The sequence below is a fragment of the Onychomys torridus genome, chromosome 3 (genome assembly GCF_903995425.1).
Source record: "Onychomys torridus chromosome 3, mOncTor1.1, whole genome shotgun sequence".
NCBI classification, from domain to species: domain Eukaryota; kingdom Metazoa; phylum Chordata; class Mammalia; order Rodentia; family Cricetidae; genus Onychomys; species Onychomys torridus.
In genome coordinates, this window is record NC_050445.1 from 15,006,498 (window position 1) to 15,241,341 (window position 234,844).

General features: G+C 40.7%; 2 protein-coding genes across 9 annotated transcripts; both read left to right on the forward strand.

Annotated features, from left to right (window-relative positions):
- Positions 1-41,197: 41,197 nt before the first annotated feature.
- On the forward strand, positions 41,198-62,299 carry Ppm1k (protein phosphatase, Mg2+/Mn2+ dependent 1K). Of its 4 annotated transcripts, none has more exons than XM_036182624.1 (8): positions 41,198-41,478; positions 45,630-45,768; positions 48,588-49,105; positions 50,925-51,025; positions 58,025-58,190; positions 58,696-58,840; positions 59,912-60,046; positions 61,356-62,299. In XM_036182624.1, the coding sequence occupies exons 3-8, from the start codon at positions 48,666-48,668 to the stop codon at positions 61,485-61,487; spliced, it is 1,119 nt and encodes a 372-aa protein (XP_036038517.1). In that variant the 5' UTR covers positions 41,198-41,478; positions 45,630-45,768; positions 48,588-48,665; the 3' UTR covers positions 61,488-62,299. The 4 variants fall into 4 exon arrangements, with proteins under 4 accessions (XP_036038517.1, XP_036038516.1, XP_036038518.1 ...); XM_036182625.1 differs by lacking the exon at positions 41,198-41,478 and adding an exon at positions 41,528-41,750; XM_036182623.1 differs by lacking the exon at positions 45,630-45,768.
- Positions 62,300-88,429: 26,130 nt separating this feature from the next.
- LOC118580615 (broad substrate specificity ATP-binding cassette transporter ABCG2) lies at positions 88,430-190,189 on the forward strand. 5 transcript variants are annotated; one of them, XM_036182461.1, is made up of 18 exons: positions 88,430-88,583; positions 88,907-88,963; positions 99,268-99,349; positions 151,547-151,762; positions 160,024-160,083; positions 160,868-160,982; positions 161,520-161,672; positions 164,300-164,457; positions 167,436-167,587; positions 169,292-169,396; positions 171,905-172,155; positions 174,663-174,745; positions 178,771-178,860; positions 181,338-181,462; positions 182,556-182,710; positions 186,090-186,179; positions 186,989-187,077; positions 188,954-190,189. In XM_036182461.1, the coding sequence occupies exons 4-18, from the start codon at positions 151,566-151,568 to the stop codon at positions 189,099-189,101; spliced, it is 1,971 nt and encodes a 656-aa protein (XP_036038354.1). In that variant the 5' UTR covers positions 88,430-88,583; positions 88,907-88,963; positions 99,268-99,349; positions 151,547-151,565; the 3' UTR covers positions 189,102-190,189. The 5 variants fall into 5 exon arrangements, with proteins under 5 accessions (XP_036038354.1, XP_036038351.1, XP_036038352.1 ...); XM_036182458.1 differs by having other exon boundaries at positions 88,430-88,963; XM_036182459.1 differs by lacking the exon at positions 99,268-99,349 and having other exon boundaries at positions 88,430-88,963.
- Positions 190,190-234,844: the final 44,655 nt, after the last annotated feature.

The window sequence follows — 234,844 nt, forward strand, 5'->3', positions numbered from 1 at the left end:
GGGTTGGGGAGTGGGGTCGCTCAGAGTTCAGCCATCCGGCTGGACTACACATAGATTGGGGAGTGAGGGTCGCTTGGAGTTCAGCCATCCGGCTGGACTACACATGGATTGGGGAGTGAGGGTCGCTTGGAGTTCAGCCACAAGCAGCTTGTTTTTCCAAGAGCTGCGAGCTAGCTTTACAACGTGGAAGCCTTCTGTACGAGCTAAGCAGGAATATTTTCCACTAAGCAGAAATACATTTCTCTACTGGGATAGAGCCTAAAATGGAGCCTTTACATTCCTAGTGCTGGGATTAAAGGTGTGTGCCACCACAGCCTGACTCTGTTTCTCCTTTAGACTAGATTAATCTCATGTAACCCAGTGTGGCCTTGAACTCACAGAAATCCAGACTGATCTCTGCCTCTGCCTCCTGAGTGTTAGGACTGAAGGTGTGTACCACCACTGCCTGACCTCTGTGGCTGGCTCTGTCCTCTGATCTTTAGGCAAGCTTTATTTCTTCGGTTACAAATATATCACCACAACTGTTGTCTTAGGAAGTGATTCAAAGTATGTAAAAATGATACAATAATGTTGACTTCAAAGTTCAAGGTATAACCTTAGTAAATTGAGTTCTGATACATTATTAGAAAAGGCTAGTTATAATAAGCACTGGCTACTAACCTCTTTTTTTTTAACTTATAGTCACCACTCAAATTTTAAATTTCCTTAGGACATGACAAAAATGGCTAGTTTTTAAATTGACAAAAGCTTACTTTAAATCTTCCAAAGGAAACTCCATTTGGGATAGCTGTATTTTAAATTCAAATTCTTACAGCTAAAGAAAATTAATTTGTGTCTATTTAAAAGGTGTGTGTGTGTGTGTGTGTGTACTGGGCCAGACCAACTTTTGTCACTATGAATATACAACAACTTAAACATCATAAAAGTCTCTATAATATGCTCAGATGTTTCACAAACTTTAATTCTGTTTACTGTAGCTGGAGATATTCAAAGATTTGCATTAACTCTTCTCCTCAAATTATATAAAAGACATCAATCTCTAATAAGAACATTCATGATGTTTCATACCATAAATATTGATGTTTCTTGATTAAATTAGTGTCTAAGGTGTCTGTAGTATAATGAGCCAGGATTTTAAAGAATAGATCAAATAGCACTTGTATTTTGCTAATAAAAAGGAAATGAACAATACTGCAATGAATCCTTCTAGAGTCTTATTGCATTGTTAACCATTTAAAAAAAGATAATGTTCGGTTATGCCTATGAGGACTATAAAATTCTGATTCCTAGCATGTCTGACTTCTTGTTTCTATTAATATTTGGCATATAAAAAGACAATCTTGTCTTAAAAGAAAGTATAAAAAAGACAGTATATTGTTATCTAACATTTTCTGTAACATAGCTTTCCATATATTTTTGCAAACTAAATAATATCAATAAAATACATCCGATCAAGTTAGTATTCACATAGAAGAGCTATGATAATTTAAATATTGAAAATAAGTCTTTGGTAGAGTTACCTCTAACCACATGAAGTTAAACTACAGGTTCAAATGAGACAAAAATCCTGAGAGATAGATAGATAGATAGATAGATAGATAGAAGAGAATTTCTTTAAATGCCCCAAATGTAAGTAAGGTAATCCATAGAATAAACATAACAGTAAATACAGGTAGAAACAAATTTAACTTTAACATTTTAATTTTAAGTATAATAATCTTATATATCACATGCAAATGCTGTAACAGATTTGGAGGACAAAAGGAGTCTGTCTGATCCAGATCATGATGGCTAATAATTTGATTTGATCCAGGTGTTTCTTTCTTAATGGTTTTACCAGCTGTTCCTCTCTGCTGAAGGTTCTGTCCTGCTCTCTACTAATCTACATCAGACCTAGGAATTAGAATCCTAGCTGCGTGGGAATAAACAGGCTTCCTGTGTGTATAAAGTGTGATGCTTGGTCAGCAGGGGGAGCTGTGAATAAGAATTCCTAGAAAGAAGCTGTCTGTGAAGGCTTACTAACTGAATAGAACATCAGTGATGTGGAGAGCTTAGAATGTTGCTTTTCCAGAACCTACTAACAATTTATGTAGGGCTGCCTATAGCCCATAAATAACCATTGTTTTTACACTTTTGTGTTAAACCTAACATCCTGTGACTAACAGATGCAAACCTGTAATGTATTAATTTGACAAAATCCAGTTTCTCAACCCATCAAAGGACTAAGAACCTTTTCAGCATCTGAGGCCTGTAGCTGAAATTTCTTTGTTGGGCTATAATCCTTGATGTTCCCACCAATGTGTTTGAAAAGTACCCTGATTTATGAGTTTTCTTTGTTCTGCAAAATTATAAAAACTTCTTGAAACTGCTTCTGTGTTGGAACACGGCATTTGGGGTAACCTAGATGTTTACTGTGTTCCTGGGCCATGGTCATTCATATTTGACTTTAGAATAAACTAGCTTTCAGCCCATGGGAGGTGAGAGCTGTGCTTTTGTGCTGACAGTAGCTACTTCTTCCCAAATGAACACTCTCTTCTGGAATTCTGGAAGCAGAGGGAGACTACTTGATCATGGTGGATGATCTTTTTGATGTGTTCTTGGATTTAGTTTGAGAGTACATTTTTTTTTGAAGATTTATGTATTATGTACATAGTGTTCTGACTGCATGTATGCCTGCCGCCAGCAGAGGGCATCAGATCTCATTATAGATGTGGTTGCTGGGAATTGAATTGAACTGATCAGGACCTCTGGAAGAGCAGCCAGTGCTCTTAACCTCTGAGCCATCTCTTCAGCCCCAAGTATTTTATTGAGTATTTTTGCATCAATGTTCATGAGAGATATTGGTCTGTAATTTTCTTTCTTTGTTGAATCTTTGTTTGGTTTGGGTATCAGAATGCTTGTGGCCTCATAAAATGAAATTGGCAATGTTCTTTCTGTTTCTATTTTGTGGAATAATTAGAGGAGTATTGACATTAGCTATTCTTAGAAACTCTGGCAGAATTCTGTGCTAAAATCGGCTGGCCCTGGGCTTCTTTTTTTGAGAGATTTTAGTGATAGTGTTTATTTTCTGGGGGTGGGTTATAGGTCTATTTAAATAATTTATCTGGTCTTGATATAACTTTGGTAAGTGGTATCTATCAAGAAATTTGTCCATTTCCTTTAGATTTCCAATTTTGTGGAGTACAGGTTTTTGAAGTATGACCTGACGATTCTCTGGATTTCCTTGGATCTGTTGTTATGCCCCCCCCACACACACACTTTGTTTCTGATTTGTTAATTTGGATATTCTCTTCCTGCCTTTTAGTTAGTTTGGATAAGGATTTGTCTATCTTGATGATTTTCTCAAAGAACCAACTCTTTGTTTCATTGATTCTTTGTATTATTCTCTTTGTTTCCATTTTATTGATTTCACCTCCGAGTTTGATTATTTCCTGCCATCTATTGCTCTTGGGTGTGTTTACTTTCTAGAGTTTTCAGATGTGCTGTTAAGTTGCTAGTATGAGATCTCTCTAATTTCTTTTTGAAGGCACTAATTCAATTTAAAAAAATGAGGTACAAATCTAAATAGGGAATTTTTAACAGAAAAATCTCAAATGGCCAAAGAAGCACTTTAAAAAATGCTCAACATCCTTAGCCATCAGGGAAATGCAAGTCGAAGCTACTTTGAGATTTTGTCTTACACAGAATAGCTAAGATTAAAAACACAAGTAACAGTTAATTCTGTCAAGCATTTGGAGCAAGGGGAACAATCTTCCACTGCTGGTGGGAGTGCAAACTTGTATAGCCACTTTGGAAAATAATATGGCAGTTTCTCAGAAAACTTGGAATCAATCTATCTCAAGACCCAGCTATATCACTCTTACGCATATACTCAAGGGATGCTCCATCCTGCCACAAGGACACTTACTCAGTCATGTTCATTTCAGCTTTATTCATAATAGCCATAAACTTGAAACAACCTTGATGTCTCTCAACAGAAGAAGGGATAAAGAAATTGTGGTGCATTTACACAATGGAGTATTACTCAGCTATTAAAAACAATGACATCATGAAATATTCAGGCAAATGTATGGAACTAGAAAAAAGTCATCCTTAGTGAGGTATAACCCTGGCCCAGAAAAGACAGACATGGTAGGTACTCACTTATAAGTTGATATTAGCTGTAAAGTAAAGGATAACCAGGCTACAATCCACAGTTCCAGAGAAACTATGTAACAAGGAGAGCTCAAGGGGGGATGTATGAATCTCCTTGGGAAGGAAAAATAGAATAGACATCTTGAGTGAAGGAAGGGGTGGGAGGATGGGAACAGGAGAGATTAGGTGGGGGGAGAATGGAGAGAAGTAATAGAAGAGACAACTGGAATTGGAGGAGCATCTCAGGGATGAGCTAGAAATCTAGAGCAGTGGAAATTCCCAGGAATTTACAAAGATCACCCTAACTAAGACTCCTAGAAATGAGGGGTACAGCGCCTAAACTGGCCATCTCTTTTAGCCAGGCAAGACTTCTAGCGGAGGGATTGGGACACCAACCCAGCCACATAACCTTCAACCCACAATTTGTCCTGCCTACAAAATGTGCTGGGATATAGGTGGTGCAGAAATTGTGGAAGTGTCACACCAATGACTGGTCCAGCTTGAGACCTACAAGAGGGAGCCTACCCCTGGTACTGCCTGGAGGATCAGAACCCAGATGCTGGATAGCCCAGAGGCCAGGATAGAATCAAACACAACCGTTAAAAAAAATAAAATCAATGAAATGATTCCTAATGCTATTCTGCTATACTCATAGATTGGTGCCTAGCCCAATTGTCATCAGAAAGACTTCATCCAGCAACTGATGGAAACAGATGCAGAGACCCACAGCCAAACATTAGGTGAAACTCAGAGAATCCTGCAGAAGAAGGGGAGAAAGGATTGTAGGAGCCAGAAGGGTCAAAGAGGTTATAAGAAAACCCACAAAATCAACTAACTTGGGCTCAAAGGGGCTTACAGAGACTAAACTGAAAACCAGGGAGTCTGCATGGAACTGGGACTGACCTAGGCTTTATGAATGAATATGTGTTACAGTTGTGTAGCTTGGTCTTCTGTGAGACTCCGCACAGTAGGAGCAGGGGATGTCTCTGACTCTTTTGTTGCTTCTGGGACTCTTTTCCTCATACTGCATTGCCTTGTCTAGCCTTCAATTTGATATGCCATGTTTGGTTGACAGCTGTGGAAAGCCTGCCTTCATCTAAATAGAAATAGAGGAGGAATGGGTAGAGCGGGTCCGAGGGGAGATGGGGGAGAGAGACTGGGAGGATGGGAAGGAGGGGAAACAGCAGTTGGGTTATAAATAACTAAATAAATAAAAGATCACGAAGCGAGTGAAATATATTAAGATCTCAGAAAGTCACAAAGTTCACAAGGTCATATAAGCAATGAGAAGTTGCTATGGAGATGAGACATTCTGGCAGAGCTGCCTGCAAGGTGTTTAGGGGGTTCCAATGGTGCAGCTTTTGTGAGTATTGCTCAAGGTGCTTTTTCTTCCTTTGTGTTACTCATATTCCTATCAATTAGCCTCAAGGCCATGCTTCTGTAAGTAATACTGATGAATTCATAAAGCTAAACTTAGGCGGAAGTTCTGTTTTGACCTGCCATCAGTGCTTTATCTATGATGAATAGACATTTGGTCATGCCCCCCATCCCAGGAAAAGTCACACAACAGAAGGGAGAGAGACATTAAAAGGAAACCCAATATTCAAAGGAAATCTAAATAAGCCTTATAGTTTCACTTCCTGTTGGTTGACCTTAAAAATCACTGATTTAAGGGCTGGAGAGATGGCTCAGCAGTGAAGAACAGTTGCTGTTCTTGCAGAAGATCTAAGTTCAGGTCCCAACACCCATGTCGAATGGCTCACAATCACTTTTCTCCTACCTATGGTGGGACACCTTGCACAGACTTGAGGCAGGGGGAGGGGCTTGGATTTGCCTCTACTGGATGTGCCTCCCCATGGGAGGCCTTGCCTTCTTGTGAAGGGGAGTGAGGGTGGGTTGGGAGGGGGAGGTTGGGAGAAGGGGGCAGGAGTAGGGAAGAAGGGGATCTTTGATTGGTGTGTAAAATGAATGAAAAAATTTTCTTAGTGAAAAAAATAAAGTCTAAGCTATCCTTAAGAATTTAAATTCTCTTAACTATGGGCTCCTGTAAAATCAAAAGCAACTTTTACACTTTATTATTTCAAACGAGAAAAGCCAGGACATGGTTATAATCAGATCAAAACAGAACTAAGATTCAATAGTGTAAATACCTCGGTGTCCTCAGGACTCCAAGGGGCTTGAGTAGCCCTACTTCTGTAGCTTACCTATCTGAAATACACATAGGTGGTCTAACAGCTCAGGCCAATCCCAACACACTCCTGTGACTGTTCTTGGTGAACAACGCACAGTCCTGGAATCCCCAAGATGCTGGGTCTCCATGGAAACTGAGGCTGTGCTGTCCCTATGACCTCTCCTGGCATTTTCCAGGGCTCTGACTCTACCACACGGTGCCAGGCCTCAGCTTCTCTCTATAACCCCTATAATCCTGCAGCTTCCATGCTACCCAAACCACTACCATGCTGGGGTTCTCTACATTACTAAGGTCAGCTGCCAACTTGAGATGCAGCTGTGGCCCCCTCTGGACCACAGCTTCTGTGTGCTGACCCTGAGGAAAAACTTACCCGGAACATTCGCCTTGATTGTGTTGGCCTCCTATTGGATCATATCTGATTTTCATCCCCTGCTGACCAGTAATGCTTATCCCAATAGAGCAAAGATTTCACATCATTTGGTGCTGAGGTCTTGTTAATCACAGATGACTCTTCAGCACCAGCTGACCAGAAACCAACTGCTCTTATTTTAAATACATCATACAAATGGCCTTAATGGCGTTTTGCTTCCCTCTGAAACTTCACAAGCCAGGCCTCCACCAATGCATTTCTCTCAGTATTCTTACCTCCCATGATCCCACAATAGTTCATTAAGCTCTGAGGCCTCAATGTCTTTTCCACCACAAAATTCTAATATCTTCTGTAACTCTTCTTCAAAATAGTATGGTATGAGCTGTCACAGAAATACCCCATGATCCTGGTACCAATTTCTGTCCTAGTTTGCTTTCTGCTGTGGTGATGAGGCAACTTGGGGAAGGAAAGGGCTCATTTTGCTTTCACCTCCAGATCAGAGTGCATGGTGGAGAGAAGTCAGGGAAGGAGCTCAAGGCAGAAACGCAGAGGCAGGGAGGAATGCTGCTTGCTGACTTGCTCTCTCTCCAATAGCTGTCTCTGCTTGACTTTCTACACAACCTTGGATTGATCGCCTTTCCAGGGTTTGCACCACCCACGGTGCACTGAGCTCTCCTCCATCAACAATCAATCAAGAAAATGCCTCCATGGGTACAGTCTGACAGAGGAATTTTCTCAGTTGAAAATTCTCTTTTCCCAGAGGTCCCTAGCTTTTGTCAAGGTGACAGAAGACTAAGCAGCAGAAAGGACTCCTTGTCAAGTTGATACCCAAACACTTCACTGTTACATCATAACCTTTCCTTTCTTGTCCCCCCCCCAAAAAAAACCTCATATTAATATGACAGTGAAAAGCACATTATTAACTTTTAAATTCCACAGACAAAAAATTGAAAACTTTAAAAGTTCAGCCTCTTTAAAATATCTGATCTCTTTAGAAGTCCAAAGTCTCTCAGCTATAAAATAAAAATTAAGAATACTTCTCATTCCAAGAGGGAAGAATCAGGGTACAATGTCAGTACTATCAAAGCAAAACTAAACTCCAGCAGTATAAATAATTCAGTGTCTATAATTTAGGATTCACATCTTTTGGGTTCCAATGGGCTTAAGCAATTCCCCTGCTCCAGTTCTGGCATCCACAGCACACACCTGCTGCTATCCTTGGTGGTCATCTCATGGTACTGGTGTCTCCAATATGCTGTATACATTACAACTGAACCTGCCACCACACTAAGAGAGCCTTCTGGCCTTTCTTCAGTACTCTGACCTTGCCACATGGTGCGAAGCCTCACCATCTTATTATGACCTCTTCAAGTCTGTAACTTTTATGTGGGAAACCAGTAACATGTGGGAGACCCTTACGTATTACTAAGTTCTGCTTCCAGCTTGAGATGCAAGCCTCTTTGGACCACAGTTTCTGTGTGCTTACTCAGAGGAAGGTTTTTTGCTCCTCAGAGATGACAAGATGCCACTGGGATTGTCATGAGAAGTGGTGTACAATCTTATGAGATCTTAACCTCTCTGATCTCACACTACCTATAGGTATATTGTATCAGCATTAAATTAAATTATAGGATACTCTATAGGTGTCCTGTGAAGAAGTGCTTACTGTGTAGGGTAATACTTTCACATATTTGGTAATAATTCAGTTCTGTGTCAATACTTTAAATATAGAGAAAAATGTTTTTTTAACCTTCATACAATGTGGATAGGGATGGAAAAATTAGAAACTTCATGCATTGCTTCTAAGAATGCATTTAGAATGATACAACTACAACAGAAACCAGTATCAGTATAGCAATTGTATAACTTAGTGCCCTATCATCCAGCAATCTTAACTATGTATCCAAGAAACTAAAACACATCCATAAAAACATGCATATAAATCCTCAATCATCAAAAAGTAATCAGGCAGGATTGGACCGATGACTCAGTGGTTGAGAACAGTTGTTCTTGCAGAGGACCCAGGTTCAGTTCCCAGCACCCACATGGTGGCTCACAGCAATCTGTAGTTCTAGTTGCATGGGATCCAGTTACCTCTTTTGGCCTCTGTAGGTCTAGCATACACACAATTCATAAATACACATGCAGTCAAAACATTCATACATATAAAAAGAAAAATAAATATTTTTTAAACAAGTAGCTAGCTAGACATGGTGACACATGTCTATGATCCCAGCACTTGGAAGGTAGAGGTAGAAAGATAAGGAATTCAAAGACAGCCTATGCTAAGTATTAAATTTGATGCCAATCTAGGCTATGTGAGATTCTGTGTCATAAATAAATACATAAATACATACATACATACATACATACATACAGAAAGAAAGAAAGAAAGAAGGAAGGAAGGAAGGAAAGAAAGAAAGAAAGAAAGAAAGAAAGAAAGAAAGAAAGAAAGAAAGCTGTGGTAACACATACCCATATCCTAGCAGGCATTTAATAAGCAGAAGCAGAAAAATCCCATGAGTTCAAGGCTGTGTGGTCTACCTAGTGAGTTCCAGGCCAGCTAGGGTTACATACTGAGACTGTGGCTCAAAAATAAACCAAAACCAAAGCCAAAACAAAACAGAAATGTGATCAAATTTGATGAATGAAAAAAGTAAAGGTGATATAGTCATACAATGAAATATTCTTGAACAATGAGGAAAAATAAAATTCTGATATATGACTTGACACTGTAAACCTTGAAACGTAAAATTCAGGAAGCCAGTCTCATAGTAGCCCATTCACATGGAATTTTCATATTATACTACAACTTGTAAACATATATCTTTTAAAAGAACATTTTAAATAATGGATCTTGATCATATACACTACCACTTCTCCACTCCAACTCCCCCAAGACTAATAAGCATATCCCATCCACCTTCATGTCCTCTTCTTCATTTACTTTTTATAACAAACTGAGTTTAATTAATGAAACCACTATCCACATGGGTGTGGGGCAATCCACCCCAGTATGAGGCACCCGGCAGTGGACATACCCCAGAAAGGTGACAAGTCTGCCATCATTCTGATGACATGTCCCTATATGTGACTTGGTGTTTCTCCTTTGCCAATTTCAACATATTTTCTTTGCTCTGTGTATTGAGTGTTTTAATTATAGTATGATGTTAGGAGGTTCTTTCCTGGCCTTGCCTGCTTGGTGTCTTAATGCTTCCTGTATCTGGACCTGTTTCTGTTTCTGTAACTCTGGGGAATTTTTTGTTGTGGTTCTTTTGAAAATGGTTTCTATGATTGTAGAGCAAGATTACTCTCCTTCTGTGAGTACTTTCTGTACCTTTGCTGTTTCCAGAGTGCTGTGTAAATTTTGGAATTCCCCCAGTACCTTCTTAGCATTTTACCTTGGTTCTTGTTTGATAGTTCCGGCTCCTCTACTTTATCTTCAGATTATTTGGTACTTTCCTTGACCCACTCTGCTGGAGAGACTTTCCATGGAGCTTCTTTATTTGACTCACTATTGTTTTTACTTCCAACCGTTACGATTGGTTTTTCTTCAGATTTCTGTGTTTACTGATTTTCTCTTTCTTTTTTTTTTAATTATATTTTTGTTTTAATTTTACACATCAGCCATGGGTGCCCCTGTCCTCCCCTCTCCCGCCCCTGCCCCTACCTTCCAGCCAGCCCGCTCCCCTCCATTCCCATCTCCTCCAGGGCCAAGACTCTCCTGGGGATTCATTTAAACCTGGTGGATTCAGTACAGGCAGGTCCAATCCCCTCCTTCCAGGCTGAGCAAAGTGTCTCTGTGTAAGCCCCAGGTTCCAAACAGCCAGCTCATGCACTAAGGACAGGTCTGGGTCCCACTGCCTGGGTGCCTCCCAAACAGTTCAAGCTATTCAATTGTCTCACTTATCCAGAAGGCCTGATCCAGTTGGAGGCTCCACAGCTTTTGGTTCATAATTCATGTGTTTCCATTAGTTTCGCTATTTGTCCCTGTGCTTTTCCAATCTTGGTCTCAACAATTCACGCTCTTACAGTCCCTCCTCTTTCTTGACAATTGGACTCCTGGATCTCCACCTGGGGCCTGGCTGAGGATCTCTGCATCCACTTGCATCAGTTATTGGATGAGATTCCAGCATGACCATTAGGGTGTTTGGCCATCTGTTCACCACACTAGGTCAGATCAGGCTTTCTCTCGACCATTGCCGGTAGTCTACAGTGGATGTATCATTGTGGATTTCTGGGGACCTCTCTATCACTTTGCTTCTTCCTGTTCTCATGTGGTCTTCATTTATCATGGTCTGTTATTCCTTGTTCTCCCTTTCTGTTCTTGATCCAGCTGGGATCTCCTGCTCCCCTAAGCTTTCTTTCCTTAGAGCCTTGCCTTTCACTACTCCCACTGTCGTCCAGGTTGTTCATGTAGATCTCATCCATTTCTCTGTCATTGGGCGATCCCTGTGTCTTTCCTAGGGTCCCATTTTCTAGGTAGCCTCCCTGGAGTTGTGTAGCAGTCTAGTCATCTTTGTTTTACATCTAGTATCCTTCTATGAGTGAGTACATACCATGTTTGTCCTTCTGAGTCTGGGTTACCTCACTCAGGATGACTTTTTTCTAGATCCTTCCATTTGCCTGCAAACCTCATGATGTCATTGTTTTTCTCTGCTGAGTAGTACTCCATTGTGTATGTGTACCATTATTGGTGAAATTATTAAGGCCACTCCACGCAGTTAAAAGGGAGGTTTATTTTGTGGGGTAACTTACAAGTGAAGGGGTAGGTTGCAGGGTCTGGAAAAGGTATAGCACAGTCTGGCGGTGTTCTCTGGAGAACTCTGCTCGGTCTACCTCCAGCATCCAGTGTCCCAGAACCAAGAGAGAGACCTCCTCTTGATCCTCGGTCTTCTGCTCCCTCCTTTGCCCCGCCTTGTGGGCGTGATCATTACCTAAGCCTCAATGGGGGTTGGAACTTCCAGGCCAATGCTGGGATGGCTATCCACTACATACCATATTTTTTTTATCCATTCTTCAGTTGAAGGGCATCTAGGTTGTTTCCAGGTTCTGGCTATTACAAACAATGCTGATATGAACATAGCTGAGCAAATGCCCTTGTGGTAGGATTGAGCATTCCTTGGGTATATGCCCAAGAGTGGTATAGCTGGGTCTTGGGGGAGATGGATTCCCAATTTTCTAAGGAAGCGCCATATTGATTTCCAAAGTGGCTGTACAAGCTTGCATTCCCACCAGCAGTGGAGGAGAGTTCCCCTTGCTCCACATCCTCTCCAGCATAGGCTGTCTTCTGTGTTTTTGATCTTAGCCATTCTGACAGGTGTAAGGTGGTATCTCAGAGTTGTTTTGATTTGCATTTCCCGGATAATTAGGGATGTTGAGCAATTCCTTAAATGTCTTTCAGCCATTTGAGCTTCCTCTGTTGAGAATTCTCTGTTTAGTTCTATAGCCCATTTCTTAATTGGACTGTTGGGCATTTTGATGTCTAATTTCTTGAGTTCTTTATATATTCTTGATATCAGCCCTCTGTCAGATGTGGGGTTGGTGAAGACCTTTTCCCATTCTGTAGGCTGTCACTTTGTCTTGTTGATCGTGTCCTTTGCTCTACAAAAGCTTCTCAGTTTCAACAGGTCCCATTGATTGATTGTTTCTCTCAGTGTCTGTGCTACTGGTGTTATATTTAGAAAGTGAGAGAAAGTAGGAAGTAGTCTTGAACACATTGGCACCAGAGATCACTTTCTGCTAGTTTTAAAAGGGACAAATAGCTAACTTAGTGCAAGCCTGTGGCCTTCAGAACACTTTGTGAAGAAGCAAAATGGAAATGCAGAGATAACAGTTTCATTTTAATTTCATAACTTTGCTGGCCAGTGGACCAAGCAAAGGATATGCTTGCCAAGCAGCAACCATATCCTTATTTGCAGTTTATTAGAGAAAGTTTCAAAGTAGATGTAGGATGGAGAGGAGCGCCTCAGATTTTCATGGAAGAATGCTCAAAATTGTATCTCCTCAGCCCAGAGTTAAACCAAAGTAAAATGTCAAGGGAGGCAGGGTTTCAATGAAATGTTTGCAAAAATGCTTTGGCTCCTGAGCCAAAGAAATTAAGCCCAAATTCTGTGGTACCATTAGCTATATCACATGCATGTTTTAAGTGAGTGCAGGCCACTCGCTGGGGTGTGAGAAGTGAGCCTGTAGTCAAATAGCTAGGCAGTGTGGGGATCCTGTTTGTATTAATATGTAGCTGTCTCTTTAAAAATCTGTGCATGTGTGTGCTTTTACAGCTATATCTGTTATGCTAACATACATGGCCTCCCTCAAGGGTTATGGTTAGTTTGGCTAGTGAATGGTTAGTTTGAATGAACAAAAATTCACCAGAATTCCTTTCTCAGCTCTTCTTTTCCATCTTTCCTATGAGGGACACAGATCACTGTGGCTTATAAAAAGAAATACATTCATGTTAGCTTATTAAAACAAAATTGTCTAAGTATTGACCGTCAGCATGATAAATCAATTTCACGGTTTCCTTCAGAAATCCAGTCTTGCAGTCTCATGAGGATGATGTGCATAGAACCCCCCCACCATCCCAACATTGGTGGGTTGTCCCTGGTTTCACTGATGAAGTCTCTGTTTTTCTCTGCCCTGTCCCATCCTCAAACCTGACTTTTACAGACTCTGTATCCTGAGATCCTTGCTTTTTTGAGCACAAGGGAGGAATATATGTGTGTGTGTAGGTCTGGTTTATTTCCTTCATCCTTAGGCTCCATCCTTTCACATTCTGAATGCAAAATACAAGCTGGCCACAATAGCTGGGGGGATTTCCTTTTCTGTAGTTGCACTGGGTTCCCACCATGCTCTCCCCTCTCCTGGTCCTCAAGCTCTGGAGGTAGTAACTCCTCCAAGTGACTACCCTACATGGTTCTTCAGCCTTCCACATCCATACAAGCAGTTTTTTTCATTTAGTTTGCTTTTGGCTCATTATCTCTTTCCTACCAGAAGGCCAATGGCCTATCAGCATTGGCCTACTTGCCAACCAATACTATGTGGATCCCTCTAACCCAAAGTTTCCTCCCGCTTTGAAAACTCACTGGTAATACTAAATGCAGTAGGAATGAGAATTAATTTAAAGAGCAGGTCTCACTGCTGGTCATGCTCCTCACTACCTCTGTGACCTAGGTGGGTTGCTTCAACTTCGTTTACTCTTCTGTAAAATAGGATAATTAGCTAGACAGTTAAGAAATGTCCACTCAGGGCTGGAGAGACAGCATAGCAGTTAAGAGTACATACCACTGTTGTAGAGGACCTGGGTCCAGTTCCCAGCATCCACATGGTGGCTCACAGCCATCCTTAACTCTATCTAGTTCCAGGGGATCCAACTCCTCTTCTGACCTCTACAGGCACGATGTGCACGTGGTGTACATACACACACTCAGTCACACATACATACGTTTAAAACAAAATGAATATTTAAGAATGTCTACCAGGGATGCTTCTTCCTCCCTGACTGCCTTGCTAGCACAGATCTGTGACATGCCACACTTGCTACAATTAGTTGATTAGAAGCTTTACAGAGAATGAGTATGTTTTATGTTACTCTTTTTTTTTCTGCAGAATTGGGACCAGAACCAGGACTTCACACCTTGAACATTCTAGACAAGTGTTCCATGGTGAGCTACACTCTAGCTTACATTTCTTTTGAACATAGTTCAGTGAGTCTAGCAAGTGATTAATGTTTGCCTGTTTCTATCACAGCCTCAACTGTCATAAAATATTTATTAAACCTATATTACCTTACTTGGGAAGTAAGTACTATTTTTCAAGGCAGTCCCTTATATAGCCTTCTTTGCCTTTCAACATCATAGAAGATAAATTTAAGGATGTTAAAGGAAAGAAGCAAATGGGAGTTTATTTGAAGCAGTTAATTAGGCAGCACATACACTTAGTACACACAGCTTGGGTAACGTATCAAGAGGGGTATCATGACTTCTACTCATCTATCGTCCTGTCACTCATAGTAAGTTATGTTCCCAGCTTCATGATTGCCAGCTGCTGCCTTCCACTTGCCATTATGGACTCTAAACCTCTGAAAACATAAGCCCAAATATACTCTTTCTTTTGCTTAGTTGATTCAGTAATCCATGTTATTCTGGTGTGCTCTATCACCTCTGACTCCTACAGTCTTTCCTCTCCCTCTTCTGTGGGGTTCCCCTAGCTCTGAGGGGAGGGACTTGATGGAGACCTCCAATTTAGACTCTCCCTCTGAGTTTAATGTCTGGCTCTGGGTCTCTGTATCCTCTTCTATCTGCTGCTGGAGGAAGCCACTCTGATGAAAGCTGAACAAGGCACTGACCTTTGAGAATAACATTATTACCATTTCATTGATTTTTCTTACCCCCACGCCCAACCCTGCTAGTTGTGTTTGGCTCTACCCTGGGTTTCTGGACTATACAATTTCCAGTTGGCTATACTCTGGCTATCCAGGTAGTGTGAAGCACGGGCTCCCTCCCAAGCTAAACTAAACATTGGTTGGCCACTCCTACAAGTTCTGCATCACCACTGCCCCAGCACATCTTGCAGGCCAGGCAGTTGTAGGTCATGGGTTTTGTGGCTGGGTTGGTGTCCAGCTTTTCCTTTCGGTAGCCAGCAGAATATGTTCTTGTACCAAAGAGAATAGTGCATAGGGGTGAAGGCTCCCTGCAGGCACCCAGTCAACCTCTCTATATTCAATGAGTTGTATGGAAGGTGTCCTTGGCAGTGCCCCCCCCATCAGTTTTCAGAGCATCATCTTCCGTCCTAGCATTAGGCTAGGTTGTTTAAGGATCTCCACTGGACTGGTTGACCACTCAACCAAACACAACCAGTACTACCACTGGAAGTCTTACTTGGCTACAAGAGATGACCAGTTCATACTCTGTATCCTCCGTTACTAGGAGTCCAAACTAGAGCCACCATCATAGATTATAGCAGAGTTTCTACTGCAGGAGGTTTCTACATCATCCCTCTAATCCCGCCCCCCCAATTCTAGCCATCGCTCTCAATGTTTTCTCCCTCTGTCCCTCCCCTCTTATCCTTCCTGTTCCCATCCCCACCCACCCTCAGTCCACTCACAAAATCTATTCTATTTCCCCTTCCCAGGGAGATCCATGCATTCCCCCTATAGCTCTCCTCTTTACCTAACCCCACTTAAGTCTGTAGATTATAGCTTATCATTTACCTAACAGCTAGAATCCACTTTGCCATATTTGTCTCTCTGGGTCTAGGTTACCTCACTCAGGATGATTTTTTTCTAGTTCCATCCATTTGCCTCCAAATTTTATGATGTCATTTTTTTGTTGTTTGTTTGTTTATAAGGGCAAAATATAGAACTTTATTTGTTCCCCTAGATCTATGCCACAGAGTTAAGGGGCCACTTTCTTACCCTTCCAGAAGTCCACTTACACATAGTGTCACTTAAAACATTTCACAATGCTGTTCTATATCTGACACACACTAAGATACATTCAATCTGCCAGGGCTGGCAGCATAGCTCTGTAACTCCAGTATAATACCCTAAATTAACCTGTAAACCCCACCTGCCCAAGGTCCAGGTAACTTCCTGGGATGCTGGGAGTTGTAGTTCTTAGAAAATAACAATGAAATCACATGGTAAAGTAGGTGACCATATAGGTTTTCCTTAAATAGCTCTGTAACACTTGTCTTGGGGCCATTGTGGTACTGACTAAAGTCCATCTTGGTCAGTATTTTACATTTAAATAGATTGCTTCAAATTTGGCTTAGAATGGTGGAGTTGGTTTTTCTTTGATGACTCTCAGGATTAACCCCAGCATTTGGAAGCAGGAAAATGGAAGATAAGGAGTTCAAGGCCAACCTGTGCTACATGAGACCTTGAGCCAAAGAACAAACAAAAAGGATATATTAAAAATTTGGAAAAGGAAGCTGGAGAGATGACTCAGTGGTTAAGAGCACTAACTGCTCTCTCAGAGGACCTAGGTTCAATTCCCAGCACCCACATGGCAACTCACAACTGTCTGTAACTCCAGTTCCAGAGGACCTGACACCCTCATGCAGACATGCATGCAGACAAAATCCCAATGCACAAAATTCTTCAAAAAATAAATCTGGAAAACAGCAGGATGGTGATGGCAGCATGTAAAACGTCAGCACTTTGGGGGCAGAGGCAGGTGGATTTCTAATTGCGAGGCCATCCTGGTCTACAGAGAAAGTTCCAGGACATCCGGGGCTACACAGAGAAACATTGTCTTGAAAAATAAGCAATTAGGAAAATAATTTTTATTGGAGAACAAAAGAATCACAAAAGACATCTCCATAGGATAGCTTTGAACTTAGGCAATTCTCCAGCCTACCTCTTGGGTACAAAATTTTAAAAAGTATACCACATCTGACTGCTAAAATGCATTTGGAAAAAAAAAAATCAAAGATGTGGGCTGAAGTATAGTTTAGGGGTAGACACCTTATGAAGTCCCTGGGTTCAATCCTTAGCATTCTTGCCACCCCCGCAAAAGTTAAAAGGATAAGGATTTTTTTACTGATATTATCACATTGGAATTCTCCCAGTCACCCCCCAGGGTGACAGGGTTTCATTCTGGAGCCTTGCCTGGCCTGGAACTGTCTATGTAGATCAGTCTGGCTTTGAACTCAAAGAGATTCTCTTACCCATGCCTCCGTGCCCAGCTACACTGGGATTTTAATAAAGAACATGAAACAGATATAAGCACTCCATATAAAATACAAGTTGATAGAACATCATTCATGTTGTAATTGAAAGCAGAAAGCTTTTGGAGTTGACTGATAAAATCACATTTTTCCTGGCAGTTCAGCTTCCTTATTTAGAGTAGGAATGCTGGGAAAGGCAGTCCCATGCACCCCTAGCAATAGTCCCCGGGCTTGCAACACTTTATTGAAGGATAAAGAGCAGGCAGTGCAGGCGCCTAGCTTATGATCTGGGCTTGGAAGACCTTTCCTTGTGGCGAGTTCAGTGCCAGCTCCTTTTGCCCTGAGTAGGTGTGAGTCACGTTGGCACCTGGTCTTGAACCTTCCATTGTGACTCCAGGGAGGAGTACACATAGTTGATTGCCCTGGGCTGCCTGCTGCAGGGCAAACCACCTCTGCCTACGTAACTCCATTTAGGGGCTTGGTTGTATTTCGGTTTGAGACTCCAGTAGTAAGGTACAGGAGTGGAAGTGGTGACAGGCACAGTGAAGATCTCTGCTGTCCTCCCTGTCGTGAGAATCCCTCTGGCTGGGAAGTAGTGCTCGGTATCTGCTTCTCTAGATTGGTAACTGGAGCATAGTGATTGCTTAATCTTCACCACACGAGGCTGGGGGGTCAAATTCTCTCAAACCGCATGTCAGAGGCAGTGTTTCTTAGCTAAATTTTAATTTTGTAACTTAATGTCTTCTAAGTAAGTTTACTGGTCTTTATCACATCAAACATGAATCCATTACTTCCGTGTCCTCTTTCATCACGGATTAGCACTGCGGGTCTTCATCACCTGGGTCCTGTTTCTTTTGCTGGGCTGCAGGTTCAGTTTTCCTTCCTGGTATTTCTTCCTCTTTTCCCCAAACCATTGGAAGATCTGCTTCTCTGTCAAGCTGAATGGGAATGACAGCAAGTGACAGTCTTTTGCTGTGGGGAGTATTCTTGGTTTAAACCTCGCCCACAGAGTGTCTGTGAGGGGTTCGCTGACTGACTTCTTGGGCCTTGGCACCTCCTTTTTCTGCTTTACACGTTTCTTCAGTTCCGCTTCTGGTTTCTTTCTCTCCTCTCTCTTCCTCTGCCGTCCTCCCTTTGCGCTGCTGCAGCTGGAGTGTTCTGGGTCTTGTCACCCGTGGTGTGTAATTAGGGTTTTTTGTTTGTTTGCTTGTTTTTGTTTTTAAAGAGGTTCCTTTCAGATTTTGTGACATTCTCGATGTCCAGGCTTTGGTTCATGATGTGAGTATACTTTCAGATCCAACTTAGAGGTGCTGGTTGGTTCTGGATGTCAAAGGTCAGAGGGCCCTCAACGGATGGTGGTCTTGTCTCTGGAGAATCCTGAAGCTGTGTATGACTGTCCCATGTCATTGTTTTTAATAGCTGAGTAATACTCCATTGTGTAAATGTACCACATTTTCCTTATCTATTCTTTTGAGGGACATCTAGGTTGTTTCCAGTTTATGGCTATTATGAATGTAGCTGCAATGAACATGATTGAGCAAGTGTCCTTGTGATAAGATGGAGTGTCCTTTGGGTTCTAAGAGTGCTATAGCAGGGTCTTAAGGTAGTTTGATTCCCAGTTTTCTGAGGAACCACCATATTTATTTCTATAGTGACTGTACAAGTTTTCACTCCCATCAGGAGTGGATGAGTGTTCCCCTTGCTCCACATCCTTGTCAGCATGAGCTGGCGTTTGTCTTATTGATCTTAGTCTTTCTGATGGGTGTAAGATGGAATCTCAAAGAAGTTTTGCTTTGCATTTCTCTAATAACTAAAGATGTTGAACATTTCTTTAAGTGTTTCTCAGCAATTTGATGTTCCTCTACTGAAAAATTCTGTTTAGATCTGTACCCCACTTGTAATTGAATTGTTTGGTTGTTTTGTTTTTTTTTTATATTTGATTTCTTGAGTTCTTTATATATTTTGGATATTAGCTTTCTGATGGATGTAGAGTTGGTGAAAATGTTTTCCTATTCCATAGGTCACCTCTTTGTCAGATTGACAGTGTCCTTTGCCTTACAGGAGCTTTTCAGTTCCATGAGGTCCCATTAATTGTTTTTCTTAGTTCCTGTGCTGTTGGTGTTTTATTCAGAAAGTTATCTCCTATGCCAATGCGTTCAAGGATGTTCTCCACTTTCTCTCCTACCAAATTCAATGTGTCTGGTTTTATGTTGAGGTCTTTGATCCATTTGGATTTGTGTTTTGTGCAGTGTGATAGGTAGGGATCTATTTGCTTTCTTCTACATGCAGTCATCCTGTTTGACCAGCACCATTTGTTGAAGATGCTGTCTTTTTTCCAGTGTGTATTTCTGGCTGCTTTTTCAAAAATCACATGTCTATAGATGTGTGAACTTATTTCTTCAATTTGATTCCATTAATCAATGTGTCTGTTTTTATGACAATACCATGCTGTTTTTATTACTATGGCTTTGTAGTATAACATGAGACCTCCACCATTTCTTTTATTGTTCAGGATTGTTTTAGCTATCCAAGGTTTTTTGTTTGTCCATATGAAGTTTAAAATTGTCCTTTCAAGGTCTGTAAAAAAATGTGTTGGAATTTTGATGATGATTGTGTTGGATCTTAGACTGCTTTTGGTAAGATAGCCATTTTTATTGTTAATCTTACTAATCCATGAGCATGGAAGATCTTTCCACCTTCTGATAACTTCTTCAAGATAAAAAGAAGAGGATATAGGGATGAGAGAAAGATGAAAGACATAAGAAAAAGAGGGAAATATGGAATATGGGTAGAAAGTCTAGTAAAAAATACCTTTGAGGACTAGAGAGATAGCTCAGCAATTTAGAGCACTTTCTTTTCCTGCAGGGAACTGGAGTTCAGTTCCCAGCTCCCGCATCAATCACTCATAACCACCTGTAAGTCCAGCACCAGGGGATCTGGTGTTCTCTTCTGGTCTCATTTGGTATCTGTACACACACACACACACACACACACACACACACACACACACATACACACAAATAAAATAACTTTTTAAAAGGAATTTTTATAGTAGATTAGATGTAGAAACATACACAGCAATCCTAAAGTCTGGCTAAGTAATACACAAACATAAGCAAAACCATTGTGAGACAGACATATGAATGGGAATTAAATAACAAAAAATTAGATATAAAAGGAATATATATGGGGCGATTTATTGCCACAGCTGTGCTGAGTTGAAACTGGAAGTTCTAAGACTCCTCTGGCTCCAGCAGGCCTCCTTACTTATTTCTAAATTGGATTACTTGGAGTTTAATTGTTGAGTTGGAAAAGTTTTTTTTTATACATATTACAAACATAAGTCCATTATCAGAGATATGATTTACAAAGACAATATTCCACCAGAGATACCTAAATCTAGGAATGTTCAAGTCCCTTATATAAAATAGCACCTCAATTATTTATAACATCAAATATCATATAAATGCTATGAAAGTTGATGTTAGCACTGTGTTAATTTGGCAATAATGATAAAAAACAAACACCTTTACACCTTCAGTACAGATCATTTTTCTGAATTTTTTTTAGTCACAGATGGAGAACAGAGAATATAGAAAGCCAATTCTATTTTGCTGAGCAAACTCTATCTTAACCTAACTTTGTTTTTATGCCATTGTTTGTGGTCTAATAGTCTAAAAGTTAAAATGGAGTCACCTAGGCTATTGGAACACACCACCAAGTTTATATTAACTTGTTATCAGAACCAAGAGAGAAGTGGCTATTTTCTGGAGAGAATCAGCTTTAGCCGGCATGATAATGAAGTTCTGTCTGACTTAATCCTTACAAGGCAACCTGAAGTAACCTCAGTTATTTGTCTATTGTTCTGTCCCTTTTTCTGCCTCCACATTGTACAAGGAAAGTAACTTTCATCAATTATCTCTTTGTTCTTTGTTTCTGGGTTTTTTTCCAGCCCTTATCTGTCTATAAAACAACCTCTTCTGTTTGGTTCACTGAACATTTACTCTGTTTTATGAAGTGAAGCTTTACCTGTTTATAAAAATTGAAGTTCACAGCAATTAAGATATTTCTAATTATAATTTTGTCCTTGAAGAGATTAATGTCAAAATGGAACATGTGTAACCACAGCTTAGGAAGTAGACAAGGGCAGAAAAGACAACAAAGGTCTCAGATGAATTTTCAAGTCAGTTTAATTCTCATATAATGAACAATGTGCAAACTGTTTCAGCCCACAGGGAAGCTTTAGGAAGTTTGCAGTCAAGGACAAAACAACAGCCTACAAAATGGGAAAAGATCTTCATCAACCCCATATCTGACAGAGGGTTGATCTCCAAAATATATAAAGAATTAAAAAAGCTAGACATCAAAATACTGAACAATCCACTTAAAAAATGGGCTACAGAGTTTAACAGAGAATTCTCAACAGAAGACTCTTAAATGGCTGAAAGACATCTAAGGAATTGCTCAACATCCTTAGTCATCAGGGAAATGTAAATCAAAATGACTCTGAGATACCATCTTCACCTGTCAGAATGGTTATGATCAAAAACACTGAAGACAGCTTATGTTGGAGAGGATGTGGAGCAAGGGGAACACTCCTACACTGTTGGTGGGAATGCAAACTTGTACAGTCACTCTGGAAATCAGAATGCTGGTTTCTCAGAAAATTGGGAATCAGTCTACCTTAGGACCCCAATATACCACTTTTGGGCATATACCCAAAGAATTTTCAATATTACCACAAGGACACATGCTCAACTATGTTCATAGCAGCATTTTTCATAATAGCCAGAACCTGGAAACAACCTAGATATCCCTCAACCAAAGAATGGATGAAGAAAATATGGCACATATACACAATGGAGTACTACTCAGCAGTAAAAAACAAACAACAACAACAACAACAACAACAACAAAAAAAAAATGACAGCATGAAATTTGCAGGCAAATGATAGAACTAGAAAATATCATCCTGAGTGAGGTAACTCAGACTCAGAAATATGAACATGGTATGTACCCACTCATACATGGATACTAGATGTAAGGCAAAAGATAACCAGATGACAATCCACAGCTCCAGAGAAGCTAGATAGCAAGGAGGACCCTAAGAGGGACACATATAAAGCTCAGCAAAGGGGAAATAGAGGAGATCTACATAAGCAAACTGGGAGGGGGGGTAATGGAGGGCAAAGAATGGGGTATGAGAACATAAGGAAATGGGAGATTTGAGCTGGAACAGGGACAGAGTGGGAGAGCAAGGAAAGAGATACCATGATAAATGAAAACATCATGGGAATAGGAAGAGGCAGGGTGCTGGGGAAGTTCCCAGGAATCCACAAGGATGACCCCACCTTGGACTACTGACAATGGATGAAAGGGTGCCTGGACTGGTCTACTCTGGTGACCCGATTAGTGAATACCCTAACTGTCATCATAGAGCCTTACTGATGGAAGTGGATACAGAGATCCACAGCTGGGCACCAGGCTGAGCTCCGGAAATCCAATTGATGAGAGAGAGAGGAGGGTAGGGGACATCCCTGGTGCATGGGCAGGCTAGGGTGTGACACCTTGGACAGCCTTGGTGCAGGGGGAGGGGCTTGAACCTGCCTCAGCTGAGTGTGCCAGGCTCTGCTGACTCCCCATGGGAGACCTTAACTTGGGAAATGTGGGGATGGGGGATGGTTTGGGGGGAAGGCTGGGGGATGAGAAGAGGGAAGAGGAGGGGATCTGTGGTTGGTATATAAAGTGAATAGAAAATTTCTTAATAAGGAAAAGAAAAGTTTGCAGTCATAGATTTGCAGTGTGGATAGAGACTGCTGACATGGTGAAATAGCAGAAGCAGAAATTGTTCCCAAAGCTTCAGTGTTTCCAAGGCCTTGTAAATGTCTAGCACAATAGCAAATCTATTAATATTTACTAACAGTAACTCAATGAGGAAATTAGCCATGTGAAAGAAAATCAGAAATAACACAGAAGTACGTTTCCTGATAATGCCATTCAAAATCAGCTTTTATGTTTAAATAGGAACAGAAGAACAAGGGGGCAAATGAGAAAAAAAAAAAACAGAGAAATTAAGATTTAAAAAACAAATCAAGAAGAGCAGTGTTGAAATGAAGAAATTGTGAATGCCTGAGGGAAATTAGGGTTTGTGTGAGGGCAGACATGTATACAAGTAGTGTGTGTGTGTGTGTGTGTGTGTGTGTGTGTGTGTGGTGTGACATGTAAGTGTATGTGTCCAGGAGGTGTTTGTATGTGATATATGTATGTATGTGTGTGTGCATTGGGGTATATGCGTGTGATATATGCATGTGTGAGCAAATGTGAGTTTATCAGATGAAGATATCAGGTGAACTGCTACACCAGTCTCTGACCCTGTTCTTTTGAGAACGTTCTGCCTTGTTCTCAATGAATCTGGAGCTAGATTGGTTAACTAACAAGCCCCAATCATCTTCCTGTCTCTGTCCTCCATAGTGCTGGAGTTACAGGTGTGTGGCCACACTCATCTTTTTTACAGGGATGCTTGGAATTTTAACTCAAGTCCTCATGCTTACACAAGTGCCTTTGCCCACAGACCCACAGGGATTCAGTTTTTAAAACACTCCTGCATAAATGATCAGGTGTTTACCTACACTGCCAAGAAGTTTGCTGTGAGAGTGTGTCTCCTAGCAATGACAGGGAAGTGACACCCATGACACCTCTTGTTTAGGCAGCGTAAACAAGATAACATCAATAGACATGCTAGCAAGGGAAGGGAAACGTTATGGAGTCCCACCCCTAGACAAAGAACTATAGGTGACTAATGACTACTGGGAGAGGGAGATTAGCCTTGCCCATGGATGATTCCTCCAATTGATTATGCAAGGTGGTCGTCCCTGAAATTATATACATATAAGCTACACTAAATAAACCTAGCAGGCTATATTTATATATTTATGTGTAGTCAGATTTTCTTTAGACTGGCAGCTCCCAAATAATGACATGGAGACTTCTTATTAAATATGGAACCTTGGCCTTTGTCTAGGCTTGTTCCCAACTAGCTCTTATAACTTAAATTAACCTATTTATATTAATCTATGTTCTGCCATGGCTCATTACCTGTCCTCCATACTGTATGTCCGACTTACTCCATGTCTCCCTGGTGGATCCTGCACCTCAGATTCTTCCCAGAGTTCCTATCTTTCTCCAGAATTCCCACCTATCCTCTCCTGCCTGGCTGTTCGCTATTTAGTTCTTTATTAAACCAATCAGAAGGTTCCTTAGCAGAGACACATCTTCATAGTGTATATAAAAAAATTATCTCACAACATTTCGCCCTCTTTGTCTAAATCAAAAGGAAACATTTTAATGCTAACACAGTGAAACTATATACAATAAGCACAATTATCAAGTAAGATTACATTCAAAATGTCTAGTCCATTAGTATTTGGCAAATTCAGAGAAAGCACTCTATATTCTATCCTATTTTAATGAGTCCAAAGTTTTATACCTAAACTACTTTCTATCATAACAGGTATTACCATCCTAGAAGTATCTTTTTAGACCTTAAAACATTTATTTAGACAAACAACTTAAGCTTTTATGTCTCTCATAACTTAACTCCCTAGTCTTCAACCCTCATTAGAGATCTGAGGATAAAACATTACCTGAGTAAGCAAGAAGCACAGAGCAAACAACTTCTAAAACTATAGAAATGACAGATCCAGCTAGCTACCTGGACAGTCACCAAAGTTTCCTTTGTAATACTGGGGCATCCATCTTTGGCCTACAGGCCTAAAACATCTGGCAGGCTTTTCTGGGAAGCAGGAATTTTGAAGGACTGGCCTACCTTGTCTTGGCAAAGTTTGGCAGTCACTTTCTTTGTGTCCTGCTTATCCAATTAGGACAGCATACTGTCAGCAGTCAAGGCAAGGGCAGTTTCTTGTCCAGTAGCTAAGTTTGCCACAATGAAAGCAAACTCTATATGGAAGTTATTTGATGCCGACCTTCTCTGAAGTAGATTGGTGCTGCCAGGAGCAAATGTATCTCATGAAAAGCCCTATGTTATTAAAACATCTTAAATGCCATATTTAGATCTCTGTAGTATTTGAAGACCACCTGTCTAAAATATAGATATATTTTTTGACCTGAAAGCATACCTAACATGACTACAAGTTTGATTGTTATTGAAGACTAACTACTGTCCTGCATTTCTTTTTTAAAATAATTTATTTAAATTTAGTTTATGTGCATGGGTGTGAAGGTGTCAGATCCCCTGGAATTGGAGTTACAGGTAGTTGTGAGCTGCCATGTGGGGTGTTGGGAATTGAACCCAGGTCCTCTGAAAGAATAGCCAGTACTCTTAACCACTGAGCCATCTCTCCGACCCCTAACCTGCATTTCTTAATCTTCCTAAATAGTTTCAAGGACTAGAGTATTATATCACATTTTAAAATGAGCTACAGAGGTACAATACCTTAAATAAGAGTAGAAACATATATACAGTATTTTCTAATAAAAATAACCTTAAATTTATATCAATGTATAAAAATCCATACCAATGCAAAATATTTGAGACTTTTTAGTCTAAAAGGTGATTCAGTGATTATAAGAGTAAGAGCTAGACAATGGTAGGCCTGAGCTAATGGCCAAGCAGTTTAAATAATATAAGTGTCTGTATGATTATTTTATATGTGGGTTGTGGGACCGCGGGGGCTTGGTGGAACCTGGAGAGAAGCTCTCCAACTACAAATGGCACCCAAGGTGTTTGCAAGAGTTTCCACCTAAAACCTGAGAAAAAAGATTCTAAAACAGAGCTAAAAACAGCTTCCTAACTGTCTCTCTCAAGTTAGCGGCAGCCTGCCGGTTTGAGCTACTATGGCTGGCATGTGCGTCTGGCCTTCAGTGTGGCGGGAATGAGGAGTCTACAAGTGGCACTTTACTCTGCTGCATGGTGGATTTAGCCTTTGCTAGTTTAAAAAAAAAAAAAAAGGTTTCTGGGCTATGCACTACTTTGATAGAACTGCTTCTGATAGTTGATGGTACACATGGCTCCAGACCCAGAGCTGGCAGTAAACTATACCACCTCCATGTTGGGAAGCTGAGGTGGGTGGAGCCAGCAGCCACAGCAGCGTTTTAATCTTACAAAGATGGATATTACACAGAGAATCTGGTTTGTCTTGTCTTTGGGATTTTTTACTACAGAAAAAGATTTGAGCGTAAAAGCTGTTGAGTTAAACAAATATGTAAATTTTAAAGGTACTTTGACTTCAAAAATTGGATATAAGGATATGTTGCTTTGGAAAAGAGTCTCTACTTTTGTTTCTACAGAAAGCCAGAGGCTATGAATTTGATCCAGATTAAGATACATCAGGTTTGATCAGCCAAGACCACCTGAAAGGTCTCCGATGACACAATGGCCCAGATAATCCGAAATCCAGAATGGTTTCAAGGCAACTGGCTCAGAGGTTTACCCTCATGGACTACTCCATAATCTTAAAATTTTCTTTATGTCCCCATAAGATACAGCGCTCCCCTCCAGCAAGAAGTAGTAAGAAAATCTACGCCCAAATTCCCAGCTGGCTTTGGAGATGGAATTGGCTCACTCCTTCTCTAAACCCAGGCATATTGTTAAAAGAAAAGGTTAAGAGATTCTTGTGTCCCAAATCAGAAGAGCCCTCTGGTGTGGGACAGAGAAAAACCAATATTTTATTTAAAACAGGTTGAGTATCAATGCAATCTCTTTCTAAAGATAAAAAGGGGATATGATATAGATATGATAGGATAAAAGGGTAGATTAATGAACTTACTTCTAAAGAGCAACAAGTCATTTAAAATGTTTTACATTGGTATAGATTTTAGTCTATTGATACAAACTTAAAGTTAATTTTGTTATACTGTGTGTATATTTCTACTCATGTTTAAGGTATTATGTTTGAATAGCTCATTTAAAATTTGAATGGATAATTAAAAATAGATTAATAATTAATCATCTATGATAATCATACTCATAGCCATGTTAGTTAAGTCTTCTAGGTATACACAGAGATATTTCAGATAGACAGGTAATCTTCAAATACTTCAAAGACCTTCAGAATATGGCATTTAAAATATTTTTAAAATTTAGACTTTCTGGACAGTGATATATGTCTGCTCCTGGCAACACCGATTTACTGCAGAGGGGAGGATGGGCATTGAAGATACTTCATATTGAGTTTATCTTCACCTTGGCAAAAATAGCCATTAGGGCAAGAAACTGTTCTTGCTTGGACTGCTTGATCGACTGGACATGCACAACCCATAGAAAGGTGACCACTAAACTTTGCTTGACAAAATGGTCCTTCAGGTTCCTGCTTCGCAGAGGAAACTGCCAGACATTCTACAGGACACTGAAAGAAGTGACCTAGAGACTCTAGCCCTGTGGGCTGAAGACAAATGCCCTAATTTTACAAAAGAACATTAGGTGACTGTCCAGGCTGCCAGCTGTCTCTGTCTACCCTGCAAGACTCCCAAAAGTTGCTTGCATCCTTCTCCCAGTTCTCAGGTAATATTATATCCTTCTGAGGTCTTTGGTGTGGTTGAAGACTAGATAGTTATAATTTCCTCAGTTATGATACAAGATAAGTTAGATATAAAACTTTAGACTCACAAATATAAGATAGATAGGATAGCTTCTTTAATATTGTAACTATAATTCTTGCTTGATAATTGTTTTGTTATCTGTAATTTTACTATGTAAAAGTTAACCCTCCTTTTTTAACAAAAAAAAAAAAGGAAGTGCTGTGGATATCACTCTGTATAAATAAAGTGCTGATTGGCTAGTAGCCAGGCAGGAAGGATAGGGTACGCAGGACAAGGAAGAGGAAAAGGCTGGAAACAGGAAGGCTGAGAGGGGACACTGCCAGCCACTGCCATGAGAAGCAACATGTAAAGATACTGGTAAGCCACAAGCCATGTGGCAAAGTATAGACTAACAGAAATGGGCTAAATATAAGAGTAAGAGCTAGACAATGGTAGGCCTGAGCTAATGGCCAAGCAGTTTAAATAATCTAAGTGTCTGTATGATTATGTTATACGTGGGTTGTGGGACCGCGGGGGCTTGGTGGAACCTGGAGAGAAGCTCTCCAACTACAAGTGATCTAACTTTTTATCCTATCATTCCTATATTCCCCCTTTTTTCTTTTCAGAAAGAGACCCCTGAATCAAATCACTTTTGTTTACTTTCCTCCCTGACCATAACCAATAACAACTTGCAGTTACCCTCTCCACTAACATTACATGCCATCCTTTTATATAGCATGGATGGAGATTTATATTACAGTTTGGTCATTTGTGTCACTTTAATCATTAATTTAAACATTCTATTTTCATTTCCAATTTCTGTATACATGTATACTGTTTCAAAAGTTTAGTGTGTACACTTTTGTACTTTATGTGTTCAACTATTATGTTGTTACTTATATCTCAAGAGTAAGGCTTTTATGCAGCAGTCCTCAACCTTGGGTTGTGCCCACTGGAAAACACGTAGGAAACCCAACTATAAATTTATTTTTGTTGTAACAACTGTAATTTGCTCTTGAGAAATGTCTCAGTTCCTAAGGCCATTGGTAATATGTATTTCTTGATGGTCATGACCCACAGGTTGAGAAGCACTATTTTTGTGTCTTCCTTCTTCTCTAAACCTGATTTTTAATATTTTATCTCTTTTTATACATCCAAAACATTAGTTTCCTTTTTAGTCTTACTTTTACTCACTCTTGTCTTCTTCTCCATTCCCTCTTTCTTCACCACCTAAATACTGATACTCACAAAACAAAACAACTATGAACAGTGCCACTCAACCCCATCAGTATCCTAGCACTATCTCCAAACATCATAGGGGACACAGTCGAAATGCTCAAGTATCTTCTGTGGCTGCCAACACTGGGACTGCTTGTTATGTAGCAGTGTCCTCCAAGATTAAAACTTTCCATCTTGTAAGGAAACTTAAGACAGGGTGTGTACAGGCAGGAAAAACAACAGAATGTTCTAAGGGAAGGGGAAATACTACAGGGAAGCTTGGTAAGATAGGAAGTAAATAACAGAGCAGCATCAGGAAGCCCCTGAAACTACCCAGGTTCACTAGACCACTCTTCCCCTTCTATATACACAGTAGAGACTGCCAAAAGAAGACTCCCAGGCCAGGCCAATGCCTGGAAGAAGCAGAGACCAGCAGAGCTGCCTCAAGAGATTTGGACCAACTGAGCCATCTGGAAAGGACACTTTCTGACATGTCAAGCTGCCTGCAGACTGTGCAGTGTGCTTCAGGTTCCCAGATTTTGTGAGCTGTCCCCCAATCAGGGGTGGGTTTTGTTAGTGCCACTGTCTTTGAGTCATTTTTGCTCCAATAAGTAACCCATCACCCCTATTTCTGTAAACAACTGAAATAAAATTCATTGTCTCACTGACCTGGACTTTGGTTTGATATCTGTACTTTGTATCTGTATCTGTACTTTGGTATGGTATGGGCTCCGTGTGTGTGTGTGTGTGTGTGTGTGTGTGTGTGTGTGTGTGTGTGTGTGTGTTTGTGTGTGTGTTGCATCTTCCTAGGTAAAGTCAGTCACATAGCACTGCTGTCTGATCATAGTTCTCATTGCAGTTAACATTTCTCTGAACTTAAACATAAGTGAAGGTGACCTACCAGAAGAATGCAGGCAAAAGAAACTAAACAAAAGCAGTGAAAAAGAAGAAAAAAAAAAAAAAAGAGGGAAGACACATACATTCCAACACATACATTACAACAGAGGAACACCTATCAACATATCAAAAGGACACAACTCTGCTCTGATACCCACACAGGGCCATGACTTCTGAACGCTGGAAAACAAAAATATTAAGAGCATTAAAGTGCCAAAAAAAGATTTCAAAGTCCTGCTTTTAAGAATGATTAACAACCAAATGGTGCACTCAAAGTTATGAAGTTAATCATGACTTAGAGAAGACAATAACCAAAGTAGGTGAGCGAATTAGTAACTCAGAAGAATTAAAAAAAACAAAAAAAAAAAAGAAATCAGTGGAACCACTGATATTTAGAGTTATCGAAAGCTGTGTGCTGCTTCCTGGCATTTTGTCAATGTTGCAGTGCTCAGGACTTTCTTAGTCATCTTTAATCAGTGTCAGCATCTTTTTTTTCCTCCTGTAGAATGCTAAGTGTGTTTATCTTCCTCTTTAGAATGAAGTTTTCCTCCCAGTATTCTTTTTAGGGATAGTTTGGTGGTCATTAATTCCCTTAGTCTACTTTTATAGTGAAAAATGTTTCTTTCACCATCAATTTTGACAGACAGTTTTTCTGAGTGTATTAGACTGGGTTAGCAGTTCTTTCAGAGTTTCAAAGATATCAGTCCAAATCCTTCTTGCCTTCAAGGTTTGCATTGAAAAGCCAACAGTTTTTCTGATAGGTCTACCTTTGCGTGTTACTAGGCACTTCATAATGATTGGTGTGGCTACATTTGCTGTGGGTGTAAAAGTGGCACAAATGTTATAGGAGTAAACAACTACTTTCTGCTTGGACTTAAGGGACACTGCTTAGAAAGAAATGTATGACCATTACTATAAACCTGGCCGAAGCCCATGATTGGAGATCTCCCAAGCACCCAGGCATGAAAGCTATTGCTATTATTTTGCTAAAATAAAATAGTATCAAACTTGTAGTTGTTTGTTTGTTTTTTACTCTTTTGGCTCTTTACTCTTTTGGGAGGCCCACTACCCAGCTTCCAGATAAATACATGGAGGGGATGCTTATTGATACTTATAAATACTTGGCCTTAGCTTGGCATGTTTCTAGCCAGCTTTCCTTAACTTAAATTATCCCATCTACTTTTTGCCTCTGGGCCTTTTCCTCTTCTTACTTCTGTGTGTCTTACTTTCACTCTTACTCCGTGGTTGGCTGTGTGGCTGTGTGGCTGTGTGGCTGGGTGGCTGGGTGGCTGTGTAGCTGGGTCGCTGTGTGGCTGTGTAGCTGGCCCCCTTTTTTCTCACTCCTTCTTCTCTTGCTCCTTAATCCTGTCTTCCCAAATTTCTCCTTCTATTTATTCTCTCTGCCTGCCAGCCCTGCTCATCCTCTCTCCTGACTCACTATTGGCTGTTCAGCTCTTTATTAGGCCAATCAGGTGTTTTAGACAGGCACAGTAACGGAGTGTCACAGAGTGTCACAGAGTTAAACAAATGCAACATAAAAGAATGCAACATATCTTTGCATCATTAAAACAAATGTTCCACAGTATAACCAAATGTAACACATCTTAAAATAATATTCTGCAACAAAACTGCTTTCTAAACTCTTATTTTGATACTTCATAGATCAGTACAGCTCTCTGATATCATTGGAGAAGCTTCTTGTGCAGGAGATAGGGGTTACTGCAGAAACTCAACTTGATCAGTGTGCAGAGAATAAGTGTCTGCTGAATGCTCAGCCCCAATATATACATATATATAACACCTATATATAACCTACCACCCAAGGCTCAAGCACTATCTCAACAGTAAGGGTGTAGTTATTATAAGGTCCAGGGAGGACTGGAGGGAAACTGTGTCTTCTGGCCACAACAGCACCACCACACACATGAACTCACAGCAGCTGTGGCTACCTGTGCACACAAGATCAAGCCAGTCACCCCTCCAGAATGGAGGGGGAGAAGTTTATGAGTCCTCACTCCTTACTGAGGAGCCATGAACAGTTGAGCATCTGGAAGAGGGAAGTCAGGATTTTTTTTAATGGTGTAATCCCTAGTTGGTTGATCACGCTCAAGTGGATACTAACTTTCCCCATAGGGTTTGTAATACCTAACCCAGTTAATCATTAATCCCCCTCCCATTTTTGATAAGGTCTTGCTATGTAGTCAAGGCTGGCCTGGAATTTGAGATTTTTTTTAATTCAGCCTCCCAGGTGCTGAGTTTATAGATCTATCTCCCATTAATCTTCAATCTCTTTTCATTTCTTCTCTGAGACCTTCAACTAAGACAGTTAGCAATTGTTATTTCTGTTTGCAGCATACAACAGTCCTCTTTATCCTGGTTCTTTGCTAAAAGCACACGCAATCAGGAACCCTAAGACAAACCTTCATCTTAATCTTCTTAACTCCGATGATAGAAACAAAAACAAACCTAAGAAGAAAATAAAGATTGTTTCCTGGAAAATTCACAAGGAGGCATGAATGCTCCTGGTAGGTTTGGGGATGAAGAGCTTAAGTAGAGAAAGGATCCATTAAGAGAAAGAGTGAGAGATTGTTGAGGGCCGGGATCTGCCCATGGGAAAGTTTGAAAAAAATGGCATAGGCATTTCAAAAATGCCTGACTTTCCTCAGGACAGGAACTGAATAAAAACCTGCTTCTCCAGCTAGTACAGGTGTACATGACTCAGTGGACATACCTTGCATGCACAAGGCCCCAGGTTTGATCCCTGGCAGCACACACAAAAGCCCTATTTCATCTGTCGATTTTTGTCTTCTTGTTTCAGGGGAAGTGGTTAGTGGAGTCTATGAGTTCTGGCAGCAGTACTAACCTTAGGAGTTGAGAATTATTTTTTTCCCCTTTGGAAATGGAGTTAGTGAAGTTTTGTAAGGCAATGCTGTGAGATGAAAAAAGTATCATAGGGCCCAGGATTAATTATAAGTAGAAGAGGGAGAGACCATGGAAGGAGATGACAGAGAAAGAGGAATTATGTAGCTCATAACTAGAAAAGGAATACATTCCTTTGCTACTTACACTGGTCACATCTCAGGTCACACAGAAGTCCCCAATGGTGGCATGGTGATGGCCATTTGGTGCCCTTCCCTCTAACTCTCATTAGCACTCTGCCTTCCTCCCAGGTTGCAGCTTCCAGCCTCTTCTTATATTGCCTATTTGGAGGTAGGTTGGGGTAGGGAGCAACTGCGCTGTTGTCCTGTGGATTTAGCTAAGTGTTTTCTAGTTTCACTATAGAAGTATACCTGGGGATTCTACTTTCTTTTACGTTAAAGCATCTTCAGCAACAGAAAGGTGGCATCTTGCCACCTTTGTAGCACACACCTGCAATTCAAGAAGGTGAATGGAAAGAGGGGCTAACAGCAATAAGATCTGATTTTTCCAACAGACTGGGCTACAGAAGGAATTTGGCTCCAAACACAGAGGGAGGGAGAGAGGAAGAGAGAAATTCCATACTTCTTATAACAGAATATAACTACTATTTGGAGCCATTCATTTATTTAAATTTTTTAAATGTTGTCTTTTCTGGAGTCCTTTTGAACCCAGTCCTTAAAGCCCTTGGTTTTTATATCTATATTTGACACTAGCAGAGAATGAAACCTAGTTGGTTTTTTTTTCCCCAGAGTATGCTAATTAGCTGGAAAAATAACAGGTTCTATTTTGCTATTGGAAGAGAATGTAACCAATAGAAACCCAGCTCAGCACCTACACCCACTCTATGCACAAAATAAAGGAGTGCATGCCAGGAACTTCGGTCTTTGGTTGCTTGACAACCAGCCACAAACATGCCTTTCATCATCTCTTACAAAGTTACCTTCAGATTCCAAAGGGTAATTTGCACGAGACCCAGAATAGAATATGAGTTTAGAAAACTAGGTGTCATTTCCAGTCAGTTATAAACACATGGGCTTCTAACACTGCAGATTTCAAAACGATGGTGATTTTCTTAATATGTGTACTTTTCTATTGTTATGTGTTTACATAAAACTAATTATACATTCATTAACTTCATTTCATTGACAGAAAGCATTTTTGGAATACTGTTCATGAGGATTACAGGGGAGGGAACTTGGTTCTATTTCAGATATATCCTAACAGCTTCAGCAATTATCACTTGCTGACAGATGCTGTGACCCACCTTGATCATGAGTACTCACTGCCACTCACCATGGATTTACAAAATATAAAGACAATAAAATGAATCAAGTCTTGTTTCCCAAGCATGAACCAATAGATAGGATTAATCTGGGCAAATCGATATGGTTGTAAGGAGGATAGATGTTTTGGGTCTAGCCTGTTGTCAATGAACTCAATGGTGAGTCTCCTGTTCAGTGTAAACTACTATATTCAGATTCATGTTATAGCTTAACAGTATGTTTACAGGTAATATTAATTTATTATGTATGCAGTTTAGATTCAATTTTCTTTTATTAAGATAGTGTTAATGTTATTATGTTTCATAAGATGGTTGGATGTTTTTCCAAAATGAACAAAAAAGCTGTCAAGCTTAAGCAAGTTATACAGGTCTGAGAAAGTTATATAAGGTATGTAAAAGGTCAAAGTTCAATACAATGATCTGAAACCTCTGCTTGACTCAGCTTAGTTATTGGTCTGCTCTCCATGGTAACTGTAAGGCCTGGATTAAAGAACGAAAATGTTTGTCTGACAAATGCTTAAGTGTTTTGTTTTTGCCCAAGTTTTATCTAAATATTACACTGTGGTTAAATAAAAGTCTCAGACTAGTGTAACTGACATTTTGGGTATTCAAAACCCATACTTGGAGGCTTGCTAATGTAGTCAGAAGGATCAAAGCAGGGAATACCCCCTCACTATGCAAGATCAAGTGGGTCCCAGGAGACTGTGGGGCATCTCTCTAATGTTGTTACCATAGGGAATCATCCATGCTCTTGTTCGGGGTGGCCATGGAGACACCTGGTGAGCTCTAGTCAGTATTCAGTTTACAAAGAGGAAGGTCAATACAGAGGAAAATTTCCTTGTTTCCAAGTGAAGCCATGGTCAAGCAAGGCCTTTGAATTACCCTCACATAGATGAAACAATTGATAAAAGGAAGGCCAGAGAGCCCAAGTTTCCTCTCAAGCCCTCGTGACCCTTGAGACAAGATCTTCAAATGACCACAGCAGGAAAAAAAAAACAAAACAACAACAACAACAACAACAACAACAAAAAACATTAATTTTGGCCACTAGCATAGTCTTAAACACCCAACAGGAAAGGATAGCCAAAGAATAAAATGACTGTTGTTTTTCTTTAATGGTTTAAGGGATCACACTCCCTGGACATTAGGCTTAAAACCACATGAGATCTTGCTTAGACAACCATTTCTCGTTAATGATTTTTTTCTTCATAAGAAAAGTGCTGGCCAGATAATAGGACATCACGACCTTGGCTCAATTTAACATTTCAGAGTCTTACTGCCACCAATGGCCTGCTATTGTTTTGACCTAAAAACAAAATGGTGGTTAAAGTTCTTCTTTCTCCGAGTCCATCCACTCCAAAAGCAATGAATGTGCTTGAGAGTGGACCATGGGCCCATTGCTTTCCAGGCCTACCTCGACAGGACTGCTCCTATGTGGGACTTTCCTGGGAACATCAGTATCCTCTAGGATATAATAGGGTGCCCTCTAGCATGCTTCTCTCCATTCCTTCAGTCTGTTTGTACAAATGGTCCTGAAGATGGAGCTCCAGACACACTGGTCTGCCAGAATTCTACCACAGCCCTCTGGACTGGCCCCAGGAGCCTGCCTTATAAAAGTCTCTTCTCTCATGGACCAGCTCCTCCCCGCCAACTATTCCCTAGGACTAAATGAAACTGCTAGAGTGTTCATTGCCCCTTCCATGGCAGAAGTTGGTCAATCTCTGGGGATGGGGGCATGAGTGACATTGGTAGATAAGTAATGAAGGCAGGCTTCCTGATATAGGTGTTTCTTAGTCTCTGTAAACATCACAAGGTGAAACAATGGAAAGGTATGGGGGCACACCTAAACTAGCTATCTAAACTGGACAGGGGAGGACCCAGGGGCCCTATGAAGTTCCCAAGGCAGCACCAGTTACTGGACTCCCAGCATTAGGCTTCTCACATCCTGGATATATGAAGTTGTTACTTTTCTCTGAGGCTTGGTCTTCTGACTTTCCCAGTCTTTGTGCCAGGGAATGCACTGGCAATCTCCTAGACAACTGCCATCACCCCTGTTTACAACTGAATTTTCAGGTCCACAAAGGGGTAACTTAAATGCAGATTCCATCTTAAAACTTGACATCTAGATGCATGTTTGTTTCCTTGTTCTATAGTATTTAAATTGACTTGACTGTTCTGGTATTGGGAAATACTTCATTACATAAAACAGATTAGGTTATCTCTAGATGATGTCTTACAAAATATCTAGGCACTCCAGCCTAGCAAAATTGACATAAAATTAACTGCAGTGCTAACCTTTGCAAGTGCTACTCTCTGTCTCTGTGCACTGATGCAAGGGTTCCTGTGGAAATTTAGCAGGACCACTGTATGGTGTAGATACTAGAATGAACAGCTGTCTTTTAGAAGTACCTTGACCTTGAGAAATCCTTATGGAAAACAGTGATTGTTTTGCTGAAAGGGCTTTACAGCCAACCCATGACTTTGGTCACAAGATGCCTCAGGCACACCTAGGGCTCTTGTATTATTGTGTATTGCACACTATGCATAATAAAGGACTAGAGTCATGTGATGCTCTCCTTCAATAAGACATGTAAATTAAGATTAGGGACCTTGGTATGAGAAAATACATTGTGTAGCAATCAATAAATATGTCATTGTATGGCTGTTGGTGGAGGTGGGGGTTGGCGTGAGGGGTTGTTCAGTCCATCAGAAGAGGCTGGACCTTCTTGCTGCCACATAGGCCTTAAAATTTTATCTTGGGAGTGCCTTCTTTCTTCAACCGACCCATGTTACACAGTGCACCCTGACAGGTTCAAACTTATTTAATATTTACCTTACAGTCCTATAAGGCAGTCTCATTACTGTCAAAGGTAGTAGTACTTATTCCTCAGGACTGCTAGCCATAAATAACAACATGGAGACTTATTCTTAATTATGAAAGCTCGGCTTTAGCTTAGGCTTGTCTCACTAGCTCTTGTAACTTAAATTAACCTATTTATATTAATCTACATTCTGCCACGTGGCGTTACCTCATCTTTGCACTACTCATCCTGCTTTCTCCTCCACCTTTCTTCTTCCCAGAGTTCTCTCTACCTAGAAGTCCCACCTATACCTCCTGCCTAGCTATTGGCTGTTCAGCTTTTTATAATCCTAATCACAGCAATACATCTTCACACAGTGTACAAATATCCCACAACAGTCAAACTCATTTTACTAGACAAAGCACAGAAAGGTTAAGCAACTTGCCTGAGGTCAGAGTGCTTATAGCTAGTTCATACTCGAACTTTCAGACTGACTTTTAAATATTGTACTACTCCCTTCTCAAAAGGATGAAAACTGAACTCATTAGCTCTTTGTATTCTTCTAGCTATCTTTGTAAACATCCTTGCCCTACCAGTAACATGTGTATCACATGACAACTTTTACACTTTACACAATGGCCATTGATACAGTCAGCCTTATCCTGCTTTTCCAGCTGAGGATATTTTGATACGCTAAGAAGGAAGTATTTGCTGCAGGCCTTAGTGTGGAACAGAGAGGATTTGAATCCTGGTTCAGTCTCTGAAGTTCATTTCTTCTGCCTCTCTGTGCATGGTTATTGATGCCAGATATTGTAAACACATTCCTGCTAACGTTTTGTTTTATAGATCTTGAATTAGTTTAGCCAAATTCGCTTTCTGTTATATTGTATCCCTCCCATAAAGCAGACCATACAATGAGCATAGATTTCAGGCCGCTTTATGCCTCCAGAAATGACACAGAATGCAAAGAATGGAGGGGAGGAGTACGGAGGGGGGGAAGACGGGGAGAGGAAGAGAGGGAGAAAGAGAACTTTGGGGGTCTAATGACCTTTCACAGGGATCACCTAAGACCCTCAGAAAACACAGATATTTACACTATGGTTCAGTAGCAAAACTAAAATTATAGAAGCAATGAAAATATTTTTATGGCTGGAGGTCCCCACAACATGAGGAAGTGTAATAAAGGCTCACAGCATTAGGAAGGTGGAGAACCACTGAGGTATGGAGAACAGCTGTCTTCAGTGACAGAAAGGTGATAAAGGCTTACTCTTACATAAGCACTCAAAGAGGAGAAATAAGCAACTGGGCTCAGTTAGGGCAGACTATAAACCATGCCTAGGAGGTGAATTTGACCAGATTTGCCTTCTGGCCAACTTCTTCCTTAGAAAAGGAGATACAAACCATAAATGGGTGGCTTTGCAATTGGCTTGTTACACTGGAGTTAGGTAAGGTTACCTTTAGCCTGTTTTGAAGTGACTGATGTTAAAAAAAGGTTTATGCCAGGAGGCTGTTTCCCAATGGAGCTGGAGCTGACTGTAGATAAGGGTCATAGAGACCTAAGGCTTGCCTCCTCCTCCGCAACTCTCTGCTAAGGTTCTTATGTTAGGAAAGGTAAAGTCTCTGTCCAGAAGTTACAATGATGACTGAAGAATCAGAGCCTGGGTGTGCATTTGCCCACAGAAATTCTCTCCCTCCCCTTTTCATTCTGACAAGTACCAAAAACAGTCCCCAGAGAAAAGGGTCTGCTGAAACCACAGATTGATATTGGCCACATTTATACCTGTTCACACAGCACACAGTCATCAAGCTTAAAAACAGAACAAGCGACAACTCTCACCAGAGAATCCATGTTGTGTAAAGGCTTCAGAATGAGATGGTGTTGCTTCTGCAGTACTGTAGGCAAGACATCAAGGATGCTCTAGAGAGAACAGCACAGGGTAGCCCTGCACACTGAATATGAGTTCAGGGTCCTCACACCTACCTCTTATAAGAAAGTCTATAACATGGCAGTTGAGAGCATGGCTATGAAGAAACCTTGCCTGTTTAAGAGCAAATTTGATTACTACAAACTGAGTGTCGCCGGGCAAATCCCAGCACTTGGGAGGCGGAGCCAGGTGGATCTTTGTGAGTTTGAGGCCAACCTGGTCTACAGAGTGAGATCCAGGAAAGGTGCAAAGCTACACAGAGAAACCCTGTCTTGAAAAAACAAAACAAAGAAACAAACAAATAAAAAAACAAAACAAAACAAAAAAACCCCTGAGTGTCTCAGGTCACTTTCTGTAGTCACAAATACAAATGATAGTAATTATTTTCCTTTCTGTTTTAAAAAAAGATTTATTTTATTATTTTTAATTACATCTATGAGTGTGGTCTGTGTGAAGGTATGTGACACATGAGCTGCTGTCCTTGGAGGTCATAAGCTGCCCTACATGGGAACCAAACCAGGGTATTCTGGAAGAGTAGTATGTGCTCTTAAGTACTGAACCATCTCCAGTCCTCTTTCTGGTACTAGAGACTGTAATCAAGGAATTGGGCATGGTAGGCACTAACTAGAATAGCTCCGAACTGGAAACTATTTCAACATATATCATAAAAAACAAATGCATAAATTATGATAAAACTGCAAAAATATGAAGACCTGAAACTATACAGCAATACGGAAGAATCTTACAAACACATTGTTGAACCAGAGAAGACAAACAAAAAGATAATATATAGGTAATGGCTTAATACTACATGGCAAGTGTAGAAACAAAATTAATCTACTGTGTTAAAAATTAACATATAAAAGTCAGCATAGAGGCCGCCCCCGGAAAGAAGCAGTAACTGCATGGCAGAATGGGGGTTCCTAGGTGTTCATAACATTATTTCTTGATCTGGTGCTACCTACAAAGATAAGCTGAATGTTGTGAGGATTGCTTGAGCCACATCCAATATGCACACATTTTCTGTATGAATGCTAGATCCAGGAACAATTTCAAGAGCTTTATGAAAATTGACTCTCTACCCAACATAATCCTCAAGTCGTCATAAGAGTTGGTGAGTCATCAGCATGAACATCACTGTCTAAACAGATCAATATAAAATGCACCGGATCTCCAGATGCTCTTGGACCTAGTCGACACAACCTAATCATTAATTTTAAGAATATTTTTTGTCGGGTGGTGGTGGTGCATGCCTTTAATCCCAGCACTCCGGAGGCAGAGGCAGGCGGATCTCTGTGAGTTCCAGGCTAGCCTGGGCTACAGAGTGAGTTCCAGGGCAGGCTCTAAAGCTACACAGAGAAACCCTGTCTCGAAACCCCCCCCCCAAAAAAAAGTTTTAATAATTTTTTTTCATACAATGTATTTTGAGCATATTCTTTCTCCTCCTACAATTCCTCTCAGCTCCTCCCCACTTCCAACTTCATCTCTCCTTCCCAAACAAAAAATCAAAACAAAAAGAACCCAATTAAGGCTAAAAAATATCAAAACAAAATGTGCACACACACACAAAAATGAAGTCTGTTTTGTGTTGGCCAATACTCCTGTGCATGGGACCTGCCCTGGAGTGTGGTGATACAGCCCAACAAGTAGCTGCTACTGCCTTCTTATTAGAAGCACGAATACTCGTTCCAGCTGGACTCAGCAACCAGTGTTCTCGATCCACACCTTATCTGTTCCCTCTCTTGGAGTGATTTATTTTTTACTCGTTTGTTTATTTGTAAGCTTGTTTCCACTTCTTCCTTACTAAGTCGAAGATTCTAAGGACAGTTGTCTGACTACCTGAGTCAGTTTAGATCTCCTGATGCCAGGCAATGCTTCCCTCACAAAGATGGACATCCTTTTGGCATGCAGGACCATTGCAAACCATCCCAAGATGCCTGTTAGTGCAGCCCGAAGAACACAGCTCTGTGATTTGTCAAAGAGCGAGCAAGAAAAATGGAAGACGTACAAGGGCGTGGCTGTCCTGTTCTGGATTTTCTTGGGTCATAGCCAAGATACCTCTGGCCGAAGCAACACTCCTTCCTCCCCTGGCTGGCAAAGAGCAAGATCCCTGGCACTTCTGATCCCAGGCCACCTCGGGAGGGCGGGGCGCCATGTCTAGCAGCTACTGGCTCAATCTACAGTCGCTCTGCTACGCTCAGTTGGCAGTCTGGGAGGTCAAATTGCCCGTGCAGGAGGCTCGTTCCCATCTAGATCTATGATTGGCTGAGACTGAGGGCAGGCAGAGAGCCTTGCAGAGCACCAACTGGTCGGAGTTGCCATCAATCATCAGGAACAAACTCCTCCGGGTCTCCATTTGGCCAGCAGCGGAAAAAAATTTTTCGAGCATTTCCAGAGAGGAGATTGTGGCTTCCCTAATTGCTTGCTCTGGAGATCGGAATCAACAAGAGAAGTCAGTCTTATATATCATCCAAGAAATCCTTCCCTTTCCTCCCATTAGCCAAGTAAGAAATTTACAGACACATAGCCATCACGAGGTAAGAGCCTGAAGAGTTAAATTCGCTCATTCCCTAGGTTGTTGACGAGAATCTATTGGCGGTCCTCGGAATGGAGCGTTAAAGGAGGACCAGGAAGGCGGAGAAATATGGGATGGGTTCCCGCAGCTTCCACCGTCTGAGGCCGAGCCCCACGCGCATTTCCCCGGGCTCTGTGTGCGAGGTGGAGAGCAGCTATTCCCGCCGAGGCCCACCGCCGCTGCGCCCGGGCGGATGCTACCACGGTCGGCCTTGAACTTGACCTCAGGCTGGAAGTGAGCGGCGCCGGAGCGGGGCTAGTAGGATAGGCAGGGTCGGTGGGAAGGACAGAGAAAGTGGGGGAAACAGAAGCGGCCCTGGATTCCTCGCAGCGAGGCCCCCCAGGTGCGGGCCAGCGGGAGGAGAGCAGGCATGGCCACTGTGGGACCTGTTCCCCGGCCTGAAGACCCGGGGGGTGCCCCGAGATCTGCTGGGCGGCTCTAGCCGGAGGATGTTGTCCTGCAGCAGTTCTGCAGCGGTCCGGCTTCGGTCAAGGCCAGCAAACTAGCTCAGGACCGTGTCCAGCGGGCCTTGTAAGGAGATGGGTGTAGAGAAGGATCGCGAAGCCCCAGTAGTTTGGATCTGTGGGCTTGTGTTGCGCTTTGCTAGGAGAGCTCTGTGTCTTAAAGCTATGTTTGCTCGGGGTGCCTGTTTCCGCAGCCGCTTTCTGTAGATGAGCTAATTCACCCGGAGGAGACAAAGATAAGGCTCTGGGTAGAAACAGCTAGGACATTTGGAGTCTCAGCAGCTCTGCCGGTGTTTTCGTTGTAGGAGTCGGAGGAATAGTAACAGCGAAGCCCTCCACCCCCAGCCCAGGTGCCCCAGATGGGGAGAGCAAAGGTGGCCTCTAAAGGACCTGTACCCAGGAAGAAAACAGTTGGGCCGCCTGAGTCTGCTGGGCTGCGCGGGAGGGAGGGTGTTGCCCTGCCAGTGTGTGTTGTAGCTTGTAGAAATTGGAAACCAGAGCACCACTCACTGTATGACAAACGTCATTGGATACGGAAGCTTTGGATAATGAGTTCTTGTTAATAACTGTTTTTCTTGCAACCCGAGTCTCTTTTTCCTTGACAACATCAGAACCCCTTTCACAAAACTGAGTAATAAGTACTTTTCATTACTAATCTCAGTTCACATGTCTAAACCGAGGCTCACATACACCCGAAGCTCACTGACGGTAATGATACATTGCCTTTAAGTCACGGAGTGCAGATTTGCTAAAATACATTTCAGAGGTTTTCAGATGATTTTAGTTGTTTACCGGGGTGTAGTGGGTTTTCGTTAGTGACGATGATAAAGAAATTTGGAGTTTAAGAATATTAAAAATCGGGCTGGTGATGTCGCTTGGCCTTGACCGGTAAAGTTGCCTGCTGCCATGCTTGCCGCTGGAGTTCTAGCACCAGAGAAGGCGCACCACCTACAAGGTGTCCTCCGACCTGTGCCGGCTGGCACTGGCTGCACCCCTTTACACACAAGTAAATAAATAAAATGAAAAAACAGTAAAAAGCTACCTTGTGTTTCCATTATGGGAAGATACCAAAGTGCCACTTTAGTTAGTTACTTCACGGTTCCTGGAGAGAGGAAAATCTAAGCCTTATCAGTACTGCTGATTGCCAGAACGCCCAATTCTGCCAGATGCTTGCTCCAAGTGGTAGAAGTGAATTTCCCCTTTGAACTGTTTTTGACATTCCGCAGCAGTTGAACTCAATTCCCAGTGCCAAAACCCGCTATAGAGATAGTGCCTCCTTTTTCCAAAAATAAAATGGAACAGCTCTGGGCGTTAAACTGCTGGGTGAGAATAAAGTCGGAGAACTTTGAATGCCGCTGTCTTGCAGCTGTGTCTACGGGTCCTTGGGCTTTACAATCAAAGGGTGGTTACAAAAGTTTACAAGGCAGGTGTATTTTTCAATCCTGATGTTTTTGTTGTTGGGACAGGGTCTCACATAATCTCAGACTGGCGTTTGTTTAACTCCTGGTTGCTCCTGTCTCCACCCCCTAAGTGTTGAGATTCTGGGGGTGGACCACCCCGCAAAGCTCCTGTCTTGCCGTGATTGCTGCTTTGTGGAAGCGAGTTTCACCAGTGCCTTCTGGAAGAGACTCTGTGCCTATGACATCTCACAGCTTCGTTAACCCCTTTGGCTGAGATTCCTGCCAGACTGAATTCCTCACTGGGGATAACTTTGTTCTAGCATCGCAGTGTTACCTCTTCCCTCCTTTCTTTCCTGTCCGTGTTAAGTGTCAGGTTGAAGAGGAAGGTAGGGAGAAAGGCTTAGTCACACAAATCATTGTGGAAATAGTGAAAAGGCCTATTTTCAGATGTTTATTTATAATAGCCAGAATAGTAAGGTGTTTTTAATTTTGTGCATGCACACATATAGTTTTAAAGACTGAAGCTATTAAGTTGTGATACATACATTTTTGTTTCGATTGGGAAATAAAGAATTTGAAATACTAAGTTCAGGCAAGAGTCCCCCCACCCCTCTTATGTACAATTACCAATACATTTTAGATTGTTATTTCATATATCTAGGATTCCAAGCAAATTGTTTATTTTTATTTTCTTCCTTACCATAGTTTAAAGTTTCTTTATTGTTAGTAGAATATGTCTTATGCATTTGTGATATGCTTTGTATTCCTTTGACTTTTCTGGGACATTTTTGTGTAGTGAAAGCAATAAAGGGAAATAATCTTTCACTTTGAAAGATTACATATAGTTGTTTAAATGGTTAACTAGCATTTGTTAGCTTAGGTTTCTAATCTGCAGATTTATGTATTTCTCCCTGATTAGTAACAACGTGCTAAGTAACTGCTTCTTAGTGGACAAACTGATAAGCTTATCCCAGCTCACGGTTCCTTGCTGGTCTGAGAAACTGAGAGAAAGCTTAGGTGTTTGTCAGGTTGTTCTCCGTCTGTTTAAAGGAACCATTTTTTGTTGTTGTTGCTGTTGTGTTTGTTTGTTTAGTTTTGTTGTTGTTTTGTGTTGTTTGTAATTTGCTGTTGTTTTACGTGTTTACGTCTTTCACACTTCCCTTTCTCTCCCCTCATCTGCTCTTCAGTTCATGGTCATTTCTGCAGGCATTCCAAGATCTCTGCGGCTGATGATGGTTTTTTCCAAACTGGAAGCAGGGGATGTCTTTCTGGATGTACAGAGCTCTGTTTGGTTTGGGATGAGGATGTTTGTTTTTCTCTAGACGTTTTTTGTCTTCGTTTGGGGGCTGGTTAGATTTTGAATTGAGGGTCTTATGCATGCTAAGAACTGGGCTGCACCATTAAGCTACACCTCTGGGTTGTGTGCAGGTTTAACTCAGAGTTGTCATGTAGCTTGGGAGCACACGTTGCCTTTGAATACTTTTCTTGAGGCTCTAAAAGGGATCTCTGTGGTTTAGTGTTGGTGTGGCTGGCAAAGGAGGTGGAACCACTTAAGTCTGTTTGCCTAGGTGGTGCTGACCTAGTTCTGTATCTGCTCACTCTGATTCTTGGCCAGCAAAATGCTCTCCAGCAGGTTTTTCTCTGTATCTGCTCTGCTGATTTTCTGAAGTGTTGATAATAGGCTGGAAGGTCGAAATTGATGATAAATATTAGATTATATAGGCTCAAAGGAACTGTCCACTTTTGTTATTCAGTAATATATCTTGTGACTATTTGTTCTTTAATGAGAATGTAGCTGTGTTTATCGTTTTATTTATTTTGAGAGTTAGAGAGAAGCATAAGAGGGGGAGTGGGTAAGAGAATCCTAGAAGAGCTGTTTGAAACCTTGAGTCATTTGTCTGCTGTCCTGTAACTTTACAGTGGGTGCGTACCTGCTAAGTACGTGCGCAGGAACTAAAGTCACCTCAGCAAACTCTTTTGAGTCTTTTGCCCTCCCTTTGCTGACCGACCACTAACTCGTATCTCATGGTCTCTGAAAACATCCTCACAGAGACACTCAAGCATATGTACTACCAGTTCTCTGTGTATCTCAAAATTTGGTCAAAATATTTTCATTTCTTTTTTTTTTTTTTTAAGAATTTCAGACAGTGTATTTTGATTACACCCCACACACACTCTTCTCCTAACTCCTCTAAAACCTACTCCACAATCCCCACTTTCACATTTTTGTCTTTTCCCCCCTTGACCAGTGTTTCCAACTTATATCACCCGTCTATTCATGGATGTGTGGCCTTCCTGAACATAGACAACCAACCAGTTTCTACACCTCTAAAGACAAACTGGCTCTCCCTCTCCAAGCACCCATCAGCTGTCCATAGCACCTCAGGGGTGAGTTGCGGGAGTACCTGTAAACCCTTTCATCCCAGAATGTTGACTGGTTTGGTCTTGTGCAGGCCCCCACAGCTGTTGTGAGTTCCAGAGTGCAGTAGTGTTGTCAAGCTGAGAAGACAGTTTCCTGCCACTCTTCCCTGCTGGGGCCTCCTATATCTTTCTGCTCCATCTTCTTAGATGGCCCCTGAGCCTTCAGGGAAGAGGTGTAAGCATTTTCGTCCGAGTACTCTCCAAACACCTATTCTCCTCATTTGGGTCAGTTTTGAGTTTCTGCATTAATCACAGTCCACACACAAAGAACCATCGATGAGGTCTGAAAGCTGCACTGTGGGTATAGAGATAGGAATTTACACGGCAGTCTCTGCGGACAAAGTGTGTGGTGAGTGGATTCAGAAATGGGGTCTTACCATATAGTTCTAGTGCACAAGCAAGAGCGATCACAGTAGCCTGTGCTGTTTATAGAGCTTCTGGTACACCCCTTACTGACAGCTGGGGAAAGGTATTCTACACCTGGCAGTGGACTTTTTTTTTGGCTCACTTATGGCTTCCAGAAGGAGCATCATCTCCTGTGTATGGTCTTTTTCTCCTTCTCTCCCTGACCCTCAGAGGATATTATATGTATACGTATTAGGCAACTTATATGGCTTTTTCAAACATCCTTAGTGTTAATTATATCCCTCTCCCTACCCCTAGCTCCCATCCTCATCATGATTTCTAAAGGAGTTTGTTCGTATTGCTTTCTCTCTTTGACTGTTTTACCTGCTGAACAGGATAATAGCCCTCCCCACCCTTAGCTAAACTGACTTCCCAAAAATTCTTCTGAAAGTTATTGTTTAAAATTTGTAAGGCATTCCTGTGTATATGGACTCCAACTGGCTTTTTTTTTTTTTTTTTTTTTTTTTTTTTTGTGAATGCTGATGCATTCAGTCATATCCACAGGGCCTGAAGTGAGAGATTTTTTTTTAAATTCATTTTTAATTGTGAAATAATTTTGATTGTTTATTTGAAACAGTGTTCCACTGTGTTTCCTAGACTAATCTGAACTGGATGAAAATGATCCTTCTTACTCAGTAAGCTAGGACTACAGACACAAGCCGCTACAGACAGTTGAGAATAATGTAATACCTTCTTCCAGCATTGTCAAATCTTAGCATCATGAACTAGTTAGTTTTTCATTTGTAAAATAACAGAGCGAAGTGCTGTGCAGCTGAGTCTCTGCTTAGAACTTGGTATGTATGGTAAACTGTTGGAAACACAACCCCACCCACAGGGCTATGAGAACGCCCTGATAATTCCTCTTGATGCCAAGAAAGGTTTTAGGATTGGGTTTAAGTAGGAATGCAGAATAATGGTTTTCAAGAAATGCAGACTTTGCCTAAGTGTGGTAGCATACACCTTTAATCACTTCGTCAGGAGGCAGAGGAAGGTGAACCCTGTAAGTTCAAGGCCATCCTGGTATACATAGTGAATTCCAGGCCAGCTAGGGCTGCATAGTGAGTCCCTGTTTAGAAGAAAAAGAGGCAGAGTCTTCTTGTCTTGGGTATTGATGAGCTGTTGGCAGTGGAGGAAAGGAGAGCTACATTGTTAATGTAAATGTATGGAACACATGCCCAATTCCTCATTCATCCTCTTCATGAGCATCTACCACAGAAACACCATTGGAACTGGCCTGTTTTGCTGGAGGGTGTTTACATGAACCAATTTACATTAACCATTCTAATGTAAAAAGCAAAGTTAAGTAGTTAATAGATTGTGAGACTCAGATTTGACTTCCATATCACACCCCTTCTCCAAGGCTCATGTCAGAAGAGGAAGTGGGAAGATCATAAGAGCAAGGTGCCACTGTTGGGGACAAGGGACGAGAGTGGAGTAGTGTTGTCTGTATATGACAGGTCTGCTGAACCCAGGAACTCAGAACAGCTGCAGTCGCCTGCGTAAGAGCCAGTCGGCATTCTAGTATGGAGTGGGAAGGGGTGCTTGAGTCCCCAGCTGAGGACCTATGGACAATAGATGGTTTCTGGGAAAGGGGGAGTCAGGTGAAGAGTGTGGCTCCTGGTAGGTCAACTGTGCACCAGCCAATGGTCCCACACCCAGAAGTACTTAGGCAGCTCAATTTGGAGTTGATGGGTTATTTTTTAAACAGGACATGAAGAGTGGAGGTAGGAAGTAGGGTGGACCTTGGAGGCATTCATCGGTAGGAAGAGTTGGGGGTGACTATGACAAAAATACACTATGAAATTCTTAAAGAATGAATAGAAATATTAAGTAAAAAGGAAACTCTGATCCAAAATTGTGTCTTTGTTAAAGCTTGGCTACTCTTTGAGTACAAAATTATTGTAAATATTGTAGTAACCCACTATTTTTTTCTATTTATTTCCTAAGGAGAGGTTGTTGTTACTGTTGACATTTACATTATCTTGTCTTCAGAACAACTGAGTTTGTGAAGAAAGGATATTTACTTACAAAGTGTGACCTGATGACCAGCATATGTGTAACCACAGCTGAGTAGAAGTGTACAGTGTGGCCTTACTTCATACCAGCTGAATCAAAATGTTAATTTTAACAAGATCCCTAAGTGATGGCAGGTTAAATCGGAGATACGTGTGTTGTTTGTATGTACATATTGTCAAATGTTTATAGAATTCAAACACCATGAAGGTGGTAGGTAAATTTTAATCCAGCATTCTCAAGAATAGGATGTAGGGTTCCTAACACACACACACACACACAATGTCATACCCTTCATGGCTTTTGTTTCTGATGATGTATTAGCAGTGTTTTGAATTACTAACTGTGACTTTTTGCTCCCACCCCAGGCACATCAATTTTCTTCAAGAAATTTGGCTGTTGCCCTATTTGTCTTTCCCTGTGACTGAGGCCTTTGGCATTGCATTATGTTATCAGCGGCCTTAGTTACCTTGGTGAGAAGTGGAGGGAGCCAGGTGAAGAAGAGAGTGCTGCTAAGCTCTGTTCTCCTGCAGGACAACAGGCAGGTGACTCCTGCCTGCTACAGCTCCACTTCGGAACCCAGGTGTTCTCGGTTTGACCCAGACGGCAGTGGGCAGCCAGCCACTTGGGACAATTTTGGGATCTGGGACAACCGCATTGACGAGCCAATTTTGCTGCCGCCTAGCATCAAGTATGGCAAGCCAATTCCCAAAATTAGCCTGGAGAATGTGGGCTGTGCCTCCCTCATTGGCAAACGGAAAGAAAATGAAGATCGATTTGGGTTCGCACAGCTGACTGAAGAGGTGCTGTACTTTGCAGTGTATGATGGGCACGGGGGACCTGCAGCTGCTGACTTCTGTCACACGCACATGGAAAAATGTGTAATGTATGTATCATCACCTTGGTTTTGTGGTTCCCCTAGGCATTCTCTTGAAATATTCTCCCTTTGGCTGTGGACCAGTGTAGACCCAAATTACTGGAGTGGTTACATGCCGCTCCATCAGTGAGCATGTCAATGTGACATTTATAGTTGGAGATTATCTCCATTTCAGAGATGTGTTTCAGAATCTACCTCCATAGATTACCATTTCAAGTAAATTAAAAAGTACAAAGATAACTTGTAAGAAATTTTACTCGTGTGTGTGTGTGTGTGTGTGTGTGTGTGTGTGTGTGTGTATTGTGTGCATGCATATGTGTATGTACTCATCTGCGTGTGGAGGCCAGAGGTCAACATTAGTGTCTTTCTATATCATTCTCCATCTTACATTTTGAGATAGGGTCTCTTACTGAACCTGGAGTTCACACAGTTTTGGCTAGATTAGTTGGCCCATGAGCCCCTCATGGGGTTCAGTGTAAAGTCATATGTTGTCTTTACATGGAACCTAGGGATTTGAACACAGGTCTTCATGTTTGTACAATAAACACTTTGCCCTTGGAGCTATACCTCTGTGGTCCTGAGGAAGTATTTACTCTTGTCAGCACAGGAAGGTTGACTTACTGCCTTAGTTACTTTTCTGTGAAGACACATAGTGACCAAGGCAACTTATAAAAGAAAGTTTACTGGGGGCTTGTTTACAGTTTCAAAAAGTTGGAGTCCATGACCATCATGGTGAGGAGCATGGCAACAGGCAGACAGGCATGGTGCTGGAGCAGTAGCTGAGAGATTATATCCTTATCCATAGACAGGAGCAGAGAAGGAGAGAGGGAGAGAGGGAGAGAGAGAGAGCAAGCCAGTTGGCTAAATGGAAATGGTGTGTGTTTTTGAAACCTCAAAGCCCACTCCAGTGACATACCACCTCCAGCTAGGCCACACCTCCTAATCCTTCCCAAACAGTTCCACGAGCTGGGGACCAGGCATTCAGACACATGAGCCTGTGGGAGCTGGTCTCATTCAAACCACCACATTTACTATGTTTTTGAGAATCACAGTTTCTAGAATTAAAGAAAGGAGACAGTGTGGCATTTATGACCATGGGCTATTGTTTTACCTTCCGGTGTATAGTTAAAGGTAGTTGTGAGTTTGTCAGTTGATTTTTGCATGATTTACTTCATGCTACAAACGCAGTGATTTAAGTGGATATGAAGGACCTTGTAACCAATCAGCATTGCACTATTGAGAATTCTTTAAGAACAGGACTTGGGGATTGTGAGATGGCTCAAAGGATAAGGTGCTGAAGCTTTCTGCCTCTCTGTTTCTCTGTCTCTGTCTCTCTCTTTTCCATGTGAGGCAAAGGCCCAGCCACTTAACTATATCTTCAGACAGCCTTGTTTGTTTTTCTTAGATAGACTGACATATCCTAGACTGGTCCAGAACCAACTATAAAAAACAAGGGTGACCTTGAACTCCTGGTCCTCCTACCCTCACCTTTTAAGTCTTAGCCTTGCAGGAAGACCACCAGCACCACTTCCTCAGACTTATATCTTCATGCCTTTCAAAAGCCACAGGTTTGATGTAGCTCAGTTAGTCCTAGCTTGCAGGAAGCCCCGAGTTACATCTCCAGCACCGCATACCCAGGGCATGATGGCATGATCCTCAGCCCAAGAATGTCACACTTCATGATCCTTCAGGGGTCAATAACCCTTGGATCTTCAGCAAAGGTGTCTGAGAGGAGAGCCATGAGGTCTGTTGTGCAGAGTGACTGCTGGAGGACTGTGAGAACAGAAAACTATTGCTGAATGATCACAGCTTTCTTTCCTCCACAAAGGGATTTGCTTCCTCGGGAGAAAGACTTGGAAACTGTACTGACCTTGGCCTTTCTAGAAATAGATAAAGCCTTTTCAAGTTATGCCCACCTGTCTGCTGATGGTAAGTGAGCCATGGCATGCCTCAGAGCCTCCAGGATGGGTGGGGAAAGAGTAACAGTGAAGGCCTTTGGTGGTGGGCGTCTTATTGCATATTTACTTGTGGGGAGTTATTATAGAAATAACTTTATACAAAGAATCATTTTCAATGCTGTTTAGAATCTGCACTGATGTCAGTGTCCCACTGTTATGTTTGATAATGACCTTTCAGAAGGGGAAGCTCCAAAATGGTTCAGTTACTAAATTTCCATTTTACAAAGATTATTTAAAGTGTTTCAATCTATTTGATTTATATTTTTATGGACAAGATGTCCATACTAAGTGGATCTCATGCCCCTGTCACACCACTAGTGTAAACACTACAGGATAATTACATCTGCAAGGTTGATAATTGTACAGCATTTACTGTGGGGGATCAAAGAGATGGTTCAGTGGGTAAAGGCACCTGCCACCAAGCTTCACCACCTGAGCTCTAGCCCCAAGACCCACATGGAGAAAAGAGAGCAGTGATTCCATATGTTAAACTTCTGGCCTTCACACATATGCTCTAGCATGTCTGCATACACTTAAAAACAAATGCATGCACATACAAAATAAATGGATATGTATTTTTGTTGTTGTTGTTTTGTTTTTTTGTTTTTTGAGACAAGGTTTCTCTGTAGCTTTGGAGCCTGTCCTGGACTAGCTCTGTAGATCACGCTGGTCTCGAACTCACAGAGATCCGCCTGCCTCTGCCTCCAGAGTGCTGGGATTACAGGCGTGCGCCACAACTGCCCGGCTTGAATATGTGTTTTTTAAAAAGAAGAATGTTAGCAATAGGTCTTAAGTATGATAGAAAATGGCTAATTGGCATCCATTAGTACAGTCGGGAGGGAGGTAGTGGTCTTCTCTTTCTCAATCTTGCAGATTTCCTAAGGCAACTAGTGATGTTTGTTTCTGTCAAGTGTAAGGAAGGGCATGGCAAGTGAATTAAAAAAAAAAAAAAACTTGTGGACTAGGTATAAGTTTTAAAAGTAAATGTTTCTGTTTTGACTAAGTTTATGAAAATAATTTCAGAAAATATGTCCAATATTTCCTACTTCGCTCACCAAAAATGTATTTCTAATCGAGTCAGCGTTGATAACTTCTGCAGTAGCCATGTGAAGTCTGCCTCCCAACTGACTGGGAGCAGGATGTTGCTCTTAGTTCCGTCTTTTCCTTTAATAAGAAAGTGCACCACACCACAGGGATGCCATTTTCAGGGGGATGGAAATTCTCTCCATTTCACACAGGAGGAGCTGCAACTCCAGGGGAAGACATGGTTAGTTGAGATCAGGGCCGTCTTCGTGTGTGTATTTAATAAGAAGAGAGGGGGAAGGGGACCCCCGGATAGCTGAGTGTTCCACTTCAGTATCCACCTCCCCACCCGCATCCCTGGCGAACCCAAGGCTTTGGAAAATGCTAGGCCAGCAAGCTCTGTATCACTGAGCTACTTCTCCAGCACCTTCCTGCTCATCATGAGAACTGTAGTGTCACCCATTCTGTCTTCTTTCTTTGACACCACTCCCTCCAAGGTTCCACTCCCTTCTTTAAGTGAGGAGTTGACCGAGGGTGAAGTTTCTGCTTAAGATTTAGCTTTTGTTCTCTTAAAGCCTAGAGCACACGAAGAGGAAGTGAAACACTTTCTGGTGGTTTCAGTTTTGGGGGGTAGGGACAGAGTCTCATTAGGCAACCCGGACTGGCTTGGCACTGACTATGTAGATCACACTCATACTCAGAAAGGCATGCCCCACTACGCCCAGCATTTTTATAATAGTTGATTTGGTGCGTTTTTAGCCTTTACTAGGTTGGCTGTGAATCTGGCTGCATCATCACCCAATGTTTATGGGATGGAGTATCAGGATTATGCCCCAGCTGTTCTACAAACAGCTGCATTTACTACTGCCCATGGTTTGTAGAACACAATGTTCAAGAACATTGGCACATGGCCAACATTAAAATTCATTGACCCTTCATGAGTGCAATCAAGCTTTTTTAAAATGATATAATCAATGCTGGTGATTAAAACCATCAATATTAGACTTGGTGTTGAATTTAAAAACATTCATTTTTAATAACTATAATTCAGGAGGCTTCGGATTTATAACATTTTACTTAGATGTCTTAAAGAGAGAGCCTTTCAATGACTCATACAATCCAATTGTTAAATAAATAAAATACCATTTATTTCTAATAACCAAATTAAGATATATTGCTTAATTTAGTTGCTCTATCATCCTGTGGGATAATCTCAGAACTTCATAAAAATTCTTAAAATGTATTCTTGTTAATGAAGAACTGCTGGAAAGTATAAGGAGACAAAGTAGGGTTTAAAAAGTGTTAGAACGGTGTTTCTGTGTACTGGTGTGAATACTGTATGCTTCTTACAAGCCAGAGTTTGGGGACTATTTCAAAGATGTGATTGTAAATATCTTTCAGATGGCAAATTAAAGTTACTGAAGACAGAATACTGTGTGCTAGCCTTTCAGGACTGGATTAAAGGAAAATTAGACCTATCTCACTTAAGGTTTCAAAGTTATCCAAACTTAAATTTTTAATTGAAATATTGAATTGAAATAATATTTTTGCATTTTTAAAAAAGTAGATAGTACTGTTTTTGGTGTGTGTGTATGAGTGTGTGTGTGTGTGTGTGTGTGTGTGTGTATGAGTGTGTGTGTGTGTGTGTGTGTGTGTGTGTGTGTGTGTAGAGCCAGGGCTAGCCAGCAACATCCTATAGGACCACGGTCGCCCTCTCTACCTGCTGTCGCTTCTCATCTCTTAGCTTCTGCCCTTCTTTCACTTCTCTTGAGCCCTTCCTGTGAGATCTGGGGTGGGGGGGGGGGGGGGGGTGGGGGGGGTGGCGATTACTTTTTTAAAGGACCTCATACATTCTAGACAAGTGCTCTTCTACCACTGAACTAGATCTCCAACCCTTTGAAACCACCCTCTGAATTTTAAATTCAATTTATAGCAGCCGGTGAGTTCAAATACCCCACCCTTTTATTTTTTCCACACAGCCACTTAAAACAAACAGGTGGTAGAAAACACAGATGATGAGGCCGTCTATCCCGTGACTGCTGCAACTGTAGAGTGATTATGCTTTGAAAGCAGCCACGCTCCTGAGGGACAAGAGATCAGAACGAGGAATTGCTTCAGCTCGGTGGCAGGTACTGATGGGCACCACTTCGAGCTTTAGATTCTGTGCTCGTCACATGTGGCTCTCCCTAGAGAACTGAACTCTCAGACAGTGTGAGCTGTAAAGGCAAATTTGCCTTCTGTGCTGGGATTATTCAGGGCTGTGGGTGTGCTAGGCAAGGAGTCTACCAGTGAGCCACACCTCCAGCCCTGTGCTGTAGTTTTGAAGACCCCTCTTAGGCCGGAGGCCACCAAATAGAAAATAAATAAGAACAGCATTGAAGGGCTGGGAATTTAGCTCAGTGGTAGAGTGCTTGCCTGGCAAGCACAAGGCCCTGGGTTCGGTCCTCAGCTCAGAAAAACAAAACAAAACAAAAAAAAAACCAAAAAACAAAAAACAAAACAAAAAAAAAAAATAGCATTGAAGAGTTGTTCTTATGTTACTGCTTCAGGTAGTTAATTTGACTTTGGTGTTCACAAGTCATACTTGTCAAGAGCACCCATTTTTAATAAATTTTGCAACAATGTTGAATTATATGGATTATTATTTACACAACTTAATAATCACTGGGAATGGTGTCAGACTTTACTCTTTCTGTTGCTGTTCAAATTGTGATTATTTTTCTTCTGTTCTATCAGCCCGCAGTACTGGGGAAAGAGAAGAGCAGCAGAAACACCCTTTTATGATTACATGAAGTTATAAACACAGTATCATTCAGGAGCCACACTGGCCTTCACATAAACAGTCAATTTAAGCCATCCACCTGAAAACGGTTCTTCCCTGTACTAAATTCCTGCATTGTTGCTATGAACAAATGTCTTGTGTGCTGTTTCTGGCGTAGGAGGTGCTTTGACTGCTCCTCCATGTATATTAAAACCCCAGTTAGCTAGTAAACTAGCTAGTAAACTATAGTTCACATACATCCTCTATGTACTGCTTATCAAATACAAATTATTTGGTTTAGGGGACAGTTCTAATACTGCTATGAATCACATTTACAGTGCATTTTTTTCTGACTCAATAAAAATATTGATTTTGCTGTGTTCAAGATTAAGTGTATGTGTGTGTGTGTGTGTGTGTGTGTGTGTGTGTGTGCACATGCATGCATATGCAGATACATGTCTGTGTTACCATTGGTGTATTTTGGTACAAATGCATATGCATATAAGCTTTTTCTATCTTGGAGTTACAATACTATGAGAAATGTTAGTCTAATGGAAAAAACAGATCAACAAAAAGATACTATTAACTTGAAGCTACTGAGTTTTGAAATCATTGATTTGGCATCTCCTGGAATATTATGTGATTTGCGAGTGAAATTTTCACCAATAGAAGCCCTTCCCCTTGTTTTGCAGCTCTTTCTCTGCTGTCCTTTGTGTTGCAGGTTTGTTATGTTTGTGCGTAATTTCTGGGTGAGATTCCCATTTGCCTCTGTGTGTGTTGTTTGTGGCAGAGAACTGTGCCCGCTCGGCAGCTCTAGACCTGGAGCCTGTGGACGCTGTGGGCTGGGCTTCAGTGGAAAGAGAGATGCTTAATTTTGTCTCAGCTGAAAGTCTAGTAGTTCTAGTCTAAACTCCTGGGGCGTTCCCACTTCCTCCGTGGCCCGTTAGTTGAGAAAACTTGCAGTAGAAAGTATCCAGTGAGTGTTCAGACTTACTGAAAATTGTCTTAGTTTTCTAGTTTTGTTGTTAGGGCAGACAGTGGGACTTTTTGACCTCTGTGTTAACTGTTGAATGGAAATAAGTGCTGATTCACTATTTATGTTCTTAGATGCATAAGGAAGCCAAAGTCCACGAGTTAGTTTTGAAACTTTCCCCATATGTCCAGAGATTTTGAAACTGGGAAGGTGAGTTGAAAAACGCCCATGCTCTTTTAAATTCGGAGATGAGAGGAGAGCTGGGACCTACAACCCAAACTGACATTGCATTTCTACAATGTTAATTCTTTTGTCATCTTCAGTTAAAGATCGCTTTCTAAAAAGCTGTTGCTGACAGCTGATGGGAAGAGTTCAGAATCCCCTGGACTGGTAGCATCTAAGGAATGCCTGTCTTCTCTTTCCTGCCTTTTAAAATCATTTGAGAGTAATATAGTTGATTGAACTGTGTTGTATAGTCTTGACTAAATCAAGTTGAAAGTTATGACATGTAAGATAATATCACTAGTCTTGGTGTTAAAACCTGTATGCCATGCACTGACATACATCTTAACATCTAAATCAAGTCGAAAGTTATAAGACATGTAAGATAAGCATCACTAGTCTTGGTGCTAAAACCTGTATGCCATGCTCTGACATACATCTTAACATTGCTGTGGCATGACAGCATTGCTTTGACAAAATGGTTCCAAAATCAAGAGATAAATGGAAAGAGAGTGCCACTGTAGATGCTGTTTCTCAACAGAGTAAACTGAGCATGACTACAACAGATTGAGTAGACTGTAGCCATGCTTTCCCATCTTACTTTTCTGATTAAAGCAGGCATTTTAATATAATGACTGGAAAATGTATGTACTCATCTCTCTCTAAAATACATTATTTGGTGAAGTTTTAAAAGTCGTCTTTAAACAAAATCTTGTAAAAACTTGACTGTCAATTAAATCAATTACAGTTTTCTAAATCAACTTATAGAGTGTAAGTCACCTTTGGATGGTCAGGAGGCTTTCTACATATATTACAGAGAGCAACAGTCAAGTGATTGGATATGGAACTCTCATTACCAGATCAAAAAAAACAATCCAACTAAAACTGTGATAATGCTTTAAAGAGTTAACAATGTTACTAGAGGTAATCCCTGCTTTCAGTAAGTTACTTCTCAGCCTCTTCCACCTTGCTGTAGTGTTCTTTGGTTCACAGTTCCACAAGGCTCAGTGCACCTTCAACATTTTTAGTAAGTGTTAAACAACACAGAACAGATAATGTTGGAGTAAATCAAAGGAAGATACACAAACATGGTTGGCTTGGGTAGAAAAGCAGTGGTAGCCTGAAGCCTGGTAACACTGGCCTTTCCTTGATGGCAGAGAAGATGCATATTGCTGACGTATTCTGGCCCAGGGAAGGCTGCAGGGGTGCAGCTGGCTATGCTGGTCTGCTTTGGGCTGCAGACTCTGTGATCTGATGCTGTTAAGTATGCTAATAGTGTTAAGTATGCCGTGTTGATGAGGAACTGGAATGAATTTCATTCTTTACTTCTCGGATCTATAATCTAAGTGGAGGAGGGCTATAGCGTGTGTGTGTGTGTGTGTGTGTGTGTGTGTGTGTGTGTGTGTGTGTGTGTACGTTCATAAATTGACATGGTTCTAGAAGGTAAGAATGTACACTATAGTGCTTGAAGAGCAAATGGTCTGTGCTTGGCATTTCTCTCCTCATCTATTAACTAGTACTACTTTGACTGGACAGGAGTGAGGAATAGAAGAGAATAATCCAAATCTCATGATTTTAGAAAGGCAGCTCACCTAATGGGCCCAGTAGATCTGCCATCCTATCATAGCAGCCAGATTAGTGACATGGTCGTGTTTTGTCTTGACATGCCTGCTGTGCACACGAAGGCATCCTCATTGTGAGTTTAAGTCAGCCCTGCTTTTTACATATAGACTGTTTGGAGACACCGATGCTTTGCACACCGCGTTAGTTTACTGACTTCTCTGTTTGCATGAGCCTTGTTACTAAATTATATAATAATTTCTCTGCATGGTCTTACGTAGTTTGTTGACATTTTCATTTGCATACTTCTTATTAAATTAAAATGGTTCATGCCAGACTTAAACTATCATGCTACTGTTTTATTTTTAGTAAAAATTCCATACCCAAACACTTCTATCGCTAACTGATACTGTATTTTCTAATATTTGCAGCAAGCCTCCTGACCTCTGGGACTACTGCAACAGTCGCCTTGTTGAGAGATGGTATTGAACTGGTTGTAGCCAGTGTTGGAGACAGCCGGGCTCTTTTGTGTAGAAAAGGAAAACCCATGAAGCTGACCACTGACCATACCCCAGAAAGAAAGGATGAGAAAGAAAGGTACTGCCCCCATGATCAGCCATCTTATGGGGTGACAGCTGTAGTTGCCATAGAAACGGAATGTGGCCTTTCCCTCCCTGTGCTGGTGTAAAACACCAGGGCCTCTTTGCCAGCACTGCTGTGCATAGCCACTACCTTGGCCCAGATTTTCTTGTTTTGGTTGGTTTGGGTTTGTTGAGACTGGATCTCGCTGAGCAGCCCAGTCTGGTGTTGCATCTGTATTCTCCTTTCTGGGCCTGGCAAGTGCTGGGGTTATCAGGGTGTGTACACCAGTGTGGCCTAAGTCTGTCATTTTTATCTTATTTATTTATGGACTTAAAAGTTTTGGCATTTACCATAGGCTTTCCTTAAACTCGAAATTTAAGTTCCTGGGGAATAGATGGGTGCTGACATCCTAGGCTCCGAATTTCAATGAGTAAAACTGATATTTAAACCAGAGCTTTAATGTCCTATATCATTGTCATCATCATCATCATTATTATCAATTTTACTTTTTCTTAACCAGGATCAAGAAATGTGGTGGGTTTGTATCTTGGAATAGTTTGGGACAGCCCCATGTAAATGGCAGACTTGCAATGACAAGGAGTATTGGAGATTTGGATCTTAAAGCCAGTGGTGTAATAGCAGAACCCGAGACAACAAGGATTAAGGTAAGAAGGGGTCAGAAACACTGACTCATACACAGAGAATGACTCGTGACTCACCTCAGGCCGCTGGCTGTCCTGGAAGATTTACCTGAAGGAAATACGTTTTTAAAGGGGGACTAATTTATTTATGAAGAATAAACTTATAAGCAAGATGCTAGTTTCTGGCCTGAGGAGGGTGGAGTCTTGTGGCTTTTGTTTTCCCCTGGTAGAGGGGCTCTGTGGCCCATCCTTTCCCAATGCTTGTCATTCAGAGGCGTTCTCTCAGCTTGGGAGTTAATCTTGACTTACCTTTGCCGCTCAGCTCTTCAGTCAGCCATTTCTTTGTGTTTGGAAACCATGGTGCCTCTTTTACTCTGAACCGACCCCAACATGATACATGCCCTGCTGCTTGCTTCTCTGGAGCTGAGTCAGCACAGTATAATGTGGGCTTTCACAAATGGTAGGGCATGAAGGTTCAGAATTCAAGGAAGGATTTCTGGCCTTAAAAGGATACCTCACTCCAGGTGATGGTAGTGGTGGCAGCGGTGCATGCCTTTAATCCCTAGACTCAGGGAGGCAGAGGCAGACAGATCTTTGTGAGTTTGAAGTCAGCCTGGTCTACTGAGCTAGTTCCAGGACAGCCAGTGTTACACAGAGAAACCCTGTCTCAAAAAGAAAAAAAAAAAGATAACTCACTTATATTCATTTTATGAAACAAATACTTATATAGGATTTGCTTTGTGGCAGCCTCTGTTCAAAAGAAACACAACCATCTTCACTTTAAAAGGAAATCGAAATAATGATACAAGCTAACGCATACAAAGGCTCACACTATCAAGTGTACTCACCCAGCCAAATAATAGAAATAGCATTTAAGTCCAGACTCTCAACATTGGACTGTCTGACCTCTTTCTCAGTATTTCTGGTCAAAGTTTGGTTTATCCTGGGTGGTATTGATTCCCAGCTACATTTTCTGTTTGCCCGTGAACTCTGGCACGGATGACCACTCTGCAAAACAGATGCAGTTTCTAAGTGATTGAGTCATTGGAAGGCACAGGCTCGTTTGTAATCACAGTTGTTGGCTTCTGGTTGCAGCTCTACCATGGGGATGACAGTTTCCTGGTCCTCACCACAGATGGGATTAACTTCATGGTGAATAGTCAGGAGATCTGTGACTTTGTCAACCAGTGCCACGACCCGAATGAAGCAGCCCATGCTGTGACTGAGCAGGTGACTCGGCAGGGCTTCTGGTGGGAAATTCCCAGAGAGAAGAGGATGAAGGATAGCGGAGGCGTATAGTGTTTTAGCTTGAGGGTTACAGTGAATTTGAACACAGGGTCTTGAATACTGAGTGAGCACTCTACTACTGAGCAAGGCACAAAGCCTTGAGAAAAACAGAGCTTCTACTGTTTAGTTTGCATCTTTTTGTTAGTGGAATTAACTTCTAGAATGGGACTTTAATAATTCATATTTTGGGGCTGGAGAGATGGCCCAGAGGTTAAGAGCACTGGCTGCTCTTCCAGAGGTCCTGAGTTCAATTCCCAGCAAGCATATGGTGGCTCACAACCATCTGTAATGAGATCAGGTGCCCTCTTCTGGCCTGCAGGCAGACATGGGGACAGAACACTGTATACATAATAAATAAATAAATCTTTTAAAACTCATATTTCATGTTTGTTTTTCCTCTTTGCCTATTATTTTATCACCATTTTAATGGTTAACAACTAAATAGTAAGTATAATGGTACATTTGGTACATACTTAATATACTTTAAACAAGTTTTTCTCTTATGATTTGTTTGTAAACCTTTTACATTCCTTGAAGCTATTTATTCCAGATATTGTTTAGCCTCAGGCTGTGAGATCTTTTGATCTGTTTGATGCTAATTATAACCCCAAGCAATTCTGAACAGTACTGACTCTAGCCCTCAGCCATTTGAACTGGTCCCTAGAAGTGATTTACACTCCTGCTGCAGGCAATTTAGTTTATGCCCACTTAACCATTGTAGAAGGAATACTATAAACAGTTTTGTCATAACTTTGTACATACCTGTTTCTGAGATTTTAAATTTAAAGTTAGTATACGAAGGGGTATGTTTTTAGCAGTGTTTTCAAACAAACCTTTTTTTTTTTTTTTATTCCTCTCCAAAGCTCTTTAATTTCTTGGGCTAAATTCCTACCAGCAATTTTGTTGGTAAGCATTAGCATTTATTAAGGCCTTACCATGATTGGCACCATGCTAAGGGTTTCAGGTGTACCCTCTTTGGGAGCCGCTAAGCAGTGTGTCTCAGTTCACTGGTGTTTCCATTGCCAAGATTGCTACAGTGGAGGACAGGAAATAGTTGGATCAACTGTTATGCATGTGCAGATAATAACCATATGGAACATGGATACAGGGTTGAAACAAACCTTGTTAGATGATTGCATTTGTTCACTGTGTAGAACCAGTTAGCTTTTGAGAGACAGAGTACTTACTCTCTGTGTGCACAGAAGTCCAGTGACTCCAGCTCTTTGCTCTCCTCTTCTTCCGGCACCTGCAGGCAATACAGTATGGTACCGAAGACAACAGTACTGCAGTGGTGGTGCCCTTTGGTGCCTGGGGAAAGTACAAGAACTCGGAAATAAACTTCTCATTCAGCAGAAGCTTTGCCTCCAGCGGACGATGGGCCTGATTGCCAGCCTGGACTCAGTGTTCCTATGCAGCCATGTGTCAGTGGGCATATCAAGAAACTGGTAATACCCACAAGGACGCCTGTTCTGGTATGTCCTTGTGACCTGATAGATCCCAATACAGTGTAAGCTTACCAGCCATGTACAGGGTAGTATTTTCATAAATCCGCATCATCATTATGTTCAACTGTACATGCTCTGTGTAAGCATCATGACAAAGCTGTGAAGAATTTGTGAGACTCGGAGCTGAGAGGAAGAGGAAGTGGTTTTGGTATACTTGATGAATGATAAATCTGTGCATTTTGTTTTGTGATGCTAGAGATTGGATCTGGGGCTTTCTAATTCTTACGATTACCAGGCAGATCTAGTTTCTGTTTAATGATTTTTGTTCTTAATTCAGTTAGACAGGCTTTTCTGAATGTTGATAGCTAGTCAATGTGCTGTTTGCAACTGTTTCTTTTTTTCTTTCTTTGTTTAAAACAGTTCTCACTGGCTGGCCTTGAACTCCTGGGTTCAAACAGTCCCCCTACTTCTGTTCCCTGGGTACCTGGGACTGCAGGATGCTCCAACTGACAAATGTTTTTGTTTTCATTTTTAATTTTTTAGAGCTGAACAAGCATAGATTTATTAAAGAAAAGTTGTCCCAGGAGATGCAGGAATTCCAAGGGAGGAATACCCACAGTGTTAATTTTTAATAAATGCACCAAGGAGTGAAAATGAAAATTAGTAACCGGAACCTTCCCTGTTGCTGTATCCTATACTCCGGACCACTTAGTAAATTTAACTCTGCAAAAAACAAAACAAAACAAAAAAAGAGGCCAGCCCGGTCTCCAAAGCAAGTTCCAGGAAATGCACAAAGCTACACAGAAACCCTGTCTCAGAAACAAACAAACAAACAAACAAACAAACAAAAACAAAAAACCACAAAACAAAACTGTATTGGGGCTGGAGAGATGTATCAGAGGTTAAGAGCACTGACTGCTCTTCCAGAGGTCCTGAGTTCAATTCCCAGCAACTACATGGCGGCTCACAACCATCTGTAATGAGATATGATACCCTCTTCTGGCCTGCAGTCATACATGCTGTATACATAATAAATAAATAAATTAATAAAAACAAACAAACAAACAAATTTCTTCAGACAAAAGATATGGCTAAAGTGTATACATATTTGTAAACAGCTCTCTGGTGTATTTCAACAATTTGTAGCCCCTTCCCCATCCATTCCTATTTTTCTGTAGTTCAGTATGCTATAGAGCTTCAAAAGTTCCTTAATCTCCCTAAGGACAGTGTATAGATTCTTGGATCAAAACATATACAGTGAAATACTGACAGTGTTTGTGTTTGTTGATGAGATATGTAAGTTTGTTGTTGTGTGTTGTGTATAATATGTTTATATCACTTTTTGTGCACCTAGTAAGAAGGTTGGGTCATTTGTTAGTAAAGATAATAGTACAATGACTGATTCTGCTATAGACACAGCTTGAGGTCTATGTCTCCATTTTCCTCATTGCTGAGATTTATGAGGAAGAATAAATCTTTTAAACAGGATATTCAAACACGTCAGCTTGCTGTATAAATTAGGAATGTAAAATTATACTCATTTTGACCTGCATATAAATTTGCTGTTAAACTGTGAACCCTTAAATGTGTGTGTTTGGAATTAATCTAAAGTTTATTTTCACAAACTGTATACATTTGGTGTATGTGTGATGAGTGTATAAATATTTTGAAATAATATAAAATTAAAGGGAACAGTCTTGTGAGCCTTTATCAGTTAGCTTTATATTACTGATGTATTTATCCTGAAGGACACTCAATAGACTGAGTGGTTTTATGTAGTAAAGAATCAGTGGTTGTTAGTAGATCAATCACTGTGGATTAAAAATATATATGGGGGCCATATGTGGTGGCCTATACCTATAATCTCAGGACTTGGGAGGAGGAGGTAAGAGACCCAGGATGGTGACTTTGAGATCAGCCTGTGCTATAACAACTTTGGGGGGAAGCCTCAGTACCAGCTTGTCTCCCCAAACCAAATATCAACCACAAATGGCTATAAGAGATGTTATATTATGTGTAATTTATGTGGATAACCAAAGAACAGAAGTAGCCACATTGTGTGATAATTTGAATATAAAATTATGAGATATGAAGAGATTAGGGAATGTTAAGAATGACATGGAATTTTGAGGCAGAAACAAGAAAGAAATAATGAAACATACATGCTTTCAGGTCTGATGTGTTTTCTTCCTTTAACTTTTGTTTTCAATATGTAGTAGAAAGAAGATGTGCCAAAATAAATTTTCTCATCTTCTTGTTGGGGAATGAAAGAAAATACATTTTGACTTTACCTGCCTATGCTAGTTAGAACAGGCTCAATAAACAATTTAAGGCCTTTTCATGGACATTAGTTGAAAGGAGGAAAACATTTGCCAGGCGTGTTAGCTTGTGTGTGCAGTTCCAACATGTAGGAGGCTGTGGCAGAGGAATCCTGAATTCGCTATGAGCTACAAAGCAAGACCCCAAACTCAGGAGACAACCAAAATCCACAGGAAAGAGTCCAGTCTGTGTTCACTGTCTGAAATGGAGAAGTACAGGAAGATTAGTGGAGCTGAGACGCTTTCTTGTTGAATTAGGTGTGGGGACAGAATTATAAAAATAACTTTTAACAAGAGCATGGAGAACTTGTAGACCACGTGCACAGCAAAATTTTCAAGCACAAAAATGACATTCTGGTATGTAGGCTCCATTTCTGACCTGAATTCTGTACATTACTGGCCCTTCCCCCATGCCTTTTTTTTTCAACTTTGAAAACAGGGTTGAGAGTGTACTCATGGAGTTCAAAGGCTTGAGGGTCATTGATAGATTGAGGTGAATTCCGGACTTGACAAGGAGGAATCTGTAGATGATCATGACCTTGCGTTCACTTAGTCCTGTTTCGTCTGGAAAAGATTTTTGGTGTTGGTGGTGAGGTTTGGTGTGTGTGTGTGTGTGTGTGTGTGTGTGTGTGTGTGTGTGTGTGTGTGTTTGGACAGACTCCTCTCAACCTCCTGAGTGCTGAGATTATAGGCATGTGTTTCCATGCCTAGCTTTACCTGGAAGAAATTTAAAATCCACTCATCCTTGATGAAGCATAGAAAGTACTGCTGGTCTGCGTAGGGGCTGGGCTGCATCCTTTCCTGCAGACTTGCTTAACACACATTTGTTAAGATCAAATCTGAATAAAACTACAAGTCAATATGAAAAAAAAAATACATGTGTCTATATTTTCTAATTCTCAGTATTAAAATATAATTTAAAGACTATATTATTATAATCCTAAGTGATAAGTATACATGCATGCCTCTGTTGTTGAAAATGGTATGACAGTGGAAAGAAAGGGACTGTCCTCACATACTTTGTAGCATGAATTTTGCTGGGAGTTTTGCCATGTGGGTATGAGTTTGGCAAAGTGTGTAAAGAATCTTTTTGTGCTGCCACCAGTTATTTGATGAAATGTTCTTTAAAATATTATGATGCTTTCCAATTATAAATTCATAAGTATTTCATCAGTTCAGAAGTAAATGTAGCCTTGCCTGCTGTCTGTCAGCAGTTCATTTGTTAGAATTCTTTGTGTCTCTTGACTGCTTCAAATCCAAGCTTGCTTTTTTCTTTTTGGTTTTTCAAGACAGGGTTTCTCTGTGTAGCTTGGAGCCTGTCCTGGAACTCACTTTGTAGACCAGGCTGGCCTCAAACTCACAGAGATCCACCTGCCTCTGCCTCCCAAGTGCTGGGATTAAAGGCGTGTGCTACCACCACATGGCCAAAGCATTTTATTTTCCCCTAGGGTTGAAAGATCAATTTTGCTTTTTTGTACTACATGATATGAATGTTCTCATCTTATAACATTTAAAAATTTTTACTTTGAAGAGGTAGTAGCATATAATCTAAAGTACAGAAATTATTTGAAGTTTGAAATTATTTAAAATTTGATTATTAGTTAATTTTTTAAGAATGGATATGGAATTAATCTCATGGTAACAAAAGAGTAAGAAAATACTTCCAGGTGGGACCTGGGGAGTTCAAGTTTAGAATTACCAACTACAGCCAAGTGCTTGTGTTTTCCTTTACTGTCAGGGTCCCACATGCCTGTGTCTATAAAACACAAGGCCTTGAGATTTGGGTTGTTACATTATATTGAATTTCGTAGGTTTCATTCTGAGAATGACTTAAGTAGGAATAACAAGTTGTGTTTTACAAGATAAATAAATCAAAATGGTGACATGTCCACTGCTGGAATAAGACCAGTTGGTTCTGTGGCAGCTCCCATTGGTTGTTTGATGGTTGGAATGGTCTACTGTGTCACAGAATTGTGGGCTGTGAGAACTTACATGTGTCCCACCACCAAGAATGACTGATCTGACATTGGATTCTAGTGCAGAAGGTAGCACAGTAGTGTGACCTGAATTATTGAATTTCTACTGAAGTTCTCTTGTGGATATTTGTTTTGTAATTTCCACTGTCCCTCTGTAGTGAATCTGACTGTTGTTTTAATTGTATATGCTAGAGTAACTATGAATAACTAAAGTCGCTGGTCTCAATGGTGAAACCGTCCTAATAAAATGCACATATTAAACTCCTCCCAAACTCCAGTTCTGTGTATTTGGCATCCATATTGTTCAGTGTTTATTTTGTCTGTGATCTGAATGATATCAAGGAGTTAGGGTCAATAAAGACTTGGGAATTTCCTTAGTAGCTTTCTTAGTTTGGGTTTTCCTTGCTGTGAAGAGACACCATGACCATGGCAACTCATATAAATAAAACCATTTATTTGGGGCTGGCTTATAGTTTCAGAGGTTCAGTCCATTATCATGACAGGAAGAGTGGCGGTGTGCAGGTAGGCTTGATGCTGGAGCTGAGACATTTTGCTGGCAATAGGAAGTCAACTGACTGTCACACTGAGGAAGCTTGAGCAAAAGAGACCTCGAAGCCCACCCTCACAGTGACACACTTCTTCCAACAAGGCCACACCTCCTAATAATGCCACTCCTTTTGGGGGCCATTTTCTTTCAAATGACCACAGTAGCCAATTTTTAGCTATTTGCTAATTAATGTCAAGAAGATGTAGAAAAAAATAGTTTTCTTTTAATTTTTGTACCAGGGACTGAAGCTAGGGCTTCACAAAGTCTAGGCAAGCACCCTGCCCCTGAGGCAGATCTCCAGGCTGTTTCTCACTGCTTTTTATTTTGAAGCACAGTTTCATGAAGTTGCCAACACAGCCTTAAATAAGTGACTTTCCTGCTGCTTGGGCCTCCTGAGTGCAGGGATTTGGGTTTCTGCCACCAGACTCACCAAGATGTACTCTTACCCTGTCCTGCCATTTCTTTTATTTCCTTATCTCTTTTGTTTCCTTCTTCCAGAATATTTTGTGGTAACTCAGAGAAGAGGCCGTGATGGTTCCCATAGTAGTTTGCTTGTAGCTTAAAAACTGTATGATAGATCTCATGGTAAGCATTTTTTATAATATAGAAATTGGAAACAGATGTTTTTCTGTTACACTGAGTTCAGCATTCTGTATTTATCACAGAAGTTTTAAAATTTCCTGTTTGAGTAAGATGTAGGCGTTCCACAGACACAGGAACCTCTCTAGGCTGTGTTCCTTGGAGGTAATGTGGGGAGCTTATGGTGAGTATTTCATATATGGTCAGCGTCATTGTAATTGATATTTGTCAGAGAGCAATTCTTCTTTCCTTTGTTTCCTTTTTGTTTGGAGTCAGGGACTCATAGTCCAAGCCTTGAACTTAGGATGTAGCTGAGAATGACTTTTTCATTTCTGATCTTTCTGCCTCCACTTGCCCAGTGCTGAGATTGTAGACGTGGAGTCACCACACCCAGTTTTTACATTGACTTGGGGTAGAACCCAGGGCTTCATATATACTATATCCAAATATATGTATACAAATCTTTGAAACACTAGGAATAATCAAATAATGCATTAAAATACTCCTACACAACAAAATGAGCAAATGTTCAAAGCTAGAGAGATGGCTCAGTGCTTAAGAACTCTAGCTGCTCTTGAGTTCCCAGCACCCACATCACAGTTTCCTAAAACTCCAGTTCCAGCTGATCTGATGCTCTCTTCTGGCCTCCGTGAGTAAGTACATGCATGTGGTACACATAAGCTCATGCAGACACATGGACATACAAAACTAAATCCTTTAAAAATTATAATGTAGAATTATATATTGCTAAGGATCTAGACCAATGATAGAATGCTTACTCAGAATGTTCAAGGCCCTGGGTCTGATTCTCACTGGGGGAAAATTGACCTTTGTACTTTTTTCTTTTTAAAGTAAATGTACAAAAAAATCTAAAAGAGTGTTAAAATAAAAATATTAGTTATCTCTGGGCATTGAAAAAAAAGTAGAGAGCAGTTCATTTAGCAAAATGTAAGTCACTCCTGGGCCCATGAGCTCTACAGCTGTGGGTTCTTGGTCAGATTTACAGTAACAAGCATTCATTTTCTTCTAGAGAGAGTATAGAAAGGTAACAGTGACCACCTGGATTGCTGAAGCAAAAATTACCTAACCAGTAGTCACTAATGTTTTGGTCACACATCAAGTGTAGGACTCTTTCATGGACCAGGATACCATGGCACATCGTAAGAGGCTGATAGACAGAGACAAGACTGACTACATAATGTTATTGTTGCTCTTACAGCTTAAGGAATACAGTCCACATTGCCTTGAAGGCAGGATGCAAAGGCAGGTGGTCACATCACATCTACCATTGGAAGACACATGCCGCTTTGCCCATTTTCCTCCTTTTTGTTCAGTCGGGAGCCCCAGGTCCGGGAGCTGCCCACATTCCAGGCTAGTCTTCCCTCTTATTTAACCTGTCCAGACAAATCTAGACATACCCAGAGCTGTGCTCCCATGGTGATTCTAAAGCCAATCAGGTTGACAATGAAGATTAACCATGGCAAAAGTAGTGTGTGCCAATTGACGAGGTCTAGCTGGAGTGTAGGCAGCCCTGGACAGATGGTCCAGACTGAACAAGAAGGACAAAGTGGGCAGAGCAGCAGCATTCATCTCCTGTCAGAATGTAATGTGACTGCCCACCTCTCCGCCCTGCCTTCGCTATAGTGATTGACAGTATTCCTTAAGCTGTGAGAACAACAGTAACAGTACAATCCGTGAGAGTCATCTTTTCTCTTTAGGTTGCTTATCAGGTCTTTGGTCAGAGAAATAAGAAAAGTAACTAATACAATATAGATGATCAAAATTATTTTAAACAAAGGAAACTACATTCCCCTTTGTTGGGAAACATTGGTTGTTTCTCAATTTTTTGTTTCTTTGTTCGTTAGGGGTAGAACTCAGCATCCATGCATGTTAGACAAGCGTTCCAGCACTGAGCCACACCCCTCATCTTTACTATTTTTAAATCTCCCCTTTCTTTGTACCACTTTCTCTGCCCTAAGGGGCATACACAAACATTTGAATGGATTAAGTAAATATACAAAATGTAGATATATTAGTCATTAGATCTTCAGCCCCGTGAAACAGCAAGCAAACTAAACAAGGCACTAAGTGGAGCTGCCCCTCTTTCTCCAGCATGCTCTTCCAGACATGAATCAGAACCTTAATTGTGAGCTTGATGTATCAAACTCCAAACACTTGTAGTAGCTACACTCTTTCTACCCTTGAGCTGCTTGTCTACCAGCTCAAACATAATTAGCCTAAGTGTTAACAAGGAAAACATGCCAGTGCCTCCTGTTCTGTTCTGATGTTTGGCTTTAAAAACTTCAAAGAGAACCCAGTGTGGTGGTACATGCCTGTAAAGCTAGTCCGTACTCAGGAGGCTGAAGCAGAAAGCCACTGAATTTGAAGCCATCCTGGAACATATACTGAGACACTGTCTCCAAAATTAAAGCAAAAACAGAATAATAATCAATTTTAAAATTTTGTATTTAAATATTTTGAAGACACCGTGTACTTCAGAAACAGGGCCCAGAGGCCCCTCTGCTGGAACTGATCTGAAAGTCTCCTCCCTCCCTGAGGATTAGCTTTCATGGTATCAGAAGGCACCATGCAAGCTTCCAAAGGAGGGAGGCAACCAATAGTCTTACCCTGCTGTGACACCTATGAACCCCATCAACAACTATATATAAGTATAGATATACAAGTATAGCAGGATAACCATAAGGGTGAAGTAGAGGCATGCATACTGTGGTGGTAACCAACAGCTCTCTAATTTGACTTAAGACTTTCTCAACAAGAGGGAGACGATGCTTGTTGCTGGAAACCTAACCAACAACTCAGTGCTTGTGACATCATTGTTACTGGAGGAGACTCTAAAACCACTGCTTTACTAAACCAGCGTAATATTTAACAAGTCATCTCTACCCCTCATCAAAGAAATTTCTTTTTGCAACAAATGGACACCACTACTGAAAACCACAACTGACCAAAATGCAGAGTTGTGGAGCCAAGACTCAATGGTTACACCTATAAAACGCTCCTGCTCTGAGGCCTAGGGAACATTACTGAAGAGAGGACAGATTGTAAAATCTAGACTATCAGAGGGTTTGTTATGAGACTGTGTCTCCTAGCAACATCAGAAGCTACTCCCATAATCTCATCAACATGATTGTCCAAATATGAAGCAAACCAGGATGGCACCAATGAACATGCCGAACAAAATAGAGAGATGGGGGGAAAAGCCTGTGAGGTAAGGCCTCAACCCTTCATAAAGAACTACAGGCAACTGAGTAAACCTGGGAGTGGGAGAGGTGGTCTTTTCCAGGGAAGAGTGCAGCTATTGGTTGTTCCGTTCCACATTGAAAACACACATACAGGTAGCATGATATGGACCAAACAGGTTATACTTACAAATATAGATAGATAGATAGATAGATAGATAGATAGATAGATAGATAGATACATACATACATACATACATACATACATACATACATACATACACTTATATGCCTGCCATAACAATTGGAAAATAAAGAGGCTATGAACTTAAGGGAGAACAGAGAGTGGTATTATGGGAGGGTTTGGAGGGAGAAAGGGCAATGGAGAAATATTGTAATCAAATTATAACTTAAAAAAAAAAAACAACACTTCAAAGAAAGCCCATTGTGGTGGTACATACCTGTAAAACCAATGCTTAGGAGGCTGAAGAAGGAAGGTACTGAGTTTGAAGCAAACCTGGACCACATAACAATAACAAAACAAAAATATAATAAAGCAATAAATTTAAATATTTAACAATTTTAAATTAATAATAAATGTCTCAAGAAGTGATTGAAGCAGACAGAGTTTCAGCATTTTGCCACAGTGTGTTTTAAAATTTATAGGTCTGTTTAATGTTTATAGATCTGGTTACACTATCATTTAGTTTATAAGACTGATTACAAAGGCCGGATCCAATAATTACCGTGAGAATAGCACCCTATAAAAACACAAGCTTTGGCCCTTAGTACCGAGATGTTTCTAATATAGTAGGTAGAACTGAAAAGGCCAAATTTAAGTGCTACAAGTTGCAACTAGTAATTTCAATTCCTTTACTCTTGGTGAATAATTGCCAAGCATCAGAGTTTATTCTAAGATGCCTGTTCTGTGAAAGGAATTGTTCTCGTCCCCTGGTTTTATGTGATAAGATTATCTTAAGTTTACATGGTGTTATTTTTCTTAAACAAGCTTCAATATCAATTTCCACTCACATTTTTAGATGGTGGAAATTTCCACATACATTTTCTTTTAGAAAAAAAATAAAGGAAACCTGCAATGTGATAAACATAATTTTTGCTCTGACTTTTGATCTTTGTCACATGGGAAATATGCTGGCTCTTGTCTTCCCATTGCTCCCAACAAGAACTAGCTGGTGATTTCACACAAGTTCTCATAAATATCTGATTTACTTCTAGTTGTTTGAAAAATGGATGTCCCGGGTTAATTGAATGTGTAGTTAGGTTATGTGAAAGTTATCTGATTCAGCATTTAGCCAGGAGTCTGCAAACTGTGTTCTGTAGAGTCTGCAAGCTCCTCATACATTTTGTTCTAATATTTCATTTGTGTAATTGGCAGCTATATTTGAAATACAGTCTTGATTTTTTAAATTTGTGAATCCAATGTTATGAAGATTTATGAATTTACAAGCACATTTTTCTTCAACAACAACTAGCATGCTAAATACAATTCAAGGAACTAAGGATACCTTGATGAGCACAGCAAGTACAAGCCTACGCCCATGAAAAAGAACCCACTCATGTGGCAAAAGAAAGAGAAACTTAATAATGAGTAATATAATCACAATAAAATATGAGGAAGATCATGAATGCTGACTAAGAGAACTTCAGGTTCCAATTTGTATGTCAGTAGGCCTCACCAAAATGTTACCATTTGAAGAAAGTCCTAAGGGAAGTCAAGGAATGAATGCAAGAAACAGATTGATAGAAAACATTCCAGTGAAAAGGAATAGCCAGTGAAAAGTTTTGAGGGGATGCATGCATGCACATTTGAGGAACTGCAAGGAGATAAGACTAAGTTACACCAGTGAGGGTAAAAGAGATCAGAAAAATGAGGGTGGAGAATACACTGTTCTGTGAAAGTCCTTAGAGAACTATATGAACATGTTGAACAATACAGGGATATATTGACCTTCCAATGAGATTTTCCCAGAAATTGTTGCCATTTCATAGGTTGTCTAGTTTTGAGGGTGGGGTCTTTTGAGGCAAGTATGAGACATACATCTCACTATGTAGCCCTGGTTGTCCTGGAATTCACTATGTAGACTAGGCTGGCCTTGAACTCATAGAGATCCACCTGCCTCTGCTTCTCCAGTGCACACCACCTCTCCTAGCTCAAAGGCTGTTTTTATGCAAAGAAAATGTGATTATGTAAATAATTGGGTGCATATAAAAATAATAGTTGTGTTCTATGATGGTATGTATTATGTGGTGACTTATACTTACTTCAGCATAAATGAAGTTGTATGTGATGTATTAGTTATCAACTTGTTATTTCCTATTAATATATCTTAGAGGCCCTTCACTGTCAATACTATATATGATTTGTGCTTTGCCTTCATTTTTTTTAGCAGTAGAGGGGCCTTGTCCATCATAGGCAAGTGCTTCAGTTCTGGGCTATACTACACCCAATGCATACAGTGTTTGCTGTATTTGGTTTCGATGGTTCCAAAATCAGAATACGATGTGGTTTTGCTGTTCATCTTCAATGTATAGGGTAAGAATATAGGGTTTTGTTTTTGTGTTTCTTGACTGAGTCAGCATGAAGCTGTATATTAGAATAAACCACAAATCTCACTTTTTTTTTGCATACTTAAAAAAATTTGACACTGCTAGAATTCATAGCTCACAGTCCTCCTGCTTCAGATTCCCAAGTAGCTTATACCACCACACCTGGTTTCATTGGGGAAATTTTCTTTTAATATTGAATTTTTTTACCTTCCTATCCTGTGATATTTTTCCCCTTTTGTGCAGAGTCCAAGATCTCTAGCAATGAAGCATTGTGAAATTCACTAACCCTGAACTATGTTTACAGACTTGAATGCCCCATGGTGCCACTCTTCCTAATGTCACCAGAGTTTTTGGGGCACAAATATGGACCTAAAAAGCTATGTTTGGTTACCAATCCTCAGTTTATCAATTATAGAGCCATACACTAGTGAAAATCTGAGAAAGGAGATTTATTCAATGTGGCACATTTGGAAAAGGGAACAAATTCAGAAGTGTACACACACACACACACACACACACACACACACACACACACCAACAACCAGTGTGTCTTTTATATCTATGCAGTTCTGGTCAAGGTGTGATCCCACCCATCATTGTCCCAGCTCCAGTCTCTCCTGCAAAGCCATCTAACAAGTTATTAGAACTATATGCATTATGTGAAATCTCTTTCTGACTGGCATTATTAGGTAGCTTTGGTGAGGATTAGTAGCCGTAGAGGTCATTGAAGATCAACACCTCCTCATGATAGACCTTGCACCCCTCTTCCTATATCTCTGGTAAACTAGAGTGGGAAACATCACTACCATACCTGCTTTGGCATTCTCATCAAAAGTGTGGAAAAAGAGCCATCTCGGCTCTGGATGGAGACATGGCATTCTGAACAGCTCCAAGATTAAAACATTACATACTATTGTTTCCTCCTTTAACAGTTAATCTGCTGACAATCATCTGGTCTGGAGTCCACTCCACAGGAATCTAGTTCATCTGAAGATATGCTATGGAGTGGGTAGGAATAATTATCCCTTAATAAAATAAGTACTTATCTTTCCCAGAAGCCCCTCCCTCTCCACTGTACACCCTCCCTCTGGACAACACTGTTAAGTCTGTCTTGTTTTCTGGGTCAACTTTCCCTATTTTCTGAGTAACTTTTCCTATTGATTTCATCCTTTTCTTTCAGATACTATCCAAAAGCTTAAGTATGCGATTCTAGACATTCTGAGCTTGCTCATGCTCCCCCCCCCTTGGCATCCCCCTTATTAAAAATAGATCTTTTTTCTCATATAACGTATCCTGATTACAGTTTCCCCTCACTATACTCTTCCCAGTTCCTCCCACCTCCCCTCCCATCTGGATCCACTCCCTTTCTGTCCCTCATTAGAAAAGAACAGACTTCTAAGAGATAACAACAAAACATGACAAAATAAAATGTAATAAGATAGAGCAAAAATAATCCCATTGAATTTGTACAGGACAAACCAACAGAAGGAAAAGAGCCCAAGAGAAGACACAAGAATCAGACACCCACTCTTTCACACACTCAGGAGTCCCATAAAACTACTAAATTGAAAGCTATAATATACACAAAGGGAACCTGGTGCATATCCATGCAGACCCTGTACATGCTGCTTCAGTTTCTGTGAGTTCATATGAATTTTGCTCAGTTGACTTGTAGGACCTTGTTCTCCTGCTGTCCTCCATCCCCTTTGGCTCTTACACTGTTTCTGCCTCCTCTTCCACTAGGTTCCCTAAGCTCTAAGGGGAGATCTTTGATAGTGACATTCCATTTAGAGCTGTGTGTTCCATCTCTCTCTCTCTCTCTCTCTCTCTCTCTCTCTCTCTCTCTCTCTCTCTCTCTCTGCATAATGTCTGGCTGTGGGTCTCCATATTTGTTCCCATCTGCTGTGAGAGGAAGATTCTTTGATGATGACTCAGGAAGACACTGGTCTATGAGCACAGCAGAATATCATTAGGAGTCATTTTATTGTTAGTTTTTGTGTTTTTTTAGACCAGTAGAATTTGGTTTAACCCTAGGTCTCTGAGATATCTAGTCTCTGGTTCTTGGTCACCAAAGCAGTGTCAGGTATGGGTTCCATCTTAAGTCAAATCACACATTGGTTACTTCCACAAACTTTGCCACCATTGCCCTAGCATATTTTACAGGCAGGAAAGATTATAGAACAAAGGTTTTGTGGCTGGGTTGGTGTTTATATTTTTCTTTTTGTAGCCTGCAAAGTATGTACTGCACCAAAGACACTAGAAAGTAGGGATGAAGGCTGGCTATATGTAGGCACCTGCTCACCCTCTCCAAGTTCAACGAGTTGTATGTGTGTGTGTTGTCTTCAGCAATGGGGCCCACTGTCAATTTGTGGAGAACAACCTGTTAACTTGTAAACAGCCTAGGTTTGTAGCTGGAGTTTTCTCTAGTCCTGCCCAACTCCACAGACCCCACAACCACTTATAAAATAATCACTCAGAAGCTCATATTAATTAGACTGCTTGGCCATTAGCTCAGGCCTACCATTGTTTAGCTCTTACCCTTAAACTTAGCCTATTTCTGTTAATCTATATGTTGCCACGTGTTCTGTGGCTTTACCTGCTGCCTTTACATGTTGCTCTCTGGATGGCAGGCTGGCATCTCCTGACTCAGCCTTCTACTTCCCTGAATTCTCTTCTCTGTTTGTCCCATCTATCCTATATTTCATGCCTAGCTACTGGCCAATCAGCATTTTATTCATCAATCAATCAGAGCAACACATTCAACATGAAGAGTGATATCCACAGCATGGGTTGTCTGGGGATTTCCATGGGACCTCTTTGCCAACAACTCAATTGAATGTGACCCAATCTTAGTACTGGAAGCTTCCTTTGGTGTCAATAGATGGCCATTTGGGACTCTGTCTCCCTCATTATTTGGAAACTTTATTAGGTTTGCCTTCAAATATTTTAGGAAGTTTCCAGGCTGTCCCACAAAGGCCCCTCAATTACCACTATCTCTCAACTCATTCCCTTCCTCAACCTTATCGCCTCTCCCTACTTGATCCTCTCATTCTTATCCCTGCTCCAATCTACTCATAAAATATATGTTATTTCCCTATCCTAGGGAGATCATTGTGACCCCCAATACCCACCACCTATACCTAACCTCTCTGGATCTATGGCTATCATTTATTGACGGCTAATGTCCATTTATAAGTGAATGCATACCATATTTATCTTTCTGGATCTGTGTTACCTTAATCAGGATGATTTTTTTTCTAGTTACATCCATTTGCCTGAAATTTTTGTGATGTCATTTTTTAAATAGCTGAGTAACACTCTATTGTGTAAATGTGCCACATTTCGTTATCCTTTCTCTGTTGAGGAACATCTAGGTTATTTCCAGTTTCTGGCTATTATGAACACAGCAGCAATGAAAATAGTTGAGCAAGTGTCCATGTGGTAGGATGAAGCATCCTTTGGGTATATGCAAGAGTGATATAACTAGGTCTTGAGGTAGATCAACTCCCATTTTCCCAAGGAACTGCCATATTGATTTTCATAGTGGTTGTACAAATTTGCACTCCCATAAGCAATGGGGAAGTGTTCCCCTTGTTCCACATCCTTGCTAGCATGAGCTGACTCTTGTGTTGTTGATCTTAGGCCTTCTGACATGTGTAAGATAGAATCTCAAAGTATTTTTGATTTGCATTTTTCTAATGGGTAAGGATGTTGAACAAACATTTCTTTAAGTGTTTCTCAGCCATTTGAGATTCATCTACTGAGAATTATAATTAGAGCTATTCCCCATTTTTTAGTTGGATTACTTGGCTTTTTGATATCTAGTCTCTTGAGTTCTTTATGTATTTTATATATTTCATGAGATCCCATTTGTTGATTATTGATCTTAGTGCCAGTGCTAAATTTGTAGGTGGATTTTTCTGTCCCACCAGCCAGCTCCCAAATAGCCACATGGACACTTCTTATTAATTATGAAAGCTTGGCTGATAGCTTAGGCTTGTTTTTAGCTAGGTCTTATAACTTCAGTTAACCCATTTCTATTAATCTATGTGCTCCCCTGAGGCTTATTTACCTCATCTGTATACTTCCCATCCTGCTTGCTATGCATCTCATGGCACCTCCTCAGGACTCTCTGCCCTTCTTCTATCCAGCATTTTCTCTGTACAGAAAATCCTGCCTAGCTATTGGCCATTTATTTTTTTTATTAAACCATTCTGAGTGACACATATTCACAGTGTACAAAAAGATTATACCATAATATAAAATAACTGCTAATGACATTCTGCCTTACTCATATGCTGCATATACTCATAGATCAATGCCTTGCTCAGTCATCATCAGAGAAGCTTCCTCCTGCAGAAGATGGGAACAAATATAGAGACCCACAGCCAGACATTATGCAAACACTGAGAGACCTTGGAACACTCAACCCTAAATAAAATGTCTCCATCAAATTCCTCTCCACGGGACTCAGGGAACCCCATGGAAGAGGTAGCAGAAAGAGTTTAAGAGATAGAGGTGATGGAGGACACCAAGAAAACAATGGCCTCTAAATCAATAGGATCAGGTGCACATATGAACTCACAGAGACTGAAGCAGTATGCATGGGGCATGCAGGCATCAGCACCAGATGAGGTCCTGGGGCTGAAGGGAAAAGTGGACACATGCCCCCATCCCTAACCCAGAAGCAATCTCCAATTTGTAACCACTTGCAAATGAAAATTTAGTTTTCTCCAAGGGAGTCTCACTGAGGAAACACACTTAAGAGTAGGTCTCATACCCAGCAGTGATGGCCAACTGAAAATGAGCCCAGCCGCATCTTTGGAGGGTCCTTGTCTTATAATGTATTGGGAATTTTCCTTTTTTAAAATTTTATATCACACACACACACACACACACACACACAGAGAGAGAGAGAGAGAGAGAGAGAGAGAGAGAGAGAGAGAGGGAGAGAGAGAGTGAGTTGGATGTTTTCCTGTGTTCTGCCTGGTCTGCAGCTGCTCAGTCCCAAATAAACACACAGGCTTATATTAATTATAACTACTTGGCCATTACTGACTAGCTTATTACTCAGGCTTATTACTGACTAGCTCTTACACTTAAATTAGCCCACAATTCTTATTTATGTTTAGCCATGTGGCTTGGTACCTTTTCTCAGTTCTGCCTTGTCGTCTTGCTTCCTCTGTGTCTGGTGGGCAACTTCTGACTCTGCCCTTCTTCTTCCCAGAATTCTCCTCATTTGCTTACCCTGACTATACTTCCTGTCTGGCTATTGGCCAATCAGCATTTTTATTTATCAACCAATCAGAGCAACATATAAAGATGTGTGTGCTTCCCAGTACTGGGATTAAAGGTGTGTACCTCCACTTACAGGCCCTGTTTTCATTCCCAGACTGAGTCAATCTCATGTAGTCCAAGGTGGCTTTGAACTCAGAGATCCAGACAGATCTCTACCTCCCAAGTGCTAGTATTAAAGGTGTGTGCCACCACTGCCTGGCCTCTATGTTTAATCTAATGGCTTGTTCTGTCCTCTGATCTTTGAGTAAATTTTATTAGGGTACACAATATATCACCACATTCCCCTTTTTTTGTCTAAAATAATAAAAGAAGGTTATAACTAATATAAGAAAAACTATATACAAGTACAATAACTATATACAATATATACAGTCAAGAATTTCATTAACAATGTCTAGTCCATAAGCATTTGACAAATTCAGAGAAAATACTCCATTATTTATCCTATTTTGGTGAGTTCAAAGTGTTGTACCTAATTCACTTTCTATCCTTACTTGTATTACTAACACAAAACTATCTTTTGATGTCTTTCAGTCTTATACACTTTATACCTCTTTAGTGAGTTTCTTTTCTGAATTTGTTAACAGGGAAAACTCTATAACTATCCAGTCTTCAACTCCCTCAGAGACCCAAGAAGGAAATAATGTTACCTAAGTAAGCAGGAAGTAGAAACACATGACTTACAAAAAAGAAATGACAGAAACAGTTGACTGCCTGGACAGTCACCGGAGGTTCCTCTGCAATGTTGGGGTATCAATCTTCAGCCTACAGGCTTAGCATATCTGAAAGATTTATTTTGTGTGTGTAGAGCAGGGTTTTCTGAAGAGCCTTCCTTTCTTGTCTTGGCAAGGTTTGGCAGTCCTTTTTTGGTGTCCTATTTGTCCATTTGGACAGCATACTATCAGCAGTCAAGGCAAGGGCATTGTCTTGCCCAGTGGCTAACTTGCTACAAAGAAAGTAAACTCCATATGAGGTTTCTTCAATGCCCATCATCTTCTCTAAAGTAGATTGGTGCTGCCAGGAGCAGACATGTCTCATTGTCATAAAAACAAAACAACACAAAACTATGTTCTTAAAACATCTTAAATGCCATATTCTGTAGATTAGTGTCATGTTTGAAGATGATCTGTTTATCTAAAATATATCTCTGTTTGACTTTCAAAACATACCTAACCTGACAAGTTTGATTGTAATGGTGACTAACTACTAACTTGAACTTTTTTTTTTTTTGAGCTGAGGATCGAAACTTGCATTTCTTTATAGTCTAATTAGTTGATAATAACTTTCAAGGACTAGAAGATTGCATTACATTGTTAAGTGGGTTGTATAGGTATAATACCTTAAACAAGATTAGAAACATATACACAGTATGTTCTAACAAAAATAATCTCAAATTTGTCATACAAAATTTGTATAGAATATACAAAAAATCTAGTCCAATATAAAGTATTTAAAACTAATAGTTGCTTTTTAAAAGTAGGTTCAATAATCTACCTTTTTATCTTATCATATCCATATTCTCCCCTTGTTTTTTTAGAGTAGATTCAATAATCTACTCTTTTATCCTATCATTTCTATATAATACATTTCTATATCATATTTCTTCTTTTAGAGACTGACAATGACCAATAACAATTTTTAACCAACTGCTAAACAAAGACAAACACCCGTAATTCCTTTTTTGGGAATGTGGATTTAGTTTTTTAGGCTATTTCCTGTTGATTGGGGGGTTCTGGTAGTCTTATGGGAACACAAAGAAAATTTAGGATTATGGTCAAGTCCTGATTGGAGTAGTCTGTGAGGCTGCATCATCTCAGTTAGCCATCTCAATATTGTCCTGAACAGTTTGTAGTTCAAAGTCAATCTTTGCTTGGTGTTTGTCAGGTTGGTGGCATTATCATAGTCCTGATAGAATTGTCATTGTAGGGTCCCATCATCTTTTTGGAGACTTCAAAGTCGCTGTTAGATGTGGTCATGGTTTACTGCAGAAAATCTTTTTTGTGGGACATGTTTTCTGGATGATTTGTCATTTTTCTTCATATGTTTCATTTGTCCAGTGTTCTTCAGATTCCTTAGCCTTTATTCTCCTGAAAGAAAAAAACAAAACCCCTCTCCAACCCTAACTTTGAGGAAGTTCCCATTTGGCAAGTTGTATCTAATCAAATGAAAAGCTTTTGTTTGTCATATAAGTTAATTTAAATTGAATGGTCATGCTGGTTGATGAACTATCACCTCTTCTAATTAAAAGGTCTCTTGTTCAAACTGAACCTTTATTAATTGTCATGGTGTCCATAGCTTTTTTCCTCCTGTGGAAACAAAAGCAAAATCTCATACCCAAGGTAACATATATCCTGGTTTCCATTCTGAGGTCAGCACATCTTTAAAGTATTTACGCTGATTTAATTCTGTAGTTTTTCCTATTATCCAATGTTTCTCCGCAGCTGTTATTCCTTTCTTATTAGCACTGAGAAAATTCAAAGTTAATAAAGCATTATGTAATCTATTTCTGGGTTTTTTTTTTTTGTTACCTCTTTCTGTTTATTTAGCATATCTTTCTATGACTGCTTGGCCTGTAGGATTGTGTGGTATACCTGTAATGATATTGTTCAAATCTTAGATGGTCTTTTAATTAAAAAAAAAAAAAAAACAAACAAAAAACCTCAGAGCCAGATATCAGGGTAAAAGCTGAAAGATCAGAGAAGCAGAGCAGCCAGCCACTAGTTCTTACCTCTATGAAATCCTCAGCCTTAAGAGAGTGAGTTCCTGTTTCCTCACACCTTACATAACTTTCTCTGCCCTGCCATATAACTTCCTGGGATTAAAGGCATATGTGCTTCCCAAGCAAAAGTATGAGATCTCAAATGCTGGGATTAAAGGTGTGTGCCACCACACCTGGCTCTGTTTCTCTCCTAGACTGGATCAATCTCATGTAGACCAGAGTGGCTCCCAAGTGATAGGATTAAAGGTGTGTGCCACCACTGCCTGACCTCTATGTCTAATCTAGTAGCTGGTTCTGTCCTCTGATCCTCAGGCAAGTTTATTAGAGTACACAATATATCATTACAATTGCCTTTCTCAACTTTTACCCCAAGACCATCTTTTTCACATTGGTACACATATAAGGGTGCTCAAGAAACTGTGTGACCAGTTCCTCATATGTGTCTTCCCTGGTGAGCCAATAAACTTCCTTCTGTGAATGCTAACTCCTATAAAGAAGCTGTGTCTGCAGAGACTGACTAGAATGTTAGAACCTTGGAGAGACTGGAATGTTGCAGGTCCAGAGGCTAATTATATAATCTTGAGCTAGTTCTAGTCACCCAAAACAACCATCCCTTGCCCGCCTCAGTGTCAGAATTAATATCCTATGACTAATAGCTAAGATTTGGAACTTTAACTTAGCAGACCACTAGCTTCTACCAACCCCAAAGCTAAGAATGTTACCAGATAGCATCTCAGGCTTATAGAAAAGTTTCTTCTGTTTTCCTTGTGCCTGTGTCTCTGGTGTACTCACCAATGTATTTTAAACTTGTCTTGACTTATGACTGTCTTTGTTCTGTAAAAATGTAAAACTTCATGAAACTGCTGCCATGTTGGGACATGGAATGTTGGGTAACATAAATCTGTGTTCCTGAGCTATGATCACTCATAACAGCTCTAGAATAAACTATCTCTTATTCTCTTTAAGATTAAAGCATGTTTTTTGCACTGACAATTAGAGAGCACAGTTTGGAGCTCTATGATCCATTTTCCACTGGAGAAATCACCTGAACAGAAACCAGGTATATGCTCATGGAGTCCAGACTGTCTGGTGTTACTTTCTCAGTGGGATTATTGGTGAGTCCTTCCAGGGGCTCCAGCCTCCCCTGGTTTGGTTGACTGTCTATTTTGATTTTTCAGAGCTGGTTAGTTTAGCAAGGACCTCATTTTGACAGACACTTTTAGTCTGCTTTCAAAGTATTTGGTTTAACGTATCCAGTTTGTTTGCTTTGATAGCATTTTCGTATAAACATTCGGTTTGGTTTGTTGGCTTGCTTGCTTTTGGATCTCTAAAGACGTTTTAGATTCTGGCTATTTACTTCAGTTTCAGATTTTGTTTGCTTTTGGAACTTTGAAGCATTTTGGTTTCTGTTTTGTTCGTCCTGGTTTTCCTTGTCTTTGAAATGCGTTGGCCATTTGGCCTTTGTCTCCTGACATTTCTCCTCAAACGCACAGGGACATGCTTGGAGATAAAACAGCCGCCTGGTTCTCTAGTGACATGTGCAGTAATTACTAATTTGCAAGTATTTGGGGAAATAGAGGGATCTATAGACAATGGAAACATTTGCTACCTCCAAACTGGCATATCTTGTGTGTTTCATAAAGTCTTAGGGAAAAAAGTTTTTAAAAAATCAAGTAGGCAATGTCCTTTACTTAAAATGTAAAATGATCTATTAAAAATACTAATAAAATTGGTAATTCATAATAATAAAAACTCTTTAAGACTACATGTGAATTAAGTTATATGGTAAAATAAAAATTTAATTAGAAAATGTCCAGTTTATACCAAAACTAAACACAAATTCTACAGTACCCCCTCTGCTCTTTCTCTGCACTTGCTTCTTTATTTCTTACAAATCTTACAGTTTTCCTTGAGCAGGGTTTTGTCCTTTTAACTCCTGTGTTTACTTACATTAAAATGCCTTTATTATACAAACTCATCCTAAAATTTGTTTTAGCCTTAAAGCTAAAAATCTCAGTCTGGCCTGAGTCAAGGTCTCTACAGCTTAGAGGAACTTCTTAGTTGTTGAGATAACCAAGTGTTGCTATATGTGTGTCCCCTCTCCAACATTTCTGGGGATGTGTACTAAGACCTATCTTCCAGCATCTTGGTGAATTTGATTGATGGTTCCCATTCAACATGGGTTCTGTGTTCCTCTGTTTCTGTTTTTCTAACCAGAAACCCACTGCATGTTAGAGAATTTTTGACGCCAAAAACGGACATTCCCCCCCCCCCAAGACCTATCCATATCTACTCCTGGGTCACATGAAATAATAATCCATGGCTTTTCTGGGGAAAATGTTTGTCAACCTGATCCCTCCAGGTAACTGGTGTGGCAGATAGAAGGACATTCTAAAGAGACGCTTGTATCTGTCAATCTGAAATCTGACTGGTGAAAGACTAGAAACTCCCTAAGCATGTGGGAGTTTCCCAGGACTCTCATGCTAGGGGAGGAAAAAGCACCAGCCAGAGAGGGAGCTGTCTCACAGAAAGATAATTCACATGTTTCTGACATCTTGTCAGATCACCTTACAGGATAAGACTAAAACCCAGATAAGGATGAGTCAATGGTGGCCCTGACCACTCCTTAACTAGGAATGCTTAGCTGTAGAAATCCTTGGCACTCTGTTTAAACTGTATTCTCACTTCAAGGACCCTAAAAATGGACTGGAGAGGTCTGTTGGATCTCTTTGTCCCTCTTCCCATTGTGGCCATATTGAATAAGCCCCCTGTTTTTTGCTTCCCATTTTTATTTAGCTCTTTTAATTGGCTTATTGAGGAAGAGTGGCTGGGGACACAGGTTGTGACCTCCAAGTGTTATGGCGAGTTCACCAGAGATGACCATTCAGTGTATAGTCAATTGGAAGTCTATTCTAGCTGTCTGGGACCACACTCAAGCGTTCCACGGATCTAGGTGTGGTCCCAAGTGCGCAGAACCCAGGTTTTGTTTGTTTGTTGTTTGTTTTTTCGTTGGAGGGGGGTTCAAGACAAGATTTTTCTGTGTAACCCTGGCTGTCCTGCAACTCACTCTGTAGACCAGCCTGCCCTCAAACTCATAGAGATCCACCTGCCTCTGCCTCTCGAGTGCTGGGATTAAAGATGTGCGCCACCACCGCCTGGCTTAGAACCCAGGTTTTTAAAGGCAGAGACCTCTCTTGCTTCTCTTCTTCTTGTTTGTCTGTGTCCCTAAAGTTGCCACTCTTGACATGGCCTTCTGCTCTTGCCCTCTCTGCCTCCCCCAAAAACCTCTTGTAGCGACTTTGTTGCATGCGGTGTGTTTGCTTAGCAGCCTACCCAGGAAAGTCCCGCCAGAAGGTATCACATCGCCCTTCTTTTTATTTATCCTTTCATTGGTGCCTCAAAAGGCTCACCTGGTGTTTGGTCTAGCTACACTGGGCCCCTACCCACCTGCTCCACCTGCAACAGATCTACTGCATCAGATCTGCTTTCTTGTTCACCGATGTCTTTGCCTTCCATCTATACCATCAATTGGGTCTCTGGCGGGGCTACCCACCTCTGACGATTCCCCTGGATGTGAGGCCTGGTTTCTAGAGCACAGTCCTCTCCTTGCCCTCTGGCTTTGCTCGAAATCCTGGTGCCAAGTGGCTGTATCTCTCTCAGGCTCAGAGCCCTCGGTCCCTGTTCTTGCTTGACCACATACTGAACAGCTTGTGCCTGCTCAATTTGATCCTCCTTTGATTCCTGGGATGCTGGGACATTCAGGCTTTGGATCTTCTTCCTCTGCCTCCTCCTTGGAAACTGTGTCTTCAATCCCATTGGGATATCTTTTGGAGACCCTCTGACCATTCCTTTCAGATGAAATCTGGCTTCAGTATACTTTGGACCAGGCAGTTGGGGAACTGAGAAAGAATTCTCCATTTTTCTTTGCTCCAAGACCTTCTTGTTCCTGTCTGCTCTTCCTCACTAAACTTCCTAAATGTCCCATCTATGTTTGCTGCAAACATGGACTTTGAAAACACTTATTGATGCTCATCTGAGCCTCTGAGTAACTAAATATTTCTCTTGCTTTTTATTTAAATATTTTAATTAGATTAAAATTTTCTAAGTGATAAAATAGTATTAATCTTAGTTTTATAATACATTTACAAGTGAAGATACTATGTCCTTTCATTTGATCCTGTGTTTTCACTATGATCAGTTGCCTACCCTAAACCCCTACCTTAAATCCCTTCAAAACCAGTATTTAGAAGAATTACATGTGTAATACAAATTGCTAAATGGTCTTATTAATAGAAAACCTAGAGCCAGATATTAGGGTGAAAGCTGGAAGATCAGAGAAGCAGAGCAAGCCAGACACAAGTTCTTACCTCTATGAGATCTTCAGCATAATGAGAGAGCGAGAGTTCCTTTTCCTCACGTCTTCTATACCCCTCTGTGTCCTGCCACATGACTTCCTGGGATTAAAGGCATGTGTCACCACTGCCTGGTTCCGGTTCTCTCATGTAGCCCAATGTGGTCTTGAATTCATAGAGATCCAGACAGACCTCTGACTCCCGAGTGATAGGATTAAAGGTGTGTGCCACCACTACCTGACCTCTATGTCTAAATTAGTGGCTGGCTCTGTCCTCTGATCCTCAGGCAATCTTTATTGGGGTACATAATATATCACCACATGAGTGTTTTCAGTGTGTGTGTGTGTGTGTGTGTGTGTGTGTGTGTGTGTATAATTCAGTATAATTTGGAAAAAAAAACTCAGTTTTTAAATTAAACCTTAATCCATTCATTTCAGCTAGAAATAATCAAAGTTTCAGGTTAATTCTTCTTATCCAAATCAGACAGAAGACATCAGTCTAATAATCTAATAACAACAACATTTATTATGTTTTGTACCCTAGGTACTGATATTTCTTGATTTAATTAGTATCTAAAATGTCCTGTATTACAATTAGCCAGGTTAAATAAATTAAACAATTTGTATCTTACTAGTAAGAAAGGGAGGATAATACTACAGTGAGTGCTCCCAAAGTCCCATTTCTAACCACGTAAATATAAGTTACTTCATAGACTACAAATAACTATAACAGAGGGGAAATAGAAAGTCAACCTAGTTATAAAAGCATGGAGATTTTGGTTTTAGATACATGTTGTCCTTATTGTTACCTTCACTCCATAGGCTAAACAGTGTCCTTGATTACTCAATTTTAAGTATAGTCATGCTAGTTCACATGTAAATGTATGTCCCATGCAGAGAGTATAAACAAATCAGATCCAGATCACCAGCTGGTTATTTTGATGTGATCCAGGACTTTGTGTCTTAATGGCATTTCCCATCTATTCCTCTCTCCTGAGGACTGCTGTCCTGGCCTCCTCAGCCTCATACATCAGATCCTAGGAAGGAGCTTCCTAGTTGTGAGAGAAATTATGATATTAATAAATAATGTGATGTCCACCATGACCAAAATGTAATGCTTTGCAGACAAGGGGAACTGCGGACGGGAACTCCTGAAAGGAAGATGTGTGTGTCTGAGGAGACAATGGGTTAGAACTGCAATGCCTTGGAGAGATCTGAATGTTGCAGGTGGAGGGGCTAATTCCCTTGTCTTGGGCTAGTTTTAGGGCACCCCCACCCCAACAGTCATCCCTTAACCCACCTCTGTGTCTGAACTAACATTCTAACATTCTATGACTAATAGATAAAAATCTTTTGAAATTTATTAACTTAGCCGATTCCTAGCATTTCCATCAACCCAAAAGCTAAGAATGTCATCAGATAGCATCTTAGGCTTGTAGAAACGCTTCCTCTGCTTTGGCTTGAAGAAACGCTTCCTCGACTTTGCTGTAACCACCTTTCTAAACTCGCTTTGCTTTGTGACTTTCTTTGTTCTGTAAAACTAAGAAACTGTTTCCATGTTGAGACATAGAATCTGGGGCAACTGTGTCCTGGGTCATGGTCACTAGAAATGGCTCCAGAATAAACTCTCTCTTATTTACTTTAAGATAAGAGCTGTGGTTTTCTGCATTACCATTCCCATTATCTGTGAATTTCATTGTTTGGATTGGAGAGATAAGAACCTAGGGGCCACTGACTCACTGGAAGGTTTGTGTGAATCTGGGTGTCTAGCACCTTAATTCCCAAATTAAAGCCCATCTGAGGAGAGATAATGACTCTATCAAACTCAAAGACTGCCCACTTTTTCTGTATCAGCACCAGGCTTCAGCCTTTTCCTAGTCCCGAATGTTATGTTAGAACCCCCACTTCTCAGGCCTCCTCCCACAGATAATGATAGTCACCCTACTGGTACTTTGTGACTTCTTTGCTCAGAGACTCACCTGGGAAGTGCATCCACATCAAAGAGGTGCCACATTTTGTCCCCCATGCTCTGCCTCTTGCCTGGAAACCAGAGAGGGCTCTTCCTAAAAACTTAGGAGGGGAAGCTCCTTCTTCCACCCATAGGCTCTGATTCTCTTTAGAAACTCCAGTGAGGTCTCTGGAGCTGGGACCCAAACTCTTCTGAGAACACCTGCCACGCTGCTGCTCCTATCATTAATATCTCTCACAACACACTTGCCAGTTATCTGTCTCAGTGTCCCCCTGGAATCACCAGCCCCAAATCCCAAACCTAACAGTGTAGATTTGGAGGTAGAGGGGTAGGGGATGGTGGGTTGGTTGATTATAAAAAAGCCACAGCATTGAAGCTGACCACAGAGAATTGATAAGGGCTTATTAACTGTATTGAACATTTTTTCCTTTGCTTTGGACTATAAATAGTTTTGATGCTAAAACCAGGAATGCAGGGAAGGAATGAGGCATTCTGAAGATACTGGCGCCCTTTCTTTTGGCTGGCAGACTATTGAAATGATGGACCCTAAAAATTTATCCAAGAATCTCACGCTGGGAGAAAGCAAAGACTGAGGCCCAGCCAGGGAAGGAACCTGAGCCTGACAAGGAACTGTCCCCAGAGACAGATGACCTTGTAGCAAAGTCTGGCCCACAGGAAAGCTTGGAGCTGAGACAGTGGTGATTGGCCAGACCCTTTGGACCCCTGAAGCTGGACCAGGGGGTGGTCCCTGGGTCTCTTGGCCCTTCTTTCCAGAATATGAATCCCCTTTGCTTTTTACATTAGGTCTCTTTTAATTGACTGACCCAGATTGGGTGGCCAACCCTGGCCTGTTAAGGCGGCCAGAGCATGGCTCTGGCTCTAACTCTGGTCGTAATGCTAGGTTAGATTAAGCGGGTTCACGCTGTATTACATTATCTTTCGCTTTCTGTACCACTGCTATAAAACAGTCTGCTTATTCTCTGAAAATAAAATAGAAATGGTTATCTCTTTCCTCCTTCCATTGCCGGAAGTACGGAACGGAACTGCAGACGTTTCAGAACTCTGTCACCGCCCCTGACCATCCTTTGGTAGGTTTTGTTTAGGAAAGGACTGCATCACGTGCTCCAAGTACAGCTTGCCTTTCCTCTTTAAATCTCTGGTGGGCCCTGCCGTGAAACCTAACTCTGGTTTGCTTTGGTTTCGTTAGCTTCCTTTTCAACTGTATCATCTTCCTGCTTGCACTTTTTTTCCCCCTAAAAAGGCAGAGTTTGTGAAAGCGAACCCCCTATCCTTGGAGCTAAAAGACAGGAAGTTTGCTTGCGCGCGGAGGGGAGGGGGGGGGGCATTGCCAGAATAGGTTTTTACTCTTTGGTTCTAAAGTACAGCTGCTCTTAGGGCTGGAGATGCTGCTGCCCAGAGAACGAGATATAAAAAGATCTCTCTGGCTGGATTTCCTCCTTTGCCAGGCTTGCCGACAACCCCAGGGGAAGCGTCTAAGGTGATTACAGAGGTTAGAGAAGTCTTCAGTTTGAATACACATTTCTTTCTTGATTCAGGATGACCAGCTAACAGAGATTCATTATTTTCGTCCTGAAATTAATTGAGGAAATTTACTAATTTCCTTGAAACTAGATCTTTGGAAAGTCTTGATTTTGCCTGTCGCTTGGGATAAAACTTATCAGCGTTGGAGATTGATAAGTTTTCTCCCAAACTTTTCCTCAACTCCCCTGCAAGCAAGAGCAGGCTCTACTCTTGGGGTGCCTTTCGTCTGTGTGGTAGGCTCTGAGCTCAGGTCTTTCTCCGGTGTGCAAAATTACCATCTCCAACTTCCAGCTCTGTACTGAGGTCCGGGCTACTTGCCCTTAACATCGCTCATCCTGTGTGACTGAGGTAAGTAGTCATTTTTGTTTTCTGCTGTCACAGGTCAAACTTAGGGCCTTGTGCATGCCATGCAAATGATCTACCACTGAGCTATACTCTCAGACTCGTTTTGTTTTTTATATCTTTCCACTAAGTAGAAACTATTATTATTTTTTTACTTATGCATTGGCAAATGCATGATTAAATCTGTACTTTTTACACTTTACTCTGTGTATGAATCACTTGAGGATCTTATTAAAAATAGGATAAAGGTGACTTAAGAGTCATCAGAATGAGTAGCACATGCGTATGTAACCAGCAAAGAGTAAATATAACTAATTAAGGAAATAAAAACAGGAACTTGAGATGTAGCCCAGTAGTTGAGCACTTGCCTAGAATGTTTAAAGCACTGGGTTCATTTTCAGTGTCACTTGGGGGTCGGAAATTAAAAATAGTCATGCTGTGAGTCTGAGATTCTGTTTGTTTGGTTGGTTTTAAAGTCATGGTCTCTCTATGTAGCCCTGGCTAGCCTATAGTATATAGAGCAGGCTGGGCTCCAACTCACAGAGATCTGGCTGCCCCCACCTCCCGAGTGCTAAGATTAAAGGTGTACACCACTGCATCTTGTTTTAGAATTAAAAAAAATTTTTTTTCTAAAATAAAAAATATTTTATTTTATTTTAGAATTTGTTTCTTTTACTTTACCTAGGATTGAACTCAAGGATTCATATGTGACAGTGTCCTACTCTGAGCTCTATCCCCAGCCCCTAGATTCTGCATTTTATAAACCTCAAGTTTGTAAACCTCAAGGATTCCAGCCTTGAGGAAACAAGGACTTAGCTTTAGAGATTTTGCTTTATAAGAAGGGGTTGGAAGGTACAGACAGGATGACAGGATGACAGGATTTGGCTGAGATCAAGATTAATATAGAGCACTGAAGAAAAAAAAAAATCAGGGGGTTGAGGATTTAGCTCAGTGGTAGAGCACTTGCCTAGCAAGCACAAGGCCAGTGCAAGGCCCTGAGTTTGGTCCTCAGCTCCAGAAAAAGAGAAAAAAAGAAAAAAGAAAAAAAATCAGACACTATCCCTGCTCTTGTTCCTGCTGTGAGGGGTTGTCTTTAAATTTCGAAATTTCTGTTAAAGAGTTCCTAGTAGTTAGCCAGGTTAGTCATATGAGAAGAGGTTGGGGATCTCCTCTGACTATATGTTCATCTTTGAGCAAAGCCCTTTCTTTCCTCTCCACACATGTCACATTTATTTACCTGTCTATGACTGCTTTTGTGCTACAATACCAGAAAGGAGTGGTTAAACACAATTTCCTGCTCATAAGTCTCTACTGTCTTATCTTTTATAGAAGAAGTTTGTCAAACATTCCCATGTCAGCAGAGGCACTTTCTGCTCTTTGGGTCAGAGACTATGACTCTGTCTTTGGCACTGAGAGAGAAGATTGAGACAGAAATCCCTGCTTGTTTGAAGCTTACCTTATAGATAATAAGCAAGCAGAAAAGAAATATATGATGCAGTGTAAAAAGGATATTCAGGAAGGCAAAAGGAGGTTTAACAACAAAAGGTTAAGGACAAATATTTGAAAGAAGTCTGAGAGAAAGGCAGAAGGAGTGGAGGAAGGCATGGGCACAACCTGCTAGGGAAGCAGTCAGGAGACCAGTGTGGAAGGAATAACTACCTTATGGTTCCCACATCCATACATTTGGTTATATGCAGTAGTTATTGATGGCTCAAGGCAACATTCCACACTGCACTTTAATTCCACAGGCCCACTCACTGTTCTATGAAGCCAGCTCTTTTGTCATGATAGGGGTATATAATAAATGATGTGAACCAACAGGTGTGTGTTTCCAAACATCTTTTACCACATACATATGCTTGTGATGAGAAGCAATATTATGTCAAATTCAGGGCGATACCCTTGCTCTTAGATACACAGCCAAGAAGTAATGTGAACTGTGACAATAGATAAGATATTCAACTTCATGAAAATAATGCAGGCAGATGTTCTGCAGGCAGGACATGTGAATTTCTACCCATAGTATGTGATTGTGCTCGGGAGAATTAAGAGCCGTTTCCTTGGATTGGGAGAGTGCATAGATTTCCAGAAACTAGGTGGCTACCTGGTCATCCTGGGTAGTTGTATCACACTGATGGCTTAGTATTGGCTTTGGCTGTTGGTAGAGTGTGGGCCCTGCAAGAATGATAGGCAGAGCACCCTGAGAAGTGAAAACCATGTGATAAGCTCAAATATTATCCTTGTAAGCTGCCACAGCCCATCTGTGACATGGAACCATTGAGCGAGTTTGGGGATGCCTAGGGAGCGAGTATTATGGGCATTCACGGAGAGGATTATCTTGGCAGTCTGACTTTTTTTCAAACCGCTAACATTATAGTATACTACAGTGGACATACAGCTATCTTTATATCTGTGTCTCCCCAAGTCCCACCCTTCTTCACACTGTTGTCAGATTGTCAATTAGGAAACATTTGCTAGGTTAATAACTGCATACGAGGTATTAGATGCTGTGTTGTCTATATTAAAACTCTCAGTCTTGTGCTGCCTTGGAGATTGACATGTCAATCTGATTGAGGTTATAAATAATCTAGTAATCTCTCTGGTTTTTGTTCATGCTGAGTAGGTGAGTTAAATAGGAATTAGGGGGAGGTTGTTCGTTACTTCATCTATTTTTGGTTATTGTACTTTTCTTTAGGAACACAGTATTGGCTCAGTATCCTTTGTCCAAAATTCTTGGGGCCATACGTGTTTCAGGCTTGGGAATACATGCATGTATTCCTTAAATTCTGAGGATCAGACCCACATCTAAGTGCAGAATTTATTCACATTTGATTATTCACATATACTTTGTAATAAAGCCTGAAGCTGAGTGCACCTACATCTTTATTGTGACCTAAAGCTTCAGACTCTGGAGTACTTCAGTTTCCGGACTTTTGAATTTGGGGTTTATGCTGATACTGTTTTTTAATTTAATTTAATTTAATTTTTTTGCTGATACTATTTTTGTGTTCTTGGCTGATAGGAGTGGAAGGGCAGGTCCAGGGGAGCCATTACTGTTTGCTGTGTCACAGCTGCCGCTCTGCAGGGGTGCCACTATGTGCTCATCTGCAGAGTTCACTCTTGGAATATTTTCTGTTCCTCCACAGGTAGACAAGGTCAAGTGGGCGATTTTAGAGGACATATCTAATATCCTCCAGAAGTGTTGACTATCCTGGACCAGCGTTAATGGGCAACCTTATTGCAAGTGCAAATTCCCAGACCTTAGCCTAATCATATTAAATCAGAATCCTGTGACTGGTTCCCCCAAATCAGTATTTTCTTTCTGGCTTTGTGAAGGATGGTGGTGCTGGCACTTAAGCCCAGGATCCTGGGGATGTGCCCTCCTACTGACCTCCACCCTGCCATTGAGCTAATCTGCCCTGAGATTCACCACATGTGATCATTGATAAATACTAACTTCTATTGGTAGTTCTTAACCAGAAACAATTATGAAAGAATCAATAAAGGGAAAGAAAAACTTCCCACCTATGCCCCTCAGAGAGCTCTCAATCTCTGAACTGACTTAGGGCTGAGTATTAGGTATAAGTCATACTTTGGTCTCCCAGGATTCTGCCTCATAGATGGAGATTTCTTTCTCCCTACATATGTCATGGGAATCTCAGTCCTGATGATTGGTGTGCTCTTAGCACAGAGCACAACAGGTCGGAGAAGTCTGCTTACCTCTCATCCCTCTAGCTTACCCTGAAGTTACATCACATATCCTCTAACAGTAAAGCTGTACCGGCTGGCCTTGAGCTCACTGTCATCTCCCAGAGGTTAGCGTATACATTTCCACATCAGTCACATTCTTTCTGACCCACAGACTCCTTCAGATTTAAGTCATCAATTTATTATGTCTTCTTTGTGTCTGGTTCACCAAAGCATTTCCTGGTTGTGAGCCACAGTCTTTAACATCTGAGCCATCTCTCTAGCATCCACTAAGCATTTAAAAAAGATTTGCTTACTTTTTTATTGGTGTATGTGTCTGTGAAAGGGTATGCACACTTATGTGTGGGTGCACACTTCTACCTATGTACATGTAGGCCAGAAGAGGGTGCCAGGTATACTTTATTACTTTCAGCCTACTTCTTTGAGCCAGGGTCTCTCCCTGACTGTGAAGCTCACAATTTCTCAGGTAGGCTGGTGGTCAGCAATCCTTATGACCTTGTTTCTGACCCCTCTCAGAGTGGGGGTTATAGGCATGCATGAGATGTCCAATTTATTTCATAGATGCTGCAATTCAGACTCTGGTCTTTATGATCACACAGCAAGTATTCTTAACAGCTGAGCCAAATCTCTAGTCCCAAATGATTAATTTATAAACATTATTTGCTGAGGGGTGTGTGCAAAGATGCTGTAGAGCATGTATGGAGATCAGAGAACAACTCATAGGAGTTGATTCTCCCCTTCTACCACGTGGGTCCTGGTGACCGGTCATTGGGCTTATCAGCAAGTTCCTTTGCCTTTTATGACATCTGCTGACCCTAATCAATGAATTTTTAGTGTCGTGATGGCAGTACTAACCCAGAGGAGTCAAGTAGATGCACCCCCTTAGGCTGAACTCATTATTTCTGTAAATGTTGTTCTTTTATCTAAATTATGTGAGAGATTTTCTGGTTTTTCAATTGCAGACATCGAGTCTAGACATTTATTAGCTATCCTTTCTCAAACTGTTAGCACCACCTCCATTACTCTACCAACATGCTACACGCCAAATCTTGAATCTTGGGGCAAGCACCCATATCAAGGCTTTGGTCTGACTGTTGTTTGTTTGAAATTGCAGGCTGGGCTTACACTTGCTGCTCACCTGACTCTGCCTCCTTAGTGATGGAATTGCAAATATGTGACACCACACCCAGCGTTGATGATTATGACTCCTAATAGCTAAACATCCCCAGGTCTTCCTCCAGATCCTAGGGATGTCAATTGACAACTCCTGTAGTTTTTTTTTTTTTGTTTTTTGTTTTTTTTTTTAGGATGAGCTCTCTCCCCCAGAGGTGGCCATGTTATGGTCTCTGAGGACCAGTTCAGTTATGTATTGCTGCTGACAAAACCATCTCAAATTTAACTAAGCAATTTATTATTAGTCGCGTTGTTTGAGTAGAGTGGAAGGACAAGATTGGAGAGCTGATGGAATTTGTAGGGATTTTTTTTTTTTAACAGTTTTGCTGTGAAAGGAAGCAGAGCAGTAGAACAATTGGAAGGAACTCTGGGATTAAGAGATATACTGAAATAACGTAAGTAAATAACAGCATGTTTATGCTATGGCAATTGAACCAGATAGACTTCATATGCGGTATGAAGAAGAGGGAGAGGAAAGGGCTGTTGCTGAGCAAGGAAAGAGATGGATTTGATACAAAGCAGCCACCTTGGCCTTTACATAGGAAGGGAGACAGCTTATTTTGTTAGAGTAATAAAGGTAGGTGGCACTTCTAGTGGTCTAAAAGTTCTCCTTTGCTTCAGTTTTCGTCTGAGAATCACACACACAGGCAGGCACGTACGTGCACACGTCATGCGTGTGGAGGGGCACATGATGGGTAAATCAGATGACTATTGAAATAAGAACATAAGGACAGGAGTGGTGGCACATTCCTCTACTGTCAGCACTGAGGTGGCTGAGGCAGGAGATTCATGAGAGTGAGGTCTGCCTGGGTTACATAGTAAGACTGTAAACCCCTCCCCCTGCCACACACACACACACACACACACACACACACACACACACACACACACGAGACTAGAGCTAGCAGCCATACAGTATCAGTTGGTAGACACCCGTGAGACATTAGGATTCTTGATCCAGAGTTTGGAATCAAATGAGTCATTATTCTTATGGGTTTTCTCTACTTTCATAGAGTATGGCTAGGCAGAAGAGGAGTTTAGGTGTGCCCAAGGGTGTGACAATAAGAGAGTGTGGACTTCCAGCAGACATGGGAACTAAAGCAACCTGAGCAGGACGAGGCACAGTGAAGCACTGGTGTGTGGGTTCTTGTGGGGTGTTGGACATGGGCCACTAGTGGAGCTGGAAGGAATAGGTGGAATATGGCGACTTGAAAGTGAGACAAGATTGGCAAATTCTAGAACCTTCCCTGAGAGAGCATTGCTGAAGCAGGGAAGAATGTTGGGAAATCCTTTGTCTGAGACCAAAGGAGTGCCACAGAATGACAAAGATGGCCATAGCCATAAGAAGCAGCCATTGAGAAAGTTTAAAGCTGTGATGATGTGGAATTCAAAGCTGAGATCTGGGAGGATTGTTGGATTGTCCAATTTGGAATGTTCATAGTTCATGTTGGGTTCTCCTCTAGGGATAAGCAATATCAGAATGTGAAATGTCCTCATGCTTTGGTGAAAATGTGTTTGCATAATGAGTTTTCAGGCTTTAATCACAAGAGGGTGCCAGAGTCAAGCAAATGAATCTTCTCTTCATCCATGTATACAATATATTTTGATTATATGCATACTCTACTGGTCCCCTGCAGGCCTCTAGAACTTCTCTCAACACATCCTCCCCTCAACTTCATGATGTGTGTGTGTGAGTGTGTGTGTGTGTGTGTGTGTGTGTGTGTGTATGTGTGTGTGATGAAGGATATGTGTATATCTCCCCTATTCAATATGAATGCGAGCAATTAACAATGAGCCAGCTCAACACCAAAAGCTCCAGTTCCTTATATTTTTGGTTACGAGCCTAGCCTTTAATGGCTGAGCCATCACTTCAGCTCTGAAGCTCTACTGGGTTCCATCTGAAAGGCAGGGTGGAGAGAGAGTCCTTTCCCCTTCCCTCCAGCTCCCTAACTATATTTACCACAAAGCTCATGTTTCCCTTCAGTGTAAGTCAGGCTCAAAGTCACGGATAGTTAGGGGAAATATCAAATATCAGAAGACATTTCTGTTTTGCCTTTAAGCTGTCTGTGGCAATGCTATAATTGCTTTAATTTTCTTGAATCTGAAAATTCTCTCTCTTTATCCCCCTTGAGCAGCCTACCTTTGGAAGCCACCAAAATGCTATCCCTTACACAGTCTTTAAAAAGTAGCTTTTATTCTCTGAAATATGATAATCTCCAATATTACATATTAAGTTAAATAAGCATGAGGTCATTACCTGTGTAATGGGCTGCAACCTGCCTCAGTGTGGAAACAAGCCAAAACCTAACTTGGAGGAGGGCTTGGGGGTTTTGTACCAAATAGGCAGGTTTCAGAAAACACAGGTGAGCCTCCTGCAGTCAAAGACCACAAGCTGTTCAACCCTTGTCCATGATTACAAATGTCGTGGTGTAACCAACCAAGCTTTCTCTTTATTACTTCCTTCCCCAGGTATGAAACTACACTGTCCCCACTGCAGTGGCACTTAGAACACTTGCTCTTTGCTCGGATAAACTAACTTGGTTCAAAGTTTTGATTTTACTGTTTAAGAGTACCATCGGTGCTGGAAACACAGCAACGAACAAAAGCCACTGGCCTGCCCACAGCCTTGCCACAGGGTCAGCAGGGATGGATGTTCACCATCTGTTTCTTTCTACACCCTTTATTTTGTTTATTTTGCTTTTCCTCTCTTTTTTCATTAAAATTTTTTGAGAATTTGTGCATGTATAGAATGAAATATGAATTTCCCCCTCTCCCCCAACCCACCCCCACATCTCTACCAACATATTCCCCTCCCAACAATAACTTCCTCTTCCTCGTCTTCTCCCCCTCCTCCTTCTTTTCCCCCTCCTCCTCTTCTTCTATAACCCACTAAGCCCACTTAGTGCTGTCCATATGTGCACTGGAGCATGGGAACTCTTCTGAACTACCTTCCTCTTTTCATTCTGAATGATTCATCTGAGACAAGGCCTCAGCCATATAACTTTCCCAGGAGTCTCACCAATATTTCAATATTAAAATTACCAGGTATACTAATTGCCATTTCTTTTCAAACTTTGCGTTTACCTGGGCCATCTGTGGGAGAAATGAGCATAGTCTAATAATAGATTCCTCTATATCCAAAACTGGTGGGTGGCAGTTACTCTGGAACTAGGCTACAAGTTGATAGGCAGCCTGTCCAATATGTCTCCTTAGCTTTGTATGGTTTGAATGGGAATGGCTCCTGTGGGCTCATATATTTAAATGCTAGGTTCCTAGTTGGTGGAACTGTGTAGGAAGAATTAGGAGGTGTGGCCTTGTTGGAGGAGGTGTGTCACTGGGGGTCAACTTTGAAGTTTCAAAACCCCTGCCAGGCCCAGTCTTGCTCTCCCTCTCTGCCTCCATCTTGCAGACAAGAAAAGCTCTCAGCTACTGCTCCGGTGCCATGACTGTCTGCCTGCCCCCATGCTTCCTGCCCTGAGAATCATGGCATAACATTCTGAAACTGTAAGCAAGTCCCCAATTAAATGCTTCTTTTTATAAGTTGTCTTGGTCATGGTGTTTTTTCAGAGCCATAGAAAAATAACTAAGATAAATTTGGATGTACAGACCCTCTGAAGTCCCAGGATGACAACAGCTCAGGCTGGATGCAAGTTTGTCATGGGTCTCATGCTTCCTGAAATGGTATGCAAGCAAAATTCTTAGTAGCCCCAGCTGAACTGCAATTAATGTATTGCCCAGACTGTCCTCAACTGTGTCGTTCTCCTGTCCTGGGCCTTCAACTGCCACCGATGTTGCACCTTCACCAATGGCCTCTCTTGGCCTCACACAGTGCCAAACCTCGGCTGTTCATTATCCACCCCTTCGTGCCTTCAAAACCAGTACCATCTGGATGACTCTCACAGTACCAAGTTCATCTGCCATTGTGAGGTATAACCTTGGCCACCTCTGGAACACAGCTCCTGTGTTCTGACTCCGAGGAAATGCTTCCCAGAAGATTTCATCTCAGTGATGCTGGTCTTTTCTTAATCACTGCTAATTTCTTAGCTCCAGTATTAAGTATCCCAGCAAAGCAAAGGGTTTGCTTTAGTAGTTCTGGTATCTTGTTAATCACAGCTGATTCTTTAGCCACAGTCAACCATAACCACAGAATCTTAATTTAAAATAACAAATAGTCCTGATAAGTCTTTAAACATCCCTCTGAAACTTGACAGTCCAGGCCTCCATCATCTGCATTTCCCTCAACATTCTTATTTTCCAAGCTCCTACAGAATAGCTCACCAAGCAGTGAACACTCAATGTTTTTCATTGGCCAAAGTTCCAAAGTCCTTCCACAATCCTCCCCAAAACAACATGGTCATGTCTGTCACAGCAATACTCTAAGATTCTGGTTCCAACTTGTCTTAGTTAGTTTCTATTGCTGTGATGAAACACCATGACCAAAAAGCAAGTTGGGGAGGAAAGGGTTTATTTGATTTACACTTCCACAGCACTGCTCATCATTGGAGGAAGTCAGGTAAGAACTCAAATAGGGGCAGGAACCTGGAGGCAAGAGCTGATGCAGAGGCCATGGAGGGGTTTTGCTCATTGGTTTGCTCAGCCTGCTTTCTTATAGAACTCTAAACCACCAGTCCAGGAATGGCATGACCCACAATGAGCTGGGCCCTCCCCAATTAATCACTAATTAAGAAAGTGCCTTACAGGCTTGCCTACAGCCTGATCTTATAGAGGCTTTAAAAAAAATGAAAATAGATTCTTCTCTCATATAATAATCTTGACCACAGTTTCCCTCCCTCCACTCCTTCAAACCTCCTCACTTTCCTTCTCCCCCAGTTCCTCTCCATCTCCATTCAGAAAAGAGCAGGACTCCAAGAGACACCAACCAAACATATTGAGGCAAGATGCAATAAGTCTTATTGAAAAGGACAACACCAAGGCTGAATGAGGCAACCCAACAGGAAGAAAAGAGTCCCAAGAGCAGGCAAAAGAGTAAAAGACACACGTGCTCCCACAGTTAGGAGTCCCACAAAAATACCAAGTTAATAGTCACAACACATATGCAGAGGACCTGGTGCAGACATCACAGGCCCAGCGCTTGCTGCTTCCGTTTCTGTGAGCCCATGAGTCTTGCTTAGTTGATTTGGTGTCCTCCATCCCCTCTGATTCCTACAGTCTTTCTGTTCACTCCTCTGTGGGATCCCCTTCCATGGGAAGGGACCCAATAGGGACCTCTAATTTAGATTCTCTCTATGAATAATATCTGGCTGTGTGTCTCTGCATCCATCCCCCCCTGCTGCCTGAGGCACCCTCTCTGATGACTACTGGACAAGGCACTAATCTATGAGTTTAGCAGACTATTAGAATATTGTTAGGAATCATTGCATTTATTTATTTTTCTTCTTCAATACCAGTCCTATTTGGTTCTACCCTAGGTCTCTGGGCTATCAAGTCTCCAATTCCTGGCTATTCAAGCAGTGTCAGGTATGGACTCCCACTCGTGGAATGGGCCTGAAGGTAAATCAGACGTTGGTTGGCGACTCCCACAAGTTCTGCTCTACCATTGTCCCAGCACATCTTGCAAACAGGGCACATTTTAGGTCAAAGGTTTTGTGGCTGGGTTGGTGTTCATGTTTCACTTTTGGTAGCCTGCAGAGAACCTTCCTGCACCATAGCGACTAGAGCTCAGAGGTGAAGGCTCCGTGGAGACACCAGGTCAACCTCTCCATGTCCAATGAACTGTGTGGGTGTTGTCCTCGGCACAATGTCTGTGTGTGTCACTGCCCTGTCACCTCCCTACCCCATGCACAATCCTCTATCAGTTTATGGAGAGAAACCCTGGAGGCATTTTTTAATTAAGGCTCCCTCCTCCCAGATATCTTTAGCTTGTGTCAAATTAACATAAAACTATCCAGCACAATGCCCATTGGGAGACTCCATTGGAACCCCATTTTTTTATTTTTGGGGGGAGGTGTTTGAATGCTAGAATTTTACAAAGTACAAAAACAAAAGAAAGAGAGGAAAAAAGAAAGAAAGAAAGGAAGGAAGAAAGAAAGAAAGAAAGAAAGAAAGAGAAAGAAATTAAGGAAAGAAGGAAGGAAGGAAGGAAGGAAGGAAGGAAGGAAGGAAGGAAGGAAGGAAGGAAGGAAGAGGTAAGGTAGTGGAACACCTGTCATCACAAGCAGGGTTAAGGGATTTCGTGGCTGAGGGCTAGCAGTTCTTATACCGATTCTTGTGTCTTAAGATGCTTCAGGGGACAGAGTTCAGGTTTCATGGAAGAGGACGGGGTTTGGGCTTGTGTGATTTTACCAAATTCCTTAGAGCTTGAATAGGGATCAGAATTTGATCTTTATCAAATTCCTCCTTTGATACCCATGGATCTGGGAGACCTGCAGAAATGCTGGCATTCATGCCCACTCAAGTCCATACTCAAAATCTACATATTCATCACTGTCCACAGTGACCCAAGTAAACAGTAAACACTGACAAGCACTGACTCTCACTCACTGGACTCTTATGGGTGGTGATCTGATGTAATTGACAGTTCTCTTGCTTGGACCTTAGGATTTAAATAAATAAATATACATATATATATATTTTTTTTCTTTGGTGTTTATTCATTTTATCAATGGGGGAAATATGTGCAGGGCATGGCAAATGCAGAGGACAGAGAACAAATTTTGAGGGCCAGTTTTCCTTGCACCAAGTAGTTTGTGGGATTGAACGCAGAATGTGATCCTTGGCAGCAAGTGCCTTTATCTACTGAGGCATCTCACTGGCCCCCTATTAGATATTTTTCACATGCTTTTAGCTACTTTTTCATTGTCTTTTGAGAAATGTGTATTTGGGTCATTTGTCCTATTTTTGATCCAATTACTTTGTTTTACTGCTGTTGTTGTGTTCCTTATATGTTAATCCCTTGTCAAATGAACACTTTACAAATCTTTTCTGGGTTATCTCTTTACTTCTTTGATTATTTCCTTTCCTGTGCAAAGAGTGTTAGTTTGATATAGCCTCACTTGTTAACTTTGCCTGATCTTTAGGAGTCATAGACCTCTCCAAATTCTTTGCCTAGATCAATTTCTTGAAGCATTCCCCCATGTTTTCCTATAAGTAGTTTCAGAGTTTCTGGCCTGATAGTTAAGATTTTGACCCATTTTGAGCTGGGTTTATGCACTTTCTAACTTAGTCCTGCTATGTATAGATATCCAGTTTCCCCAGCACAATTTATTGAAGAAAGATTGCTTTGCTCTATGTGAAGGCTCCAGCTGCCTTCACAAAATGTTACCAGATTGGAGCTGACAATGTAGTTCAGTTATAGAGTTCTTATCTAACACGAAACCCTAGGTTTGATCCCCCAGGACCATATAAACTGGGAGTAGTGACAATGCATGTAATGCCAGCACTAGAGATACGGAGGCATAAGGATCAGAAGTTCAAGGTGATCCTCAGCTATATAGCTAGCTGGAGGCCATCATGGGGTCCATGAAGTCCTGTCTCAAAAAATTACTTGGTTGTAGACTTGTGAGTTTATTTCTGAATTCTCTATCCCATTCCATTGCTTTGTGCTTTTGCAAGTATTATGCTGTTTCTGGTTGCTGTATATTTGAGATTTTTTTAGAATGACTCTGGACTATTTAAAATTCTAGTTTAGTTCAAAGAGCCTCATAAAAATAAAACAAGGTTTATTTTCCTCTACAAGTTTGATAAGTTAGATTTGTAGATATAGTTGTTTCAATGGTAGTATTTAAAATTTGATAGAGTGGAGGAGTTTGTATGGAAATAAATTAGAAGCCAAGTCCCAAGTTGCTGCAATATGTGCCCTTTAATACAAAACATGATTGCAAATTCCATGGAAACAGGAAGATGGGTTGGACTTGAACAATGCTGGTCAGCCGCTGAAGGTACTGCCAGTTCTCAGTGTGGGCTTTCTTTCTCAGAGCTGCTTCCTCCTTGGCCAGAAGCTCTTTGCTGTTTCCTGCAGCACACCCATGAGCAAGGACACCAAAGGGAATGTGGAAAGAAGCCCCTTAGTTCTATTTTCTTCAACTTCCACGGGCAGGAAACTTGACAACCTTCTCACTTCTCTGAAGTATAATCACCAAAGATTTTTTTTTTTTAAAGTCTTCCCCAAACACCAGTAAGGTGCAATGTATTAGCACACACATTATCCCACTGGGTGTCTGAATTCGTGACTCTCCAAAGGTTTATTTGGAGATCCTAATCTTAAACATTAAAAGATATTTATTCCAATTACATTTCTAGTTGCAGTTTATGTTCTCTCTTGAAAAAGTAGAGATCAAAACTTTCAACTTATCTTCAGGTAGGCACATAGATTTCAATTCAGTTGCTATTAAAAAGAACTAAAAATACAGATAACCTATAGATGCACACTCATTTAAAAAGTTTCTTTTCTACTTTCATAAAGATAATCTTTTGTGTGTGATCAACAGTCTCATCCTTCTTCCTCTACAATATTCAAGGTAACCCAATGTCTGCTAAGAATGTTCTTTCTTCACAACTGGCCATAGGGTACCAAGCCAGTACATCTCCAAATCAACTCATACACCAAAGACCCAGGAAAACATCAGAAGAAAAAGACTGAAAGATTGTAAGAGCCAGAGGATCAGGATGTTTGATGTGAGATTGTGTTTTCTATGTGTCCGAGGGAATCTGCTCCTGGGACATCCCAACAAATGGTTGCTTAAACAACACATGAAAATAATGATAACAATTGGCATGCTGATGCAGATAGAAGAAATCTTCACATGGTCACAGCCCTAGATGAAGAGCTACAGACAAGTAATGGATGCTGAGAGAGGAAAAAAATCAGTCTTTCTCCAGGGATAAGGCCCCTAATTGGTTATCCAGTGCCAAGAGGTCAGCCTTCAAAACACATACATATGAGCAACACTAAATGGATTCAGCAGGCTGTGTTTATATAGTAATTCACCCCACACACACATACACATACACACACACACATAATTTAAAAGGATATCATGGTTTGGAGAGAGAAGGATAGAAATAATGTAATATAGTACTCACATATGAAAAAATAATTTAAAGTACATAAAAAAAAATGTATTCTCTCTTTGACTCTAACCTAAATGGCCATGAGACATTGGCAAGGCCCTAGGTTTAATCCCCAGGACAATAGGAGAAAAAAAGTTTTTGTGTGGTATGTACTTGATACTTTAGATTGGGAGTGTAGCTCAGTGGTAGAGCACTTGATGAGTATGTACAAGACCTTAGGTTTGATTGCCAATACATTAAACAAACAAATGATAACAACAAAGAACATAGAAAAAAAGAATAACAATAAAAATTATTTTTAGATTGTGTTTCTTTTATCCCAGGCTAATACTGAACTCACTGTGTAGTAGAGGATGACCTTGAACTTCTGACCCACCTGCCTCCACTCTTGAGTATAGGGGTGTGCCATCATGCCCAGCTTTGTGTGGTATGGAGTGGTTGGACCTAGACCATCATGTATGGTAGGCAAGCACTCTCATAACTAAGTTATAGGCCCAATACCTCCTCAAAATTGATTCATTTTCCCTACTATGAATAAAGTGTGGGGCCAATGATGTGGCTCGGCAAGTAAAGGTAAACCTGATGATTTGAAGTTTGACCCTTGGGACCCACAATATTTAAGGAGAGAATCAACTCCCTGACATTGTCCTGTGACCTTCACACACACATACCATTGGATGAGATCACCCATACATCATACATACACTAGATAAGTAAATGTAGTGATAAGGATGATGAGGATAAGGAATAAGGGCTGAGCATAGAAAGCAAGACTGCCACATTCTGAGTTTAAGAAGCATTCCCCAATCTCCTTTCACAAAACAGTGAGGCTTCAAGACAAAAGATCAACATGAATCTCACAATCACTCTAGCTTCTTTGGCCAGCCTAATCTCATATTTTTAAATCTAGCCAAGATCCAGGTCAACCATCTCCATGAAGCTGTCCCCAAATACTGTGTTCAACAATAGTATCCTCATGCTGTCACTGGTTGGGGTCTGGTCCAGGCATTTCCAGGTTCCTGGCCTCTTCTTTAAAACATTGAAATGAAGGAATACATAAATTTCAAAACAACAAGAAAACTATTCAGATGTGAAGTAATAGTACAGATCAGAAAGAAAGATCCTGTTTTCTTAGATTCTTTCCCATGGCTATGATAAAATACCCCAACAAAAGCAATTTAAGTGAGAAAAGGCTTATTTTGCTTATAGTTCCAGGTTACTGTCTATAATGGCAGGAAAACCAAGTCATCAGGAGCTTGAAAACACTGGTCCCATTATGTTCTAAGTCATAATAGCAAACTTTTGTCCACTCTTATACCATACACATCCCCTGCCCCAGAAATGGCACTGTCCACAGTGAGTATGTTTTCCCACCTGAACTAAAGTAATCAAGTTATGCCCAGAACCCTATCTGTAGTGGGTAGCCGTTCCAGCTTTGACCTGAAAGTACTACTCACATTGAGGCTTCTGATAACTGTCACACCTACCTATGGCCTGACCCAGAGGTGGGGCCAAGACAGGAGCCTTAAGACCTGGGATCTGGATGTGCTGGTCTCTTGCTTCCTGGTAATCCTGGATGTTGGATGGTAGACTGAACAGAGTTCTCCAGAGAACAGTGCTGGACTGTACTTCACCTCTCTCGGACCCTGTAATCAACCCCTTTACTTGTTGTAAGTAAAACCCCCAAATAAACTTCCCTTGTAACTATGTGGAGTTGCCTTAATACTTCCACCAATACCTATCTCCTGTTAATATCATTCACCAGTGAGTGTCCCAGTCGTCACTCTTGATAGCAGGCTACATGACCAGGAGTTGTTCAAGGGTCCCAGATTATCACCTAGGGCTTCTTTTATGGTAACTTGAAGGGAGGAGAAGCTTTTGCTAAGGCATGTATATCAAGGGCAATTCCCTACTTAATTGGCAGATTTAAGTTATATGATGTTTCCTTTCTTACATGTAGCTCTTCTCTTAATGTATCTGATTTTAATCATATGTATGACCAATTGTACACAGACATAAAATAAGACATAGGGGATTTTCTCTAAAAGTTCACGCAGAGGACTCAGTTTAGCATGTAATACAAACTAGTTCTGACCAGATTGGATGCCTACCCTTGTACCTTGTATGATTAAATAGAAACCAGCTATGTTTGATGATTGTCAGGGGGGGGGGGAGAAGAAACTTATTCCCTGGTTTGGAGTTAGATATGTGTGCGGCTTTATGTAGCTAGAGGTCCAACATTGCTGTCAGGTTGCAAGGCACATTGTTTGGAGAGGGTTATGTGCATACTACATGCAGGTGAGAGTCTTTGGGTACCAAGAGCATTACAAGAGGATTGTGTTCTTAGCCCAACTCAAGTGGAGTCCCTGGTTGCCATTATGTACCTGCTCTGTTCACACTTTGAACTTTTAACATTTATTCTCACGTCCTTTCCTTTGGTAACTTATGCGTCACTGCTTGTTATAGGTCTCAAAAGCCACTCTGTCATGCTTTACTTTAATTCTAGAGATGTTTGCAGTTTAGGTGCTGTGGGAGCCCACAGATGTTTCCTAGTGAAATCTGAGCTGACTTTACCAGCAGGGCTGCGTAAGAGGATGATTGGACCGTCAGCCTGGGTATCAGGTCTTTGGAAGCATCTGCACTTGGCTGTATTTAGCAAGGGGAAAAAGGTGGGGGCTGGGCCTTCACAAATGACGCCATGAACAGGGACCAGGGACTTGGCAAAAGGAGAGAGGGGGCATCTCGGGTATAAAGAGGCATGCCGATAAAGAACTGAAAAATAAAGGTGAAAAATAAAAGGATTTTATTCTTGGCAGTGAAAGTAAAGTGGCTGAAAGATGCCGAAGTGAGACTGCAGCCATAATCTTTTTCTGTCTGTTTCTCTTTTTGTCTTCTCTCTCAAATATCTTCTAAAATTAGGTTTTAAAATGATAGTATAAGTAAGTCATAGAAATGTAGGCTTAGGTACATTAGGGTAGAAGAAGCTTTAGGCATAACGATATTGTTCGAGTAGAATAAGACTTAGGTATAATAGAAACTTAGAATAGAGTAGTTTTTTCCCCCAAGCATGGATGGGACCTGGGTGCACAGGGCAGCATCCAGGACTTAGCAGTCACTGTGAACTTGGCAGCCAGAGTGGCTTCAGAAGCTCCAGAAGCTGCCAACAATGGCAAGTACCAGAGCCAGCACCAGTGGCAGCAGCCGGGCATTGGTAGCTGAGACTTGTGGGGTATCCGTGCAATGCAGGTGGCAGACACATGAGCAGAGAGGGGCTGCAAGCTTTCTGCTATGAAAAAGCTGCAGCAAGGAGCCTCAAGAGAGGTGAACGGTAGGCAGCAGCTTGGAGAGCAACAGCAGAGACTGTGGACGCCAGCTGCCAGAGCAGGTCTGTCTCCAGGAGCTGCAGTCCCTGGTGGCTGGAGCTGGCAGAGACACCCTGGGAAAGGTGGAGAGCCAAGCAGACAGCTGGAGAGCAAGAGCTCGGGGTGCTGTGGCAGCTATGTGAGAGAAAAAGCCTCCATAGAAAGATGCTGTTTGGGGCACATGCTTCAAGTCTGAGTGTGTCCTGGGAACACCAGGGAGCCTGAGATGGTGTTTGGCAGAGTATGGCATGTGAGGACCACCAACAGAGCAGATAAAACCGCCAGGGTACAGCAGCTGTGACTGGCCATGGCTGGGTTTCCTCCCAGACCCCCCGGATGTTGAGAGCAGTAGCTCATAGCAGGAGCCCCCTCTTGAGCTCATGTGGCATGAGGCAATTGAAAGCCCTCAGGGCCTCAGGATACAGGGGTCCTGAAAATGGCCTGGTTACAAGAGGCACAGACAGACCAGGACTGTGAAAGTCAGGAGCCAAAAGCCATGCAGTGTCTGCTTGCTGGCTGTAAGAAAGTCAGTTTTGAAAGGACTTTGCCCTTGCCAGCTAATAGCTTTTTCCCTCACTGTTGTCCCTTTCCTCCATTTTGGAACAGTAATGTATATTCTGTGCCATTGTATGTTGGAATGTGATCTGTGTGTGGTCTGCTTTCTGATTTTTATTTTACAGGGGATAACAGTTAAGAGATTGCATGGGTCTCAGAAAAGATTTTGAACTTTGGACTTTTAAACAAAGTTCAGACTGACAGACTATGGGGACTATTGAAGTTGTAGTGAATGCATTTTCTTTATTATGTCATGGCTATAAGCCTATGGGGGCCACAGAGTGGAATGTAGTGGATTGAATGAAAATGGCCCCCCATAGACAGGCTCCTAGGGAGTGGCACTCTTAGGAGGTGTGGCCTTGGTGGAGGAAATGTGTCACTGAGGGAGGGCTTTGTTGTCTCAGATGCTCAAGCCAGGCCCAGTGTCACTTTCTTCCTGCTGTCTGCTGATCCAGATGTTGAACTTTCAGCTCCTTCTCCAGCACCATGTCTGCCTGCATGCCTCCATGGTTTCTGCCATGATGATAATGGACTAAACCTCTGAACTGTAAGCCACCCCCAATTAAATGCTTTCCTTTATATGAGTTGTCATGGTTGTGGTGTGTCTCCACAGCAATAGAAACCCTCAGACACTGGTGTTAGATCCCCTGGAACAGATGGTTAAAGATGGTTACAGATGGTTGTAAGTAACTATGTGGGTGCTTAGAACTGAACCTGGGTTCCCCTTGATTAGAACAAGTGTTCTTAACCACCAAGCCATTTCTTCAGACCTGCTTTAAATAAAAAAAGGAAGTGTGTGTGTGTGTGTGTGTGTGTGTGTGTGTGTGTGTGTGTGTATGTATGTTTTGAGATTTGCGCTAAGAACCTAATTACAGATGACATACAGGCATGGAGAGGTTAGAATGACTGGTGAAGTAGAATGTGACACGCTTCAGCTGAGTCATGCAGTTAACAAAAGCAAAGCTGAAAACACTTGATCCCATAGACAATATCAAGCTAAGTATCTTGGACTAAACTGAAAACAAACAAACAAATGCCGGGTTGCCCTTAAGCCTAAAACTCTAGTTTACTAAGGGTTTTGCTCTCTGTGTTAAGTGCCATAAGTTTTAGTCTCCACTTCTAAGGAATTGTCCAACAACGTTTCACTCAATTAACTCAACATTTCCAGACACCTTAGAGTGTGCTGGGAAGTTAAAAATGGTCAATATTTCTTAACAAGTTCGACCTCCTGTTCCCCCTCCATGTTTAGAGTTTCTCCGAAGCTTATCATGGTTCATTTTTAAGTTAACTTCATGTTAAGTGTCAGTGAGGAGATTTGTGTTGGCAGAATCTGGAAGAATCTCTCTGAGGTTTTCTCAGTTCTTTCCTTCCCAAGAGTAGGGGAGAATTGTAGTTAGAGTTTTCCTGCCTGGCCCAGTCAGGACAAATCTCTCTCACCCGCCAGTCCCACAGTCGCTTAGACCCAACCAAGTAAGCACACAGAAACTTACATTGTTTACAAACTGTATGGCTGTGGCAGGCTTCTTGTTATCTACTTTTTCTATCTTAAATTAACCCATTTCTGCTTATCTATACTTTACCACATGGCTTGAGGCTTACCGGAGAACTTTATTTACACAGAGCGATATCCACAGCAGAGAATCATGTGACACAGTCTCCTTCCAGCAATGAAGATGAAACTTATGTGTAATACTTTGACCAAGAAGTCCACTAGAGACCTGAGGACAAAGACTTTTGGTTGTTGTTTGAGACAGGGCCTCATTGCATAGTTCTGGCTGGCTAGGAACTCTCAACCATTCTGCTTCAACCTCTCAAGAACTAGGATTGCATTATACAATGCTATGCCCAACTGGGAGCAGGATTTTCTTAGGGACTTCCATGTAGACATGCTTTGCCTAGTGGGTCAAATTCCAGATTACAGAAGAAAAGTAGGTATTTAGCACAAAATTTGCCAATCATTTTGTACATGGTAACCTTCCTTACCATTTACCTGATGATACCACCTTTAGATGCATACCAAAGACCTTGAAATAGGGCTCCCTAAGGAAAATGGTCTCAGACAAACCTGCTCTGATAATTGTTTTTTGTTTTTTGTTTTTCTTGCACTCTAGGGTACTCCCATTTTCTAACTTAAAATCAAGCTTTTTCCAGTTCTCAAATAACTAGTATAATGGAAATAAATGGAAATCATACCAATGTGGTGGCACACACCTGTAATCCCCATATTTAGGAGGTAGAGGCAGGAAGATCAGGAGTTCAAGGTTCTCCGTGGTCATTCTGGACCAAAGACCATCTTAAAATAAATGAACAAATTAGCTAATCAATTAAAACTTTAAAACTAAATTATAAATATGATTAATTTTAGTTCTCAGTGTTCTACAACTGTATGACACTATTCCTGGAGAGAAGTGAACAAATGGCTACTCACCTCCAGATTAAGAGCTGATGATAGACCAAAGTAAAGATACCACCAATGTTCAACTTGGTGAACCTTTGAGTTTTGTTGAGGATGAGGGGTTACTTACAGGGAAGACATGACTAAAAGATAGCCATTTCACCAAAATCTCACCTAATGTATGTGACAGCTGGTGAAATCTGGAACCTAGAGAGTACTGTATAACCTAAAGATAGCTCAACATGTCAGAGAGTAGCCTTTCCTATTAGTTCAGTTGGTTTGAGCCTCTTCTAAGTGGTTCAGTTTATATGGGAGCCTTCTAAGCAGGTTGACTGGTCTCTGACTCTTTCAAGTGGTCTGGCTGATCTGAGAGTGTCTCTTGCAATTTTTAATGCTTATATATTGCTTCAGGAGGGGGCCTTGTGTCTAGTTGGTTTCAGGGACTTCCTTAAGCCTATGAATTGTTTACTTCCTAAGCTTAATGGACTTTGCTGCAGGATAGAAGGTTTCACCTACCTGGAGAACATCCTGTGTCTAGGTGAGTTTCCTTCTAAGATAGAGGTATATCTCAGAGGAAATTCGTACACAGCACTCACTCATTATTTTCTTCAAACTTATGGGATTTCAACTACAAAACTCCAAATCAATTACTTAATTTTCCATGTGAAATTGCTTACTCCCTCTTCCTGGAAATCCTAGGTTGACCTGGAACTTTTGATCCTTCTGCTTCAGCCTTCTAAAAACCAGATAGTCTCATGTATAAGATATCAAATTGCACTAAATAATACAAACACACAAGTAAAAACTGCTAAAACAGCTTATGTATGTGTATCTGTGCTTGTGTGTCTGTGTATGGTGCTGGGGATTGAAAATGGGGCCATAGATATATTTGGAAGACATTCTACTACTGAACTGTATCCATAGAAAACATCATCTAATGTAAAAGTGTTAATATGAGTTTAATTATTCTAAACCTTCCTGTGATTAATTCTAAATATTCCTAGAGTGAACATTGCTTTTTTTCTACTTTAGAAACTGTAACTCACCACTGATTCTTTTGGAAGCTGGCTTAGAAGCATGGCTGGCTGTTCTTGCTCTGACCTTAACTTGAGCTTGTGGGTATCACAATAGTGCTGTGTTATGACATATCACTTATGTGATTGCTGACCAAAGTCTACAATTTATTCTCTATCAGTTATTATGAAAGTCTTCTTTTTCCCATGAGAAAAGAAATTCTACTGTCATTTTGTCTAAATGTTGACCCCCATCTGACACATCTATCATTTATATTGGAAAAAAGAGCCCTTTAGAATTTTCATTTGCTGTACTCTAAAAACATCAAAAGCTGTTATGTGCTTCTTCCCCAAACCCTTAACCCTGCCAGGACCAACTCTAACACCTAACATCCTCTCAGGATCCCAGGCTGAGAGAGTGAAGAGCAATCTCTGAGTTCCCAAGGGCAAGAGACCAGTGCTAATTTGTTAGAGTTCCTCTAAACAGAGCCAACTCCTCTTCTAGACCTGACTGATAAAGATTCTTGGTACCATGTGCAAGGGGAAATCCAGAAAAATAGGTGTAGATGTACTTGCCTGGTGAGGAGTTTTGGATGAGAAACCAGAAGTGGTGAGAAATTGTATTCTTCTAGGCCTTAGGCATCCCTGCATCCATTTGCTCATAGTCATCAGGCTGAATGCAAGGATGTCAGAATATGGCTTAGTGGTGCCATAGTCTGACTCAAGCTTTGGCCTCTGACCAGGTGTACCAGCTGGCCCAGCCTCAGTGCTGGGACTAAATGTACAGAGTACATGGCTGATGTGTCCTCAAAGCCAGCTGAGAGCTGGTAGAAACCAGGCTTTCTTTTCTCCAAAAATCACTTTACCTAGGGGGCCAGGGAGCCCTGACAGAGTCTAGATCCAGATGAGGGCAGGATCTGAAGATTGGTGGATGCAAGAGCAGCAATGGGAGGGATTAGACACAGGACACTTTTCAGTTTCTCATGAGGGGAGATGGATAGAGAAGAGGTGTATCTTTGCATGGCTTGTCCTGCTCTGATGGGAGCCATTCTCAGTAGGACAGGTCCCAGCAGAGGGTGTAAGGAGTCAGCGGGAGAAGGAAGTGAGCCAGGCCATGGTGGCCAGGAGAATCTTGCAGCCTGACTGACTAGCAGCCAGAGTGCTTCTTTATTTATACAGAATTGAGTAAGCGGGGATACATTCATGATGTTCCAAAACATACATCATATCATTTTTTTGTTGTTGTTTTGGACATGTGTTTCACTTCTTTTTGCTCATCTTTTAGTCATCATTAATAAACTGCCAGAACAGAGTTATCATTTCCAATCATTTTCCCTCAAGCTTTGACATCATTAATAAACAGAGTTATCATTCTTACTCATTAACCCCATAACCCAATTTTTAAGAATCTAGAGGCATATGACAGCCTGTTCTCAGGCTGGTAGCTTTGGTTGCTTCAAGGATGCTAGACCAAAACAAAATCTTCAAGCTACCCTGGGCATTTTGTCATGTCCCAAGCAGTGTATTATTAACTCTTCATGGTCAGAGTGCCCAAGAAAAATCCTCAGGCTAAAGCTGCTGCAGTTATTATTCAAATTCTGGCATTTTGTTGTTCTCTGATCATATGACATTACCATGACTTTGCATGTGCTACCTTTTCTAAGAAAGTCCTAGTATCTCATTTATTTTATCATCTTTCCACTTCATACTTTGCTCATCAATATGTCTTTGTATAGAACAGAGGTACATGTCATGTAATTGTTTGAGTGTATAGTGGGAAGAGGTTTGTAATCTGAACTATGGCTGACTCCTCTAACACATTGAATCTTGTTGACCTTTTAAAGTTTTCTTTGTTTTGAATATTTTGTTCTGGTGTAAGTATGGGGACAGATGTTTCAAAAATGTCTTATAGCCTCATAAAGAGACCTCTGTCTTCTTTATGTGTGTCACAGCCTCCAAGGTATAAGGAAGATCTTCAAGTAGATAAGGATATCTTCCTAAAAGCGGAGGTGGGGGGAATCATATGTTCAGAACTGTCCTGGGTACGCTTCGAAGCAGCATTCCTGGGAGAAGTCATAAATAATTCATAAGAAAATTTCCATCAATCCAATATCCCCAAATTATATAAATATTAAAAGTCCTTCATGCATGCAACAGTTAGAGATAAAAAACTAAGGTGACATGGCAGCCATCATGTGGCTCAGCTTTGCTCAAACTTTGTCAAGTAGCTGTGCTGGCTTTATGATTTCTGCCACCCCATTCAGATATGGCTGTGCCAGAGCCCTAATGAGAGACTGGAAACACAGACAGGTACCCTTTCCCTGTACCTGACAAGCTGCCTCACCATATTTCTGCATGAAACTTTCATCCAGTTTCATCCCTGGTACTCAGTTTTTTTATGCCACCAAAGTGCATGGAAACTTACCTCCTAGAATCCAAATGACCTGAAACTTCTTGGCATTTCCTGTAACGAACACTACCTTCTTCCTCCCTGAGGAACAGACATTGTGGGCCAATGTTGAGCCTTCCATCTTTCATTTCCTTCATTCTTTCATAGTCTTGCCAGTTTTTAATGTTGTGCCTCAGGAAACAGGTGTTGATGGAGTTGGCATTATGAGACTGAGATTCTGTTCCTGAAGAGGAGACAGATAGAAGGGAAGCAGAAGGCAGGTGCAGGACGTGTAGTACTCTGACAAGTTTCAGGGGATGGGTGGAGTTGCTAGTGTGTCCCTAAGATCTGTTCACAGAGTAGGGCAGTCTTCCAGTTACAGAAATGGGCAGAGTTGATGCGAGTGGGTGGAATTGAGGCGGGAATCTAAACTTCCCAGCTATGGATGGGACAAGGGTACTAGGTAGGGGTGGATGGGGTTAGTGGCTCAAATTGAGGCCCTATCTGAAGGGTCACAGAAAGGGGCTTGGGAAGTAAGTGGGACATATGTGTTCCTTGGGCAGGCCACAGGGATGGGAAAAGCTGCTGGTGTGAGTCTAGAAACCCTCCCTGGAGAGGAGCAGTTTTCAGAAAGTGGGGATGGGTGTAGTTTGCATGAGTCTGGTATCTGGTTAGAGAAGGTAACTGCAGAGAGGATGAGTGGAGTTGGTGGGTTCAGTGGAGTTGAGTGTAGGGGGTGTCTAAGGTGTCTTATATAGGGATGGGGCTAGGGATCTGGGACAGAAGACCTCTAATCCCAGGATAATCTGTGCTCTTTAGGGAAGTCTATACTAAATAAAAGGTAAAAAACAAACAAACAAACAAACAAAAACAGAGAGAGAGAGACAGACAGTGCATGACAAAGTTGATCCAAAAAACTAGAATTATATTATGTATTAAATAAAGGAAGTATAAAAGCAAATAAAAGAAAATTGGGTGGGTGTACAGTGTCTACATGTGGTCCTTCACCTTGGCATGTGTTCCAGGCCTGCTTTGGTATGGTCCTACACATAGGTGCCAGTGATGTGCCTGCCTCTATGCCATCTACTAAAGCCTATGGACCAGACCAGATTTCTACCTCATAGAACACACATGTCAAGTCTGTGGAAGCCATAAAACTTATAGGAGTTGGTTTTCTACTTTCACCATGAGGTTCCCAGGGATTGAACTCAGGTCTCCAGGCTTGGCAGCAAGCATGTTTGCCCACTGAGCCATCTCACCAGCCTGGTCTATGTTTCTTGATTCATTGTCTCAGGTATTCCAGGCTGACCTCAAACATGCTGTCTAACACAAGATGACCTTGAACTCTTGATCTTTCTGCCTCTATCTTCCAAGTGATGGTATCTTTGGTGTGTACCACCACACTGATGCTGGAGATTGAACTCACACTGGGCAAGCACTCTACCAAGTTAGTTCCACCCCTAATCTACCCCCATAATTTTAAATGCTGATGTCTATCTTCAACAGAACAGAAAAACATTTGTTTTGGAGTCTAAATCAGTTGCTTAATGATGAGTTACTGACTAATCAGAAGTACTTTGTACTTGATGCAACTTACAAATCAATCTAGGTATGAGGCTGGGCCTCACCAATGTAAGTCCAGAAAATGATCTTTTAAGTGTACTTGGGCTAATTAAATTCATGGTTGCCAACTGATAAGAACTAATGTCTTAAAAGATTAGGTTATGAATCAGAGTGATAATTTACTGGTTCCATATGGGATACTCCTAAGATGCACTCACATTCTCTACATAGGCACTTCCAGATGTCATAGTAAAGAAGAGTGAATATCACTGAGAGCTCTTTCATCCAAGTAATGACAGACATTTGTATTATCTGTCTCTCCCTATGAAAATACGTCTTTAGTATCTGGAACTTTCATAGTTCCCTAGTCCAATGTTAAAACTATGGTTAAGAATCTCAAACACTGGTAGTTTGGATTAATAAGAATAGAAACCTTTTGCAATGTGATTGTTCTTTGGTAGGAGTTCTATCCTAAGTAGTCAATTTTCACTAAATACTTAGAGATGAATACTTTGATAGGATAAAAGATTAAGTGACTTAGTTATAGTCACCTCCACATTAGTAAAACCCAAAGGAGGAATCAAACACAGAGGTCTCTGAGCTGATCCAACATTATTTCATCTCTATTTAGTAGTGCCTCTATAGACCAAACAAACCCTTTGTGTTAACACATTATTTTTTTTTAATTTATTATTTTTAAATTGTGTGTCTTTGTGTAGGTATGGATATGTACTCATGAGTTCATGTGCCCACAGAGGTCAGGGGAATCAGATCCCCCTGGAGCTGGAGTTACAGGTGATTGTGAGCATCCCAATGTGGGTGCTGGGAACCAAACTAGGCTACTTTGCAAGAGCCCCAAGTATACTCTTTATTCAGACAGGTTATTGTAAAATAACTATGAATTTTTAAATTTAGTTAATGCCAGCCAATAAAGGTAGCTGTGATACTTTTCAATAAAGTGTGTTATCATGTAGAATATCATGTATATATACTGTAAGTTCAGAGGTTATTGTAATAAATATAAATGTATACAAGGATTTTTATTGGCTTTTGGAGACAGGATCTTTTTATGTAACCCAAGGTGGCCCCAAACTCAGGGATCTGTCTGCCTCTGTTTCCTAAGTGCTAGAATTAAAGATGTGTGCCACCACATCTGGCTTATGTGAAGATTTGTAAATGATAGCATTGAGTTGTCATCTATAAAGAGATTCTTTTAGAGTATAAATAATCCTGGTTATTTGAGTCTAAGAATTTGAGACCGGCCTATGAATTATAGCAAGCATATCATAATAGATAAAATTGTAAAATATCTTAAAATCCTTATGAACTGCCAGAACCTATATCACCTGACTCCCCATTAGTCCCTCTCTGCCTCTGCTCCTCCTCTTCCACTTACCTGGCCATCTTCTAGATACCAAGTAGTTTTTTTTCTTGGAGCCTTTGTATCTACAAATCACTCCCTTTGAACTACTCACATCTCTGGATTGTTTAATTTTAAGACAACAACATAGCAATACAGGCTTTTATTTTTTGTGTTCAAAATATCCAGATACAGTATTTCCAAAAATAGAGCAGTTGCCCATTCAAATCCGCAGATATTCATTCCTTCATTCAACCAATTGCCAATCAAAAATATTCAGAAATATTCTATCTACAGATATTTCCCCCTTTTATTACTCTTTGAACAGTACAGTATAACAACTGCTTAGGTAGCCTTGCATTGCATTAGGGGTTGTAAGTCATCTGGGAATGATCTAAAGTAATAGAGTATGTTCATGGGTTATGTGCAAACTCTACACTACTTTATATAAAAACATGAGAACCTAGAGATGGAAGTGTCTATGGGCAGGCAAGAACCAGTCCTCTGTGGATCATAGGTGGGGGTGAGTGACTGTACTATTCCATAGTTTCTAGAACCCTAGCTTCTACCTCATTGCTTTGCCGTGTGTGGCTTACTTTCTCAGTCATTTCACAATCCAACATAGATACAGAGATTCTGGTCCTCAAGTTTGCAATCTAAACAAGGGGAAAGAGGAAGTGCAAAGAACAGTCTGGGTACTTAAGTGATCTTAGCAGTCAGTTTACTACATTTGTAATGAGCTAATAGCCAAGCAGCTGGGCATGCCTGTGAGGTATTTTCTTGATTGGATTATCTGAGGTGGGGATTAGTCAGATTTAGTCACCTTAAATCTGGGCCACATCTTCACATGGAAGAAGGAAGTTTGTGCTCTTTGTTTGCTCGCCCTCCCTCTTGCTGGCAAGTTCTTCTAACCTGTTGCAGAGGCATTTTTCACTGTTATTAGAACCCATTCCTTCACGATTCCAATGTAGACTGAAGACCAGTAGTTCTCTAAGCAGACTCTGGCACTCCAGCCCCAGATGGAACTACTGAGATAACTAATCTTGTAGACTAAACAACTCCTGGATTCTTGACCTTTCCACTGCGAGATGGCCATTGATAGATTACTGAGAACATAGCTTGTAAGCCACTCCAATAATCATTTTATATATATTGAGTCTGTTCATTTAAGGGAACCCTGACTAATACATTATGAAATAACAGATAAAGGAATAGACGTGACATTTGTCTACTGCCTTCATGTCAGCCTTAATAGTATTCTAATAAGGTATTCTTTTTAGCCAAAGTTGTTTTCTATTAGCTCATTAGTGAAAATGTTGAGTTTAATCTTTTGTACTACCTATCATTGGCAATATAACCCCCACTCCTTCTTTTGAAAGTAAAACTAATTGTACAACCCAATACATAAAAAAGAAACCCTATAATTACTGACATAAATACTATTTTTCTTATACCATTAGGATGACCAGCCCAGGGGTGGCACCACCCACACTAGGCTGGGTCCTTCCACAACCAACAATCAAGAAAATTACACAGACATGCCTTCTGTCCAGTCTGATGGAGGCATTTTCTCAATTCAGATTCTCTTCTAGGCAATTCTAGTTTGTATCTGGTTGACAAAAATCAAAGTAACACAATATATAAATATATTTGCTTGAACACACACACACACATACACACACACGTTGTTCTTGGTTTAGGGGAATTTTTTTTTTTTTTTTTGGTTTTTCGAGACAGGGTTTCTCTGTAGCTTTGTGCCTTTCCTGGAACTCACTTGGTAGCCCAGGCTGGCCTTGAACTCACAGAGATCCACCTGGCTCTGCCTCCTGAGTGCTGGGATTAAAGGCGTGTGCCACCACGCCCAGTGGTTTAGGGGAAATATTATGCTACAAGTTGTTTATCCTACATTTTATTTGAATATATTCTCCCAGTCTGTGGTTTGTGTTTTCACTTTCAGAATGTTTAACATATATTTATAAATGATATGCACACAAAGAGTCTGTGATGTTCCTGAAGCCTCTATGTAGTGTCTTGGGATTATTATGCCACAATGGGAGGTCCACTACAAATGACAATTGATTTCACTGACATTTAAACTAAACAAAACAAGTAATGCATCTTTGGCAAAAACATGTAGAGGAGAGTTGGAAAGGGCCTGAATGACCTAATGCCCTTCTAACTTTGTGATAATTCCTTGCATGTTTGAATGGTTTGGTTGTAATTCCTATACATATAGTTTTATGGAGCACAGGAAATGCAACTTAAAACCAAAGCAAACCACGGAGATCTAGTTAATTCGTGCAGGGAAGAAATGTTAAAAAAAAAATCAACTATTACTCAGAATACTAGGCATTTATTTGCTGGCTCAAGATAAAAAGATTCAGATGTCAAAGAGAATGAAGAGCTTTGAACTCTAAAAATAAGTGCGATAATAAAAATTCACCTACAACTTGTTTAAACACACACACACACACACACACACACACACACACACACACACAACAAGAAGCCAACAATATCAAGCATTAGTTCCTGCATTTAGAGGAATGGTAATGTGCACACCAGCTACAATGTGACTGCATACTTACCATCACCCCAAGCCTCCTTTCCATTTGTGATTCGTGTATTTTGTTTGTTTGTTTAAATGACTTCTTGGTTTCATTTGAGCAGCTACTGTGAAGCTAAAGAATAATTCATACTTTCATAAGGGAAACAAATAAAGAAGCAGCTAAAAATAAAATTGGGAACAGCCACCATAACATTTTATGTTAGTACACCTGTAAGTGTAAACGTAATGCCATGAGATCAAAAGCCTTTTGAGATAAATGTAACTGGTAACCCTTTGCCTAGATTGACTAAGAAAAATAAAAAGATAGAAATTGCTAAAATGAGAAATCAAAATGGGCACATGGCTGCAGATTTTACAGAAATAAGAAGAGTAGGGGACTTAGAAGATGGTGGACAGCACCTAGTTATGCCCTGCCAGAGTCTCCAAAAATGAAGAAGGGAAAGCTAAGTGGTGGCTGCCGGAAGAGGTGGGTGATTACTTTACTTCCAGCTTAAATAGCAAAGTAAAGCAGAATTTTACAAAGCAGGAGAGAGAGCCCAGAATCCATCCAGGGTTTGGCTTGGAGAGCTTCCCACTTCCTGTGAGAAAGAAGGCTGACAGAAGACATAGAGGGTCACAGGGCCTTTGGGTATTTGAACTGTATGTTCAGCAGTCAACAGTTTAGAGAGGTGGTGGGAAACAGAAGCACAAAGACATTAGCAGCATCGTCAGAAGGAAATGCCCAGGAAACCCCCTCTTTTCAGCAGTGGATGCTCAACACTTTCTGGACAGCCCTGAGATGCCACTGTGAACAGATTCCTGCTTCACTGGAGCTTGGCAGCCTGAGACCATTTGAGTCTGACTTGAACACTCACACTAAGTGTCCTGTGACTATATACCAAAACCTGACCAACAGGATATTGCGAGAGTGGGTGTACTAGTTCCTTAACATTGCTGTGATAAAACACCATGAACAAAAGTAGCTTTAGGAAGAAAGGCTTTATTATTGCTTACTGTTCCAGAGGGATAGAATCCATCATGGTGGGTAGGGAACAGCAAGAAGATTGCATTTTTTCCCACACCCAAGAAACAGATAAAAGTTAGTAGGATAAGGCCATAAACCCATAAAGCCTTTCCCCAGAGATGTTCTTCCTTTAACAAGGCTTCCCCTCCTGCAGGCTTCATGACCTCCCCAACATTACCACTAACTGGAGAGCAAGTGTCTAAAAACACAGGCCTCGGGGACATTTCTCATTCAAGCTACAATATTGGAAACGTAGCTTTGACTCAGAACTACTCTGTACTCAGCAAGCACCAAAGTGAGTCTTTAAAGGAACTTTCCAAGGCTCCAAGCACAGCATCCGAGCACAGAAAGTATCACTCCAAGGCAGGGCAGCATTTACCGCCTGTCTCCTGAGAGGCCGCCCAGAGGTGTGCACAGTATTTAGGACTCTGCTTGTGAAGCCCCATCACCTGCCCAGACCACGTCTGTCACCCAGTCTCTGGGGGAAAAAAAAAAAAAGCCCTGAGGTGAGAAGAAGACCCCCAATTGCAACTACTGTACCCTGAGAACAGCACTCCAGTTTTCTGGCAGTTTTAGGGAGCTATCCTGGTGACCCCAACCCCAGTATAACTGAGAAAAATGATGCTTCAACCCTACCACTTAATCCCTCTTGAACAGTAGAAATAGTTCCACTGAAACAATAAAGGGGATGTAGTGTTTGTTTTTTTTTAAAGTCAACAGACACCCTAACCTCAGACCTGTCAGCCCCAACACAACATGAAAAACTAAGAACACGGCTCTTCCAAAAATTGCCAGTCCCCCAGTAATGATGCTGAATGAGCTTTGATTCAATGAGATTGAAGACAAAGAATTCAGTAATTTTTTGTTCAAATAAATGAAAGAGAGCATAAGTGAACTGATTTTAAGAGAACAAAACAAGCAGCTGAATGAAAAAAAATAAGTCAATACATGATATGAAAATGTAATTCAATAGAGAGACAGAAATACTGAAGAAAATAAACTGAAATTTCAACAAGTTAAAATAAAATGCTGAGTGGAAAGCCACATCAGTTGAATGGATGAAATGAATCATGGGGAGAAGAGAGTATTGGGGCTTGAAGACATAGGAGAGGAATTGAAACACTCAGTCAATAAAAAAAATTTTAATAAAAATGTGTGAATGAAATATGTGAGATGCATGATACACTATGAAAAGACCAAATTTTATGAGCTATGGACATAGAAGAAGTTCATGACAAAGGTATAGAAAACATTTAAAATAAAACCTTAGGCATTTAGAACACCCAATGGAAAAAATCCTCCTCATATTATAGTTAAAACACTAGAATGGGAAAGTATAGTGAAAGGTATAAGAGAGAAACACCAAGTAACAAATAGAGGTGGGTCCATCTCAATAACAGCTGATCACTCAACAGAAAGTTTTAAACCGGAAGGTGCTTGTGAAATAGATCAGTAGGTAAGGGTGCCTACCATCAGGTGTGACAACCAGGGTTTCATCCCTGGGACCTACCTGGTAGACAGAGATAACTAACTTCCACACGTTGTCTTCTGACCTCCACATGAGAGTATGGCACACACAAACCATGGCATGTCCCTATATGCACACATATACAGACAAAACAAACATCTGGGATGGCAGGACAGTGGGAGAAACAGTACAAGATGTACAGTCAGATTTGCCTTAACACAATGATAGTGGGTGACTTCAATGTTGCTAATTTCCAGCTTATTCTAGGGGGGAAAACTAAATACCTGGGTTAAATAACATCATATATTAAATAGACCTAGCAGGCATATATTGAACACTTCATCAAGAAGTAGAGAATATACATTCTTTTCAGCAACCATGGAACTTTCTCTACACACAAAGCAAGTCTCAAGAAACATAGGAACATTGAAATAATTTTTTGTATTATATCTGACCCCAATGGACTAAAGATAGAAATCAAATAATCAGAAAATACACACAAACTCATGGACATCCATCAGCATACTATTAGATAATGAATAGGTCATTGAAAAAATTTAAAAGTTCTCAAATTCAATGCAAGTGAAAACCCAACATATCAAAATCCATGGCAACAATAAAAGTAATCTTAAGAGGGAAGTTGATACCCATGAGTTACTACATTAAAAAATATAGAGACCACAAATGCATAGCAACCCTTGGAGCCTTGGAAAAGCTAGAACAAGCCAAATCTGATAGCTATAGATAAAGAGAGATAATTGTGATCAGGATAGGAGTTAATAAATAGAAATAAAATAAAACAAAACAAAAATAAAGGATCAATGAAAGGAAGATTTGATTCTTTGAAAAGACAAGACAAATCCTTAGTTAACTAATCAAGAGAAAGAAAAAGATGCAAATTAGTATTAGAGATTAAAAAGGGAGACATTTTGACAGGCCAATGGAATTTATAAAGTCATTGGGACATACATGTAAAATTTATATTTTGATTAATTGGAAAAGCCTAAAAGGAATGGATGAAATTCTATATACATATGACCTACCAATATTAAATCAAGATTAGATAAGCAACTAAAACAGGTCTATGAATAATGGAACCAAAGTAATCCACCTAAAAAATGACTAGGCCTAGATGCTGAAAAATGTTCAAATTAGTACTAACATTAACCTTCAAGCTACCCCATAAACTAGAAATGGGAGGAATGCTACCAAAATCCTAAAAACAAACAAACAAACAAACCAAAGCCAAGGTAAGCCAGTACAACTCTAATACCCAAACCAGATAAAATACACACCACACACATCACCAACAAAGATAATTGAAAGTCAATCTCTCTGGTTAATACAAATACAAAATTTCCCAGAATACTCGGAAACTGAATTTAAAGACACATCAAGATGCATGAGAACCAATACATTTAAGAGAGAAATTTCCCAGTCATCTCAATAGATGCATAGAAGGCCTTTGAAAAAAGTCTGATATCCCTTAATGAGAAAAAAATCTTGAAGAGATAAAAGAGGGAACAAATCTCAATTTAATGAAGGGCATAAACAACAAACCTATGCTCATATTATACTAAACAAAGAAAAACCTCAGAGCTACCCACCTCTCCTACTCTTCTTCAACATAGTGCTTACTGTCTTAGAGGACTAAGACAAGAGACGCACACACAAGGGACACTAACAGCAAAGTGTGATGGTTGGTGTCAATTGTCACAGAATCTGGAATCCCCTGAGATTCGGCCCCTGACACGTCTGAGGGATTACCTTGAGTGTGTTAATTGACGCGGGAAGACCCATATTGACCATGGACCGGACAATTCCCTTGGCAGGGGATCTTGGACCACACAAGACAGGAAAGGGGAGGTGAGCACTAAGAAGCATTTATAGCTCTGTTTCTTGAGGATGGATGCAAATGTATGTGAGCAGCTACTTTGAGCTTTGCTGCCTTGATTTTCCTGCCACGAAGGACAGTACCTTGAATTATGAGGAGGACTTTTCTCCTTTAAGCTGTTTTTGTCAGAGTATTTTATCACAGCAACAAGAACAGAAACTAAGACAGAGAAGAAGAATTCAAAGTCTCCTCACTTGTAGACAACGTGACTCTGTAACTAAGAGATACTGATGACTCTGCCCAGGTAACTCTTGGAGCTGAAGAACACTTTCAGCAAACTGTCAGGATACAAACATAAAAGACAAAATCAGTAGCTTTTCTATATCCTAATACAAACATTTTGAGATAGCGCTCAGGAAAACAGGCCTACTCAAAATTGCCTCAACCAGCAACACCCTAACAAACTGAACACCCGGTTATAAACATAATAAAGGAAAAATACCTTTAAAACAAAACAGAAAGAAACTGAAGAAGACACTTGAATATGTCTTCCTCATGTTCATGAACTGGAAGGATGAATATTCTGAAAATAGTCATCTTATCAAAAACACTGTATAGATTCAGTGCTATCCCAATCAAAGTGCCATTTCCATCCTTCATATAAATAGAAAAGAAATCTTGAAATTCATTTGGAAGCACAGAAGACCTTGGATAGCCTAAACAATCCTGAACAACAACAATAAAATATGCCCAATTTCTTGTTTGTACTGCAGAGCCATTACTATTTAAAATCAACTGTCAAAGATTAAATTAAATTAAAAAAAAAACACCAATGAATCTTTCTTAAATTGTTCCAAAAATTGTAAAGGAAGAAATTCTTTTTATTGTATGAAGCCAGAATTACCCTGATGCCAAAACTAGACAAGAATGTATGAAAGAGAACCATAGAGAAATGTCTTTTAAAATTTTTTTTTTAGTTTATTCTATGTGTCTTTTACATTGTGTATCTTGGTCCCATTCATTTCCCCATCCCTTCTCATCCACCCTCCACCCCTGCACACCACCCAAATAAAACAAATTTAAGAGAAAAAAAGGAAAGAAAAAATAAAAAGGAAAAAAAAACTTAAAAATCTCATCATGGAAGTTGCAGCATGACACTGTGAATCACACCATGTACCCCTTTGTCCTTATATCTTTGCTTGCAAGTGTGCAGAGTCATTGGTCTGATTCGAAGCCTCTGGTTTCTACTGCTCTATTGATGCTGGGCCCTTGCTTGGGCTCCTCCTGGATACCTTGTTGTTGCCCTGTGTTGTGGAGATCCTGGAGCTTTAGATTTGTGGGTCAGGTCCCTTCACATGCTCTAGCAGTTCATAGATGGAGTGGATGATGGAGTGGGTCAACTCATATCCTTGGGTCTGGGCCTGGGCTATTGTAGGGTTGGTCCACCAGAAGTGAAATGGGGACAGCTCTCCCATCCTTACAGCTATGTGGCTGACTCACCCACACTTGCATTACTAGGGTTGGCTCTCCCATGCTTATGATCACAGGGCCAAGAGCAATGTCTTTTATAAACATAACATAACCCCTTTATAACATAACAGCAAATCAAATTCAGCAACATATTAAAAGGATCATACAAAGTGACCAGGTGGCAGTTAACTATAGAATGGGAGAATAGTATTTCTGTCTGCTTGCTTATTTTGACAAAGGTAGAAGAATACATCCAGAATTCATATGAATATAAAGGACTTTGAATAGCTAATACAGTGTTAAAACAAGAAAAAAAATGACTATCTCAAACTTTTTATTTCAAAGCCATCATAACCCAAAGAAAATGAACTTAATGGACCAATATTTTTGCTTCTCATTTCCAGAGCTTTTTATTACAAGTTCTTCTGCTTAACTTTTTTTTGGACTAGTATTCCTTTCTAGTGTGGCCAAGAATATTTGCTATCATTTGACATGCTTTGTACTGTTTGTGTGGTGTTAAGACTCAAATCCACAGTCTCCCACAAACTAGGCAAGTGCTCTACCACTGAGATTTATTACTTTAAACACAGACAAACCATGGAAGACAGAAGAACCTGGTGGTGACACTATGGAGATTCAACCATAAAGAAAATTATAGTTTCACTTAGATAAATGATAAGTCTATTTTCTTAGGCAGCCAGAACAAAATAGCATAGACTGGTTAAAAAAATGGTAGGAATTTATATTCTCAAAGTTTTAGTCTTAAAGTTCAAAATCAATGTGGTTAGATCCAGTGTCTCTTATTTGCTTGCACACGACCATCTGTGTTTTATCATCACATGATCTTTTTGTGTGCAAGCATCACTGCACGCATTACTGGTGTCTTTGTGAGTCCAAATTTCCTCTTGTAAGGACCCAAGTCAATTTGGATTAAGACACATACTAAAGACCTCCTTTTATGTTAACCATTTCTTCAAAGACCCTCTCTCTAAATATAGTTACACCCTAAGGTACTGGAGTTGGCACTTAACAATGGAAATTGTGAGGCACATAGTTAAGCTTATGACTAATTGCAAGAACATGATAGAGTATGGGGGGATCCTGTCAACCAAGAGTTTAAGAGATCTCAGGAATAATGTAATGTGGACAATGATTTGAAAACACTGAACAGTATGAGACATCATTGAAATGTGAGTGACTGAATATTTCATGAAATTAAGGAAATATCAGGCCGGAGGTGCAGCCCTTGTCTGATATACATGAGACACCAGTTAACCACCTTCTTTGTTGTTTAAATGTGGTGCTAGTGTTACTAGACCTTTTAGGGTACAGTTGCTGCTGCTTGGGCTCAATGGACCAATTAAAGAGACAAGTAATAGGAAAAGCAGACACAGAGATACTCAAGGTGGCCGCACTGGGAAGAGAGCAAAATAAAGATGCCCAGTGCCACCCCTCCTAATTCCATCTGTGAAGCCCTGACCTGAGGTCTAGTTTAAGTGGAGGGCAATGGGTGTGGATAAGTAATCAGTCTTGGTCAAGGTGCAATCCTGCCTGTCATTGACCCATCACTGTCTTGGCTCCTGGTTTCCGGCTTGTCCTGAAAGTTGTTTGTACTGTGTGAGTTCCCATTTCTAAGACACAGGATTCTCCTTTGGCTAGCACCAGGGCCTAACTCTTTCCTTTCCCAGCATGAGACTCCTGGGGAAAGCTCCAGTGCCTTGGAGACTGGCAGCCAGAGAGGGTGTTTTAATTGCCTTTCTGTTTCTGTGGTAAAATACCATGACCAAAGATATCTTTTAGAAGAGTTCATTTGGGCTTAGTGTTCCAGAGGGATAAGAGTCCATCATGGTGGGAAGTCATAGCAATGGCAGGCATGGTGGCCTGAGCAGGAGGATGACAGGTCACATACCATCCACAGGCATGAAGCAGAGAGAATGGTCTAGAAGTGGCATGAGGCTTTCAGCTTCCAAAGCTGACCTCTAGTGAGACATACTTCCTCTAGTAATGCCATACATCCCAGAGCTCCCCAAGCAGCATCACTAACTAACGACCAAGTGTTCAAGTGTCTGAGCTTATGGGTGACATTTGACATTTACATTTCCACAGAAAGGGCACAAGCGTTTCTTTTTAGAATGTCTTCAGTCTTGCCAGGATGATTACATTAGCATTGGGAGTTTGCTTGGAAGATACAGTCATAGATATAGCTGAAATTATTTGTGAATTTCAAATTAGTTCTTCAAAATATGTTTCAAAAACAGTTTATGAGAATGCGGGAATGTAACACGAATTGCTAAATGGTCTGAAAGATCAGAGAAACAGAATGAACCAGCTACGTTCTTACCTCTGCGAAATCCTCAGCCTCAAGAGACCGAGTTCCTGTTTCCTCACGCCTTATATACATTTCTGTGTCCTGCCATATTACTTCCTGGGATTAAAGGCATGTGTCCTTCCCAAGCAAAGACAAGAGCTCTTGAGTGCTGGAATTAAAGGGGTGTGCTACAAAATCTGGCTCTGTTCCCAGTGCGGTCTTGAACTCACAGAGACCCAGACCGATCTCTGCCTCCCGAGTGATAGGATTAAGGGTGTGTGCTACCACTGCGTGGCCTCTATGTCTAATTTAGTGGCTGGCTCTTTGATCCCCAGACAAGCTTTATTGGGGTACACAATGTATTACCACCGGGGAAGGAAAGGGAGTCTCAGTGAAACAAAGATTGGCCACTAGTTGATGATATAAGTAAAGTGGTTCTGCATTCTATTCTCTTTACTCTTGGGGGTTTTCACAATAAGGAAAAATGAAAATGACAGCAGATATATCATCAGTACTCCCCTCCCCACCCTCTCTTAGCTCTCCGACCTGTGTCAGCCCCTCTCCTCCCTACAGGTTGCTTTCCCATACTCTTGTTGTTTAGTTTTATTTTCTATCCCACTGAGTTTAACCAGGGGCATCTGCCTGACCATGGACCCAGAGCAGTCCAGTGGAGGCTGGTGTGTTCACCAGTGGGCACACGTCTGACAGTAATGGCTCTCGCCCTCAGAATTCTTTAATAGCCAGTGAAGAATTTTTATAGTTTTAACTTACATTCCAAGTTAGTGGACTCTAAAATGGTGAGCTTGAAGGGTCTTATATTAGCCATTTAAAGGGCAGGAATGAGAGATCATTTCAGTCTGTGGAAGACTCAACCTGGGCCAGAGAAATGGCTCAGTGGGTAAAGGTGAATGCCACACAGCCTAATAACCTGAGTTCAGCGCAGGGTAAGCACATAGTGCAAGAGAACCAATCCCTCAGCTGACCTTCCCAGACTCACTGCAGCAAGCACACAGCCACATACACATACAAAAAACAAATGGGATTTGAATTTTTTCTTTAAAAAGGCTCAACCTGCTTTGAAAGGCTTTTGTTGTTGTTGTTGTTGTGGGGTGGAGGAGGGAAAGAGTCTCACAGAGGAAGAAATAGCAGCCAGCCTAGAGGATAGGAGGTGGCCCAAGTTGTCAGTCCATAAGGTCATATGAACCTCATGAAATCAAAGGGAACTCAATTCTGCCAGTGCTTGGAATCTATTTGGGAGCAGCTGATTCAGATAAGAACCTTGAGCAGACAGTCTGGCTGGCTGATGCTTCCAGTTGGCCTTATGGTACCCTGAGCAGAGCCTAAACTATTGTGAAATCCTGGTTGCCAGACCCAAAAGATGGTAAGTGTAGCAAGATAACAATCTTTTTTTGAAAATAGAAAACAAAAACACTTGCCTTCCATTTCTGTAATCCAAGTTCTGGGTTCAAATCTGGGACCCTGTCAAATTTGAAATGTCAGCAATAAACCCTGTGACTTAGCCTTCTACCTGAGCTCCTCAGCCTTCCCTGGACCCTCCATATGAAAACAGACTACCTTCCTTATCCAGTTCCCTTGCTCTGTTCCTCTCTGGCCTTACCTATGAGTAGAACCATATTATCTCAGGGTTTCTCCTGTTGGGAATAAAAATGCCAATGCCAACAACAATTTAGGGAGGAAAAGTTTCATTCAGCTCATCCTTTCTCAGCAAGGTCTGTCAGCAAGGAAGTCAGGGCAAGAACTCAAGGAAGGACAGGACTGGATGCAGGCCTGAAGAAGCAAAGACCATGGAGGAGTGCTGCGTTCCGGCTTATTCCCCATGACTTGCTCAGCCTGCTTTCTTCTACCAACCAAGATCACTTGCCCAGGGGTGGTGACACCCACGGTGATCTCCAACCTCAACCATCAATCAAGAAAGCGCTCCACATGTTTTCCCACAGACTAATCTGGTGGGAGCATTTTCTCAATTGAAACTCCCTTTTCCCAAATGACTTTAGCGTGTCAAGTGGGCCTAAAACTGGTCAGCATGCACATCTTAGAGTTGATTCAATCCTCTCTATCTTCACATCTCTGTGATAGGGAAATCTGTGCTGCTCATTGTCGTTTTTCATGCCTTTGTGCTTACGGAGTTCAGTACTACCCCCCCCCACCCCCCACCCCCCCCCCCCCCCCCCCCCCCCCGCTCTGTGGTCTTTTCTATGTCCTTTACTAGTGTTAAAAGGAAAACTTTTGTTCTCAGCCAGTTTAGTTCTCAGACTATAATGTTTGGTTAAAGAGTCTCTCACTCAGGGAGATGTGGTTAATCCCCTTCCTGGCATGGATGTCCTCCTGAGAAGTTTATGACATTATTCCCAGGAGGCTTTGCTTTCTGTCGGATAGGAGAAGCTCCAAAATGGCCTTTCTATCTCAACTTTATCTCAAATGTTTTCAGTTAAGGTAACCTTCCTCCGAATTCAGCGAGAATAGGGGGTTCTCATGTTTGCAAACCTTTCTAATTTCTTAGGGCCTTGTGATAGGCAGAATTATGCCCTCCCAAGATGTCCATGTCTTACTCCCCAGAGAGTCTGTGTGTTAGCCTACATAGTGAGGGGGGTGCAGTTACAGGCGAGTTTAAGGCTGTCTATCACAGTGGAAGAGGGTGATAGATAAAGAGGGACAGCTGTGAAACAGGAGCAGAGGGTTGCTGTGTTACCAGTTTGAAGATGGAGGAATGAGCCACGACCAAGGACTACAAGCAACCTCTACAAGCTGGAAACAGTTCTAGGAAGGAACAAACACATTGACAGCTTTATCCTAGTCTGAAAGATTGCTCCACAATGGGCTTATGAGTTACAGATATGCAAGATGATAATATCGTGTTGCTTTAAGTCACCAGGTTTATGGTCAGAGCAGAAACAGAAAACAAATTTAGGTCCATTCTAACATTCATTATTTTCCCTTTTTGGTTTGCTGTTGTTTGGGGGTTTTTGTTTGTCTGTTTGTTTTGAGACAAAGTCTTCTGCATAATCCTGGCTATCCTGGAACTCACTATGTAGACCAGGCTGGCCTTGAGCCCAGAGATACTTTGCCTTTCTTTGCCTCCCTAGTGCTGAATTAAAGGGATGCACCACCACACCCAGCTATTTTCTTTACTCCACCATCTTACCATTCAATGGGAAACAAGCTGTTTTTTTGTTTGTTTTTTTTTTCTCTGTTTCCACCAAACAATAATCAACCTAGATTTCTGTGACCTTAAAGCTATATGGGTTCTATCTAGCAACAAGCAAGCCATGAATGCTACATTAGACATAAGCAAGATTTATTCTAATCAGTGCTAGCTCTGACCTTGGCAACACCATCACACAGATTCCAGAGTTTAAGGCTCAGTCTCCTAGATGGAGTCTACTTCAGATTCAGTTTGGGAGTCCATATCTTTGAAACTTTTGACAGAATGGCTAAAAGTTCCCATGACTCCATTCCAGGTTCTGTTAATTTGTTACAGTGGCTAAGCCAAGTTGAGGAAACGAGTATCTTAAAGATTACACATGAACATCCAAATGAAGAGATACGTATCAAGTGTTATCTGGAAGGATCTGAGGCACAGGGGCTTCTGTCCCTGTGGAGCTGGGGTGCACCACTCATTCAGCACGCAGATGAGTTCTCGATATGATCGACTGTCCTGAAGCTCTCTGGACCATGCCATCTTGCATTTCCATGGAGACTTCATTGCATAGGCTCAACTGAAGCATGAACAACTGTGCGGAAATGTAACTGGGTCAAAAGGGCATGACTCAAAGCTAGTAGTCTAAGATGAGGAGACCAAGCAAGGCCCTCATGCCAGCCTTCTGGGTGCCTTTGTAGCTTGGGATGAGATGGGATTATTTTTCAATTTTTTTTGTGTTTTAGTTCTAGGGGTGCAGATCAATGGGAGAGTATGTTTGTCTAGCATGCATGAGATCCCAGGTTTTATCTCCAGTACTGCAAAATGAAACGAAACCAATGCAAGAAGCCATGTTCCCAATTTGTTAGTCCTTTTTAGAGCTTACAGCAGAAGCTGGCAAAGACATGCACCTAATATGTAATTACTGAAGAAAAGGGGATTTTTCTTTTCCATACTTACTGACAAGACATCAGAAAAAAATATTAGAATTTCTAATAATTAGCACTGTGGGTGTGAAAGGGAGCAGAAAGGGTGTGTGTGTGTGTGTGTGTGTGTGTGTGTAAGAGGGAGACAGGCAGAAACAATGTTGTCTAAGGACCACACGAGCATTACTCTTAAAAAGGAGCCAGACACCATGGATGAAAAGCAAACCACCACACTTTCTGGTAGATGCTTCAACTTCAGGGAAAAGCCTTAGTTACCATCCACTCATTTCAACTTTCTCTTTTCCCTAATTAAAACACTTACCTCGGGCCAGCAGCTGGCTGGCTCAGCAGCTCTTACTATCAAAGCCTAATAACCCGACTTCAATTCCCTGGACCCACATGGTAGAAGGAAAGAATTGACTCCTGTTAGTTGTCCTCTGATCTCTCTATGTGCATTGTAGCACATGTGTATGTACACACACACACACACACACACACACACACACACACACACACATGCAGGCACGCATGTGCACACACATGCACACACTCATACACATAATTTAATTGGAAAAAAGAGAGAAATTCCACACATCGCTAGCTGAGAGTGTGGCTCAGCTGGTAGAGTGCCTGCTCCCAGGCACAGGACCCTGAGTTCTGTTGCCAGTGCCACATAAAACTGGGTGTGGTTAATATCTATAATCTCAACACTTGAAAGGTGAAGGTAAACAATCAGAAGTTCAAAATAATCCTTTACCTATATAGCAGGTTTGAGGCCAGCCTGGGCTATGTCAGACCTGTCTCAAAAAATAAAATAAAAAAAAATATCGTCCCCAAACATAAGGACTTAAATTTTATCTTCACCATGGAAGCAGCCCTCCATGGAGGCAGACATCTGTGAAAGCAGAGAAGTAGTCCCTAAACATTGTCCTCTGATCTCCTTGAAAGTATCCACCTGCCCTCATATCATGCAGTATAAGAGAATTAAACTAGAAAACAAAATACCACTTAACTCTAGGAATAGACAACCTGACTCATTTCCCTTCTATCACAGTTTACGGATAGCCAGCCAGGTGCTGTAGCAGACATATGTAGTCTCAGCTACACAGTAGGCAGAGGGAATAACCCAGTGATAGCAACATTGGTGTGTTAAAGCCCTGGATTTGAGCCTCAGCATCTCTCTCTCTCTCTCTCTCTCTCTCTCTCTCTCTCTGTATGTCTCTTTCTCTGTCTCTGTCTCTTTCTCTGTCTCTGTCTCTTTCTCTGTGTCTCTTTCTGTTTCTCTCTGTCTCTCTCACACACATACATACATAGTTTTTTTTTTCCCTCATTTCATTTCTATTATGTTTTCTAAGCATGCTAATCACTTTTCTGATAGTTAGGGTAATTGGCTTATAAGGAACAAAGGCTCCTGGTTTTAGAGTTTCCAGTCCAAGACTGCTTGGTCTCAGTACCTTTTGCCCTGTTGTGAGATGGCACATATCATGGAAGGGTGTGGTAGAGGAGGGCGTTTTCCTGATGGCATCTGTAAATCAAAGAAACAGGGAGAGCCTAGGTCCCCATAGCCTCTTTGAAGACATGACTTGATAGTCTAAGTGCATTCTGATAGGTCACACATCTTAAAGTTTCCACCTTCCCTTGACAGAACTAAACTGAGGGCCAAGCCTTTAACACGTGGGCCACATTCCTGATCCCACATGGTAGCACTAAGGGAAGTGATATTGCTCTGCTTTTCTTTTTTATAGCTTGACCTCTTGGCCTACTCACACGTTCTGGCATATCTATGACAAACCAAAGAAATATGTTCTGTGAGTCCCAGGATTGCTTCTAGATATACATCCCCTCCACCCCAACCCCACCTGCTCACCTCCCTCCTCCCCCCACCCCCTTTAACAGTGAAACTTCGGGGAGGACTTTTAAATCACCTCCATTGAGACCCGACTTACAAACAAACAAACAAACAAACAAACAAATAAATAAATAAATAAATAAATAAATTTGGCATCACTTAGACCATTATAGAAAACTTTTACCAAGTACATCAGGAGTCTCTGGTAGATATAAATAAAACCATGGGCGCGATATTGTGCACAGAACTGGTCTTTCTGTATTTTATTTTATTTTTTAAGTTGGAGTGACACAGAGGAGAAACACACTTGCATACAAAATTAATGTCCACCCAAATGCTCTCAATCCTGTGAGAAGCTCTACTGGAAACTGGATCCTTGGAAGTCTAGCACAGGCACCTCCACTCCCTTTGGAACATATGGCTGGCATCATGTTGGAATCCTCTGAAACAGAGTGTGGCTGATCGTCTGTATCCTCCTCACAGCATGGAGGCATCCTCTAAGTGCTGGCTGGTTTGTAGCCCCTTTTACAAAGAGCTTGGCCAGTGCTTGAAAATCTCCTTGTAATGTAGGCAGCAGGTGCTCTCCTTGCCTCGACAGGGCTGAGATCGCCTGTAACAAGAATTTCTCAGTTACGATCTGAAGACCAGCATACAGACAATATATATATGATGTATCTGAGGTCATGCTAAAAAAAAGAAAAGGAAAAAAAAAAAAGAAATAATTATAACTATCTTTCTAAAGATGTAGTGATATACGCCAAAGCCCCTCAGTCAATGTGACTGCTTTCATACTTGCTGGTCAGCTCAGTAGCCCTCTTTACAAATAGGTTGGTCAGCATTTGGTAATATTCTTTTGATGTAGATATCAGGTGCTTCCCTTGCCTAACATTTGGTCTTTTGTTTTCTGAGTTAGGCTCCTTTCTGAGTTCTAACCCAGAAAATTAATTTTACCCCTTCCCCGCTCTTTTAAAAATAGTTTAGATTTAATTCTTACTTTATGTGTTTGAATGTTTTGCCTGTATGTATGTATGTATGTATGTATGTATGTATGTATGTATGTATGTGTACCAGGTGCATGTCTGGTGCCCTGAGAGTTCAGAAGAGGATGTCAGGTCCCTTGGCATTATGGATGGCTGTTAGTCACCAAACCCAGATCTATAAGAGCAACAAATGCTCTCAGCCACTGAGTCATCTCTCCAGCCCCTCTCTTTCCAACTCTTATATCCTGGACCTAGAGGAAATCTAAAGTCTGCTTGTTAATAGAGACAGAGCCTGGGCTCTGGCAGCCCTCACAGCCCAGACTTGGCCAATAAGCAATGAAAGAAACAAGTAAGAGTGAAAAGCAAAGAAAAGAAATGTATTCAACGTGTCCACATGGGAAAGATAAAGAAAAAACAGATGTCCTGACCTGTCCCCCAAGTTCCATCTTTGGATTCCTAACATGCAGATTAGATGTGAGTGGAAGGGGGAAGGTAAGCAAAGCTAAGTAGTTCTGGTCAAGTGTAGTCCTGCCCGTCACTGGCCCATCACTGTCTGGGATCTGATAGGGAGAACTGTGGGCAGTCTCTGTCCTCCTCAGGGTTCAGCCTTTTCCTACTCCCAGAATGAGATTCCTGAAGAAATTCCGATTTCTTTGGGGATCATTGTTTCAACAGTCTGACACTCAAAGGGAGTGTCATTAGTGTCACTAGAATATTTCATTCCTGCCAGGATGGTCACATGCTTGCCCTGACATCGGGGGCAACACTCACTGTCTCTGAGTTCTTCCTCTCTCCCATCCAGGGATATGTTGGTGCCCAACGCAGAGCCTGGCTGTTTACTTCTACCTCCAAACAGCAGACTGTTTCCACCTCTCTCCTGAGAGGTGCAGAGCTCTCCAGCTTCTTCTCCTCTAACTCCAATGTTGTCATCCTTGAGCTCCCTCCTGAGACCATTTTTAATTATTTTATTTTATTAACAAGACCAAGACATGAAAAGGTGACCCTGTATCCCAGTGACAAAAACAAAAAATGAAGTGTGTGGACCCAGCCACAGTAGCTATTCATTTCCAAAGGACAGCAACCCTCACACAACTTGTTTCTTAATGAGAACTACATTTTTTCCTGTTTAAAATATTTCACTGCTAATATGACCCTTGTGGAAGTCAATCATGCATTCCTTTTCCTCAAATAAAAATTTTAAAAGTTTCTGAGAATAATTGAAGGGGAAGCAGAGAGCTGACTCAGCAGTTAAAGTGCATACCGTTCTTGCAGAAGACATGAGATCAATTCCCAGCACCCATAGAAGGTTCAAAACCAGCTTCAGGGGGATCAGCTTCTGGAACTCCTCAGACATTGGAGGGAGGCATGTATCCCCCACACCCCCACAAACACATAAATAAAATTAAATTAAAAACATTCCTTAGATATCCAACATCAGTTTGGGATGTACGGTGTGAGCACAAAACAACACAGTGATTAAACAAACAAAAACAAAAAGGACAGAAAAGAAAAACTGCACCTGTATCCTTTAGGGCCTGAGATTAGGGGTGCGCTGTGGGGAACTCCTGCCTTGCTACCGACCCAAGATGAGACTGTTGTTTGGTAGCTCGTCAGGCATTGCCAGGCTTGGAGGCCATTGAAGTCCTCATTGACTTTGAACCAGCCTCCCATTTCCTTGAGTAAGCTAGAGAAGTTAACATCAGCGTTGTCTCTCCTTGGAATTTAAGAGAGCGTATGAAAAGGTGAGGCTTCAGGGTTTTGTTGAGGCCTATTGAGGCAAAGCTATTTCTTCTTGGTCAAAAGAATGGGGCCTTGGGTGAAGACATTCTGATCTGCTCCAAAGATTAGATCATTACATACTACTATCTCCTCCCATAAGAGTTAATCCAAGTGGGCTGGTCAACCGTCGCTCTACTTATCCTAAGCTCTGCCAAGAAGACAGGAGGAATAATTGCTCCCTTAAGGAGACAGTGTACACCAATAGCTTCTCCTAGGGTCTCTTCAAGGACACTTTTCAAGGGTCTTTTCTTTTAGACACTGGCAAAGTCCAAGCATGCCTTTCCAGACACCTTGGGTCTCACTGCATCCCCTCCTTCCACAAGTGTGGCTGCTTGGAAACTACCACAGCAAAAGAGATGGCCTTTTCTCTTCCTCATCCATCTCCTTCCTAGCCACAGATGCCACAGTTTCAGCTTGCCTAACCCATTTGTTTTAATTGTCATATTCCTTGAACTTCCTTGAGTTCTGTTTAATTTATTTCTAAACCAAGGAAACTGAGAACCCCAAAGGGACCCACAATTTTCTTGGTAGCACTGTTAGTAGTTATCCTGGCTAGTTAGAGTCATGGATTGTGAAATTCAAAGAGTTTGTTTGGGCCATTTACTATTTTGAATTAAGAATCTATGCTTTTTAATCCTTAAGCTGGGGTTGGAAAATCAGCTAAAATTAACAAGATACCAGAACCACTGAATGAAACCTTTGCTTTACTGAGACAATGGATGCTTGCTGGTTAGCTGGAGCTAAGAAATTTGTGGTGATTAAGAAGAGACCAGCATCACTGAGGTAAAATCTGCTGGGAAGTGTTTCAGCACCCTGGAGCATGGAAGCTGCCAAGGTTGTACTCAGTGCTGACAGCAGAACTTGGTACTCTAAGTTACCAGGTGGTAGTGGTTTTGAAGGCATGAAAGGCTCCTGGAGAGCAGCTGAGGCTTGACACGGTTTGGCTGGGCTGGAGTTTGGAAAGAGAGCCTGGGAGAAGCTATTGGTAAAGTCCAGTTGCAGCAGAAGAGCAGCATTTGGAGATACCTTGGGACCACTGAGAAGGACGGCAGCAGCCCTAGAGTGGAGAAGACCTGAGGCTATGAGACAAGCTGTGTGAGCTGTGGCAAGCCCTTTGGACAAATCCAGAAGCCCAGGCTTGATTCTTACATGAATCCCAGAAGTCTGGCACTGAGCTTGACATGGTTGGACTTTGTTTTTGTTTTGATCTGTGACTGTGCCTGGTTCTTTCTTATTGGAGTAAGAAAGGACTGAACTTATTTTGTCTTGACAGGAGTCCACAGTTAAGAGACTTTGGATTAAAAAGGAAGCAATGTTTAACTTGTTTGAATTTGTAAATTCTGACTTTTAAGTTTGTAGTATGTTTTATATTGTCACTTATTAATATGAGATCTTGGGGATACAAAAAAGAAAAGAGTATTGTTAAATAGTATTTTATTGGTGTGTCAAGTTCACAATGATTCAACTGTTTTTTTTTTTTTTGTTTGTTTGTTTTTTGTTTTTGTTTTTGTCAACTTGACACAGCTACATTCGTCTGAGAAGACCTTAATCTCAGTTGAGAAAAAGCCTCCACAAGATCTGGCTGTACTGTGTTGACTACCCAAGCTCAAGGGAGGCCTTACCCTCTTTGAGGAGGGGATGGGGATGGGATGAGGGTAGGTGGGGGGGAGGAGCGGGAGAAGGGGAGGGAGGGGGAACAGGGGTTGGTATGTAAAAGGAAAGAAAAAATTTTAATAAAAAATCATTTTAAAAAAGATCTGGCTGTAGGCAAGCCTGTAGGACTTTTTTTTTTTTTTTATTAGTGAGTGATCTCGGAGGGCCCAGCCCATTGCAGATAGGGCCATCCCTGGGCTGGTAGTCCTAGAAACAAACTGAGCAAGCCAGTAAGCAGCAGCCCTCCATGGCCTCTGCATCAGCTCCTGCCTCCAGGTTCCTGCCGTGTTGGAGTTCTTGTCCCAATTGCTTTCAATCATTGACTGTGGTGTGTAAGCTAAGCAAAACGCTTTTCTCCCCAAGATGCGTTCGGTCATGGTGTTGCATCACAGCAACGGAAACCCTAAGACTGAGGCTTAGCTGGTGCTTCTTTTCAGGATTACCTGGATGTAGAAAGTTTCACCATCATGAGAGATGAATTTGGTGTCTTCCAGTTTATATGTCTTTTTTTTTTCTCCCCTAAGGCATTGACCCACCCCATTCTAGTCTTCTGTATATCCACCTAAGAGAAGCCCCCAACTTCTAGCACAGGCCCCTTCCATTCTTGCCAGTTGCCTGATACAGTCCCCAAACAAGAAAGGAATCCAGCCCCTTCCTCTCCTCAGGGGGCCATCTACCCCCATCTCCCTACATCCGGGTGGTGGGGAGGGAGTCCCCACCAAGTCCAGCCTGCCACGACTGCAATCTAGTAATCTGCCTACATTTGCATCCTCAGTATCTTGTGGTTCCTCGAAATTCACAAAGGTGAAGGAAGTAGGAGCATATTTTCCTTCGAGGCCTCTGACCTCAGGGCAGCGGCTCGCCTCCGCCACGACCCGGGCTCTCCGCCTCAGTGGCGCAGGAAGCCCCCCGCCCACGTGTGTCCAGCGGCTCCCGGGGACGAGCCGCTTCACCTGCGCACGACCGGCCGGGCGGTGCAAGCTGACGTCACTGCGGCGGAGCCTCGGGCGCCTTGTGGCAGGCGTGCAGACGCTCCGGGCGGCAGTGTGCAAGCCGGCGTGCGAGCGTGCGGGCGTGCGAGCGAGTCTGGGCGGCGGGGCTGCAGCTCCGCCAGCGACAGCGAGGTGAGCGGCGGGCTGGGACGCCCCGGGAGTGTGCTAGGCGCCGTGCGGCCGAGGGGACCGTGCGGTGCGTTTCTGAAAGTGAGTAGGGCATAGGAAGTGAGGAGTTCAGTCCTTTCTCCAGAAACTTGGGTGGTGCGGTGATAGCGGGTCTGCGGTCCAGGATAAAGTCCAAGCCCTGTTTGCTCCAAATGTTTGGAGACGATCATTGCTCTTGGATGGATGGGTTCAACTTGCCCGGCGAAGAGTCGGTACCACAAGTGGAGGAGAAGTTTTGCAGGGGACAGTCTGTTCTTAACCCCACCCCCGGGGCCTAAAGTTTGTCAGTTTTAGGTGTCTTGTTACTGGGCTCCCTTTCGAATGCTTCTGTGAATAGTTGAGTCTTTTATTGTTGTTGTTATTATTATTATTGTTGTTGTTATTTTTGCCTTTGCTTTACATTTTGCTCTTTGGCATTTCCTATGTGGATGTAATGCATTCCGATTACTCTTTTCCAGTTGTCTCCTTTTATTGTGTTTTCAGGGTAGGGGTCTGTCTGTGATTCCCGGCTTGGCTGGGAACTCGAGCCCAAATAATTCTCCTGCCTCAGCCATTCTAGCACTGGGACTGTTACAGGGCATCATCACACCACACTCTTGATTTTTAATAATTAACTTTAAAAAATTAACCAACCTATTGAAGTAGTTATGGAAATAATACTGGAAGTTTCTGTGGATAGATAAAGTCTTTTATTATTTTCGTCTTTGCTTTTCAGTTATTCACCATTCGCCGGAAAGCTGAGAGAATATCAGATTTTGAGCTCATAGTTAATTTACTTATGAAGACAAAAGAAATATTTAGGGAGTGATATTCAATGGTGGTAGTATACCGGTTGTTTAAAATAGAAATGAGATTGTCAGTGGTGGCACTCACCTTTAGGCAGAGGCAGGTGGATCTCTACGAGTTCAAGGCCAACCTGGTCTACAAAGCGAGTTCCAGGACAGCCAGGGCTGTTACACAGAGAAATTCTGACTAGAAAAAAACAAAAGCAAGCAAACAAACAACCCCAAGTAAATAAATAAATAAAATTAAAATAGAGATGGATGGTTATGGATAGACCAAAATTATTTCTCCAGTGATGATTACTCTTAATGAGTATGATCATTTTCTCAGGAAGAGCAAAGGTAACCTTGGTGAGATTAGACCCTATGGAACATGGGTTGATCCTTGGGATTTGTGACCACTGAGCCTGGGGATATGGCTAGAAATTAGTCTTAGTAGCATCGGGAAATTAAACTGTCCTGTATCGTCAAGTTACCCTGCAGGTTAAAAATTAAATTTGTGGAAAGCAATAACCTTTGTAACTTCTTTCTTGAAGTCACTCTAGGTGAGTGTCTTACAAAAAATGAGGAAGGCTCCCCGAGGGAACCTAACTGTCCTTAAGGGCACCTGTCCTGGTGCCTGGGCCACCGTGATGATACTGCAGGCTGGAGAAAAGAAGGGATGGAAAGAAAGGGACAACAGAGTTATTTTAAAGGAAGAAGAAAATATTTCACTTTGCATGCACCATTTCATTAGGTTGACTTAAAATCTTCATATCCTTGGAATAATTGCAAGGAGTGGACTTCACTTTACAAAGAGGGCTTTCTCCATGCAAGTGCGTTCTAGAACCATTCTCAGGCTCTCACACTCAAGCTGCTGGGTAGGCATTTTAATCACATAGTTATAGGAAAGGAAATTGAGAGTTGCAGGAGAAAAGGACTGCTGAATTTTTATCAATGCTCACCATGCCTGTCTGTCTCTCCTTATCTTACTGTTCCCCTCCCATTCTTTCCCTCCATCCTCCCCACCCCCACCCTAACCTAACTGTGTTGGGGATGGGCAGAAGAGAACCTCAAATGTCCTTTCTCAGGCCATCACCCTGTTTTTTGAGAGGGTCTCCTACTACTCTGGAGCTCACCAAGTAGGCTTGGCCGGCTTATCAGCTGTCTCTGTTGCTGCTTTACCAGCACTGGAATTACAAGGCAGGTCTGAATGTTTATAAGAACTCTACTGACTGAGCTATCTCCTTGGTCCAGGAATGTACGTTTTCTATATATCCTGCAAGTCCTTAGTAGCTCACTCTAAAGGCATGCAGGGAGGAGAAGGGACCGTATGAGTTGATGGGGAGACGTAGACCGAACTTGGGTCTATAAAGCGAGCCATTCCTTTTCCACCATTACATAAGTCACTTCATATCTGTATGACAATTTCTTCTTGAGAACAGGGAGCACAGGAGTTAGGATGATCCATATTTTATTTAAGTAACCCTGGATGGGTTCCTGAATGGGTCATTTGAAGTTCCAGGAAAGTAGTATGTTGGGCTGTGAACATTTTGTATTTTTGTCTGACTTGTCACTAGAAATGCTAAATGAGTTAATTGTTTAAGCTTTTTACTATGTAAGTATTAAACACATGGGGTCATGCACAACCTAGAAAAAGGTTAAAGTGCTGGTGAACCAATTCTAGCAGATCAGTGGCTCCCACCCTCTCTTGCCAAGCTAAGTTTATAGTTGTGAGGCTCAAAGAAGACAACATGATGTTTAGAAACTGCAAAATATTATATCTGTAAATAACAGTGTATAAAATACTATATTAAATATAATTTAAAATCGCAATCAATATGAAACTATTGAGATAGATTTTAAACTAATTAAAATCTGCTATATCATTTACAGCATGTTTTAGTTCACACTATTCACATTTCAAGTCACATATAGCTCAAGTCACATATAGCTCGTGGGTACTATCTTAGATAACACAGCTCTAGGGACATTAATTTGGTACACTGATAGAAGTTAATTTAGGTTGACTTTTTAACCTTAAAATTTACTTGTGGTTGCAGCCTCTTGCTTTTAATAACTGAAAGTTTGTTTCTAAAAATTATTATTAATAAACACAAAGAATACAATTACCGGAAGAGTAGAAACTGAGGGAGTAAGATATCCCTATTATTTCAGTGTGCACCTACAGTGGTAGGAAGCCTAAGAGACCCTGCTCTTTGTTTTGCCAATGTGTGATTAGCCTCTCTGCCCCTTTGATCCTGTTCCGTACATGGAGATGATGTTACTGTGGTAAAAAAATATATTTGATCTTTGCCCCATTCCAGTCAGAGACCTCCCTGAATCCTTAGCACTTCTGAGCTTTCTTGTCTTTCGTTATGCTTAATGAGGTTAGGTCCCAGCATTCATCGTCGGGTTGCACCCCCACCCCAACCCCAGCCAGAGTGGCTAGTTCATTCACATTACAGTTTAAATGAGTGAGATGGCCTAGGGTGGGGCTGCTGGGTAGCCTTAGGATGGACTTGACCTCAGAAAGGGCTAGTGATGAGAGAGTTAAGACTTTTAGCTCCAGCTGTGGACCTCTGGAAAGGAAGGAAGGGGGCTGGTGGTTCAGGTCTATAAAACTGCTTAAGCAGTAATATCTGAACGGAAAGATTGACCTGCCTGGGCCATCTCTCAGCTCCACAGGATAAAAGCGGAAGGCCCTGACTGACGTCTCTGAGAGTAGGTATTGTTCCTGTCATTCCTCTGTGTCCTTTATGACAACTATCCTTCTGTTTTATGTTGTGCTTTTTGAGACAGGGTCTCACTATATAGCTGTTGTGGGCCTGGAACTTGTTCTATGTAGAGCAGGCTGGCCTTGGACTTGTAGTTATTTCCTTTTCCGCTGCCTCCCAACTGCTGGGTAAGCAGACAAATGCTACCATGCCCTGTCACCAGTATCTTGATACCCTGTTAACCCTGAGTAGTGTCCCCCTGCATTCCGTAAGGTGATCTCTATTCATTCAACCCAGGAGAGGCTACGGGAAGCGTGATTATAACCAGTCATGTAGAAGTACAGGTGACAACCTACTAGTTGGATGGATGTCTGAAATAGGGGCCGTCTAATGGAACTGAGCCCTTAGCTGATGACCGAGTAATTAGAGATAGAATACAATTGAATTATTGGATGTCAAAGCTGGTGTTTGCTGGAAGGTTACTTGGTGTGTGTGCCTGTCTCTAATTCAGTTACAGGAATGTTTATTTTTATGGGAGTGTAGTAGAAGAGAAACTATATATTTTATATATCCAATATCCAATATACCACTTATGATAAACACTTCAAGTAAGATGTGTACTTCAGAAATTATAAAGCAACAGATTACTTTTAGTTAAGAACTAGTGGCATAACTTGTCATGACTAAATCTAGTAATATGGTTTAATTCACACCAGCCTACTCATTCACCTTCACCCTCAAGTCTAAGCTAGAAGTAAAATTTATTTGGCATGTGTGGTACTGATTTACACAGCAAGTAAGTGGCCACCTTAGGCTTTGGATCCATTCCAGGACAGACCTTTTTTGGCTACTTAGTTAATTTCCCTAAATTTACAGACAAGCCACTATGTCTTGAATTCCAGGTATAGATACAGATCTCCCTTCCCCCAAGAACGTGTACACAATCTTGCTTCAGAGTTTCACCAGTGGAAGTTGAATGATTAATTATCCCACAGTGTCAAAAATACTTATCCTTAATAACTGGTTTACTCTGAGGTTATTCAAATGGCTTGTTTTTTTTCTTTTTTTGGTTTTTCGAGACAGGGTTTCTCTGTGTAGCTTTGCACCTTTCCTGGATCTTGCTTTGTAGACCAAGCTGGCCTCGAACTCACAGAGATCGCCTGCCTCTGCCTCCCGAGTGCTGGGATTAAAGGCGTGCGCCACCACCGCCCGGCTCAAATGGCTTTTTAACACAACAGCAAAAACAGCTGCCACCCTTTCCTTAATTCTTTTACTCTCAAAGTGAAAAGCTGCAGCAAACTGCCAGGCTTTACTCCCCCTTTCTATGTCAAAGGCATTCCCTGTAGCTTGGGTTCCAGGAGGCGCTCAAGACTGACTGCATCTCAACTTCACTACTCAAATGTATATGTTTCAAGAAATGTTTTTGTATTTTTTTTATAAAACAGTACATTGCAAAAATACAGCCTTGACTGAGTTGTATAAATTTAAATTTAAAATATCTTCAAGATCAAAAATTATGCTTTCAAGAAAAAAAAAGATTATGCTTTCAATATAAACATTGAGGAATGTTGTTTATTTTCTTATTTGTCTTAATTTCGAAGCATATGTTGACTTACTAAAAAGTTGCGAGACAACACAACAATCTAGTCCAGAGCAGTCTGATAACGTGCGTAACTCTAACACAGCTGATGGAGCTAACCATCTAATGTTAGTGCAGTTCTGTAGTACTGGTCATTGAGTATCTACTTTACTTTCTCTTGTCTTTCCATCGTTTTGATCTAGGATCATCTGAATTTGCCACATCATAGTTGGCTGCTATCTATTTAGTTTCTTCCGATGTATTTAACACTTCCAGTATATAAAACAAGCCTTATTTTACTCATGATCTTGACACTAGAGAAGCTATTAGGCCATTCATATGTATGTTGCACCACCTTTGTAGTTGATACCTTCTCTGGTTTTTTGGGGGAAGACAAAGTCACAAAAGTGAAGTACCTGGCTAAGTGCATTCTGTCAGTATACCAGGGTAAGAAAGAGGCTGATACATCTTCTCACTGATGGTAATCCCCTTGATGAAGGATTTCACTTTTCCCTTTGTAAATAAGGTGTGTCTTCAGAAACATTCTTAAACTTCTGTTCAGCAATTTTGGCACACAGTTGCAGAACATGTTGCACATTGTAATTGTTTTACTGATATGTTTTAAAAGAAGTTTCACCCCTATGTTTCCAAATTTTTTTCTGAAGGAGCAGCTTGCTCTGTCTTTCCTTCACTTATTAACTCTTTGGGACAGTACTGACTCAGGGAATTTTATTTTGTGTGTTGGGCCATGACCAATATTTTCCCTGTTTGATTTGCTGCTCAGATTGTCCCAGTTTTTGATGCGGGGTTTGACGCTGTGCTGTTTTTATATTTTCACCTGTCCCATCAGCTTTGGAAGTATTTCCTTCTCCTCTGGTATCGAACTAATTTATAGGCTCTTTGTCATGTCTCAAACCTGGCACTCTGATTATGTTTATTTAGAATGATATTAAAAACCGAGTTTTTTCTTGATACCAAGTGTCCTCTGAGTCTCTGTTTTATGTTGTGAATAGAATCCTGTACCTCTGTGCATGCTAGTAGGTGCTCTCCCTTATGTGATCTCCACACAGACTACTACTAGATAAGACCTGATTATAGTCGTCAGTTTGGATTCCTTCTTGAGAATCCATGAGGGAAATTCTGAGAAGGAAATAAAACTGGCAAGATTTAGGAGTTTAAGTGAATGCCCTGTTTTTTAATCAAATATTGACCTAATAAGCATTATAAAATATGTAGTCCACACATTAGCTTCTGCTTATTATTCTGATAAGGAACCAGGAGTATTTTGTTAGCTAAGTAGCTTCATTAAGTCACATACCGACCAATAACTGAATGGGTATGAAAGGAAGTTGTGTAGAGCCTGAGATTTTCAGTGTCCTTATGTCAATTATGAAGCTTTTTCCTCTTTAATGTTATCTTGGGACAAGTCTTTAATCTTGCTTCTTCCTTCTCAAAATAAAAGTCCTTGGCAATATTTTTATTTCCTGTGCTTTTTTCCCCAAGTTCAGAACAGAATGTAACATACCCAGAATTTGAGACACTCTACCTCTGCGCTTTTTAACCTGTTGGTCGAATTTGTAGTAGCGAAGTGTTGAGTTAAATTTCAAGTACATATTTACTCTGTTCCTGTGGAGCAGTACCACCGTGATGTATTGTAGAGGGCCCAGCTGGTGGAGAACACTAAAAACTAGAATTGTTAAACATGCAGGCTTTTTTCTTCAAAGGAAGGAAATGACCATGTTCTCCCAGAAGGCTGGAGTGGATGTTGTCTAACAATCTGCTGATCCTTTGCCGTTCTGTGGAATCAGCCTTCGCCGGAATCCCCCAGTATCCTAAGCAGTCCTCTCAGTCAGTAGAACCCATCTTATGCTTAGTACAAATCCTTCCTCCCTAGCCCCTTACCCTGAGCACTGTCAGTCAGTAGAACTTACTCTTGTGGTAAAGGTCGAGGTGCTTTGCTAAAAGGCTAAAAGAGATGCACTTTGCAATGGTAATTTCATGTAGCCAAACCAAAGCTTTGTTGTGATATTTATCATGTAGAAACTTTCCCCCGAAGTTTTACTGTGTTAAAAAGTGTAAGAAAAATAAACCACTTGATCAGACTTCAGAAGATTTAACCCAGCACTGGCTAAAGTTGTGCTGACCTGAGTTTCAGTCTTAGTCTCTCCCTGATTGTTTCCTGCCTAAGGCCTGCAGGGACTGCCCCCCACTCCCCACCCCCATACACAATGCATTATTGGATTTGAAACGATGTGCACATGGTTTAGAGGTTTCTCCTGCTGTCATTACGGGTGCCACTGTGATTTTTGTGGAACACACACCTGATTTAAAATACATTTAATAATGTAGGCTTCATAATTTTGAAAAAACAGTGCTGTGGTTGACTTCTGATTTTCTGTTTCTGTTTCTTGACATCTGATTATGATTACATTTGTTGAGTTATAAACTGGAAGTGGACAGGAATACAGATTTTAATGTGGTAGAGAAGTATTAGACACATATTAGACTCTTGAGGAAGGATTGGGTGGTAGACGCCATGCTGTGTAGCTTCCTGTAAAATTCTGACTCAGAAACTGAGCTTCACATGTGCCTAGTTCTTTTGGTTTTGCTTTAGATCTCAGGATCGCTCCCCTTTGACTGCTGCTCGGCCTCCCATGCTGCCAGTTCGGGTTAGAGTGCTCAGATGGTGTTCTTTAGGGTTTGTCCTTACCTTTCACACATCTGAAGCTAAGTTTCTCCACTTGTGTTATTGTGTTTGTAGTTTAGTAATAATGACCACAATATTTCTAGTGGAGCTTTACCATCTCATCCTTACCATGATGGTGAGTGATTTCAACACCTGTGGTATGAGGAGACCTGAAGGATACAAAAGTAATAGACGTTGTTAGGTCCCTTCTTTTTCAGTAGCTATAACCTGCTGGCAAATTCAATTTATATGGAATTATGACTTAGATTTTTAAATTTTTTGTCCTTTGGAGATAGATAAGTGTCTCCTGTAGCACATGCTGGCCATGAACTGACAAAGTAGTAGAGGGTGGTCTTGAACTACTGATCCTCCTCCTTCTCCCTCCCAAGTGCCGGGTTTATAGGTGTGTCACAGCCTGGCTTTGGTTGTTTGCTTTTATGAGATAGCGTCCCATGTAGCCCATGGTACCTTCTGACTCTCCTTTGGCTGATGCTAGCCTTGAACTCCCGTGGGCCACCATGTGTAGCTCACAAAATCCAACTTTTAGAAATTGTGTTTTTAATTGAAACTTTTGTGCATTTATCATTTGCTTAGTGTGTGTATGTGTGTACATGTACTGTTGTTTGTGTGTGGAGGTCAGATGACAACTTCTGGAAGTTGATTCTCTCTTTTTACGGTATGGGTTCCAGGGAATGAACTCAGGGCATGTGGCTTGGTGGCAAGTGCATTTAATTGCTGAGCCTGACTTCCAGAAATTGTAGGTTTACAGTGTAATCTAAAGGAAATATGTGCATGAGTAGGAGTCTTACATTTACAGATATGTAATAAGAGATAGCTGAGGGCAAAGACCTTAGCAAGAACGGTCTTGTTCTGTGACCTCGGCGAAGTTGTGAAAGCTGTAACTCAAATACTTGTACCTGTAATTAGTGACCTTTGGGACTATAAGAAGATGTTTGGAGGATGCACTGATGGGTTATAGCTATTTAACTTGATCTTGCTTTTCTTTTATTGTCCTGTTGGTATTTGAAATACTGAACAAAATTGTATGGAACTTACTTGAATAACAACAAATGTGGTGCTTCCTAAAGTTTTATGGTGTCTTTTTAGAGATCAGGTCTAATTCTTTGGGACTCACCTTATTTGTTTTGCATGAGGAAAAAGACTGACTTAAAGCAAATGGAAGAGAATTATGAAAACAGACGTGTTTCTTTCAGGCTGTGCCAATGTTGCTCATGTTACAGATTTGTTATTCTCAGCTAGAAGAATGTAGCAGTTACCTGGGCAATGTTTATTTTAAATTTCATTTAAGCACTTGATTATTTTGAAGGAAATATAATACTATTTTAAAACTTTTTAAGCAGGTGTGAGTGTTTGCATGCATGTGTGAGTGTGTATGCATGTGTGCATGCCACAGTGAACACGAGACAATCAAAGGATCACTTGGAGTTGGTTCTTCCCCTGAAACACGTGGGATCTCGGGATTGAACTTAGGTTATCAGGTAGCAACTGCCCACTGGGCTGTTTGTTTCACCAACCCTACGTTATACTATTTAGAAACGTAGGAATAAATTTATTTGATATAAGATATAGAAAAACTTATGGCTTTATACAATTGTTGATAAGTATACAATTGTTGATAAGTAACCTAATAATAAAAATATATCCTAAGACAATAAATAATGTAGACTTGTATTATCCAGTTCAGTATCATATGTAGAAATTGAATTGAAATTAAGTAAGTCTGAATTTCTGAGTCACATTATTTGTTTCAGATGTTCCATATGTATCAGGTGAATTGTATCTGATGGACAGTGTTTGATTCTCCCTTACAGTTTGTCTCCTGATTGTTTACAAAGGAAGTAGAAAGAAACACAGGCAATTTTTTTAATTGAAAATAGATTTTTAAAATAATACGATGTATTCTGATTATAGTTTCCCCCTCACACAGCTTCTCCCAGATCCTCCCTCCTTCCCTACCTACGCAAATCTATCACCTTTCTTTCTCTCATTAAGATCCAAACAGGCATCTAAAAATAATAATAGAAATAAGATACAATAAAAAAAAAAACAGAATAGGACAAAACAAACAAGCAGAAGAAAAGAAATACTTATAGACACAGCAGACAGACAGTCAAATCCCATAAACACACACACACACACACACACACAACAACAAACAAACAAAACAAACAAAACAAACAAACAAAAAAACCCACCAAAAACAGAAACCATGATATATACACAAAGGACCTTTAAGGTTTAAAAAAAAAATCCCAGAGAAACTCTAATGGCCATTGAGTTCTTTGTGTTGGACATCTGCAACTGGCTATGGGATCTGGTGTGTATCCCCAGAGAGACTGTTAGAGAAAACTAATTTTTCCTTTGTGAGCAGTTATCAATTGGAACTAGCTTCTGGGTTAGGGATGGGGACATGTGTCCACTTCCCCTCTCAGAGCTGGGGCACAGGTAATTTTTAATCTGACTCTGTTGCATTTAGCTGCAATACTGAAAACAAATTTCTTTAAAGACTTCTATTTGTGGAGTCCTTTACACACCAAGAACCAGGTTTTTGGTAAGTCATTTTCTACATAATTTGTTGACTCACAGGTGCTAAATTTGAGCTTTGGTAGTGTGTATGTACCTGTAGCTGGTGCTTCTTGATCTCCTTAGTTTCAGACACAGCATCAGGACTCAGTCCCTGGACACCTTTGCCTTCAGTGGAGTAGAGGAAAAACTCTTCTTCTTTCTCAGGTTGAGCTGGAAATATGTGCCTTGAATTGAGATGAACCAGATCAATAAGGAAAATTATAGCTACACATTGAGAGAAAACTATGAATCAAAGGCAAAGGTTAGAACTGGGGCCTATTTATTTACTTATTTATTATTTGAGACAGGGTCTCACCCTGCCTAGCCTGACTTAAATTCCTGAGATGCTCCTGCCTCAGCCTGCTGAGTGCTGGGATTGCAGTCCTATGAGTCACCTTCACCATTCACAGTTTTGATGGAGAAAGGGGCTGGGGGAGGGTTGGAGAAAGCAAACCACTTTAAGGTAATTAGGTCCTGGGTCTGCACGATGACTCAGTGCATAAAGCCACTGAGTTCAACCCCTGGGCCCTATGTGTAGAAGGAAAGAACTCACTCCCACAAGTTGGCCTTTGACCTCCATAAGAGTGGGTGTGTGTGGGTGTACCCACATGTACACAATACTGCACACAAATAAATGTGAACAAATACTTTTTAGGACAGTAGATGGAAGATGAGATAGTTCTGTGACAGTGTCTGTAACTGGAATGAAACCCCTTCCCCCCTTCCCCTTGGCAGCTCTAGAAAGGGTTTATGAAAAAAGGATTTTTTGGAGCCTTACTTTCAGGAAGATAAGGGCTTTGGGAATCCGAGTGCCTTAAGCTCAACATTACTTTTCTCCTTCTAACCCTCTCTGGCCTCGGGACTTAACTCCTTGTGAGTGTGTCCAGGCCTCACCTGTGAACTCTCGCCCATTTAACAGTCTATTTCATCTCTTCTGAGTGTCTGCCAAAACATTTCATTGATTGAGAATAGCCGACAGAGTAAGTTGGCCAGAATGTCTAACTGGGAGGGACGAGCTGACAAAACAAGAGTAAAGGAAACTGTCCCTATTCACAGATTGGTAAACTGAGAGAACGCTCAACGAAGTTAGTGAGGAAAGCAAGGTCACTCAGAAGAGAGAGATTGGGATGGGAAGCCAAAGACAGGCATTTTTCCTCTGGACTCTGAAACTGTTCTAGCTACCAAGCTTTGAACAGGAAAACTCTATCTACTGATGGTGCTGTACAGCAGCTCCTACTTGGATGCCTTACTAAGTCTAAACCTGTGGTGGAGGCTGCCAGAAAACTGTACACCAAAATACAGCTCTGTGGTATTTTGATTGAGACTAAGTTTGTAGACAGTACTAAAGCTCTGTACCTGCCTTCAGCTACATATAAAGAGTATAAATATAGGGTTTTGTAATGTAAGTTAACATTTTTAAGGGAGCTGATATTTCTGTAGATGTTTGTCTGTGATAGCTCATTCTTGGGGAGACTTACTGGTAAGACCTTAGCCCTCTTGCCCTCAACTGTCCAAACTTGTGCCATGGAGTCAGAAAGAAAGGTGTACAGAAATAGAGAAATGTAAAAACCCAAAGGCAAAAGACAGACGGGTTAATTTAGGTTAAGAAAAGCTGGCAAGAAACAAGCCGAGTTAACGCCAGACTTTTGTAGTTAAGAATAAGCCTCCATGTGTGATTTATTTGGGAGCTGGGTGGTGGGCACCCCAAAAGAGAAAAAACAACCAACAACACAGAAGGGGAGAAAGGCGATGATACTGATGTTGTTACCAGTTTATCTGTTGTAAATCACTGCCTGCTGCATGGATGATCTTCCTTAGGTTCTTTAGTTCAAGCCTTTTATTAGTGAAAATCTCACAAAAGTCTCATTTCCATCTTGAGGCAATGACCAATCTGAGTCAAATGATACATTCTTGATTCCTTTACTGTGTTTGGGAGAAGGACAGGAAGGGGCCACGTGGCTGGTCACACTGGGGTTGGCAGGAGGAGATTTGCTTGATGTGTTTGCTTTGACATACCTTGTTTTCTGTAGATGCGGATAGATTTACAAAATACTCAGCATAAAGCTGTAAAATTTCTCTGTCCCTTGTGCCTTCCTTTTGATGCTTAAGTAGAATAGAACTTTGGCTAGTTGTTATTGTTTATTATGTTCAGGTATTTTCCTGTATATCTTGAGGGTCATTCTTTGGTGTGCTAACACATTTTGTAAAATGAAGAGAGTGGTAAATGCTAAGTCTGGGGCATAGAAATGTTATTCAGAGATTATGCTTCTTGCCAGTTTTGCCTTAGCACACCTTTGAATTCCTTTGTATTTGTCCTGCTTGTTGATTTTGGAACTTCATTCTGAGATGCGGCACTCCCATCTGTTTAGGAAAATACTATCCAGAATTTCTTTAAATATTGATTCTCCTCTATTTGCCTCCCTTCCCTTCCCAGGTCGCTAGTTAGATGTGTGACAGACTATCTCCATCCCTTTTCCAACCCCGCCCCCCCTTTTCGAAGTTCTCCTTCAATCCTTTTCTTCCATGGTCACACTTTTCATTATTAAATTAAATCATTAAATTTCATCGGTAAATTTAATCCTGGATGTTTCCTGCATACTTTTCATAGGAACCAAACTCTTAGAAGGGAGGGGGCATCAATAAACTAAGTTGAGCTCCCCAAGCCCTTTCTCTCCTGTGTCTGCACGTATAAATTTTACACACATGAAATAAAACTCACGAAAAAATAAGCAGAAAGAAAGTTCTTCATGGATCTGTGTTTTTTAAACATGAAAACTATGTTTATTAAACATAACATGTTAAATCTGTTTCATAAGCTCAGTTAACCTGAAGGTCTTAGTCCAATCCCATGTTTAAGGGGATTTTTTATAGTGTGCCTTGTAGAACATTTTAAACTTGGCTTGTAAACTTAAGTCTCATTTTTTGCTTTAAAGTCTTGAATTTTTTAATTGCACATTTGATGTAGTTAATAATAATTCACAATTTTCTAAGTTGTCCTAGAATTTAAATATATTTCCTCGTTACGATTTTGTCACAGAAGACAGTTTGAGTTTGGGAAGGACCCAATAACCAGAAGTGTACAATCTACAGTCAGAGAAAATGCTCCCGAGTCTAACTGCTCAGCTAAGCCCATTTTGCTAATAACAATGCTATAAACGCTAAGTTCAAACAATGACAACATGAGCTGATAGGGTATTTATCGTGTAGTCTGAGGTTAAGTTCTATTATATGCTTTTAAAGCTACACAGGATGAAAACTTACACCTCTTTTTTTTTCTGATTGCTTGGTTTTGAGTACTTCTCATATTCAGTTGACTCCCCAAGGTCTTATTTCGTAGGCATTTGATAGCTATCGGGTAGAAGTGACTGAAATTATGTTTGTTCCTTGTTACCTGATCTAAGGTGGTTCTTATCCCAGTGCTGTGAGAAGAATGTCCATTTGAAAAGAATCTACAAATTACAGAGCAGTTTAAAGACTTATTTTAAAAGTACCATTATCTGTGTTGATGATTTCGTTTATTCATACTGTTAACTTGCTGTTGCTTTTCTCTCTGTAGGAAGGCAGAAATTGAAAAGATGTCTTCCAGTAATGACCACGTTTTAGTCCCAATGTCACAGACAAACACCAACGGCCTTCCTGGAATGAACTCAAGTGACGTGAAGACGCTAACAGGAGATGTGTTAAGTTTTCATAACATCACCTATCGAGTGAAAGTGAAAACTGGGTTTCTAGCCCGGAAGACGGTTGAGAAAGAAATACTATCGGGTATCAAGTATGTGTATGAGCTCTTTAAGAGACTGCTGTATTTCCCTACAGTGACCTTGACAACAAGTCACTGTGAACACTTCATGTCTTTGTGCCTGTGTATAGAAACACATCCTTTCATTTCTTTTGTATAAACTTGGACATAAATTACTTTGTCGCTTGTTAGGCATATATTTTACTCACAAAGAAACTGTCAAAACTTTTTAAGAAAATGGTCTCATCTTTTTGAACATTTTAACGTACCATTTTGTTATGACTAGTTAGTCTTACGTTTAGTGGTAGAGGTCTAACTTTGTGATTTATAGTGTATTGATTGTAAAGGTATAATTGTAACCTCAGATTTAGTTTTCCAGTCTATGAAACAGAAGACCTGCTGATATATTTTTTAATATGTGTACATTTATGTCTGTTATATTCTGGTAGAAAGAAGGTGGAATGCAATATAATTCGAAAGTCAATACACCTATTTTAATAAATGACTTATTTATGGTAAACAGATTGTAGTCGTCAAGGATTCCCTTAGTACTCTCCCTCCATGATAATGACAAGTAGAGGCACTTGGGATCTGGCTTAGTTTGTAGAGTGCTGGCTTAGCATACACAAAGCTCTGGGTCCGTTTCCCAGAACCACATAAAACCCTGTGCCTACAAGTAATCCCAGCACTTGGGAGGTGGAGGCAGGAGGATCAGAAGCTCAAAGCCATCCTGAACTACATGAGACCTTGTTTCAAAGAAAAAACAAAGGTAGAAAAGTAAAATGTAAAGTAACTCTGATTTAGCTGAGGTTATATAATTGAAGCCCAAAGTGATGAGGACTTGGGATCCAACTTAATGTAGCCAGTGCTGTTTTAAAAGTACTTAGTAATCTGTGATGTTTGTCCTTTCACCAAGCAATGAATTTATATTGAAAATATGGTGTTAAAGTAGGACCTAGAGTGGAGAGTAACTGATTATTTCTGTAGAAACCCATCACCACTGACCTCTTGGGTTGACACCAGGCTTGTTAATCTTTGCTTGATTTCTAGACAGTTGAGTTTCTAGTTTACCATTATGGTGATGGTAAACAAATTTGGGTTTGTTAAGACAGCCGCTCCTCTTTTCTGTCTTCTTCCAGTCTGTGGAGCATCTCTAAAAGTTCTTTGATCTGGTGTAACTGCAGGCCTATGTGGAACCAGCTACTTCTGTTTACACACACACACACACACACACACACACACACACACACACACACACACACATTTTTCTCTCTGTTAATACCAACCTGCTTCCTCCAGAGAGCATAGAAATGACAGAATATGGGAGAGAATCTTCACATGTAGGTGGCAGCAGAGAATGATAAGGTCATGAGACTGGTTGGCCTGAGGCCAGGAGCATTGCAGAATTACAACTCTATCCGCGGGGCCAAACCTGCTGTCATCCCTCCTTTGTCATTTTTTCTTATGTTAGTGAATCCTAACTAACAGAAAAAGGAGAGGTCTTCTGAGCGCAAAGCTGGTATCATTCATGGATAGGTAGAACTGACTTATGAAAAACTGATAATCTTTTTTGAAGTATAATAATGTAGGAATTAGGATGTAGCTTAGTGTTAGGTGGCTTATACAAGGCTATGGGTTCAAAACCCAGTACCCCCCCACACACACACCCCACTGGTCACTTCACATTTGTATTGAAAAATAAAGATGATATAATTAGAATAAGGACTGTTTTTAATAAATGTACAATACATATTGTGAGATGGTACTCTGTGAGTGTGTGTATGCATGTTATAATTTTGAGCATGCTACACAAGTGTTCTCCCACTGAACCATTCTGTCAGTCCCCTGTGATTCTCTTCAAGCAGGTAATGACTGAATACACACTGAGTGTATCACATGTTCCAGGCTTCATGGTGTGCTTATGGTAGAATGGCATGCACATTACCAAAGGAGGAAGCAATTTCTTAGTATCCCCTCGACGAGTAAAGTAGAAGCAAATCTTGTTTTTTCTTAGTTTTAGTTCAATTTGTATAGTTAAAGGGACAGCTAGGATTGTATTCTTGCTCATGCACATCTGGTTTGGGTTTGCACAAGAAATGTCGTTCCTTTGCTTGCAGTGTTTCTAATCTCTCCCCTGTCTACTGGCTTCAACTAAGTAGAGTCTCTATGGTGCAGAAAGGATTGCTTTCGTTACCTTTTTTTTTTTTTTTTTAATTTGTGTTTGATAGTAGCATCACCATTAAAAATGGTTATTATATTCCAAAAAAGCTGATGAGAATCAATTTTTCTTTGGATCTTGTATGAAAAGAAAACAAAGCAAAACCTGTCCATGAGAATGCTAAAGATTTTTCTCCCTGGTGTACAGCCTTTCTCTTCCTTTGTCTCCATAGTTGACACCTGAGCTTTCCCAGTGCTAGAGATGTCTGGAAGAGATCACCATCCCAGTACATGTGTCTATCACATAATCAGTTGGGTGGAGGGGCAGGAGATTCATTATACTCTTGTGAAGATTGTTAAGCAAACTATTTTGAAATAATTTCAGAATTAAACTTGTGGGAATGTGACAGCCCACCCAATTTCCCTATTAATGCTTCACTGACTTTGCTGCCATCCTTCTCTTTTTGTACCCATTGTCATTGGTGGTTTGGGGGACCCTTTTAAAACTAGGCTATCCACTCGGCACTCTTGTATCTCCAATTCCTGCAGAGTAAGCTTTCTAGAAGGAAGGACCTTTGCTAATGTAATCATTCAGTTGACCAGCAGCAGGCAGGGGGACTATAACCTCATGACAAGGGCAGTCATGCCTCTGAAGATTCCTCACAGTTGACTAGCTGCCAGATCCTGTGCTTCTATTCTTCTCCAACCTGATGTTTCTGGTTCATCCAACATGGTGTCCATCTATGTGGGATATTAAAATTGATTACCTGGTGATGTTACCGTCTATCAAGTTGTACCATAATGGCACAATTTGACTGTTTGGACTTGATTGGTACTATGTGGCAGAGCCTTCTGAGAATCTTCCAAAACCCTATTCCTCACAAAACATGAACTTCTTGTGAGTTGCAGTCTCTATGATGACTCCTGTCTAGGTCTGGCTACCACTGTGATTGTTGCCAGAGAGTTATTGTCTCTGTTCCCCGTCTCATAGTTTGCATTTCACTTGGGAAAAGCTGCAGCATCTCTCTTTCATTTCCTGTGGTGGTTTGAATAAGCGATGTCCCCCATAGGCTCATGGATCTGAACACTTGGTCCCCAGTTGTGGAACCTTCAGGAGGGGGACATTGTTGGAGGAGGTGGGCTGGATTTGAGGGTTTATAGCCCTACCTCACTTCCTACTTTCTCTGTTTCCTGTAAGCGGGTGAGATGTGAGCTCACAGTCTCCCGCTTCTGCCTGTACGCCTTCTAGCCTATGTGGACATCTAGCCCTCTTCATTCAAAGTAGACTCTAAGCCAAACTAAACTTGTAAGTTGTTTTTGGTCATGGTATTATATCACAGCAACAGAAGAATAACCAACACAACTGGATATACTCCTGGATTTCTGCTTTCTTCACTAGCCTTCAGCAATAATGCATTTTCATTTGTGTTGGAACTCCTTTTGTTCCCAATTTGCCTGCAGAACACCTTCAGGGTGATTTCCACTTCTCCTTTACTGCTTTGGTTTATTCCTCATTTTTAGTATTTCTTTGGTACTGGAGGAAGTTCCCGAATCACTGATTGTTTATCCTTCCTGTGACCTGGACTCAGCTGACGTTCATTTTTGTAGAAAATGGTCTTTACAGCTGGGATCTGGGTCCTCAGAGTTCTCATTGCTGTCACAGTGTCATTACCTGCGTGCTTTCTGAACGGGAAGAACTGGGTAGTAGATCCGTGCTTGTGTATACACATGTAGACATGCGCGTACCGTTGTCTGAAGGTCCAGAGGCACATAGGTCTTGGTAGGTAGAATGAGAGGGAACAAGAAGTGGGTGAAGCTCTGCTGAAGGAGCAGTTCATGGACATCTACTCTCATCCATACAGGGACTTTCCTAACTGTACTTTTCTGTAGCTATCTGTATATAGATGACACATACTTCCTCATTAATGTGTCAATTATACTCTATATATAGATAACACAATTACTCATTAATGTATCAGTTATGATCTATATATAGATACAATTAGTCATTAATGTATCAATTATAATGTATATATAGATAACATACTTCCTCACTAATGTATTGATTATAATCTAATACTTTACATTTGTTCTGCATTCACATGTTTTCTTTCCTCTCAAGATGTGTAAAATTTAGCTGTCATTATTTTCTTTTCTCCCTTCAATCTTGGGGATTAAACCCAGAGCCCTGGACATTCTGGACAAGTGTTCTACTACAAAGCTACATCTACAGCCTTCATTAGTCCTAATGGACTTACTGGTCAGATCAGATTTTCTTATTCCATCAGTCATTAAAGTAATAATCTGTCTGTCTGTGGCTATCTCTTTCCACTTACTGATCAGCTCAGATTTTCTTTCCTTTTCTTTTTTTTTAAGTTTGTTGGGAAGGGTAAACTTAACATTTTTTTTTATATAATTTAATTTAATTTTACATATCAGCCATGGGTTCCCCTGTCCTCCCCCATCCTGCCCCAGCCCCTGCCTTCCCCCCAGCCCATCCCCCATTCCCTTCTCCTCCAGGGCCAAGACTCCCCTGGGGATTCAGCTCAACCTGGTAGATTCAGTCCAGGCAGGTCCAGTCCCCTCCTTCCAGCTCAAATTTTCTTATTCCATCAGTCATGTAAGTAATTATCTGTCTAGCTTGTGGCCATCTCTTCTCTGTTTCCTACCCTCTTTGAAGCGCATGTTAGTGTTGGCTGTGTAGAACTTATGTTGTCTTTCTGCTGAGAGAGGGAAGAAAAGAAGTCTAACAGAAGCCATAAGGGAGTTGTTGTTGTTAATGTTGCATTTTGGCTTTTTGAAACAAGATTTAATGAATCCCATTATTTAACCTTAAACTCACCATGAAACCAAGAATGGCTTAAATTTCTGGTCTTTTTGTCTCTATATCCCAGGTTCTGGGATTAGAGATGTGCCCACCGCATCCCTCTAGTAGAAAGGATTAATACATTATTTGATTAAAAAATAACAAATGAGAATATGAAATTAAAGTTTTGTGGACAGATACTTATTTCACTACGTGGTTTCTGATTTCTTATTTATTAATTAAGCACTCAGTTTAACATAAAGATGACATTTACTGCTAAGATTGTCTTAATTCCTGGCTTGTTTTGTCTTATTTTAGTAAAAGAAAAAAATGACTTTCTTAGAAGTTCCAAGCTGTAATCTCGCCAGTCAGGAGGCTGAGAAAAGGAGATTTCTCTGTGTTGAAGTCCAGTCAGGGCTACATAGTGAGTTCTAGGCTAGCCTGGGCTATAGTGTGAACAACTGTCTCAAACAAAAGTCTTAATAAGGAAAACATAGATTCCTTTATTCAGTAATTTTTGAATGCCTGCTAGGTTCTTCATGTTACATAATTTTTTTTCTGTTCTCAGTGACTTTATATTTTAATTAGGAATTCAGAAACTGGAGTATTTTCACTGTGTTAATTTCTGCTGTGACAGAGAATGAAAAAGGTGTAACTGAAGTGACTTGCTCTGAGGAGGAATGGGTACATCAGAATTGAATGTGTGTGTGAGTGAGTGTGTGCATGTGTGCATATGTGTGAGTGTGTGCGTGCGTGTCTGTGAGTAGGGAAATGCCCCTCCTTCAAAACAGACATTCACAGTCTTTGTCTATAAACAAAATAGGACAGAGGGATTGACTGTTGTCCACTAAAATGCAATAAAAATGACAGGGCTCCTTTAAGGAGATTTCATTTTATGCATTCGGAGAGCAAAGTCTTCATGTGTCACAGTTCTTACTGGAGGCATCTGACATATTTAATGAAGGAGGACCACACACACAAAGGCTGTAAAGCAATAAATAGGAGCAGGGAATGGCTGGGATTGGTGACAGAAGGGTGAAGGGTAGGGTGGGGAATGAGAAAATTGTAGGTCGCAGCAGAACAGAGGTCATCAGCATACACTTTCTATAAAGGGGCAGGTCATAAATATCTTCAGCTTTATGAGCCATCCAGCAATGTTGTAACTAAGCTCTGCTTTATGGCATGAAGCTGATATCACTCTGAAAACATAGTTACATCCAAGTCACACTACTGATGAAGGCAGGGAGTAGGTGACCGGCTGTAGTGTGCTGACTCAGGAGGACCCAGACTTTATTTTTTCATTTGTTTATCTGCTTGTTTTCTTAGCTTAATTCATCTCCTACAAGAGGGTGTCTGTGTCCATAGCATATATCAAATACTGATTAGTGAGTGGAGAACTCATTAGAACTCTTGAGATCCAACTTTATTATTTTCTTTAATGTTAGAATTTAGTGTAAATATAAGCTAACCTCAGAGACCTATTAAACTATCATGTTTAATGTTCTGTTTCTGTTTAAATCATTATGGATGTCTTAGTCTTTATATATGTATGTATTTTTAAATACTGAAAGAGTTTTGTGGCAGTGGATACTGCTTGAATAAAAGGTTCTGTTCATTTTTGAAGCAGTTGCTAGGTAGCTATTGATAAAGGAGGTACATCAAGAAGTATAAATAAATGCACTCTGAGAGTTTACCCGACATCTCTGCATTTGTACGTTGGACAAGCATGTTGGAGGGTTAACAGAATAAAATAATAAGATTGTTCAGTTTTACAACTTGAATGAGGCTTAATGATCTGTTATTTTATTTGTCTGATATTTCACTGAGAAGTAAATCAGTTAACAAGCAAAGCAAAATGTAGTAATTGTGATACAGACAATGAGTGGTGAGTTCCTCTTGTGTTTAAGCACAGTGAGACAGGGGCACTAGAGAGTTTATTGCTCATGACAACGTATAATCATAAGGAAGATATTTCTAGCCATCATCTAAATGAAATAGTTGGCAGTTTTGACTTTCCACTTGAATAGATGCTATGTTCTCTGTGGAATACATCTTGACCTACTTCCAGTTCTAGGGGCTGAACATGACCCCAGTGTATTGGACAGACCAGCGTGGGCTCTCTTCCCCATTCCTGTGCAGCTGTAATGGGCCCGCCCTTAATTCTCCTTTCTCTTGTTCCTTTTCTTCAACTATCCTACTTGTCACTTGTTTACCTTTAGGGTAAAGTTCAGGCTTTCTTGGATATCATCCCAGTCAACATGGCTGTAATCTTTCCATCTTGGTCGGTCTAAATATTCCTTTAGTTAAAAGAGATGGCTGTATATTGTGTAAGTCGTTATTAAACACTTCACAGTGAAGGTGACCATTTCTTCCAAGAGTGTTTCCCCCTTGAATTAATAACACTTTTTTCATTGTTTCAAATTTTTTGTTAGTGTGTGTGTGTGTGTGTGTGTGTGTGTGTGTGTGTGTGTGTGTGTGTAGAGAGAGAGAGACACCAGGGCAAACATGGAGGTCAGAAGACAACTTCTAGGAGTCAGTTCTCTCCTTCCACTGTGGCTTCTGGGGATCAAACTCTGGTCTTGAGACTTGCAGAAGCAGTGTTTGGCCTGCTGAGGCATCTTGCCTACCTGACATGTTTTACCTTAGTGTTAAGCACTGGTGATGCTTCATCCTAACACTGGAACTTCTATTGAAGACACTTTGACTATTTAATCTGATTAGATTTTTGTAATGCGAACATCACTCACTGATACTCTACAAGTGTTGATTGTTCTGAACTTGGCTAGGTAGGAAGTGAGACAATTTAAAAATACTAATCATTAACTTTGCTCAAAAACTTTTATGTACTTTATGTTGTTTTAAAGGGTGTAATAGGAATGCAGAGTCTTTGAGAATCTTCCTTCCTTATTTCCAGAATCTGTTATTTTAAGAGTCTTATATTAGAATCTTACGTAGAAAAACGTAAATTGCTGTTGCTAGGATTGAGTTCAGGGTCTCATGTATGATAAGCGTGGGCTCTACCATTGAGTCCTATGCTCAACTCAACATCAAGGAACCTGGGACATTGGCTATGCCATTTTCAAAAGGTTACATTGTTTCAAGAGCAAGTTACAAAACAATAGTAAAAGAAAGGAATTTAGAAGGGTTGGACTGTTTTTCATAGGGTCTCCTGGTTGATATAGCCTTTAGATTACACTTCAAACATCAGTGATTCTTTATCTCTAAGAGGTTTGCAATTTCATCCTCCTTTATTAGTGTGTTAAGTGCAGATGGTAAGTTCAAAGAACTTTATGTAAAATACAACATTAAAATAATATCATTTTGTTTCCAGTGGGATTATGAAACCTGGCCTCAATGCCATTCTTGGACCCACAGGCGGAGGCAAGTCTTCGTGAGTATAACGTACATATAAATAAGCCTTTTCTGTTCATTAAATATGCCATTTACATACACAGGTGTTGGTTAATTATTTGTCAGTGTACATCTGGTCTGGTCTTAAGTGCAGTAGGTAATATGGAGTTGAACTATCTCATGGTTTTGTCCTAAGGACCAGAAAGACTTACTAGGCCAGCTTTCGTAGTAGCACATGACGAAGTGATTTGTATATACTGGTAGATCATATTAGTGAGGAGGTAAAAGAATGAAGTAATATTAAAAATGAAGGCATGTAGAGAAAGTATAATCAGAGTCATGAATACTAGTTTAAACAGCATGTTGTCTGGGTTGTGATCTCCAAGGTCCATTGACTAAGAGGGTCATTTGAGGAGGCCTTGCTATTTAAGGCAATGTTTTCCTCCTTTTATATTTTGAATTTTGCTTAGCATATAATGAAAAGGAAGCTGAGAATTTAGAACATGTAAACCTGTTTTTTGTTTTGTTTTCCTTGTTTGATTTTTGAGACAGGTTCTCAACTATGTAGCCCCAGCTAGCCTGGAACTCACTATGTAGACTAGGTTAGCCTTGAACTCACACAGAACCTCTTGCCTCTGCCTCCTGAGTGCTGGTATGAAAGGTATATGCCACCATGCTTAGCCAATAAATTTGCTTTTCAAATATAAATTTAGCAACTAGTTAAGTTTTAACATTAGCAGGATTTGCATTTAGAGCATCTAAGCTATGTGGCCTTTGTAGAAGGAAAGAATTTCCTCGCAGCATTATGTACATGTTCTTTACAGGTTATTAGATGTCTTAGCAGCAAGGAAAGATCCACAAGGATTATCTGGAGATGTTCTGATAAATGGCGCACCTCAACCTGCCGATTTCAAATGTACTTCAGGCTATGTGGTCCAAGTGAGTATAAGTGAGTTGGGGCACTATAGTGCAAGTGCATTTGCTTATGGTTTAGTTTGCTTCCAGTTGAACGTATAACATGCTCATAGGACCAATATCTTTGCATCTTTTCATAATCTTCCATTACATTAGTGGTGGTGTTAAAGGGGAAGACAGAGGGGACCTGGAATATGACCCTTGTGGAGCAGTGGTGTCAGTTCTGGCTGCTGTAGAATTTTGAAAAAGCTTACCCTTCCTTCACCTTCTTTCTTCCCATTGTAGATGTCTTTGCCAAATCCTTCTACCAGGCAGCCTTGAAGTGTAGCAGTCATTGTATTACATGTGTCCAGTTTGGGTATAGAGCCAGGTGACGAAACTGATACCATTGAACTTTGTAGGTGTCTGTATATGCGGCTACTGCAGCTTAGGAGAGTGTACAGTTCACCAGTAGCCAGAATTTTATCTTGGATGTATTTCTTGTATGGATTGAACTATATATACTCAAATGATGGGTATAGGAAAGACTCATCTCTCACTAAAATGCCACCTTGCCTTAAGGATGACGTTGTGATGGGCACCCTGACAGTGAGAGAAAACTTACAGTTCTCAGCAGCCCTTCGGCTTCCAACAACTATGAAGAATCATGAAAAGAATGAACGGATTAACATGGTCATTAAAGAGTTAGGTCTGGACAAAGTAGCGGATTCCAAGGTATGAAAGCCCCTTCTAGTATGATAGATAGGAAATACCTTGTGTGGGCACTATAACCTTAACTGCAAGTCTCCTATAATGTCTGCATGATGAGAAAGTAAATGGTTATGTAAAATAAAGTGGAAATTAAGGTGAAAAAAAAAAAAAACCTAATAAGACTGATTCCTGGAAATGGAGTGTGGTCCAGCTGAGAAAAGTATTCCTCATATGGCTTTTTTTTATGCACCCTTCTACCAGCCCCATTCTTCAGGTCACAGCTTGCTCTGCATCCGCATTAACTGGTCCGCTGTCTGTTGAGGATAGTTCTGAAACAAGAAAGACAAGAATCCAAAGGTTCTTGCTCTGTCTGCATCATTTTGCTGTGATTTGGTTTTCAAAGTTGTAGTTGGTCACATTAGGCTTCACGTACAATCTGTGCAGTGTTCAAGGTACTTTTCCGTGGTTTGTTTTTTAACAGTTATATTCTCCTCCTTTCCTCGAACTCTCCTTTCTTCTTTATCTCCTGTCAGTGTGTGTTTCCAGACTCCTACATGCTAGGCTGCATTAGGCTTTCAAGAGTACCAAAATGGAGAAGCTGCTTCTCCTTTTGAGTGTTATACAGGATCAGGAAGGGGACTTGAGACAGTGGATGAACTTTACAAATAACTAATCCATCTAGTTTTGCTGAGCAGACATTTGGATATTGGGTGAAAGTTCAGTGGCTATAGCCTAACCCTCTCCTGCCCATAAGTATTTTACTCTGTTGAGGCAATGGATAGTGGTGATTACAAGGGAACTGTTGCTTCTCTTGGTGCTGGCCAGCAGTCTTTCATGGGCTGTGTATTTTGTTGGGAAGAATAACCTTGGGATGACACCATTTGATTTTATTTCTGAATCATTGTGTTTGCTTTGCTATGGCCCTGCATACTTGCTTGATTTTGTCTTCCCATAATAGTTTTCCTTGACTTTGTTATTCCTTCTTCTTTTTGTATGTATATGGTGTTGGTTATTGTTGCTTGGGCCTCATTCATGCTAGGCAAGTGCTATACTACTGGAGTATACCTCCATCTTGTTCTTCACCTTTAAACAGTCATTGCTATAAGTTGCTTGTTTGGATTTCCAGGAGAAATATAGAGAGATACTCCCTGACTTTAGAATTAATGTAATGTAAATTATGAAGATATTTTATTTTGTAAAACATTAAGCATAACAAACACGGAGAAAAAGAGTCTGTTTACTATAATGTTCAAACTGTTAGCTAAAATGATATAAATTAATGATATAATTGCTAATGCTAATTGTATAGATTTCTCAGTTGTTAACATCTTATGTCATAATCTCTTCAGCTATATCTTACTGGAGTACTTTAAAGAGAACTTCATAGTCCTTCACACCTCAATACTTGTTATGTACCTGTAAAAACCAGGCATGAGACCAGGAGTGCAGCTCAGTGGTAGAACATGTGCTTAGCACGTGCAAGGCCCGAGATTCTATCACTAGCACTTAAAATGAATAAAGAAACACAGAGGAGGATACTTACCTACTTACCACAATACCATTATCAGCTAACAAAATGAAAAAAAAATCATATCACATTCATTCTCTTTTGCCAAATTGTCTTCAAAAGTTTCTTGTAATTCAGTTTTTATTAGGACCCAGTTAAAGTTCTCAAATTACAGGAGATTATAGCTCCTTGGATTTGTGTGATTTCAGAATCATTTCCCACCTTCTGCATCCCTTCTCCCAACCCTTCCTAGTACCCTCCCCCACGTAATGACAATGAGCAGTTTTGAAAAAGTTGAGCCAGTTTTTTCTGTGAAATATCTCACCTTCCAGGTTTGTACGAAAGGACTAGTTAGGAATTCTATGGTGAATTTGTATACAGACAGCATCAAGTTGGAGACAGAAAAGTACTTAAAATGGTGTAGAATGTGAATTTTCCTCTTCCTCCTCGTCTAAGTCCACTTAGGGACTATCAGGGGGAGAAAGAGAAAGAGACCTAGGTGCTGGGTGATGGAGAAATTCTTGTCAGCATGCTCCCCTGCCTCTTTATTGCCTGTTTTAGACTAAAATTGTACTGTACCTTGGAGTGTTCTCATCCTTTTGCCACCTTAAAACAAGTGTGAGCTGAAGGACTAGCTCAGTTGGTAATCTGCTTGCCCTGAAGGCCTGAGGACCTGACTTTGGGCACCAGAGTGCATGGAAAACAAGCCTCACGTGGTGGTGCACATTGTAACCTTAGCACTGGGAGGCAGGGACAGGTGGACTCCCGAAACCTAGCCAACTTGGTGAACCCCCAGTCAGTGAGAAACACTGTCTCAATAAATTGGATGGCTTCTGAGGAAGAGCAAACTATGAAAACCATGGGCTCCATTTCATGTCAGGCCACCTTGCAGCTCTAACCAGAGCCTTAGTTTACCCATCTGATGAAAAAGAAACTTCCCAGGCATTTTGCTGTTAGTAAACCAATAATCTTCAGAGTAGTGACGATCATAAAATAAAGTGTCTCTACCAATGACAGGTGATAGAGCATGTGCTTACAAGACTCTTGTGGAGACAGTTCAGAGACCATTAGGGCTGCACAGGTCTGTCTACCAAATGATGGCGACCGTGTTCACTCTCATTGATAAAGATGGCACTTACTTTAGGTTGGAACCCAGTTTATCCGTGGTGTCTCTGGAGGAGAAAGAAAGCGGACAAGCATAGGAATGGAGCTGATCACTGACCCTTCCATCCTCTTCCTGGATGAGCCCACAACTGGTTTGGACTCCAGCACAGCAAATGCTGTCCTTCTGCTCCTGAAAAGGTAAATGCTACAAGAGCACTGATCTTTCATTTTTAGCATATCTGGTCACTTGTGTGTGGCTGGTGTTCTTTGTGCAGGAGATTCAGAAGTAAACAGTCTTCTCCTTCTTTGTCAAAGGGAAAGAAGTGATATTAGGAAAGATTAAATAAGAGTATAGGGGACAATAGCTGTGATGGGGCTGGGTTGCTCTCTTAGTTATTTTTTTCTTTATTTAGAAATTTTTATTCATTTTTACATACCAGTCACATATCCCTCTCTCATCCTTCCTCCCACTCACTCCCAGCCTTCCCCCCAACCCAACCCCCTATTCCCTTCTCCAAAAAGGTAAGGCCTCCCATGAGGAGTCAGCAGAGCCTGATACATTCAGTTGAGGCAGGTCCAAGCCCACCATAGGTAATGAGCTCCAAAAAGTCAGCTCATACAACAGGGATAGATCCTGATCCCACTGCCAGGGTGCCCTTAAACAGACCAAGCTACACAACTGTCGTACTTATGGAGACAGCCTAGTCCAGTCCCATGCAGGCTCCACAGCTGTGGGTCTAAAGTTCATGAGTTTCCACTAGCTTGGTTCGGTTGTCTCTGTAGGTTTCCCCATCATGGTCTTGATGCCCCTTGCTCATAGAATCCCTCTTTTCTATCTTCACCTGGACTCCTGGAGCTCGGCCTGGTGCTTGGCTGCGAATCTCTGCATCTGCTTCAATCATTTATTGGATGAAGGCTCTATGACAGGATATTCACCAATCTGATTACTGGGGTAGGCCAACTCAGTCACCCTTTCCACGATTGCTAGTAGTCTAAGCTGGGGTCATCCTTGTTGGATTTCAGCTTGGCCATCCCATTCCCTTATGTTCTCATCCCCCATTCCCTACCTTCTATTACTCCCCATCACCCCCAGTTTACTCAGGAGATCTCATCTATTTCCCCTTCCCAGGGTGATCCATGCATCCCTCTTAGGGTCCTCCTTGTTAACCAGCTTCTCTGGAGCTGTGTGTTGTAGTCTGGTTATCCTTTGCTTTACATCTAGTATCCACTTATGAGTGAGTACATACCATGTTTGTCTTTCAGAGTCTGGGTTCCCTCACTCTCAAGACCCAATGATACCACTCTTGGGCATACACCCAAGGAATGCTCAATCATACCACAGGACACTTGCTCACCTATGTTCATAGCAGCATTATTCATAATAGCCAGAACCTGGAAACAACCTAGATGCCCCTCAGCTGAAGAATAGATAAAGAAAATGTGGTACATATACACAATGGAGTATTACTCAGCAGTTAAAAAAAAAAAAAAAAGACATCATGAAATTTGCAGGCAAATTGATGGAACTAGAAAATATCATCCTGGGTTGCTATTTTAAATAGCAGGAAGGTCAAGGAGGATCTGGTGCATGGCCATAGGACCTGGGAGTGAGATCTAGCTGTATCTAGCAACAGAATCTGGCTGAAGGGAATAGCCAGTGGCCCCAAGGCAGAAGATGCTTGATATGTCTGGAACATTAAGTAGACGGGAGAACCTAGTTACCTTAGAGCAGCACATATTAGGGAGGGTACAGTTAAAATGAAACACCCCAGATTGGTGGCTTAACGTCAGAAGCCAGTCTTTTCAAGCCCTGCTGTGGAAACTTACCATCTGCAGTCTGGTAAATGACTATGCTTGTATAGGTCGAAGTGCGGTCCTGGAGTCCTCACTGGGGACTCCTTGAGGATATGCTCGTTCCGGTATCACTAGTCCTCAGACCCGCTCCATGAATCAGGCCTCACACATCTCCGCTCCTCCTGGTAGCTCCTGTTGCCTTCTGGCTGTTTAGTTCCTGACAGAAGGCTGACAACTTAAGACAAAGGGCTGCTAGTTTTCATTCCCTCCAATAATGCCCCCTGCCTTTATCCCTCCATCCCCTGCCTGTGGACCATTGTGACAAGTTCAAGACCAAACCAGGATGTGTTTACCCCAAACTTGTGGACCTATTAGCTTCCCTGATTCTCTTCAAACTGGCCAGTCCTCAATGAGGAGAAAATCCCTTCCAACATCCTTTACAACTCCCAGTTCTCAGTGAGAGGCCAGGGTTTAGCATCCACATTCCTAAGCAGAGGGTCCTTCTGTGTGCCCTGCTGTATGTGTTTCCTCACCTTAATAAAAGCCTTTTTTTTTAACCTTTTGTGTGTGTTTCGTGTGTGTGTGTGTGTGTGTGTGTGTACATTCTCCCAGAGATTCTTGCTGTGGGATAATGCTTTTGTACACTGGTTTAATAAAATGCTGATTGGCCAGTAGCCAGGCAGGAAGTATAAGTGGGATAAGCAGACAAGGAGAATTCTGGGAAGAGGAAAGCTGAGTCAGGAGATGCCAGCCTACTGTCCAGGGAGCAGCATGTAATGGCACACAGGTAATGCCACAGAACACGTGGTGACATATAGAATAACAGAAATGGGCTGAGTTTAAGTATAAGAGCTAATCAGTAGTTAGCTTGAGCTAATGGCCGAGCAGTTTTAATTAATATAAGCCTCTGTGTGTTTACTTGGGTCTGAGCGGCTGTGGACTGGGCGGGACAGGAAAACTTCCAGCTACAGATTCTGATTCAGTGTCTGTGAAAACTGTCTCAGTGTCTGCATTTGTCAATAAACATTCTAGTGCACTTTATCTGCCCTTGCTCCTTAAGAAATCATGGCTGAGTTTGTTTGTTTGGGGTTTTTGTTTCTAAGGATTTAGTCCAAGGCTTCGAATGTGCTAAGTACTTTATTTACAACTGATCTCCAAGACTGCAGTACTCCCAGATGCCCTAGTTTTTAATAAAAGCACCAAGATTCATTTCCCTGGATATCAAGCAGATACCTTGAGATGAGCTGATACAATATGTATATGTGAGAAAATCAAATTGGAATTGAGACAGATGTGCTGACAGCAAGAATAAAGTATTTTTTTTAACAATAAATGTAAGGATGAGGATCTTAGTGACTCATTATTTCCTTCTTATAACTTAGGATGTCTAAACAGGGCCGAACAATCATCTTCTCCATTCACCAGCCTCGGTACTCCATCTTTAAATTGTTCGACAGCCTCACCTTATTGGCCTCTGGGAGACTCATGTTCCATGGGCCCGCCCAGCAGGCTCTGGAGTACTTTGCATCAGCAGGTATGGCTAGTTGATTCCATGTGGTGTGGCTCCTTCCTTCACAGACTTGTGGCTGGAGCAGAGAGTCTACAGGAGTGTTGTTTAGTCTTCATCTAGGCTCACCATGCTTCCTCCATTCTAAAATACTTTATGTTAGTAGTTTTCTTCATTTTGTGTGATCTTTAACTTTCCTGTGTTCTTTGAATATCTGTGACATCTGTGTCTAAGTGTATCTGTGTCAGGGGCCTGTGCTGCATCTGTTACCCAGTCACAGTGGCCTTTCCCTGAGAGTGCAGTAGTTAATCAGTAGAGTTTCAGCAGTTTGATGAGTTGAACAGTGTTGGGAAGACCTAGGATTGTCGTCTCCTTGACTATAGGGCAAATCCCAGTTTTTCAGTTTTCACCAGGCCTGTGATCTTATGGTGCTTTCCTGAGGGTTCATAGAAGGATGCTTAACCTTCTAGTAACATTACGTTGACAGTTTAGTCTGTGAGTGGGTCTGAGTGGGACTTACCTCAAACCTCACTTTGATGAGCCTGCTTTTTTTGACATTTCTGATTTGCTTTCTTCTATTTCAGATTAAATTACATGATTTTTTGAGATTTATTTACTTTAATTGTTTATGTGTATTAGTGTCTACATTATATATGTGCTGTAGGGCTGGCACCCTGAGAGGTCAGAACAGAGCATTGGGTCCCCTTAGTACTGGAGTTACAGAAGGTTCTGTGCTGCTGTGAGTGCTGGGAGCCAAACCTGGGTCCTCCGCCAGAACAAGCACTCTTAACTGCTGAGTTATCTCTTCAGCCCTGTGATTCCTTTTTGAATGCAGTATATATAATCTTTTTCATTTTAGAGGTACCTAGCTATGATTATAGATGATTCTTCATGACTTCAAATACAATTTTAAATATTCATTATCTGTCATTCTTAATTTTAGAAACTTAATCTGTCACTTAAAATCATTGAGCATATCTTGGTTAAGAGCTCTGGCCTCTCTCTCAGGTGACCCTGGTTTGATTCCCAGAACTCACAGGATGACTCTCAACTGTCTGTAATTCCAGTTCCCAGAGATCCTCCATCTCCTGCCTCTACAGATGTGGTACACAGATGTACATTCAGGCAAAACACATTGAAAGAAGAAAAAAAAAAAGATTTTTGAGGAAAAAATAAAATAATTGTTCCCAAATGAGTGGGGAGCTCAGTGTCTGTGAATTTGAGACAGACTTTAGGCCAATTTTGAGAGGGCTGTAAAGTTGAGATCAGAGTTAAAACTGTGCTGTACTGTCCATGCTCTCTTGAGAAGGCTGCCCCAAACTTGCACTCTGTTTGGAACTGTGGCCGTGTGACAGATGAGAATTACAACCTCTCCACTTAGCTGAAGAAGCAATAGTAATGATATGAGTACCTGAAATCAGCGAGTGTCAGGATGGTTAATGTTTTCTTTTTCTGGCCTGAATTTAGATCTTGAGAGGAAGTCTATAAGCACCAGAGCGTATCAGTAGCCTTGTGCAGGTCATAATTTATGGTCAACACCAATGTAAGATGTTCTCAAGCGTCCAAAATTCCTTTTGAGTTGTTGGAATATTTATTAACTATTTAAGAGCAAAGGGTGTGTTAGTGAAGGGAAAAGAATGGGAAGAGGAAGAACTTGTTAGATTCTGTCTTCCCAGGCCTCTGTTTTCTGAGACCATCAAGTTTGTGTCCTTGTATTGCCTTCTTTTCTAGGTTACCACTGTGAGCCCTACAATAACCCTGCCGACTTCTTCCTGGATGTCATCAATGGAGATTCTTCTGCTGTAGTGTTAAATAGAGACGAAGAAGACCAGGAAGGTATGTGACTTTTGTAGATTCATACAATAGTGTCTGTTTGGTTTGATAAAACCACAGTAGTATGTCTCATTAAAACATGCTTTTGTAGGACAGCCAGAACTATGATAGTGAGATCATGCCTCAAAACAAGAGAAAAAGATGTTTTTAAATGCATGTTAATTCAGTGTTGTAAAAGTATTCAGTAGACAGACTGTTATCGTTAAGTGCTTGGGTATTAATTTAATTTGTAAATGAGTGTTTTCCTTCAAAGTGTCAGTTGTAGGGCAACTTTCCACTTGAAAATGATTTTTTTTAAATAGTGCTAGTCAGGGTTCTCTAAAGGAATAGAACTGATAGATTGGCTATGTATGCATATGTGTATGTGTGCATATGTGTATGTGTGCATATGTGTATGTGTGCATATGTGTATGTGTGCATATGTGTATGTGTGCATATGTGTATGTGTGCATATGTGTATGTGTGCATATGTGTATGTGTGCACATGTGAATGAGAGTGGCTTGCAGGCTGTGGTCTAGCTAAGTCAAGAATGACTGTCTACCAACAGAAAGTCTGACAATCCAGTAGTCATTCAGTCCATGAGGCTAGATATCTCAGCTGGTCTTCAGTGTGTGTTAGACTCCTGAAGAAGTAGTCTCTAACGCCAGTGAAGAAATCCTCAGCAACAAGATATATGAACTTGCCAGTAAGAATGATGACAAGTAGACAAGAAGCAAGAGCTTCCTTCTTCCATATCTTTTATATAGGCTGCCACCAAGAGATATGGCCCAGATTTAAGGTAGATCTTCCCACCTTAAAAGATCCAGATTTAGGATTGGTCTTCCCACCTTAAATTAGTCAACCAAAAAACGTTACTCACAGGTATACCCAGCCACTTGGGTTTTAATTAATTCCAGATGTAGTCAAGTTGACAACTAAGACTAGCCATCACAAGTGTTTTATAAACCAACCAGACATGGTGGCTCAATGCTTTAATCCCACCCCCTAGTACTTGAGAGGCAGAGGTAGGCAGATACCTGTGAGTTCAAGGTCAGACTGGTCTATAGGATACTTGTGAGTTCAAAGCCAGCCTGGTCTACATAGCAAGTTTCAGGCTAGCCAAGACTACATGATGATCTCCTATCTCAAAACAGACAAACAAACAAAAAACAAAAACCCCAAGAAATGGCACTTTATACATTTGTGCATAGTAGAAGGCAAAAAAAAATTTCTAACTATTCGAATAATTACAGTCTAAGCTGATAGAAGAGGACAGTGAGTTTTCTATATCCCTAAAATGTGGCCATGCACAGGTGAATAATTGCTGATTTCCTGATGTGTAAATCAATAATGGCATATGTAATTTTACTATGTTGAGAGTGTTTTACTATGTAGCCTTGGCTGTCCTTGAACTCATTATGTAGACCAGACTGTCCTCAGCTTCCCAGAGATCCACTTGCTTCTGCCTGCTGAATGCTGGGGTTAAAGGCACATGCCACCATGTCTGTCACCACTCCAGAGGCAGTGGGATCTGGGAGAACGGAGCTGATGAATGAGATGAACCAAAGTCCCATGCACTAGCCAACTTTACTCAGGGCCTCGGACAGTTTATACTCTGAGGGTTAAGAATAGTCATGAGTAAAGTTCTCATGAGTTCAAGCTCTACACAATCACAAGGACAAGCGCATGTGGAAAAAAATAAAAACCCCAAAAACGTGTTGTTTTTCCATAGGGGCATAAAAAAGGATAGTTTAAACATTTAATTGAATAATAGCAGCAAGCAATAATGAGTGATCTGAAGTAAACTCACTCCTATCTGCTATACCTGGGAGGAGCACAAAGACACTTTCCAAGAACAAGTCTGTTTTGAAGAAACTGAAGTCACAAGGCATCTTAGTTAGGGTTTTATTGCTGTGAAGAGATACCATGACCACAGCAACTCTTACAAAGGAAAGCATTTAATGTGTGTGGCTTTAATTTAGTTGGTTCAGATGTTTAGTCTATTGTCATCCTGGTGGGAAGCATGGTGACAGACAGGCAGACATGGTGCTATAGAGTAGCTTAGAGTTCTTTAACTGGATCCACAGGCAGCAGGAAGAGACAGTGAGACACTGGGCCTGGCTTGAGCATCGAGACCTCAAAGCTCACCCCTAGTGACACACTTCCCCCAACAAAGCCACATCTATTCCAACAAGAACATGCCTCCTAATAGTGCCAGTCCCTATGAGCCTATGAGGTCATTACTTGTCTTGTTTTCTTGGAGTGTTCTCACAAGCACTCAGAATTCTCCTTACACGACTTCATTCCTGAATCATGTTCTAACATATGCCCAGGCAACATATATATACACAATACATACATGTATCCATTGTGTGTATGTGTGTGTGTGTGTGTGTGTGTGTGTGTGTGTGTGTGTGTGTGTGTGTGTATGTATGTAAGAATTAAGAGATTATAGAAGTATGGAACCATAGAAAATGAGTCAAACTAGTAATGGGTTAATGTTTCATTTCTTTATCCGCATTTTTCTAAAGCAAACAAAACTGAAGAACCCTCCAAGAGAGAGAAGCCAATAATAGAAAACTTAGCTGAGTTTTATGCCAACTCCTCCATCTACAGAGAATCAAAAGCTGAATTAGATCGACTTCCACGGGCTCAGAAAAAGAAAGGAATATCAGCCTTCAAAGAGTCCACGTATGTCACCTCCTTCTGTCATCAGCTCCGATGGATTGCCAAGCGTTCATTCAAAAACTTGCTAGGGAATCCTCAAGCCTCGATAGCTCAGGTAACCTGGCAAATGCCAGTCATGCTATGAAATATTCACAAGCACAAACATGGTTCCTGCTTCTTCTTCTCCTGCTACTATTATTATATATGCTTCAGGATTTTATTGATTTTCTAGTTATCTTTCTATTTTTCTGTCATTTCCACTGTATCTTAATTAACAGATACTGAAGTTTCATTTTCAAATTGTAAACAACACTCTCTTCATGCTTCTCTCCCCTGAGTAGTAAAATTTGGTGAAAGACATTCTTAGTTCATGAGTGTCCAAAATAGACAGTTGGTGCAGTTTGTCATTTGTGCTGCAGCTTATCTACCTTTGCATAGGTTTTTTTTTTTTTTATAATCTGTTTTTTACTTAAATAAGCATTGAGTTGATAGAATGTTTTATGGTGTTACAATGATAAATCTTTTCTTCTGTTTGTAATAGCCGAACTCTGGTTTGAATCAGTTAGTTATTTTCATGATTTAGACTTAGCATGTAACCAGAGGTAGTTGTATTTGGAAGATCTCAGAATGAATGTGGTATCTGTAGAAAAATATTTCACCTGTTTAATGTGCTGTGTCAAGTTGTGTATCAATGCTGTGACAACACATATTAGCCACCATAGCAGGTGCACCTGGTAAAGAATGGGTGAGATCGCAGGGGTTCTTTCGACAGTATGACTAGAATTGGTTTGAGAACCTAGGAGCCTTGAGGAAACATCCGAAGAAAGATACCTGCAGTGTGAGCATAGCAAGTTTGAATGCCAAGAGACAATGCAAAGCGCATACTTTAGAATATTGAGTACTCCTAGAAGTTATACTTTGGAACACTTAGTATATATGTGCAAACTACATATTGATAGAGCTGTCAGAATTTATTTTATAAGTTTGGCCTCCTTATAAACGTAGAAGGGTTATAAAAATATTCTAGGGAGGGTTGGGTTATTTAGCTCAGTGGTAGAGCGCTTGCCTAGCAAGTGCAAGGCCCTGGGTTTGATCCTCAGCTCAAAAAAAAAAAAAAAAAAATGCCAGGGTAATTTTTCCCCATCCTAAATTTCTATCTTAATAGCAAAGAGATTTGTAATTCTCTCCTGACTGTGGTATTTCCAAATCACTCCTCACACTTCACAATTCTGTTTTTCTACTTTACCTTGCTTTTGCCCAAAATGACCTTCACAAACTACTTTATGTCAGGCTGGAGAGATAGCTCAGTGGTTAAGAGTACATACACACTTCTCTTGCAGAGGACCAATGTTCATTCCCAGCACCTTCATCAGGGAAATCACAGCCGCCTAGAACTCAAGTTCCAGTAGGAGCTGACACCTTTGGCCTCCTTGGGCACATGCTGTCATGGGCACTAGTGTGTATGCATTCACATGTGCACGTGCACATGCACACACACACACACACACACACACACACACACACAAACACACATATTTTAAACTAGAAGAGCTGGCCTTTTCATAAACACGAATGTTATGATGCAACTATATAGAATATTAATATGCTTATAGCTAGTTTTAGTTCTGTTCATGCTATACTTTATGTTTTGATACTGCTAAAGTACTAAGAATTTTTTTTGAGTTTGAAATTCCAAGATATATAAATGAATGTTTTGTTTTCTTAAGCTAAACATTCCTTACATTTTAAGAGTTACCTGTGAATTTTAACCCTTGCTGCTTGAAGCATCCTTAAATATGCTTTTCTCCAAAAGTGATGCTGATGCAGACTCCTTGGGAGCAGTCTGCACAGATTGATTAGGTGAAGGAGGGTGACTATGTGAGGATGCAGAGGAAGCAACTCGTGTGTTGTGTTGACAGTAGGCCTTGCTTGCTGAGGTTGATGGAGAAGCGGTGAGAGAGGAGACAGATAACGAAAGCCTTGGATGCCCCACAGAAAGAAGGGCTTTTTTCTTTTTTGATTTTGGGGTTTTGGTTTGTTTTCATTTTTGTTTTGTTTTGTGTCAGTGATGCTGTACATTCCCATGTAGGCACAGGCTCTCCAGAGGTTGCAGAGGTGGAGCTCAGCTCACCCCTACTTCTTTAGCATGCAAAATTCCATTGTCAGAATTTGGAGGTGTGTGTGTTAATTTTTTTTAATCTTTAACATTAAAAGAAGGGGCATCCTGTTTCTCTTGACTCTCTTGTGTGAAGCTTTGTTCATTGGCACAAAAGTTTAGTTCATTTCAGTTCAGAGCTCTTAGACAACTTGAACTTCAGTTTGCTGTCAGAACAACCTCTTCAGGTTCCCCATTCGCGGAGCCAGTGTCTGACCTGTGATTTCACTGACTGCTGGAGCAGGGGGAGGAGCCTTAGGGGCTGATCTGTTGACTTGTCAGTTCCCTGACAGTAAATGCTTCGATTTTCAGTTTACTCTAGAAAGCAGTCTAATAATATGTTCTATCCCATACTTTCCCAGGGACCCTATCATAACCAAGTGTTTAAAGTTTTAAAATAATAAATAATACACAAGCATTTTAATCTCTAATGGAAATTCTTTTATTTTCATTTTTGTCTTGAAAAGATAATTGTTACAATCATACTGTCACTCGTTATTGGTGCCATTTACTTTGGTCTGACAAATGATAGAGCTGGAATCCAGAATAGGTAAGCAAATTTGGATTTTTCCCCCATTCTGTAGGATAGAAATTATCAGGGACTAGTTCTAAGCAAAAGGAAATTAGAAGGTATATTTTATAAACGAGGTACAGGAGTCTGCTCCAGAGGCAAAGCAGCCAAATTTGGGTCTTGATTTTGATAAAATACTGTTACTTTCTTTAAGCTTATGAATATTGATTAAGGGCTTAAACAACACAAGTTCAGGGTAAATGTCACTGTTTATTTGTGGGAAGGAATGAACTGGTGAATTGAAAACTGCAAGAGTTGGCTTTTTTGTACACACAAATGTGTATGTATTGATGTAACCATACAAAAAAATTAAATATATCCTTTTAACCAATTTTAAGTATGTGCAGTTCAGTGGCCTTAAGCACAATCACACTGCTGTATTGGTTGACAACATCCAACTCCAGATGAGTATTTTCCTTAATGGTTCCACCTTATCCATTAAATTAAATCTATTAAAGTAATTACTCAGTGCCCACCTCAACTCATCCCCTGGGCAGCATCATCCTACTTTGTGTCTCTAAATGTAACCACTCTACAAGCTTGCTACATGTGGTGTCATGAGTATCCTTTGAGGACTGCCTTATTTCCTTTAGTACAATGTCTTAACGGTTCATACATTTTGCAGTTTAATCAGAATTACTTTCCTTTGTAAGGCTGATTTAGTCGAGCGTGTGTGTGTGTGTGTGTGTGTGTGTGTGTGTGTGTGTGTGTGTGTGTTTGTGTTTACTCTCTCTATATATAGTCAGACTTTTCTTTCCTGCCAGCCAATTCCCAAATAACCACACAGAGACTCCATTATTAGTTATAAATGCTCAGCCAGTAGCTCAAGCTTGTTACTAGCTAACTCTTACAACTTAAATTAACACGTATTTCTCATCTGGACTCTGCCATGTGGCTTAGTACCTTTTCACAGTATGGCAAGTTCATCTCCTGCTTCCTCTCCATCTCCTTGAGACTTCCGAGACTCCTCCCCTTCTTCTTCAAGCTGTCTTTTTGTCTTTAAGTACTGCCTAACCTGTACCTGTACAGTATTGGCCAGTCAGCTTCTTTATTAAACCAATCAGTGACATATATTCACAGAGTGTAAAGGAATATTCCACATCTTTTGCATCCCTGCTTTCAGTTCTTCCAGGAACCTTACCAGTAGAATTGCTAAATTGTGATAATTTTTTGAGGAAATGGTGCATTTGTCTTCCATAACAGCTGTACCATTTTACGTTCTTGGTTTTAGCACACAAGTGTTTCAGTTTTTCCACATCATGAATAGTTATTTTTAATAGTAATATCAATTTGATATTTAAGAAATACTTAATAGGCAATAGTCCTTTGTCTATTTTTTTAAATTTGTTGTTGAGTTTTAAGAATCCTTTATTTTTCTGGGCAATTTTTTCCTTATCAGATAAATGTTTTACAAGTATTTTCTCTAATTCTGTAGGATATTTTCTCTCTGTGTTGGTAGTATCTGTTAATGCATGCATGATTTTGATTTTGGTATTGTTTGGTTTTGTCTATTGCTTGTGAGACAACTTCCCTGTATAGGTTTTGATTTATTTGACTTGAAAGTTACATGTGTGGGATTCAGTTTATGTTAACTCTTTGCTATGATATTGTATAGATTCAGTCATAATTATATCCTTGAAATTTTTTTAAAGGTTTAGTTGTGTTTGGAGGTTTTGACTGTATGTGTGTCTGTGCACCATAGTGTATACCTGGTGCCTGATGATGCCAGATGAGGGTGTCAGATTGCTTAAACTGGAATTATAGATGTTTGTGAGCAGTCACGTGGGTGCTGGGGATCAAACTCAGGTCCTCTGCAAGAGTAGCAAGTGCTCATAAACACTGGGATATCTCTCTAGCACATTCTTGAAAATTTTGTTTTCATAATGACTTTTTTTTTTTTTGGTGAGATGGGAGTCGTACCATGTTTCTCAGGCTGGCTTGATCTCCTCAACTGAAATTATTGATCTTTTTACCTCAGCCTCCCAAATAACTGCTACTAACAGTACATGCTACTATAATAGCCAGCTTTACAATGAGGTATTTAAATTGCTGGTCATGCTGTAGGTATATGTGCTCAGTAATAGCACTGACCTCAGAATCATAATCCATGTCATGATTCACGTATTGAGAACCACAGCTTGCTATAGATATTGAACTCAGTGTTTGGCATCCATAACCTCAGGTCACCATCCAGAGGCCAGTATGTGTAGATGGTATTATTCCTATGTTACTATCAAGGACTGTTGAATTCATTTCATGTTTGGAAAAGGCTGATTCTTTCTTAAAGAACCCATCTAGAAGTCTGTCATTCAGTTCAAATAAGTTTTCTTCTGTATACAGTCAGTATTATTCTAGTGAGCTATGTTCAGAGTTATCTCATTGAATTTACCTTCCTGAATGCTGAGATAACAAGATTGTTTCCAAAATTGCTATTAACGGATGGTTTCTGTGAGTGCTATTTCTTGAGCTAACACAGCAGATACATAGAAACTAGAGGCTGTGGACTCTGTACTTTTTGTAGTATTTGGGGAAGTAGTTGAGGCTGAAACAATGGTTCAGAGGTTAAGAGCACTTGGGTTCAGTTCCCAGTTTTAAGTAAATTTATAATTTTATGTTGAGCTGTAGCCTAGCTTTTTTTTTTTTTTTTTTTTTTTTGCATGCTTTGATAAAATACTCTGACCAAAAAGCAATGTAGAGAAGAAAGGTTTATTTCAATTCTAGGTTAAACTCCATTATTTTGGGGAAGTCAAGGCAAGAACTTAAAACATCATGTCCACAACCAAGAGCAGAGAGGGAGTGAGTGTCAAAGGCCAGCTCCGACCTGTTGAAGGGTTCTTGAAGGGAGGAGAAAGAAATGAAAAAGTATTAGATAGAAATATAGATGGAGACAACAATGACAAGAAAGACAGAGGCACAGGATAGCTTCAGAAGGGTCTTGGGTCAATACCCAATTGGCTGGAGTTTATTTCTAATGGGCTTTTTATATACAAGCAAAGGGAGAGGCAAAAGACCTCCCCCTTTCAAGATCAAAGCACAGTGTACAAACCAAGTGTAGACCCTTCCAAACACCTGGTAACCACGCCTTTGGCCAAATCATCCTGTTATGCAGCCCTGCTGGGTAAAGCAAGCTCAGGCTTTCTGACCGTGAGTAAGGCCTTACTAGAGAGCCTCTGTGGATCCCTACAAATAAGCACATGGATCCTCACCTGCTTGGCTCAGCTAGCGTTCTCTTTTCTTAAACATGCCAGGACCCATTCCATGAAATGGTGCTGCCCACATTCAAGGTGAGGTTTCCACTTCAGTTAACAGACCCTCACCCCCAACCCAAGCATGCTCAGAGGCCAACTGATGTAGCTAATTCCTCACTAAGAGTCTTCCTGGATGATTCTAGGTTGTATCAAGTTGACAGTTAACTAACAAGTACAGGCTGCACTGGTAGCCATCTTCTGCTGCTTGCAGGGTGCAGTTGGACATGCCTGAAAGGATCTGTTTTCCAGTACCAGCATATTAGGAGGTCATTGCTTCAACAGGAATTTGATAAAAGACTCTGACCAAAAAGCAATGTAAGAGCAATTCAAGAGGGATTTTATGGGAACAACACAATTCAGTTCACAACAATCTAAGACCAAGAATTTCAGTATGCGCTTTAACATGGAGTCACTGGAGTCAGTAACCACCACTGTAGAGACACAGACACAGGAGCGAGACCCAGTTGGGGGTTGTATGTGTGTGTCATTCTTCTTTCTCCATGTGTATGTGTGTGTGTGTGCACTTGTGTGTGCATTGGTGCACTTGTAGGGATCAGCTCTCTTATGGTGGTCCTGAGAATTGAGCTTAGGTCACCACCTATTCCTGCTAAACCATCTCCCTAGGGCTCCTCTCTCTGTTACCCAGAACAGTTTTACTAAAAAGAAAGAAAGGTGTTAGTGGTATATCATCTGTAGACTGCTAACCTAAGTACACAAAGTTGACTGTGGTACTTCATTCCCATTCTATCCTGGCAGAGCTGGGGTACTCTTTTTCCTGACCACCAACCAGTGTTTCAGCAGTGTGTCAGCTGTTGAGCTCTTCGTAGTGGAGAAGAAACTGTTCATGTGAGTAGGCCACTACTTTAGCTGTGTGTCAAACTGGTCAAATCCAAAATTGGGTCAAAATACCATCCTGATGTTATCAGTATCTTCTATTTATTTGTTTAAATGGGAAATATAAATTACATGCGTATATTCATGCTATACAATATAAATTTTTGAAAATGCATAGGGTTACAGTATTAAGAAAAGTCAGTCATGGGAAGGATGTAAAATTAAGAGCATGTGGTACCTGCTAGCCAGCGAAAGGAGATGTTCAAGTTTGGGTTGAGGCTAGGAAATCCCAGTGCTATGAGAAAAAGCAGCATTCGTGGGGCTGAAAGTTTCTTGACTTGATTAATCACAGGCTGGTAACTCCAGCAAAGGAAGTTTGAGGGCCTTCAGAACAATTAGGTGGTTCAGCAGCTAGATGTGGTGAGATCAAGATGACGAAGGAAGAGCAAGTACCAGCCTTGGTGGGGGGAGCGTGGAAAAAGCCAGAGACAGCTGGCTGGTTTTTCTTTTTTCTTTTTTTTCCTTTTTTTTTTTTTTTTAAATTATAATTGTGTTTTAATTTTACGTATCAGCCATGGGTTCCCCTGTCCTCCCCCTCCCACCCCCGACCCCACCTTTCCCCTAGTCCCTCCCTTCCATTCCCATCTCCTCCAGGGCCAAGACTCTCCTGGGGATTCATTTAAACCTGGTGGATTCAGTACAGGCAGGTCCAGTCCCCTCCTTCCAGGCTGAGCAAAGTGTCCCTGTGTAAGCCCAAGGTTCCAAACAGCCAGCTCATGCACTAAGGACAGGTCCGGGTCCCACTGCCTGGGTGCCTCCCAAACAGTTCAAGCTATTCAATTGTTTCACTTATCCAGAGGGCCTGATCCAGCTGGGGGCTCCACAGCCTTTGGTTCATAATTCATGTGCTTCCATTCATTTGGCTATTTGTCCCTGTGCTTTTCCAATCTTGGTCTCAACAATTCACACTCTTACAGTCCCTCCTCTTTCTCAACAATTGGACTCCTGGAGTTCCACCTGGGGCCTGGCCGAGGATCTCTGCATCCACTTCCATCAGTTATTGGATGAGAGTTCCAGCACAACCATTAGGGTGTTTTGCCATCTGATCGCCAGACTAGGTCAGATCAGGCTTTCTCTCCACCATTGCCAGCAGTCTACAGTGGATGTTTCATTGTGGATTTCAGGGGACCTCTCCAGCACTGTGCCTATTCCTGTTCTCATGTGGTCTTCATTTATCATGGTCTCTTATTCCTTGTTCTCCCTTTCTGTTCTTGATCCAGCTAGGATCTCCTGCTCCCCTAAGCTTTCTTTCCCTCAAATCTTGCCCTTCATTACTCCCACTGTCGTCCAGGTTGTTCATGTAGATCTCATCCATTTCTCTGTCATTGGGTGATCCCTGTGTCTTTCTTAGGGTCCTGTTTTTTAGGTAGCCTCCCTGGAGTTGTGTAGCAGTCTAGTCATTGTAGTATGAATCTTAAAGAGTCTTATTAATAAAATCAAACCCGAGGCTAGTTATTGGGGTGATTGCTGGAAGATCAGAGACACAGAACAAGCCACAGCTATCTCACCTTGCTAGTTCCTCAGGTGATCCTGTTTCCTCAGGCTGGAAGCTTCTGAGTCCTCCTCCACATGAATCTCAGCTGAACTGTGTTGCTCCAAAGCCTGAACGCTTAACCAACCAAATGCTTAACTAACTACATGCTTTTACCCCAATTGCTCTAGTTTCTGGTCCTCACACCTTTTATATACCTTTCTCTTTCTGCCCCCACTCCCTGGGATTAAAGGTTGGGTTTCTGGGATTAAAGGCGTGGGTCACCATGCTTAGCTGTTTCTAAAGTGGCCTTGAACACCCAGAGATCCACCTGGCTCTGCCTCCCAAATGCTGGGATTAAAGGCGTGTGCTACCACCACCCAACTTCTGTTATGGCTTGCTCTGACCCATTTTCTAGCCACCATTTTTGGCTTTGTTCTAGTGGCTGTCTGTTCTCTGACCGTTTATTTCAGGGAACACACAATATTTCAGGGAACATAATACCCACCACAAGTCATCTTTGTTTTTCTTCTAGTATCCCATGGTTTTCAAAGGTAGAGGAGATTTGCTCAACTTTATTTACTAACAAAATGAATCAACAGAGAGCAAAGGAGCAAGGACACTGCTGGAAGAGTTTGGAGTAACTAGAGAAAGACGTCAGGAAGAGGAGGGACTCGATTTGGTAGCTAGAAGGGCTCTAAGGTTGTAAGGTTCATAGTCTGATACAGCCAGAGTTCACAACAGCCAGAGGAAGTGCTGTGTTGAGAGAAGGTCACAGTGTAGAGCTTCCTGGAGCTGATAGCCCAGGAAGGGTGCCACCTAAGATGGCCAAAGGCATGGGGTCAGCTTGGAGAATGGGGGATGACTGCCATTTTAGAACTCCAGTGATGCAGCAGGTACCCCATCTTCTGTTCCACACCTTTAGACTAATCTGGAGTCTATACTCTGTGTTTTATAGACATGAGTATATCAGTGGATATTACAGAGTGTCTTCTTACTTCTTTGGAAAGCTGATATCTGATCTTCTACCCATGAGGCTTTTGCCAAGCGTTATATTCACTTGTATAGTATACTTCATGTTAGGTAAGTAACAGGCCAAATGAAAATGCCTTTAGTCTGGGTTGTGAAGTGAAGCTAATTTCCCTGTGTTTATTTTTATTTACCTATTTCTGTGTGTCTATATAAAGAGACATAAAAATTTAATAACTACACATACTCTGATGCATATTCTCAAATAAGAATATCATGTTGAGTGGGGGGGTATTTATTTACTTAAAAAAAGTCACTGACAGATATAGACAGATTTATTTTTACATTATGCTCAGGATTTGACCTTAGGATCTCTGCATCAAAATTTCCATAATTTTCACTGATATACGAAATATATACTACATGCATACATACTAGTAATTCTGTTTTTATGAAGCACTATAGTGTGAGAACCACTGATAGAGCTTAAAACTTTCATTTTATATATGAAGTTTATCATAAAGAATATGACATGGTATCTAGACCCTTAGTTAGGTGCATGATCCATTTTCTTGCTACTGTTTCAAAATCATCAGATTATATGACATATACATAATCTGTATGTATATATATATGTATATATATGTATATATGTATGTATGTATGTATGTATATGCACCTCATAGTTTATAAAGTACTTGGAGAACTTAGTCCTATTTTTAATGTCTAAAGAGACATAGTTGATAGAAGAACCCTCCCTCCTTTGTATATTAAACCTCCCTGAGGTCATGTAATTGTGAATCAAGTTTCTTCACTGATGCAGTTAGAGCAAACACTGAGAGATGTGGGGATGTCTGGGCAAATGAATGTTTTCTGTTAGTGAGCTTCCTGTGGTAGGGGAGGGTAGTAGTATTGGGCCAGTGTGTTTCCTGTAGCCGTCCATTTAAGGAGCTCAGAATTATTCTTGTTATATGTATAGAAATCCACCTGTTATCTGAAATAGTGCTCTTAAAATAAGCATGGAAAAGGAAATTGTGTTGTTGATGCAGTTACACAGAATAAAACAATGAAGTTGGTGACCAAGAGTGGTTGGATAATGGATGACCTTTTCTCATCTATTCTGATAAATCTCTACAGTGTATTTGCACCATATACACACCAAAGACACAGGGCACTGCACTGATTACTTCTTTTTTTTTTTCCCAAGGATTGAAGAAAGAGGTGGGGGCTTTTTTCATCATGATGTTCACCCTTATCATGGTCGCTTATACAGCCAGTTCCATGGCACTGGCCATAGCTGCAGGTCAAAGTGTGGTATCTGTGGCAACACTTCTCATGACGATCTCTTTTGTATTTATGATGGTGAGTACAGATAGTGCTTCTCCAAGAAGACAATTCTTGCCTTGTTTTCTCTGAATATTTATCTGTTGTATAAATCTGCTTTGGGGATTCTTCCCATTAGGACTGTGACACTTTGAGAAATCCAGATGCTCAAATAAAGTGACTGTGAGGAAAAGTAATGGCTTTCCACCTAACCTCTATCAAGTCCCTTGTATTGCTACTTAATGCTGCTGCGACTTCACTAACATTTCCTCACTGATAAGCTTTTGAAAGATGATTTTTAGCTGGGTGTAAATGTTGTATGTCTGTAATCTTGGCACTCAGGAGTATAGCTGTGCGTTTTAGCCAAGCCTGAGGTACACAGTGAGATCCTGTCTCAAAATTGCTGACATTGAACCCACTGTACCTTGTGAGTTTATTGTTATTCAGTAAACTCTGGTATAATGGAAAGTGTGGGGGGGGGGAAGTCACTGAAATAGAAAAAATACTTCTTGCGGATGTTAGACAACCTTGGTAAATAGAATATTGAAAACAGGCATTGTCATTGACTCCTTGAAAAATGACAGCATATCCTTCATTTTGTCAACCAGTTAGTAATCAGAAATGATCGGGTTGAATTCCTGAAAAAGGGAAAGTGAAGCCTGTGAGAAGTGTAATGGTGTGTACCAAGGAGTCTGTCTTGGGTCCCTCTTATGTTTTGACTATTAAGTGTTTTAAAAATAGTTTAAAAAATGGGGGAAAAAAAGCTAGCATGGTAGTGTAGGTATCATATGTTCATAATCTCAGTTTAGTCCCTGGGATATCTTAGAGGTAGAGGGATCAGGAAATTGAAGTCATCTTTAGCTACATAGTAAGTTTGAGGGCAGCCTGGGCTGCCTGAGACCATGTCTTTAAGAAGAAAAAGCTAGAGACTGTCAAAGTCCACCTACCTTCAGTAGATACCTAATTATTTCACATTGTTAGTTTGATGATTCCTCATTCCTAATATTGTATATGTCTCAATTTTGTGTTCAAGTGATAAAAGGACCAGCTCCTGTGTTTTTCTCCTACATCATTAAATAGGAACAACTAGCACATTGAAACAGGGTCCTCTTCACTAGAGGAGGCTGTCTTTCAGTGAGCCATCATTAGCTGAAGTCTTGCTAAACTTCAATTCTTTCATTTTTGTGTGTGTATATATATATATATTATTTAGAAAATAATCATCCTTGCTTATATTCTCATTCAATAAATAAAATACCGGGGTTGGGGATTTAGCTCAGTGGTAGAGTGCTTGCCTAGCAAGTGCAAGGCCCTGGGTTCAGTCCTCAGCTCCAGCAAAATAAATAGATAGATAGATAGATAGATAGATAGATAGATAGATAGATAGATAAAAAAATAAGTGAAGAAAATACCTTGAAACAAATAAAAAATATGTCTTAATTCCTGTTTGGACTGATTACTCTGTAAGTGTTTATAAATAGGACTTTAAAGCCAGTCATCAGTGTATACTCACTCAGATGGTATGTCGTATACTCGGTACTCGCTAGCACAGTTTTAGGCATGCACACACAGCCCAACAACACTGTCGTTGTCTTCATATCCCAGCCCTCTTAGTACGGCACAACACATTCCATGAGAACCTCATTTCTGCCTATTTTTAATCTTGAATAGTCAATTCCTGGCATCTCCACGTGGTTCTGCTTTGGGGGCAATCTTTTTTTTTTTTTTAATTTATTTTGATTCTTAAATTATGTGCATCTGTATGGAGTATATACACTAGTGCAGTGACCTCAAAGGCCAGAAGACAATGCCAGATACTCAGGAGCTAGAGTAGTTGTGGTTGTGAGCCACCTAGTATGGGTGCTGAGAACCAAACTCAGTCCTCTGCTAGAACAGTAGTTGCTCTTGACTACTGAGCCCTCTCTAGCCCCATAGGTAAGCTTATATGGAGGTATTAGTTATGTTTTCTGCTGTACATCACCATATCATGCTCTTATCAGTTCTAATTTGGAGATTATTTTATACCTGCATTCTGAACCTAAAATTGCTCCTAAAGCCATGACTATTGAATAAAAACTGTTATAAATAACAAATGTTGTCTGGATGTACAGCATCATGCCTGTTCTGGATTATTCTAGTGGGTTCTGTATTTCCAGGATTATTGGGAGGCACGCATATAGGTGGCGTAAATAGAATCACAGAACAGTCTGTATCCATATCCATATCAGAAGATTCCACTGAGAAGAAAATGCATACTTTTCTTTGGTATACATGTAACTATTACTCCATGTCAACATTCCTTAAATAACAGTATAATCTAGGAGTAATGGCAGCATATGTCTATAATCCTAACGTTTAGGAGGCAGAGCCAAGAGGATTACTCCAAGTTTGAGGCCAACCTCGTCTACATAGGAAATTCTAGACCAGCCAGGACTCCATAGGGATACTATTTCATCCCCTCATTCATTTATTCAGAAATAATAGAGTATACCTACTGTTTATTTAGCGTAAGTGTTGTATTAGGCATTTTAATCACTCTGCAGATAATCTTCGAACATTTGTGATGTGGCTATTTTGAGTATAAAGACTGGGCTGGACAGATGGCTTAGCAGTTAAGAGCACTAGCTGCTCTTTCTGAAGATCTAGGTTTGATATCCAGGACTCACATGGTGGCTTATAGATGTCACTAATTCCAATTCCAGTCCCAGGGAATCTGACACCTTCTCTGCCCTCTGTGGCTATCAGGCATGCATGCAGTGCACTTACACACAGACAAAACACTCACACAAATAAAATAAAAATGAATAAATCTTTTATAAAAGCATAAAAGCCATGTGTAGGTTATATTAAAGTACTGTGTCATCTTAAAAATAAGAGAAATGTGCATCCGCAGAATTTAGTTTACATGTTGGAAGCCTGGAACCAACCTATACCCATGAGAGACCAAGGGATGATTCTGTTTCTTAATCTTCCATTGCAGTTACACAGAAAGTTGAAGACATTCTAAACCATTGAGGATCATCAAATAACTTGAATATATAATACAAATTATAGGTGTATTATCTTCCCCTTAATGCCATAAATAACCACTACAGAAATACTCACATGCTAAGCAAGACTACTAGAAGATATTATAACTGCAGTTTTCATATCACCTTGGACTTAGCAGTGATGTTTAGCAGATGCAGATTATTTGTGTGTGGGGGGGGTGCATTTGTTTGTTGTTTGTTTTTGAGATAATTGTGCCAGATATCCCAGGCTGGCTTTGAACTTGTGATCCCTCTGTCTCAGCCTCCCTGGGTTTGATTATAGGCATGCACCATCACACTTGTCTGCATGCAAGGCCTCATAGGAGGTCTTATCTAGAGCTATGAAATCACTGGACTGGTTCTAACTTACAGGTTTTTGTATCTTACAGATTTTCTCTGGTCTTTTGGTGAATCTCACAACCATTGAGCCTTGGTTGTCCTGGCTTCAGTACTTCAGCATTCCTCGATACGGCTACACAGTAAGTTGTCCTTGCTTGTCATTGTGACTATCTGGATTCCCAAGCTAGGAATGGTGGAATAAAGCCTAATCTTGTCATAGCTTTAGCCACAAGTGTGAACCTGTCCCATCCGGTTTCCTTCCAGAAACAGTGGTTAATAATTTCCTATTAGTCAAAGAGTCATCTGGGGTTTTCTATAGTCACCCCATTATTGGAGGGACATGAAGAGTGGGGAGAAATCACATAAAGGAGAAATGTTGATTAATTGATGAAAATATTGTTTCTGTTCAGTAAGGAAGTAAATGAGAGGATAGGGGACTATAGTACATAGTGTATATTGAAACTGAAATCTGAAGAAAAATAGACTGTAATACTCAGCAACTTATTGGCTTTAGCAACTAATCACATACAAAAAAAAAAACCAGCTGTGTCTTAATTCAGTATAATGAAGTTTCTGATTTCCATGATTATTACTTTTTTATGAAAACAAGGAAAGATTGTTACTACAAATCAACAATATTCATTGAGCATCATATCTTTTCAATTAGAGATTTTATGGGTTATAAAATTGGGATGAGGGTGCTCTGGGGTCTAGTCAAGAGTCTTCCCTCTTGGCCAATTGCAAGTTACATCCCAACCCTAAGTTTCTTGATTGCCTGTTTTGGTGTTTTAAAAAAGAGAAGAAAGAAAGGAAGATTGTGCATATGCAGCTTGACATGCTTTCAGAAATAACAATGAAGATTAAATTTGAGCATATGGTTATGATAATTCCTTGGAAACATTTTGGAATTTAACACTGTTGATATTGCTCAATCTTACGTGTATTCTAGGCTTTGCAGTATAATGAATTCTTGGGACAAGATTTCTGTCCAGGACTCAATGCAAACGTCAGTGACACCTGTGATAACAGCTATGCAATGTAAGTTTGGGTTCAGAATCACACTAGGTTTGTGTCTTACTGTGATGTGCTGTGAAACAGCTGCTGGGCTTAGAGGTGGCATGAGTCAGACCTTAAGCCTTAATTTTCCAGTCTATAAAGGGAGCCCATATACACTTCTTCACGTGACCATATTGAACAGCTCCTATAACCTGTAACAGTCAAAGCCATATTTAACGTGAAAAAAATGCTCCCTCTGTATTTATTGAGATGTTTTAAAAGTTCCCTGTTATTTTTTTTGATTAGGTTTGAATTCTTACTTTTCAGAACTTTAGGGTTGTAAATAGGCTGCTCTGATAGTTTAGGAGGGACGTGTGGTCTCTGAACTGGAATGGATTATAACCCAGAGCCCAGAACGGCAGACAGTAGTAGGTGCTCGGACAGTGAGAACAAGAAAGGAGTACTGATTACTCTGCCCCTGATGCCACTTTCTGCCCCACTGCCTTTGGGAACATCATGGAATTCAAGGCTGCCAGTGTGTGTGTGTGTGTGTGTGTGTGTGTGTGTGTGTGTGTGTGTGTGTGTGTGTGTGCGCGCGCGCGCGCACTCATTTAAACCAAATTGAAACTCTCCCTATAAGAGCATGCACTTTTTCAAGAATTAAAATAGAATTCAGGTGCTAATAAATTAGATGACCTTATTTTAAAATGTTAATACTTTTATGATAATTATTAATGGTCTTGTTTTTGATGTAAAGATTAATGAAAGAACAGAATGCTGGTCTCCCAAATCCCTCCTGAATGTTCAGTTGTAAAAATAGTTACTCATAATAGGATGATTTTCTCTTTCGGGTTGTTGACAGACAACTTTCGAAAGAGGGGTTTCCCCTAGAGAGCTTTTCTTTGCCTGTCCATTCATTTTGGTTTGATCTGGTGTGTGGCATCTTTCTAACACAAAGTCCCTGCCAGCCTGCTGGCCAGGAGGGAGTGGACAGGAAAAGTGGTACCACAGAAGGAGGAGCCATGGCAGGCTTTGTGCTCACATAAGGCTCATCCTCATAAAAGGAAGGAGAAAACTGCTCTTAAAGCAGAGAGGAATGGCTGTTTTGGAAGCTGCGGAACCCCACCATGCACAGGAAAAGCAGGCACAATAATCGTGGCTACATTGGGTGGAGTTCCGCTAGGGCCACTGTATCCTGCTCTACACTACTTGCTATCCAAGGCTGTCACCTGTGTCCTTGAGCTGAGTGTCTGCAGGTGAAAGCTGACTGGCATGACTCCAGCTGAAAGCCGTTGCTCCCTCTTGCCAGATGGAGCTTTCTGACCTGCTTCCCTCACTTTGTGGCGGAGGAAACTGCAAGGGAAGGGCTGAACTCGGCATAGCCACTGCTGAGATCTTCACCTTTAGTAATGAGTAAACAAAAAGCCACTTGATAAGCGTTTCTGCCCTTTGTAGACAGCAGCGTCATAGATTTACAATTAATGAATCTGATGAGGCAAGAAACTTAGTTAATAGTAAGACTATGTTAACTTGGTCAAATTTGTTAAAGTACTTAATAGTTAAAGTCTTTTGGATTGTTTTAAGGTTTAACTTAATTAGGTACAAGTTGCTTAGCCTAGAATCTAGTAAATGGTAAGCCTGGAGAAGGCCTTCCTTAGCATCTGTTAATTGCCTGTTGTTCTTCATGTAAGAGGGAGGCCTTGTAAGATTTTCCCTGTCCATGACAGTGTTAACTGGTGGTGTTGTTATGCCAGTCTTATTTAGGCAACCATACTGTTGAGATTTCAAGGGTTCAACTTCCATGTCATATATTGATTTGGCTAACCAATTGGTTTCTGTAACATAGAAATAGTAGATATATTGATTAATATTTGACAGATGCTAGGAATGAACTTAATTTTGTATATTTAAATTTCAGATGTACTGGTGACGACTACTTGAAAAGTCAGGGCATCGATCTGTCACCTTGGGAACTGTGGAAGAATCATGTAGCTCTGGCTTGTATGATTATTATCTTCCTCACAATTGCCTACCTAAAATTGTTATTACTTAAAAAGTATTCTTAAATTCCCCTTTACCATACTATTAAATGTATTCCTATTAAATGTGGGCACTTTGATTCTCTGCATTTTGACCAGTGGGGGCTTTATAGAATAGTCTCCTTCTGCAGCAAAATGAAGCTTCTTTTATGAGGGTGAGAGCTGCACTTCTTTGGGTATAAGGACAGATGTTTAAAACGAATCTGGGAATTACACTGGTTTAAGAATGTGGCAGTAGTGGATCCCCCTCTAGGGTCCATGACCTCACTAGTAACAGGTAGTTGCTAGGATCATAGTGAATTGCCACCTATTAAGTGGGCCTTAAATCCTCCCTTGGCAAAACTTTGAGATACTGTGAGAGACAGTTCTCAGGGAGGAGGCTTCCAGGTCTGTTCCAGCTGGGTACCCCCCAGTCCTGTGTCCACAGTGCGCGGTGTCTTCAACAGCAGGGTCTGACATCCAAATCTCATTTTTTTAAAAGTTACTTTTGTAAGGGTGTCAATGTAACAGATATATATTCAGTGACTAGTCATGGCCAGTTCCTGTTGGTCAATGGAATTAAAAACAAAGTACAAGTTTCCCAGTTACTGTGTTATGATGACAATAAATGTTGAATTTTTTTAGAATAAAAAAATACTTGTTTCTGCTTCAGTACTCAGAAAGCTGAATTATATCTCCATCATTGAAAAAACTTGTATCATTGAAACTAGAAAGAAATTAGATTTATATCCAGTTTAATTTTTCTTTTTGCCTGTAATCCTCCCTTTCTTATCACCTGATACTACCCTCTCCTTGTCCCTTGAATACTTTGAACTTTAGCCACACTTAGACCTGATTGCATACATGAATACATTATAGGCCGGGGTCCATGTGTGAGGGAAAACATGCAGAGTTTCTCTTTCTGGGTTTCTATTGCCTTGCTTAATACTCATCTTTCTAGGTCCATAGATATTCTTGCTAATTGCATGATTTCATTTTCATAGCAGCTGAATGTATCATATTGTATATAAGTAACAATTTCATTATCCATTCACTTGCTGATAAACAGTTAGGCTAGTTCCAAAACTTTGCAATTATGAGTAGGACAACAATAAACATGCATGTGAAATACCTCTGTAGCAGGCTATGGAGTTCTTTCGCTATATTCTCAGGAATGGTATAGTTGTGTCATATGGTAGTTCTATTTGTAATATTGTGAGGAACTTCCAAGCTGATTTACATAATGGATGGATTACTTTCATCCCCACCAACAGTGAATAAGGGTTCCTCTTTCCCCACATCTGTTTCAACATTTATTGTTTGATCTATTGATTATAGCCATTCTGTCTGGGGTGAATGGTTTCTCAGAATAGTTTTCATTTATTCTTTCCTAATGCCTAGGGCTCTTGGATAACACTTTTAAAATATATTCATTGGCCACTTGTGTTTCTTATGTTGAGAACTGTCTTCTCCTTTCACCAGTCCATTTGTTGATTGTCAGTTTTCCCCCCCCTGGTGTTAATTTTTACAGTTCTTTGTAAATTCAAGCTATTAGCCCCGTGTTTGAAGTACAGCTGATAAAGTCTTTCTACCAGTCTGTGGGTTACTTAGTGATAGTTTCTTTTGTTGTGCAGAAACTTTAAATTTCCTGTAGACCTATCCATTACTTCTTGGGGCCCGTTACTGTGCTGCAGGAGTTCTACTCAGAAAGGCCTTGCCGACCCCAGGATCTTAAAGAGTATTCCTTAATGTCCCTAGGAGTTTCAGAGTTCAGAGTTTTGAACTGAAGTCTTTGGTCCACTTTGAGTTGATTTTTGTGCAAGATGAAGGTATGGATCTAATTTTATTCTTCTTCAGATGGCCAGCACATTTGTTAAATGGGCTCTATCTTCCGCTGCACGTTTTTACCACCCTTGTCATATTGTCCTACCCTTGGCAGTTTATTCCCAGGCCCCCAATCTGTTTTATTGGTCTGTCTGTTTTATGCCAGTACAAGACTGTCTTGGTCACTATAGCTCTATAGTTTAATCTGAGGTAGGTATTTTAATACCTCCAGCTGTTTTTGTTGTTGTTTGTTTGTTCTTGTTTTTTAATCTCCTTAGGATGCCTTTGATTATTCATGGTCTTTTGTGGTTCTTTGTGCATTCTTGGGTTGTTTTCTCTCAATCTAGGAAGTATGATACTGAAATTTGATGGATATTGTATTGAATCTGTAGATTATTTTTGGTAATACAGCCATTTACACAATACTAATTCTGCCAATCCAGAAGCATGGGAAGTGTTTCTATTATCTATTGTTTGCTTTGGTTTCCTTGTTCATGCCTTGAAGTTTTCATTGTAAATCTTTCCCTTTTGGGTAAGTTTATTCCTGGATACTTTATCTTTCTTAGAACTGCTATGAATGAGATATTTTTACCTAATATTTTTCTCTGAGAGTCACTTCATTGTTAGTATATATGAAGGCTACTCCTTTTTTATATTGATTTTTGTATTGATCCTGCAACTTTATTATCCGTGTTCTTTAGAGTTTTCTAGAAGATTCAACAGAATCTTTTATGAATAAAGTGAGTCATCTGCAAATAGGATAGTTTGACTTCCTTCCCTATTTTTATATAGTCTTTTTCTTATCTAATTGATATAACTAAAACTTAGAGCAGTATATTCAGTAGGAAAGGAGAGAGTGGGTATCCCTGTGTCTTTCCTGGTTTTATGGAAATGATCCCAGCTCATCTCCACTTAGTATAATGTCAGTTAAAAGGTTGTTAATATAGTGTTTATTAGTTTGAAGTGTGATTAATCAATCACTAATGTCTTCTTTACCATGACAGCAGACTGAACTTGTCAAATGCTGTTTCAGTATCAATCAGTATAATAGTCTATTTTCTGTCGTTGAAGTTTGCTTGTATGGTATTTGCATTTATAGATTTATGTATACAGAACCAGCTTTATATCTTTGGGATGAAGCCCACTTGGTCATGATATATAATCTTCTAAATGTGTCCCTTAATGCAGTTTTCAAGTGCTTTCTTGATAATTTTTGCATCTGTATCAGTCTGTAGTTTTCTTTTTTGTTGTGTCTTTCATGATTTAGGTAGCAGTTAACACTAACTTCATAAATGAATTTAGTAGTGTTGCTTCTCTTTATATTTTGTGGAACAAATTCAGGAAGACTTGTATCAGTTCTTTGAATGTTTGATAGAATTCAGCAGTGAATCTGTCTGGCTCTAGGCTGTGTGTGTGTGTGTGTGTGTGTGTGTGTGTGTGTGTGTGTGTGTGTGTGTGTAGACTGATTACAGCATTGACCTCTTTGCTAGTAATGAGTTTGAATTCTTTAGACCTTTTGGTTTTATTTTTCAGTGTGCCATATGCATTTAGAAATTCACTCATTAGTCAGTTTTTTAGAGTTTAAATTTTCAAAGTATTCCCTAATATGATATTCTGTATTTCACTGGGGTCTATTGTAATAATATCCATTTTGGCCCCAATTTTATTAATTTGGATCTTCTCACTCTTTTTTTTTTTTTTTTTTGTCATATTGGCAAAAGGTTTGTCATTCTTACTTTTCCGAAGAATCAATTATTTGATTGATTTTTGTGTATTTATTCTTTTAGTCTCTCTTTTAGTAATTTCTTTCCTAATTTTTATAATTTCTTGCAGTCCATTAGGTTTAGGACTGTCTTGTTGTTCTAATGGCTGGAGAGGGGAATCAGTAGGTTGTTAATTTGAGATCTAACTTTTTCTTAGTCTCCTTTCTGAATAGACCCACACTTACAGTTCACCCTTTTAAAAGCAAATGCATTTGAGAAGAACCTTTGGATCTTTGATCATGTTGGTAGATTATTAATTCATCAATGGCATGCCTGCCATATTGTTATCATATTCACTCCGGAGACATAGGTCTGTATTTTAATCTTTGAACTCCCAGGAATGTTTCAATAATTTTGACATGTAATGTAACATCTGGTTTTCCTGGTTTTTACGTGAGTGTCAAGGTCAAACAATTTTTTTCTGTTTGGAATGTATTTCCTGCTTTTTGTTTAATTATATGTTACTCACTGTTTCCTAAATATAAAGTACCTTTTTGTAAGGTAGAAATTTTAAAAAGAAATATTTATTGATGCTTTACACACAAAACATAAATACTAAGAAAAACTGAAAATCACCAACACTGTAACTACTTTCTTTTCCTCTATTCCAGCAGTGTCCAAGTCCCAAATTACCTTTTTAAGGAATCCGAATTCAAATCTAACGTATTATAAGTTTAAAATTTGAGCTTATTTTCTATAAAGTAAAAAACAAGATGTTGAGGAATTCATTCTATTTATGTTTAGTAGTTTTACTTTCATTTTTGTGGCTTTTAGAGCTGGTCTATAGTGGAAGGACAAATGAATTTTATTTAAAGGAAACCACAGGAATAAATGAATGCTGGTTCCTATTTGCATTCCAGTTGCTTTTCTGGGTTATTAAGGAGGGTGTGTTGCTGTGTGTGCTGGGGAAGGGAAGAAGGAAGAGAAGGAAAAGCAGTTGTTGGGAAACAACAACATGAGGAGGAAGTACCTGCACTTCTTCCCTCTGGAGCCACCCTTAGTAATGCACAGATTTTTAACTTTATCAGTAGTACGTATTCACATTTGGAAAGCATTACTCATTTGCGAGATGTCTTTTGCCTGCTTGAGTGGGCTCCAGAGCAGAGTTGTCAAGGTGGAAGGGGTGGGGGCTAGAAATGTGTCTTCCGTAGCTGTCAGCAGACAACTCTCTCAGCAGCGGGCTTGTGCTGCGCTCTCAGGGTGGTCTGAAACTGCTAACTCAGAGCAGATAATGTGCAGTGAGTGATTGTCCCTGGTGTCTGCGGAAGGCATTGCTGTCTTGGGATGCAGGTCCTAACAGAGGCATTAATGGCACAGAAATGGGTTTGTATTGTCTAAGCTGATTTTTGTCTTTTTATGCCAAAGGAGTTGGGACAAATACAATTACCACCTTCAGGTATTGTTTTCTATTATTTTGTATAATGTGTGAAAACTCTGCATTAAGCCAGTGGGGCCTGTCCCCAGGGTTTGTTTGCAATAGTCTGATCTGTGAATCCAACTATCACTTCCACTAACATTACTTGAAAATATTACACTTTTCCTGTCTCTGCAGCTTTAGGCTTTGCTAGATTAGAGATCCTAAATCCTAAAAAACAAGGGTCCACTCTCACCTAGGTATACAGTCAAGGCTTCACTAAATCTGACAATATCTGTCATTTAATAACGTAGGGACTTGCACACTGTTGAACAGAGGCAAAGATATTTCAGTATTGGTCCTAATAGGACTAATTTGTACATAAAAGACAGAGAGCTTCAAGAACCTGATGTAACGACATGGCAAACAAGGACCCACGCCTTCAGGTTAGGAATGTTGGATCCCTGTGCCAGGCAAGCAGCTTAGTACAGTTGACTTCAGGCAAAGATGAAGGGAATTCTACAAAGGATGCTGGAGAAATGAAAGATGGTAATCAGAGCCTGTGGCCAGCAGCAGAAGGGGAGGCCTGCTGCTTCCACTAGCCCTTTTGTATTCTATTTTCTAGAGATTACAGTGAGCCTTGCACTCACCAAGTCCAGAGTAGACTTGAGGTGGACCTGTGTGGATGTGAGTGGTACAAAGGGAACTCTGCTCCTGGTGTTGGCCATACCTCCCCTGTGTATCTTCTGTAGTTGGATTTTTCTTTGGGCTGCCAGCTCATAAAAGAAAGAAAGAAAGAAAGGAAGGAAGGAAGGAAGGAAGGAAGGAAGGAAGGAAGGAAGGAAAGATGACATGGAGACTTATTATTAATTGTAAAAGCTCAGCCTATACCTTAGGCTTGTCCCACTAGCTCTTATAACTTAAATTAACCCATTAATATTAATCTACATTTTGCCTCATGACTTTTTACCTCTTTTCCATCTTGCACCTCCTGTTTCCTCTCTATGTCCTCTGGCATCTCTTCTGTGCCTAAATTCATGTCCTCTTCCTCTGTCTCTTCCTGGAAGTCCTGCCTAACCTCCTCCTGCCCAGCTATTGGCCATTCAGCTCTTTATTAAACCAATCAGAAGGTGCCTTGGCAGACACATCTTCACAAGGTACAAAAAGATGATTCCACAATAGTCTTCAATTCTAGCTGCAGTTGTGCTGTGGAGGTCCATGTGAGAAGAAACCATCCTGACAACATCCCACCTTGAGCCAATGCTACACATCTCTCCACTTCTCTGTGCTTAATGCATTCACCAAAGATGAAAAGAATCCAGTTTTGCAAGACTGTATCCTGGAACTTCAGTGGTTAGCACTTGTCAGCCAACAGGCATCAGGGTCAGGGAAAAAAAAAAAAAATGCCTCAGCCTTATATTTTTCTGGTGGGAACTTACTGAAGTATTCCTTCTTGCCGTCACCAAGAATAGGACCACTACTGCCTACAGAGGCAACTTCAGCCACGCCTATGTGTGGGCATTTCCTCCTTTCTTGTCTCACTCTTCCCCACTGCAGTTTCCTAGAGTTAACTTCCATACAAAGCATGCCCTTGCCTCGTCTCTTCTCTCAAAGGAGCACAAACTGAAACACATTCCTATTCAGATCAACGAACATTTGTCTGCTGTGACTATTAATTGCTCACAGCGTTGCCCTTATGTATACAGATGGGATGTTTTACAGATCACTCTGGCAGACAAAACATAGAAATGATTATGACACTCAACAAATGTGCTGATTTTATGATCAATTTGTGAGAAAATTGTGATCTTTTTCTTAATAATAGCAACATTAAACAAATATAATGGAAGACGAGTATGCTCATCATATCCATAGACTCATAAAATAGTATTGAAAGTTTAGTTACCCTAAAACCATTTGTATTAACAAATGTATAACATTTGTAATAATTTTCAATAAACAAAGGATAGTAGGGACAATTTGAGTAAGTAGAGAGCTGTTGTGTTTTGGTATGCTTAAACCAAAAATTTAATATAATTCTAATTAAATTTTGGTAGACCAACCCTCTCTACAGGAACTCATAAACTTGTTCTAACAATTATATGGAAAAAACAAGGTCTCTGTCTCTCTGTCTCTGTCTCTGTCTCTCTCTCTCACACACACACACAAATCAAAACAAAAATAAAAACTAAGAGAGGTATCACCTTACTGTAGCATTTTACTTAAGCTGTGTAATGAAAATTATCATTTGAAACAATAAAACATATATAAAGATGAAGTTCAACCAAATGTACATACATGTGATATATACCAGTGGCACCATGAACTAAGGAAAGCTTCTGACTCAGTGATGTTGAAAAGCTGGCTAGTTATATGAAGAAGATTAACCATGTGAATTGAATGTGAAAAGTTAAAAACTATGAGTTGATAAAAATGAAGTTTGTGATCTTAGGTAGGTCTTTGTTAACCCTACAAAACTCAACAAAGGCAAAAACTTGCATGGCCTTTATTGTGTAGAATTGAAGGGTACAAGGGCAAATTCACCAGATGGAGGAAAGACTGAAAGAGTCCAAAAGAGATGTGGGATTAGTACACACAGCAGAAAGAAACCTCAAAAATCAACCCAAAGAACATAACCTGGTTGGGAAACAGGCAGTGGACAAAAGCATGTGTCCTGCTTGCATCAGCTACTGTTTTTATTGCTGTGGTGGTGAAACCGTGACCAAAGGTGACTGGGAGAAGAACACAATCGTTTTGGCTTAGGCTTAGTGTCTGTAAATATAGGGCAGCAGCCTGAGCAGGAAGCTGGTGTGCCAGTTAGTTTTGTCAGCTTGACACAAACTAGAGACTCTAGTTTGGAGGGAACGTCAATCCAGGAAATTTCCTCCCTCAGATTGCCCCATAGGATTGTCTGTGGGACATTTTTGATGATGTAGGAAGGCCCAGGCCACTGTTAGTGGTGGTGTACAGCCTGCTCACTACCACCTGTGCACCAGAAAGGTGCTCCTGGCAAGTATACAGAGGAAGCTGAATGGGAGCCTAGAAGCAAGCTTTTACACAGCTCTCCTCCATGGTTCTGGCCTCTATCCCTGTTTGAGTTTCTGCCCTGACTGTGATGGGCTGTAATATCAAAGTCTGTATGCTCCAATCACTTGTACAATCCAGAGAAAAGAGATAATGAAAAGTAAATATGGGAATTATTTTGAAGCAACTGTATTACAACCAACTATTTATTGTTGAAATAATAAGGAAAGTAATTAACTTGATGCCATAAAATATAATACAATTTTTGGAATACCTTATTAGAACTACATAATACAGAATAAATTTGCCTTTATAGTGTAGTATAAAGAAAAAAAGTGCCTTTTTATTGGTTTAAGTGTACTTATATAGTATTAATCTACTGTGGGTTTTTGTGGAACTCCTAACAGATACGGGGCTGTCTCTGACTCTTTTGCCAACCCCTGGGATCCTTTTCATCCTACTGGATTGCCTCATCCAGTCTTGATATGAGGTTTGTGCCTACTCTTATTGTATCTGGGAGGCCTGCTCTTTTCTGAAGGGAAACTGGGGAGCAGTAGAACTGGGGGAGAGGGAGGTGGTGGAGATACTGGGAGGGATGGGGGGAGAGGAGAATGTGGTTGGGATATATTGTATGAGAGAAGAATAAACAAGAAAAAACAGTCATTTTTTAATATATTGAAAATTGACAGAATGAGTCATTCTGAGGGAAATGAGCATAGTCCAGAGAGAGAAAGGAAAGTAAAATGGTAATGGGTCAGACAAAATACCTCAAGTATTTATTGGGGTTGATGTGAGTATCATGATACAACATACTTTAAAAACAATTGATGGGCTGGGGACACAGTTGCAGATAAAGTTCTTCCTGTGCAAGAGTGTGGAACAGAGTTTGGATTCCTAGAACCCACGTAGAAACTGGATAGTCATGGCAGTGCCTGTAACCCCAGCAGGCCAGAGGCAGAGACAGAATCCCTGGGGAAGCTGGCTATCAAGAATAGCCAGACCTTACCTGAGTGTATAGAAGTGGACAGTGATTGGGGAAGACGCCTAACATCAATCTCAGACCTCCAAACGTGCACAAATGCACATCCATACATGTAGAACATACATACACACACACCCTACATGCATATATGCAAAAATTTGTTATGCACTTGATATCCTAGTTATAATGAAAAGTTACTGAGACACTACCCTGTGTGTATAAAGGCTGGGCAGAGTTCACTTGATCATCTTCAAAGGTGAGTGATCGAGATAAAATAGGGCCTTGCCATGGCCTTTATAAAACATTTTTATTTTGAATGCAACATGAGACTTGTAACATTGTTTTAAACCTTAGGCTTAAATCTTAGGCTTTGATCTAGTGGAAAACAAATGTTTTCCCCGGTTAAAATACCAATTGGTATAAAGTAAATAAGGTATTGAAATTTTTACTTTGTGTTTTTGGGCTTGTTTTTTCCTCTAGTTCAAAGACACAGATAAATAAGTGAAGACAAATAGCTTTGTATATCTGAAGTTGCATATTTAATTGCATGGTGAATTCACATTGTTCAAAGAACTAAGAGAATGGTCAGGATAAATAATAAAATTTGTGTTAACAGCATTGGCTGACCATTCATTACATCTCTAGAGTTGAAGTTCATGGGCATTTGGAGTTCTGGGGAGCACTGACAGTCACCAGGAAATGCATATTGCATTTCCCAAAGCTATTTTGTTTTCCAAGGTATTTCATAATTTTAACCACTTAAATATAGCATAGCTCATTTTTTAGATTTCTTATTGTGATCCTTCCTGGATGACAAGGTTGTCCCAGTGTCTGTTCTATCTGGCAGCTTAATACCAAAGGGTACTGTACATTCAATTTTTCTGTCCCTTAGTATACAGTATGTACCAGTAGCTAATATCACCATTTTGGTGAGATGTTCTGGTCTTCTCAGTTGTACTGTATGATCAGGGATCATGAATTATTTTAACTGTATGCTCAGTAGGGTCTGCCAATAACATGAAATATTTTCTGTAGTCAGTAAAAGAATGAGTAGTTCATGAGAAAAAATACAGAATATTCATATGAAAACTTGAAACCTTAGGGAATTATAAATTTAATGCTATTTACTAAGCTGATAAAATTAAGCTTTCTCCAATCAAAGGGTATTTTTTAACCTTTTTGGAGATCAGTGAGCTATTTATTTTTATTTTTAATATGTTTTTAATTGAATAGAATTACATCATTTCCTCCCTCTTTCAACCACTCCCATCATGTCCTTTCCAAGTTGATAGTCCTGTTTTCTTTGATTGTTATTGTTACACACATCCAAATATGTATGTTTTATGTATGTACACACACTAATAAAAACCTGCTTAGTCTATTTTTGTTGTTTGTGTGTATGTGGTTTCAAGGCTGACCACTCTGTGCTGGATAACCAATTAGGGGACTCATCCCTGGGAAAGGCTAATGATCTTTCTCCCAGCAGTCATTAGTTGCCTGTAGTTCTTTGGATATGTGTGGAACCCCGTGAATGTTCTACATTTCATGTTAGTATGCCCACTGATACTACCATTGCTTTGGTCTTGTTTATTCACCTGTTTCACTGCAGACGTCCCGGTATTCTGGATCTGACCATCTTTAAAAGCCCTCTTCCTCAGTGTTTTCCTGAGCCACAGATGTCTGCAGGAACAGTGATTGATCTTTGGCTTGTGTCCATTTGCTATAAAAAAGGGGACTCTTTGATGAATGGCTGATAGCTATACTTATCTGTGGGTATAAGGATAAGATTTAGAATATGGTAAGAAATTTGTCTTGCAAAGTGTCAGAGGTAGAGTCTTTTCTAGTGTCCATAACCTCACTAGCTCAGGGAAGCTGGCTAGGTTTTCAGTACTGGGCATGATTTCTCTCCTGTTGAGTGGGCCTTAAGTTTAATTTTAAAATGGTATACAGGCCTAAACAGAGAATTCTCAACAGAGGAACCTCAAATGGCCAAGAAACACTTAAAGAAATGTTCAACATCTTTAGCTAGCACCACATAAAATCAGGTGTGGTGGTACATCCTGTTAATCCCAGTAGTCAGCAAATGGAAGTACGAGGTTCAGAAGTGCAAGTTCATTCTAAACTGCATTGCTGAAAGCTAGCCTGGGATACATAATACCCTTTCCTGCTACTAAATAAATAAATAAATAAATAAATAAATAAATAAATAAATAAGCAACAAAATAAAATCATTATAGGAATCAAAATGTTATACTAGAAAAAATATTCATTTAATTTTAAAGAAGAAACAAAAATAAGAGACACATCAGTTATGAAAAATAAGTTAAGATTGCAGACATTAATTGCATCGAGGATAACTTTAAGTGTCAATAGATGAAATAATCTAACCACAAAACAGATGTTGAGGGCCAGCAAGATGTCTCAATGGGGAAAGGTGCTTGCCACCAAGAGTGAGGGCCTAAATTCAATCCAGGCTCCCTCTGGAGAAAGGAGCCAGATTCCCAGCCACAGGGAAAGCCAGGCACCTCTGGACAACATAAAAGAAACCCCTAGTTCAGTGGAGTGTGGGGATTGTGTGTGACAGTACTTCATTTGTATGGCAGACATCCTGGAGAAGGAATCCATTTGGCCATGCTCCATAACTCAACCAGGTGCTGTCATGAGTAGAGTTAGGGGGACATAGGTAGATTAAGAAAGCAAAAGTGGGCTGAAATGGCGCTTCTTGTTCCCAAAGAACTCCTTAGGAGAAACAGCTGGAAGGCATGGGGGTGAGTATCTAGACAGGGCCAATAGGGGGAAGGGGAGAACCCAGGGACTGTAAAATACACCCAAGCCAGTGTCTATTTAGGGGACTTTCAACCTTAGGCTTTTCCCATCCTGGATGTATAAACATGTTACTTTTCTCTGTGGCTTGGTCTCTTGGACTGCCTTTCCTGGTCATTCAGTTCTTTGTGCCAGAGAATAAACTCACTAATCCCCTAGACAACTGCCTTCACTGCATCCTCGCTCCATTACATTCCTTGGGGCATCATCTGGGATTTAAAAAGACGACTACTCAACATTGTATGCCTGACTGAACGTCTTGGAGAAGGATTGGGAAGTGGCTATGACCTATACAGTACTCCAAGGACATTTTCTGACCAAGGGGACATTCCACCCATGACTAACAAGGTGGGAACTCCATTCATTCCACATCCCCACTGGGAGGAGGGACAGTAGAAGAAGCTCAGGCTCTGACAGAGAAGGGTGATTTGATCTTTCCTGTCTCGAAAAGTTTCTCCCTTGAGAACCAAAGTGGAAGCTTAGGCTGCCGTTCCTAAGCCAAGACAAAGCACAAGGTGAACCCCAAGAAGAGACCCCAAGGAATCAATCATCTTTCTGAGGGCACACTTTCAGTCAGTACACTGGGGAAGATCCATGGAGAAAACCATTCCTCTGCCCGATAGTTCCTTACCTACACCCGAGCCTTGAATTGTCAATAGCTGAGTGTAGAGTCAGGAGGTAGACTGGGGGAAGGGAAGAGTTGCTCAGCTTTTCCTTGAGCCATTCTAGCCTTCAGGCAAACCCCAAAGGAGTCTTCCTGTGTTGAGCAAAAGCAAGTGATACCAAGCTTGCTCAGAGTTGAAGATGAGAAGTGTCATACACTCAAATGGAGGCAGCTATGAATGAGCTAGAGGGGAAAGCCTCTGAATACAATAGCTCCCTTGGGTGCTGGCATCCCTGGGGAGCTTCAGCTGTTTATCTAGAACCTACATGGCTACTGGAAGCTTGTCCTCACTCCTCCTTACAGCTCTCAAGGGGAAAGGTATGAATGATTTACCCTCAGAGAGTTGTTACCACATGTGAACTCTGAGGCAGGGATCTCCCTTAGCTGGATTGGGGTGGATGACAAATCCCCTTTGCACACACTCATTCTCCAGTTTAGGCTCTCCCTTGTCCCTGCTGTATGTGCAAGGCACTCTGCTGGAGACAACTTGCAGGAGACACTGGCCTCTGAGGATCTCTGGGATGATGGGGGAGGTGGATGCTGACTGTGGGGCTGTGGGGGGCACTTGGGTAGAAAGCTTTCCTAAATGTGCAAGAGGCGCCAGGTTCCATCCCTGGCACGCCAGGTACCAGACAAGCTCTGATAGTAGAGTCAAAGAAGGACCACCCTGCTGGACTGAGGGCCTGGGAACCAGGGCTCCACTGTGTGTTAAGGCCTGCTCATTCGGCCCAGAATCTCCATGTCTGTTGTTCTCTATTTTCTCCTCCCTTCTGTCCGGTTTTTTTCTTTTACAGTGCACCCGGGGCATGCCCACTTTTATTTCCACTTTCTAGTTGCTATGACACAAGCATGCTTAGGTAAAATGTCATTCTATGTCCTCTCTGCGTGAGTGTATAGAATACATGTGGTAATTTTTCACTCTTTGTGCTTATCATGATCACTTGTAAGAGGGGAAGGGTCAAAGGAACATTTCCTCCAGAGGCTCTTTCCTGTGGTGGAGATTAGATAAGCCAAGATAAGATTAGGAATTCATTAAGGTCACAGGGTAGTAAGAGTCACATAAAACAGGTTTCTTGTTTTTTTTTTTTCATGGTCATTGATGAGAAAGGAGAGGATACAGGTACCCATGCCTGTAGATGTAACCGGCTTGTTAAATAAGAAACTCAGAACCAGTTGCAGAATTAAAAACCACAAGGTCAGAGCAAAAGCGGAAAACCTTAGCCTTCACTGCTTCTGCTGTCCTTCCTCTCCGCAAGAGACCTACTTCTGTGTGTCCTATCTATTTATAGACTTTCTGTTCTGTTTTCTCATTAGTTGTAAACCCAGCCACATGACCTCCTTGTCATTGCCTGTTTGTACAGACCTCCAGGTCTTCTATGGTTGGTATTGAGATTAAAGGTGTGTGTCTGCCATGCTGGCTGTGTCCTTGAACACACAGAGATCTACCTAGCTCTGCCTCCCAAGTGCTGGGATTAAAGGCGTGCACCACTACCGCCAGCTTCTGCTCTGGCTTGCTCTGACCTCAAGGCAACTTTATTAACATACAAATAAAATCACATTTCAATACAAATAAAATATCACTATATTTCCCCTTTTCTATTTTAATAAAAAGAAAAAAAGGAAAAAGTTATAACTAATATAAGAAAAACTATATATAAATGTACAGTAACTATATATACCATATAATATATACAAACAATAAATACCTAAACAATGTCTAGTCCATTTGCATTTGACAAATTCAGAGAAAATAATTCCATTATCTATCCTATTTTGGTAAGTCCAAAATGTACCCGATTCACTTTCTATCCTAACTTATATTGCTAACGAAACTGTCTTATAATGTCTTTCAAATTTATACACTTACAGCTCTTAGTGAGTTTTTCTGAAATCCTTAACAAAGATAATTATAACTATAACTAACAGATCTTCAACTCCCTCAGAGACCCAAGAAGGAAATAATACTACCTAATAAAAAATAAAAACAGGAAGTGCATGCAAGCAGCTTAAAAAAAAAAAAAAAAATGTGAGTTGACAGAAACAGCCAACTGCCTGGACAGTCACCTGAGGTTTCTCCACAGTGCCGGGGCATCATCTTCAGCCTATAGGCTTAGTATATATGACAGACTCATTTGTGAACTAGAATGTATACAAGGTCAACAGTTTGACCTCACATTTGGTGAGAGCAGTCCATGTACCAGAAACACCTGAATTCTATTAGTGTCATGTCATGATTCAGGATTTTAAATTCTAGAAATTATTGATGTTTTTTCTTCAATTCAGCTGTCCATTTTTCTTGGCTGTGTATATATGGCTTCATCTTGGCATCCTGTTCTTCTCCACATCCCTCTAATTAAATGCCAGTCTACTATTGAGAGGGGTGAGCTTAGTTATTCTTCAAGAATAACTGTTTCATCTGCTGTTCCATTGCACATCAGAAGCCATTGGCCCACTCCCTGTTCAGCTGCCTTCGAAGAAAAGGGCACGGTGCCTTTTACAGATTGCAAAGGCCACTCACTTCAGGGATGGTGTCATATTGTCATGATCACTTATAAGTTTGAGGGTAAGGGTCAAAGGAACATTTCCTCCAGAGGCTCTTTCTGGTGGTGGAGATTAGATAAGCCAAGATAAGATTAGGAAGTCATTAAGGTCACAGGGTAATAAGAGTCACATAAAACAGGTTTCTCGTTTTTTTCATGGTCATTGATGAGAAAGGAGAGGATACAGGTACCTATGCCCATTTCAGTAAATCTCCACAGGACACTCTGCAGAGGAAGACAGATTTAGATGTTCCAATGTATTTTATTCTATCTTACAGATGGGTAGTTGTCAGCAAAAGCTCCCCTAGACTATGTTCTTACCCACTGGGAATTTTATCTACAGACCTAAAGAAAGGAACACCTGACCTAGATATAAACTGGAATATTAAAAAAAAAAAAGTGGCCTTTAGTGGGAAATACCAATTAGAGGTAGAATGTCTCCTCACCTGTGAGCAGATTCTGCCATGAGTTGAGGGTTAGGTGGGCTGGCTTCTTGCTGGTGTAGGTCCCTGTGTTTCCTAAACACTTGTCAATTTCTATCAAGTGCAGTTGACAAAGGAATCACCTTCAGAGAAGCTCCCAGAAGCAACAAAGGGAATCATTAGGCATAGAGAGTCAGCAGATGGCTGTGTTGTGAACACCTGGGTGATTTTCCTTTTAGGTTCTTTCTTTTTATGGTGATGGAGGGTGTGACATCTAGTTCTACAAGTGTTGCTTGTTGCAGTATTAAACCTTTGGACCCCATGGTTGTTAGTGAGGTGTGATAGGGAAGGTGGGTCTCAATAGCCAGTTCCTGGTGGAAAATGGGCAGAATGGTTAGAGGTAACAGTGACATAGTACAGACCCAGAATGTGCTTGACACCTTGCTGGCAAAGTCTGCAAGGACACATGACCATGTTTCATCTGGGTGACACTAATTTCGTGGTCAGGTCACAGGTATGCTAGCAGCTGTCTCCTCCAAAGGCCTCTAGCCTGTTCATCATTCCCTCTAGGCCCTAGAGTGTAGGGACTGTGATGGGCACCAGAGGCAAACCTATGAGGGAGGACCAGCCTTGACTGTTAGTTGAGGCTAATAGTGACGGACTGATAGGCCTGGCTTTGTGGAGCTTCAGAGGAAAGTTTGGGAGTCTCTTAAAGACCGTAGGGCCATTCATGTGATCTGTGGTTCTGGTTATCTGGGCCTGAAGAATCACCTGTGAGACCAGAGCCACTGAAGTGAAACCTTTGCTTTCCTGGGGCAATAGGTACTGGTCAATTGGTACTGAAGAGTCACCTGTATTTAAGAGACCAATGTCATTGAGGTGAATCTTCTGGGACATGATTCCTCAGAGTCAGCACACAGAGGCTATGGTCCAGAGGGGCCCAAGGGCTTTACTTTCAGCTGGCAGCTAAAGGTGATAATATCAGCTGTGGGGCAGAGCTCTCCAGAGTCTGAGACAAGTTTTTGTGTGCCGTGTAGGACAGGGCCAGGGAAGTGGAGTTGCCCAAGTCATACAATTGTAAGTGAATCCTCAGTATTAAAACTTGTTTTTCTGTGATCAGATTGTAGTTGTGCACTGGTTACAACTGTCAACTGATTTCTAAAAATGACTGTTTCTGAATTGGAAAGCTGGAAGCTTCCCCTAGTACAGTACGCTAATGGGTTGGAGTCTAGCCAATCTCCTTTCTGCATCTGGCTCTGTCTGAGGTTCGGTGACTGACCACTAAGTCATGTGAGGCTGGAGCAGAGCAGCACCCATCACATAGATAAATGGAGTGTAGCTGGAGTTTTCCTGGTCCTGCCTGGCCCACGGTCAGGACAAATCTCTCTTACCCACCAGTCCCTCAGCTGCTCAGACCCAACCAAGTAAACACACAGAGACTTATATTACTTGTAACTGTATGGCCATGGCAGGCTTCTTGCTAACTATTCTTATTTCTTAAATCAACCCATTTCTATTAATATATAAGTTGCCACGTGGCACATGGCTCGTGGCTTACCAGTATCTTAACATCTTCTCATGGCAGCGGCTGGCAGTGTCTCTCTGGCTCAGCCTTCTACTTCCCAGAATTCTTCTCTGCTTGTCCGTCCTATACTTCCTGCCTGGCTACTGGCCAATCAGCATTTTATTTATACAAAGAAATATCCACAGCAATGGAGCTTCTAGTTACTCTCAGAGATTGCATGATTCACAATTTACTAGAGGAGGATATTGGGAGTGGTAGGGACTGAGCCATGGGTAAGGTGTGGAAATGCCACTATTTGTTCCTGTCTCTCCCAGTGACAAACTAGAGTGCCCTGGCTGTTTCCTGTTAACAGATTGGAAATGCCCATCTGTTGAAGTAGGGCATGAGGGTAGGGAAAAGGCCACACTCGCTCAAAATTTCTCTATCTTTCCCCTTCATCTTGCTGCCGATGGGACTAACGGACTGGACTCCATGAGTCCGTGAAAGTCACCACTCAATTGCCTTCTCAAACACTGGGAAACCCTGACTTTCTTTTGTTAGGATCCAAGGCCTCCGTATCTTCTGGGATATTTCCTTGCAGTAATTTGAACCTGCCTGTATTCACAGAGCCTTCTTGTTAGCAGAGCCTAAGAAAAACAGAGAGTATTAAGATTTTCAGGATGTATGCCTGCCTCCTTTTGCAGGCACATACAAGTTCATTTAGGATCCAGACTTCCAAGCAATTGGTCACCTCAAGTCTAGCAAAAAATCTCAGGTTGGACATTAGAAAGGCTTATATATCTGATGCCTTATTCCTCCTTGATCATGTGTGCTCACTGCCACCCACCATGAACTTAGAAAGTTCAAAGACTCTAAAGAAAAGGTTTGTCAACTTGTCCTAGTGCATGACCCAACAGAGAAGACTCATCTGTGCTGGTAAGAGGAAAGACAGTTGTCACTGGACTGAAGAGCAAGTTACCTGTTCAGTGTCAACCATTAGGATCAATTTTATAGAAGAACAAATGTGTACATTAAATTTCCATGTGCTGTTTGAGTTCATGGAGAAGCTGGGTCTGGAGATAGGGTTCCCCCCCACACCCCCTACTTCAGACCCAAGCAAATCTTCTCTCAAAATGCCCTCCAAAGTCCCCTTTCCTGAGTCGTGCTAGCCTCCTGACTCCTGACAGGGGAAAAACAGGGGAACAACAAAGCAGCCACAGAGTAAGATACTGCGACTGTGATTTATCTCATGATAAATCTGTTACTTACTCTTACCAAAAGTAAAAGCATGCTTATGGTAGATCACTCTATATGCTGTCTTTCGTTTCCTGTGAGGTTGACTTGAGCACTTACCAAGCCCCATAGTTTTATCAGTGTGTACACAGGCGGTATTAATTTATTATTTGTACAATTTGAGTTCAATTTTCCTTTATTGGTTTTTTGTTGTTTGTTTGTTTTTTTTTTTTTTTTTTGAGCTGAGGATTGAACCCAGGGCCTTGCGTTTGCTTGGCGAGCGCTCTACCACTTAGCTAAATCCCCAACCCCAGTTTTCCTTTATTAAGGTGATGTTGCATAATACTGCCTTCCAAGTCAAACAATTCCCATGCCATCATGAACGCTGACTTGTGAAAGATCATCACAGATAGGCTTGTTGATTGTTCCCTTGTTAATGTTATTATGTATTGTAAGGTGGATGGATGTTTTTCCAGAATAGAAAACTAGATTTAGGCAAATTACCAGTGTCTGAGCAATTTGTATAAGGTATATAGAAGGTTAAAATTCAGTATGTTGGTGTCAAATCTCTGCATAAGCTAAAAGAGATACTGGTTTTTCCATAGTAATTATAAGGCCTGGATTAAAGAACAAAAATGTATGCTTAATCAAAGTTTATTTAAGGGATTGGTTTTTATTTAAATACACACTGTATTCAAAAGTAGCTAACGGATAAAACTGACCTCCTGGATGTTCCATCACCACACCCAGAGGCTGTATTAATATGGTCAGAAGGATTAAAAGGAAATGTATTCTCCTCCTGCTCTTTCAGGTTAAGCAGGTCACAAGGGATTGTGGGGCATTTCTCAGAAATGGTCTCTAACTGTGGAGAGTCACCTATTTTCATGTCAAGGGAGGCCCTGCAGATCCCACCAGGTGAGCCTTAGCCAGTGTCTAGCCTGCAGAGAGGAAACATTCCTCTATGCTTCCAAGGGAAGCCAGGGTCAAGCAAGGCTTTTGACTTATCCCCACATAGCTGGAACAATTGGAGTTCGAGGTTCCTCTCAAGCCCAAGCAATGACACTTGAGGTGGGCCCACAAGTGGCCTTGACAGTAAAAAATAAAAGTGATTAATTTTGGCCATATGTATGGTTTTAAACATTTTAGTGGGAAAGCATAGCAAAAGAATTGATGATTGGTGTGTTTCCTTAACCGTTTAAAGTATCACATTTTCTAAATAGTAGGCTTCAATCTGTATGAGATGTTGTATAGACAAGTGTTTCTTATGATTTTCTTCCTGTTATGAAAAATGCTGCCCAAATGTAAGACATCATAGTCATGGTTCATTTCTAACATTGTAGTGCCTACCTTCAGCCAAAGAGTAAAGGTCCAATATTGTTTAATAATAATGGTTAAAGCTAGCTCTCTCTCTCTCTCTCTCTCTCTCTCTCTCTCTCTCTCTCTCTCTCTTCTCTTCTCTTCTCTTCCATCACCCTCCCTTCCTCCCTCCTCCTCCCTTGGAAGGATTTCACACTGACTCCATCCACTCCAACAGCTCTCAAATTGCCTGAAAGCAGATTCCAGATTCATCATTCTCAAGACCAGCCTTGTGTGGGGGACTTTCCTGGGAATGGCTGTCCTCCTCTGGTTTATACTGTACTGGTCACTGGCATTTCCCTCCCCTATCCTTCTGACCCTCTGCTTCTACAAATGATGCCGTTGATGGATCTCCAGATGCACTGCCTACTAGAATTTTGCTCCTGCACCCTGGTCTAACCCCAGGAGCCCACCTCCGAAGCACCATCTCTGTTTGAAGCAGCACCCCATAGACTCTGACACCTCTCACCAGGAAGTAGCTAGAGCAGTCACACCTGCCACAGCAGCTGGTCTCCATCTTTAAAAGGGTAGAATGAAGGAGAGTGAGCTTTCTGAAATGATGAAATGGTGGCTTCTTGTTTCTGAAGACATTGCCAAGGGAAACAGCTGGAAGGCATGGGGGTAAGTATCTAGGCAGGACCAATATGGGAAAGGGGACCCTATAAAATATTCAAGCCAGTGCCTTCTTAAAGGACTTTCAGCCTTAGGTTTCTCCCATCCAAACTATAAAGTTGCTACTTTTCTTTTTTCTGTGGCTTTGTCTCTTGGTCTTCTGTCTTTCCCAGCAGTTCAATTATTGCCGTCACCTAGACAACCGCTGACACACATCCCTCCTCTATTACATGGAGAAATTTGTTACCAACTGAGACTGAACTACCCTGCATATTTGAAAATAAGGAACAATTTACCTTCGGGGGCCTTGGCAGCACCCAGACACAGTGTATGAATGGGAGACAGCTGTGTGTGGCAATCACATGGTGAGGAACGGGGGCATAAATGCTGGATGAGAGGTTGAACCAACGAAGACGGGTCTGTGCAAGTGTTGCAGATGTTGTAGGGTTTTCTCCGTTCTTCTTTCCTTGAAGGCCTGAGTTCAGCAAAGAAACAGGTTGACAATTTGAGCCAAAGTTTATTTAGCAGAACAGCAGATGCAAACTGAAGTAAACATTCCTAAGAGCCTTTGGAATAGGCTGCCCTGAGGTGAAGAGCAGCATGGAAAGTTCTGTTTTGTGAGGTTTAAAGAAGTTCTTGTGAATATTTATGATATGAGTAGCATATTTATTTCAAATTATGGCAAGCTGGATCTCCTTTTAGGGTGTTTCCTCCATGATCCCCACAAATACAAAGGGTGTTGAAACTGCAGTGCTAGTGTTAGTATTATGAAGATGCAGACCCATGCTAGTGTACACATATGGGCTGATGCAGTGGGAATAATTTCACTATAGCTTCGAGGATATTCAACCACAAAGGGATATGAGCAGGCACAGCTACCAAGATGCAATTAGCACACATCAGTTCTTGTCTATAGGGAAATCTAGGCTAGTCCTCATTCTAGAATATGTGGGGGTTTTCTTTAAAGCCAAAGAACTTTAAAGCAAGAAAAAAATATGGCCGGGTGGTGGTGGCGCACATCTTTAATCCCAGCACTTAGGAGGCAGAGCCAGGCGGATCTCTGTGAGTTCGAGGCCAGCCTGGGCTACCAAGTGAGTTCCAGAAATGGTGCAAAGCTACACAGGGAAACCCTGTCTCAAAAAAAAAAAAAAAAAAGAAAAGAAAAGAAAAGAAAAGAAAAAGAAAAGAAAAGAAAGAAAGAAAAAAATATGAAAAAAATTTAAACCATGGGAAAGGAACATGCAGGGAATGTGAGACACCAGGAAGAGACCAAATATTTGAACTATGGGTCTAGATGAAGAAGAAGAATCCCAAGTTGTTATATACCAGATCTTCAACAAGATCACAGGAGAAAACTTCTCCTAAACTAAGGAAAGACACGCACTGATATAAAAAGCAGACAGAACACCAAATAGACAAGATTAGGGGAAAAAGCTCCCCTTGGCATATCATAGTTAAAATTCTAAATACACAGAGAAAAAGAGGGAGTATTAAAAGCTGCAAAAGAAAAATCACAAGTCACACATAAAGGGAGACCCATGGGAACAACAGCTGACTTCTGGGTAGAAACTTTGAAATCTAGAAGAGCCTGGAACAACACATTCTAACTTCTAAAAGACCACTATTGTCAGCCTCTACTACCATATCCAGAAAAGCTATCTGTCATAGTTGAAGGGAAAAGAAAAACTTTCCATAATCCCAACAGGCTAAAACATTCAGCAGACCAATCCTAAACAGAATATGGGAAGCCATACTTTGGTGTTGAAGAGGTGAAGAAGCATAGTCAAGAAACCACAGAAAGAAAACAAATAAAGCTCTAATTACTGAAATACAAAGTATGACTAAGAACACAAAAAGGAAAAAAAACTTCAACCAACACACACCTTTTAATATTACCTTTAAATATTGACATCTTTCATTCGCCAGTAGAAAGACACAACTTGGATGAATGGATTAGGAAACAAAACCCATCTTTCTCTGTCTACAAGAAACTCAGCTTTAAAGACAGGCACCACTTTAAAGTGAAAGATTGTAAAAGTATTCCAAGAAAATGAGCCCAAGAAGCAAGCAGGTGTCACTATCCTAATATTTGACAAAATAAATTTCAAACTAAAACAAATCAGAGGAGCTAAAGAAGGACTCTTGATAATAATCAAAGGAACAGTTGACCAAGAAGACAATACTATCCTAAACATATAGGCACCAAACTTATGGTGCACCCAATCTTGTAAAAAAAATGTAGTAATGAAATTGAAGACACAAATTTAATGTCAGCCTGTTGATAGTAAGTGATTTTAATACCCTACTCTCCAATTGGCAGGTCATCTGAACAAGAAATAAACAAAAATATCAGAACTAAATGATACCAAGTATCAAATGAATCTAGTAGATATCCACAGAATATCCCACCCATACAGCAAAGAGTATATATTCTATCCAACAGACATGCTGAATAGAAGCTTATTTAAAATAGAACACATCCTAGAACACAAATCAAATCTTTAAATATTCAGAAAATTTGAAACAACTCCATGTATCTTGTCTGACCAAATCAATAACAAATGAGTCTCTAGTAAGGACAAAAACTTGTGGAGATCAAACCACGCACTACTGAATGAGGACTGGGTCAAGAAAGAAAGAAAAACATTCCTGAAACTGAGTGAAAAGGAAAATACAACACAATAAAATCTCCAGCACACATTAAAAGCAGTTCCCAAAGGGAAAATTATAGCTCTAAATGCCTACCTTAAAAATAAGAAATCACACAAAGAAATAACAATATTACAAATCAAGAATTGGAAAAAAAAACAAGAACAAATAAAACACAAATCCAGTAGAGAGCAAAAATCATAAAAATCAAAACAGAAATTATGAGAGAAAAGAAAAGAAAACTTCATGTTTCTATATTCCATTAAGTTGGACTCTGAACAAAATGGAAAAATGTCTAGATTCATCCAAACTATCAAATTTAAACCAAGAAGAGAACCACAATCTAAACAGACCACAATAATTGAGGCTATGGAAACAGTAATGAGAAGCCTCCCAATTAACACAGCCCCTGACTAGATGGATTCACAGCAAAACTCTCTCAGACTTTCAAAGATCTACAGCTAATCCTTCTTAAGATTCAGAAACAGGAGAAGCACTACCAAACTGCTTCTGAATTTCAGTATCACTCTAATATCAAATCAGAGAAAGACACAACAAAAAAGAAAATTACAGGTCAATGTCCCTGATAAACATAGGTTCAAATATCTTGTGTGATATCTACTTGCAAAGTTGAATAGACATATATCATAGATATTATCCACCATAAACAAGTTGACTTTTTTTAAAAAGAAAAAAAAAATGTTATGGATTTATTGTGTGTATTTAACAGTGGGAACAACAACAACAACAAAAGCCAACTAAACAAAATAGGATAAGCAGTGCCCCTTATCTTACAGGAAGCTCTGGCTGTCCTCAAGTGGCTCCTGGGTTAGCTCCCAGTAGGACTGCAATATGTTCTCCTTGCACACAGTGGGCTTGGATGCCAGCCCCAGTACCAGTGTCAGCTTCCAGATGACTCACAAGGTGCTACTGGGGCACACACATGCCATGGTCTTGAGCAGAGGGGGAACCAGGCACCAAGGTAATGGGGGCTGACAACAAGTGAGCTTTCTGCTCTCCAGTGAAGTGCAGGCCTCCACTGACCCAGGGTGGTCTTCTGCTCATGCACATCTGGCCAAGGGGCACTGGGGAGACTTGGGCAACCAGCCAAGTCAAAACCCTGCTGATAGGACACTCTCAAGCAGTCAGATTTATCCAGAAGATTCAGAATTGATTCAAAATATGCAAGTAAATAAATATAGTAAACCACACAAATGGACTTAAAGGAAAAATCAAATGATCATCTCAATAGATGCAGAAAAATTGTTTGACAAAATCCAACAGCTTTTAGGATAAACATCCTACAGAGTAGAACTGTAAGGAACATACCTAAATAAAATAAAGGCTATATGTGACAAACACATAGGGAAAATCATCCTAAATGAATTAAAACTTGAATCAATCTCATTGAAATCAGGACCCACAGAGGGCAATCCCCACTCATTTTTAACAGTGTGCTCCAAGCACTAGCTTGAGTAGGAAGGGAAGAGAAGGAAACTAAAGGGATACAAATGGGAAGAGAAATAAAATTACCTTATCTGAAGATGATATTGATATTATACATAAGAGATCCCAAAAATTCTACCCAAAAACTTCTAAAAACCATCAACAATTTCATCAAAGTGGTAGAATATATAACTTACCAAATCAATAGTTTTTTTATATACCAACAAAAAATGCAGAGAAAGAGGTGAAGGGCACACTCCCATTCACATTAACCTCAAGTAAAATGAAATATCTTGGAATAAATGAAACCAAGAGGTGAAGGACCTTTACAATGGAAAACTTTGCATCTATGAAGAAAGAGATTGAAGAGGGATTGGTAGAATTAGCATTTTGAAAATGGCCTTTCTACCAAAAACTATTTACAGCTTTAATGTAATGCCAATCAATCGCCGTCTCATTTTTCCACAAAAGTAGAAAAAAAAAAAATCTATCCTAAAATTTATTTGGAGCCACAAGGCCCCCTGATATCCAAAGCAATCTTGAGAAAAAAAGAACAATGCTGTAAAGATTACCATTCCAGACTTGATGCCACAGAGCTATAGTAATAAAAATAATATGGTACTAGCACAAAAACAGACTTATAGACTAGTAGAAGAAAATCAAAGACCCAAAAATGAGTACATCTAACTTCAGCTACCTAATATTTGACAATGATGCCAAAAGATATTTGGGAGAAATTAACAGTAAATATCCCAAAAGTGATAGGTCCAGGTATTGGTGTTTCCCCGTACAAAGATTCCCTTGAAAAAAGACAGAATCTTCAATAAATCATGCTGGGAAAACTAGATGTCCACATTTAGAAGAATGAAAATAGACCTGTATCTATCACTTTGCACAAAAACTAACTCCAAAACGATCAAAGACCTAAACATGAAGCCTGAAACACTGAAACTGCTAGAAGAAAACCTAGACCATACACTATAGGATATAGGTACGGGAAAGGACTGTCTGAATAGGATTCCATTCTCCCAGGAATTAAGGCCAACAATTGACAAATGGGACATCATTGAAATAAAAAGCTTTTACATAGCTAAAGAAACAATCAGCTGGGTAAAAGAGAAAGCCCACAACATGAGAAAGAATCTTTGCAAGCTATACATCAGACAAAGGACTAATATCTAGAATATGTAAAGAACTAAAAGTAAAAAATAAAAAGATTCAAAATACATCAAATAACCCACTAAAATGGGCTAGGGATTTGAATACAGAATTCTCAAAAAGAGATATAAAAGTAGCTAAGAAACATCTCAAAAGTGTTCACCGTCCTTGGAAAGTAAGGAAATGTTAGAAAACTAAGTTTGCCATTTCATCTTACCTCCATCCTGATGGTGGGATTTCCAACTGGTGTAGCCACTCTGAAAATCAATGTCAAGAAGTCTCAAAAATCTAAAAATAAATCTACCATCTGATGATGCAGCTACACCACTCCCTGGCAGATACCCAATGCACCCAACATCCTACTCCACAGACACTTGCTCAGCCATGTTCATTGCTGCGCTATTCACAATAGCTGGAAAATGTAACCAATCTAAATATCCTTCAACGGATAAATGAATAAGGAAAATGTGGTGCATATATACTAAGGGGTATTATTCAGCTGTAAAGAAAAATGGAGTCATGGAAATTGCAAGTAAGTGACATGGATCTAGAAAAGAATATGTTGACTGAGGTACCCCTGGCCCAGAAATAGAAATATCCTATGTTCTCTTCCATCTGTGATTCCCAGCTCCAGGTCTTCAGATATGAGTATATAATGTGGAATCACCACAGAAATCAGGAAGTAAAAAGTGATCATAAGAATGAGGAGAGAGGGGTGCTACAGAGAGGAACAGCAGGATAGATGTGGTATAAAGGGAGAAATAAGAAAATCAGGGGGTCAACACAGAAGGATAGAAAGGAAGAAGGAAAAACAACACTAAGGGTGTCTTTAAAACTCATACATATATGATTGTAACAACAATTAATGAAAAAAAGTGGCTGTGAGTGTATAGGAGAGTTTGGAAATAGGAAAAAGAAAGAGGAAACTGTGTAATTACTTAAAAACAAAGAAATCATATTATTATTTATCCATCTGAAATTATATATTATACATATAGGTCTATGTTTATACATATACAATATAAGATGGTTAAACAAATTATGGTGATAAAGCTCTTTCCAAGAGCCACAGACCATCTGACAAAAATTCAAAAGCCAGGCATCCAAAACTCTTTCTAGTTGTTAGTTGGCAAAGTCCAAGAGACTCCCAAAACAATATAGGCCATTGATGTTGCTCTTGGCTGCCTCCCAGAATTGGAAGATAAATCCCTGTTGTTGAAAACATCATGTATTTGAGACACAAGACTCAGAGGATCAGAGCTGGATCTGACCTGAAAGCTTCTTCCCTAAGGACTGGCTTTCAAAGTATTGGGAACTGATATACAAGCTTCCTTCAGCAAATCCTACCAGCGTGCGCCACCACTACCGGCATATACAAGCTTCCTAAGGAGAAAAGCAATAGTCTTATACAATTGTGACACCTATGAACCACAACAATGACCAGCATGGCAAGCTATCCCTTGCAATAATTGCCCTGATATCTTGGAAGTAACCAACAGCTCTCTAATTGGACTTAAGGCCTGCTCAATAGAAAGTAAATCATGCCTGGTACTGAAAACTTAGCCTAGGGTTAGTAAGGTCATAGATAGTAGAGGGCAACCTACTACTGCCACTTTACCTAACCAATAAAAATAATAATAATAATAATAATAATAATAATAATAATAATTCTTAGCTACATCCTAAAACTTATTCTTATATACACAGATAAGTGTGGCTCTCACCCCTCATCAAAGAAACTTCTCTTTGCAACAGTTGGAGATTACAGAAAACCACAACCAGTTAAAATGTAGAGAACAATTGATTGTGAGGTGCCCACTCCGATTTGATACATCTACAATACAACTCCTATGACAAAGGCTCTAGGAACTTTGTGGAAGAGGGAGCAGAAGATTTGAAGAGTTAGAGAACCAGGAAATCTGCTGTGAGATTGTGTCTCCTATAAATGGCAATGAAATTTTAACCCATAATACCTCAACAATACAGCTACCTAGACAAGACCTGAAAAACATACATACCAACAGACCTGCTAGCATGGAAGGAGGAGTCTCATGGTCCTCTACCCTTAAAAACAGAGATAGAGGCAACTAAGGACTGATGAGATAGTAAGAATTAGTCTTTCCCAGGGATGAGGCCCTAATTACCTATCTAACACCAAATGATCAGCCCTGAAGTCATATACATATGCATAAACCTGAGTTGACTTAGAAGGTTGTATTTATATATTTAGGTACTTATATAACATTCTTCTCAGCAGCCCCTGGAACTTTTTTCAAAATAAATCACATTTTAGACCCCAGTAGATATAGAACAATGGAGATAAGTTACTGTATCTTACCAGATCACAATGAAATATACTTAGGAATTATCAAAACTACATGAATATCTATATATTGAATAATATACATTTTAATGATAAGTTTGGCCCTTGAAAAATGTAGAGCATGTTTTAAAAATGTATATAGTCAAAGGAAAATGAAAATGAAGTTTACCAGAAAGTGTAGGATATGGGGAAGGCAATTCTAAGGGGGACATTTTTTTTTAGTAAATGTACCCACATTTTAAAAATCATAAGTAGCTCAAATGAAAAAATTTTAATGACGTACCTCAAATTCTAAGAAAATTAATAAGCCAAATCCAAAACTGATAGAAGAAATATTAAAACATCAAAGATAAAATTAATGAATTAGAGCCTAAAATAACAATAGATCAATGAAAGATTTGGTTCTTTGAAAGATAAACAAGCCTGGTTGTTGTGGTGCATGCCTTTAATCCCAGCACTTGGAAGGCAGAGGCAGGCAGATCTCTGTGAGTTTGAAGCCAATCTGGTCTACAGAGCAAGTTCCAGGACAGCCAGGGCTACATAGAGGAAACCTGTCTTGCAAAAGGAAATAAGAAAGAAAGAGGAAAGGAAAGAAGGAAAGGAAAAAAACGAAATTGGAAAACTCTTAGTTAAACTAACCAAATGAAAGAAATCCTGGTGGGTGGCACATGAGTACAACCTCATTTCTGAAAAGACTGTCATGAATTTGGGACTGGGCTGGGCTACATAGCAACCTAGTAAATCCTTACCTAGACCAAATAAAGAGTTGCATACCTCACTCTGCATTGGGCAGAGCCCAAGGGGCCTGTCATCTGACCCCTGGTGTGTGCATCAAGTGACTAACAGACACTCTAGGGGTTTCAGTTTAACTTTATTCCCACTTGGTTTTATCTAAGTTGTTGGATTACCAATAAAGACTTGGGAGTCAGATACTGGGATGAAAATCTGATATATTGAAGAAACAGAAAATGAGTGATCAGCTGACCTTCCCTTTTTTTATTTTTATTTTTTATTTTTATTTTTTACCAGAGACCCAGCAAGCGCCTCTCTCTCCATATGTCCCAGATCAAAGAGAACGTGAAATCTCCAAGTCCCTCCCTACTCATTCCTGTGCATCTTCCCTATCATTATTCCTGGCTTCTCTATAACTAATTTCAGTCAGCTATTTACTAGCTCCAGTTCTGATTCAAGGTTAACTTTATTAACACAGTCTTGGGGTGTCACAGTGTGATCAAATATCATACAACATTTCCCCCTTTTTGTTTAAATTAAAAGGAAAGGTTTTAACTCTAACACAGTAAAGCTACATACAATATGAACAATTGTCAAGCAAGAATTATAATCGCTTGCTAGGCAAGTGCTCTACCACTGAGCTAAATCCCCAACCAAATTATAATTGCAGCCGGGCAGTGGTGGCGCACGCCTTTAATTCCAGCACTTGGGAGGCAGAGGCAGGCAGATCTTTGTGAGTTTGAGGCCAGCCTGGTCTACTAAGTGAGATCCAGGAAAGGCACAAAGCTACACAGAGAAACCCTGTCTCAAAAAAAAAACCAACCAACCAAACAAACAAACAAACAAACAAACAAAAGAATTATAATCGCAATGTCCAGTCCATATGTATTTGGCAAATTCAGAGAAAATACTCTATTATCTGTCCTGTCTTGGTGAGTTTGAAGTTTTATACCTAAACCACTTTTTATCATAACTTGTATTATGATCCTGAAAATATCTTTTTAGACTTTAAAATATCTTCTTAGACAAACAAGCTTTTAAATCTCTCAACCTTTATAAACTTTATATCTCTTGGGTAAGTATTTTCTGAATTTGGTAACAAAGAGGATGATATATCGAGTCTTCAACCCCTATCAGAGGCCTGAGAAGGATAAAATATTATATGAGTAAACAGGAAGTACAGAGCAAACAACTTCCAAGACTATAGAAATTTTTGAGAATTGGACTACCTGGACATTCACCCAAGGTTCCTCTGCAATTAGGGCATCCATCTTTGGCCTACAAGTCTAGAAAATCTGACAGACTTTTCTATGAAGCAGGAATTTGGAATGACTGTCCTACCTCATCTTGGCAAAGTTCAGCAGTTGCCTTCTTTTGTGTCCTGCTTATCCAGTTTTAACAGCATACTGTCAGTAGTTGAGGCAAGGGCAGTTTCATGCCCAATGACTAACTTTGCCACAATAAAAGCAAACTCCATATGGAAGTTCTTTGGTGCCCATCATTTTCTCTGAAGTAGATTGGTGCTACCAGGAGCAGACATATCTCACTGTCATGAAAAGCTTTGTGTTACTAAAACATTTTAAGTCCCATATTCTCTAAGTCTTTGAAGTGTATGAAGACCACCTATCTATCTAAAGTATGCCTCTATTTGACCTTGAAAACATACTTAACATGACAACAAGTTTGATTGCTATACATGACTGTTAAACTAAATTCCTTAGTTATCCTAAATAGTTTGTAATAATATATTTCAAAGAGTAGAACTTTACATTTTTAAATGAGCTGCATAGGAACAATACCTTACAGAAGTGTAGAAACAAATATACAGCATGTTATAAAAAATAACCTTAAATTTGTATCAATATACAAAAAAATATAACAATGTAAAATATTTGAGAATAGTAGTTGCTTTTTAGGTTAAACATAGATTCAGTAATCTACCTTTTCATCTTACCATTCCTATATCACTCCTTTTTTTCAGAAAGAGATCCCTGTAGACCTTTACCATGAGCAGTAACAATTTGCAAATAACCCCCCTAACCAATGACAAAAATTCATAACCCACTGAATAACCGAAAACTACTCAACCCACTTCAATTATATCTTTCTATAACTATTTGTCCTATAGGATTGTTTAGTATACCTATAATGTGCTTTATGTTGTAATATGCAAAACACTGTTTCATTTTTACTGGAGACATATGCTGGAGCATTATCAATCTTAATTTGTACAGGTATTCCCATGATGGCCATAAATAACTTCTAATAAACATGCAATAACACAATCAGCTTTTTCAAAACTTAAAGCAGTTGCCCATTGAAACCCTGAATATGTATCTATGATATGACATATACAGTTTAATTTTCCAAACTCCACAAAAATAAAACACATCCATTTGCCAAATCTCATTTCTGTGAGTACTCTTTGGGTTACTTCCTGCAGGTAATGGAATCTGGTTATACAGAGAACAAATAGGATATTTCCTTATAATTTCCTTGGCTTGTTGCCAAGCAATAGAAAAATCTTTCTTCAGCCCAGCAGTGGTGGTGCACGCCTTTAATCCCAGCACTCGGGAGGCAGAGCCAGACAGATCTCTGTGAATTTGAGGCCAGCCTGGGCTACCAAGTGAGTTCCAGGAAGGACGGAAAGCTACACAGAGAAACCCTGTCTTGAAAAAAAAAAAAGAAAGAAAGAAAGAAAGGAAGGAAGAAAGGAAGAAAGAAAGAAAGGAAGAAAGGAAGAAAGAAAAAGTTTACTTTCTTCAAACCTTTGCTATTAACATCGTGTTTCTTATAAAATTCTGAGGTTTCTAGCAATATCCTACCAATAGCTGATCAATTTCATCATTGCCTTGTGCCAGAGGGCCTGGTAGACCCATATGGAATCAGATATATGTTATATACAATGCATGATGTCTATTTCTGATTACTTGTTGTAGCTGAATAAATAAGAAAGCTAATTCTGAATCCTCTGTAATAAGTTCAGCAGTCTCAATATGTTGAACATTTAACTGCTCTTGGGCCAGCTGTTTTTGTGTCTATAATTCTAGTGTTAAAGGCCATTGTTCCACATGCACAGGATTGTCAGTTAACCATTTTAAAGGTAGGGCTGTTGTGCCCTACTTATGTACAGTCTGAATGGTCAGTGACTGGTTTTGGTAATAACTTTTAACATATCTCTTAGAGCATTCTTTATTTTATGATTTGTTTCTGAGATTGGAGGGATGTTAATCTGTGTTTTCCGTTGCTATAACAAATCACATCCCAATAAATTCATGGCTATATTAGTTAAAATCATATGACTTTAATTTGCTTCTCTGTCTTTCTGGCCCTATACACTTGTCCCACCTTGTACTTTGTCTTACCTGAGATAAAGTTCTGGACCATAGACACAGAATATTTACCTCCTAAATTGGCCAATCTAAATGCCAAGATTTTGGTGAAATTATTGTTACATTGGTGCCCATGTCTACCAAACCTTCAATTACAATGCCATTTTTTTCACATTTTTAGCTTTGGTCTTTGATCATTTATAGAAGTATTTGCCCAAATACTTGTTTTATGATCTCTCCTGAATCTTTTGTTTTATTAATTGAAGCTGTTTCTGTCCTTGATCACATCCAGGGCAGTATGGTTTTCAACAACAGACATTAAGTTTTTTGATTGCTCTTTGGATGAGTTTCTCCAATGCTGACAGGGAATGATTAAACCAAATTTGATATTGGGACCTGCAGGAGGGCCCCTAAGCTGTTTCCTGATGGCAAAGGGTTACCTTGCCTGTCACTTGTTGATCTGTATTCATTAGTCCAATGACAGCCTTGGCCACACCTTCTACATACTCCAGAAGTTTGGGGCCTTTTATTTAGAATATCTCTAGAAAAAAAAAACAAAACAAAACATTGTTTCTAGGAATGTTGTGCCTACAACCCCTTTTCAGATAACTTTGCTTACTACAATTAAAACATCTGACATTTTTATTTTTTCATAAATTTTTATGAATCACTTCTCCTATCAGAGTACCATCATAAGCATAAGATCCAGTATCAGTTGTATTTCTAATCCATTCATCTAATGGTGCTGATCTTACCTTTAAAGGCCTAATCACCATTTTGCATTCTGAATTAGCATTTGTCTGATTTCTGCATCTGATATTATTCTATTTACAGTTGAAGTCAATCTTTGCAAAACATCAGTGAAGGCTTCTTTTGGACCTTGTATAATTTTATTAAACAACTCGGACCTTTTTCCTGATTCTTCAACCTTATCCAAAGCATTCAAAGATGCTAGATGACATAGGGCCAATAGGTGATCATCAAATCCAAACTGTCTTTGCAAATCAGAATATTGGCCTTCATTGAGTAGCTGGTCTTGGGACATTTCAATACCTTATTCCAATCTTACTGTTCTATGGCCCTAGCTTCTTCTTTCCACCATGTTCTCCTTTGTAACTGAGGACCAGCTTCCAATATTGCTGTAGCCAAATCTTTCTAGTTTGGGGGGATAATTATGTTTTGAGTTGCCTATGAATTTAACATCTCCTTCACATAGTTGAATGCATATTATATGAAATGACCATTTCTTAATTCTTCTCAAATCAAAATTTCTATAGGATTCCATAGCAAAGGGCAGGGCCAACTATCCCAGGGCCAGGGCATGATTCTTATGACCCATGAGGCAACACCAACCACATACATCAACACAGATCCCAGCTGCAGCAGAGTCATGGACCCAGACATCACCCTCAGCAGCAGCTTGGGCCCAGATTACATCCTGGCTCTGGGTAGAAGCACAGGATGGCTCTGGTGGTGGCATGGCTCCTGGACACCAACAAGATTACACACACACTGTGGCCCTGACCCCAGGCTTCCAGGTAATCTTTGATGGCAACACAGACCCTGGTTATGGTGTGACCATGGACTGAGACATGGTCCTCAGCAGCATCCAGGTCTGGATGTCACCATTGCCCCAGGTGGCAGTGCCCCAGCACTGTGTGGCCCTCAGACACTAATTTGGTCCCAGATCTTGGGCTTCCATGGTAATAGAAACCTCTGACATCAACAATGACCCTGGTTGCAGTAGGGCCACAGACCTCAGCTGCAGCTCTGGCCTAGACATCACCATGGCATTGGGTAGCAGTGCAGGCTAATCAGATCTGCATGGCCCCAGCTACAGCATATCTAAGATTGGGTTACTAATAACCTTGGGCCACCCCTCTTCAATTTCATCATGCAGTGATGTGGTAGGCTCTGGTCTAAATTCCTCTGTGTCTGAATATTCAAATATTTTTCTTTTTTTCAATAGTTGGTCTTTCTTTCTTTCTTTTTCTTTTTTTCTCTTTGAGACAGGGTTTCTCTATGTAGCTTTGTGCCTTTCCTGGAACTCACAGAGATCTGCCTGCCTCTGCCTCCTGAGTGCTGGGATTAAAGGTGTGTGCCACCACCACCACCACCACCCAGCAATAGTAGGTAGGTCTTTCTAAGGCTTGTATCTTATCAACAGTAAGACTTTCTAAGGCTTATATTATTAGTCAATTTTTCATGTTTTGCACAGTTATCAAACCATTTTTAAGGATAAAATGTGAATTACCAAAATGATAGTAATTGTAATGGACATTTTGTCAACCCCAGATAAGTGGGTTATCCCTTCATTTGTTTTTTCCACTTTTCAGCCATCCATTGTGGCACTATACAGAGTCCCAACTCCCTGTATTGTGATATTTCCCATCCTTAATGTGGGAAAGGTTTTTCTTTGGACTTCGTAAGTGTCTTACCCAAACTCCTGATTTTTCAATTTGTCCACAGCAATGGCTGCTGTGACAGCAGCTATGGGTGACATGGGTGGGGCACACTGACACAGTAGGTGATGGTGGCATGGGCAGGGGTCACAGCAGGAGGCAAAGGCATGCCAGGCGTGGGCATGGGTATGGGGGCCTTCTGGATGACAGAGCCAGCAGCAGGTGGCTGTGTCTGTGGTTCTACAGAAGTGTGTGGGAATGGAGTGTCCCGTGTGCACGTCTGGAGGATTAGCAGCAGCAGAAACCCGAGTGTGCCCTGTCATACAAAGGGGTATCCTGCGATGGGTACGTGCCTGGGAGCAGATGCAGTGGGACTGGTATAGAAGAAGCCTGTGACCTATGAGGAGGGCGTGTGAGAGAATCCTCCCAAGGACTGACCACCAAAACAGGGAGAAGTGCTGGCTTCAGATGCTTTCCTGTGATCTTGTGCCACGTTTTGGACACCAGATATTGTCTTTAACTAAGTTATTCTATTATCAATAAAGACTTGGGGGTCAGATATGGGGTGAAAACCAGACAGGTCAAAGAAGCAGAGGAAGAGTGACCAGAAGACCTTCCCTTTTTTACTACAGACCCAGGAAACACCTCTCTCTCTACACATCCCAGATCGAAGAGAACATGAAATCTCCACGTGCCTCCTTACTCCTTCCCCAATTCAATGTTAACTTTATTAACACAGCCTCGGGGTATCAAAGTGCAATGAAACATACTGCAATACCCACTGCTGATGAAGTAGTCTACTGCGATTGCAATCTGTCCATTTATCTATCAAGATGTAGCCTTGCACTTTGTCCTCAGCCCTTTGGTCATGTGCCTCGACTCTCTCTGACTTCCAGAGTCCTGAACCTTTTGCCTTTCCAGTTTAGCTCAGCCCTAAAGCCAAACTCGACCTTGTGACTCTGCAGCCGGGCTTTGTTTGAAGCAGCTGTCCAAGTGAGTTCCATTACATATTATCTAGCCACCACGGTGACTCTTTGTATCAGTGCTCTCGGTGCCTTCAGTGAGTCCTGTTTGAAGTTTGCTGAAACGTATTTAACCCTTGCGACCATTCTGCACCCTTCATGTACACATATACAATTGCTATGTGATGTGTGGTGTGTGATCTGAATATTAAAATTAGTGACTAAGGTTGGAATAAAAAGAACCCGTGGTTGTCAATGTCCAGCTATCAAGGGGAATTGTAACTACTTTGACGTGAATTTATTCTTATTTAGTTACTTCTGACATTATGGACTAATACAAACATGTCCATATATGACTTTGACATACTTGACTAATGAAATACAGATAAATTATGTACCCGCTCCAATTTGAACACAGAGACATCAAAATGAAGAGAGAGATTGCTGCTGCGGAAGAGCCAGGCCTCTTCCTACAGCCTGCTCCACAAAGACACTGTCTTCCCAAACAACATGCCATTGATCCCAGCACTGGAGAGGCAGGCAGGCAGATCTCTGAGTTTGAGGCCGGTCTAGTCTACAGAGTGAGCTTCAGGACAGTGAAGGCTACACAGAGAAACTCAGTCTCAATAAACATAACAAAACATGAAAAACCCAAAACAACAACAAAAAGTGTCTCTTTATGAGTACTTAGGGAGGAAATACCCTTGCTACCAAGACTCTATTTTTGGAAGTCAGAAGTTCCCAAGGCCTCAGGAAGTATGGCATTTACCCTGTGAGTGCTTGAGGAAATCCACAAAAATTTAATTTGGCAAGTTCTTGCTTCAGACTCTGTAGTATCATCTATACTATTTCTTTTTCTTTTTTTCTTTTTGTTTTTTTTATTGTTTCTTTTTTCCTTCCTTCCTTCCTTCCTTCCTTCTTTCCTTCCTTCCTTCCTTCCTTCCTTCCTTCCTTCCTTCCTTCCTTCCTTCCTTTCTTTCTTTCTTTCTTTCTTTCTTTCTTTCTTTCTTTCTTTCTTTCTTTCATTTTTCCCCCAAGACAGGGTTTCACTGTTTAGCTCTGCGTGTAGACAGGTGGTGGTGGTGCACACCTTGAATCCCAGCACTCAGGAGGCAGATGCTAATGGGTCTCTTTGAGTTCAAAGCCAGTGTGGTCTACAAAATCAGCCTGGTCTACAAAATGAGGGGTTTTTTTTAAAATAAATTTTCTTATTGTTTGTTTATAGCAAGCCTCTACAGTTTGTTTTCTGGAGAAAATACTTATTCTCCTTTTGTATTTGTTTTCTCTTTCAGTTACAGTAGTAACTAGTGTGAACTCCAGTGCCTGGTGGAAGGTATTATATGGTAATAAATTAGTGATATATATATAATATCAATACATATATATCAGTATATCAATACATGGTCACAAAATTTTGGCAAAAGAGCTACATGAAGGCAATGCCTCTTAGCAAGTCAAGAACTAGGGGCTATTACTTAACATGTATACTTGAGTTTAGGGGATCAAAATTTGAAACTCAGTACACATTTTCAAAGCTTTCTGTCCCAGAATTTGTGTGTGTGACAGTGCTTAAGAATAGCAATGATTATGAACCATGTATCCATTGTTTATTTTTATATTATCTCATAGTAAGGAATTTTCTTATATATGGTAAGTGTGTAAAAACATATCAGTGAATTATGGCTGAGGGTTTCTAACTGTAAAGCTAAAGGCAAGTTGTGGATGTGTGAAGTAGTTAACATAGAGCACTTATCAGGGATTTATGAATCCCTCTGTTAATCTTAGCCCCACAACACAAACTAGAGACAGGCTATATTGCAGGCTATTTCATAATACTGAACTGAATAATCAACAGGAAAAATTTTTAATAGTTCCATGACTGTTAAAACATTTTCTTAAAACCATGAAGAGTGCCACTAGCGTGTGGTATCTTCGGCAATATGGTCTTACTGCCAAGTTCTAGAGGCTAACTGAGAGCAATGGCAATAGTCTGTAGTGTTTGTGAGCTTATGGAACCTCGCTGGTCAACAATTCCAAAAGGGGAATCCATTCTTGGCACTGGGCCTTTTATTTATTTGCCTGTGGTATCTAGTAGGGTCGCTGTTACCCTGTCATGGGATGTTTACCACTCTGAAGGTGTGAACCTGGGAGAATGGAGCCAAAAAAATAAAGCAGAGTCAAATCTCATGCAATAGCCAACATCATTCAGAACATCCGACAATGTGTACTCTGAGGGTTAAGAGGAGTCACCTGAGTAAGTGTACAACCACAAGGACAGGCTGCACTTGGCAAAAAAACCATGTTTTTCCATAGAGACATAAAAACAAATACAATAGCCAGCTATAATGAATAATCTGAAGTAACTCACTCTTATCCACTACACTTGGGAGGAGTATGAGAACACATTTCAAGAACAATTCCATGTTTTGAAGAAAGTGAGGTCACAAGTTTTCTTACAAGCACTCGGAATTCTCCCCAAAGTCTCCCCAAAGTCTCCCCACATAACCCCATTCTTGGACTGTGTTCTGACAGTAGGGTTACTCCTTAAAATCTTGTGTATTGTGTGTGTGTGTGTGTGTGTGTGTGTGTGTGTGTGTGTGTGTGTGTGTGTATCATCTTAGGAACCTGCTATTATAATAGTAAGTACATAGAACATGATAAAAACAAACTGGCATTGACCTGGAAGCTCCATCTTTACTGGCTGGTATTGCAAAGTACTGAGCACAGCGCTGGAAGAAAAATGTAATCATCAGTCTTAGCCAGCTATGAATTCTGAGAGCTACTGTTATACCTAGATTGTGAGGACCCCAAAAAGACCACCACGAAGACAGAATCCCATATGTAAAAGCAAAGAGCCTTTATTTTCCAGCTCCGGGGCTTGGTCTCTCTGTCTGTCCAATGCAGTGGTGAGAGTAAAGAGCCCTGAGCCCACGCGGGGTAGTTTTCATCATAGCAGCGGTTGGGATGAGGGTTTTTTTTTTTTTTTCAGGTTTTAGGATTCTAATTGGCTGACATTGTCTAGGGTATCTGTTATACAACAACAGGTGTGTGTGCTAGACTCAAGGACATCTGGCCACCTTATCTAATGGCTGGAGTATTTGGGATGTCAGGTACTTCCCCTTAGATGTAGGACCTCCCTGGGCGAAGTTAATTTATGGCTTTTTCTGGGTCTGGGTGTTGCCCGCCAGTAAGCCTGTCACAGAAGCTAAGCCTGTCATGGCAGCTGTGTGGTCAAACTGTTTGGGGGCCCCCTCCACACTACAATCATGACCGGCCTGGCAAAACAAGTTAACTGGTACAAGAGAGGAAAGAACATCCTGGGAGTAACAAACTACATTGTGATTGGATTTATGGCCTGCTTCACAAAATGAAACACATACCTAACACCATTATCAGAGCCAAGAAGCTGTAGCTAGACAGATCATAGATCTTACGGGAGAACCTACTACTGTTATTCTGGTCAATGGACACAGTATTAAAGTGACTCTTAATGACTTATTGTTTTACTCATAGATGAATGTGTTTCTCTATCATCATTAGAGAAACTTTTTTCTCCCCCAGTAGATGGTGATTATCACAAAGATCCACAACTGGTTGAGGTGCAGAGAAAGAGACTGTAGAATACCCAGCCACAAATTGGATTTTTGACAAAATGCATAAGACCTATGCAAGAGCAAGCCAGACAAAATCTCAGCATCAAGAGAGGAGGTAGGCACAAAACCCCACCCATAACTATGGAGGTATTAGCAGTTGATAGCTGCTGGTAGATGGAGAGTCATTTTCTTTAAGGTTTGATCAACGGTAGATCAACCACACTTCAGTGGAGGTCACACATCTAACAGTATATGGACAACACAAATTTGATGTCTTTTTTCTTTAAAGGACACAGATGTGGGTGGGGAAGAATGGGGAAGCACAGATGAGGGGGGAGTTGGGGCAAGGGGTGAATATCACAATGCATTGTGTAAAATTCTCAAGAACTAATAAAATATTCAAAGAATAAAGAGAAGGACAGAGAGAAGAGAATGAATGAGAACAAAATGTACTGGCACATGAGTGTTCAAACACCATAATGAAACCCATCACTTAATATGACAAGTTAAAAAGTGAATTACAAAAATGTTAAAAGGTGGAAGGCATAGCTGAATAACAAATGTTATTCTCACCTGGGGAAAAAACTAGAATGCTTTTATCTCTTTGTAAAATAACTCACCCAGAGCATTTAAATAGCAATTCTTGTTAGCAATTGGCCAAGGATGCTTTTGCTCAATTTGAATAGAAATTATGAATAGGCAAAGTGCAACTTTCTCAATATTAATGGCTTTGAACATTACTTGTCAGCAAGGCCAACTCTCCCCAGTCTCTCCTCGCAGGTGGAGCTGATGGCAGCTCTTTGGAATGCTAGTTGTTCCGCATCACTCACTGACTGTTGGCTGTTGTACTATCCACTCCCCTCCAGCTCCTGGCCACTTCTAGTGTCACCAGCCCAGTATAACCAGCTCAGACTGTTCTTCTTCATGAGTAACAAAATAGAAACCTCTGAAAGAAGCTTTATTAAGCATTAAGCTTCAATATAATGGCATCGATATGAGTTAGAGGGCTGCTTAGGTAGATGAAAAAAGTCAAGGAGGGGACTTAAAACAGTTTAGTCCCATCATGTCCACAATCAAGAGTAGGAAGAAATGAATGAATACATGTGCATGTGCTCACTTGCTTGTGCTTGGCTCAGTCTCACCACTTCTATGTAGTTTAAGTTCCCCTGCCTAGGGAACGGTGCTACCCATGGTTGCCTGTGTCTTCTAACATCAATTAACTAAATTCCCCCAATACAATGTAGACAATCCCTCAATGACATTCTCTTCCCAGGTAATTCTAGGTTGTGCTGTTAAAACCAACTATCAAGTACATACAGTGTCCTACCTAACCACAATCTCTCTGTTTAGTCATCCATGCCTGTACCAAATTACTATGCCTCCATTTCCCAGCTACTATGAGTATGGGTAGGTCCCCTCATAGACCTGAGCAGGGCCATCTGAAGCTTCTGCAGATTTGCAGTCATCTAGAAAGGATAAGGGGCTTCCAAAATTTTGGCGAGAGCAGGATCTCACAGTCTAAGAAAAATATTTTCTCACTCCTTACAATCTGGACTATATATTTTTCTATGCTTTGGTGAATGCTGTGACCTGTCCTAAATATGGATTATAAAAACTCTCAACATGTTTTCTCCAGTACACTCATTATAATGAAATGTTTTTAATCATGGTTAGTTTTAAATGAAGATTTTTGTTGGTGGCATTCTCTCCAAGATATCTTTATTCTTTTCATCACAAACACTTTATTTATTTATGTTGATAGGTTGGGCTGTTTCTCTGGATCTCTCAAATGGTGACGGTGTCCACATTCTTCTATCAATCTACAATGTTTGTTTTAATTCCACCTCCAGTATCACCATCTTGCTTCATGTGTTTGTTGTACTTTCATTTTTTTCCAGCCATTTCTTTTTACTTCAATAATGAATTCTTGCAAAATGTCATGCAGTTATTACTGGCAGCCAAGAAGGCAACATTACAATCAATATCTCACTTTCTGTGAAAACCAAAGATGTCTAGTGATACTGAACCTCAGAGTGATAGTATCGTCACCCCTGGTCCAAGTGTGGTTACTCAGGTAATGATTTGTAAATAATGCAGTCAGTAGTTAGTGGAGTTTGCACTTTGTGCTTTTAATCAGTTAATAATCTATGTTAAACAAATTCCAAACTGTTGGTGAGGGCTGAGGAACTGAAATGTTTAGTCACTGAGAGTGATGCACATAGGCTATTAAGTAAATGTTTGCAGAAGAATAAAGAACTAAGAGTGGAGTTTGTACTTGGTGCTGTTATTCACGATTAATATATTCTGAGAATTTAGTATTGAGTTGTTGTGAGTTTGGTTTATGTGACTACTGATATAAAAACAGACAAAGACAATAAGACATAGCTCATTCTGGATGAATATGAATGACCATGGTCTGGGAATACAGATTCAGGTTATCCAAATACTATGTTTTGTATGGTTGAAATAATCCACTCAAGAAAGTTACAGATCACTATGCTTATTAAGCAAATTAAGAGTATAGTGAGTCCTTTACTTAGCTGGCTGATGAAGAGCAGGCTGACACCTCAGAAAGGCAAGAGAGTGAAGCAAGGTAGATGGGTTTTTAAAAGTCGAAAAGCTGAGATTAAGTCATACCAGTTGTAGGCTGTGGGACTTCTGTTTAAAAGGGACCATTTCCCAGCAGGGAGGGGAGAGACCTTTGGTTGGTAAAATACCATACAATTGTATCCTCTCTCAGCAGGAAGGAGGGAGACCTTTGATCCGTAAAATGTCATACAATTGGATTCTCTACCAGCAGGAAGTCAGGGAGACCTTTGATCTGTAAAAACACCTTACAAACATCCTTTTTCAGAAGCTAGGAGAAAGCATTTGTTAATATGCAGGATGTGGCTGGGGATGGGGAGGAGGGGTCAGAGTAACCTGACCTTTCCTAAGCCAGTTCATCTTAACAGTTTTATTACATTTTTACAGTAATAGAATAATGAAAGTCACAAATAAAGATACCTTAAAAAACATGGATGGAAATGAGGCAAAATTAGAAGACAGGAAGTTACACGGACATGAGAGGAAAATCATGAGGAAGAAGCTCTGGTTTTCCCTGGCCTGCTCAGGTAGAGTCGGGAAACTTCAGGCACCATTTATTGGCTAAAATTGACCACAGAAGCAATGCATCCTTTTCAAAACATGTCTTTTAATCTTGTGTATGCAATATTCTTTGAGCAATGGTAAGTGATAAGTCTTAAATCCCTGGTTGCTGGGTACCTGCTGCCACTGATGTAATAAGCTAATCAAACTAAATTAATAAATCCAGGTTGGGGGGCGGGGTTTGTTTTGTTTTGTTTTGTTTTTCCAGGGCTGAGGACTGAACCCAGGGCCTTGCACTTGCTAGACAAGCACTCTACCACTGAGCTAAATCCTCAACCCCAACAAATCCAGGTTTAATGAGCAAAGCATTCCTGGGTGATCCTTGGGAAGGCAGGGGAAGAGTCACAGGCGAACAGTCACAGAAGGGTCAGAGAAAGGGTCACATGGCAAATATGGCTATCAGGCCATTAACCCTGGAGGCACGGGTCTTGAGCAGCCACAGGGAGGGACTGGCTTTTGGTGGGCTTTTTGAGGGAGTGGGGGTGTGGAATGGGAGGTGTTGCTGTAGGATAATGCTTTTGTATACTGGTTTAATAAATCACTGATTGGCCAGTAGCTGGGAGGGAAGTATAGGCCGGATGAGCAGACTAAAGGAATGCTAGGAAGAGGAAGAGGAAGAGGAAGAGGAAGAGGAAGAGGCTGAGTCATGCATTGCCAGCCAGACACAGAGGAAGCAAGATAACAAGGCAGAACTGAGAAAAGATACCAAGCCACATGGTTAAACATAGATAAGAATTATGGGTTAATTTAAGTGTAAGAGCTAGTCAGTAATACGCCTGAGCTAATGGTCATACAGTTCATAACCAATATAAGCCTCTATGTGTTTACTTAGGGGACTCAGTGGGAGAGATTTTTGTTCCAACTGCCCGACAGCCAGGACACAGGAAAACTTCCAGCTACAAGGGACTGCTGTTTGATGGGCTTTGAGGGGGTGGGTTTGGGGAGAGAAATGGGGAGGGGAGTTGAGGTGAACCTTCCACCAGAAGAATATTCTAGACTCTTTGGCTATATGGGTGCCAGGGGCTGAGGTGGAGCTTCCTGGAGGGCTTGTTCTTAACAATCTTCAGAGATGTAACGTGTGAGAGTCACTAACATCCTCGGTATATCAGTTGTAAAGACAAGTTATGACTCTTCCTAGGGTAGTCCATGACCATCCTGTTGGGATCTCCCACCTCATTCTTGAAGGGTTTATGACCTAGAAGTCTCAGACTGAAGATCTGGACAGGAAAATTGACTTCACTGATAATAACTGTGGGATGGTAGGTTCCGGAACACTTCTGATAAGAGGATCAATGTGTCTCTTTGAGTGGTGCTATTGTTTCTAGACTTTGAGGTAACTGACCTATAGGTAGACTCTTCCATCTCAATTCTTTCCAGTCCTCTAAATCCCCATCCCCACTCCCCCACCCCACGCCACACACGCACACTCCACTTCCTCTTAGAGACTGCAGCCCATCGCTTGTTCTGATTAAAAGAACACTTCCGTTTCTGGAGACGCTTGTCCGCTTTCCTTTATGTCCTAATTACTTCATCCTAATCTAACATCTCTTCCCCACCCCCTTATGTGTGTGTACTTTTAGTATAGTCAACTTTGCGTCTTATTATCTTACCTAAAATTACTTTCTTAATCAAAGCCCCAAATCCCAGTTTTCTCTGAAACAACAACAAAGGGAACCAAGGAGTGCTCCGTCAGGCAGGTGGATAAAATGAGAACGTGACTGCTCCAAGGGTGGAGTTAGAGCCTCCAGCCCACTCCTGTGTGGTCCAGGGAGCCCTATTCCCTCTCCTCACCCTGTCTGCTCAGAGTCTCTAAAGACGGAAAAGTCACCAAAAGTTCAGTTCCACACTCTTGGTGACTATTGCCACTTCTTCCTAGATGCCCCTAAGTCCCCACCTAAGTGCTCAACTTTTGACCAATACTTGAGCACAAACCCAGCTTATGGCAGATACATCATTACCCCTCACCTACAACCTATAAAATCTTCCTGCTTTAGTTTGGGCCTGTGAATTCTCTGGCCTCAATCTCTGAGACCTGAGAATGCCCTCAATATAGCTGTTATTACACTTTTTCAATTCAGCTTGACCTGAGTTACTGCATCATTGGAGAAACTTATTATCAGGGGGGTATCAGAAAACGTATCACAAGGTATGGTTGAGGAGAAGGGTTTGATTGTAGCTATGAGGAAGATACCAGCCAGAGACATCTGAACATGGCCAGTGGAATAGACTGGGCCATGAGAAGAGAGAGAGATGGGAAAAGTGAGAGAGAAAGAAAAGAGAGAGAGGAGAGAGGGCAAGCAGATCAAGAGAGGAGCCATGAACCAAGAGAGAAGAACTAAGGATCAGAAGCTAGGGGCAGGGAAGCAAAGCTCAGAGGCTGGAGAGGCTTAGGGGTGGGAGGGGCTAAGAGGAGCCAGGACTCTGTAACAGGTCCTTGTGGTCTGAGAGAGCCTGCTGGCCTCTGTGTACTTTGGTATGTTAAATAGACACCACAGTGAGCCACTTCCTGAGTTTCTCTGGGACTGAACAGCAGTCAGGTTACAACAATGCAGGGAACCATTGCTATGGGCCTCAGATGCCCCCTGATGACTTTCTTAGCCTGTGCGTTAATGGAAGCTAAGGGTATGCTTGTATATTCCAGAAGAACTTACCTAATAGTCACCAAGATGCATGATTATTGAATTTGGGAAGATCACAATCTGTTCCCCAAGTCATCAGTTTAAGACAGCCAACCCATCTTCAATAAGCTAGTGAAAAGAGCAAAATTAAAAGTAAAAAGCAGAAAAGGGGCATTTACTCCACATGGCCACATTGGGAAAAGGGACAAAGTGATCCATCACACACACACACACACACACACACACACACACACACACACACACACACACACTTTTCTTTGGGGTGCCCAGCTTCGTCCTGTGAGGTGTTCTAACAAGTTGTTAGAACTCTATGAAATCTCTTTCTGGGAGATAAGATATACCTCTGGCTGGTGCTTGAAAAGCTTCTGCACCCTGATATTAAGCCTTTCCATAATGCAGCAATCCAAATCAGACTAAATTAAACCAAATTACGGAAAGGCCCAGGTTTAAAGGGTGAAACACTCGCGGATAATTTCCTAGCTCCCAGAGAGGAGACAGGGAAGAGGTCCTGAAAAACCATGTGTCTGTTTTCTAGGGGACAGTTTAAATACTGATTTTGAGCATCTCTGGGGGAGGAGCGTGGTTTTTGGTGGGTTTTCTGAGATGGCAGGGTTTGGGGAGAGAGAAGGGGGGTTGAGGTGGAACTTCCACCAGAACAATCCAGACTCTTCAGGTTTATGGACACCAGTTCAGGTCTGGCTGCTTCCTGCTTGCATAGGACAACCTGGGGGGGGGGGGGGGGGGGTAGTTAGGAGTCGCTGGGCTCACACTCAGCAAGGGGTGTGGGTGAAGGAGCATCTGGTTAACTGCCATCCTAGAGACCTCAGGCATCTGTTTCTTGAGGAAGCAGAGAAGGCAAGTTGCTAGGAAAAAACAGGTTATTAACACCTGCCCTAGTTGTACTGACAAAGATGAATGTACAGGCGGAAGAGCACTTTGGCCCCCACACCCTCTCCTGAGTCCCAATTTCTTCTCCCCTTAACAGCCTCACAGGTTCCTACCCCGTCTGTCCTACCCTCCCTTATCCGGTGGGTCCCAAAGTATGGCATTCCTCAACTCCGGGGGTGCTACTCACCACCAGATAGTTCTAATCAGCCTTAAGGACCCTTCTTCCTTCCCTTCCAGACCCCAGTTTCCTATTTCCGAAACTCATCCTCAAGGCCTTAAGCCTATTATCACATGCTTTTTATCTTCTATTTAAAAGGGACTTTAATTCCTATCTTGCCCTGAAACAGGCCCATTCTTCCTGTGGTTAAGCCCTTCAGGGCTTATTGTTCAGTTTAAGACCTCTGCCTCATTAATGAGGC

Coding starts and splice junctions, on each gene's coding strand:
- Ppm1k (XM_036182624.1), top strand. CDS start 48,666: ATGTTATCAGCGGCCTTAGTTACCTTGGTGAGAAGTGGAGGGAGCCAG. Junction 58,191..58,695: donor AGAAAGGATGAGAAAGAAAG/GTACTGCCCCCA, acceptor TTTCTTAACCAG/GATCAAGAAATGTGGTGGGT. Junction 60,047..61,355: donor CCCATGCTGTGACTGAGCAG/GTGACTCGGCAG, acceptor CGGCACCTGCAG/GCAATACAGTATGGTACCGA.
- LOC118580615 (XM_036182457.1), top strand. Junction 151,763..160,023: donor GAAATACTATCGGGTATCAA/GTATGTGTATGA, acceptor TTTTGTTTCCAG/TGGGATTATGAAACCTGGCC. Junction 161,673..164,299: donor ACAAAGTAGCGGATTCCAAG/GTATGAAAGCCC, acceptor CACTTACTTTAG/GTTGGAACCCAGTTTATCCG.